This window comes from Ammospiza caudacuta, chromosome Z, assembly GCF_027887145.1.
Source record: "Ammospiza caudacuta isolate bAmmCau1 chromosome Z, bAmmCau1.pri, whole genome shotgun sequence".
NCBI lineage: Eukaryota > Metazoa > Chordata > Aves > Passeriformes > Passerellidae > Ammospiza > Ammospiza caudacuta.
In genome coordinates this window covers 67,069,053-67,351,352 of record NC_080632.1, presented here as the reverse complement: position 1 = coordinate 67,351,352, position 282,300 = coordinate 67,069,053, and the positions used below count along the sequence as shown (strand labels likewise).

Below are 282,300 nucleotides of genomic sequence, written 5' to 3'. Positions count from 1 at the left end.
CCTTTGAGGCATTTTTCACAGCATTTCTGTCTGTACAAAGACTGCTGGAGGTCTGTGAGCACAGGGGTGCTGCTGCTGAAATAACCCTGCATGGCTCTGCCCTTACACTCTGCTCTTGCTGCCTGCTTCTGACCCCCATTAGAAGTTCAGCTGGGTGGAAAGGTTGATCCTTTATGGCTTGTTTTTTATGTCCTCCTGTGCTTTCCTCATGCCTGCAGGAAGTACCCTATTTCCTTTTTTTTAAAAATAACATAATTTTTATTAATGCTTTCATTATCTCCTTCCTCATTTTGAGTTCTGACTAGTTAAATTCTTTTGACAGTAGGAAAAGCCCAAAGAGCATGGTTTACAGACATTTGCAGCATTATTCATTGTTTGTATGAAAATTATCTTACTTAAAATAAGGCTGTAAATTACTAGTCCATTGCAATAAATGAAATAGATTTCCATTCATAATAATACCAAATGACTTTTGTGCAATTATCATTATTTTTCAGCTCTCGCTCTGCCTTTAGATTCTCAAAAAGTCAACCCTTCAAATAAAGAATTTGTGCCCTTTGCTGTACTGATGCATACAATTAAGCTTTGAAGATAACAGGTCTTCAGATTCTGATGGCATCAATTAGCTATGATATTCCTTTGGGTAAATTGCCAGAATGATAGAAGCATGATGATAGAAAACAGAAAATTATTTGGTTAAGTGAAACTGTGCTTCTCCAGATTGTAATATTCCCATCAGTGGTAGTTGTGGAATAATAGGACTAAACGTTGCAGGAGTAAGTGTATTTAATAGCAATAGAAAAATCAGCTTGTATGTAATCAATGTGTACTGGTATGCTTTCAAAGCAATTCACAAGCCAACCTTTTGTGAGGGTTTTCACAGCACTGTCTGTTACTTGCTGTTTCTCTTAAACCAACACTCATTACTTCTTACAACTTCTGAAATATTCAATGAATTTTCATATAACCAGAATTGAGCAATTATTACTCTAACCATCTCTGAAACAGGACTTGTCTTTTAAAGTAACTATACTGTTTTCCTAATTTAGCCCTTAATGTACACATATCCAGAACTTTCAAATACATTTTATAGTGCCTATTGCAAACCATTCTGTTTTACAAGAAAATCACATTTGTTTCTGGATTGTACTGTCACTTTTATTGATCTTTATTGCTTTAGTCAATACTGTCACAACTTCTCTACCTTGTTCAACAGAATGTATCAGTGCAGCCCTTTCCTTTGGAAGAAGACATTATATTTTGTCAGAGGTTAAGGTTTTTTTTGAAACAGTTGGTACTGCTGCTGTAAAGCTTGTCTGTATGGAGACTGGCCAGTAGTTTGCTTATTTGATCTGAAGCAATATGCATACATCTTTCAGGAAACATTGTTATTGCATGGGTAAACTTCAAATTCATTTCACTATTCTGTGCAGCCGCACACTGTGATTAGGTGGCAGAAGTCAGTAATCACTGGGTCAAAGCTGCTCTGTATTTTGGAACGTTTGGTTTTGGGAGTATTTGTGAGAGCCATTAGAACAGACATTTGGGGGAGATATTTTAGAATAGGGGCCTTAGTCATTGCCTCTGTTGTGGGTTTGTACAATGCCTCTTGTTTTGTGTTCAGCCTGCAAGTTCCTGGAGAATGGCTATTTATTGTGAAACCTCTTTGTATACAATGTTGAAGCAGCAATCTCTGGAGGACAGCAGTATTACCACTGTTGAGTGTGATTTGACTTTGCATAATTACCTATGTGTTCTTCATTTTGAATGCCTCTTGTTCTGCTTAATCTTGTATTGCTTGACAACTTGAGGTGAAGCCAAAGTTAAGACTAAGTGTGGTGCTGCTTAGTCTCTGTGCTGGCTCTGCAGACTTCCCAGTGAGTCAGAAAAGCTGTCTGTCAGCATCCTAAAACCTTGTCTCGGCATTATCATGGCACTACTAATTTTTTCTCACATTCCAAATGAACATCAAACTGCTCAAAGTCAGGGCATCAGTTTCTACCTCCATCTGTGAACATAACTGAAAATAAAAAAGCTAAGTATTGTATTTGACTGCAGGATTTGGACTGTGCAAGGAACACTTTGGACCAGGTTTTCTGTTGGATAGAGCTACAGATTCATTTGAGTTAAAGGTAAATAGGGATCACAGCATGCATACATTATCAAAATTTGTACTGCTTTTCTTTAATCTATCCAATGAAATATATATATGTGGGTGATGCATTTTTAATCTAATCTCTTTCATGTTCCTGAGTAGAATATGATTGTAGTGGGCACTATTATCTTCATACAAGACACTTCTTCTTTTTTTTGGAAGTTTTGAAATTTAGATACATATATTTAATGTACTATATCATTATAATTTTGTCATTAAATACAGAGCCAGCTGAAGTACCTTGCTGAAAGAAAACTTTATGCAACTACACAGTATATTCAGATATGTCATACATTATAAAATAAATTACTCCCCTTGAAGCTCCATAGATTGTACTGGCCTTTGGGTTTCATTTACAATGACCCCGAACATTGGCAATTAAGTAGTGAAGCCAGTCCACAAATATACTGTTGGAAGTATCTGCTATTTTGACGAGGCAGATTTAAAGGAAAGAGAGCACAGAAAAGGGCACATTCATTTTCTGTCATGTTTTGACAGCCCAGAATACCTAAAGAGATTGCTTTTTTACAAGGATAAATACACTTATACTTACGGAAGGCTGCCAAATGGATTCTTAATAGTTGAGAGAGGACATCTGGTGACATACCATTTTAAATGGTTAATGATTATTTTTTCCATCACTGTTTTCTCATAGTAATAATATTTAAATTAATTTTTACATTTTTCTTATAGATTTTGAAATTTAATATTCACCTTCAAAAGTATATTACTTTTGTATTCTGGGACAAAAAAAAAGGTATGGGTGACAGTATCCTATTGTTTAATACCTATCCCTGTCCCCTCTCTTTCCCAGTAAATCTGTCTAGAAGCTAGATTCTTTGATGTAGAGAATATGATGGTCAGACACCAACATAAGACTTAAACTTGTACTCAGCTGTCACTGAAGCAGAATTTAAATGTAAGTCCTTTACCAAGAAGGAAGCGTTGCAGAAATAGGGCTCATAATCACATTGTTAAGGAGTTCATTCCAACACCCTTTACTATTTCAAGAGATTTTATTTATTAATTCTATTATCTACACCTCCTGTGGAAAAAAATCATTTAAGCTTACATTAAATGGTCATTCAGGTAAGGATATGAACTCTGGGGAGAATGAAAATGAAGACACCTGTCTTCATGTCTTCACTCACTCTGAAGATAACAAGTGCTAATTGGAAACCTTCACAGCTTTGACTTAAAATAGTGTAACCCAAATTTTTTTAAAAAAGAGAAATTGGCACAGAATTAATATTTTGTGTGGACAGTTGAATCCATAATGGACAGTGGCAGGGAATCCAAGATACATGAACCAGCGGCAACATTATGGTGTTAATACATGATTGTGGAGAGTCCAGATAAGCAAGCTGATCTACATTTACTCTGAGAGGCTTAACAAAGTGAAGTCTTCAGTCCTCTTACTCACATAATTGCTGAATGTGGAGTATATGAGCTTTCAGTGATGGTCTTGGGAGGAAAACAGCAGGGTTGTTTGTTGAAAAATTTCCATATGAACTGAAACTGTAGGGAAAAGAAATATTTTGGTTTGGGAAAATCTCTGGTTACCTGTTACTCAAGGAAAACAGCTCACTGGGTATTACTGTGGAGGAAAATCTTCTTAACAAGGCAAAGTTAAACAGTAATTTATTGCCCATGAGTCAGAAGGAAAATAGTACATAAAACACTCTTGTCCTGGGCCACTGGAATACAGCAGTGGCTGTATTGAACCCAGTGAGACAATATAGTCTAGAAAAGAAAATATTCCAATTATATTAACCAGAAAATTATTAACCATGTAAAACCTCTGTTTTCACAGTGCCTTAGAATCTATCCTGAAAGCCATTACCAGCTAATTATTCACCCTTGTCAGGGCCCTGCTACCAAAGCCATCTCTCTTCACTGTCTTCAAGTACGAACACCCATCACAATGTTTCCCCCATTAATAATAAGGCGGTGAATAATAATTTGCTCTTTTTTGTAAGCAAGCTCCTTTCTTCCCCCTCCCACCCTTCATCCTCTTTTTTCTTTCCCCTTCAGGTTTTATAACTGCTTAAAACATTTCATTTAGAGCCAGAGCAATTGTTTCCAGGCTGAAGAACAACTTGTTGTTTCTTTTAGATAAGAAAAATGGATTGCGTGTCTGCTAGCCCGTTTTTTCCCCCAGCAGTATCAGTTAGTATAATATGGGACATAACCTCTCCCAAAAAAACTTTTCTCCAAAAGGGAGAAAAAACTTTGCTCCACAGGGACCTTAAAATTCATTCAAGTACACTGAATTATAAGTGCTGTGCCTGTAAGACACAGATGGACACCTGCATTGTTTGTTTGTGGAGTTATTGCTGGGTCTAAAGGCACTCAATCACTCTTCAGACACTATCTAGACTGACAGGTGAAAAAGCTTAAAAAATTACTGCATGTTTATATTTTCATGGGCAGCAACAGTGTTCTTAATGTGTTTGGGGAAACATGTTCCTAAAACTGGGCAGTATGAGAGTCATAAAGCAATTTGTCCATGTAAGCCAGAGATAAACCACTGCAAACAGATTTTCAAATTTCTCAGCCACCTACCCATTTAAAGCATGGAGGTCTCATATGTGGTTAGTCAATAAAGTATTATTTGTACACAGCTTATGTTTTTAAGAGTCTTGTATAATGCAAAGTTAGGAACCTAATAATTTTTGAAAACACAATGTTACAAAGCCTGCCTTTCATGTAAAGTTATTTTAAAACAAAAGCAATCAGAACCAACCTCAATAATAAACATCTTCAAACAGTTCTACTGTTAGACAAGAACTAAAGTTTCAAAAAGGAAAAATCAATTTAAACGTGGCCTCGCAGTGTAGATAGATACATGCTATAACTCTTCAGCTGCTGTGTTCAATAGCCAGCAAGATAGGTATGTAAACTATAAGAGCAGCCCATAAGTGAGTGCTCCAGTTACAAACCACAGAAAGTGATGACCAGTTTTTTTCTTTCTACTTCTTAGTGGAAAATCCAATTCTGTTGGTCTATTCCTGGAAGCACTTACTCCACAAGGTTTTAACTTTGGAGTAATTATAAGAAAGGCAGAGATCTTGAGTCATTCCCTTCACTGCTCCTATTTCTCACTTGAGGGTAATGGTTTTCTGCTAAAAGCTAATTTTCTTTTTATTTTCTTCTGTTAATCATAATTGGCATAGCAGTATGCTTAATGACACACCAAAAGCCTGGCTAAGAGATCCTGTTCTCTAATGTATTTTAATGTCAGTCTGTCTTACTTTTCCATGAATGTGCACAGAACTCAAATATTTGCACATGCAAATCTTGTAAATCTAGTAGCTGCCTGAGTAAACAGGAGCACACTATTGAAACTCCCCAAGAGCTTTTTAAAGAAGTTCTGCTGTAAGGACCTGATTCAAGGTCTGACTTTATTTGACAAAAGGCTGCAAGCCCATGGAAATAAAAAAAAATCCTACCTTTTTTTAACGCTTATTCATAGACTGTGTGGGTAGGCATTGGTAGTTATTTACCATTCTACCAATTTTTCTGCATTTAAAATACAAATGTAATTTGTTATGGAATGATACATTACTGTCTCACTGCTGCCCAGTCTCATTCCAGGAACCCTGCCTGTAGCACTGGTGTTTTCCCACCCCCTCCTCTGCTCTCTTTATCCCTCTTCTCCATCTGCTCTGGACTTTCCTCTCCTACAGTCCTGTTCTCTTTCTGCAGGATGTGTCTCATCTATGGAAAGCTTTCTCCTTATATCTACAGAAGGGAAGAGAGATAGCAGTGGAGAAGTTCAGAACTACAGCTGCCATTTTCATGACACTCTTTACACCTTTTCCTTCCTCTTCCTCTTCATGTTCTCCATCCCCTCTTCCTCTGTGTTGTGGGGTGGAAACTATACCAACCAGTTGTCTTTTTTTCTGGGTATATGGGTTCTCTGTCAGTGGAGAACCTCAATATTTTTAAAATCTTTGGGCATAAAGAGAAAAAGAAGCCTGTAATGTTGCATGAGTGGTCGATCAATATCCATCATCGTCCAGGCTTGCAGCCAAATCCAGTATTAGTCCGATTACACAAAGAGCGGAGTGTCTGAAGCACCTTGTGGATAAGTGCTGTATTCTCATACAATGGGACTTGCAATACATGTGAGCGATTATGTGATCTGAATGGGTAAACGATACAGATTCTGGGTGATAGTAGTGACATGATATTTTATGTACTGCAGATTGACAACATTGCTGCATCAAGGAACAACACATTTTTAACATCCTACAATTTCCCAAGGCTAATTCCCAACCAGTCATAGTCTGCATGTGACATAACCAATTTTCTTTCCAGCAGGTAGAAAACTTAGCAGTTATAAGTAATGAAATCTTGGCAGCTGGATAACTAACTTGTTTGTATCAGGGTCCATGGAATGAGGTGGGAACACAGAAGGGTTCTGAGTGTGGTGCAGGCACATACATGACTGGGCCTGGAAGTTTTATAAGGGTCAGTAGAAAGTCCTCATGTGTTTGAATTCTTAAAAAAAAACCAAATACCTTTTTCTTGTAGACTATAGAAAGTACAGTTGCCAACAATGCACAAATACTAGATGTATTCAGCCACAAAAGTGTTTTTTCTTATTTTCTGAAGAGGTCATTTAATAATTTAGGTGTTTTTGTATAAAATATTTTCTCATGCATTATAAGAAGAAAAGTTACAGCTCTCTCTATTCTCTTTTGCTATTATATTTGTGAATTATTATATTAGAATTATGTCCAAGTAGTGATGAAGACTGCTTTGTGTTAGACGGTTCTCCATTAACTCATTTATTTATGCTGTGTTTTGAATAGCCCTAATAATATTTGCAGAATGAGTCTCAGAGATATGTTACAGACCCACTGTGGTATTTCAAATCACAATGTTAAGTCTCAAAAGAAAATTAATTACTTTATTGCCAAGGTAATTAAACTTGCTTGTAACAATTTTAAAATCTGATTGGAAAAAGATTAGACTAACAAGTGTCACTGAAGTACTAAAAAAAGTTACAATGAGTTAATTTTCCCCCCTTAGCTTCTGATATTCTGATAACAAAGACAGAAAAAGAAGTTGCTTTAGGGAAATATCACACACTATTTTAATAAAGATATAAAACAGCCAGCTGGGCATGTATATTTATATTATTGCTTTTGATAAAACATATTCCTTGCAAGCCCATAAAAACTGAGGGGAATATGACTGCATAAATCTTCAATGACAATCTGCCAAGACTTCTTTTATTTCTCATTTTTAATAGGTCAGTTAATGACAGAAATAGTTTAAACTGAATATTTTTCATAAATGCTAGCAGATACTTTTATTACTAATATGTGTGTGCATATGGATGCATAGCTATACATGTTTATACACGTGTGTGAATGTGTATGTGTGCATACAGAGAGTAATACAGATGCACAAGTGTGTATATGGCTCTGCAATGCTAATTCACACTCAAGTGTTTTGGCTGCTCTGCCAATGGTAAAGTGGCATAAGACCACAATATTTCTGATATTTTCCTAGTCAAATTTTTTACTTCTTGTTTGCAGAAAAGACATTGAAAAATAAGAGCAGAAATAATCTCATAAATTTTTTATAACCTGAATAATTTTATAGCAACATTTTAGAACATGACCCTGAAATTGTTGATACCTTGTAGTCCAGTGAAGGATTGAATGATGAATATACTGCACCTTGGAAACAGAAGAGCTGTGAACTTTTCAAATGCTTTGGCAGTGAAGTGATATGTCAGAAAGAATAAAAGACTTAAATTTATCATCCAACATGATTCTGCATAAGAAAAAACACCTCATGCCCTGAAAGAAATGCTTCATGCCCTGGAAGAAGGTCCTGCCTTCATCTGGAAAATGCTGAGTGCAAGGACCTCTTCTTGGGAGTTACCACTGCACCGTTGTCTAATTCTTGTTTTATCCTTAGACATCTAAGCCTAGGATGTAGGCTTGAGACGGAGGACTAGATTAAATGCAGAGGATCCTTGGTCTGATTCATTATGGCTGCTCCCATCTTCTGTTCACACAGTCTGCTTGAACTCACTCCAGCCCAGAGAACACAGAGCTCTCCAGGGAGACTGTTGCACTTTCTCCATTTCGCCTCAATCTGGGGAAAGTTGGATTTGCTGAATGAAGCTTTAATTTAAGTCAATGTTAGAGAAGGTGATATTAGATCGCCATCTCTCATTGCACTCTTACACCATCATAGTCTTCCTCAAGATCTCATGTGTTGTCCCATCTCATAGAGTCTGTGTCCTTCTGACAAGCTTAGTGAGAGCTGAAGAGAAAGGTCTGTACTGGTGATTTCTCTTTAGTCCTGTTCAGAAGAGTCCAAATGGATGTATACCACTAACTGCTGAAACATTTCCAAAATGTGTCATTTTAAATTTGTTTACAATTACTTTCAGAGGCGTCCATCATGAATTCCCAGCTGTAAGAACAGTACAATCTTGTGACATTTTTCCTTCAGTGCACTGAATGAAATTGGAAGAGAATCCTAAATAAAGTCATTAGAGCTGCTTCTAAGTTAAGGTTCTGCTTTCATTCTGGAGAGAATTACTGATCTTGGCGTACTGTGGATAAAAACAGGAAAACAATTAATTTGAACATTTTAGAAATGCTAAAATTATATAAAGATTTTACTCTCTGATCCGGTTGCATAAATTCTCTGAAATGTTGCTAATGTCACAAAAGAAAATGCAAACATAAAGTAAACCCATTCTTTTGGCTTTCAATAGGGTGAGAAAATACCTGGAGATGACTGCTGTTCATGTTCTTGCACAGATAACAAATAAGCCATTCTTAACTGTCAGGTAGAAGTGTTGGTCAGTCTTCAAGTCTGTGAACAGGAGAGTATGTCCAACAAACAGAAGTTGTTGAAAAATAAGTAACTGAAATATCAGACGCGAGGTGGTAATTTGTGTTCAAATGCCTGCTTAGTAGGTATTTATTTGTGTGTCCAGGCCTATAATTCTTTTCCAATTTTGACATGTGTATCCAGATGTCTTCCCACTGACAATTGTTTCTTTAGAATTATTTCAGAAACAAGTATTTTTTTTGCATAAACACATGCATTTAAACGTTGCTGAACTCTCCACTTTCTACTCATCCATTTTGTGGCAATTTGTTGTGATTACAGGATTCAGTATAGTGACTCTTTCAAATTAACCTGCCAAAAAGGAAAAGAAGAATAAGTGTTGTTGGAGACAGAAGGAATATCTGTAGTAGTAAGGTTCTGTCTACCCAATATGCTCCTAACTGACGAGCCTAAATTCCATTCAGTGCTATGGAGATGCATGAGGGCTGTCATCCCTTTGCAATGGACATAACAGATGTCAGCAATTTCCAGAATATGATTAAATCCTTTTCCCTTTTTACACACCTTTCATGTGTCCTACTGAAATTCAACATCAAAGGAAAATGGCTGAGAGACAGACTTTGTGAAACTGATTTTTGCAAATTCTTAGACCAAGAAATAGGTTTCCAAGTTCTTTTTTTCATTTCTTAGTCAGGCTAAGACTGTTTCTTACAAGCATGATCCCTTCTAGATTTCATATCCAGGCTACTGCTACACATTACTGCTGTACAAAAAATCAGATGAAATTATCTATTAGAAAATAACTATCAACGCAATGGTCAGAGCCACTTTCCTTTTTTAGAACAAGAAAAGTACTGAATATATATTCAGGAAATGTCAACAACATGCACTAAACAAAGCATTTCCATTAACACAGAAACTCCTCCAGGCCCTGAGGGGAAGAGTTGACAGTCAATTCCATAGCAGGGATGAAGACTGAAGAAAATAGTGAAACTTCTCCTGTGCAAGTCTGAGGGCTTCCACACTTCCACATTCCTACTCTTTAGAGGTTGGTAATGGAGCAGTTCCAAGTCCTTTATTAATCAGCCAAGAGAAAACAGGCATGCAGAAAATTCTTAATGTTTTTACCCTGTGTGTTGAAAGTTTTTTTGCCTCTTACCATATTATCTCTGTCTTGCTTTCATTGTAATAGAAAGTTAAATTGTGATCGTCAAAAGTTAGAAATAGGTTTGTGGAGAATGAATTTGCTAAACAAAGAAGGACATCTTTATATTTCTAATTTGAATTCATTACTAAGCAATATACCACCTTTTTGTGTAGTTTTCTAGTTGACATGTGCAGAAAATATGAAAAGAGTAGGCCCAAGTCTTAGCATTATTCCTACGTAAAACAACTGCAGCATACAAAGCTGTAACTCCTGTGTTTAGGGTATTTGTGATTCCAGAAGAGCAATTTTCTTTCAAAATTTTTGCATAGAAGAAATGACAGTGAAGTCAAATTGTTCAGGACAAAAGCACTACTGAAACTAAAATGAAAGCACAGCAGTTAGATAATATTTACATTTCCAACCAAAAAGGAGTTCACTAAGGACTATCAAAGCTTCATGTTATGTAAGTGGAAATATTTTATGCATGCAGATGGTCTATGGTCTACCTGGCTTATTATTACAGTGAAACAGGTAGGAACATAATGATATTTTACATAAACATGTTTCTTTTTGATCATTTACAGCTGCTTTTCTTGTTTTCTTTCACTGTGCATTTCAGCAACTGGTCATTTCAGTCAAGGATTAAATTCCTCCCTACTAAAAGAAGTATTTAGTACTCAGGAAATCTTTGCTAAATAGAAGACTGCTAAAAATGAAAATTATATTCTATATCAAAGGCAGATTATTACAGTTCACTAGCAGGTATGTTGTATAAAGCCAGGATCCCAAAATATTTGGAATCACTATTAATTTATGAAGTCCCTTTCCCAAGAAGGAGACAATAATGAAAGAAATGGTGAGTCATTAATTCCACTATCACCAAACCTACAGCTCTATTTCCTTTTATAGATTATTTCAACTGAACACACACACTTATTTTCCTTCCAGCTCCATAGAAAATGTGAGGAGCTGTAGTGTAGGATAGAGAGAGAGCCTTAAAGCAGTCAAGAGAAGAATCTCCCACAGGTGAAGAAAATCTTGTAAAATTTGATGTAAAATACAGGGTGATTTTGCTGAGGAGACATGAAGCTTTTCAACTAACATACCCTGTGAGGCACATTATCTGCAGGACGTGAGAGAGCACAAGATTTCATCCCATGATCTTTGTGCCTGTGGAGATGCATGTTGCCATTCCATTTGTCTTTCTACCTCTGAAGAGAAGGGTGCAAACCACAGTCACTTTCTCAAGCTGGTATTTTTATTCATTGCATCACAGTACTTTAAAAATAAAATATAGCAGAATTTCCCATTTTGAAATAGATATTTCTCACAGTAAAAATAATTTTCAATTATTATTTTTATTATTTATAACTATGCCATTTTTTACATGCTCATCTGAATTCCTGTTTGTGGCAGTCTTGGTGTCTTTGTACCACGTCAGAAGTTATATCTTCATTGTTATCCCAGCGAACATCCAAATTTGCCTGTGATTTTCTGTGTTTTTGTTTCCTGTACAGCTGTTGTCATGGAGTACATTTCTTTCTGGTTTTTTAATACATCTGCAAGAGAGCCATGAGAGTCCATATGCTTAATGCCCTCCTGCAATGCTTCATAACAATATGGAGCTAAGTGGTAGCCAGAGAAATTGATGAAAATAACTCACTGTCATTATTATTCTTATCCACTAATTTACTAAAATAATTGTTCTCATCACTTATCTCTAATTTATTTGCAGTTATTTCAGCATATTTTTGCTTTATACACATATTTAACTGCTTTAGACACATTCTTTAGTTCCTCCACTGCAGGCAATGCTTAAATTTGTGTTTAAAGAAATGGAAATCCTAATCCTGTGAAGACTTCAAAATTCATATTTTTTTTTTCCAAAAGATACATTCAATTCTGAGATACACTCAAGCATGAATGGAACAAAACAATTCAATTTATTTTTATATGGTTACATTCACACGAAGTTTCATAAAATTCTATTTTTTTTTCTGAAAGACAAGAGTGATAGCAAGATAAAACCTTGCAGAACTGACAACAGTGTCTTTGGTGCATGCAGAAAGTGACAAAAGAGTGGTGTGATAGATTAGAAAAGAAATGCATGTTAAAATAAAAACCAGAGGCAAATATTTTGTCACTGTATGAATAGAATAATATCGATGTCATGAGAAAATTACAAGACTAGAGAAGGTGATTGTGATCCATACAACTTGAATGTAAAGGTAAGAGAGAGATTTATGAGAGAAAGCTGCCAATCAAGCATTTGGAAGAGAGGAGAAGAAAAGGGAGAACAGAAGAGGGACACAATCAGCTATAATCTGCATAAGGAAAGCTGAGAATTTCTTGCAGATTAGAAAAATATAAATGTCATTTTTTTTCCATCTAGATCCAAAATAGATCTGATTTCTCTGTATTTGTTTTTTGCTGTCCGGTGCAGGCTGTGCTGTACAGGTTGAAGGTCTGGCTGAAGGCTGTCAGCCTGTGAATGCTGACACTCCTTTTGATCCCTCTCCTTAACTCCACAGAGGCACCATGTCACCTCACTTGTCCCTCCATTACCTTCTGTCATCCTGTTTTCTCAGATGACAGCAATAGGTGAATATGTAGCTTTTTCTCCAGGTGCATGCCCAGTTTTTAGTCACTAGTCCCATGTCTCTGCTGACCAAAGGGTCAGAGTTAGCTGAGACTGAGCTGGTTGTTGTAATATTTCACTCTTGATGCACAATTTGGGTCAGTGCTAACACACAGCAGGTGCCCAGGTGATGATGAAACTGCCTGCATTGCACTGCTGTTGTAATAGCACAGGGGCAAAAAAAAAAAAAAAAGTAGGAATAGGTAGCAGCATAGCAAGAATATTTTCTAAGGTCTGTGAGGGTCAGAAATTTAAAAAAAATCTTTAAAATTTTGGACAAATGAACATTAGAAGTGGACAAGGCAGGATCTACAGCTGTTAAAGAGCAGGACTTCCACAGCTGGGGGAGTTGACCTAGCCTCTGCTCTGCAGATGGAGGGATGGAGGAGGCACAGGGAGGCCTGACAGCCTGACAAGTGGAGGTTTGAGAGGAACAGGAGGAAGAGTTGGAGGTGTAAGATGTATACATCACTTTTTGTAGCACCCATTTCAAAGAGAAGTGAATGTTGTTTGTAATTTGTTTTTGTATCTAGAACATTGATACGTACTTCAAAACTTTCACATATTTGCTTTTTTTGTATGCATATTTTCTTTTCAAAACAATCTGCTAGGGTTTTGCTAACCATAGTGCAGTAGGATTTTTGAATGTATATGCATATTTTAATTGTTAATTTTCCTGAAAATGTTGTAGCTTGCTTGGCAAAATACTTGAAATCCATACAGAATCCCAGCCTATCCATTTCAAAAGACTGAATTTGTCAAATTGGAGTTACATGAACTCTCTAAATAGACAAAACCAAGCATTTTGTATAAAAATAATCTCAAGTATAATGGAATGGATGATTAGAGTTTATATCACATTACTTCTTTAGTACTTTTAACACACCCATAAAAAAAATTGGTGTGCAATATTTTGCACATATAACAACATTCCAGGGCTAGGTTGCAATCTCTTTAATTACATGAATACTTTCATTGATTTATACAACATGCTTCATATAAATAACCATAAAAAATATGTCTATTCCCTACGCTCACATTCTAGCTTGCAGTTTTATAAGGTTATGGTAGTGCGAAGTGCTCAATATTAAATCCTTACTGACAAATGAGGAGGTTTATTTTACTGACCAAATTGCAATGTGTGCAGATTAATAAAAATATGACTTACTGGGTTCCGTGTCATGTGTATAGAGGAGCACAGAGAATTTATGCAATTCTGTAGGGGGAATGCTGTGTTCTGAACAAGTTTATGAGTCCTCATCAAGTGGAGAAACACATAAGTTATGAGCTTCTCTTTAAAACACTTATTTGCAGTAGTAAAAATGGCCAGCTTCCCTGGCTGTATGACATTTATACCCCACAGTCTGGGAAGCTAAGGAGAGAAAGGACAGCAAAGCTGCCACCAAATGGAAACCTGTACCCAGTGGAGGAAACAGCCTGCAGGAACCTCATGGAAGTCAAAGACTCAGTGCTGAGTCCTGCACATGGGAAGGCAGAACATGCAGAAATACAGGCCACCATCATGCAGAAATACAGGCCACCATCATACAGGACTGTACTGAGAGCAGCAGTCAGCGGCTGGGGGAAATCACTCTCTGTTCTGCTCAGAAATACACTGATCACCTGCACTGAAACTGGGCTTGCTCAGCCTCAAGAGGAGGATTGTTTTACGGAAGGACCCAAACAAGAGCCAATACCTGTGAAAAGATTATTGATAAGATGGAGCTGTGATCTTCCCAACAGTGCATGGCAGAAAGACAAGAAACAATGAACACAAACAGCAATAGCAGAGATTCTGAACGGATAAAGTGACAAAAAACTGTTTTCTTCATTAGGGTAACCAAGCAATGGCACAGATTGTCCAGGAAGGATGTGAAATCTCTATGCCAGTTCACAAAACACAAGGCTTTTGCGCAGCCAGCTGGGTGAAGCCCTGAGGAACCTGGTCTGACCCCTGCTGGACCTGCTGTGAGCAGGGACTTGGACTGGAGGTCTTCTGAACTCCCTTTGAACCAGAATTGGCTCTGTAATCCTTCACAGCCATTGCTCCACTAGGGATGGAAGTAGGTAGGACAGGATGTTTGGATGTTCACCTGTACCCCAGGAAAGGCCTGTGAGAGAAATTACAGCTCTTCCTTGCTCACTTTTGCTAAAAAAAAAAAAAAAAAAAAAAAAAAAAAAAAGTACGTAGAACATCCTAAAAACCTCACTCTTCCATTTATCATGTGTGATATGTCTGGTGTGAGAGACATCAGTGCGTCAATAGCCATAGCCTCATCATTACTGGGATATGTCTTATGACACAAAATGAGTGAAAACTGAGGCAGTCGAGATGGAAAGCCTCGTGCAAATCCTTAGAAGGTAACAAGAAGAAGGGGGAACACTGGTTTTCAAAAACTGCTTACTGATACAAGAATAAAGGAGCAGGAACCTTGTTCTTCAGCCTGAGGATTGTGTAAGAAAGGAATAGCTGGGAGCTAACAGGGTCCAAGAGGTGACTGAGGTAAGCCTATGGCAAACCTCAGCTGCACTTTTAAGGAGCTCTGAGTCAGTTCAGTGCCAGCAGCACTCACTGCAGCGGGGCTGCCTAAAAGAAAACATATCCTCTGCTTGCTTCCTTCTGTGCCAGCAAAGTTACCACTCTGACAAATTGATTATGTTGAAAATAGCATTGCTATTAACAAAAAGCCTTGCTCTGTGCAGTCTTCACAACTGGGTAAGACATGATTAGGTACAAACAAAAATATGCTCTATAGAATATTTAAGATACTAAAGAACATTCTTGCAGCACACTAGCAGAAACCTATTAATAAATCTTGATCAATTTTGTCCTTTTGAGTTAAATGTGATTCTTGCTCCAGTGGAGCTTTTCCTGGAAAGAAGGAAGTCAATACAACATGCTGTACTAGAAAAAAAGTTATACTAGAATGAAAAAAAAAATGATTTCAAAGTAATCCACTTGCTTAATGATTTTCATTTAAAAATTGGAATAATCAGTGTAAGGAAAATCTCTTACCAGTTTCTTGTATTATAAGTTAGGTCTGTTATGTACTCATTCTAAATCATATGTCTAAAGAACACTTCATGAAAACAATTATAAAAAAAGCACTGATTAATTTTGCATCTCTTCCTGCTTTCATAATCTTTGTCAAGTGAATGGAATAATTTGTACCATTTATGTTTCTTATTACAGTATTTGCCATTAGAATGAGGTGTCAGGAAGCATTTAGACTGTCTCATATTTCATGAGTTAAAATAGTGTGCCATATTAATGTGACCTTTTTAATTTCCTTCATTTTCTTCTGTTCCTTTAGGTTGCTTTCTTTCTCTGTGTATCTCCTACAGAGAAGGGCTGTGGAACTGGTAAAGGGTCTGAGGAGCAGCTGAGGGAGCTGGGGTTGTTTAGCCTGGAGAAAAGCAGGATTGGGCAACTTTATCACTCTCTACAGCTCTCTGATAGGCAGGTGGAGGTCAGCCTCTTCTCCCAGGCAACCAGACAGGACAACAGGACACAGTCTCAACCTGCTCCAGGAAAGGTTCAGGTTGGACAATAGGAAGAATTTCTTCACAGAAAGGGTGATTAAGCACTGGAAGCAACTGCCCAGGGAAGTGATGGAGTCACCATTTCTGAAGGTGTTTTAGGAAACACTGGATATGGCACTTAATGGTCTGGTTGACAACGTGATGTTTGGTCTTAGTTTGGACTTGATCTTGAGGCCTTTTCCAACCTGAATCTGTGATACGTCATTTTAAGATGGTAAATGTGAACTTGCAAGGTATGAATCAGCAAAAGACATAAAACAGAATGTCTCATGAAAATAATCCCGGTGTGTGTATTCATGCAGTGTGATTGTGTGAACACATTTTGACTTACCTCAAAATGGCTTTACAGGTATGTCAGCACCACTAGTATAACGATGCTGTGCTGCACAGTGCTGTGAGAACACAAACTAGCTAGGGAACATCTCACTGCCATAAGATGTGAAAGATACACAGAAACATAGAACATTTCTACTCATACCTAGTTGTGATACTGTTGTGAATAAACAGTGGCAAGATTAAAAACTTTCTTTCTTTGAGATTTAAACTAGTATTTGACTATGACACATTAGAATGAAACCTTCAAAGAGCTAATTTATCTTACATTGGCCCAGTATAAAGCTCTTTTGCATTGAAATACCTAGTGCTTGCTAATCTTGCAGACAGTAATGGACGTTTGAACTGCAGTTTTTAACTCACTGCTATGACTAACCAGCAGCCTGTCATTGTGGTTGAGTACATGCAATCATGGTCCATCCCTGACACTGTTAAGAGGAAAAAAACCTGAAGAAGAAGTGTAATGGATTGTATAATTGCCAACAAAATTTCTTTAACTTATATATAATTTAAAATGCAGCCTGAATCAGATAATGTGACTGGTGACTCCTTGTCTCACTTAATCTTGGCTTCACTCTTGGACAATTATAGAAAAATAGCTGCACAGATCACAAGTATGGTTAACTCAATTTAGAGCTTCCAGATCAAAGAAAAATATTAGCTGACTGACAGCAACATGCTTTAGAAAATCCTGGACATTTTCATCCAGTCTTTGGTCCCAGAAGGGGCTTTTCTTACAATATGGATATTGTGACAAGAGGTACAAAGTTAACATTTCAACTGAAATACAAATAACTCTGACACTTCAGCTTAGTTTAGCAAGGAATTCGTAAGAACAAAATAACAATTTGAGTGGTCAAGAGTGCACGCTGCTTTTGTTCCATGTGAACCTCACAACACAAAGGGACTAAACAATATTCTTTGCTACTACTTTGGCCTGAGAAATCTTGCAACTTATATACCATAAACTCATTCCATCATATTGCCCTTGCTGGTTGGTTACATAAATAAATGATTGGAAGTGGCTTCCAAATCGTTAGTCTTGTGAGTGTGGCTCACAGGTTTCACAGAGGAGGAGCAAGACTTACAGAAAGCTCAGTGTGACCAAATAACTGATGACCGGTTCTGTGAAACAAGGTAAAAAGTAATGGAAACAGAGAAACTACAAAACACAGGGTCTTCTGCTGAGGAAGTCTCAGTGTGCTCCTCTGTCATGAGGGCAGAATACGAGACATGATGGGAGCGTGGCTAAAGGTGGATGCTTAGGCAGGGCTGACGGACAGGACAAGGGAGGGTAACATCCGACACTCCTTTTCATAGGAGGAAATGAAGGCCTGGAGGACTGCTGAGTGCCTTGTTATCATGTCTTCCCTTGCAGAGAAATAGTTTGTATTTTTCTTCAAATCAAATTTTTGCAAATTTCCATAAATACTCCTTCTCATTCTGATGAATCCCTCTCATTTTCTAAATACACTCTTTGATATTAAATCCACAGAAAGTAGTCTAAATAACCACTATTATGTTCATTTGAATTAAATGTACATATTTTTTAAAGAAAAAAAATTAAAATTAAATGCAAAAATATGATAATCTAAAGTTAAGACTTGTAACTACTATAAGCTTGAGAATTTATTTCAATAAATCAAGTTATGTGCTATACCCATGAAATTAATCAGATATGAAAATTAAAGGTTGCATAACTACTTACAAAACCTGAAATTTGGGAAGTGTTTAAATTTTTAAGTCAGGTCAAGCTATAAATGCATGTTAGTGAAATGTACTACTCTACTGATTTTATTATTTTTAATAATACATGTATTATTATATGTAATGTAGTACATGTATTATTTTCAGTATTTTTAGTGCAGTGAATGTTGATATATTTAACACAAAAACCCAAATCTTTTTTAATACCTACATGTAGAAAATACTTTTCAGTACTTTTTCTGTAGTGAACTCCTCAGAGCAAATACTGTTTTTCTTTCCTTTCATTGAAAACTGTTTGAATCTGAAGATGCCATAATTCTGATTTCCTGCTTCCAGCTACTGCATGAAAAACAAGTGCCACAGGGGCACACTGCTGACTTCAATTTTCCCGTCAGGACCTCCAGCTCCTTTCCTGCGTGTCTGCTCCCACGCAGTCCGTTCCCTGAGCGTAGGTTTCTCTGGGCTATTACATCCTAGGTGTAAAACTTAGCATGTTTCTGGGTGGGTCTTCAAGATTCCTTCTGGACATCCCAGACTACAGTTTGTCTAGAAAAATACTACAGGAGGTGTAGAAAGACAAGAAAAATGTCAGCTGTATATGGTGGTTCATCATGGGAGCAAATCAAATGGTAAAGTAAAAATTCCTCTTCATAAATCCACACTGGCTGTGCCCAATAAACTTCTTGTTCCTCCCACGTTTCAAAATGATTTTTAGAATTAACTGCTACATAAAATCCTACATGTATTAGAGTGGATTTAACTTTCCTGTACTTTTCTAGATTCTCTTGCTTGCCTTTTTGGATATGGGTTTAACATTTACCTTCTACCAGTTAGTGCTCCTTCCTCAATCTTCTCTTTTTAAAATGTAGGTAGTTCCATTTACTCTTTAATTTTAAATACTTTTATGTTTCATTTCAATGCCTATTACAATCTAAATATAGTTTAACCCAAACTTAAAATGAAAAGTCTGCATGTAATTTAAAAAGAAGAAAATTATAAACAATAAAAAATGCAATAAACATAGATGAATTGTTAGACTCTTTCTAGAATAATGAAAAGAAAAAAAATGAACAAATACCTGTGAAACTAGAGAACTATTTATTTAAATAAATTTTAAATTTCAGCAAACAAAACAAAGAAACAAGTGTAAAGGTTTCATATTTTAATGTTTATGTAAGCTGATGAGAATTAACAATTAATCAGGAAAGTTAGTGAAAGTGCAAAAGCAGAACTTGATTAAATAAGTTTGTTTCCTATTTTGAATTTGCTTACAATAAATTTTTTAAATTTATTAACAGTGCCCCAAGTAAGCATCTGCCCCAGTCTTTTAGCAGGATCTGCAACTTCTCATTGTAGTGCCATCCAGAGTAATGTCAATGTACCTGTTAGTTAGTACACTTAATTTAGGCTTAATATTTACAAGCATCCCATTTTTCTCTTTCAGGGTGCATTACTGCTACATTTATCAACCCTGAATTACCTCTGTCTTTTCCAGTCCACTCACTGAGAACCTGTGAAATTCCTTCAAGATTTTTTCCTTTCAGGACTTTCTGTCTTTAGAAATAAATTAATGGTCTTATATCTGCTGAATCTACAAAGTACCTTGTTAGTTGCTATTGTTTTTATTATGGCCTAATCAACACTAGCATGGCATCTATGTTTAGAATACTAACTTCTAAATAATAGTTTTGTGAGTAGACAACAGTCTAGGGAAACTGAAAACTAAACACCAAGTACTGATAGGCAGGTGCTCAAAATGACACGATTTATAACATGTATATCAAACTGGTAGCTGGTTGGGCAACAAACATGGCATGCACAAGCTTTGAATATAAGATGTTCTCTGAAGTGTATGCAATTTAATTGGTGGGTTTGTTTTCCTTTAAAGGAGAGGTACATATCAGGGAAGAATATTAACACTGAGATCCACTATGGTTGGAAACTCATTAATTAGTATTTTAAACATCTACTTTATTGACTTTTAAAGATTTGTTTAGCATGTGTGTCTTTTAGTATGCCTAATTTGTTTGATTGTCTTTAAATGTTGCTTCAGAATGGGAGTTTATTATGCAAATCAGGTATTTCTTTGATGTTATCTTTTATATTTAATGTACCTAAAATCTCCTTTCCCTGAACACAGCACATGCAAAGAGTCACACAAGAAAAGCCCACTAAAGCAATCTTTCATTCATGCCTGCTTTTGTTGCTTATCACACTCACACAAACTCAGAAAATCAATATCCATACAAAAGGTGGGTAGTTAAGTTTGTAGGTGGGAACTTGTCTTTATATTGATAACTTCGTGATATCTAGAAAAACACAATGACATCACAAGATACTGACTTTTATGTAACCTGAACCTACAACAGCTGCAGCTCTGCCTGGGACACTACTGCCCAAACTCCTTTGGTTGTGATTCTCCCCAGGCACTCCCAATCACATGCTGCACATCTCATCAGGTTTCCCATGTGACCATGTGGTTATCACTACATAAAAAGATTTTTTTGCTCCTTCTGCTAAAATTCAATTTCCAGCTCTGTGACTGGTGGAGGTAATTATCTTTCCCCCATGTTAAAGTAGCATGCAACATATTTTATGATTTTACGTTAAGGCAACTGGTCCTTTGAAACAAAAAATCCATGAATCTGTCCAGCTCAGTCCCTCAGAATATTGTCAAGGGAGAGTATCTCCTGATGCTCCTATATTCCTCCAGTTTCACTGTTACAAATGCTACTCAAGCTAAAGCACAAGTCCTGTCACTTGTCCCCTCAATTCAAGAGGAAGCAACGGTGAGAGGGGGCCGAATGAGGAGCTGCTTCAGCTGCATTTACCCATCTCTTTGCAAAACAATCACTGAGGAAAGAGAAGCACTGTACTCCCAAGCAGCACAATTAGACAAAGGAGAGTAGAAACTCTGCAAGGGGACTTGAAAGTCCTTGATTCTCATTAGTGAGGTTTTAAAATAGTCCAGCATTCCTCGTGCAATGTGTCTGCTGAGAATGATTTCCCCATTTCTCATTATGTATGAATGCCAGTGCACTGTGCAGCTCCAGCGCACAGCTGATTAATAAGGTCAGAATTAGAAATTGAGAGCTTTCCTTTTCTTAGCATCTACTGCAGTTTTCTCTCAACAGGGTTTTCTTTGTTGATTTTCTGTGATCTGAAACACAGGGCTTACCGGAATGGGAGTTACGCATTTTGTCGTGTAGAGCTCTGAAGAGTGTGTGGTGTCTTATTTTTTTTTAAATATTATATATTGTGTTTTGAATAATTTGTATTAAAATCTCTTATGCATCATAAAATGCTTTGGAAAAATGCATTAATTGCTAGGGTAGTCGTTATTGTCAGTAAATAAGCTCTATATACTCAGATAACATTTTGTTTTCAGAAGGATAAGTAATTCCTTTATTTGAATTTTGAATAAAACAACTCAGTGTCTTTCAAGTGTCACAATGCCATCAATCCACTGTGACTAAATTTCTCATCCATACAGTGACTAAAGCCATGAATTTCAAATCAATTCTAAATTACTTTAGCTGTCTACAAATTACACAACCTTCTTCCTATCACTGCAGCCAAGGTTTAGCATGTGAAGCTACCTCCCCCTCCATCCAATTATTTTATAAGCATATTATCAATTAGGCATTAGTTCTTTCAAATAAATCCCTTGTGTCCAGGATTACAAATTTACAAATGGTTGTTTCCTTTTGGGGTTTTTTTTGTGTTTTGTGGGTTTTTTTTGTGTTTTGGGTTTTTTTGTGGGTTTTTTTTTTTTTTTTTTTTTTTTTTTACGATTACACCAGTTTTTTTCCCCTGGGGTTATGCAGTTCTTAATCCTCTGATATTAACTATAGTAACTGGCCTAGTGATTACAGTTGTCTCTTCTTCAATCAGCTCAGATTTTTCATTTGAAAAATCATTTCATTTGATTTTTCATTTGATTTGTGGAAAATCATCTGAAAACCATTACAGTCCCAACCAGCCTGGCACATAAAAAGAACAAAAAACAAATGGACAGGATTTTATCCATGTTCATCCTCAAATTAACCTAGTGCAGAAGGGAGAATTTGAGGGGATCACCAACTCACAGCAAAGTTGATTGGAAGGAACTTCTGCTACTTGAGGAAGGACTATTGGAGTGTAAGAACTGGGCCAGTCCTCACTTTGTTCATCTAAGTTTTCATTTGAGGACGGACTTTCCACAGTCCCTCTGGATTCCAATAACCCTGGCAGTACTGTACTGCTCTCCTGAAAATGTTGTTCTTTATGTCCAACCTGAGCTTTCAGCTTGAAAGTCATGGCTGCTGCCCCTTGTTTTTCCTTCTGTTTCTACAGAGAGGAATTTAATTCTGTCACTTTGAAACATCTGGTAGTTATAGGATAGAATTAAATTACTTGTCAACCTCCTCCTTGTCTGACTGAACAACCCCATTTCTCTATACCGCTTCTCCTATGTCACATGTCATTAGCTGTCTTGATAACCCACATGGATTCCTTCCAGTTCCTCAATATCCAGCTAGAACAGCAAGCCCAAAACTGCACACTGTACTTTAGACACAGCCTCAGACACATGGAAGAAGATGAATTAATCTTATAAATCAGGATCTTCAGGGTGTGGCTACTTTTTCTGCATTTGTGATTGAGGTGCACAGCTGCTTCATACTCTGCTGTAACACCCAGGTAGGTCCTTCCCACCATGGACAGTGCTGTCAGCTGGTTCCCAGTTTTGGTTGATGGAAGGGGTTATTCTGTCCCAGGTGCAATCCTTGCCCTTCTTCTGGTGGAATCAATCCCCATTGATCCAATGCTTAAATTTCCCAGGGTCCCTCTGGATTGAAGCTCCAATGTTGGAAGTGCCACCACTCCCTCTGATTTAGTATTGTTCCCAGATTTGCTGCTGATGGGCTCTGTCTTATCACCCAGGTCAGTGATGAAGCTATTGAAGAAACACTGTGTCAGTACTGTGTCAGTACTGACACTCCTGGCTAAGTACCTATTCCAGCTAGGTGGCAAACTATTGATTACTTGCCTTTGGTTCTGGCTGTCCAGTTGCTTTTCAGTCCATCTAACAGTCTGTTTGTCCTGCCTATCTCAAATTCCAAACCAGAATTCTGTGGAAAGCAGAATCAAAACCCTATTAATTTCAAAATTTTTCATAGGCAGCACTTTATCCTCGTCCCCTTAGCCAATCATTCCATTGTAGAGAGCAGTCAGGCTGATCAAGCTTGATTTTCCCTTGGTGAAACTATATTGACTTTTCCCGATTACTTTCTCATCATTGTCAAACTAAGCCTTCAAATATATCTTTTTGCTCTTCAGAGAAAGAGTGGCTCAAGAAGATATTTGCAGATGACCAGGTCAGCTTTCAATTTCTGTCAGATGAAAGTAGAACTGACCTTGCAATGGAAAACTGGTATTGCATCAGCTGTTCCCATGGATAAGAGAGTTACTGCAGTAGTTTGGAAGCTGGCCATGGAGACTGGCTACTGAACTTCTGATCTTTGGACTGTGTGACAACACACTAAATTAATACTGTAGCAAAGTAGTCAAATCACTATGCATTTAAAATAATATATTTCTTGGAATCAGCTGCAGAAACGTTTTACCAAAGCTAAAACTTGCACAAATACAGTAATACAGCTTAGAATCTAGGCCACTGGTCAAGTCCCTGAATAATTTTCTTTGCTACTTCATTTATTACAGCTTTAAAATACATAATTCACTTTAATGCACCTTTCTATATAGCCACAGCTATATATTCCCTGGTTGTCTCTAAAATTAACAAGTTAAACCAGGTGGTCTACAGTTCTTATTAAAGTAAAACATATGGGAACAGGAAATCATCTGCAGTATTTCCATCTTGCAGGCTTTCAGGTAGATACACAACATTATAGCTAAAGGGCAAGATGAAGAACATATTCTGCTTTACAATTTCACATTCCTGATGGCATATTAGCCATCATTTTATGTAACATCAATAAGAGTATCTCTAAATTTTCAGAATAGTGGGAAAAGTGACGTCTATGCTGTAGCTGGTTTTCGATACACTTAAATCTGTTTGCAGGTTTTGACACAGAGTGGTGTAACAGGGAAGGGTGAGACAGAATGCTTTTTCTGACATTAGACACAAAGTCAAACAAGACTCAAGGTAAAAATCCTTTCCACTCTACCTAAACTAAGAGACAGATCCTATGCATAGGGACCCACATTCTCCTGCTTAGCATTAGCATCCTCTGAGGATGATCAATAAATAACTTTTTCATTTCAATTTATTCATATACTTCAGCCCAAAGAATAGTTCCACAATTACAAAATCCACACTGAATTTTAAAAGCAGATATACTTTTTCTTTCCACTTTCCTCACATACATGATGGAAATGTGAAAATGTCAGAATTGCTTGTTTCCAAACACTTTATGAGAATATGAATTCCTTCAGCTCACTAACTCTATGCCATGTTTTTTCTCATCACATCAGTTCTACATAAAAAAATTAAAATATTGCTTTTTCTTTTTTACGCCACATCTCATTTTCCATGTTAGTATAATTTCTACAGATATGGAAAGAAACAAAGAAAATTATTTTGTAGGAAAAACCAAGAGCAATCAAATGCAGATAAAATTTGTGTTGAATTCTATAATTTCTTAATTATACATTACAGATATTTCCAGTAAGAAAAAACTATTCTATAATGAGTCTGTAAATTCTATTTTACCCATAAAAAACTGAAAAATGGGTTTACCAGCTAATGAGAAATTATCTTCCTTTGTAAAATTATCTTAAAACCACTAATGAAAAATAAGACAATAAGGTTTATTACAGCAAGATTTCTTGATTATTGATTTAAATTATGATTAGAATGATTTAATTCCTTTTCCCTGCTTCTTTCCTTGCCAGATTCTGCTTTTGCCATTACAAGTGTGGTAAGCAAAGCAAATGTTTTGTCTCCTCTGCTAGAAACAGACCAAAGATATCTCCTAATTTCAGAAGTGAACTCTTACACAGAATAAGGACAAGGTCAGAAGTGTGGGGTAACTCATATGCGTTACCAAGTCCTGCTCTTGTTCTGTCCATGTCACTTTGGTCAATAGTTGAAAAGACAAAGAGTAATGACGAAATGTCATCGTTTCTTGCTCTTCTTTTTCATTGCCTTTGCTGTTCATTTCAGTCAAACTTCTTGCTGTCTTTTAAGATGACTTACGTTTTGGCTGACAGCACAATCCAACTCTTTGTAAGAAGTGTAGGCTCTCTGTTGTTATTGCAGATATTCACTAAATATTTCATCCTACTCTGTGAAAAAGTCAAAGAATAATTTTCTTTACTGCTGGAAGCAGTCCACTGAACCTTCCCACTTGCAAGACAATCAGATCCCATCAAAACAGTTTATGATTGTATTTGTCAGGATCAAATTCACCTTGGATGTGCTTTTCATTACAGTTAGCTAGTTAGGTCTTGGCTTTCCCCCAGGGTAAAGATGCTGTCCTGAGTTCTACTCAACATGCAGTGGCTAACAGCTTATGAAAGAATGTGAATAGAGTAAACCAAAATGTGGATTTTTTAATAGGTATTGTACTTGTGCAGACACTTAGTGTGGTAGCCACCAGCTCTGTACTAATCAGCAACCTTAGGCATACAGTAACAGCTGGATGCATTTCAGCTACCAGGAATACTCAGATCTGTGGCTAAAGAGATGTTTTCCCAGGGAATGACTGTGGAGGGAAGTGTTGCAAACAGCACAGCATCTGGTTAAGTGGAGACATTTGGAGATGTGGCAGTTGCCAGAAGAGCTTGGGACAATGGAGAGCTGGGCCCCTCACGTGTCCAGTCCTGCACATTCCCTCTGCAGTTCAGTCACGGTGGATGCCGCTGCATGGGCATTTTGGTTTAAGTCAGACGTGCATTTTGGAACTGGATGTCCTGTTCATCCCCGTGTGCTCTGGCTTATGGTTCCCGGGCAGCACATGTTTCTTCTAGGTGAGGAAGAGCAGCCCAGTGTGCAGCTCTGGCAATGCAGTGGCTATGGGGCAGTCAGGCGAGTGCTGCTCTGGGAGAACCCCTCTCTGAAATGCTTTCAGCATGGCGGTGCAGGGTAAGCACCTCTGCAATTTCCCCTTCCATTTCACAGGAAAGTGAAAATACCAGGGATTATTTGATCTCAGGTGACTTTCCTGAGATGGTTGATCTTCCCCTGCATTGATTAAGGAACTACACATGCAGTATACATTTAATTTCTCAGAGTGAAGTGGTACTGTACACCATTATTGACTGTGTGCTTTTTGGGCACTTTGCCCTTAGCTGTTTCTTTTCTGAGCTAGAGATCCATTAAAATTCTTCACTGTAGCTAAGGTGTGGTGTTAACCCACAACATTTGCTTCATGCACAATGGTTTATGATGGTTGCTGTGTAACCGTGCAGAAGTAAAGCACTGCTGTTTTAACCTGTAGCTGTTTACCATGTCATGAGCAGCGAGAGCAATTAATCCTGTCCTTCCTCTCATTTTGAAGTCCACCCTACATTTTCCATAGCCTCGCTATTTGACATTTGATTACATCTGACAGGTGGATTTGGAAATGTTTACATTATATTTATTTATAGATATGATCACAAAACTCCTCTGTAGGAAAAACACAGGAATATATTTTTAAACGTTCTTGAATGTGCTCAAGATCCTGATGCAAATTCTGTGTCACTGATTGTCTTATATATTTTGTATTTACTTTCTTCTCTTGCAGCAGAGGTTACAAACAATAAAGGAAGACAAGTACTGATTTAAACTTTAAACTCCACTTATATTAACAATATGCCTCCCACACAAATTGTCATCTGATCCCACATACAGCCATGTACATTTCATTAGTTTGGCTACAAAATACATCAAAGAAGCACTTGTTTCTATTTGCCTTCTTCTTTCAGTGCTCAGAGGACTTGTTGGTATTTTCATTATGTGCTTAATTCTTCACTGTGCCATGTCCCTTTTGTATCTGTCTCTCAAGAAGTTTCAGCTATACAGAACTCTTAGCTGTGGATAATCACTGTCAATACATTAAACATTTGATTTTGTATGCAATAGACCTTGACTACCACCAGTTATCCATAACATTAATTTAATTTTTAAAAATAATAAATTAATAATTTAATTAGAATAGGCTATTAGGTGGACAAACTGAAGAATAAGTGCTTTAGATTTATGAAATGTACTTGCAGTTGAGAAATGCAGCAATGATGATTATAATCTCAAAGGCAAAATAATGATCTATATGATTTTATTTGCAAAATATTAGTAAATGGTCGAATCTGATTTGTCAGGGCCTGCTGCTGATAACACATAGATTGTAGGCTCAATTCCTGTAAGGGCCATTTATTTAAAAATAGGACCCAGTGATCCTTGTGAGTCCCTTCCAACTCAGAATATTCAGTTATTCTGTATGTAATTTCACATGGCTACCACATTAGTCCTAGGTTTCAATAATGTAATGCATTAAAAATAAAAACTGAAAAGTAAATGATTGCTTTGTATTGAAATGTAACATCTTTTATAGATTCAGAAAAAAATACAAGAAATATATTCCTCCTGTAAAGACAGAGAATAAGGCAACGTACACAAGTATTTCAGGTTATTTTTTAGGATTTTGTTTGACTTTGTTTGCTTTCAGTTTTTCAGTTTTCTAGAGTTATTTACTGGATTAAAGGCAACAGATTTTGAATAGAGATAATGTGGTTTAGCGGTTTTGTTTTAAATTTTGAATAGAAATTTATTTTTAAATTACATTTGATTCCTAAGTTGTTTTTTTTTTTTTTTTTTTTTTTAATACTAACCATCTTAGGCCCAAATGCTTTGGTTTAAATTTATGGAATTACACATATCTGGATACCTCAGCAGAGTATCAATATAAACCATGCTTAAAAAGGAATAAAACCAATTCTACAATTCTTCATTTTATTTACAATAAATAAAATTATTCATGCGCAGTCATTCAAAACCAAATCAAGACTGTTTCCTAAGGACACAAAGTTTTGTGTTTCTAGTTGAAAATGTAGCTATAAATGTGCACCTCCTCCCGTACAATTTAGAAAAAATCAAGGCCCATTTGTGTTTTCCTAGCAGAAACTAAGAATGGGGTTCCCAGTCAAGATACTGGTATAAATAATATTTTTTAGCTCCTTGACTAATTTACCCTCCTTGGACCTGATCTGAGGTATAAATACCAACACATTTTTGTACATGGATTGTAACTATGGCTATGGCCTCTAATGAGGAAAAGAAAAAGAATGGTTTTATAAGTCAATTTTAATGAAACTAAATTAGTAGATCTATTTCTTTATTATACCTATCTGCATCTGTATGTGTATCTATATATCTGTCTGTATCTATGTCTGTATCTGAACATGGCAATACAAACTCTGTATTTGATGGACACTTTTAATCAGATATTTTTGTTAATGAACTGTGTTCACTCTTGAAAGCAGAGTAGATATAGGGAACAAGATTAAGCCCTCATTCAAGTTTCTGGGTAGCTGTATTTAAGTTCCCCCCCCCCTTCCAAATCATTACAGTAATATTAAACTGAGTCAGAGAAATAATTTCATACTTCTTCTGCATCAGCCATTAAGTATTTTTAGTTTAGCCTTATTATCACCCTTTTTATTTTCTATAATCAGTCATTATGAGGCCCTTAAGAATTTTTGAATGTGTGGTTAGTTCTTGAGCTAAGTAACACAAATTTGCATACACATATTTAGTCTTGCAGAAGTCATATGAAACTACTAAAACAAAACTAGTACACAAGAGGAAGACCCACCAGATGTGCTTTTAAAAATAACAGTTTCAAGAGCGCAGGTTAAATAGGAGCCCTGCAGGGACAGCAGCACAGCCCCTCCTCGGCAGGCTGACTAGAAAAGTCAGTTCTGTTCTGTGCAGCATGCTCTCCCCTTTATCTCATCTTGTTCTCAAAGAAGGCACTCTAACAATGAGCAGTTCTGTGAAAACGCTCGGGACAGCCCCTGTGAAGCTGTGCCCAGGCTATCAGCCCTGCAGCCAGGGACATGAACAATCCTTCTCTCTCAGGTAAACCAGCCCGGTGTGGAAATGAGAACATGACAATCAGCCTGGCAGGTGATTGACATCCTGAATGCCAGCACAGGGGCCGAGAGGGCGAGGAAACACAATGGTAATGGGAGACTGCAATTACCCCGGTGCAGTCTGAACAGATGTCACATCAGCAAGCTGAGATTAAACCCTCGGATACCAGAAGCACTTGCTTTGAGGAAAAGTTAGGAAGTGTCAGCAGGAGAAGCAAGACCTCATCTGGTCCTAAAGCAAGTATTTGTTCATGGTGTTTGCTGTACAAAGTCCCTGGAGTATCACAGGGTACTGGCACTTGGTATTTTTTGCAGGATGTACAAAGGCAAATGTCTTATGTCGTCTTAAATTTGTATGAAAAAGATTTTTAAAGACATGCTTGCAAAAAAAAAGAATGCAAGTGACACAAACAATTGACAGTCACCATAACACTTACCCCTTCTCCCCTCCCAAAAAAAACCTTTTAGGAATCCCCTAAGAAAGTCTACATACCTAAACAGGACAGGTAATGACATACCAAAATGCACAAAATATAAGGAATGAAGAGTTTAAAGGACAAAGAATAAAATTAGAATAAAATTAAAGAATAAAATTAGAATAAAAGAATAAAATTAGTTGGCGCATGGATTGTGCAATAACCAAGACATTGAGGAAGAGTCAATCCAAGTTTGTAAAGACAAGCCTCACCTACCAAAAGACTGCGGGTCTCTCAAGGAATCAGTGTTCTTGGGGACAATAAAGTTGTGGCACCACAAGCACTTAAAGAAGGAATCTGTCATAAAACAAGAAAGTGGTACTACACACATTAACGGGTAGGAAACTAAAGGTCAGAATATATGCTCAGTTTTCATGGAGACTTCCTTTCCTTCAACCAGTGTGAACCCACTTCAACACAGTATTGTGCAGAACAAAAATCTCCATTTTTCTTCAAAAAATGATTGTAAAAATTCCTAATACTTAGATGTACTTGTGGTTTGATCTGAATATTCATTGTTTTTAGAAATGTAATTAAATACCTGTTATAAATTATCAAATCAGGAGCCAAATTTATAGGAAAATTTAGCAATGATTTATTAGATTATCAGCAAAACAGAATTTTGATTGGAAAAAAACCCCACCACAGCCAAGGGCAGCATCAACCCCGGGATTGGCACTGGGTGAACACGCAGACCTGACACCGAATGTCAGCATCTCCCCCTGTTCACATCAGCTGCTTTGCGCAGTGAGCTCTTATACAGCTTATTCTGCCTGAGGCAGAAATGACCGAATGTTCCTTTGTGTCCCTTCACATGCAGAACTGGGGCCATACATGTGCGGGGTTAGACAAAAGTCCAGTTCCAGGTGTCTAGATGTTGTCAGAGCACTCGGGAGAAGCTGGAGTAGTCATCATTCACATGTAACAGGGTGGCACCAGGGATCACTGTAGTAGATGCAATCTTCGAGGTGTGAAAATCACTTTTGAGGGGCCTGGACATTTGAGGGAAGTCAGTGATCATCACTCAGGAAGATTCCATTCTTACATTAAAAGACCTGATATTATCTTAAGGTCATCCGGGAACTAGTTGAATAAGAATAAGACTGCTCCCGGCTGGGGTGGTCAAACGACATAGCTTGGATCTTACAATATTTTATACATTAATAGCATGAATTATCTATATCATATACTACAATACATAAAACCAAACAGTTTCAAATTTCCCCCCTTACACTCTTCACATGGATGGGACTTTTAAATGTCTATATACATAAATTTGGGATGTATAGCTCAGGGAAGTGCAGTATATGGATATCACTCTCCTACTGTTTATATGACATTTGGAGAATTTTGAATTCTCAGTTAGAAACAGAAAAACCTAAAAGGATGCTTATAATTATCTTTTTCTTAATATGCTTATGAATTCTATATGGGCTTCAATCAGTGCTTGTCTTTACCCTGCAGACAAACTCAAGATAAAAGTAGGAAGAACTCTTATCTTCCTTGAGCCATCAAAACTGCTGATTAAGGTTTTGCCTCTCTGTGAGCTCAGAAGTAGCATTCTATGCAGAAGATCACAATTTTTCAATTTTTTCCTGAGAATTCACACACAGCTACTTTTTCAGATTGTTGAAATTCCATGTTCTTGAAAGGAAGCAGTAGAAGAAAAGTAAGAACTTAAAAAAAAAAAAGAAATTAAACGTTCAGATCCTCGGAAAGATGTAGCCGAGAAGACTCACTTGTGGTCAGAATAATGCACTCTGGTTTCCTCAATTTACACACTTTACAGGAGTCAGAGCTCAGGCCTGATGAAAAAAGGTGTTCACTGTTGTGAACTGTGGAATGGATTCTGCTGACTACCCAGCCCACGGTGTTCTCAGACAAGATGATTTGGGCAGCACAATCTGCTTTGGTAGTTTAAAGTCTCTTCCCGTACATGTACAGTCCTGTGGCCAAACTTCAGGCATTCCCACAGCCGTCTCTCCAAGTAACAATGATGGATGTGTGAGAAATGACGCTCGCTTTTTAGAATGTCAAAGGTTTTTTAAAAACCTTAACATAATTCAACCAAGACTGAATAAGGAAAAAGAACAGTGTGCGCTGGGAGTTGCGACCCAGCAGCCACAAGCAGCCATGACCGCGTTTACAAAATGGCTGCTCTACCTTTTATACCCCTGTGGGGGGGGTTGCATCAGCCAGCCCTGGCCCCTCCCAAAGTCTGTCAGTCAGCTCTTCTTTGCCGTTTATTGGTGGAGGCTACTTTCTTGTAACCCGATTGGAGATCAGGTGTTGCCATGCCACGCCCGCTAGCAACAAACTCTCCTATTCCCAAAATGCGCCGTGCAAGGGACAGCAGTACATCCCCTCCTTCCACATCTCCTGGCTAGCAAGGCTGTCCCTTGGCTACCAAATGGGGCGGGAGGAAAGGGGACTATGGGGAGAGCAGAGGGTGTCCAAACAACAAATCACAATAACATAGCTGTACATCAGAAAACTTCTCTTAACATAGGTGTAATAGTTATCCCTTAATTGTGAGAGCCCATCATCCCACTACTCATCTGTAACATATGGAAATGCCTTTCCGATGCGAACGTGTTTTCAGCACCTACAGACTACGGCTGTCAACAGTCAGAATCCACAAATTTTGAGCTCTTATGACTCTATTAACCTGTGAAGAATGCTACTTCTGACCTCATGAAGCTTTGCACTGGCCAGCATTATTCAACGAAAGCAAAAATGTGTGGACTTTCCAGGGAGGAACAAACTGCTTGAAATTAAAGGGATCAGAGAAAAGATTGTACTTTGGGATCAAAGTATTCTCTTCCTTATTGTTGTAATCCATCAAGATGAATGATGAACTGTATTCAACAATTAGAAGGATTGTTTAAAATATCTTACTGCTTTTCTAGTAAGAGAGAGGAAATTGAGTGCAGAAACAAGAGAATCATGGCATGTGATATGCTGAGAACAATGAGTTTAATTTTCTCTCACTTTTTCTAGGTGCCTATATTACTTGCATCAGTATTTGAAATAAAAGAAATATTCTGAGTCCTAAATAGGTTACTGCCTATATTTCAGTTCTGAGAAATAAGGATCTGAGGGGAAAATTTTAAACATGTTTAATGTGATGAATGTTGAAAAATGTCTGAAGCCCCTGAATTGTTTGCTCAGAGTCAATATCACTAAGGCATAGCAGCACATAGAAGATTTATGGGACTGTAATAGAAAATTAAACCTATATTGATTCAACAAATTACTGCATATAAGAACAAGCTGAATAATTTAAAAAATCAATGTGAATAATTTGAGTAACTTGAGAATATAAAGGAAAATTGTTGTATAGGTTAATGTTTATTGCACATCTATTTAATGACTATCTTAAAGCAACAACTATTGAATTAAAATATGAATATTTCTAAGTGCATGACAGGAGAAAGTGTAAGAAAAAAAGGCATATAATTTTCAAATTTCTAAGAACTGTGCTATACTGTGCTAATATCTGAACCACGTTTTTGAAGAGGATCATAAACAAATTAAGTTCCTTACTATCTTTCATGCTCCTTCTGTGCAGTAAGAGAAACATTGTAAATGCCATCTTAAAAATGTCCTGGGATGTAAGATAATTTGAATTAAAAAATATTGGACTCTATGCAAGCATTAGCATAATTTTAGTAACAAAAGTGTAAAAAAAATTCTGATAATCCTTGCATTTGTTCATTTACTTCTTATAAAGCAATTGAATTTTTAAAGTACTTTAGAAATCAACTCCAGAAGGGGAAAAACAAAATGAGAATCATTTTGTAAACATAGGAAAACTATAAAAATAATAATAAAAAAAATGTGTCTTTATTTCCTGAAAAGATAGCTATAATGCTTAGGGGAAAAAAAATGAGATAGTTTTGTATTTTAGAAAAAATATTAAAAATATGTTTGCCATCATAAAACTCTACATGGGTTCTGACTACAAGTTGCCAAGTGATTTGCTTTTATTTTCTAGCCCTTATTCTTTAGGATTATCTAAGGCCCACTTAGGAAGCAGTGCTATATCTTATGCACACATTGATTGTTTTAAATAATTTTATTATTTTTGTACACTTGATCAGCTAATTCAGGTTGTTTTTTATCTCCTGAACTTAAAGGCTGATATTGTCTCTTTTGTGCACCCTCCAGAAAGAAAGGAAAATCAAGCCAAAACCTCTTTCTCACTTTTTTTTTCCCCTGTGGAGCAACCACATGGAATTTGTGTGTACTGTGCTTTTAATGTTTGGGAAAACCAAAGGAAAATAATTAGAAAGCTTTATAACACTATAATTTATTGATGAAAATTCATTATGAATTCCTGAAGGGGGAAATAAAGGTGTCTCACTGTTATGCTTGAACTCTTTAATTTGCTGATTTAGTAAATAAAAAAGGTCTATCCCTATTTCACAAAGGCATTTGATGCCATTCTTCAGAACAGCATCATACTCAGGAAAAATCCTAACGCAAGGCAGAGAGGTACAACAATTTGAATTAAAGGCATGGTGCACAAGGAAAGAGAGGTCCACGTTGCCTCTGGTGAGAGGCCCTGAGGCTGCCTGCAGGCAGCAGAGCTGGTCTGGACACCCTTCGTGTGCCTGGAGCATCTTTGGTGGGCAGGAAGGAGTCTGAGCTCGCTGAGCATGGGGGAGGATTCCCAGCCTGCAGGTGTGTTATAGGTAGAAGTTAAGTTAAATAAGGTTATAGTTCAATTATATTGTATTAATTATGTTCCATTAATTGCGTTATGTTAAGAGTGGGAACTGATTAGAATGTTCTAGGAGAAGGGTCCGGGTTTTGGTGGAAGGGCGGTCTGGCGGGGCAAGGCGAGGTCGAAGAGGGATTGGATGGAAGATCTGACCAATCATTCTAAGTCCTGCAGAATGAACGGCAGTAAAGACCAATGAGAAGCCAGGAAAGGGATCAATCACCATGCGGATCCAAAATGGACCAGTCCTGGACTTGAAGCGGGCTATAAATGGGGGAAGTTTGGTTGGGTTGAGGTTCTTCTTTTTGGAAACTTGTTTTCTGGGGAGAGTCCAGTGCACTTGGGGGTAGCGCGCTGTTCTGTTTTTGGCTTGCTGTGTGGGTGCTTGCGCTTATCCTGGGCACTCGGTTCCTTGTAGCTATTTTAATAAACAAGAACCTCTTTCTCTGGAGAAAGTTTGGCCTTGTTCATATTCATAACAGGTGGGTGCAGAAGTGAAGGGAGCTGCTGGAGGCCACTGGGCATGAGGCAGTGTGTTTAGAAGTTCATTTTTACAGCATCAGAAGCAAGTAAATTCAAAGAATTAAGAGGTGGACATTTGGGTGCATGGGTTTTTTTGTGGCTTGGTTTGGTTTGGTTTGGTTTGGTTTTTTCTGGTTTTTTTTTGGGGGGGGGGTTGTTTGTTTGTTCTTGTTTTGTCTTGTTTTGTTTTTTTGACATTTGTTCTGAAAGAAACTCTGTAAAGGCTGCTTTGAAGGGAAGACCTTTAGGGGTAATGTTTATTTTCGGTGAAAAGTTTTTCAACATGTAATCATTTATTTTTTTTCGAAATAACTTAAAATGAGTAAGATATTTACAGCCCAAACAGACCAGTCATTTCAGGAATAAAACATTGCATCGGTTTCTCTGGATTCTGTCCACTGCGTAGAAGCCTTATTTTTCCATAGAAACACGGTTCATGTTGGGATCCATTATTCAAGATGCTTTCTGAACATGGTGGCACACTGTGGATTAGGCAAAAAATAGCTATCTTTAAAAACATTCATCTCCCTGAAAGTGCTTTCATATTGATTGTTTCTCCCTGCAGCTTGGCCAATTTCCACTCCTTTTGCCTTTCATGTCTACCATGCAGGAACAAAAAAAGAAATGCATTGAGGAGGTGGATAGAGTAGGCTTTTTTGAGATGGAAGCTTTTGTTGCTATTGCACAAGAGTTACATAATCAGGTTCTCCCAATGGCAAGCACTCAGGAAGAGATTCCACAGGCATTCTTGCTTGAAAACCAACCAGGGAAAGACATTAATATATTATCAAATTACTAAAGCTAGGCCAAAGGTCATGAAAGAATGCAATAAAAGGAAGGAAAATCACAAACAAGAATGAAATGTACCCTATGCCTTTTTTAATGAATCACCACAAGGTGCCACCTGAGCAGCTCTGTATAGTACTATATGGTGCTTCTGTTTCACAGGAGGTACAAGGTACATTTCAACTGAGAGTTAATTTAATTGCTTTCATTCTGTCTCATTAATATTCTTTTATTGCAGGTTTCTTTGTGGACATAAATGACCTTGAAGGGAGTATGTAATTTCAAACGTACATAAATTTGCTGATAATGCTAAATTGGACTGGATTGGTAAATAGAAGAGGAGAGAACCATTTTAAAATTATTGGATTGGATAAGGCTTCAAGGCTGATAAAGTAGCTCATTCAGTTTAGCAGGAAAAAGTGCAATATAATGAAATGGGCTACTAGAAACATAGTTTCCTTGGGTTAAAATCATATAAGCTTCAGAATTTGGAACAAACAGACAATTTAGTTGTGATTGACGGTTATTAAGACTGTACTTTTGCAATTTTACATGCTTGCTTTCAAGTCTCCTCAGTTCTTCTGAAAACAAATGAGAAACAGGAGTCAAAATAATTTCTCACAAATGAGACTGAAAATGATGTATTAACAGAAAGCATCAGGTGTAACATCTTAGTTACCCATTGTGTTTTCTTTTACCCATTAAACCAATCTACAGATTCATAAGAAACTCTGCGATTTCCTCAAGCAGAACTTTTGGCTTGCTCTCAAAAGAGCATGAAGGTCTTGGTCCCACAAAGATGATTAAATAGCTTTATCTAACAATAGGTAGGAATATTTCTAGTTTCCTCATCAGATTTTCTGTGCCACTCCTGATTCTACAATCTGTATGTTTGGCAGCATGAACCACTGTGCCTGGCAATGGTTGCTATTTATATTGCAACTCTTAGGAATCCTAGACATGAACCAGGTCTCACTTTGCTGTTCACAACATATGCACCTGCACCAATGACAAATGACATATTAAAGAATATTTTATTTATGTGTGTGACTTTCAATGACACAGAGGGTCGGGGGGACAGCTGCCATTCAGCCGGCATGTCCATCTCTCACAGCAAAGCCAAGAGAGTTGAAAGAATCCCTCCGCTTCCTCTGTCTCCTCCTGCCCTCGCATTCCATGTCCATTTTCCCAGCCACAGGATTTCCCTCCCTTGTTCAGGCTCTGGCCTCAGAAATGTCCAGAATGCCTCAGCTCACCAGCAAAGTTTCCACATGTTTTCCTGGGTTTAGGCAGAGGAGCTGGCACCGCAGGAGCTGCGGAGCGCTGGGGCTTGCAGCAGCTGGGGTGTGCGGGAGAAAGCCTGCAGCCAGGACCGAGGTGTGGGAGATGCTGCTGCCTATGAAAACCCATCCCACTGCCACAGGCCACAGTGGGACAGGACAACTGTGCTCCCAGCCCCTCCTCCATCTTCCCTGGGCAGGATTCTTTGTGTACCAAAAAGATGGGTGTAGCACAGCACCAGAGAATACACCACAGTGCTGCACTTCCCGATTAAATAATGCACCCCATCGAGTACAGAGGAGTCAAGTGTTAGTACTACTGCTGGGCTGTTTGTATGTCAAATTTAAATTATAAAGTAAAACAAAACATTTGACACATTTCTTTTCATCTGTGAAAGAAATGTCTATCCTTCATTTCTCCTAGATGCTCATATACAAAAAAAAATTCATATTGTCTAACTTGTATAATTTCAATAAAAGAAATGTTCTCTGTCAATCAGTGCTTTTAAAATTATTTGGAAGAGTAGCATGGGTTCAAGCAAATAGAATATAAGCTTAGTTGCATTAAAATAATGCATTCAAGTTGTTCTCTTTTATTTTATTACCAGGCCAACAGTTAAAAACATTAGCTGTAATTATTTCTTTTTAAATTCATCCCTGCCATATTATAATTAATTGAAGAAACTAAAATGAGACTTTTTATCTTCTTCTGGTGTTAATGGAAGACATTCTAGGATATTTTGGTTTATTTAAATACAGTGAAATGTGTTAAAAATAGCCAGGGTAGGAAGTGAATTATTCTTTGGAGAAATATAGGGAAAGAAAATCTTAATTAACAGAAGAAAAAAATCCCAAGAGTTTTTCTTTGTTATCTTTGTGTTTTCTATGTGTATCTTTGCAGTTATATGGTCAGACTGGCTGCTGAACCCTTCATTCCATGGAGATTTCAATTATTTTGGCCAGCATCAAGATAGTTTACTTCCATCTGCTGCTATCTCCCTCCCTGGTGTAAAACATAATGAATAGTATTGACAACATAAGACATATTATATAAAGATCCAGAAAGCCTCAAATCCTGACTGATACTATGCCTGAAACACACTCAGAATGACTAGGAGTTTTAATTTGTGTAATTATCTGCTTCAAAAGTTAGTGATAAGGGCAGGCAAGAAAGCATCTGTCCCATTTTATCTGCCAGGTTTCTGATGCTGGACTGCAAAGAGGAGGTGAGCAGCTTTTGGTGAATGTGCACAGTGCCAGAGCATTCTTTGACCTGATCCTGAAAAACAATTGACCCAGCACACCATCTCTAAGGGATTTGGCTGTAACTCCACAGGAAAGGAGCACACAAGCTTTTAACTCTTCTACTCAGTGCAGAAAATTCGGGAAAATTGCTTCTCATCCTCAGAAAAGAGAGTAATATTTATAGCCCAACCAGAGTGCCTGAAACAGTGGAAGTCTCTGCAGCAGGGACGTGCCTGATGCCCTGTGATGGGCCTGTCCTGGGGGAAACATCCCCCAGCACATAGGGGACAGCTCAGGATGATCCATGGGGCCAGTGGAGACAATGGATGAACTTACACAAGAGAAAGAAACAGATGTAAAGAGAAAGAAACAATGAGGGAGAGGTGAAAGGTTTGCAAAAGCTTTTTCTTTTTGAAAGGTTTGCAAAAGCCTTTCTTTTTTTCTTCTGGACACATTTTTCAGAATACATTTCAGCTTGATTAGCTTCACCATGCACAGTGGTATTTATTAGATGGGCTTGTGAGTCTAGAATATAGATTTGCTGTGGCATGGTTCAGAGTCATGTAAATCCATGTAAAGTGTTCTTTTATAACTTAAGATTTTGCCTGAATTCACAATTTAACTAAGGCCTCCAGACTTGTTCCATAGTGACCTATCAGAGATTTTGGATATCTGCTTGTGGAGAGCTGATGAATTGTCTGGAAAAAAAAAGATCGACAGGAAACTTGTATAGAATGGATCTGCAAGAGGCTCCAGTACAGAATGCATTGAGATATACTGTTGCATCTTAATGCATTGACACCTTCATTTATATTCAAGGAATTTGAGAGAAAGGTGTTGAGAAAACATCTTTACGGATTCATCAGAAATATTAAAAGAAGGGAAGAAGGATACATTTTGAAATTCAAAGATCTTTTAAATTAACAACAAAAAAAATCATTTACTTTTCTGAGACATGGGTCTCAGTGTGAGATGTAGTATAGAACTCAAAGAATCCAAATGGAATGTTTGCTGCCAATTTCTTACAAAATAATAATAAAATAATAGCAAATTAAAAAAATTCACAGATATCCTTCTTGAACTTGAAAAACAATAATATATTTTGCTGATGAAATGGAAGGTTTAATTAAAGGGTTTTTTTAATTGAAAGTTTAATACAATAATTGTCTTTTATTTAATTTGAACATTTATTTTTGAAATATTGAAACAAATAATATTTAACTAAATATTTGACATGTTTATTTTCGTTTATTGCATAAATAAATTGTCATGCAAAATATATGCTAATATAAACCAGAAAATAAAAGGGCATAAAAATTTGTATAAAAGTAAAATTAAAAATTATAAAACTTCATTACTGAACAGCCAGAAGCTGCTGAACATTAATCCTCGTCTTCTTACAATTGCAACACTTGATGGAAGAGACCCAGATGTATCACATCCCTCAGAAACCTGCAGCAGCACTGACCCTATAAGGCCATGGTAAGGATGGGATGATCCAGACTATCTGAGTAATTCTCAGCACAGGTACTATTCTGGGCCATGCTTTTTGACTGACGTGTGCCTGATGCGGGCAGGCTGCTGCCAAGGCTGCGTGGAGAGAGGCAGTGAGGCAAAGGGAGCAGGGAAAGGGTGGCTGGAGCTGTGGGAGCCTCCCTTTGCTGGACACGATTTGAGCCAAACATCTAAATGGTGCTGTTAGGGGATGGCTGCAAAGTGAGGCATGGTTTTCAGAAAAAAAATAGAGTTGTGCTGACTTGCATCATTGCTGATGATTTTGCACCATTCAGCCTACCTGATAAAGCTGTCTGGAAGATGAGACAGAGGTTGGGGGTGTGGGAAGCAGCTTTGGGGTGAAGAGAGGGAAGCTGAGAAGAATGCTGGTTTTGTAAGTAGCATCCTTGAGCCTGAGCTAAAAAAACATTGTGAGTAGTTAAAAGGGGTTACAGAGAGAAAAAACTGCTGCACTGGATACATTTCTACACACCATATAAACCAGATAACACTTCTAATTTTTTTTTTCACCTGTCAGCCCTGAGTCACTTTCAGAGATGTATGCAAGAGAGGATCCTTTTGCTATGGATGGAATATCCAGCATCCCTCTCCAGGAGTGCTCCTGTGTCATCTGTTGAGACGGGCTGGGGAAGAGGAGGATCACTGAGTGTGAGGCACACAGAGCAACATGTACAGCTTGCCATCATCATTCTCATTGGGTAAACAAGTTAATTGTGCCAGGTGAGGTGTGGTGTTAGGTGTGGTCTAGCTCAGCTTAGGAGCTATCCTGCAGCAGCTGGTGCTTTTGGCTGCTCCAGTTGCTGTGGAAGGCAGTGAGAAGAAAATCTCTCAGAATATCACTTCTGAAGACCCACTTTTCTTTGATCTGGGGGGACCCCATGGACTGGAATTCAGCACTACTGAGTCTTATGGTATTGGCAACACCAGCAGCAACCTCCATCCATTGCTGTTGTGATCTCACTGAAAGATGTTACTTTGGAGTTGGAGAAAAGACTCCTAAACTGCAACCCCTTGATTTCCAGGCCTTGCTTATCATTTGGGAGACTCTGCAAGATCCAGTTTAGCAGAGCTTAGTGAAGATACTTATGCTGATCTGTGATGCATACACAGTTCTGATCCTAGACCTAGACATAAGCTATCTGGAGTTTCTTTTTTATTTTTTGTGCCTACACATGCTCTAAAACTTCACCACTTCCACTTAACTGGAAACTTCATGGTAAAAAGAGAGGACTTAGAGCTGAATAGCCTTGATCCTGGTCTAGTTTCTCAGGGATAAAAAGGACTATCTTCACATGTTGTTCTGTGGTCTATACCTTTTGACATACCTGTCTTGGAGAAAATGACTACTTTGCAGTGGACTATAAGTGCTAGGGTGTTAAAGCACAGCCTGCATGGTGTGAAATCACAGAAGGAATGTGAAGACAGTAAAAAATGCCAAAATGGTATGCTCTCAGATGGAATACTGAAAGGAAATGTTCCCTGAAAGTTGCTCAGTTATGCCAGTGAATTATTTAGAAAGTGAAATATGCCAATAGAAATATGCCAAATCTGTGCCAGAAAAAATAATAGAAGTTTATTACCCCACACCACAGAATCCAGCTTTTGGGAAATGTTCCTAAAAATACTGGACATGTCCAGGGGAAAAAGGCAAGATAAATCCAATTTGATACTGAATGGTATCAAGGGATATAAAAGAATGCTGTGAATAAATTGAAGACTAGTATTGTAAGAGCCTTAGAACAATATGTTATTTTGACACACTTTAGATTGCTAATACACTTAAGAAAATACAGAGTGGATTAACTAAGGCTATTTTAAAACATGGTTTTAGAATGAGAGCTCTACATAAAAGGGGAAAGAAATTGAGTGTCAATCTTGAATAAAACAAAGGCTTAATCTGAGCACAGGGTTCTGGATGGAGAAGTACCTGACCTCCAGAGAAGAGATGGAAATTGGTTTCTGCCTTTCCAAGGAACCTTCCTTCCTGATGACTCTCTTTCCTTCAACTGAAGAGGAAGTCACATACTTGAGAGACTTGGCTCATGTCTAATAAATTTTTGATTACTAGGATATACTGTTGTTTTTGTAAGGTTAGCATTGAAGAAAGCTTTAATTGTATTTTGCTGTCTTCAACATGTTATATGGTATTGTAGCATTTATGACAGCTATAGGTATAGCAAATATTGCTTTTGCTATAGCCCACAGAAACTAGGATATGCTGCTGATAGGGAAAAGAAAGTGTTAGAAAGTGTAAAGCATCAAGATTTATGCAGTCCTAGCTGGATTTATCCTAATTGCATGTATCTTATGTTGTTCAATAAGCACTGCTCCATCATTCTTCCACTCACTTTAGACAATGTGTCTCTTTCCTATTAGGAAAGAATAGGCCTAACCAGAACTGAAACTCTTATTATATGCATTATAGATGTCTGTCTTGGCCTACATAACTCCTGTCTTGCTTAGTGCTAAAGTAGGGCATGGCTAAAGAGAGAAGAGAATTAGGCAACAAATGGAATAAATGTCTGAAAAAAAGTTCCTCTGAAAAGTTTCCATGCATTTCTTTGGATTTTGATCCAGACTCTGGAAAAAAACTCTGTGGTCATGATGGTATATTTGGCAGAACTGACTTCAGGGGTGGGGAGAAAATATTATCTTGTCCTTTTTATGATAATTTCTGTAAGAGAGATGCACAAGTGGGCTGCGGATCACATCCTCCTATGATTGATGAAAAGGACCCTGGAAATTGTCTAAGTGACTTAAGCTGGCCAAACTTCTATAGCCAGCATTGCCAGTGATGGTGCATACAAGAATCTTACCCTGGTAAAATTAAAGAAATATAAATCTTTATTATCCAGTTTGATGTTATCAATTTTTTCAAAATCATGACTGTTTAGATTAATAAATTATGCCATAGATTTCAAAAAATGAGAGAGCTTATTCTAAAAATGCATGATGGTATGGCCACTCATAAAAAGAACAAAAAAAAATCATTCAAAATTTTAAATTAATAGTTAAAATTTAACTCTATTTATTTTTTGTTTCCCATAATAAATTCCGTGTGAATAAAGTGTATTCATTATGAACAACAGTACAACAACTGTTAGCAAGCATCTAGTTTAAATAAAACTTCAGCTAAATCCTTCCTTGCTTCCCCTTTATCTTCAGTTAACAAGATTAAAACAGGAGGCAAGTAGCGGATTTCTGTTTTAGTGGATCAGCTACTCAAATACCTGTTTTTTTGCTTCAGACTTATGAGATCTGATGGAGAGTTGTATCTCTCTGACATCTCTCTGTGAAAGTCCAGCTTACTTAGTACTGAATGGGCCTTTCTTTATTATCTACTCTCTTGGTAAATGGTACTAGATGACCGAACAAAAAAGAAAAACAGATGATCAAGATAAAGTAAAATCATTAAGCACAAACCAGAAAATGTTCAAAAGCAACACAGGTCAATGCAGTATGCTAAGATATTATTTATCATCTTATAAAGTGTCTGGATCACATCCAAAGGTCTGAATTGCAAGACAGTGCCATTTCTGCTGACCTTTTGAAGCACAGCTTAGTTTTCAGAATTCAAAAGTACGAGAGTTTAATATCAATACTGAATAATTCTGTTACAGTGGAGGCGCAGGTATAGTAGATTGTTGTTTGTCTCTGAACATAAATGTGATACACTCATCTATTTCTACAGCCTCTTCAAACATTAAAAAATAATGCATTCTTGCTTACTATATAAATTTTCTCAAATGACACTTCTGCTGATTCAAAGCAGCAACCTTATAGAAGGACAGTTATGCTAACACAAACCTCTCTATTGGCTTCTTTGAACATTCAAATATAATAAGAAGACAAATAATTTTTTTTTTCTTTTAACATAAGGATTTTTATCAAGGCAAACTCACCAACTGTTTAAGCTATCAGAGAGTGTGATTTATCTGTCTTGCTCCCAGAATGAACATTGCAAAGCAAGTGAAAAAAATTAAGGAAAATTATCCATAACCTATTAGTTTAATATTTTGCCTTCTGTCAGCTGATTTTTAATGCTGATGAAAAATTGAAAGAATATAAAAGAATCATTTTCCATTGCTGCTTGGATTATACACATTTACTTCCTTCTAAGAAATGCTTGTCTACTGTCAAGGAGTTTTTATCAGCAGACACAGTGAAGCCAGAACAGGTCTTCCAATAAAGTGTAATCAGAGCAGGTGGAAAAATACTATAGCAAAAGATATATGGCTTTGGGTAAAGGCATCCTTATACCTCACAGGAGAGCATGTGAAGCAATATCCTGTGGATTGTCTTCTCTCTGTATTTTAGACTTGGCATATTGTAAGCACAGCACCACAAAATCTGCCAGAGCTCTTGGGCAAAATTCCAAGAAATCTGTCTGGTTTTACTCTTTTTAGTGCCATTGTTCTTTCTTAACATGACTTGCTGCTAGTAACATGAATGCTGTATTCATTATATTGGTGGAACTATCTAATATATATTGAGAGGGTGGGAGCTACTTTTCTCTTGCAGAATGACTGCATCAGGAGGACAATCAGCATTTTCAGGCGCTATCACCCGACTCAGTGCAGGTTGTGGTGTGTACCTTTAAGAGACAGAAGGCGAGCTAAAAATGCCTTATACCTAGGACAGTCATTATAACAGAAAATATCCCTCATGATATTGTGGCAGGATTGCATTTCATAACATTTGTGAGACCCAGAGGACATTCTGGCTCCAAGGCTGATAGTGAGATTTCCTTGCCTGCTGACTTTGAGCAACCTGAGATATGCCAATATGTTGCTAAGTGGCCACAGTAAGATATAAAAGTGTGGTTTGACAGAACATGAAATCATGCAGTGTGAAAAGAAATAATTGCTTTGGAAAATTTCAATGTCTCTGTTTATCTTAGTACAAAGAAAATACTTTTTTCTTTTTTTTAAAGTAGATTTGTCTGGAAAGTATTACTTTAAAGTGGGCTGTCACAGGAATTGCTCTGACTATGCTAATGAAAGGACTGGAAGTAAGGACTGTAATAATAAAAGACTAAAACCAAGACATCAAAACACAATCAAAGGCATGCCTAGCACAGAGGTTAGCTGCCAGTAATCCTACCAGTTCACTACTTCAAGGCAGGTCCTGAGAGAGCTTGTGGGGAAGGCAGCAGGACGATGAGTGCAGCAGACATGACTGGGCAGCAGAGCCCAGGACAGGGGCTGCTGCTTTTTTGCTACTGGTGCAAAGGCAGTGGAGTGACAAAGCAGCAGTAGAAACAGCTTGGGCCCCCATCAGTTGTTTGGGTTTGAAGGCTAGCCTTTATTTCTTGCACAGTTTGGTCAGGTTATCAAGATGTAGGAGCCTGGCTTCTGCCAGAATGCTATCTGACATTCAATGGTCCATGCAGAGCATAATTCTACTGACAGAAAGTTTATTCATAGAAGTTCTTATTATTTTCTGCCAGAGTGAGATTATAGGTATACCTCTAGGAAGACTGGAAGCCTGACAAGGAGATTTACATTACATGAACAGAAGTAATTTTTTTTCTGTATTGTCAGATGGCTGCTGTGCTGCAAGTCTGCTGATATTTTGATCAATAGTGCTCCCTTGACACGTAAGTCTTTTGTGATGTAGGATGCAAAATCTTTTTGAGTGCTAAAGATCAGTCTTTTCTACTCAGTTTTACAGTGTAATATAACATGACTACTTAGCAAACATCTCTGCAAAATATGTCTCATTTTTTGACTGCTATCAAGCACCAGGTTATCATGAAAATAAATGTCCAGGTTTCAACAAAAAAGTACAAGGAGCTATCATTTTGAGAAGAAGGTGGAGAAAGGATTTTGGAGAAAATAAGCTGTCTATATTCATGAAGAAGCCACTTCTGCATCACATCTACTCAAATTCCTTTTCTTACTGTATCCAGACACTTTTCCAAGCATTCAGTTTTTGCTCCCAACATCATTTGCATGAACAGCTGTAACATTTTCTGCCACAGGCACCATTTTAAAGACCTCTCTCAATTCAGATTGATTGCTCCCCATTATTGCTATCAGGAAGGTGTCAGGTTTCCAGTTTAACATGTTAGTGATGAATACCTAAGAAAGCATATCTGAATAGGAATATTCAGGCTTATGTTAATCCTGGTAAACATGGTGCATTTAATTTCTCCTCAGTTGGCATAGACCTTGTTCTCCTGTACCTTTGGGCTTTCCTACATCCCATTCCAACAAAACATCCACAGTCTTGCTGATACAATATGTACATAAAATATCAGTGTTTTAAAGAACTAGAAGACTTTTCTGACAGCATTTAAGAGCATAAATGTGAGTCAGAGTAGGCAACATTCTCGGAAAGATGCACTGGGATTTGACAGCCAGCCTCTCCACTATGTTTTGCTCCATGAAGAATTAAAACATTGTAAAGTTTCTTCTTCTGGGAGAACTGTATTGTTGGCTTGCTTTGGGAGAACTGTTTAAACTGTGATATCATTCTCTGTCTGCTTAGGCACTGCATAAATGCAAATATACTAACAGAGCTTTTTTTTTTTTTTTTTTTTTTTGAGGAATATGTTTATATTCACTGGTAATTGAATGGGAACTACATAAACAACTTTATGCATACAGACAGATTGTGATAAAAGAAGCCAAGTGCCATTGATAAATCTTTGTAGTAATGATCAGACTAATGGTAAACACTAGGAAATATCATTTGGATTCCATAATGTTTAATTCTGCTGAGGCTTTGGGCAAGTACAACAACCATGATGAGCAAATACTTGGTTTTGCTTTGTTTTGATCAGAGACAAGCTGCAAGATTACACATTTAAAATAATTCACTGCAGAAATGTAATATAACTATGACATATAGTCCAACTGAGAACAGACAGGTCCAGAAAAGCTCTGCACAGAGTAACGATAGATTAACTCTTTTAAAAATTATTGATAATCTATTAATCTCTTTAGACTGTGATTTTCTACTTACGGATATCCTCTTCTGCTACATTTGGCATTATCAATATTAAGGAAAGTAAAGACAAAGCTGTTCTAAACTCTGTTTGAATGTATAGCTTTCTAACTGTCAATAGTTGTCAGCTATTGAAGTATACATTCTTTTCCTCTATTTTTGCTAACAGCTCTAGTTGTTTTAAGACAGATTATCTAATTTCATTCAGTTTCACAAAGTTATAGACCTTTTGGATAGTTAGACAGATGATTTATAAACTGCATGAGTAAAACAATCCTGAGTGTTAAGAACAATTCTGTTGTTCATTACTCAGCTTCCTTCAATTTATTGTGGATGCTTTCCAATATATTGTATTTCTTTCAAAGAAATAATACAGCTCCAGAAAAAATAATTCTATGACTATGCATTATGACAGCTTGCCTCCAAATTCACAATGCTTTCCTCTTTGGTCCTGGAGAAGTTGTCCTAAAAGCTCTGCAGAGGCAGGATGCATTCAAAGAATTATTGGTGGCTTTTCATTTGTCACATAAATCCAGGAACTGGTAATGAATTTCAGTATTGCATGTTTGATTCTTACACACAATCTAGATATGTGTGAAATTCATACCACTGCATCCCTGGGTTAAAACTGTAAGTAAATGTACCTTTATTTGCCACTTGAACTGCTTTACAACAAAAGGCATTGTTTTAACATTTATCTTAAAGCAATACAAACTTGTGTTCTCTTGCTTCTGCCAGCATGTTTCTGCAATAAAAGGGACAGCTGGATTCAGGAACTCAGCTGGCTCAATACGGGCTATTTTTTATTTCCTTGGGTATCAGCTTCATTGGTTGCCTGATTGCACTGACCGTGAAACACCATGACCTCAAGTGCTGCAGCATGAGGCAGGTCATGTGAATTCAGGAGCCATGCAAACACAAGACTGGCTCTGTTAGCATTAGTGACAAATAAGGTAAATTTAAACTGTACAATTAAAGGCCTGAATTCCCACTCTGTGTGAGCTGTGGTTCAGTAAACCCTAATTATCATTCTTTTGACATTATGTGAAGGTGGAAGGGCTAACCCTTGAATATCAGTTAGCACATTGATAAGAATTAGCAGCCATAGAAACAAAACACATACAAAAAAAAGCACACTGTCTCCAAACACAGGGAAAGAGAATTATTCTGTCGAGAAACATATTATTTAGCCAGGAATTTGCTGCCTCATCTGAACACTGAAATTAGTTCTAGAATACAGCTATCCATTCTCATCTCAGAAACTATTTTGAGGCAGTACCCTCTAACAAAACTTTTGTGATGAAATTAAAAAGCAAGGTTCTTCCTTCTTTGTCTGGTTTGAAGTCCAGAATCACTGCTCTCCACCATCCTAAATATCAAAAATGTTCAGCAATTGCCACCATTACCCTCTTTCTTCAGCAGAATATTACTACTATACTATTAAGTAAATGACAGTTACAGATTATGTATGGTTTTCTAAAGCAGGAAAACCTGTCATTTGATTTAGTAATTTCAGAACCGTTTTCAAATGCTTACCTTCTAGATTACTGTTTGTGTGACTGAAGTAACAGTTTAAGTCTACTTTAAATCTTAATAAAAATTTTTTTAAATCCGAAGTTAATTCTAGAATTATTCCTAATTCTATTACTATGAAATACATTAATAAGTGAATAGCCTGTTGTGTATTTTACATCATATAAAACCTGCTGAAAAGAGAAAAATACATTAATTATTTTTATTATTATTTTTATTTAGAAAATTACCATATATTTTCATCAAGTTATGTGTTCAGTTTCTTGACATCAAAGAATATCATCAATGGCAAAGAGGTGGGAGTTTTTAGTTTACAGGACATCGATAAACTACACATGAAATAGAAGGCAATAGCCACAGTTCATAATATGCACAATTTTGCTGAAACTGGAAGCAGAAAAATATTCTACGGTACACCATAATTCAGTCTTGGTGTTTTTGCTCTACAGTTCAGATGCAGAAGTATGAATATTATCTTAATCTGCAATTCTATCACAAGCCTCCAATGCCTTACAAAGTATTCTCATTCAAGCTAGCAAGTATTGTAGAAGTTGTTTGAGGTACCTTCTCTCACTATTGGTACATAACTAAATTATTTCTTATCCACTTGATATGCATCAAAATAAAGCTTCTCCTGAAAGGCAGCAAAAGGTTTAAATGTTTGCTGAGAGTAACCCTACACCACCCAGAATTTTCTAGCACCTGTCTGATCTGAAGTCTCATTTGTCAGTACATGGAGCAGGGCCTTCAAGACCTTTACCATACAAGCCTTGCTCATGTAGGAGCCTTGTGCCACTAAAGCACTCAATATGCTACTCATAAAAGTGTCTCATAATTTACTTTTCTTCATTACAAATTTCTAAGCCCATACCTGTTCATTTTAAAACTTTGTCATTTAGTTGTCCCGCCTTTCTCTGAGGTCCTGGTCTACTAGATCTATATATTCATTCTCATCTGCTCCATTTCAGTTGCTGCATTACTTTAAGAACAAGATTTTTCATGTCCATTTTCTCTTTCTCTTAAGCCTTCAAAATTTCTGCTGGTGGTTTCTAGCAATCAAATAAACAAAGCTATGAAACACAAAATCAACAGAGAAACCTCAAAACTGGCTTCCTTTCTGAAAGGGAGACCTTACTCCTAATAATTATGAAGTCAAAGATTCGTATCTTCAGCATGTTACTGCAATGAAGAGACTTGAATGGCTTCCTCCTGTGATGACAACAATGAGCAGGAAAATTATACCAATTTCTTAAAAATGCAAGAAATATATGATACAGTGTGAATTTCTGTATGCAGGTCAGACACCCATATTACTTGTTGCTACCCCATGGAGAGCCAAAAGAGTTTTCTTACCTTGCTAATGCTAGCAAGGCGGTCATGGAGCAGACACAGTCATCTTGACAAGCATGTGTTGCTTGTGATGAAGTTTGCATGCTGTGAAGAAAAAAGCTGTAGAAGTCAATCCTCTCACCATTGCCTCCAGCAGAGAGGAGAATAGGAGATAATTTCCTCCCCTTTGCTGATGTCCTCACAAAAGAAAGAAAGAGAGAAAGGGGCTAAGGAGCCAGTAGATCACTGTCTGAAGAAAGGCAACATCACCAAAAGCAAAGATATATTGTTCAGGATGTTATCAAAACTACTTTGTGATTCCTGCTTGGTGCTATTTCTTAATAATCTGAGGACCACTTGAGTTGAGGATAGTTGTGATACATGATAGCACACATTTCTGTGAGTATGTGTTTCAAATATTATCTGCTGTGGTGGTGAAGGACACTACACTTAATAAATCTTTACATGACAGAGGTCAATATTTTCTTAAAAATATCAGCACCATTCCCTATTTAATGAGGAAAAATAAAATTCAATAATAAGAATGCTCATATGTCCTGTCTCTTCTATAACTTTTAAAACAACTAGCAAATATCAATCACATGTTACAGAAAAACAATGATAAATAATCTGTGGTCTTGCAGAGTTAATAAAAATGGGTAACCAGGTAGAGGACAGACATATAATTCATGCCCTTCCTTTGGAGAAGTTTCACAGTTTGCTTAACATTATTAGTCAACTTATTTAAACATACCTTTTTTCAAGGGAAATATAGGTTAATAAATGCCTCCACGGTGAAAGATGGTGCTTCTCCTTTATTAAATTTCTTGAAATCAAAGGAGAAGGATCAAAATGATAGGAAACTGTGTCTTACTTGTTCTGCTGTCAACAGAACATCTGCTCTTTCTCCTTTCCTTTTTGGCTTTCAACTAAACTAAAATGCTGTAACTGTGGGACACCATGCGAAAAAATTCCTCCTTCATGCAATTCCCACAGGAATTGTGGGGCCATCTTCAGCAGAACTCTATAAATAATGCTGGAATATTTTTGTTTTTCTTTTTAAATTGTAACATGAAATAGGGGAGTAATGCAACCAAGTGTTGTGCCTCCCTAGAATGTGGATCATGCACTGCACGGGTCATACGAGCTTGTTGCAACATGTTCCAGACTCTAAAGTTGTTGGTTTGAGAGTTTTGTTCCCTTGCAAGGTAACTCATCAGCATCCTCCAGAGACCTTGCACAGGGGCACTGCTGCCCAGTGGCCTTTAGCAGGCCATCTATCTCCCTCCTGCCAGAGCTGGATCTATGACAAATCAATTTAAAGTCAAAAATAGGCTGGTGGGAAGAAGTTGCAAGGTACTTGACACAGTAATGGGCATCCTTTCTGTTTTATACTTTATTACACTATCCTCATCTTGATAAAGTTCATTATTTTTCTGTATTAGTGTTCAAGTATTCACTACTTTATAGTGCTCGCACAAATGAACACATTTACTGCAAAAGTTTCCATTGAAATCTCAGCCAGCTAAGCAGCATTAAGGCTGCCAATGCCTCCTTCAACCCCAAAGAGCCCAGAGCAGCAGCCACAGGGTGTGAAAGCACTTCTCTTCTATAGGGAGGGCTTGGGGAAGCTATTTATCACTTTGCTTAGTGTAATATTGTTAGTTGTTTAGTCAGAATTAATCTTTAACATGTTTGTGAGATAAATATGGTCATAAAAGCTAGACATTTTAAGAATTACTAGGGTAACTTAGGAAGACAAGAAGGATTAGATTGGTCAGAAGAAAAACAGCTAGTGGAATATGCCGTGATGTTTGGGGGATTTTGTCCATTTTTGTTTGTCTTTTCCTTTTAATAATTTCTTTATAGCTGGGCTTCCTACAGAAATTTTTTTTGGTTGTCTTGAACAGACCTCAAAGATTAATGACATTTTCATAAGCTTTTTTCCTATAGCCAACTGTATTAACAAAGAGAAAAAGGTATTTCTCAAAAGGCAAAGTTATAATATTCTTTTCACGATATAACTTTCAGTTGATTTCGAAAGAGATTGAAGGAAAAAATAAGAACCAGAATATCATCTGAAAATACACCATACTTTTTTTTCTGCAATTTGAAGCTTTATTTTCAATAGGCAGGAAGCAACAATAGACATATGCAAATTTAGTTCTTTATTGTCAACATTTTTCCAGGAAAAGTATGTTTGTATATGTGCTGTGATTCAATTAGTTTGTATACTAAATGCTAGAAATATATACCATATTCTTAGGATTGTTTGCATTTGAAGTTACAGTGACTTATCTCTTCAAATAAAGATCTACGACTACTATAGAAATGAACAGGTATTAAGGTGGATCATGAAATTGCACATTCCCATATACTCACATATACTCCAAGGCATCCCTTCCAAACATGGTAAAATATTCACTGTCAAATGTAGTTCTGGACCATCCTAGCTGCTTTGGCCATTGCTGCACAATGTGAGAGAGAGTTGTGGATATGTCTGGCTTCTTCCTTCGAGCACATGGTTTCAAACTTGTGGATTGAAAACATGCAAAGGAGCAGTAATGACGTTCCGTAACAATCGTATTTCTTTTTTTTATCCCCAAGGTAAATCGTGAAAAAAATCAAAACATGTCTCTAATATATTTAATCTTTGAATTAATATAGGTGACTGATATTTGGTCAATTTTTTATGCTTTAGAGGCTAAGACAGATATTAAAGCCTAGAAATATATCACAACGAAACATAAGCTGAGTTTGCTTGACACTTATTTCTCTTACTCGGCTTACAAAGACAAAATAGATTTTCTGAAGTAGATACTACTAATTTTGTACTTGCAATTGGCTTTTTTTGAAAGTATAATGTCTGCTGGGCTGATGAGGATTTTTGTTACTTTTATATTTTTAATATTTATTAACATTAGTTAATTAGAAAACTAAACTGATATTTCTAACTTTATATGACATATTCGAGACTTTGCTCTTTTCTTTGATGTTGTTAAACAGAGCTTTTTCCCCACCCATTTTTTATTGCTTTATTCTCCTTAGACTATATCTGCACTTAAATATTTGCAGTTCCCAGAGTGGTTTCCCAGTTGTGGATAATTTGGAGAATAATCAGCATAATGCTATATTATCTATCTTTAATTAAATACTTCCCTTCTGTTATGCTTTCTAGAGGTGGAATTTAATACTTTTGGGATACTTAGAGGTGCAGAAAACTGACTGTACCTGTTTTGGGGGTGCAAATCTAGTATTATATAATAGCAGTGATGACTGTATTTCTTAAGAACTGGATGACTCTGAAAGAACTCCCACCCCCAAAATATTCAGAATTTCTTTCCTTGGCTCAGCCTATGCTTTAGTCTTAGAGCCAGTGCTGCACTGCTTACAGGAGCTTGTCTGACCATACTTCATCTCTGCTTAGTGCTGAACCAGCTTTTATTTTGAGAAAAAAATACATGTATAGCATTGTTCATTTTTTTTCTTATGTATTTATTCTCATTTTCTTAGGGAATGACCAAACAGTTAAAGACATGACTGAAAGTACAAATATAAACCACACATCCAGTAGTATTCAGCAAAGAAAGCAAGCATTCTTTTACTTTGTCAAAATACATTGATACATAGCATAATGACGAGATTCATCATGAATGAACAGCCTTGTCCAATAAAAATTTTTTTGCTGTTTGGTATTTAACATTTTGATTACAGCATTCCTTGTTATAGAATGGCATATATTCAGTCTGTAATAACTTCAGGAAGCCTTTATAACACACATTTAGCCAGACTTAGCAACATGTGGCTTGTCACATCTTAGTTCTAAGCTCTTTTGAGGTAGCTCTTTGATCTTTGTCATGCTATGCTCAGTAAATCAACACACTTTGGAGCTCTCTGCCCCTTGGAATCCAGGTGTTTCAATCCATCCAAGATTTAGGCAGGAGTGCTCAATTCAAAGTTCTCCAACAGAAAAGGGCTTTTCTACAGTTGATGGGAAAGCTGGCCATCCATTAGGAAAAATTAATTCAGCACTCAAGGAAAACATCCTTTACACAGTTTAAAGCATATGGATCATGAAAAAGGTGCCAGCCCTTGGTGAGGGGGATTATGCAGTTCTGAATGAACTTGGAAGTATGGTTAGCGCTGTTTGTAGAAAAATAAAAGGTATTCCATGGGTTTGAAAGAGAGATTTGTGAATCTTCACAGACATGCATTCTGCACTGTTTTATTCTATGCTTTCGTAGTTTAGTGCAACCTAAAATAGATTAGTATAATGATTGAGTTACTGAGACTATCAGGATAACAGAAGTAATTTATTGTCAGCTTCTGTGTTAACTTTCTGCAGACATATAATTTCAGCATTCTGATTTTAAAAGAGAAGCACCACATTACTTTTCCCTTTGTAAATGATGTATTGTTAAACAAAGACCCAAACTAAACACCTATTTAAGACCATGCACTCTAAATGCACCTGGAGGCAAGTTCTGTATGCAAAAGAATATACATATGTATAGGCACATATATATATATTTATGTACAAGCACCTTATAAAAATCAAGTCGCTGCAGCACTTCAGTTCTGAAAACGCAAGAGGCTTTGCTAATTGCTTGATACTCCACTCTATTATATAGTGTTTCAAGATCAATATACATCAGAATGTTTTGAAATCTACACTAGGTCAGTGCAGTCTAATTCTTAAGCCATGAGCGTCTAACATTAAGTTATAAACAAAAACACACTAATAAATTCAATGTAGGTGAAAGCAATGTCTTATTTTCCTTCACTAGTTCCTAATACTTTAGGGAAGAATGACCTGACTGCATGAAAAATGGATTGATTTTTGAAGTCTGGAGCCTTACACCTTCAATAAATGCAAAGACTAGCAAGTATTGCAGCATGATACTAATAGTAGGCAATGAGGCACTGCTAAACCATTTCCTGGTTGATTTTTCATTTGTATTTAAATAAAAATGATTGATCTGACATTGAGGAAGCATCAAAATTAAGTGGTTTTAATATTACATCTTTGTCAAATGTAGGTTATTGAATACAGAACTGGAGAAGCTACTGAAGCAGAAAACAAAAAAGGAGTGTATGCTCACACATGTTAAATTCCTTAAGAAAGTGAAATTAAGAGCTTGGGGGGAACCTTGTCACCCTTTCCAACTTCCTGTAAGGAGGTTGTGGCCAGATGGTGGCCAGTGTCTTCTCCCTGGCAAGTGACAGGACAACAAAAAACCAGCCTCAATTGTGCAACAGTGTTTAGATTGTATATAAAGGATAAGTTCTTCCCTGAAAGGGCAGTCAGGCATTGGAACAGATTGCCCAGGGAAGAGGTGGAATTGTCTTTCTGGGAGCATTCAAAAGGCCTGTGGATGTGACATTTGTTCTCTTCGCCACCTGACAACTATGTGGTACATTCTGTCAGCCTAAAGACATGCCCCCTTGTCCTATCTTTACATGACCTTGTGAAAAGTCCCTTTCTAGCTCTCCTGTAGCCCTGCTTTAGGTAGTGCAAGATGCTATAAGGTCTCCCTGGAGCTTTCTCTTCTCCAGGCAGAACAGCCCCAGCTCTTCCAGCCTGATTTCATAGGAGAGATGCTCCAGCCCCCTGGCCACCTTTGTGGCTGTCCCTTGACAGCTGCAGGAGGTCCATGTCCATATGCTGGGGGTCCCAGCACTGAATGCTCCAGGTGGGGTCTCATGAGAGCTGAGCACAGGGGAAGAATCACCTCCCTGGACCTGCTGACTACTCTTCCAATGTAGCCCAGGACACGTTTGGCTTTCTGGGCAGCAAGCTCACATTGCTGGGTTATGACAACCTTCTCATCCACCAGCATCCCAAGTCCTTCTTCCTGGAGCTGCTTTTAGTTGGAACATGAGACATGTTAGCTGTCAGTCATCTCCTTACTTTCTACGTGCCTTACCATAATTTTGAGAAGGGCCTGCTCTGTTGCTGGGTGCTGAGGTGACTCAGTGGCCTGTAGTTCCCTGAGTCTTCCTTATTTCTCCTTTTAAAAATAAGATTGATATTTCCCCTTTTCCAGTTATGTGAAGTCCACCTGACCATCACAACTTCTCAAATATAGTGGTTTAGCCTCTTTCTCTGCCAGTTCCCTTAGGACCTGTGGATGCAATTCATCCATCCCCAGGTGGAGCTGCCTACATTCCAATAGCACAAGACACTTGTGTGCACAGAGGCATTGCCCTCTCTACTACCATAAGCCGACTGACAGGCCAGAGGGGCTAGAATTCCTTTGTGCTGCCCTTCAGGAGCTTTCTTACTGACCTGCCATCCTTCTCTAGGCCCTGAAAATCTCTTGTTGGCCCTGGCATCAAAACAGTAAGAGATGGAAGGACTGAGGTTCCCCTTCCCTCAGCAACTACAGTAGCTCTTAATGTTCATACGCAGTGACTGCAGCAGTCCTCACTGCTCTTCAAAGATGGAATCCAACACTTTGACTTTTTGCCTAGTGGGAGAAATCGAAAATCATGAAGAATCACACTTTGAAGTATGTTCTGTAAGATATTAGATAAAGCTCCAAACATGAGAAACCTTAGCAATGATACAAGCTTCTTGACTCCAGCAAAGATACGATTGGGAACAGGCAGGGTAGGAAAGGGGATGATATTCTTGGCAAAAGAAAACAGTGGTGCTAACACATACATCCTGACTCCAAGGCATAGGTGTATATGTCTTAATGACAGTCATTTATAAAGAAGCACACACAGTGATAGAACATGTTCCTAGGATGTGCCTAATTCTCAATGGCAGCCAATGCATCTTAAGTAGTGCCTTGAAATACTGGGTAGAAGCAGACACTAGGCATGCACGTTTTCAGACTGAGCAGATTAAATCTGTCAAAATTAGGAGCTAGAAGCTACCAAACAGAGGGCACTACCTGAATGGCCTTCCATGAACCGGCCATTTCAGCTGTGACCCATTCCTGCAGGAACATGAGCTACTTTGCATGAAAGCACCGCGGAACATTCTACTACTTCATACCTAGGAAAGCTTGACCCAAGCTGGAGCTCGGCAGCGGCTCACAAACGTGCCTGACCATGCTAGCGGGCAACAGGGATCCTACAGAAGAGCGTACGGGGCTGTGCCGAACAACGCGGATGACGGAGTCGTTCGGATCCGGAGGTCTCCCCACATCCCACACCCCACACTCCCTCTCTTCTAGTCCCCTGCGAGGCGCGGGCAGAACGGCGGAGTCCCAGCCTGCCCTCCCTCCCTTCCTCTCGCTTCCTCTTGCAGCCTCCTCGCTTCCACGGCGGAGGCTGCCACACACCGACCGCCGACGGGGAGGCGGCGGCGGCAGCGGGGACATCGGTGCGCGGCGCCTCCGAGCGGCCGCGGGGCAGCTCCCGCCGAGCCGCGCCGAGCCGAGCCGAGCCGCGCCGGGGCGGGCAGCAGGGCTGCCCCTGCTCGAGCAGGGCGGAGGGGCGGAGGGGCGGAGGGGCGGAGGGGCGGAGGGGCGGAGGGGCGGCGGCCGCGGCTCGCCCCGGGTCCCGAAGGCCGGGGCGGTGCGGCCGGCGGGGGCGGAGCCGCGCCCGTGACGCGGCGCTCCGGCGGCGGCGGCGGGGCTGGCGGCGGCGGACGGGCGGGGGCTCTCTCGGCGCGGAGCTTGTGCGCTGCGGCCCCGGGAGCTCCGGCGGCAGCAGCCTCCGGCCGGGGAAGGAGGTGCCAGACTCCGGCGTCGTGTGCGGGCAGCGAGGGGGAGCAGAGCGGCTGCTGAGGCGGCCGGAGAAGGAGGAGGAAGGGAGCGGGGAGCAGCGCCGCTCCGTCGGCCCGGCGGTGCAGCTGCCGCCACTTCCCGGCTGAGCGCTCTCCTGTCCGCGAACTCGATCCGCTCCCGGAAACTCTCGGCTCTCCTCTCAGTCGCGCCGGCGGGGTCTCGACACGGCTCTCGGTCCCGGCGAGGCGGGCGGGGGGCAACTTCTCGCACTTCTCCGGAGAAAGATTTGGGCCGCTCCGCTCCGGGCGCGGCAGCGCCTGCGGTCCCCGCCGCGGCGGGAGAACTTTCGCCTCCGATCGCGGGGCGGCGAGAGGGGCCCGGGTACGCCGGCCACGGCGGGAGCAGCGCGGCGGCGCCGGCCCGGCAGCCGCGGAGATGAAGCTGAGCCGGCAGTTCACGGTGTTCGGTAGCGCGGTCTTCTGCGTGGTGATCTTCTCCCTGTACCTGATGCTGGACCGCGGCCACTTCGACCACCCGAAGAGCCCCCGGCGGGAGGGCGCCTTCCCCAAGGTGAGCGGGGCGGCGGCCGAGGTGGAGGGGAGGGCGGCCGTGCCGCCGCTCCGTGCCCTGGCCGTGCCGCTGCCGGAGCGCCGGGCCGCGGCGGGGACGAGGCACGGCGGCGGCGGGGCCGGCGGGGCGGGGGCCGAGCGGGGCCGCCTGCGGGCGGCGCTGGCGCTGGTGCCGGCCCGGCGCGGGGCTGCGGCGGGCACAGCCACAGCCACAGCCGGGCGCGGGGCTGGCGGGGCTCGCCCGGCGGGACGGGACGGGCCGGGCCGCGGGTGGCGGAGCGGCGTGCGGGGCGTGCGCGGGCAGGACGGGGAGAGCTGTTAGCTCGGGAAGTCAGCCGTGTCAACAACAGGTAGACTTAGGGAAATGCTGACTCGGTGGCTGCTTTCCTTTCCGCTGAGCCGTGCTTTGAGCTGTAGCTGGCTGACCCGACTGCTCTTCATGGTTAAACGACGCAGTACTTCAGTTCTTCACTTTCCTGTGTTCGCTGCGTGGCAAAGAAGTTTAAAAGCTGCGTGTCGTGACTGTGTTCTAATAAGGAATTTTTGCCCGTGAGAAGAAACATGCATTTCAGAGAGGACGTGGTTTGCTGTGCAGAACGGCACAATACTGCTGGCTATACACAGCTGTGTGTTCTTATAGACAAAAAACCCAGCAAAACCCCACAGCACAAAATACAAAGTTACAACCTATTTATGCTTGCATGGTACTTATTTTTATTTTTATTGGGAGCAAACCGAAGGAAAATATATTTTACTACTGGACTGAGGACTTCAAGTGAATAAAAGAACTCTAAAAACTTAGTTAAAAAGTAACAACTATCTCTCTGTTAGAACCACTCTTGTTTCATTCAATGCAAAAGCAATAATTGATACAATTTTTTTAATAGTAAAGACAAAAACCTCGACTTAAATGTAAAGGAAGTGAGCAGATCTGTTCTGCCTTTATTCCTTCAAGTTACAGTTCAGGGGTCAGCCTTCAGTTTTTGCAGGAAGGAAGAGAACAAGAGGAAGAGGAGCAAGACAAGGCTGCTACAGTTCAGTGTGTAACTCCAGCAGGAGGGTAATGCCACATGCCTCTCTTGTAACAGCTAAGTACAAGTGCTGCTTTGGGAATATGGGCAGTATCTTATGCGAGGAAATCACTTTATGTATCATTATTCAGCCAGCTGAGTTTAATACAGGTATGTTTTAAAGTCTAATGTTAGATGTTGGGTTGAAATACTTGAGTGAACAAGAAAGATTTATTAGACGTGTTTTGTCTTCCATTGTCAGTGTCTTGTGTTGTAGTTGTCTGTTCCTGTCCTACAGTGTAATCCTGGTCAGAGGTGTAACATGGTGCTACCTCTTGTGACCATGGGCTTGGTACCTTGATCTGTTTTCAGGCCTATTCCTTCTAGGTGGTGTAGTCAGCTAGAGACAAGCGTTTCTCCTTTCATCCTCCTCCCTCCCTTTGGTCTTCTAGAACAGTCTGTCAGTGTTTACTCTTTTTGTCTTTTCCATGCCTAGATTTCTTTGAAGTTTCTGATTCTCAGTGGAAAAACTTCTGCCTTTCGAGGGTCCTTCCTTTGGGTAAAACAGTTACCTTTTCCTTTCTTACTGCTTTGTCTTCTGAGGAAGTTAGAGATGAAATTCAAATGTTTCACTTTGTTACAACTGTGAAACCTCTGACACCTAGCAAATGCTTTCAGAGTTTTATAACATCAGTTTGAAAAAATACAAAAGATAAAGAGTGAAATAGAAGCCTCTAGAAATATATGAAAGAAACACTTTAATACTACTATCTCAGCTGACAAAAAGTTGTTTGTGTCAGTGCAGTGTTGCCAGAGCTCAAAGTACTCGAAGTGAAACTAGCCGCAGATGTGAAACCTTCAGGCTGTTTTTGGTTGAAAAAAACTATGGCAGCAGACTATTGATTTAAGAATGCATTTTTTTTTCTTATGACAAAGGTCAGAATTTTTTAGCTTGAAAAAAGGAAATAAGATTTTTTTTTTTTCTTTCAGATGTTATTGGTTTGTTTCACCTCATACCTCTCTGATTTGGCAACGTGCTTTGCTGTTTCTCTGTGCAGCTCTGGTAAAAACACACGTCACCTTTCATGTCCCGGAAGTTGCACATTGATTAGTTTGTTCTTTCTGACCTACGTGGCTTACAATTAGCTCAGAGAAGTGGCTACTTCTGGAAGCAGTCCCTTGTTTTAGCTTATAAGCATTTGATATTTAGGTATTCTGTTTGAATTCTACCAGAACAAGAGATGGGATTTTTCAGCTGATAGCATTTGTTGAGCTGTATTCACCTAAAGTGTCATGTAACTAGTGCCAGTAGTAAAATAAGTTATTAGAACTGCTGCTCCATTTTCATTATCACGTTTTTTTCCCAAAGCAACGTGCCTTTTCTTGGTGTGGTCTCAAGGTGGCTTGCATCAGACTCAGTCCTCTTTTAGGCTTTTCAGTGTAGGCCAGCGGGGTCAAGACAGTGTCCTCACAGAACTTGCTCGCTTGTTTGAGAGTTCAGGACACAAACAAAAATGTCTTGTAGAAATAATTTGTGGGCAAGAGCTTCCAAGATGGATAAATATCCATAGTCAGATGGCTTTATGTTCTCTTTTACCAAGTATTTAAAGGCTTTTCACTGTGGTGCAAAACAGAACCCATTGTCAGGCTTTTGACACAGCAGTAACTTTGTGTCTTTTTTGGTGCTTGTGTTGCAAAAGCTGGCATCAGTAGTCAGTTTCACAGTGGGTTTTTAACACGCCTATCTATGCTGGGGTGTCATCAAGGCAACTGTAATAGAGCTTTAGTTAAAGTGCTTTATATCCTTGTCATCATTGGTGATGCATTTAAATGATAATAGCAGAAGATCTCTGTGTTGCCATAGAATGGAAGCTACTGTTAATTTGGGGAAAAATAAGTACCTATAATACATGTATATCAAGGCTTACTGACTCTGTAACTCCTGCAGGTACCTTTCTGGATCCTGCCTGTTTGTCAGATGTATATTATTCTGGTGATTATCATATCACAATCTTTATCTGAGCCTGTTCATAGCCATGGGATGCTCCTGTCTCAGGACACATATCAGAATATGATGAGGCCTAGCATCCTGTCTCAAGTCTAGGAACCATGTTACAACATGGTTGTGCAGAGATTAGCTCAAGGTGCAGGGAGGGCCTTAGGTGCATTTTTAGGTTATTATTGTAGCAGTTGTACAGATTATGGTAAAGTTCTAATTTAATATAATGGAAAAAGAGCTGAGTGTATTGTTTTTGTTAGCAATAATACAATATTCTCTTGGAAATTTTGTTTGACTGCAGAGGAAGGAAGTCTCAAAGTGGTGTTTAGACCTATGACATTGCCTGTGCCGCACGCGTCATGTATGAGGGATGTGTGGGCTAAACTGATAACTGCTAAGTGAAAGCTACATTCAAATCAAGTCTGAGAAGACATCCATAAGCAGCTTACCTTATAGAACTTGTGTTATTGTGTACAGATGAATAACAAATACTGATAAACCCATATTAAACTGTTCTGGATTTTGGACTCATATAGAAGAATAAAAAGAGTATAACGGCTTGTGGACTGTTTATTTTGATTCTAGATCAAAATAAGGGTCTCACCTAAGCATGCATGGCCCACACTAGAAGTCCAATTAAGAAAAAAAAAAGTAAGTTTTGTTTGTAATAGTGTCTTGCATCAGAAATATATGCTCTTTATGTAGTGTTATGATGAAAGTTAATTTTAGTGAATTTTATAGCTAAGCAAGGGGAAAACAGCATCACATTGAATCATCCGCTGTCACTACCTGACAGGTAATGCTTTGAACTTGACCTTTCTCCTCTAACCACTTTTTCACATTACTTGGTTTAGCTTTTATGGGACAATATCTCTGCACTGTGTTAAATGTTGTTTCTGGAAATACATTTTTGAAAGTCAAGACTGCAATGATTCTGGAAGGTAAATGGACCAGCACCAAGGAATGCTTCATTTTGTCTTTACTATTTTTTTTGAACTTTATTAAAAGGCAAAGCAGAAACATACAGGAACTACCAAGCTCACCATTTTCTTTTTACTAAACAACTGTTATTTGAATGAGATCTCCTTTCCACCTCTGTGTGCTTTCCCCACCTCTCTCTTTGACCACCATTTTTTGAAGCACACTCTCATCTCATGTGTGTTAACTGCTTTTATGAACTCACCAATTGCCCTGCATCAAAGAGAGAGGTGATCAAGAGTGTATTTGTTCACAGAGTTTATTTGTTGTTTTGTTTTTGGTTTTTTTTTTTTCTTGCTTGCACATTTTGTGTAAAGTTCTGGCTAAGCAGCAGTCAAGCAGAAGCTATTAGCCTCTTTCAATTACAGTCTTTAAATCTGGTGTGAAATGTTGAGCAAAATGTATTTTACAGAATACATAGTCTACAAAGCAGTAACTCTTAACTGTAATTGAGCACATCCTTCTGCTACCTAGAGTTATTGCCTAACTTAATGGTATAAACTAAACGGAGAGAGGTTTTCTAGTTTGTTCTTACTTAAGCTTTTCTTTGTCTAACCCATTAAGTTTTGACTTGTTTGAATGAAAATAACCATTATTAAAGTTCCTACTCTTAATGGCAAATAAGTTGTGCTTCACTTTTGTACTGCTAGACGTTTAAATAAAGATTCAGCATAGTATGGAGGAGAATCAACAGATTCTCATAAACAGATGAAGACAAAATATATCCGTGACAGTAGTAGCGAATATTTTTCAGTTTAATTGACTTTAAACTGAATATGTCTGGATTTCTTTTTCCTTGCCTTCAGGTCTCTGATGATGGTGTCAAAACTAGTCCTTAACAGCATGCCTTATATTTGTCTCTGTAAATGCTATGAAACATAAGTCTAGTGTAATAGTACATTAAACATTCTTGTTATTGCTATCTCTGGTGATAAAGCAAAATGTGAAAGTCTATCAACTTAAAATCTATTTGTCAGGCTGTTGCATCTTTGAATCAGAATTTTATCATTCTCTGAAGAGAACAGACTTTTGTAGTTATTTAATTCAGAAGATTTCCAGTGCCTCTGTCAAGTGAGCTTTCTTACAATAGTATTTTAAGGGTAGGAAATTACTAACAAGGTCTCTTGTGTTCTTTTCATTGTCACAAATGCGCATAAGCCCTCTGCACGGATCAGCAAAGCCTTCAAACCTTGATTTGTCCTTTAACCGATACATTGTATGCTTGTTTTTGTTCTGGATCCTGCTTTGCAAAGAAAATTCATGCAGAAACAGTGTACTCAAATATCAAGCTTTGATCGTATGTTGGGTTACATTTTAAACTTTTACCTGCTTGTTTTTTCTGTGCAGGAGGTGAATGTTTAATTGTATATTTAGTATGTTCTGTTCACTGTACAGTGCTCTGATAGCAAACAAAGAATGCCTCCTGGTGTTACCGTCTTGATAAGCTGGCATCTCATCAGAGTTTGCATCAAGGTTTTGGCAAAGATAGCTCATGATTTCTAGAGATGTATCTGGATATAGTCACTGGCAAGAGTGGTGCAGAAGACTGTTATGATGACTGCCATTCACTGCAGCCAGAAAATGAGACTTTGCTTCCTCACTGCTTAATGTAGTGAATGTGTATAGGCAATGACCTCAAATTACACGTCCTTTGGAGAGCTCTGTCCTTTGTGGTGCTCCACTTTCTTCACCACAGTTCTTTGGTACACCAGAGCATCTAATGCAGGACACTGGCAGCTCCTTTGTGGTCTCCTTTTTCTTCATGTGGGTGAGAAAGGGAATGGGTTCTGGCTTGTTTTGAACCCAGCACTCAGTGGTTGCTGGCTGAGTCTGGATGCAAATAACCAAATTCCAGCTGACATAACATCAGAAGTCTCTAATCTGGATTTCTCCTCTGCCTGCCTGTTTCTGTGAGATCCCATCTGTGGCCCTGTCATACTCCCTCTTCAGTTATTTGAGCAAGATGTCTTTTTCCTGATGAGGTGATCACTAGTGGTCTGTTGGTCTGCATTTAGAGAACGAGTGTGCATTCACTCAGGAAATGCAAATTTCAACTACCATCTTTTCTGCAATGTACAGTGTTTAGATAGGAGAAACTGAACCCTCTCTACTTCCTCATAATGAAACATGTTGGACTGTCATCGTGTTACTGGGCTTCCCTCCATGTGTTGGGTGTCACTGTGCTCCTTTCTGGAGAGTCCTTGCCGTAAATCAGACTGGTGTCAGGAGCAAACAGAGAAGGACAAGCAGAGGGCAGTGGGAAAGCAGACTGCCCTGGAGTATTTGGGGCATGAAAACACCTGAAGGGTTCAGAGTGGCTGAAGCATAAGGATCTGTTTATGTAGCTGATTCATGTGGTGATAGTGGCAGGTTTCTCAGGGCAGCTAACAGGTGTGGACACAGGTGTTCCAAATGGGAGGAAGGTGTGTGGATCTGTGGTGCCTTCACATGAGAAGATTCTGTTGGTTAAGTCCAACCCTGCGTAATCACAGGGGGGGTGAACAGGTGTGCTGCTCATGTGATGCCATTCTCCTACCAGAGCAGCTGTACCTACTTTTGGTAGATTTATTGGCAATTTGCACTTCTTGTAGAAGAGCTTCCTATGCTGTGAAGTAACAGAAGGATTGGCTTTATTGTTTTTTTAAAAAATCTTTATTTACACATTCAACAATGTAGATTAACAGAGAGTCCTTTAGTGTTCACTTGTACTGGGATATACTTCATGCATCTCCAAGTTTTGGTGCAGTTAGGCATTTCTCAAAGCCTTGGATCAAGGTTCCTTCTTTTCTGAGAAGACTTGATGCTGTGAAGTCAGGGATAGTTCTGCTGACATTTATGACTTGTGTACCTACTAAAGTTTTGCTATTCAATATCTACAAAGCCATATAGAACCCAACATTTCAGACAGAATTGGTGCATCTCTGCTCAGATTAAAAAAAAAGTTAAAAAGTCTCTCTGCTAACCCTCTAATGTATGGAAAAATTGAAGTTTTAATTTAAAAGAATACTGTTGGAGTATGGTTTTAGTAACAGCAAGGATCTCTGTTTTGTCTTTTAATTAGTATCCCCTGTAACATGCTTCTAATCTGTATTTCTGATAAGACAAGGTCTGTTACTAGCAATTAATAAGATAAAACAGCTTTAGAGTAAGTTCAGTTTGGTACTGTTTGGCCTTGATATTTGAAGTCCGCTGCCTTCCTTTAAAAATGTTGAAACTTGTTGTAGTGCGTTTTTATACTTTGTAATACTTTGAAGTAGTTTTGTTTTCTATGCCCATATTTTTCCCAGACTGTACCCCCCTCCCTTTACCTGTGTTATCCCTCTCCCGGGATGAGATCATCTCCAAACCCGCACCCTGGCTCTCTGTCAATCACTCAGCATCCCATCCCTCCATCTAGAAGCTTTGGCCCAGGTCATTGAGTGATTCGCCAGAGGCCAGGGGTCAGCCCCCCAAGCCTTGCCCCATACGCTGTCCTATATGTCTATCCCCCAGCACCCATCCCTTAGGGTCCCTTATTGGTTGGTAAAATGTTACCTACTTTTGGTTTCCACCTCCCTTTAAATGTAACCTTGGCACATATCCCGGGGCTCTTGCCAGGAGGACCCTGAGGTGCAGGAGCACTTTTGGGACTCCCAGAATAAAACCTTGGATTAACCCTGGCTAAGAGTGAGCCCTTTATCCTCTACCGATGTCTGTGGTGTCTCTCCTGCTGAAAAGGCGACCAGCCCGGGTGCCCTCGGTCCCCTCGGGGCACAGAGAGCGTCTCCCCGCTGTTGGCCGTGTCGGGGCTGCCCCCGGTGTCTGGGACTCGGGACTGGCCGGGGATCCTGAGAGGCTCCCAGAGGGACAGAGACAGCTTGGCGCCCAGCGAGGTCACATTTAAAGGGAGGTGGAAACCAAAAGTAGATAACATTTTACCAACCAATAAGTGACCCTAAGGGATGGGTGCTGGGGGATAGACATATAGGACAACGTATGGGGCAAGGCTTGGGGGCTGACCCCTGGCCTCTGGTGAATCACTCAACATCCTGGACTGAAACTTCTAGATGGAGGGATGGGATGCTGAGTGATTGACAGAGAGCCAGGGTACGGGTTTGGGGATGATCTCATCCTGGGAGAGGGATAACACAGGTAAAGGGAGGGGTACAGTCTGGGACAAACCATTTGGGAAAAATATGGGCATACAAAACCAAGCTACTTCAAAGTATTACAAAGAATAAAAACGCACTACAACAGAAATGGAATTTATTTTTGCCTGTTAAATTCATTGTTTTGAAGAGTTTGCAGTGTTTTTCACATTCAGCTCATAATTTTACTATTGAACAGGCACTATCTATTTAAAATTAATAAGAAAAGGTGAATGTGCAGTGAAAATAGACCTAGCTTTTGCATAATTGGGATCCATGTGAAATTTTCACCTTGAGAATGGATTCCTGACGTAAACTATTTTCATGCTGAATGGAGGCTGGGATCCATTTCTAGTCTGAGATGCTATTGTTTCTTAAAGTTAATTCTCATGGATCTGAAATTTCACAACAAAAAGCAAAACCATTTTGATGATCTCAAAAATTTGATTTCCTGCAGTTTGAACTTGGGTATTGGATGACGTCTTGGTTACATGTTCTTAACTGTAGCTTTTTATTTCGTGCTTTGCATTCAAGCTGAGTTGGCACATGGCATGATTAAAAGCTTTAGAAGAGAGGCATGGTGTATCTCAGAGTCTCCAGAAAAGAGAGCAGACTTTTGTATATTAATGTCCTCTGTTAGGTTGCATAATGGGATATCTTTGTAAGGATTTCTTTCTCCAAATAACAGAAGATCTACCTCCAAAGTTCAAGTAACATACTTTAACAGACTTCTGGAAATAAGTGTCCTAGGTAGGCTGAAACCTTGCAGCTTACAAATTATTGCTGGGTGTTTGTAGCAACATATGAAGTTATTGATGTTTGAAGGTCTTCTGGTAACAAATTGCTATTTGTAGACAGAGAACTTGGTTTACAAAGAAAAATATTTTGTTACATAAAAACCAGTAAACTGATAGAATTGTTACAGATTTTTCAAGGTTTAACATATAATAAGTTAAATGAAAGGTATGTCTTAAAGACATCAAATATGACATGACCTCCAAATTTGGAGGAAGTTTCTATCTGTCTTGTGGAGACTGGCAGTATATGCTGGCGGAAGGATCAATCAAACTCTTATTTTATGAGGTTTTTATTTGTTTGTTTTCCACTGTGTCTTTTGCTTTCCTGGAGAGCATATAATTGGCTAGATGACATAAACCAGATGGGTGGTGTTTTATCTGATCAGTTAGTTCACAGGCTATTGCTAGGCAATGTGAAACTTTTGGTGGAAGAAAGTGTAAAATACTTCTACAGCACACATGAATGAGAATAAAAATTTTGAACAGTTGTCTGATTTTACAGTTGTAGAGACAGTGTTGATAGTGGTGGGATAGGTGTGAGCAGTACTTTAGCTGCTTGCACACTTGATAACTCTGAACTGTAGTCGTATGCAGTGAAGCTGGGAATGATTTGTATGGGTGGCAGCTGTGCTGTAACTTCCTAGGAATCTAAATATCAGAGCCTGTGTTGGGCAGCCTGTAAAGCCCCTATCAAGTATTGTTTTATATATGTTATTTTTAGATTGAGTGGCATAATAGGCTATTAGGCTTCATGTAGAGAAGCCCTTCTTACTTTCAAAATATTACAGATATTGCAAGGGAAAACACTAATTTTACATAGAAATGTGTACACAGTATCTTTAACAGCATTTGGAAGATTTTAGTCTGGTTGTTTCTTTTGTGCCACCAGGTGGCATGGGACTACAGTTTGTTTATTCTATTTTCTTTTTTTCTTTCCAGTATTCCATCATCTACATATTGATTTCTTTTTGTTTTCAGTTCATTGGTTTTATAATTTTCTTGAATTTATCTTTAAACTGTTGGGATTCTAGGATGTTGCTCCTACATCTCACTTAGTTTGATTTGGTTTTGTCATCAAAATATATCTTTGTCTTTTTTGGAAACAGTAGCTGTCTGCCTGTGTTGCATTTTAAAAACTGTTACTGTTTTCAGGATGTATCAATCTAAGAAACAGAGACAAGCAGTGGATTGGCACTTTACGCAGCCCATAAATTGCAGAGACAAACTAATAGCATTAAAGAAATACTAAAACTTATTGTCTGAAAATTATTAAGACATCCATAAAGGTAGAATTGTAGTTATGACAGTTAAGAATCTGAAATCATGGTTGGTAACTCTTGCTGAGGGTTTGGTTTTCTTTATTTTTTTAATTCCTGAGGACTTTGCAAAGCCAAGGGAGTTTGAAAGAATGTACAGATCAATTTAGAAAGGAGACCTAATCCTTGCAAGCTACTGTTGCTGCAAAGAAAAAGGCAAATATTTCAATTATATTACTGTTGAAAGGGAAAAAGGTGTCATGTAAAGATGTTGTTTCTAATATTAAATTACAATCCTAAGAAAATAAGGCAGTGGTGCTGGGAAAAAGTCATTAAAACCGTAAGTCACAGAGTAACTGTCTACTGAATCAATAGTATTTGTCTTGAATGTAATGGTAAAATGTAGATACCTGAAACTGAAGCAGGTTTTGCTGCTATGACAGCTGCTTGCAAAAATATCTAATAATGTGTTGTATGTTTTCAGATCTGAATTCAACTTTAATAATAGAGTGACTTTTTTTTTTTTGTTCTCTTGTCACTTCTTGTTACATTAAAGTCATTCTGAGGAAATAAAGAAATTACTGTTAACGATGATAGATATCCCTAAGGTCATATTAAATAATCTGGCCTTTTTGATTCTTTTTGTAAAAGCTAGCACATTCATGTCTGATACAAAGCATCCCTCAAAAAATTTGGAAGGAGTGGTTAGTACATGAGAGAGGGCAGTTTTAGGGTGTCTTGATTGGCTGTGTTTCCTCCTGCATCCCAACAATGTAGTGATTAGATAGCATTAATTTGCTTTGTGGGATCTGTCTCTTCCAAGTTGCACTGGAAGATGCATTGACTTCTTTCAATTTATGCTGATGCTGTTCTCCAGCCTTCCTCTTGTGGAGCTCTCTAGAATATCTATAAAATCCTGTTGTTTGGCAATTGGAGATGACCTTCTGGCTGAAAATGCCATTAGCTTGATATGTCTTTTACAGGATTTTCTTGATGACTGTAATGGTCCAATTATACAGACTATTCCTGTGATCAGGCTGTTAAGGGATCTCCTACATCCATGAAGTTCTTTTGTTAATTTCTCTCCAACTTCTCCTGAAAATCAGAAAAATGGTATTTATATTTTACTTGTATGGGAATAAACCTAAAATGTTTACAATATCCTTTTAATCCCATCATGATGTGACTGACTTGTAAAAAATTGCTTTGTTTGATGTTCTGATAAATGAAAAGATCAGATTTTTTGAAATCAAAGATGTGAAAAAAGTTGAATTGGGTGTAATTGCTGCTTGACAGTGTGAGACTTTAAAGAGTATCTTCATATTACTGATTAAATCTTGTGCAGGGAATTCAAGTTTGCAGAGGAAAAATGTATCTTTTGCTATTTTCTCTTGGGCTGAAAAGAGAAAGTTCCATGTGTTGCCTCAATTCCTTATTAGTTTGCCTTTATGTAAAATATAAAATAAAGATATATTTGAATTTTCTGTGAAATCACACACTATTGTGAACTTTTTGTTTTTGTTGTTGTTGGGGTTTTTTTGGGCTTGTCAAGAATTTTTCTGAGAAATAATTAAACTTTACTTTTTATTTCTCTCCCCTAGGGTCAGCTTTCAATACTGCAAGAAAAAATAGATCATTTAGAACGCCTGTTGGCAGAAAATAATGAAATCATTTCAAACATACGTGATTCTGTGATCAATCTGAGTGAATCAGTAAAGGATGGGCAAAAAAATCCAGAGGCTGTAAACATCGGTCAAGGATCTGTTTCTGAGCTGTTCCCTTCTGCTTCAGCTTTGCTTGCAGTTGATTCTGAGGATTGTTTGTTTGCTTCAAAAAGTGGAAGTCACAGTTCAGGTGTACAGGTAAGCAGTATGTTTTTCTGATTCTGCTGGAGTTTTAGTTGCCACTATATGTTTAAATCTAAAAATGTCAAGTTGCTGGTAAAATCCTGGTATTAAGACATAATAGAATTGTTGAAGTGACTGCTGTATTTAACAGATGTTATAAAACTCTTCCTTTATATCTTTTTTAAAAGTTCTCTGGAAATTGAGTAATGATTATGAAGAGTCAACATTTGAGAAAGCTTAAAAGTTTTTTTTGTAAAAAATAAAACACCTCACAGTGATTATTGTCCCACCAATTCTTTGGAAACAATTTATTTGAGTGTTTCTTTGAGTTTCCCCAAACTCTTCTAAAACCAATGTAAAATAAACTGGAAATAGTGGATAGGCATGGTTTAACTAGATTTTACTTTTAGGGATGTATGTGTAGATGAAACTCGATGGATAGGTAAAGAATGTGCAAGAATTAGTAATTTCAAAAAAAATCAAAATTTCATAAAGAGTCCTGTCTTCCCTTTTGAATGTCATTTCTGTATTTCAGCATTCCTGTGTGTCTTCAGTTTGTATAGGCACTTTGATCAGAAAGGAGGAACATATACCATGTTGGCTGCTTGGCATAAACTGTGGAGGTTGAAGTTTTTAAAGTCAAACACTTCAAGTTGAATTTATTTTGCTTTCTGGTGATGCTTTTGAGTTCATGGACTCTTATATATTCAGTTTTAATGGAGTGATTCAGGAGCACTGAGAATTCTCTGTGAAGTTTGTGATCTGTACTGTTTTTGTGAGTCTTGTGGGAGTACTATAAATATTCATAGTACTCTAAAGCAAAGATTAAATTTTGAAGTCCAGCTTTCTCATTTTAGAATTTGAAGTATTTCTTTTGCAGGAGAATGACAGTGGACTTCAGACAAATAAATGCACATATTAGAACAATTGTAACCTCTGATGTATCATGCTTAATACTTTTAAACTCTTCAGGGATAGGCACTACCTTGCTAGTCTTTTATAGAGAAAGTAGGCTTTTTAAAGGCAGTATCTGAACACTTCTTTTGGTGTCTGATATGCATTAAGACTTCTGTGCAGGGAAGTGAAACATCTGGAGCTGTGGTTACAGGCTTTCAAGTTAGTGGATTATTAACAGGTACATCATACAATCTGTTACTATGTTAGGTGATGTACTTTGTTATGTGCATTAAAAATAAGTTCTAGTAAATGAATTTTGAGATAAAATATGTTATCTTAAATGCTTGGATATGATAACCTGTTATGAAGGGAAGGTAAAACATGTTTTCTAAAACTGCTTTTTTTTTTTTTTGCTTCACACATGGGGAATACAAGAATATACACCTGCTATCACCCAACTACCTACTACCTACCTAATGGGGATCTGTTGTAGTTATACTTCTTTTGGATAATTTTCTTTGTTTTTATGTATATTCACATGTAGATAAGAAGCAAACACACTTTTCCCCTACTCACACTTTCCTTTCTTCCTTGTGCAGGGAGGAGGGCTTTGATGTTCTCTGTGTCATTGCATTGCACCCTCTGCTCAGCAGGTTATTCACTGCTATCATTAAGTCACTTTAATAGTGCTTCTGTACACAGTTAGTTTCTCACCCTGTGAGTCTGAACTGCATTTCAGTTATGGAATCTAGACTTGTGTTTGACTTTAAAAGACCTTGACTTTTGCAGAATTCCTCTAGCACCATGTTAACAAGCTGATCTAAATCACTGATCTAAATAGTAAAACTAAAAACAGTTTTACTATTTAATACTTTACCAACCCTGATGTATTCTGCATGCTCAGTTAATTTATTTGAGACATTTTCAATAATTATTTTCAGCACTTTTTGACAGAAATATGTGTTAATTTCTGCTGTTTGTAAGCATTGACTTAAACCCACAGTTTTTTACATTACTTCTCCCATATTTGTCTCTCAGGTGGGTATATGAGAGACTAGAAAGTAGTAAGAGCTAATATAGGTGAGATTAAGGGTTTGGATTTTAAAAAAAAACTTTACAGAATGAAGACAAAAGAATTTTCACTGAATAAATCATGGAAGTTGATTATAGTCTCCCATAATGGAGAAACCATTGTAAAAAGATATTCAAATATGGATTAAAAAACCTTGTGATGATACATTGAGAAATATTGCTAGATTTTTTTCTCAAAGATATGTGATTTCATAAATCAGAAAAACCAAGTTTCTAACAACATGAGACCAAAGAATTCTCATATGAGACAGCTGAAGGATGTTTTTTTCATGGAGGAATTGTAAATCAAGAAATTGTTTACTTCTACCTGTACTGTTTGTAAGTTGTTAGAAAACTGTAACAGAACTGGAAACTGAAAATAAAGGTGACTTGAGAATGCTATAATTTAAGTCAGGTAAAGGACTAATGTGTACTTTTTTCCCCCGGAAGATAAATAATAGAGACAGATAATAAACTCACAAATATGAAGATGACTGGATTTAATATGGATATGACCTGATGCTTTTTCAGTTTAGTAGTTCAAGTAGTATCTGGCATTTGTGTTCAGAAGATGGAATTCTCAATAGCCATCATGCTGAGCTGAAAGGTCTTTTAAATAACACAGTGAGGTGTCTCCTCCTCTTGTCCATTTCAACTACTGAAGCATCTAACATCAGGCTTAGTAATGTTACTCCTTTTGAAAATGAGACATGAATCACTCTTTGAAAAGGTGGTTTGAAGAGGCATGATATATGCTTTTATTTCTTCTGAGAAATAGTTTAGTATTCACTGTTAAGATGTTATGATGTTTTCATGAGGTTTATATAATTTCAGCAGTTTGAGTCCTTCAGTATAGAGAAAGAATAAGCCCATGTAGAAAAAAGACAATGAATGACCTTCCCAATGTTTTAGTAAAAAGCTTGTAGCAGCATCGCTGTCTTCTGAAGCAGCCACAATGAAGACAGGCAGCATCCTTTTTGAATTTCTATCTGTCTACTGTTCATAAAAGTCCTTTTTTGCTATACCAGTATTTTATACTTAGATGTGAATCTAAAATATCTCTGTGAAATACTTTCTTTAACCTCTTTTGCCATTTGCTGACTGGCTTGGAATTTATTCTTCACTTGCAATCATGCAACTTGTTCGAGTGACGATGCAATTTGTAATTAATCCTTTGCACAATTCCTGCTGAGGATGGTGTTGTACGAAAGAGAAAAAATATTTAACTTCTGTCTTTTAGATTTCGTAAGTGTAGGGATTCCAGCCTGATCTGGCTTTAGTTGATTTAGTGGAAGTTTTTGATTTTTTTTCTTGTCTTTTTTTTAAACTGCTTTTAATTTACCTCTGAATCTGAATGGTTGAGGTTGCCAGGGAAGTCTGGGTGTCATCTGGTCCAACCACCTGCTCAAGCAGAGCTACCAAGACTCAGGTGTCATGGATCATGTCCAGGTGACTTTTCAGTATCTCCAAGGATGGTGAGTGCACAGCCTGACTGGGCAACCTGTACCAGTGCTTGGTCACCCTCACAGGGAAAAAGCTTTTCCTGATAGTCAGGAGGAACCTTCAGTGTGTGCCCATCACCTCTGCTCCTGTCTCTGGGCACCACTGGGAAGAGACTGGCTCCATCTTCTCTGCACTCTCTGCCTTTGGTTTCCTGGGTGCTCCTTCTTGCCATTCTTGAAGACAGGAGTAATGTTGCTTTCCTCCAGTCTTTGGGCACTTCTCCTCATCACCACGATCCTTCAAAGCCCTTTAAGTGTGGCCTTGCAGTGACAAAAGCCAGCACTCATGGGTGCATCCCACCAGGGCCCATGGACTTAGATATGTCTGACTGGTTTAGGTATTCTCTGAGCTGGCCCTGTTTCCAGAAGAGACAATCACTTCCCTGATTGTGCTGGCCACATTGTCTCTGATACAAGCCAAGATGCCTTCAGAGAGGCACTCCAGCATGCTGATTTCCCAGGAAGGATTTTGGGGACTTCTGTGTGATTGTGCCTTGTAGGTACTTCCTTGCTTGTCTACAGATGTTGGAGGTGATCCAGGTTTATTGATTTCTTAGACTTTTTTGAAAATCCTTCCATGTGACATCATTCCTGACAGCTACTCCCTGACAAGGCTGCTGTTGATTCTCTCAGTCCCCTTTTATTCTTAGCCAGAAGCTCCTTAATTGTTCAGCTGTCTTCCTGGCAAAGGTACCTCTGCTGCCCTTCTCATCCAGACCTCATCTCTCCCAAGCAGACACAGATCTGAAAACAGGGTCAGAGAACCCCAAACACCAACTCTGAGGCCAATTATTTATCTATACTAGCAGTGTCCTCCTCTCACAGTCTTATCCCCCTCATTGGTAGATAGAAGAGGACACCACCTGTGACCCTGATTACCTGTAGAATTCTGCAGTTTTGATGCAGTCTGTGCTGCCTCTGGCAGTATCACTGATCCCCACATGGAAGTATAACAAGGGATAGTAGCCATTGAGTTCCAGAAGTTCCTCTACTACACCCAGGATTTAGGGCTTTGCAAGGCAGCAAACATCTCTAGATGATGGGTCAGGGACTCCAAGTCTTATTTCCTGAATCACAGTTTCTGTCTCTTGAGCTCATGGTCATATCAGCTTGGTTTGAAGTAGCTGTAAAGTGGTAGATGTCAGGGAAAAAAACCTATGAATGTTAAGACTGTAAAAATTAGTATCTTGAAGAGAGCAGAAAGTTGCTTGTTGAATTCAGACTACATCCATAAGAAAAACTCATAGGAATGTGTGGAATTCAATGAATTACTACTTTTAAAATTAAATAATATTTTCATGGTTGGAATGTCCAAAAAATTTATCAGTATTAAGGCCATTCATTGATAACTGGCAAATTTACAAAGTATGCACTTATATTTTCTTCAGAACATTATATTGCAGAGAATAGATATAGTTCTTCAAACTCAGGTTTTAGAAAATACTGTATTTAGAAAATATGAAATAATAAAATATTATCTATATTATATATTATATAAAATATGTATTATTTATCTAATATATAAATTAGCCTAATAGGTATTTACAATATATGCTATTAGGCTGGCCAACTTCAGCATAAACCTTATTTGGGCCCTTCAAGCTGACTGTACAGAATGAACAGATGTTCAAGTATTGCACCTGTGTTTTCCACTAATCAATAGTGTCCAAAGATTGAAGCAATCCTGGGGGAACCAGTGATGTGACAAGATCATCTCACACAGGCCAGAGATGCCTGGTGTACATGGAATCCCTCACAGGTTTTAGGTATCTAGTGCACATTGCAGGCACAGCTGAGGCTCTCCTAGATGTAAGATTACTGAGTTGTTTTCCCTTCTTACATTACTTAGTTTCCTTTATGCCTTAAGCTAAAGGCCTGTGGTGGATTGACCTTTTCTGGCTGTCAGATTCCAACCCATCCAAGGTCAACCCACTGCTCTGTCTTTAAGCACCAAGATCTTTGTCTTGAAAATTAAAAGATAGGGAGTGGTATGGCTAAAACTTGGACTGAACATTGCCAGAGTGAAATAACTGTGGGGATTCTTTTGATGTTCTTGTGAGGTGAAAGGGCAAGGAGTGGAGCTTTACCTTGTGTGTGGGTGTTGTAAAAAATTCCCTTTCTCAGGATTTTTATGTCACTTTGACTTTAGTATGGGAAATATTGGGGATTTTTTGTTAATGTTAATGAAGTTTGTGAAGAATATTTGATGAATATATATTTTATTGACTGTTCTGAAGTAAGTGTTTCACAGAGGTGATGGTGGAATGCTCTGGGTGTGGATGTCCAAGTGTTGGCAGTGAAGGTCTCCAGTATCTGTGAGGAGAGGACAGACCTGCCCTGTGCCAGACACAGCTCCAGACCCACCACAGGGTACAGCCTCCATCAGCAAAGCGTGTCAGTACCTCTGGCAGAATGGGTTTTCAGAAAGGGTAAAATTCTGCCTGACAGTCTAAAGGCTAAAAACAGAGGAGGAACCATCCTATGAAAACCCTGGTCCTTGATGAAGGAATCAGAGAAGGCATTCTAGTCACTGGAGCAGGTTGGGAAGACCACAGTGGAGGAAGAATTTCCCTGAAACTTGTGTGGGATCTCTCCATAGTAGGTGGATATTTTCAGGAGGAACTGGAGCCTGTGGGGGATCCACACTGGAAGAGTTCCTGACATGCCGTGGCTTGTGGCTCTCATGCTGGAGCAGGCAAAACATGTGAGAGGGAGAGAATGACAGGGAGGAAACATCATGGACTTCTCTCACTATCCAACTCTATTTTAATTGGCAACAGATTAATTTAATGTTCCCAAAGTCAGGTCTGTTTTTCCTGTAATGAAAATTGGTAAGTGACCTCCCTGTTTTTATCTTCACTGATAATATTTTATATTTCTCGTCATGTTCTGTTGATGAGGAAAAATGAGAGATCAGCTGGGTGGAGGCCAAAGTCAACTATTGCAAGGCCTTAATTTCTTTAGTTGGATCATTTGTTTCAGATGTCGGTAGTTTTTTAAAGTTTTCCTAGCAGGACAGAAAGCGCCTTACCACTGGGAAGGTTTAACTCTTGTGGAGTTGAAGTAGTCAATGACTGCTATAGGAGTCCTTTTTTTGTGTAGATGTATAGGTTTTTGTAGAAAGTTTGTCAGGTGTACAATTGTATTCTAACATAGGTTTAGAACTGATTAAAGTTTAGTTATTAAACTAGAATGTCAGGAATTGATTGTCTGATGTCAGTTCATGTTTGTACGTGTTTCCTTTCTTAAAAGCAAACCAGAGCCTTACAAAAAAAAATTTCTTGAATCTCATATTAATAGACTCTTTGAAGTTACATGGTGTTCCCTAAGTTTCAGAGGAACTTGTTACAGTAATTCTAGAATTGCTTTATTTGTCTGTAACCTTTTTATTTGCATTGACAAGTGAAATATGTCCTTCCTTGTGCAATTAGTGTGCTGGGAAACAGGAAATTTATAAGAAGCTTTGTTATAGCAGTTGGCTGTGTTATCAACATTTTTGCTGACAGCTTCTTTCAGTTCCTTTTGTGATTTTGATGTTTGCCTCTATCTCTCTCATGCTGTCATTACTTCTTTCTCCGTTTATTTCCTTCATTTCCTGCATTCCCCTCTCTAGTTTACTGTGTTGTTCTGTATAATCCTCTTCAAACCCTCCTGCCCAATGCCATTGTGAGCTGCCATAATTTTTGTGACTTAAGGCTCTTAATCCTGCTGTTTATCTAATCAATGTCAGTTTTCTCAGAACAGAGCCTGCCAAATGCTCCTTTTCCTGGCAGCTGTGTCTTGGGTGTCCTAGTGTGATTTGAAACTTGCTCTCATTTGTCAGTTTTCTATTCATTTGGCACATCATCCCTCCCTCTGTAATGAACAAGCTGATCCATTTTATGTGAAAACAGCTTTACTTTTTAATAGCAGAACTGTTTCTGTGAATTCATGTTGTATATTCCTTTAATTTTTCTTTTTTAGATGCTGGATGTCTATGACATTCTTCCTTTTGATAATCCAGATGGTGGCGTTTGGAAACAAGGATTTGATATCACATACAATGAAAATGAATGGGACGGTGAACCACTTCAAGTTTTTGTTGTGCCTCACTCACATAATGATCCAGGTAATATGTTAACTGAATTGATTTGAGGATCTAGAGAATTTTGAATTAGGAAATGCATTGCCATTTCTGTTAAGATTTGGATTTTTTTGAAACATACCAGTTAATATGTTAAATTTAAGTCTAGCAAGGCAGTGAAACAGATGTTTGATTTAAGTGCCATTGACTTTCAATGACAACTGTTATGATACAAGTTGTATGTCTACTGAATTTATTAACTGGAGCAGAACTTCAGTGTTGAAATTGAAAAGTGATGAAATTCTGGTAACACATTCAGTTTATACATTGCTGCATTAAATACCATCAGTTCTTATTTTGATTTTTTTTTTTGGACTGTCATAGATATTTAATCCTCAGCCTGTGCTAAAGAAATGTGCTTTTAGAAGATGTGACAATGGCAAATCAGAAGGTTTTGGCACTTTGTTCAAATTTTTTTGTGCACACCCCCAACCTATAGTAGGATAATGAAAAGTCTAGATTTAAACAGAAATTTAAGTATACCTACATAATTTCATTTCCACCCAAGTGGGTTTACAGCGTAATAAGCAAAATGGAGAACTGTTCCTTTATTTTGGAATGACTTCTTGATAAAATTTACCAAGAGGTGAATTATATTGCTACACTGTGGTCCTGGTACATGTACACTGACTATGAGAATGTGCTCTCTTGTGAATATTACCTGGGAGGTGGGCGAATCCTGTAGACTAGGGGAATTCAAAGATGTATTGGGACATTCCTTGTTTAAGAGAATAGGTGTTGTGTACAGTAGATTAGTTTCTAGGTCTTTGGGTAACGCTTACAGCTTGGCTGTGGGTAGGAGCATTTGGGCTATATGGTACCTGAAACAAGAATGTGTCTGGTGAGTGTACTGGCCAAATATCATCCGTTTAGGAGATAATGTTTGGTTTTTTGATGGAGTGGTATGACGTATGATGTGGATTATCCTACATTTCATGGGCTGTCTGATGGGGCAGATAGTGTGATGCATTGCTACATATACCCTGAAAGCATGAAGAAAACATGGTGGGGGAGGAAAGGGGAGGGGGAAGGAAAGGCATGGCTAGGCATTCCTGTAGTTAAATTTTGTAATGATGGCTTTTCAGGCCATAAATCTCGGAGAGATGCCGAGTAGGAATTTATGATAGAATTTGTTTTATTTTTAGGGTGTGTTTTGTTCTAGGGGTGTTGGCAGTTGCATCTAACCCCTCCCTTTACTATGGGGTGTTGGGGCTAGTTGTAGCAGCGGTTGACTAGTAAGTTTAGGGGTCTCCTTTGTGTCTTTGTTGCTTGTTATGGTTTATTTAGGGGGGATGTTGGTAGTGTTTGTTTATTCAGTGTCATTGGTAGTGGATCGCTATCTGGAAGCTTGGTCTAATTGGGGTGATTTTGGTTATGGTCTTGGGATAGGGTTGGTTGTGGTGGTGGGGCTTGTTACAGGGGGTGTGTTGGGGTTATTAGTGGATGAGAGGGGATGGTGAATAGTGGGGGTTTGTTGTCAGTCTGGTCGGATTTCAGTGGGGTGGCTGTGTTGTATTCAGAGGGAGTGGGGTTGCTTTTGGTTGGGGGGTGAGGATTATTGTTGACTCTGTTTGTGGTGTTGGAGCTTGTGTGAGGGTTGTCTTGGGGGGCGATTCGGGCTCTTTAGCGGAAGGGTCAGGAAGTAGTTTAGATAAAAATGCCAGCTTTGGGAGTTGGAGATGAGGGTTTGAATCCCTTCTTCCTGAGACAGGATGGTAGGGTAACTCTAAGAAGGGCTTTAGTCTTCAATCTTTGGCTTACAAGCCCAATGGTTTTATAAACTATTAGAGTTAATTAGAGTTTGAGTAGTTTATTCTCTAGGGAGGCTGCAAGGGGGAATAAAACTACGATGATTTTGAAGTAGGGAAATGAGGCTAGTTGGCCATTGATGATGAATGGATGTTCTACTGACTGGCTTCCTACTCAGGTTAGGATGAGGACGTTGGCAACTAGTGTTCAGAATAGGATTTGTGATAGAGGGCAGAAGGTTATTGATGTCAGTTTTGATGTGTGTAGCAATGGAGTGAGGAATAGGACGAGAATTGAAGCAGCTAGGGCTGGTACGCCTCCTAATTTGTTTGGAATGGATTGGAGGATGGCGTAGGCAGATAGGAAGTATCATTTGGGTTTGATGGGTGGGGGAGTCACTAGTGGGTTAGCTGGTGTGAAGTTTTCTGGATCACCTAAGAGGCTGGGGGAAGAACAAACATTATCTCCTAACCAGCTGGGAGCACTGGATGTTGTCATAGAAAGTCACAATTAAAGTGATATTAAATTTTACTACTGTATATCTCTCTAAAATTTAATTTGTTGTATGAAGTACTGTGAATCTGAGTGAAGGTATAAACATAAATGGCTTTTATTTGCATGTATATAGCATTTTCCAAGAAAATGAATGCTGGAATGTGTAATTACTATATTACTGTCCAATTATGACAGGTAAATTAATGCAGTATATATATGGTAAAAATATTCAGAGCAAATAATCACAGTATAGACCTAGATTTGCCTATTTATTGAACTATCTTTGAACCCATGTCTGTCTATTTCCTCTCTGGTTGTAGTTCTTCTAAAGACTTCCCTTGAAAGAAGCAACTCTGGCGCATAATGAATCAAAGCATCCTAAAGCAATATACAGAACTTCTCATTCTCTTGGGTCTGCTAGAATGGGGTGTGGAGTTTCTGTCTCCCTTTTTTCTGCTGAAGCTGTTGGGGTCACATCCTAACTGGTACAGCACTGTTGGCAGTCCACTAGAGGCCAGTGGCCTGGTGTCACATCTGCCCTCCTGGAATGTCTTCACCTGAACTGAGCAAACACCCTGTGCATAATGTAGGCTGAGGTAACTTCTGAGGCACAGGAGGTTTAGGAACTGTAGGGAAATATCCTGAGGTAAGCTTTGAAGAGATTTGCTGATAACTTCACCTGTGTCTGTTCAAGTCATGAGGTACTTTTTCTGCAGGTTCTAGTGATTTCAATGTATGTGAAAGATATTTACCAAGAAATGGGGTCAGTAAAGGTGTATTAGCTACAGAAGCTTCAAATTCTCATTAGATTTTATGTTTTCTCATCTGAAGCTACCTCCTCTTTAACTTTTCACATAACCATTTATGCTAGTGAGAATGTGTAGCTCAAAGGCAAAGAAAAGGCCTTGAAACAACTTTGTCTAGGGCATGGCATCCCTGCCCATCGTGTGGGGCTAGAAATTGCATGGTCCTTTGCAATCCAAGTCACTGTGTGAATCTGTGAAACAATCAGTAGGGAAGATGGTGGGTTTAAGTTCCACCTTCTTTTTTGGAGGATGAATGTGCTGGTGCTCTGAAACACTTTGTGATGCTAAATCTGGGTTCAATGCCTCTGTGTGAATTTAACCATGACCTGCAAACTTGGGATCTTTGTGCTTCTCTCTGCAGTAGCTAAAGTGTTTCCCTTTTGGGAAATGGGCTGAGAGTGGGTCTCCTTCAGACTTTTGATCAGTAGTGGCACAATTGCTTTAGTTGCTGGCAGTTGATAAAGATTTGAGCACCTCAGTGGCAGGTCTTAGTCTTCAATCATGGAGAAAAGTTTGGTTGTTGTGTGAGGTTGTAGCTGTCACAGATAGGTGGCAGTTCTGTGAGGAGCAGATTAAGGAGTGAGCACATCACCTACTGTGCTGGCAGAGCCCTTGTGTTGGCTCTCACCTGCTTCAGCTGTGGTGTTTTGTGGCTGCCTGAAGTGGAGGAGGCAGCTGAAATGCAAAGGGGAGGGCTCAGATCAGGGCTGGCAAGATTGTCAGCCAGCACAGATGGACTTGAAAGACGAGTTTGGGTATGACTGGAGGGAGGGAAAGTCACCTCTAGCATCTATTGATCTGTAATAATTTTGGTAATGGCTACTCATTAAATTATTTAAAAATTGAGGCGTGAGCTTTCTAAAATATGTGTGTACCAGTATCTCACTGCTGAGTGTGGTGGTTACAGACCTAGTACAAGCAGCACTTTAGTGGAATTGAAAGTGACTGAAGTAGATTTTTCTCCCACATGCAAGTGTATGGGCACAAAGGTCAGAACCAAACACTGCTTTTTAACACTTTATCAATTATCTATGACATTGGTAATTTTGCCTTACAGCCACTCATGTTAATCACCTTTTATTATTTAAGACACTCTCCATTCCTCAGGAGGAAATCTATAAAGACAGTGTTAAGATACAAGGAAACTTAACCATAAAATTTGATGCTGTTAATACACCATGTGTATTAACATGGAGTTTCATGTACATTTTCGGTTGACAAGGTCTGGATATGTTTTTCTGGTGATTTCTTCACCAGAAGAGAGATTGCTTAAGCTCTTTTCTGACCCACCAAAATACAAGAAATGGGCAGCTCACAAGTTTTTCTTGACATGCTGAATGAGGGAAATTAGAACTTTATTCCTGGCTTATATTTCAGTATTTTTGTGTTTGCAGAAGAGGTGCAGTTCCTTTGGAGATCAAGAGAACTGTTACAGAAAGGACACTTTTGACTGCTCATCAGTAGAAATTTTCTTTCTATCTTAGCTATGATGGCAGCAGGTTTGGTACGTACAAAAGCAAAACCAGGCCTTGCATAGGACTTAAAATGTAAGAAGTTTATAATTATAATTTTGGTAGTACCTCACAGATCATGGCAGATTTTACTTTTTGTGAAATGTGCAATCATTTGAGTTTTTAGTTATGCTTATGAAATTAAGCCTGATAAATCAAATCATTCTTGTTTTACCTTGAGCGGAGATCTTTTACAAGTTAAGGTATGCATTGGAAAAGTAAATACACTGTCTTACTTTTTAAATTTCAGTGTATTTTCATCTACCTTAATTATTTTATTTTGGTATATATTTTGCGGAACAAGAAGCTCATCTGTCTAACTCCTTTTGAATCAGAATGAATGCTCTAACACAAGAATGTTTTTTCATTTTTCTGTTTCACATAGTCAAATCAGGGAAAGAAAGCCCCCTGAAACAATCTTATACAGCTTTAATTTTAATTTGAGATTGCCTTACCATCAGGTTTTTCAAGTTTTATTTCACAGTCTTGGGTGTGAGTCATTCATCTTTGTTGAAAAGATACTTTTTGGTGAAGTTAGCACTGGAGTGTTATGTCAGAAACATCCATAAAATATTAACTTGTATGTCAGTTCTGTATTTTACATCATAGAATGATGCAGTACTTCTAAATTAAAAAAAAAAAAAAAAAGATGTATGTATTCCCTACTTTAAAAAAGGGACTTTTAAGTGCTGAATCTACAAAGGAGCTAATCCAAGTTACTTTTATGTGTAATCCTACTTACTAAAATATAAGTTGAAACTTAGCTTTTGGATTTATTTCTGGTAATTGTCTTATTGTTATTGCCTGAGTATGATCAATTAAACACACATGCACATCATTCTAAGTTCTTTAGAGCTCTTCTTTTAGAGGTAAGAAGTCATGGCTACATGTCCTTTAGTTTGTTTGTGGGTTTTGTTTGTATTTTGTGGAGCTTGGATGTAATTAAGAGCAAGAATATCCTCACAGTTTTTGACACCTTTTTTTTCTTCAGCAGCTATCAAAACAGCCACTTAAGTCTTCTCACAGGAGCTAGTTAGTTGAGAATCAATCATAAATGTAAAAAAAAGAAGAAGAAAAAAATTACAGATATTTTTCACTAACTTGGGTGTACATTTTGAAGACCAAGAAGTGATGTTCCACTAATATATTTGCAAAGAGAATGCTTTTATTTTCTGGAAAACTGTATAGTGCTAGCTGAAATTTATTGGTTTTATTTAATACTGACATAAAATGAGTAAATTACTCAAGTTTCTTGTGTTGCAGGAAGTGTCACTGATGGGTGAATTTTAGACTCAGTGAAATTAATTATGATCTCCTGAAAAGTGAATCAGAGATGCAAACTTCTATCAAAAATGCATTAGTCTAGTATATACTGGCATAATATTTCGGAAATTCATGAGATGATCTGCCTCTTATTAAAACAGACTTCATCAGAAACAAGAAATTTTTTAAAAGGCACATTTCCTCTTAAATAGTGGAGGGTGACTTGTGGAAGTAAGCAATTGAAAAGCCTATTTCATTTTATTTCAATAGTTATTTTAAACCAAAAGACAAGAATGCAAATATAAAAAACCGCCCCAAGAGTCTTGCAGTTGTACATAAAGAGTGCCTAAATACTTTTGTTAGAAATGGATTTGTGATGATCAAATTGTTAAGTGCTTTTGTTTCTTTCAAAAGTTCCTTTTTGAATAACACTTAATTTGTCAGCTTCTGTTCTGATTTTGTCCTGCAAAGTTCCCTTTATGTCTACATCTCTGTCAACCATGCCAAGACACAAGACTGCCTTTCTGTAGTGCAAGGAGCTGATAGAGCTTCAAGAAAGAATTTGAACTTTAAAATGTAGACAGGAATAGTGGCAAATCAGTTAATAAAATATTTCAGGATTTTTTGCAGAGCAATGAGTTTTATTGATATTCAGAGATGATTCTTGGAGTCGGCTGTCAAGCCAAGTAAATTTACATTACAGTGGGGGAAAAAAATCGATTAAACAAACAGCTGCATAATGATGATAAATCTCATGGAGGTGGGGAGAGACAGCAATTTTCCACTCTTTTGAGGACAAGTGTGAGAGAGAGGATCAAAAGGCAAGCAGCTCAGCAGTGTGTACCCTCTGTTGTTATCACACAGGCTGGCAGAAAATGAAAGTATCTAGCAAAGTCCTCAACATGTATTAAGTCAAGCCTAGCATAATAATGTGAAAGACAGTAGTATTTTTTCTCTTGTTTAGAGGGTTGTTAAACATTGGAATGGTGGAGTCACCATCCCTGGAGATTTTAAAGGAAAAACTGCATGTGGCACTTGGTGTCATGATATGATTTCTAAGGTGGTGGTTAGTCAGAGTTATTGTAAAAGATATCTGATAATTTCAGATATCTTTTACAACCTTAGTGATTCTGTGATCTTGTGACTTTTATGTTGACAAAGGGCTTTATGTACATTTAAACCACCAAGTGTTATTTTGCTGTTAATAGCATACTTGGTCTTGGTAATCGCAGCCTTAAACTATTGCAATTTTTCCATGTGTAAACTGTCTTTGTATTGAAAGTTTCCTGTTTGAAATGCACTGGTAAACCTTTTCTTTCAGCCTAGGAACAAATTCTAAGTTTGTGGACAAAATGAACTTGAGTTGAAGAGTCTTATGTTGCATTAGGGACTGAGGTGTGAAATAATACTCTAGCTAGCAGCTGTACATTGTTTTATCCATTATTTTGTTTAGTTCATTTTTAAAATATATTTTAATTTTTATTGTATATCTCCATGCAAACTTGACGAGTCTCTGTAAGTCATGGGGTTTAGAGCAGGACACTTGAGGAAGGGTGTGAAGGCGCTGGGCTGCACCCAGAGGAGGGCGGTGGGGCTGGTGGAAGGGCTGGAAGGGCTGTCCAGTGAGGGGCAGCTGAGGAGTTGGGGTTTGTCCATTTTGGAGAAAAGGAGGCTGAGGAGTGACCTCACTGCTCTCTGCAGCCTCCTGGGGCTGTTGTTTCAGAAGCAGTTGGATAATTCTCTTAACAACTTTTTTTTTTTTTGGTCAACCCAGACTGGTCAGGCTGTTGGTCTAGATGATCATTATAGGCCTTTTTCAGTGCAGAATGTTCTGTTCAATCACTCAATAACTAGATGTATGGTACTTACATTTCAGAGGGCTTTCTGTTGGCTTTCAGCGAAATATATGAATACTTGTAAACATTTCTTAGGACTCTCTGGAGTGTATTCAGTTCAGTGTGTTTACCATGTTACAATCTTCCTTAGCTTAATAAACTGAGTGTGTTCAAACAAAACAATCATTTTATTATAAAACTGTTTTTCCTACATCATACTGTATTCTTCTGTCAGCTACTTTGACATTTTAATCAGTGTTTCAGTTAGGCTGGTGTATTAATGTTTTTAAGAATGTTTCAAAAGAGTAATTTAATGTAAATTTGCTTTTATTGATGCAACATAAAATATTTTTAAATCGTTTATCATTATGATATTTTTCTGAACAGGAAAATCATAGGATGGTTTTAATTTATCCTCCTTTAGTTGTGTGCTAGGATGATACTGTCTCTTGCAGAAGAAATTTCTAGCATAAAGCTATAAACTGGTAGTCTAATACATGTGAATATTTGTAATGTAATTATCAGTAAAACATTCCCTTGATTTGTTGAAAAGTAAATGAGAATTGAGAAATAATAATTTGCTATGTGATCTTGAATCTTTGAGTGGAAGCATCTATTAAAAAAAACAACCCAGACTGGAGTGGGAAGAGGTCAGAAAGAAATCTTATTCATCATGTTTTTTTTTAGCCTTTAAACTATTGCATAGCAGTAATTTACTGGGTTTTTTTTATTAAGCTGTTTCGATTCCTCTACATAAAGTATGTTTTGATTTTATGCTTTAAGTCCTCATATTAACTACCTTGACATAATGCATTTTACCCCTTTTAGACAGATTAGACCCCACTTGTTGATCAGTACAGAAACTTGTATCAAAAGTGATGAGTCCTCTAGATGCTAAACATCTGTAAAAGAAAAAAGAATGACCCAAAACTTTTCCTCTGCAGTATTACAGTTTTATTTCTTCTTCTGCAAATTAAAAACAGTATTTCTGCATCTACCTAAGAAGAATGCTGGGGTTTTTGTATCCCTAAAAGAAAGTACAATATATTCTTTCTGAGTCAATAGTCAGACTTTATTTAATTATGAAGTTTTTTTAAACTAAATTTGAGAATTATTTTTTAGTAATAAAAGTTTCTGCACTTATGCAACTTCTTTGAAACAATATAATGTCATTGCATAGCAGTCTAATCCTGTATCCTATAAGCAGACTGGCACTATTAGAAAGGCAGTGGCTCTGCAGAACTGAATTGGTAAATCAGAGTGGAATTACAAATAAGTGTAATTATTTGGAGTGCTATCTTTACATAGTGTGGCAGCTTTCACAAAATCTTAAAATGGGCATATATGACAAAAGCTGGTAGGAGTAGGAATGTGACACTCTAGAGTAAGTAGTAAGTAACAGACTTGACTTTTTCAGCTATAGTTGAAAGATTTTATGTGATTTTTGTTTGAATAAAAATTTGTGAGTTTCTTTTGTGTTTAAGTACAAAGGGTTTATATGTATTCTCTAATGCAAGGTATTATGAAAAGGATAAAAATTTTAATTTAAGACCGTAAAGTCTGAAAATGTGGTTAAAATTACTTTTTCCTTTGCATCTCACTGAAGCACAATTATTTGAGTCCATGTATTCTCTTAATGAAATTTTCTACCGTACAAAGTGTAGAAGAACTAGGAAGGGAAAAGTCTAATTATTTCCGTATGTTTATACATTTAGAAAATAAAACATGTAATCTTTTTTAAAAAGAAACTCCTTGAAAATTTATCACTTCAAGCTGTCCATGACACATAAAGCTTTTTGGGAATAGTCTTTGCTTAGCTTTTTCTGGGGAATGAGAAGGAGCCAGTTCTCTCAGGGACTGTTCTCTAATGAGACTAAAAAGCTAGTTCTCTTAACAGGCTGCATTTATATTTTCTTTTTCCTAGGTTGGCTGAAGACTTTTGATGATTACTTCAGAGATCAGACACAGCATATTTTAAATAACATGGTTATAAAACTGCAAGAAGACAACCGAAGGAAATTTATATGGTCTGAGGTTTCCTACTTTTCAAAATGGTGGGACGGAATAGATAGCCAAAAAAGAGATGCTGTTAAAAGGTTTGAGTACTGAACTTTTCTTCTCTGTATCTTGTTTTGAGATTTTGTGTATTTGACTACGCTGTAAACTTGAGATTTAACTTGTGATGCAGAATTACTGGAAAAACCAACTAACTGCTTCAGTTCTGACTTTTTGGGCTTGGTTTGGTTTTCTCCCATTTGCAAAATAGGAATCTGCTCAGGGAAGTGGAGACAAATTCTGAGTTGTCTGAAAATTTGACTAAAAGTTCCCATGTACAACTATGAACATGTCATTCAAATTGTAACAGAGTAGCAAATATAATCTTGATTTGAAATCACACTAAGGAATTTCAATAAAATTAATACATCTTTCATACTAGCTATTTATATATGGTATTTTTTCTTTTTATAACACACATGAAGATTTTATGTGATTTTTATTTGCATAAAAAATTGTGAGTTTCTTTTGTGTTTTAGTACAAAGGGTTTTTATAAACATGCATCTGCTTTAATGGTAAAGTAGTATGTACTCTACACCCTTGCTCTTCTTAGCCATTTCTGAAATCATAAGTCAAAATGGAATATAGAAGTAAAAGGTTTGCCCAGGCATTGAGATAAGGAAGCAGGCTGCTTGGATATACTTGCACTATGGATCTAGTTTGGAGTTTTCAAAAATTGGGGATTTTTTTTTTCTTATTTTTCCTTGGCTTTTTTTCTTATTTTTACTTGGCAGTTCTTAGCTGATACTTGTGATAGTCTCCTTCTTGTGCCCCTCTTTGAGATGCATGTGTTGCAGTACGCATTAAGTCTGTGAGACCTTCACAGACTCAAAGGTTAGGTAAAGGTGGAAATTTTGGAATCTTGGCAAAAAGATACTTATTAAGAAAAATTATCTGCAGTGGGTGAGTATTATAGCACAGCTGTGTGGTTTTTTGACATAAAAATATCTCTTGGAACACAGTAAAGAGTAAATGACAGTCACTGGGGGAACTATGTCCTCTCTTCAGATGAGTCAGGTATTGGTTAAGCTGCACTTGAGACTGGAGAAGACTTGGAGAAGCTGCACTTGAGGTTATTTTTGTTGCATTATTTTCATTACTTTTATGGGTACCATCTGTGATGGGACTGAATTTTGATGAGTTCACAGTGGTTTTTTTTCTTGAATTCATTAAACACTTCCATGCTGGTGAACAGTGTAAGAGCTGAAACGGTAGGGACAACCTGGTGCTGGGAATATGATCTTTATCTTCACTGACAATGGAGAGGCTGGGTTGTCCTGTGACCTGGTTCAAGAAGGCATTTTGATGAGTGAGGTGTTCTGAAGTGTTTGTAAACACAATAAACTTCCAATATCTATCAGCTCTCTAAAACTCTAAAAAGAATATTAGATTAAAGGTGAGGAGATATTAGGGGAGATATTTCAAGCAGTGCTTGAAATGTGCAGTGCCTAAGCATCTTGCTTAGTTGGCCTTCAGTGCTGTGGTACATTTGTTTTATTTTTGTAATCTGTGCAGGAAACAGCTTTCTTCCTGATTTTTAAAAAAAATCTAATATAGCACATACAGTAGAACTAGTTTTCTTTGCACAAAGACATTAAATACTTCACTGTTCAGCAGTTCACTTTTTCCCTGTTTGATTAAAGAAATGTAGCCCAGTGATGGAAGTAGCAAAAACAATATAGATTTAGGAATCACGTTGCTGGTGATTGCTTGTTGAGTATACAGAAATTGATTTTAAGAGTGTGTTTTCATATGGAAGATTCTGAATATGATTTATATATTTGTCAGGTTAATAAAAGATGGACAATTTGAAATAGTAACAGGAGGATGGGTCATGCCTGATGAAGCTTCTTCTCATTATTTTGCTTTAATTGACCAGCTGATAGAAGGACACCAGTGGCTAGAAAAGAACCTTGGTATGTACATTAATCTAAAATCTAACTAAGTTAATACAATAAGCCAGTAAGAAAATACTTTTTTTTTGTTAAATTTCTGAGGTGCTTAGAAGGCTCTTTTTACTCAGCTTTCCTGAAACATTAAATCAGTTACAGGAAGCTGTTGGATCAAGTCTGGTATTTGCTATCCATGTTTGCTGATAAAGGTTCCTGGACAAAGTTATTTGAACAATTTTATGCCACAACATTTTGTCTTGATCAATGTAAGACATACATATAATATTGTCATAACCAAATACTAACACTAAGTTATGCTGAATTTTAGATCCCATGTCTGGTCTAAACAGCCTTTGCCTTTTCTGTCTTTTGAATATCATGACGAAATTCTTAAAATGACATAAAAATTGATACTTCTTTTATGTGTTTGGATCTGTTCTGCCTGCTCTGTGTTCATTATGTTCATTAGATTCTCTTCTGGAAGGCTTAAAAAAAATTTATATATGTAGCAGCAGTAGTACTTGTAGTTATAAAGCCTAAACCCATAGTAATGTTAGAATGGAGGAATTGCTGACTGCAGTTACATTGGCTGAACTGTTTTGCTGCCTTTGGAATGTTCTTTTGTTTAATTCCATAAGAAGAGAGAAACCTTTTTATACAGAAAATATTTGTACAGTGATTTTAATAATAAATTGACATTATTTCACCCAATTAACTGAAATGATTTTGGAAAGCTGTTTCACTGTTGTTCTTAGATTGCAATTTCCATAAACACAGCTTGACATAATTGGAGGGGGAAGGGAAGACCTAATAAAAGGGTAATGCATTCCTTACTGTGTTTTTTTTTTGGAAAGACAATAAAAAGTGCCAAAGGAATCATGTTGATGAATTAACAAGAGTTAGATGTAGCTTCTTTATTTACTTAGCATAAAGTTCAGTGCAAAGAGAGTATTAATAAACAGGATTCTATTGATCAACAAACAATAAATTAAAAAAAATAGTTCTGGAAAAAAAATTAACATTATTTAAATAATGGTGACATTTCAACAAGCTATTGCATTTATCTATGCACAGCTATTAATTTTCTTTCAAATTTCTTTTTTTTTCATTGTAATATCTGTAAATATCTACTTAAAGTGAAAGATAATGTGTATCAATTAATGATTACATGTAGAGAGGTTTGATGCAAATTTGAAACCATGTAGCAGTGAGTACTTTTTTAAAGTCTTTAACTTTTTTGGAATGCCTTACTTAAAAGATACTTTGTTTAACTGTTTCATTCTAGTTTTTTAATTCCAGGATTCTGCAGAAGGTTTAACACTTAACACTGGGTATATAATCTTGGAAATGTTGTCTTTAGTATTCTCATTTGAATTATTGGAGTAATCTTTGAGTGAAAATTAAAGCTTTTTCCTTTTGTCAACAGGAGTAAAACCCAAGTCTGGATGGGCAGTTGATCCATTTGGGCATTCACCAACAATGGCTTACCTTCTGAAGCGCACAGGATTTTCCAAAATGCTTATACAGAGAGTTCATTATTCAATTAAAAAACATTTTTCAACACAAAAGACGCTAGAATTTTTTTGGAGACAGAACTGGGGTATGTGTTCTTCCTTTATGTCAATTTATTTTGTTATTTTACACAGGTAAAATGTGAAGAGAACTTGAATAAGTACTGTGGAAATATTTCCAGACATGATTTATCAGAGTTTGTCTAGACCTGAAAATTTTAAACTTGCAATTCTGTTTAAAAAAAAGCCTTTCATCTATCTTAAATTTATGAGATTTTTTTTCCCCCCGCTCTTTGAATAACAGAAGGGGAAATGAGAATATTTGGGAGTTAGGAAGAGCACTAAATGTAAAACTGATATAATTGCCATTGTTCCTCTGATCTTCCTTTCTTTTCACTTATATTTTTGCTTTTACCTTCTCTTGTTTTTTCCATTCTCTCATATTCCTTGCAAAAGTGAAAGGGGTGAAAAATTCTTTTATTTAGTTTTACTTTTCTTCTTCCTCCTACTCCTTTATTTCCTACTATGTGGAAATAAAGTGTAGGAGGAGGAACATTTCAACTACTTCAAATATTGTGCTAATGAGGCAATGACAGGAGGGTGATTGGCTTTGGGTTTGGTTTTTTCATTGTTCTGTTTTGATGTTTGGTTTTTTAGAGTTGTTGTTTTAATCCACTCAAAGTTTAAAAGATGTTTATTATTATTGTGTTTTATTACGTCTAAAATTCTGAAAATCACAAGTTTTGTCTTGGTAAAACAAACCTAACATTTGTTCCTCTCTTTCCCAATCAGCTGGTGCTTTGCTAGAACATTCCAGTCTTGGTTGTATCTCTGTTTTACCCTCTTTGTACACATAAGGTACATACAAAAATAGACTCAAGCTATGGATAGTCAAAATAAGAAATTGTCTTGGTGTGGTAGCTTTCCAGTACAATCCTTGGACTGAGAACATGGGAGTGATTTACTTTCGGCAAATCTGAAAGGGTTTATTTTAAAGTTTTACTCTATTTAATTCCAGATTTGGGATCCAGTACAGATATTCTTTGTCATATGATGCCTTTCTATAGCTATGATGTTCCTCATACTTGTGGTCCGGATCCAAAAATCTGCTGCCAGTTTGATTTCAAACGACTTCCTGGAGGAAGAATAAGTTGTCCTTGGAGAGTCCCACCAGAAGCCATTCATGCTGGAAATGTTCAACACAGGTACAGTTTTTACATACTCCTCAAGGAAACAACCTTAAAAAAAATGCAATTATGGTGGTCAAAGATGACATCTGGCAGAGTTTGGTGAATTTAGTTCTGTTGTGGTTCAACCCCAGCGAGCAGCTCAGCTCCAGTAAGCTCACTGCTGCCCTGGTGGGGGCGGGGAAGAGAATCAGAAGAATAAAACTCAAGGGTTGAGACCAAAAAAACCAACCCAAGCGCAAAAGGCTCTTACTGCTAGTAAAGCACCTCACCAAAGCAAACAGTTCATTTGTTGTCTTCTTTTTCTAGTAAATTGCTTAAGTGAAACTTTTTAGCTTCTATCCAATTAGCTATCCTTAAGTTTGAGGTGAAGTCCCCAAGATCCTATAAGGTGTCTGTTTACCTAATTGAGGAGAGAAACTTCTAAGCTTTTCTCGTTTTTAAGGAGACAAAAGATAATTTTATCACTCTGTCAATAGGAGACACATTCCTACAGTTGAGATGCAGGAGAGACCTTGTCTCTGTGCAAGCACTGCTCAGAAATAACAAAATCATCTCTCTGTTGCCAACCCTGTCATCAGAGCAAGTCCAGATCACAGCACCATACTGGCCACTGTGACTCTACCCCTGCTGAAACCAGTACAAGCTTTTAAAATAAGCTTGTCATGGGTAAACAATACCTATTACATAACCTAGTGTTTGCTTCTTAGCTGGGAACATAACTGTCAGTGAAATTAGAGGAAAAGTTAGTCTTAAGGAAGTGGCATTTAAAAAAAATTTCTGTTCATGGTACATGAGTCCATCTCTAAATGACACTCAGAACACAGTCATCTGTTTGGACTTGTGTTACTGTTTCACTGTGTTTTTTATGAATTTTATGAGCAGTGATCTGTCCCCTGCAAGTGAAACACTTCAGGGGCAGTGCAATGTAGTGTGCTGTACTAAGAGTGGGGTATTTCCTGTGCTATATCCTTGAAAAACTTGGCATCCTGTGGCTGAAGTTTCCTTAAGTTAATCTGATTCCTGTTTTTTTGTACCCAGGGTGAAAATTCCTGTTTCTTTGTGCCCAGGGTGGAAATTCCTATTAACCTCAGTTTTACTTTTCAAACAGAAACACTGAGTTGTTTTGCCACAGTTAAGAATCAAATTTAAAGTTCTACAAAGCTGCTTCTCAATTTTGGGTGTTGGGGTGGAAAGTGGAGGTAGCGAGTTGGGGAGGGAGAGTAAAGGAAGAAATAAAAGGAAAAAAAACAAAAGAAAGGGAAGTGAATAAACTGCCAAATGTGTTTCCACAAATTCTGTGGTCCTATTGCTATCTTCAGGCTTCACACTACATCAGGTTTCCGACGGTAAAAGTTGAGGCAGCTGTTTATAATTAGTGCAAATTGCTGAGCGTAACAAATGTATTAAAGAGAGCAGGGTGACTTTTTGGTCCTTGGTGCTGAAGTTTTAAAGTGACGATGTGATTATGTTGCACTGCTTGTCTACATGTCAAGTATGGATCACTTTTTCTCTGAGTATAAATTCTGACAAGCATAATGAAAACTTCACTTAAACAAAATTCAGTTACAAAATAATACTGAAGATAAAACCAAAATTAAACAGAACACTTTACAACTGCTGTATTTAAAGGTAGAAATTGGTATGATGATAGGAAAAAGGGGGTTTTAATAAAGTAGAGAATAGAAAAATGATGGTGACAGGAGAAATGTAGAAAAATTGTGACACACCCAGTACCTATTGCATGGGAAAGAAAATTCATATGTCATTACATCAAAGTTTTAAAAAATTAAAATCTTGACTATATATCTCAATTAGCTGAGACAAATATTTCCTGAAGAGCAACAGCTTGTATAACAAATACCTGAGACATAGAGGCTATAAATATAATTTAGAGTGTCTGCTTGAAATAGTCTTTTTAAGGGTCTTGGTTTTTAATTATTCTTAATCCCTGCACTTTCTAGATACAACCTTTGCATAACAATCGGAATTAGATCTTGTAAAAGAAATTGGTTTTCACATGTCAAAGGATATTTAAGAATAAGATAAATGGGGCAGGGATGTAGTGAACATATGATCAAGTTGAAGTGATTATTGTCTCAATATGGTCTCTGAAGCTTAGTATTTTCCATCAGCTTTTTTTAGATAAAAGCAGTTTTGTGTTCTAACAGGGAGTTGAAACATCAGTATGCTGTATGATACCTATGGGAAAAGTAAAACTAACACGTGGTCTTTGAGTTGGAAGCCTGGATTACTTACATTTGAAACACTCGAACCACACTTTTAGTGTCCAGTTTCAAATAAACTCACTAAAACACAGGAAGTAATGTTTTGATGGAGAATGCTAAAACATGCTATGTGTGTTTTTTGAAAAAGCTGGAATACTGTAGACAACCAAAAATGTTATTGATCTGACCTCTATAATGTTTCACAGTTATTATGATGAGATGTATGAGTTCCAGAATTGAAAAGTCTATCTTTACATCATAAGTTTTCCAAGGTTATAGGTTTGCAGCACTCTAATTGATCTGCCTCTTATCTCTGATTGCTTTAATACTAGAAAAATACAGGACATCTGTGGGTTGGAAAAAAGTTGATTAATTTAACAGACCAGGTTTAGATCACTGACCTTCTTTCATGCCAAAGCTAAAACAAAAGTAATAAACCCCAGATCTTGAATACCCAGCTGGGACTGTTGCTTTTGATTTCAATACTCTTTTGGCCTTATATGTATATTAAAGAGATGCTGAGTTGAAAACTTCAGTCTAGTAGTTTCTAGGATTTCTCATTGCCTTGCCACTTAAGTTGTGACCTGGTAAGAAGGAATGAAGCAGCAACCTAATTGAAAACCTGTACTTGTTTAATTACATTTCATAACAGCTGAGGTTATAAAGACTACTATTGCACTTTGCACTTGCCCTGATTTGCAGCTGCATCCTTATCCATATGTTTGAACACTGAAGTGTGAAGTTTGTCACACTAGGAAGAAAAAGCAGCTGTTGGTTGTTGTTGGGGTTTTTGATTGTTTGTTTGTCTGAGGGTTTTTTTTTTTTTTTGTTTTTGTATTTTTTGTTCTGGGTTATTTGCTTTTTTTTCCTTGAATGGAAATGAGTTGATAGCAGAAGCACAGTTTGTTTCAGTGTGTGTCTCTCTCTCTCTATCTCCCAAGCATGGAATAGGAGAGAATCTTTGCTGCAAGTTATATGCTTCAGAGAAGTAGAGAATGGACTTTCCTCTTCACCAGCTACTGTTCAAAAGCCCAGTTTTGCCCTTCAGCTTTTATATCTTTATGGGTGTATTGTATGATCATGTGGTGGTTAATGTTTGTGATTGCCTACCTCAGGTGGCTATTACTCCTCTTCCTTTGACATAGGAAGGGTCAAAACCAGCCATGGTTATTGTTTTGGTACTGATTTACTCAAATACTAGGTTTTTTGCATTAAAAGAAGTTGTGGTACAAAAAGATTTTCTTTTTTTGTGAGAGGTCTCAAGCATTCAGTGATAGCCTGAAAGCTTGAAAACAAAAAGTTTATTATGGCTGATCTCCTATGTGGTTTTCAGATTTTCATTCAGATAGGCAGGATAAACATATTAATGGGGGAGCAATAAAGGGGGAAAAAAATGATGAGATTCAGTGGAAGCCTTTTTTTTCCTCCAGAGGTATTTTTTGTCTTCACAGTGCTCTGTCTGGATCTTTCTGCAGGCACTTTCACACTCCTGTATAAATTAATGATTTAGGAAGTTATTTGAGAGAAATGTAGAAGGGTATCCTACATTGATGTTCTTTGCTGTTCTTGCAATTAAAAGTTGTTTGCAATTGAGGAAAATCTTGCTGTTCCCTTAAAAACACATAATAATCCCACAGTTATCAGTACTTTAGGAAAGAGAGAGAAGCAATACTGATGAGTTTTGTTGGATACTTGGAGAGAAACCCAAGGAGGACTTTGAAGAGAGATGTCACCTGATGTTACCTGTAACCTGTATTTTTCAAGAGATTCAACACTAAAGTATGTTTTCAACCATAGCCTATATGTGGAAAATTTGAGTTAGACTGGTTCCTTAGAAGGAAGCATTGCCAAGTCTTGTGTTATGCCAGTTGTTCTGGTAGCTATGTGGTGAGGAAACTTCTGTGTTTAAATCTTACAACCTGTTCAAAGTCATGGAAAGTATTGGTTGGCAATCTGAACTCTAAATCCTCTGATAGACAGGGGACAGGGGGGAGCCACTAGGTGGGTAAATTCTAGCCTCGTTAGAACTCTATAGATCCTTAACTAAAGTTTATATTGTGGCCCCTTTCTCCCTCCAGAACAGTCAGACCTTGTGTCTATGCAGTACTTCTGCAATTGGATAAATAAGTAAGCTCTGACATGCTTCACAAAGAAGGAGGGGTTTCAAATATATTGGACTATAAATTCTGCAAAAATGTTTAAATAGCAATTCTTCAAGAGTGTCAGTTCAAAGGTGATTTTGCTAGATCATTTATTAAAAAGACTTGAAGAACCAAAAGAACCTCATAAGAATTTGAATTTTATAGTATTTTGTCTTGAAAGTCTTGGAATTTGTATTTATGTTTTCTTAAATATGTTACAATGGTTTTTATACCCTATGAGAATTATTTACAAAATTATGTCCTATGAGAATTATTTACAAATTTTTAATTAGAGGGTATCAGCATCTGAAGATGCCGATAATAATTGTGACTTGGAGGAGGAGGATTGAAAATGGACTTTTTCAGTAACCTAGATACCAGTCTTGTGATTCTTAATATATTGCTGCTGTGGAACTGATAGTTTATCCATCCTAGAATTAGTAGGTGCCAAAGTATAATTCTGCAGTTTTTTCTGTGTGTGCATGTGTGAGTGTTTTGTTTCTGGATTTGGTAGGTTCGGATTTGTTTGGGTTTTTTAAGGCCAAAAGCATAAAAAAAGTGGGTTTAATTTTTCAGGACTCAGAGATTCAAGAAGGAAGGCTCTAAGACATGTAAGAACCTGGCTGAAGGGAGACCAGTGATTTTTGGCAGCGAACTTCCTCCTGCATTGTTTTTATTTTTTATTTATTTGCAAGGCTGGAGTTCCTCAGAGATGGATCTGTGGGCAGTTTTTCTGCCTAGGACATGAAGATATAAGCAAAGTATCAAAGGAAGGTGCCAGAGGGGATGGAAAGAGCTTGCTTATTATTGTAAATAGGGGCTGGAGAGGATTAGGATTGTTATCTAAATATAAAGCAGGTAAACATAATTCGAACTGGAGGTTAGTTTTGGCACAGGCACAAATTGATCCAGACTGCTCTACTGCTTGAGATGAAGCTTGATAAGCTTATTGTAGGATTTAATTAGTGTGGTGTTTGCAACAATAGTAGCTTGAATATGGTGTCCCAATGCGGGGAATTGCATCCAGCTTTTTGTTACGAAGTGAGATAACAGAGTTTTGTGTGTCTTGTTTGGGGTCATCCTAATGCACAACTTGATATCTAAGAATTGTCTTGCCAAATGCTGACTTTTTTCCCTCTGTCTTCTGAATTGCTCTTCTTTTTTTCTCTCCCCAAGGGCTTGGATGATATTAGATCAATACAGGAAGAAGTCAAAGCTTTTCCGTACAAAAGTTCTGTTAGCTCCACTTGGGGACGATTTCCGCTACACCGAGAGCTCTGAATGGGATCAGCAGTACCAGAATTATCAGAAGCTGTTTGATTATATGAATTCTCGTCCTGAGTGGCATGTTAAGGTAACTACAACACATTTTCTGGTTTGTTGAGAAAACAGTATTTCCCAATATTCTGTGATTGTTCATGGATAAAGTAATTGTGGTTAGGTTTGGATTTTTTTTCAAATGTGAATCCTTATATATTATTTAACAGCAGATTGATGTGTCTTGGTAGCTTACATTTTTTTTTAACCTTTACTACCTTCTCTCCCCCCAAAACAAAAATGTTGCTATTAATAATATTGGCTTGAAAACTATAGATAGTTTCCAAACTAGATTAATTTGAAGAATAACTAGTAGGTTTAATTGTTTTCTTAGACTGTTTACACAGGCTTCAGGCATTGTTACTTTAGACTCACAGACTTTGTTAATTCAAACTATTGTATTTTTTTATGAGAAGTTCAAGAAGATTTTGCTGCTTTATTTGTGTCTTCTTGGTTTTACATCCCAAAACAAACCAAAAATCTTAAGAGATCCCATTGCTGGCACATGTTGTTGAAAACAATAAAATCTGAGACTGAGCTGGCTACAAAAGTACTGAGCATATTAACACAACTATCAGAGGAGGTACCACTTCAAATTGATGATTTTGTGTAAGAGTTAAAACACACATTCATATGCTTTAGTGTGTACTTCTTGAAGAACGAGGAGGCCCTAGGGACTTCTGGTGCTATAAATGTTCTCTGTATTCTGACAGCTTCTCATCATCTTTCAGCATGACATTAACTAGTGGGGTCCACAACCCTGGGTTTTTTGAGTGTTACCTGAGAGTGCACTTTTGCTTGCTTTCACATTTAGGCTTTTTTTTAAACCTGGTCTGGTATCTTTCTTATGGTTTGTGCATCTGTTTTTTCTTGTATTTTCTGAGACCTCCCCTGATTCTTCCAACTGTGCATTTGAGTAGTGTCTGTAGTATGTTACTACTTTCTGCTGACATCTGGACTTGTGTCCTGCATAAAATGATTTCTTGGGATTATATTTTATCTGAAAACTCAATTTTATGTCTTTCCTGTGGGATGTGGGTGACATGATGTATGGTGAAGGACCACTATGTCTTAGTGGAGGGAGGCAGACCTGCAGAGTACTCTTCATTTCTTAAATCCAAAGCCCATCTTTTAAAACTTGAGCTTGCTGCTATCACTAGCTTTACTTCTCTCAAAAATGTGTGTACTGTACAGGTAATTACTCTTTGGATACTAACAGCAACATATTTTCTGTAGTTCTTACTAACCTGGGCTGGATGATTTTGTCTCTGGGGCAAAAACTGAAGGCTCTGGCTCTGAAGTCATTCTTCAAGAACCAGTGCTGTCCTAAGACCTCTGAAAGTTCTTCTGAAAGATTCTGCTCAGCCCATTGTCAAGGATTCTAGCAAGTCTGCTTCATTAGGCTGGTCACATTAACCCTTGGTTCCCTCATGGAAGTATCTGACCCTTTTCTGGTTTTTAATACCCTGACAGAAAGAAACAAAATACTCTGTGTCTGCTGCTTCATACCTAGGGTATTTTGATCAGCTGGAACACTGTTGGCATCAGAGTGTTTCTCCTTTCCATTTTGTTCAGATACTTAGGTTTTCCTCTCTCTGTTTTTGTTGTTCTTTTTTCTCTTTCTTAGTTGTTTGTTGCCTGTCTGTTGGGGGTTTTTTTTTTGTGTTTTTCTGGTTTTGCTTGATTTTTTGTTTTGTTCGAAACTGATGTCATTTATTCTTGGAAATATGAGCTTAAATGGATTTAAGTACTTCTTTTCTTTCACGCTCTTCTGCACTTTCCCTAGTGGAATGTAACTCCACAGGCAAGTAACAGGACATGCTCAGCTATGTAAGAATCTAGATTATATAAAGGAAGAGTTCACATTTCTTCCTGAAGTGCTGAGATGCCTGGGATATTACTGCTTGCACAAGGGAGTGCCTACTCTGCCTTTCTGATCCGAAGGGAGATTTACTCTTTCAGACACCTCTTTGTGATGTTTATCTAGCGGATATATCTGTTAGCATTGAGATTCTCCTGCCAGCCGCTATTCTGTTCTAAAAGTGTGTGGTACATCACTGTAAAACATACCTATTTTGCTCTTGAGGAGTTCAATCTCCCATTCAGAGATTTCCTTTGCATCTCTTATACATAAATTAAGCTGAGTCTTTTACTATGCCAATAGAAGACTCTACCAGGTTATTCCACTGTTTCCATTCACCTGACTTTGATGCTTCGTCTGGTGAGGTTTTACTCCTCTGATTCAATGCAGAAGTGAGATAGTCTCTTGTGTCTTCTCCTGGTGTGTTGGTTTCATTTTTTATTTTCTACTTGTCGGTGCCTATGGTAGTGAGGGAAAAGAGCAAGTATCCTAGAAGACCTGATAAGACAAAGTTTACTGTTGGTGGGATTTCAGGGGCAATATTTATCTTTCTTTGCTTTACTGCCATTTAAAGTGGCAAGTTACTATATTGTCTCCAGCTAACAAATACTTGGATTATCTGAACAACTTTGAAGTGAAAGTGTTTGAGGTTTTTAAATTATTAAAAAGTGTGATATTGTTGTTATAGTGAGAGTCTGATACTCCTTATATTCCAACTCCTTATATTCCTTAAAAAAAGATTTTTACTAAAACTTGATTTTGGTGTTATAAATTGCAACATGCTACATTGTATACTTGTTGTTAAAACATAATAATAGTAATAGGAAATAAAGTTACTTGATATTATCATTATTGTTTACAGTTATGATATTTCTGGTAATGATATGAGGTCTTCTGTCTTGCTCCAGCTTCCGTTAGTTTTTTTTTATACTTTCATTTGAAATCCATTTTGCCATCTATGCTTCTTTAACAACATTTCTCAATACTAACAACATTGATGCCAATCATTTATTTACTCTATTTTTAGTTCCCCTGAATCTTAAGGATACCCATTTTTGGCCTACCCTGTAAAGATCTGCTATTACCATGCCAGGGCATTTTTAAAAATGACCAGAAGATAATAAATTTTTTTGATCCCACATGTTACATTTCTTAATCAATTTCTTTGTATAGAATTTAAGGAATCAGCTTCTGAAAGCAAATGCTGATTTCTATTTTTTTTGATCAAAAAGCCATCTTTTGGGTTAAGCAAGATCTGGAGCACAAGAGAGCTAATTTTGAAAACACAGGATTAGGAGAACTATGTTTTTGTTGCATTACAAAAATTTCTTCCTTAGCCCAGACAGCTGCTTGGGTAATATTGAGGTGTTGCTTAGCTCGTGTATCACTGACTTACTTGTAAGATATGAAACAATGCTTCACTTGTTTGTTGACATTTAGATATTATTTTATTTATCTATTTAAATAATAATAGTAAAAAAATATATCTTGAGTTGTAGAATGGTTTTGGTTGGAGGAGACCTTTAAAACTGTCCCATCCAACTCCCCTGTAATGAGCAGAGACATCTTCAGAGATTGCCCCAGAGTCCCATCCAATCCAGCCTTGAGTGTTCTCCGAGATGGGGCATCCACAACCTCCGTGGGCACCTTGGGTGTATCGCCTCAATCGTATTAAAAGTTGTCTTTGTATCTCTTCTGAATCTGTCCTCTTTTAGTTTAAAACCATTACCTCCTGTTTTAGCACAAGAGGTGCAACTGAAAGCCTGTCCCCATCTTTGTTGCAAGGGCCCTTTCTGTACTGAAAGGCTGCAGCAAGCTGTCCCCAGAGCCTTCTCCTCTCCAGGCTGAACAACCACACCTCTCTCAGCCTTTCCTCAGAGGGAAGGTGTTTCTTTGACCACTTTTGTGACTCCTCTCTGGACATGCTCCAACAGATCCATCTCCTTCTTGTGCTGAATTGATATGCCTTTTTTGAAAATACTTCTTGTATTGAGTTTTGAAATGCTATCCAGCTTGTCTGAAAAGTCTGAAGAAGAACTTTAAAAATTTTTAGGATAGGTTTTCTGTTATAAATCTGCTGGAAAAGTTGTGTGTTTCTGAAATGTATATGGAACCAAGCATATTCATTGTCTCTGTATTTTCTGCATAATGAAAATGGAACTTTTGTTACAGTAACTTTAATTTTCATTCAGGCCCAGTTTGGAACTTTATCTGATTACTTTGAAGCTCTGCTCAAAGAAAGCAATTTAGGTGAAAAGAGCAGCAATTCACTTTTTCCTGTTTTAAGTGGAGACTTCTTCACCTATGCAGACAGAGATCATCATTACTGGAGTGGGTACTTTACATCACGACCCTTTTATAAACGCCTGGACAGAGTCTTGGAATCCTACATAAGGTAAATCCTGCTGTCCAGTACATTCATAATGCATTTCTTGGCACACAGGAGAGATTAATGTGTAAGTATTTGTCATGGTTTAACCTCAGGCAGCCCCTTGCTCGCTCCCCCACCAGCAGGATCTTGAGGAGAATTGGAAGGGTGAAGGCTACAACACTCATGAATTGAGACAAAGGCAGTTTAAGAGGGAAAGCAAAAGCCACACGTGCAAAAAAACAAAGTAAGGAATTATGGCTATGGTGTGAACTTTTTTAGAGAGAAGTAAAAAGGTTCTCAGAGGAAGCTGAGAAATTGCCAGGACTAGTGAGTACCAAGTGATCTATGACTGCTGTTCTTCTGAACACTGTCTGCATCTTCTTGAAAGAAAAAAATTGTTGCTGAATTTTGGTAATGGAGTATTTAAATCGTTCTCCCTTGCAGCAGACATAAGATGATTTAACTGTGTTATAGAGCTCCAGAAGGAAATCTAGGGCAGATGGATGTGATGTAAATCCTGAACATTCCATGTATAGCCTTCCTGAAGAATTACAATTTTTTTGCGGTAATGGATGATGCAGTATCCAACGGGCAAGAGAGATGTGCAAAGTGGCATTTCCAAGCAAGCTTGGAAAGTAGTGTTTTGGAGGCAGATACAAGTACCTTTCGAAAGAGGAACTGTATCTAGCAGAACTTGTTTTATTTCTTCCAAGGAATCCAGTTTTTACTGTGGTAATGTGAATGATTCATCATAGGAATCTTTAATTTTCAGTGAAAATAACGTTGTTTAATACTGCTGTTGGAGAAGACAAGATGCACAATAGAACAAGAAAAGAAGGACAGATAATAATTTTATAAATTGAATTATCTAGTAATTGTTTTTGCAGTTTAGATTAATTTCCTGTCTGTTTCTTAAAATGCACCAAGGATTTAATTTCATTCAGCTTCATCATAGTTTATTTTTTTCAAGATTTTTAGGTTTGGTTATTTAATTGTCATTTTCCTGTTTTTTATTACATAGACTACAGAAAATTTCATATGAGTTTGTTTGTAGTATTTAAAACTTTACATTAATAAAGAGATTCCTTAATTTAAATGTTTCAGTTGACTTCAACTTCTGAAAAAGGTATAGATAAAGAATCTCTGGAGAAACACTAATCTATCAATGCTCTTATGTATTAAAGTATAGTTTTAAAAAGTACCTGGCAAGTTTTTAGTTTTTCATTATCCTTTGTAAACAAGATCTAAGAAAAAAATGTATACATGTGTTCTCATTGTTTTAATATCAGGTTTTTTGTCAATGTTGTTTTCAGAAACCATGACAATCTTCATGGGGGTCACATTAGCTATGAGAATAGCAGGAGTAGGGTTTTTATATTTTATTTTTTATTTCTTTAAAGTCAAAGGAAATACAGTAGGATCGTATTTAATCCTCAAATTCATGATAATTATTTCTGTAGTATGTTTGAGCTAACATCCCTCTATCTATCTGGTGTATGTCCATATTTGTGAGAGAAGCAGCCATGAACAGACGGTAAATAAATGTGTGTGTGTGCTCTTTACCAAGGATGAAGGTTTTTAAATTCAAGCAATATCAGAATTAAGCAGCACTTCCCTGTTACATAATAGCCAGGAGATAATGTTCAGCCCAGGACCCAATATGAAAACTAGCCATTTAAGCAGGAGAAGAGTTGGTTGTTTAAGGTTTTTCCTGTTTAAAAAGAGTTTTTTTTGGGGATGGTGTGGTAAGGAAGTGTAAGAAAGCTTAAGGATTTTATAATGGAGATTGACACAGTGATTTGAGTCATTATTGACTTCTTAATCTTAAGTGAGGGGGGGAGGGAGGTAGGGAGGGAGGGAGGGATGGATGGATGGAAGTAGTTTGAAGAGTGATAAAATATGTGGCCAGAAGTTTATTTAATATAATGAAAAGATTTAAAGAACAGCAGCATAGTTTGAGACAAGTTAGGGACACATTTTTTTGTTTTATTAGTTACTAATGTAAACAGGGAAAAATTACATAAATCTGCAAAAAGAAAATTGAACTAATTTAGAAGGTGAATACTACAGTGATACTTCTAACTATACAGATGGATAGAAAACTCTACATCTTGAGAGTTCAAACTCTCTTGGAAATATTATTTATGTAGGTTAAATATAAACTGCACCTAGGTAAGGGAAGTTAGTGTAGGCTTTGACAAATAAGTGAAGCAAATTTTGGTCTATTTGCAGTGTCCTATCGGGGACAGATGCAACAAATTAAAATGAAGTGGAAAATTTCTGAAAACTGTATTAGGTCATCTGCAGTATTTTGAAACAGATGTGAGAAAACCAAGGCTTTATACCGGTTATATGGAAAGGGATTAGATGCTTACTTATAAGCTGAAGTGTTCTCAGCTTAATACAGTGTTGTATTTCTGAGTGTCTTTCATCATTGACCATTGAACCTTTTTAGTGTTTAGAAAAATATTGAGATATGAAAGGAAAATTCTGCATCTGAGAGATGTCCTTATTAATAAAAAAGAAAATTAAATTAAAATTATTTGTGGGGAAGAAAATCTAACCTTATTTTGAGGACTAAAATTTGTTGTGTTCTCTTCTTTATAGCGAAGTTAGGTCAGTGTTTAGTGGCTAACTTGATTTTTTAAAAAAAGGTAAAATGCTTTAGGACAGGGCTTATTCATCCACTAGATGGATGAGCATCTGATGACTTTTTTTCAACTAAAATATTTTTATTTTTCTTTCAAGTTAAGCTGCAAGAGGACAAAGTAGGAGGGATTTGTAGAAGTAGGAATTTGCGTTAAGCAACATTTAAATTACAGTGATTAAGGTTAATCTAGCACTGGTAATTAAATATAGGACTTAAAACTTCCTAACATCTTGATTTTGTGTGTAGTTTATGAGCAATTAGCTAACCGGTAAGAGCAAAATCTTCACCTGTTCATGAAATATTGACAATATGAGAATAGTTTAGGCTGTTATGTGTATAGCGCACCTTTCAGTTTAATTGGGTACATGGTAGTTATATAAACAACAGTTTATATAACACTTACCTATGTGTTGTATAAAATGAAGAGAAAATGAAATCTAAAGGAATTTTTCATGTTAACAATTAATACCATACATAGTCTGAAAACCAAGTGGTTTTTGTTAATTTTTTTTGTTTTCTGTAGTTTAAAATTCAACACATGCCCTCACTGACAACTTCTGTAAATAAAAGAGCTAACTTATTTTCCTTTTCTTTTTAATTTATTAATTGCAGGCCTAGAAGTTAACATTACAAGAAAAATATGTTGTTGTGATTTCTTTGCTTTTTATGTCATTAACCTGCATCATCTTTGTTGCTTCAAGTACTCGAGAAATGTTCATTAACTTCTAATAAATTTTGAAAAATAGTCTGACACTTTTCGGCCTTGCAAAAAGAGAACTATAACATTTTAGGAGAAGATAGGAAAAAAGTTAACAGATGTTTTCGCAGAATTTATGCAGGTAATTTTGTCATTTAAATATTCATAATAACTGGCAATTATGGGGATATTTTTTGTAAAATAAATTTAGATTCTCATAAAGCAAGTGAAAATCTGGTAATATTTTAGTGCTAGGTTTTTGCAGCAGAAATAGAAGAGAAAGGCTCTGTATTCTGTTCAATGTAAGGATTTTGGAATCCAATGTTCTCTCCAGGTGACTATGTAGTAAGCAGGTGCATGAGATGGTTAAGTCTTTAGAAGAATTTAGTCTGCTTTAAGTGCAAATGGCAGAATAGATATCCAGTAGTATACAGATTAGGATATTTATTTAAAACAAATTTATTTGATTAATAAGTTGTTTTTTGAAATGGAAATGATATGGTTCTTGTAAGGCACTCTATCCATGCTGTGAGGTTTTCGGATCAATTCCATATACCTCTCACACATTTATGACTGTGTATTTTAGTTTGCACAGTCATATTTTTATTTTAAAGGTCCGTTTTCCACCACAGAAGTCTGGCAGGAAGCTGCAGTATGAAGATATGCTAAAATGTGCAAGAACAAGGTTTATAGAGCTTATGGAACTATTTACCATTTATTCTTCAGATCAAGCATGTATTGCTTTTTACGTTTTAACCCTGTAAAAATACTTGATTATTCTCTGCAATTTCAGGGCAGCTGAAATTCTCTATTCCTTGGCGTTAGTACAGTCCAGTAAATCTGAGAAGATGAGTGTATTTCCTTCTGTGGATAACTATAAATTGCTGACAGAGGCTAGGAGGAACCTTGGACTCTTCCAGCATCATGATGCTATTACAGGAACAGCCAAAGATTGGGTAGTTGTGGATTATGGCACCAGGTAATTTATTATATATATATAAACTTAAATCCTAATCTCCTTTTGCAATTTTAAAATCAAAGTGTTTATTTCAGACATACAGATTTGATACAGCAACGTACTCCACTGAGAGTGTGGCGGTGCTCTACATGAGAAGTAGATTTGATTACCCATGCTCTTCATTTACGCAATGTTTTTGAACCCTCTGAATAAGAATTTCATGTCCAAACAAAATTTTGATATTTCAAAAGGTAGACCCATTACTGAGATTTCATTAATAACAGAATTTTTCTGCAGTAAGTAAGAGAAGTTTTTGTATTTCTCTGTCATAAGCAATAATCAAAGATATGCTAATTTAAGCATATATTCTTCAGAAAATCCCACACCCTCTGTAGTGTGTCTATCTTAAAAGTGGGAAATCTTTTTTGTGTCGAAAGTCTTCTACTTAACTTGTCTGTTTATTGTCTCATCTGGGGGGTATTTCTAAATATTGCAAAATTATTCTGCTAGAGTCTTAATAGAATTTTTTTGAGAACTTTGCATGAGATATGTATGTCTGTGTATGCACATGCTTTAATTATGGGTTTGTTCAGAAAATTGCTTCATATTGGAATGTTAAGAACTAGTAAATTTAATTAATTGAGGTGATGACGGTAGGCAGATGATAGAGCATGTTCATTAAATAAGTAATTGTTTTAAATGCATCTAAAATACTCTTGTTTAAAACTATTTCATGACAAGTATTTTTAAATTCCATACATCGAATCTACTATATCATAAGTATTCACAATGCATTTAGTTATGAGAGAGTGAAATAAAGGCTTTTTTCACTTTACAAATAAAATTATCCAGCTCTCTGTCTTCAGAAATTTGTGGACATCCTGGTAGTTTATATAGTTTATAGCTTATATTTTTTGTGTTTCTGATTTTCTCTTAATCCTATGTAAACACAGTCTTGAGATTCTGACAAATGTTTCGGGCTTGTCTCCACTATAGAAACTGAAAATCAAATATACAAACTGCAAACTTTCCTAAGATTAGCGTTTTGAAAAAATACTTGGTATTTTGAGAATACACCTTTGATAGCACAGCGTACAGGAGGAGATGTACCTCACTTTCAGTATGCAAGACAAGAATATAATTCAGAATATTTCTGCATTTTTCAGGCTGGTCACCCATTGCTACTATTCTTATTTTCATGCTATGTTGATGCTGACATTCTTATTTATTTTTCTGCAACTCGTATTTTTGAGTTCTTTAATGTTTTTAAATTTCAGTGTTACAACATTGAATAAAACCAATTGAAAACTAACTAAGATTTTAAATGTTTTAACAGGCTTTTCCATTCAATAATGAATTTGAAGAAAGTAATAATTGACTCTGTTCATATTCTTATCCTAAAAGACAAAAGTGATTATAACTATGACACAGCAACTCCACTCCTGAAGATGGTGAGCTCTCTTCCTTGATTTTTTCCAAAAATGAAATGTGAACTATGTCTTTGAATTCAGTTTGAGTAACCCTGGGAAATGTCAGAACTAAATTTGCACCTAATGCCTTCTCAGAAATGTGCTACTTATCGCTATTTGCAATAACTGAAGATATTGGAAATTAAAAAATGAACATGTCAGCAGTTGATGCTGAAAAAATGCCCACACGGCTAAAGGAAAGGGACTTGTTGCCCTTTTTGAGTTAGATAGTAAAAGCAGGTGTTCTAATTTTCTTGTGGGCATAAATGTGTTGGTGAGTTAGGAGATATACATGAGCACATATAGTACAGTATGTAGTCCTGTATTTTGACTTCGCTTCACAGAGGAACTTAATAAATATGGGAAGAAGAAAATTCCCATCCCTAACAGAAGTGTAACCTTAGTTTGCAAGATTAGATCAAGACAAAACCTTGTGCTCTTTTTACTTTGCTGAAATTATTTGAAAGAGGAGTGTTCGATGAAATGGGCGATAAAGTCAGCACTGGATCCTCATGTATCATTTTGAGACCTATTTTACAGTAAAGTACCCCTTGAAGAAACACACTTGCTAATATTGCTTCCTTTCAGAATTCTTAGTTTCTTCACTTTCTGAACAAAAGTCCTTTTCTGTGACAGCTATTAATTTTTAGGAAGTCTACTTACTGCATTTACCTTGAAGATAGACAAAATGAGATGCTTTAAGTTCATTGTGCATAAGCACAGCAGGGTTAAGACAGTCTTTCTGATATGATTATCTCACACTTCTGACATAATGAACATGACATACATTCTACTGGTTTAGTTGTGCCAGGTGTGTCATATCTTGAACTATTCTTCCAGTCACGTGTATACATAAAATTTTTTTGTTAAAATAGTTCTTTATACTTTGTATTACTTTTATACAAATATATGTATAAATATATGCTGCATGTGTATGCTACATGCTTGTGTGTCACAAATATATTAATTTTTCTTCTCTTTGGAAAATGAATGTGCACTTTCATAAAATAGGAATATTTTGAAGGCATTCATGGGATGAAGGTTTTACTCCTGCTCTAAATTATATTGGAAGATGTTGTGATGTTACATTTTACTAAACGTTTGTTGTTCCTGTTCTTCATCAGTCTGGATTAATACCACCACTGCATTGTAGAAGTACTAATTACTGTTTCAACTGTATATTGCCTAGGAGCATACTAATTCAATGAGCTATTATTACCACTGTGAAAGCAGAAATTAAAGAGTAAGTTATTATGGCAATGAATTTATTGTGTCTATATAAAGCAAAAAAATAAGGTGATTACAAAAGCAGATTAAGATTTATCTGTTCGCCACACCACATCTGCAGTGTATCATTAATCTAGTATCTCCGCTATGCATTGGAAATAGCAAAAAAAACTTTTCAATGTGGTATTTGTGGACTGCTAACAGGAGAACTTCAGGGTAACTTACAGAACACCTCTGCAAACCTTGAGTTCAAGTTGGAAGTTCAAAGGCATTCATTTTGGAGTGGTATTTTGGTGGCTGATGGAAGCTGACATCAGGAATTGCTCAGAGATGGGCATTCAGAGTGGATGTCAAGAGAGTTGAGAAACAGTCTTCATCATGTGTCTAAGACTGAAAGTGGTTGTTGTTTTTGGGGGGTGAAGAAGTCAAAAACACCTAGAGGAACAGAGCACAAAATCACAGCAGCAGCATTCCAGTAGGTAGCAGGGACAACCAGGGAAAAGTTCCCTTTCTTGGAGGCAGAAAAAAGGAGGTTGGGAATAAGACACTATGAAGTACTCTAGAATGACACCACTTGCACTTTTTCTACTCTTTTTAATTATTAGTTCCACACAAAAGCATCATGGTTTTCTCTATTAATACTTTGTCCTTCTTATGTTAAGTTTTGCAAACTCTACACTAGTATGCAAACAAAAAATCATTTGGAAGGCAATACACTGATAATGAGAAGACACTTTAAGATCCCAGAATGACCCAGCTTTGGTTGGATCATGGATGAGATTGGAAATCTAAAAAAAAAAACTGCAACCATTACACAATTCCTGTACATTAGTTCTTTCAGTGCAGAAAGAAAATGTAAATGCAAGTGACAATTGCTAGATTTGAAAAACATGATTTTAAGGATGTTTTGAGGAACTGAGAACTCTGCACTTCAATTTCAAAGTCTGTAGTGGTCACCATTGTAAGAGCTGACTGGAATGTACTGTGAATCAGCAGGCTGGTCTCTTAGGCTATGAAACGATGACAGCAATGTCTCTGCCTTTCCTCAGTGGAAGTGAGCCCTGTACCACACCACACCCCAAATTATGTTTTTTGAAACTTTTCTTTTTGTACAATATAAGGTAACAATGAGAGCTTGCAGAAGACTATACAGTGATTGCTTGTGGTAAGTGCCCCGGAGCATATTGTTTCAGAGTAAATTTATAGTAGCAGAAATTTAATAAAAATATGTGATAAGTATTTGCAAAATTTGAAGGAAGATGGTGATTATGAAGGCTTGTATGTAAAAATGAAAACACAGGTGTAATAATTCAATAATGGAATCTAATAAAATCTTTAATGAAAACAAATATTTCCCAGTGATTTGGTCAAAATAAGTGTCTTACTTTTGTCAGTGTGAAGTAGTTTGTTTATTAGATTTTCTTGTTTGTTGTCCTCAGTAACAGGCTAAAATAAGATTTGATTTCTGTGGTTTTGTACTCCACAAAATGCATGTAATAGGCAACGCTCATATATTACTTACTGAAGTGTATTCAAAAGCGAATTCAAAGATGTTCTCTTGTAGGATGATGTTCAGGCTTCTCAAGATTCTTTGCCACGCAAGACAGTTATAAAGCTGACATTGCAACCAAGGTAAATAATTTATATATTACTCAGTGTATGCAATTCTTTTAGCAATATATGTTTTCACTACCTAGTAAGTAGTTTTTTATGCCATTTCCCTTTTTTTTCCCAAATATTGCCCAAAATAGAACAAAAAAAAAAAATTAATAAGTTACTCTGGGAAATTATGCTAATATTATTATGTCTCACTGAAAGAGGACACAGCATGTTAAAACTATAGGCATTTCTCACATACCACAGCTGAAGTAAGTGTTCTGTTTCTGTGTGCTTTTACAGCATTGTAATACTAAATAGATTGTGCTTGAGAGAAGCAATAGAAGATTCTAAATAGGCAGAATTACAGGTGCCTCAGTTAACTCTGTGAGCAAAATGTTAAATTTTTATAAGGCCTAAAAATCACAGTTTATAAATTCTGAATTGATTTTAAAAATCAAGTGGAAGATAAACTAGGATTCGGTTTTTTCTTAACTCCAACTTACTGTTCTATTAAGAGGAGTTATTTTTTTTTTTATATGTAATTGTAGGGTATTCTGCTGAAATTGGCATCCTGCTATGTCCATGAACACTCAGTATCCCACCTGAAATAATGTACACATTCATTTAAAGTGGCTCATCCAAATAAAGTGAATAAGATGTCTGGATATGAAAACTGCTGTCTGTGTAAATCAAATAATGCAAGGTTTTTGCTTACAGAACAGAAGATTTAAGATTCATTCAAAAAGCAGTGAATGCTGTTTTTCCTGATGTTAGTATCTGATTTCTCTAGTTCTAGTGGCAAACTAATAAGACTTACTTGCTTAATTGATGCAGATGTCCGACTATTCAGCCAACTAACTGCTGAAGTGTATATATATATAGTTAGAATCGTTTAAGAAAGTGAGTAACGTTTAGTTCTTGTGACCTTTCAGGAGAAGCTGTCTTCAGTCTTCCAGCACTAAATATACATAATGTGTCTAGTGTATGCTTTTCTCTAAAGAATGCTTTTAAAATAGGACTTCTCTTATTGGAGTGCTATAGAGATGCTAATAGATTATCTTAAAGTTGTCCAAAATGACCAAGAACTCAGGTGCTTATTTATTTAACAATAATGTTTTAGCTTTTCAAAATTATTTCCTCAGGTTTCTTCACTGGAAGAGGATTGTATATGTAGTATATAAGCACTTGGTTGGAAGCAACTTATGATGTAGATTTTCTTTGCTGTTTGAGGGTAGATTTGTTGCCTTTGCTCTCCTTACCTAGGTTAGCTGTTGAAATTTTCCCTGTGCTCTTTTCATCCCCTAATACACCTTTTGTTTGCATATAGTGTTCCACTTTTCCTTTTGTTTGCATACAGTGTTCCACTTTTGTCTCTGCATAATATGCTAAGTAAGTTTTCCCCTTTTTGATCTTAATTAATTTCAGATATTTGCCCCTTTTTTCCCCCTTCTGACTTGTAAATTAAATAGATATACATGACATTACCAATAATATTATTCTGGCTACTGCTGGTAGTCTCTAAACTGGTCTTAGCTTACTAAGAAAATAGTGCTAGTAGAAAATTGCTAACTTTGTTATCTGGTGTTGTGAAGATACCATACAGTCATATAAGGTATGATATATGTCCCAAAGTCTGCAGTCAGAAATATGGGAAAAAGATTGAAGAGGGGAAAAAGGAGACAGAAAGGGCAAAAAAATATTATAAGAAAATATTGATATTACTGACTAAATCCTGTTTTTTTTAATATCCTTTTTAGAAAACTTTGAAAGTGTTTCACGTAAATGTTTTACTTAACTGTACAGTACTTCATGTTTCATTTGTTGTTAAAATGTTCATTTGAATATCTCTTTGTTAAGCTGTTTTTGCTTATTAAAATTAGCTTAGTTTCTTTAGGCTTCTAACTTTATCTCTGGTTGTAGTCTGAATCTCCACTAAATTTATTACCATTGGGAAAAGTGGTATGTAAGATGTCGCTGTAACTACTGGTTAAATCTAATATATGATTATTATGATTGCATCTGAATTTTATTGTAGCATTTCATGAGAAATGCTATTTTCAGTAGAAGCTTAAACTCAACTCAATAAATCTATTATTAAGAATTACTATGCTTGAACTTCAAACTTTAAAGCTTTTAAAAAGGAAACTGGTTTTTTTCCATTTAAAATTTTGGAGCATCAGCAGACTTTAAAAACTAATCTTCACCAAAACTTTGTTATTTGCTTATCTTCTGTTCTTAATCTTCTTTATTATTCCTCTATGTGTAATTGAATCTCTGGTTTTCTTTCTGCTAGTGTGTTCTAATATGTCATTATGTGGCATAGAAATTAAATCAGTGTAACTGGCAAGGTGTTTGATTTTGATTGGCTATTCAGCTTTTCTTTGATTGGCTATTTAGCTTTTCATATTTTTGCATTTCTGTGTCAGAATTTAAAAAAAATCTGTATTCTATCTTGGTTATTCTTACATAAGTGTGGGTCATATCACCTGTGCTTTTAGAGGGACACTGCTGATGGGAAACTCATAATGGCTTTTCAAATTTCAGAGTTTTTCTTTTTTTTTTCCTTATTTTACTGATTACAAATATATCAGCTTTCTACAGGACCATAGTTGGTAGTGTGCCTTTTGCCTGTTTCATCCATCCTTCCTTTTGTGTATTTTTAGTTAAGTGTTCTCTTCACTGCTCATGGAAATTGTAGTTGGTAGTGAAAACTGATCTGACAGACTGTACAGGAGACCTAGGACAACTCGATTACATGGAAGAAAAGAAAGCAGGAAGAAATCTCTCATTCAGTTGTTAATATTCCAGTGTGAAGTATCTCCATATTGTTGTGTAGTTGAGAATTATATTTCAAACTGCTTCTAAGCAGGTGCCACCTGTAACCTCTTTGGTATTGTTTCTGCCCACACCTGTGCATCTTTTCTCTGTAGTGCTGTTGTGATATCCTAATGAATCCAGAAATGTATTTTTAAAGTAATGTGTTAATTTTGATGAAATAGGTGTACAGGATATTTTAGGTCTTTGACTCCATGACCTCAGGATGACTAAGTGGGCTAATGATCAGGCTTTTGAATACTGAAATTATGGAGTCTTTAATGACACTAAATCCCTTTTAACTGATAAATTAATATACATGATTTTTTAAAAAATATTTTGTTTAGCTGAAAAATGGAGCTTTCACAAGAAAATATCCAACTAGATATGGAACTACTTCTGTCTTGCTCTGAAGTTTAAAATTACTGCATGTCTTGGAGACAAAGCCCATTGAGTGTGCTGCTAAACTGGATGCTGGCTCATACTCTCTTACTGCCCAGCTATTTAGTATAATAATAGGTTTTCAGGAACAGTCTACCAGAGCTCATAGTTTCTGAAAGGCAAAAGGCTTGCCCTCACTGGACTTGGTGGGTGGGGGGTGTGTTTGGAGCTGCTGTTGTTTAGGCTGTCAGCAGCAGATCAAGGGCACGCTGACTGTGAGGCGAGGGGTTTTCCAGCTATTCCTATCTGTGCTGTTTTCTGGACACAGCATTGCAGGGGAGCATGCTACACGACCAAATGACTGGATTGGGTGTCAGCACCAGCTTGCATCTTGTAGTGGTCTAGTATGGCTCAATATGGTGAATCATAGTGAAAAGGCCTAACAATGGCAATTAGGTTTTATCTCTTCTTCCCCCTTCTCGTTTTAACTCTTGAACCTTCACATACCTGCCTGGGCAGTTTCAATACTGAGTTCCACTGCACTCTATCCTATCTGAACTGAAGATACTATGGTAGTGAAAAACTAAAAAAAAAAAAAAAAAATCATCTATTTAGGATTTTTTTGTGCTCTACCAGGTTTCTTGTAATTTTCCCACAAATTACTTTTGTCAACTGATCTTAGAGGAACAATATGATATGGTAACCTTCTTATCAGGCCAGTTTTATGTCTTAGCAGACTATAAAATAGCTTAGCTAGCTGTTTCCATTAGCTGAAATATTTAGGTTGCCCAGAGGATTAATTATGGGAGGATATAAATTATTTCTTAAAAAATCTGTCAAAGCAGTTTAGTGATATCCACGTTATAAAAGAATATTTCCTTTTTTCAAATAGAGGCTACAAAATAATCTTGGCTGTTATCCTGACTTTGTTATCCATGAGCAGGTTTTAGCATAAAGTTGTATTTAATAAAGTTTTGGAATAAGTTTTGTTTATCCCATTAGGTCCAAAATGCATGGTATTTTTTCAGAAAGAAAATCCTAATTTACCTCTATAATTTTTCAACTTGATAATATTTTCAAAAATTCACTTGGCAGGGTATTCACTGCTTTCTCAACACAGGACTTTAATGCAGAAATTAAAGCAATATTGCTAACTTTAATATGCAATAGAGAATAATGTACCAAAGTAAAAAATTTTTGACACAGCAATGGGTATGGTACTGTGTTTGGTTGGATGACTACAGCAAGAATAATTTGAGAAGGAAACTTTGTTAGTCACATGCCATAACTGTGTCTTTGTGAGCTTAGAATGTGACTGGATCAGGGTAATATTCTTCATTTGGCAACTTCTGCTTTGGTGGTGATTTTTTTGTTTCCTTTCCCCTTCCCTTTAGAAGGACTCTCCAGCCGCATTTGACATTTTAATAATAAACATCTTAAATTCCTTTTATGCTTGCATGATTTCAGAGGCATATATTCCTGGTTATACTCCAAAACAGCTGGGGAAAAAAAGGACAGTGGAAGAAAAGGTATTTTTGAAACTCAATGAAGAAAAAAAACAAATTTAAAGAAAACAGAAAAGAATGCAGTAACATTTAAGATGTGTTCATACATATTTGTAGCAATTCATGCCCTGTTAATGTGCACACCTGTTTCCCAGAGAAGAAAACAGATCTTGAAAAAACAAGCAAACAAACAAACACTAACCAAAACAATACTTCTAAGTTTTAATTGGATGAACTAGTGATCACAAAATGCACAATCTTGTGTGTTTAAGTGAAACCTCTGTATTAGTATCTTTCAGGGAGGTGGGCAGGATGAATACTCATTCAGTCAAGCCTTAATACTCGCTGCTTCTATTAAGAAACAATGCATAATTAAGCCCTTCTATTAAGCGCACAGTAGTGCAAGTAGGTGAAAAATTAGAAAACACTTTAGAGGTGATATATGAAGAGCCTGCATTTAATTTCCAATACCCCAGCTGCTTAAGTTGGATGCAACCTAATGGTTTTTTGAAAATTACTTTAAAGTGTTAATCTCAGTGTTCAGCTGCCTGATCAATTTACTAGATTTCAGGTGAACTGTAACGGCCAGGAACATGTTCTGTTTGTAGTAAACTCAAGGTCATTTTGACTAAATTGATTGGATATTTAAAAAGCATTCTCCTTGGTTTTCATGATGGAAGAGCTGTTGCAGAGGCAATGAAATGCTTGGCTGACTCACACGTCTGAATCTTGAAATGTTGCTAAATGTGAACTGGAAATAACTGTTTCAGTAAAAATCACTCCGTTAAAAGTGGTGCTCATTCAAATTGAACAAAAAAGCATGATGCATTCATTCATTCTGTTTTTTAGGTGGAACTTAGCTGTGCAAATATCTTTATGACCAAACCAGCAAACTCTCCATTGACAATGTCTAATGGGACAGGAAGTGAGGGGTATGGAAGAGTTTCACAGCACCTTGATCCTTTATTCTCATTCTTTTTGTAAGGTCATAATAGTTTTTCAGAGATTTCTGGATTTTCTGTGTGAGTTTTCTACTTTTTGTGTTAAAAAAAGTTAAAAAATGTAATTCATACAGGCTTATCTCAGAACTGACTCCAGGCACTGGTAATTGACATCTCATTAAAAGTTATCTATGAAGTCTAAAAACAAAACAACATGAATGCCTGGTTTTGTTTGAGGGCTTTAAAATTGAATGGTGGTACATTTTTTGAGGTACGATAATTTTTCATTATGAAGAAGAAAAAAGCAACTTTGATTTGCAATTAATTGTACTTCAAAGCTTTTTGTGGAAATAATTTTTATTTTTTAAAACTCATTTTTTGAATGCTATGCTTCTGAATTCAAGTTATTCTAAAAGTTGTTACATTTCAAACTTTTAAAGATTAATTTTTAGTGTATAAAAATTCTTATACATCAAACTTTTTTTCAGTTTTTGGTCTTACTGTGGATGAACCAATGACAGTCTGTTCTAAATGTTTTTGTCTACTGAGTGTCTTTGAAATTGCCACTGCAAAATTAAACCAGTAAATAAGTTCTTAGTTTGTAGGATTCATAGGATCTTTACTGTTTTTCCAAGTTGCAAATTTAGTCCTTTCATTTCAATACATGGAATATCAGCATCTTTTGTGGGGGTTTGCAGTACCAGTACAATCAGGCAGTGAAGGTGTTTGATGCTTCAGTAGCTATAAAAAATTACAAGATTTAAATAAAATATGACAATTAGGTCTTACAATAAATTTCTGGTTTCCTCTGAGAGCACTGCAGTGGAAATATTGTGAAATGCAGAAGAAAGAGGTGAATTAAACATACTCTATGGGAAGGAAAAGCCTGAGCTTGTTTTCAAAGCACAGAAAGTGATCATTATGAAGGAGCATGGTAGTGAATGATTGAATACAGCTGAAAGATCTGCATCCTATGCATGTACTTGTTGAAGAAGCTTTGGAAATAGCATATACATATTTTCAGTATATTAGTACATTTGTGTATTATTTCTTTTTTTTCCAGGCACTGGCCCCTTCAGCCTTTTTACTGGAGTTACCTTGAGGCAATATTGTAGTTAGTCCAAGGCTCTCAAGGCACAGACTGAAGTGATATGGAATACTTAAAAGTCTTTCTGCTCTTCTGAACCAGATTTTTTTTCCCTTCTAAATGCAGATTTATAAAGCCTGCACTACAAGAGGAACAAGGAAAGGATTTTAGTGAAGGTACTTCCTGATCCTGAAAAAGTCAGGGGGCTTCAAGCCCATCTTGGACCTCAGAACATCTCACAACTTTGTGGTAAAAGAAAAATTTAAAATAGTGCCTTTGGACTTAATCCTTTTATCCTTAATTGGAGAGTAGTTATGTGCTCCAGATTAGGATATATGTGCCACTACAATCCATCTAAATCATAGGAAGTATGTGTATCTGGCATATGTAGTAGGTACATAACATTTAAAAGTCTTGTCTTAGGTTGATGTTGATTTTTTTCGTGTTCTCGAAATATATAGTTCTTGCTGTGCTGTTGTCTGTGTTTTTTGTGAATGCTGTTTTCTTGAGGTTGTTCCATGGTTTGTTCTTGAGAAAGCCACACAAAGGTCCTGTTTCCTGTGAGAGTGGAGGGATGGATTGTGTGCCTATTGTCTGCCTAATGCTGCGCCTTTTACACGACCAATGGATATTATAAAGATTTCTCTGTAGAGTTATAAAGGAGAAAATTCATAGGAATGCATGTTGTCTCAGCTTTATTAATGAGTCTGAAGTTCAGATTTGGCGTTGTCATTAGGAAGGGTATTCCTACAGTGATTCTGAAATGTCAAGCTAAGATTATTTTTTTATAAGCACAGAATCACTGGGGTTTTTTTATTTGTATGTTAACCAGAACTGTCAGACATTACTACTTTTGGAAATAATATGTAATTTTAGCGTAGCTCTATTTCTAAACTACATTTTTCTTTTCAAATGGTGTTATAATTATGGCATTGCATTGTGTTAGTTGCAACTCTACTGAAGTAGATTCTTGTGAATTTAGTTATTTATTGGAAGTATCTCCTCATTTCTTGATGTCATCAGTTTAATAGTATAAAGAAAAGCTGATCCCTGGATAATAGGTTCTGTTGCCACCTTGCAAAAGTAACACAAATTTATGTTGTTTGCTGGTAATTTGAGGTTAAGATTACCATTCTATTAGCTCTTATGAAGGTTATTATTCATAAACTTCAAAAGATGTCTTATTTAAGAAGAGGGAAAAATCCAACTATTTCTTCATATATTATAAGATTTTATTATATATATATTCAAGATCAATATTTTACTCTAGAATGAACAGATTAAATGGATTATAATTTGCTGCTTTGATGTAAAGTGATTTTCTTTTCTTGTTACATTTGTGTTAGTATTGATGAATTTATGAGATGCTTATCTGAACGTAGAGGAACGTAGTAGCAGTTATTTAATATTGTTAGGTAAACGGATAAATCTCCTTTGACTTTATCCAGTCAATTAAAAGACCCTTGGGGGAAGATATTGAAATCTTCTTTTGGGGAAGAACCTGCTTTTCTCTGGCTTAATAGAAAGCTGTTTGTTTAACTTGATTTTTAATAAACCACCCATATTCCTTCTGCTCCAGATTTTGTGTTTACATCTGACACTGTATCTGAGAGCCTAGGTCCTAATCATAAACAAAAGACTTTTCAATTTAATTAAATGTCTAAGATTGTATAGTTATGCATACAAATGGTTTCAGTATCTACTGTGTCTCAGAGGAGGTATATTTAATCTCTAGAAACTATGGAAATTATTTTAATATTATTAGGTGTGTTGATTAAGCACCATTCACTGTAGTTTCGTATGTTGCTTTGACCTTAACTTTGTGCTACCTTCACTCAGTTAATAGACAGACTTGTTGATTGCCCAGCTGTTTTCTAAATGTTCATTGATAAATGTTCATTGGTAAATGTTGGATATCATGTATTATTCAAATTAAATCCAATCTGAAAAATCTACATCAAATCTAAATCCAAATTAAATCAATCTAAGTAGGGTGGAATTTTTTTGTGCAAAGTAAGGCCGAAAAACAAGTAAGGACTTCTTTAGGCAAGATATTAAAGTCGCAAGTAATTTTCTATCTGTCATGCTAACAGAGTAGAATGTAAATAGATTATAAAAGTTGATGTCATACTGGCAACTACCACTCTATATAGGATTAGTATTTAAAACTGTCTTGGTAAAGTGGAGATATATTTCATAATCAAAGAAGCAGGAAAGTGGAATATTGCACATCACATTGAAAAATAAGGCGTGGACTGACCAAATGGACATTAGTGAAGCAGAAGAACACTAGGTATGACAGAAGATGGCATTGAGAGAGTTGCTTGTATGGTATCAAAGCCAAGTTTGCTCTTGGATGATTTAAATGGAAATGTTCTTTGTAAAATGCAGCTGAAATAGTGTGCTGTACTCAAGAGTGATGAAGACTTCATCAAAAATATGGGGTGAGAAGCTGGGAAGAGTTAATAGGAAAGCAGGATCACTAAGTCAAAGACAGTACCGAAGTGCATCAAGAGCATCATCTATTTAGTTTGTAAAGACTGATAGTAAGGAAGATAAGTCTATAAATGCATGCAGGTTTGTTACAAACAGTCATTGTACATACAGGGGAAAATAGGAAGACATAATTGGAGAAAATGTTGTTTAAAATAATAAAAAATGTAATATTGTATTAGAAAAACTGGTGCTAGAGCTGCAAAACAATATAATCAGATTTGGACTTTTTCAAGAATAGCAACTGCAGCATTTTTCAAAGTTTGCCCTTCTGATTTCTCATTTTATCTAAGAGGTCAAGCTACAGCAACCTCCTAGTCCACAGGGGATTTTGTTAATATCTGGATTTTCCTTTGTCTCCTCAGTTTACTCTTGGGAGTCACAGTGGAAAAGGGGTATTTTGTAGTACCTAACATGATCTAAGGTTATAGAACAGTCTGTTTTGTGCATAGACCTCTGTTTGACCAGGTGGAATAAGGAGAAAAAGGGACTGTTTTAAGACATGTGAGACCTTCCAGTGATTTTAAAGGCTGCATGGTGTTTGTATACGAGCTGGTAGCTCTAATGAGAGAATATTTCTGCTTAAGAATTGTTGTGCACAAGCACAGCAATTTATTGTATATTGTACAGAAAAAATGGAATTTTCTGGTCAGGACAAAAAGGTTTTTTCCTCTGACAAAAGTTATTTTGTCACTTGGCAAATCTGTTGTAAAAGCTGGAGTGTTTTTGTATCACTTATGATGACGGACTGTCTGACTGCTACCATTTTAACTGTTTTATGCATTAAATGTTTGCAGAGTGATGTTTGTGGGGGTTGTGGAGGTCTTTTTTGGTGATTTTTTTAAAATTACTATTACCATAGATAGGTGGATTTCACATGCGGTGAGGAGTATTGAGCAGTGCAGTAACTACTCATACTGACTGTGTGGATTGGTAGCAACAGATCAGTTCTCTGTAGGAATGCAAAGGATCAAGAAATTTCCTCATACTGGAAAATCCTGCGTTTTACCTTTACTTCTCTACACCCCTCTCTCTCTCTCCTCATTCCCCAGAAATTCTGTTTCTAAATCTCTAAATCTCTAACATCAGATTTCTGTAAATTGGTTGGTATGCTTTAACATTGGAAGTGTACTTCCCCTTCTGGAAAAGAACCCAGAAAAAGCTCTGATGTATCTAATGAATATTGCTGATTTTGTTTCCTTTTGTTTCCTTTTTTTTTTTTTTTAAGTAGTTTTCCCCTGTTGAAAGAAGGTTGTGGATCAGATGTCACTGATAATAGCTCAAGGTGCACAGAGACATGAAGTTCAGTATTTGCAATAACATGCAGTAGAAGTAGTATAATTTGGTTGAAATCATGAGAATATTTTACATTTGAGAAATAAATATTAATTTCACAGAGGGGGAAATAAGGATAGTTTAAAATACCTGCTGAGTCAAATTTTCTTTGAAATTGGTCTATGAGTCAGACTCAAATACTTTCAGCAAGTGGAGGACATTGGTCAGAAGATTTTCATGCATGAGGGTTTGAGTAACTTTCTCCAAAACTTTCTCTGTTGCCTAAATTTCTTACAAAATGAATTTTGAATAGAACTGAAAAGTGTCTTGAAGCCCTGTGAAACACACAGCTTCTGAAGCCCAATTTAGTAACTGATAGAAGACCTGTAGGAAAAAAAGCATTAATCTGCTGCCAAGGAGAGTATCACAATCATGAGCCTGCACAGTTGGCTTTTGATGAGTTTTTTTCCTAAAGGAATATTAAGAACAGAGCATGGATTGAGATATTGGAAAATGTGTAATTTCTGTATAACCAGAGGAGCACTATGAACAGATAATATCCTGAAGATTGAATATATGGCACTTATTTCCAGAACAATTATTTTATAGGCTCTATAATTATATTTTATAGGTCATCTTTAGTAATTCCTAGCAGAAAAGCATACAAAATGGATGAGGAGACCCCGTACTTAAAATGTCATGTTATTCATACTCTTGACTGAGGAGGCTTTGACCCTTACATGAGGGACCATTAGAGTTTTGAAAAGAGCCAGGTAACTACTTGACTTTTTTTTTTTTTTTTTACCTACCAGTTGGAGTAAGTATTCAAAGTATTCAGTAGAGTTTTCCTTCTTAAGAAAAGGGAATGGTTAATGTTAGGTTTTATTCCATGTTTTTCCTAGTTTTCCTACAGCAAGGAGAGAGCTTTATAAATAACAGGGGAGTAATTTTTGTGCTCAAGTTACTTACGGTTTTATTCTGTACTTTTAAAAAAAAGAGGAAAAAAGTATCTTGATGTTTTCTTGGGCTTCAATGCAAAAATAACAATCGTCTTTTCTTCGGGGGAGGCTGTACATATTTGCACAATGAACAGATAAGTGTCTGGTTCAAATAGATGGTCTGCATTCTTTTCCTTCCATGTACCTCCATCCCCTAAGACATGCATCTATGTAATGGCAATTCATTACAGTTTCTTAGGATTCTCATTTTCTTGGACTTTTGGGGGCTTTTTTGTTGAAATTCCGCCATACATCAGAAGTCTCATAGTTTTGATTTTTTTAATGGTATTTTTGGAAGCTACCATGGCAAGCAGTGCTTTACGCAGTTTAAATATCAAATCTGAGTTTATCTTAACACATCAGTGTTCAGTAATTAAGAAGAGTCAGTAGGTTACTACCTACTGACTCTTCTCCCATTTTCAAAGCAATTTTTTCTTGCAATTTTAAGATGTGAGACAGTTTTGATTCTATTACCCAGTGAGATTAACTTTTTTTTTAGAGAATTTCAGTGTTGTTTACAGTTTTAAAGTTCTATCGAAGTCCATCAAGAGTCAAGAACTCATGTTACTTTTCTAGGTGAATTGTGGTTTCTAACCCAACAGCCTTTCTGGTAACTATTGACATATGTAGTTACTTAAATTCCTTTTCTCTATAGCATAAAGCCTTTAAAACTGTTTTCATTACTTCTCTCTTGTTCCTTTCAGAACTCACATGCATCTGTTTCTTCTCTTCTGTTCTTCACTGGAAGATCACTGATATAGTATATAATTTAGCTTCATGGCTCATATCTTTTCTCAGATTTGGGTGTACTTGTTGCATTTTTTTTTCACCACTTAGGTGGTTTTTACCTTGGTCTTTATAGGAGAAGAGTGAAAGAAACTAATCAGCTTTGAAGGTTTTGTTTGTGTAACTTTGCATTAAAATTGTGCTTATGGGTCCAAAGAACTGACTCTGATAAAACCGTTTATAATGGGAAATGCTCCTATCCATCTCAGAAAGTTTGCTGTACAAATTTTAGTAAAATTGGTCAGTCTGAGCTAGAGGTCCTCAAGGAATTGGTTGTCCAGATGTACTTGAATGAAGTTACTCTGCTGAACAGTGAACAGTGTTGTCTTGAACTGTAAATCCCATGTGCCTTGAAAGGTGGTTTTTGAATAAGCCCTTATCAATTTTGATGCTCTGATATTTACTAGTAGTGAGTTGTGGTTTCCCACCTTAATTGAATGCATCCCTTGTGAAGGAAGGATGAATGAACTTCAAAAGGAAATCCTAATTATGGTGTATTGCAGGTGTTACCAGTAAATGTATGTATCAGCATATATGCCTATATGTTTATGCACATAGGAGAAACAGAAAACAGTGATCTTTTGAAATACTGAAGCTCTTCTGTTTAGGAAAAATATTCTTTTAGGAGGCAGAGATTAGAGTTGTTAGAGATCTAAATAAATAATCTTTATTCATATTTTTGTCTGTAAATATCGCTACAGCAGTTGACATATTTTCTTAATTTAAAAATGAAAGTATTTAAAGTAAGAAGCAGTGGGGTGGGAGGGGAGGGGAGCGTTCCAGCTCTTGCTGAAAATGTTCCACAATGAGTTAAATCTTGTACTACAGGAAAATCTGCTGAAAATATTCTTGTATGTATGCATTTAATAGAGTTTATTAATGTTATTAATATTAGATTATGTAGGGAAGCTGGTCATGCTTCTGTGACTAAAAGATACCTGTTTGGAATTTCAGAGACCCAAAAAGTATGGGAGTAAAAGAATTCAAGGTATATCTTTCCAAATCTGTCTGAAAAGTTGTCAGGGTTTGCTTTTCTTAAATTTCAAATATTTGTGATGCATCCAATTTAGGATTAAGAGCTCAAATCTACAATAACTTCTGTTTTTTGAATGGGCTGGGAGCAGTTAACTCTTGCTCCCAGTGCAGAGGTGAAATGCATGGTCTCTGTGTGAGTGGTTTAGTCATGGTTTTTGTACCAATGCAGTTTATTTTAGCATAGTTTTAGCATTCTTAGATTTCCTGAATAAACAAAATAAATTATGGCTGACTCTTGGACATAATGGTGCCTCTAAAGTAAAATATTTCGGATAAAATTTTTCATATTAATTTTTACTGATAGCCATTAAAACCCTTCACTCTTTAACTGAATGAAGGATGTAAACCTAAATTATTTTATTGGTGTTGTTGCCAAAGACCTGAATAATGAAAAGGAAATATTTGCTTGCTTTTTTTGAAAGGTGGTAATACTCATGATGTTTTTGCCTTAAGATAAGGAATAGAAAACTTTAAATATTATCAAGTTGCTTCTCTCTGTAATGCAACCACAGCATATTAATACATTCAACTCTTTGTGAGAGTCTTTGCAATGATACAGCTTAATTGAGGTGTAGCTCTTTTTTTCCAAATAAAATCTAAAATTTTTATAGTGGGATATTGTTTAAGGGTGGGAGCTGAATAGTACTTCTGAAGTAATGTAATTTAATTACATTAGTCAGTGCTTTTGTATAAGCACAAGAATTATGTCTTGCTTTCTATAATTACTATACAAAAGTCCTCCTGAAATAGTATGTCAAAACAAAATATTAGTATCTAGTCAGAACTCCTTTAAGTGCTGAAAATCTACTCTGTCATTGCTAGCCTCCTCTGTCTTATTACTCTACACACACATAATGAACTTAAAATACATTGATTCAAGAAGTTTAGAAATGTATATATTTTGATACAACAATAGATTTGTTTAATACAAATACAGGGGGTTTTTTTAACAGCCTGATGAAATATAATAATAATACAGCAGTTCATAAGACTGAAGGTTATGTTTACCTTTACCTTTTGTTATAGGTAAATCTTTCATGCAACTAATTAGGGTTGTGAAATATGTTTGTAGCTATGGGAAGGTGAACAAAGTTTCTGGAAATATTTTTTGCACTAATATGTTCTTTGCTTGGCCAATAATTTAAATTTAATGAGGATGTGTAGCATTACTGAAAAATTATATGCATAAGGTCTCCTTTTACTTGGAAGCATAGGAATTGAGGAATTCAATTGTATAAGAAGAATAAAGAAAAAAAAATCTGTGGTGTTCTGTTGATGGATGAGAATGAGGATTTATTTTGAGCTTTGGTGTTCAATCATCTGTCAACCTGTATTGTTTCTGACAGAGTTCTTAATGGTCTTTTTTCACATTACATGAGGAGTTCTTAAAAAATTTTGATATAATTTCTATTATCTTCCTTATTTGTAATGGGTTGAGACTGAGAGCAGGGTTGGTTTAGCTAGGTTTTTTGATTCCACTAATGTCATTAAAAAAAAAAACCTGAAACAAACCAGCAAAAACACCTATTGATATTAACCTTGAGAAAGAAGACAGCTCCATATAAGCAGAAGTGTAAATTGCCCTACCCAGGTCTAGGGGAGGTTCTTAGAGAGTCTTGCGCAAGTTCTTAAAGACTCTGAAAGCTAACCCAGAATATGGTTAACTATTATATTGTCTGGTAATCTAGGAGTCTTCAGCATGAAACAGGGTAAAAGAAAGCATCCAAAAGCATTTTTAGTTGTGATCACAAATGCACGTTGAATATCACTGGTATACTTAGAAGTCATGATTTAAACAATGCTTCAGGACAGGAATTTAAGGAGTTAAAAGGAAAATATTTTTTTATGGGAAGCTCATTTGATGTGTGGCAAGTCATCCAAAAGTTCTCGATATAAAAAGCTAATAAAGCCCCTGATTTTGTTTATTCAACTAATGAGAAGTTGGAGTTGACCTTTCATTTCATACTGATTGTGAGGTAATAAGGTAGCAGTGAAGTGCTGGGAAATTTACTAGCCAAGTTTGATGCAGGCAAAGAAAAGAAGCCAGTAGGAAGATAAGGGGGAAATAGTGGTCTGGTCAGGATTCTGAATGAGATTTGTAGATTGGATGGATGGAGGCAATTTTAAGTGAAATGGTTTGGTCTGTGAAGGGGTAATTGAATTTGAGGTTTAAGATGTGAAAGCAAAAGAAATAAAACCATGAACAAAACCCTGAAGAATCTGCATAGAAAACACAGAGCAGAGAAGGAGAATCTACTTAGAAGAAATATGGAAGGAGTAATTTGATAAGTAAACAATGGATCTCATGGGTATTGATGTAAGATCAGATCTCATGAAGAAGAAAACTGCTTTACAGTGGGGAGTGTTGAGGAGGTTGGAGATTGAGTACTGGTTCTGCTGTTTATAGTTAAGAAGACACCAGAAGTTTTGGCAAGAGCAGTTTCTGTTTTAAAAGACTTCTTCTAAAGGATGACACAATCAGAGGAAAACTTCAGGGAACAGCTGTAAATACTGCATTCTTTGAGCTTGTCAATGAAAAGACAAGAAGTACAATGATAGTCCTACAGATGCATGATACAAAAACGTTCTAGTATAGTTTTGTTTTTCTATACCTTACAATACATGAACCCGTAATAGTAATAAAAATATATATAGGCTAATAAAATCAATCTTCAGTTCAGGGCTGATTCTTTTGGTTAATAGCATAATCTGTGTTCAAATGGAGCGCTATGGAAAAAAATAGTTATTCCATATGTACCTATTAAGAAGATATGCAAAGAGTTGCCATAGTGAATGATGCTAAATTATAATTTAAATAATTTTGTACTTTCCCTTTTAGGAGAGAGAAACTAGCTCCTTTAGTGAATATATATGTAGAGTCAGTTTTCTTCCCTAATTTTTTCTAAGCTGTGTTAAAAAGAGGCTATTATGGATGAGAGCTTGATAGTTCAGCCTGAAAAATACATTTAAAATGCCCTTAAGTATCTTGATTATGCCTGCAACTGTTAATAGCAATTCTTTAGCAATTATAATGGGAAATAGATGTATTTTTTTGTAAGGAATTTTCAAAAATTTTTGGACAAATAATAGCATTAAGAAAAGGTCTGCACATAGTTGATCTTAAATATCCGTTGTTTCTTGGTTATGTTTTGTATATTTATTTGTTGTGGTATGTACTTGTTGTTCTAACATTGTTTTAATCCTCTGTATGTAAAATTTGTGTGCGGTAATGTTAAACCTGAAGGAAGAAGCTTGGTTGCCAAGAGATAATTAAGTAAATATGTTTTTTTCAGATACCTTTTGATACATAATCCTACGGAACAAGAGCGATTTTCAGTGGTTTCCGTCAATGTGAATTCACCCAAAGTTAAATTATTGTCTCCTTTGGGAAAACCTGTAAATGTCCAGATTAGTGCTGTGTGGGATGGAGCAACTACAGTATCGCATGAAGCTTATCAGGTACCCTACTTAAGTAAAAAGCATTAAAATATGGTTTTTTATATATGCTGTAGCTTCATAGTTGAAGAAAATGGAAAGTGTACTTCATATATTGGCAACTCTATTCTCTGTAGACTGTACTATTAATTCAGTAATTTTAAATTAAAAAAAACCCAACAAATAAAACCCAAAACAGCAACAAAAGCCCCCTAAAATTCAACATACATGTGTTTAGCATTAATGTTTCTTAAACTGATAAGCTGTTAAAATTTTGTGATACAATTTACTACATTTAAAGGATCAGTTTCAGCTGCATGACTGGAAAATACTGGATGTGTGTCTTTTTCCCTCACTTTCTCAACTGAGCTTCTTCTTCCTTCAAGTGCCATTCTGTACACACAGTCACATACATCTGTATGTTCTCAAGCACTCCAGCTGGAACATGAAATGGCTTTTCTTGTAAATTAAATGGCTTAAGCATTTACATTTAGATGTCCTCTTCCCTTCCAAATACTTAAGCTGGACAGATATCTTCAAGCCCACCTCCTGTTTTTCGTTTGAAACAAAACTTCTAAGAATTTTTGAGTTGTACATCATTATAGAAGATTGTCCTCAATGATCACATCACACATTAGAAATTTATTTAATTACATTTTTAATAAAATTATAATGGTGTATGACTGCAATAGTAACACCATATTGCTTTCAGGCTTATGTTTTGGTTCCTTTTGATGTAGGAACTTGGTTCATGATAATATTTCTGTGAAGCTAATTCAATAACTGTCTCTCAGTTGTGTTCCAAAGGGATAATTATTATGGGTAAACCTTGCTAAGAAACCCAACCCCACACACTTCCTTGCTCACTGACTCAGTGGGGTGGAGGAAAAAAATTGGATGGGCAATGGTGAGAAAGCTTGTGGGTAAAGCTGAAGCTGTGCACACAAGCAAAGCAAAGCAAGGAATTCATTCCCTGTGTCCCAAGGCCGGGGAGGTGGTCAGCCATCCCCATCAGAGCAGGGCTCCATCGCAGTGACTTGGGAAGACAAACATCATCACTCCAAACATCCCCCCCTTGCTTTTTCTTCTCACAGTTTTTATTGCTGAGCATCATGTCACATGATGGGTCTGGAATATCCCTCTGGTCAGCTGGAGTCAGCTGTCCTGCTGTGTCCCCTCCCAGCTCCTTGTGCACCCCCAGCCTCCTCCCTGGTGGAGCAGCAGAAAGGGCCCTGATGCTGCATAAGCCCTGCTCAGCTGTAGCTGAGATATTTATCTCTGTGTTATCAAAGTGGTTAATACTGAAACCAAGCACCAAAAGTTCTGCTATGAAGAAATTTAAGTTTATCCTAGCCAAAACCAGCACAATAATTAGTACTTTTATTGTTTGAAGAAGAGGAAGTGAAATTACTTGTCTGGACTTCAAATTCTAAACAAATTGCTTTGGAGATGTACCTTGTATGGTACTCTTCTATGCAGATTATAGCTCCCAAAAAAAGAGACTGAAAATGAGAGACTTGCTTTATACTTAGTTATTTAGTTCATGCATTTTTAAATTTAAATTTCAAAATCAAGTGATAAGTAGAGTCTGTGTGCACTTGATCCAGTACACATGCATCTACAATGAAAAGCAAATATACTCAGTACTGCATATCACAACTAACATTCTTAAGAAGATTCAACATTGTTACTGCATTAATAAAATGGTAATCTTGATGCAAATTAGTCATGCAGATATTTCTGTTTATTAATTCTTCATATTTATTTATGGACTATGGGAAAACTCAGCCATCCTATAATTATTCAAGCAAAAGTAGTTGCTCTGAACATAAATTCAGTATAAAAAGTTGATATTCCGCTATTTTTAGTAATGACTACTTATTTGCTCCCAACAGATGTCTTTTGTGGCACATCTGCCACCTCTTGGGATTGGAGTTTACCAGCTTCTGGAGGATGAGAGGTCAGAAGCAGTTTTAGCTGACTATAACATATATATAAGGAATAGCAGACAGGAGAAGTCAGACAGAGTTTTCAAGATAAAAGAGATGCAGCATTCTGTGGATAATATAATTTTAGAAAATGCATACATGAAACTATGGTTTTCTGGAATGTCTGGATTACTGGAGGTATGTTATATTTTATTTCAAAACACTATATTTTACTTTTTTGTGGTGCTTTATGGAAACCTAACATGAATCTCTGTCCTTTTAGAAAATAAACAGCAAGGAAGAGGATAAAAGTCATCAAATGAAGGTGGAGTTTGCTTGGTATGGAACTACCAGTAACCGAGATAAAAGTGGAGCTTATCTCTTCTTACCAGATGGAGATGCCAAGGTAAACTTTCTGTTTGCAAAGAAATTCTAATCTTGAAGTACCTTAAAGTGTTTGGCAAATACAGATTGGAAGAGCTGGTTGTCCCCAAAACTGGAATAAAATCTGTATGGCTAGGCATAATGACATGGGCTATTGAAATGATTGGCAGAAGTTCATACTTCCTAACACTACATAAGAGTAAAAACACAGTAGGAATTTGAAAAATATGAAAATCTAGAGAATATTTATGATTCCCCCCTCAAAAAATTAAGATGCAATCCTTGCCAGAAATCCAGTGAGATGTGACCATTCATTATTGATGAAATAAGTTAATTTTTACTTTCTATGATGAAAATGTGTACTGATTCATTTCTACATCTTCACTTTTCTGAATTTTTTTTTAATTGTGAGTTTGTTGCTTCTGGTTCAGAGCTACTTTCTAAGCTGATATTGGCATACTTAATTAAGATACTGACTCCCAATAGGTGAATATAAAGACAGAATAGTAAGGAGCTATTCTGATTTAGTTCTCTAGGGTTGTCTGTATTTTTAGCTGTGTAATTATTGGAGCGCAACAGCATACTCCTATTAGTTTTCAAATTGGAAATTGGGAAATGGCAGTGTTCTTACAGTGACTTCATTACCATATGGAGTCTACTACTTCCCTTTTGGAACTGCAAGGGTGATATTTCAGAAAGCAAAAGATAAAATAATGAACATTTATGAAGCTAGTTAGTTGCCACCATGTTTCTTCTGAGTTTCCCTTGTGTAAACTGAAGTTGCATACATAAGGCAAATGATGAGCTCTATGCTTCCCATTCCAGGAAATATACAAGAGTAATCATTCTACTTTTTTTGGCGGGAGGAAAAGATGTTTGGCTTTCTTTCTGTTTTCTTTTCCTATTTCCCCCTTTTATCTGTGTAAATCAATCTGAAAGGAAACAGAACAGGTTTTTTTTCTTTTAGCAATCTTTCCTAGAAGCACACCTTTTGAGGTCTGTGAATTTACAGGTTTAGTATATTTAGTCCCATAATAATTTACTTCAGATACGTTCATCAGGGTTTCCTTATCCTTCATTTTATATGCCATTTCATATTTCTTCTTTTTATTGTGTTTTTATCTGTGAATACTTGAACAATATCACTTAGGGCTTTTAATTTTTACCTTTCACTAGATGCGTGGTCACACTTTAATTTCATTTTATATTCTAATTCATCTTTGGCTTATTATTATTTAAAAATAATCACTAAATCTAGCAGTTATGTAATTTTAATTATACATTTAAGTAATTTGCTTTATGAAAATAATCTGGACAAATTGAGGTAGCAAAACATTACAGTTTAAACAGAAAAAAGTCTGTCACATGTCTGCAAGCACAATTAGAAGCGAAAAATGAAATTACCTGCATTTTAAGTTAACATTAAAAGGGTGCTGTTCAACTTTTGTAACATTTTATACAATGAAAATGAAGTTGTTATACTTCTGAAAATTCTGCTTCAGTAATATTTTGCTTCACCATAAGACTCATTTGGCTTGCATTTTAATAACACTAATTAAATTGTCCTACTGGGAGTAACAGAGTAATTCTATAGTGGTTTCTAAACCAGTTGAAGTCAATGCTTTCTGTCTTAAAAGAAATGCCATCTGTTCAGGGTTCTTAGTGTAATGTGGATTGACTAACTCTCTCAGTCCATGTGTGAATTGGCAATAGGATAGATGGCAGGCAGTTTTCTTGATTTTTGGCTTGGTGTTTTATTGTTTTGATTTTTTTCTTACCTCGTTTACCCTATGTTTTTCAGCAAAAATTGCAAAGAATAATTGCTTTTTTTGTTGGACTATTTTCCTTTGGTGTATGAATAGTTATATGCTTTCTTTGCTGTTGTTAACTGATTAATTTTATGTCTGATAAGTCTTTTATTTTCAGTTCTGCAATACTCAGACATTATTTTGATTTGTCTATTTTAATAATTTATCTAGCCATAGTGCTGACCTACAATGGTGCAAAGTCCAGAACAGAGGCACAGACTGGGGGCTCCATCCTGCAGGTCTAGAGAGATAGGACAGTCCCCCACCATGCCTTTGTTTTTCCTGCAAAGTCAAAACAGAAAGCAAGGCACCAGGGAAAAAGGCAGCATCTTAATTTTTTTAAATGGCAGTGAAGTGTTTGACTGATTGACAGTGTTAATGAAGGGATTTCCTTGGGCCTCACAATAAATATAAATAAAATGTCCTGTTTGTGAAGACAAAGCATGTTTTTTAATTCCTGTGACTTTGTGAAGAATGCCCAACTTGGTTTTTTGTGATCAGTGGGGAAAAAAACCTCACAGTATTCAATAAACTTTGAAACAGTTATATGTCTGTATTTTATCTGTATATCCAAGACAAGTCAACATGTGATGACTTCTTACTAGCCCTGCTTGGTATCAATAGGGAATAGAACAAGGCAGTTTTTTTCCAAAGCATCAGATGCTAAATGTTTGTGGGATCAATGTGAGTAGTTGATTTTTTTGTTTTACAAATAATCTTTTTGAGTATCAAAGTGATGGTTTTTGGTATACCCGGACTGGAAATTTTGAATCTCCCTCAGGCAGCTGGTTCTGTGATTCTGTGTTTGTACTAGTTCCCACAGGTACTTAAGCACTAACAGAATATGTAAGAAAACAGATTTTTCTTTTTTCCCCTTGCAGGATCTCTAGTGCTAGAGCTGAAATACATGATATTATCTCAGTCTAACCTCAAACCCTGCCAAATAAGGGGCAACCTGCTATTGAGAAACACCTTTTCCTGCAGGCTTTGTCTTGTCATTTTTCTTTTTTAAAATTTTAGACCAATCCAGAACAAGTAATGTGTGGTTGAAAACTTTCCCCTTAGTTTTTTTGGCACCCAGACCAACAGTGTGCTGCACTACCAGAAGTTTCCTGGCCACTAAAATGGTTGGGAGTGCTTCACTTTTCTATAAGGGGAAAAGTTAATTGCCCATGCTTTGTGCCTCCAGGCTGCAATATACCATGCCGTTTTCTATACAAGACAGTAAATATTTTGGTGAAGGTTTATCTCCAGTTATTTCCACCTTTGGCACCTGTTTTGATGTTAAGTATTTTAAAATACCTTAGGGATCTATTTGGTATTATTTTGTTCCAAGTATTCTCCCTTAAAATTCCTAGCTAGCTTCTCCCCAGTCCTCCTGCCCACTATCATTCCAAAAAAAAAAAAAAGATTGTCTTATTTCTCTTGGAGTACAGAAACATGATTTCTGAACCCTTTGATCCACAGTTCTGTTGTCCTGTTTCTGAAAAATGCTGATTTCCAGGCTCAACAGAACCTTCTTCACTAGGCTGCTGGATCTTGTACAATGGAATTCATTCCCCTGGAGCTGAGAAGAACAGATATTACAGCAGCTATTTAGTTTAACTCTTTAGAAAGTGGAGTCTTCAGATTAGCCATTGGATATGAAAGCAACGTATTTTTATTCCAATTCAAGGTGTGAGTCATCACAGTGTACTTCATGCTGGAAGATCCTTTAGTCCATGATTGTTTACAAAGCAGATTTAACAATGGATTGAGACAAAGACTTTGTCAAATCAGTTTTGCAAATATCTGTCATCGTTTGTTCTTTCCACATTGCCTTAAACTTTCGCATCAAAAGTACCTTTGTATTTCAGACCCAGGACCAGGATCCTTTCACAGACCTATGCATCTCACCAAGGATCTTTACAATGATACTAGAATAATTGCATATTCAATGCATAAAGATGTTTACCTGTTTAAAAGCAAAAGCCGGGTAATTAAAATGTTTTTCGTGAGGCAAACCTGGGGAATTATCTCTTTATAGGTTCTGAACTTCTGGTATTTCTCTTGGTAACTATCAAATAATCAAGTTCTAGGATTAGTGCTTTTCTAAGCACTAAATATGAATTTGAAGGCTCCCCTGTTCCATCACCGCCATGTTTTTACTTCATATTCCCCCGCTTGCCCAATAATCAGGGAACATCAGTTGTCCTTGAGAACTTGAGTATACATCATACTGCCACTCTTTCTATCAAAAAGAACTTGTCTGATCCCCAAAACTACATGGTACCATCTGCCTTTGTAAGCTACCTTCCTCTCTTGGGCCTTTTCTAGCATTATAACTGAATTGGAGGCTTGCAAACTCAATGCATGTCCTAGCAAAATTAAGAACTATTATTTTTAAAAAATTTATTAGTTTCAGGCAATATCTGCAAAACAACTGTTCCTTTTCCATCAGCCCATCTTTCTGTTTAGTTTGGAATAGTCTATTATAAGATAAGTTGCATTTATCTTCAGAAGAGGAGCTAATTTGGCTACATGTGCAGCCTGGAGCCTCAGGTGTATGAACTTAATATTTGTGGCAATATCCCAGAATCTGAGAGCTGATATATCCATCTCATTTCAGCTTTCTGTGTATTTTGATAGCTGTTGTCAATATCGTGCTCATGTTTTGTACTAAAAAACTGAATGGAAAAGAGTTCTTCCAAATATTTGGGTTTAGATTTTTTTTTTAATTTTTAATTTTTGAAATCACTTCAGGTAATTTTTTCTAGTAAGTGCACAGTGTTTTATATTCCTGTCACTCACTCAACATCTCTCCATTTTGCTGGCTAGCTCCAGCGAGAATGGAGCAAGAAATACTCTTAAAAACTACACAAGACCATAAGATCTGTGTTACTTTGATAACAGAACATAGCTGGCAGTCTGTTGTCTGTGCAAGTGACATTCTCCTAGGTCACAGGTCATTGGCTTCTCCTGATGACCTCTGGTTTCTCAGTTCCTTTCTGAGTTCCTTTAGGTGGTGTTTCAGTCTGTCTTTACTAGCTTGAGTATCTTCATGTTGCTCTGCCCTGCAGGGAGGATTTTGAAGGGTTTGATTACTCCACCGTTTGGTTGGTCATCCAGTTCCTCCTCTGTGGGATTTTTAACTTCTAGAAGCCAGGTAGTCACCAATTAAATTAGTTTGTCTTCTCTGCTTATATGTGATGGAAAAGCAAATATCAGTCTCTTCTGCCAGAAGGGGAGAATTCAGGCTACAGTTATGGATATTGTCAGTTTTCCGTGGAATTAAGAGGTTCTAACCTAAGATCTGGTGTTCAAATTTCTTTCATCTCAGTGTATTAGCTCATCTGTCTAACATGCCCCCTGAATGCCATAATCCTTCTGTATTTCTCACCTAGCAAATGGATTTTGCATAACAGATGACATTTGTGTGTCTTATTCACAAGATGAGATCCTATGGAAGTATTCCATAATTTTTTCATGTAGACTATCAAGAAGTCTAAAACACTATTTTGAGGTTTTTTATTGACTAACTAGATAAGATTTTCAGTGGGGAAAAGTCTTTTCTCCCTAAACCAAACAATCTTCTCAAAGCATAAATAACTGTGATTTCTCTTCCAAACTCCTATACAAAATATTCCTGCAGTTGATAACTGCAGAGTTGCCTCTTGTACCTCTGGTAAAGCTTTTACTGAAGAGTATTCTGCAGCTCTAAGAATAGGTACGTAAATACAAAAGGCGGGCTTTTTGCCCCGAAAGTCCCTTTCAGTTTTTTCTTTTATACAATACTTCTTGAAATCTTCCCTGTTATACATACAGTTATATGCTCAAAGAATATTGGATATTTACCTGTACTTTCTCTTCTCTAGTTTATTTTGTCTGTATGTATGTGAGCTTGATCTCTGCTCTTCCTCAAGCTGCATCTGTTCTTTGGTGTCATTGCTTCAACAAAGACCATGCTCTGTCCTTGTGGCCTTGCTATATACAGAAAGAAGACAGACACCCTCTGAGAGCTTTCTGCCTAGATCCCTCTGAATAATGTGTTTTTCAAGCAGTTGGGATGTGTTTTTTGTGAGTGAAGTCTTTATTTAAAACTGTTTCCCTGTTGAAGTAGTTGCATGTGTTGAGTTTTCATTTTTCGCTTGTACACTCTCACTATTTAATTAATTTTTACTTTTGCAGCCATCCATTTATTTCAATCTGGGGATGAAACACACAGTTGGGATCAATTTTTTTTTTTTTAAAGTCACTGTTTGCCTAGCCAAGACTCTAAATACTGTGACTGCATGGAAAAATAATTTTCTTCATCTCTTTGGTTTGTTGTGAATATGCAAAATTTGTCCTAGTCTATGGGAGCCATGAGTAGTAAGCCACTGTCCTTATTGACATTTCATAATGATTCCCAGCCCTACCCTGCATTCCAGAGAGCTCCTCTGACAACTCTGTCTGCTTCTGATGAAGAAAAATCTTCCTCTTCTGTTTTCAAGTGATATGCAATCTGATCTACACAGCAGAGTAGGGGAGGCTTTCCTTGTCCAATGTGTACCACTGATGGAGGTATTCGAACCACCTGCCCCAAATTTTGAAAGTAAAGTATTTAATTGATGGTTAGCAGTTATAATTTTTCTAGCAAAAGAGCTCAATCCAGATGCAATATCAATACATTCATGTGCTTGTCTGTAGACTTGTATCGCTTAATCCTCCTAAAATACTTGTGAGATGTGTAATGAGACTTAAACCTAATTTTAGCTGAAGAAAATAAAGGACTCTGAAGAGAAGTTACTGAGTTTCAGATTAGGAATAAATTTTAATCTCCAGTGTTTTAGATCTAGAATGGTTTAAAAACTCCACTATTTTAATATTTATTAAATGCTTTAATTTATTGACACTGTATTTATGAAAAACTTCCAAAATACTCACTCTGAGTTTCTGTTTTCTTTTTGTAGCCTTATATTTTTACAGACCCACCTACCATAAGAGTTGCTCATGGAATGATTTTCTCAGAAGTTGTTTGTTTTTTTCACCACGTGACACATACCATGCGGCTGTATAAAGTCCAGGGTAAGAGCTGTGAAATTCTGTCTCTCTTGGCAGTTATTTTACATCACAATGATCTTGGATCCTACCTGCCTTTTTAATGTTTAATTTCACCTCTGCACTAGTGCAGAGTTCATGAGACTGAGGTTGTATTGACTCCAATACACTTTGCTCTGTGCACTGTGATTTCTCTCTGAGTATCATGCTAGACATTAAGCTGTTATACTTAAACTCAACTGATTTGTTAGAAATACCTCTCCAGACTTCACTGACTCATCTGAATGCTGTAACTAGCCACACATTCTGAAATACCTTGGAGAGAATTAAGAACATAGTTTCTTTCATAGTTTCACATTTACTGATGGAAGTACAATATGTATCAGTGACCTTAATAGAGAAGTCTGGTTTTCTTCATAACTTTCGGCTTTAGTTATATATTACCTCCCTCTGTGTGTCCTTTTTCTGCTTGGGAGAGCTCATGACAGAATTTTCTCTGTCTGTTGATAGGCACCAGCACCAAACATCAACTTTTTGGCTCTTAGGACATAACATCAAACCAGTTTTCCTTTGTTTCCTTCAGATTTCTTTTTAAGTTGCTTGTTTCTCTACTGTTCGCTTACTGATTTCCAAAGAAATTCTAAGTAAACGGTAATTTTGGAAACTCTCTACCCTTCCAAACTTGATAGAATTGGCCACTGAAAAATGTAAAAGAGGGAGGAAATCATGGTGTGATTGTATACAATTATTTTCATATGGTAACTCAAGTTAACATGCTTAAGTGTATCTTCCTATAATTAAGAAACATACATTCATTATTTATATTTACTGGAATTATTCTGAAATAAAGAGGCAGTGATTAATGTTTTCAGTTGAAAGAACTTACATGTTTTGTATTACCAACTTTACTGTAGGAGTCAAAATTGTCTTCATGTTTTTTAAAATCCTATTTATCATATTTAATTATTTTTCCTAAACAACTTCTAAAAAAAAGTTATCAGTGGTTTGAAAGTCTTGCTTGCTCTTCTCCTTCTTTCTTTTAGGTTTCAAAAATAGTAATGACATCATCTATTTGATTTTTTTTTGTTTTTTGTTTTGTTTTAGTTCTAGTGTATTTTGATCTAGAAATAAAATTGATTCAGATGCTTCATTTTTGAGACATATGTACATTGAAGTGTGAAGTTGCTGGAATTTATACATATGCCAAAAGCTCACCAGAACTCAGTTCCCCAGCTGATAAGTAATTCTGGCTCAAACATTAACTCCTTAGGTACACAAGCCAAGAGTTTGCATTCATTGTGAACATCCTAAGGAAACACAACTGATATTCAAGACTCTATATATATATATATAGCTTATATACTTGTTTTATGTGACAAATAGTTAAAATCGTCTTATGATGAAAAAAGATACTTTGAGATCAAGAGGTGCCAGGTTGCCAAGAATGTGGAAAAAAATTATGTTCCTCTGTGAGTTTTAGTAAATTAGAATTCTCAGCAAGGGAAATAACCTGAAAAGCCTTTTTTTGTTGTTGTTTTTGTTGGGTTTTTTTGTTGTTTTTTTTTTTTTTTTTTGTTAGGGAGAGGTTGCTATTTTAAAGTGTTTTTTTCTGTAGTGCTCCTTTTTCTTTAATTTGCTACTAAATACCTGCTAGAAGTATTTCAGTTCACAGAAAATGAGTTGTCAGTGAAAATCACTTGCTTGCCAATTCCTAATGGTTAAATTTATCTTTCCTTGTGAGTGTACTGTCCACATTTTTCCTTTGGTTTTTCTGACAATTCATCACAATGTAATGTGTACATGGGTAAGTCCTGTGCCATGCTTCTACTTTGACAAGAAAAAATTATGCAAAATATATTTTATATATTGTATATTTGCTCTTTGGCGTGTTTTTATTTAAATTTCTTTAAGTGTTCTTCAAAGGTTAAAATTTGGTAGCTTTGCATCATTGTTTTGCTGAGCTCTATTTCCTTGGCTTTGTAATTGATAGTTATTTGTTATATTTATTAGTTATTTACATAGCATTACTTCAATTGAAATAAGATATTTTGAAGTCTTACTAGATATGTACAGTAACAAAGCATGTGGGAAAAAATCACTATGTGTAAAAATGCATTTTGATTTCAGATCAGGATCTCATCTCCTGTTGTAACCTACCTCCTTACCAAGACTGATTGTGTGGCTAATCCAGCTGTTGGATAGTACTCCCAACTCCTAAATCTTCAGCAATTTTGGAGAAAATAGCTTTTACCACTTTTGGCTTTAAAATTCTGTTGATTTTGGGCAGAATACCCTGGGTTGACAACTCTGTTCAGTAATTAACCACTGAGTGATTTTTAAGTTCTGCTGCCATTGGCATCTGTTTTTGATATTAGCATGATTTGGTTAATCTTTTTATCAGAAACTTGTCATAGTTTATTCTCTTCATAGTGGTATTTTTATGTACTCTCAAATTATGCAGTACAAAAATGATGACAGTCTAAACTAGATTACTGTATTCTTCTTCAAGGTACTCGTGCTTTTAAATATTTGGGAAAAATACATGAAATATTGGGAAAATCTATTACTGGGAGTATCAAAAGTGGAGCATAAAAATCCACATTTTCCAGACTAGGTTTGGGAAAATAGAACTAATTAGCTGAACCAAGTGTTTTTCATTTAGCACTGAAGTTTAATAGCCATTGGTAAATGTTAACATTTTAACAGTTGCTGTACTTCTGCAGGTGGCATTTAGATTTTAAAATAGATGTGGAAACAAATACATATCTCTGTTCTGCTTGGTGCAATTCTTTTTGCAATCATTAGTCCCATTAGACTACAGAAAGGGTAAAGTGGTGGTGCTGAATGATGGTGTAATTCCACTCCAGACTGTGACTTGAACTGTTTGAAAAGGTCAGGTTATTATCAAAGGTATTTACTTTTCAGTACAAGGCACTGTAGGAAAAAAAAAATCTCACTGAAAAACTTCTCTGACTTGTCAGACACCTAATTCGTCTTTTAATAAATATGAAACTTTTCCCTGTCAACAAAATTTTGTGTCCTGCTTGTGGTTGTATCAGTTCAAATTTCTTAATACACTGTCCTTAAGGAAGATTCTCATTTGATTAAAGGAGCTGCTCAAAGTTTCCTGCTCAGTTGAACAGTTCTATCAAGAATCTAGTGACTTCATTCTTGTCTGGGAATGGAGATAGCTGCTTAAGAGTGCAGGGGAGAAGTGACTGACCAGGTGTTGCTCTAACATGTTTATTTAAAGACAGTTCTCAACAGCTGCCTGCTGTTCCCTACTGGTTTGCTGGCACCCACAGTGGTTCTTACCGTGTATTGCTCCTATTCCCCTTCAGTGCTCTCTTTCAGACTGTCTGTTCAATTTGTACCAAATTAGAAATATTGCTCTATCATCTGTTGCATAACTGTCTTCCAGTATCTGGTTAGGTATAAGAGATCACTGTGTCCTGGGAGCACAGTCATTCTTATACATGTGCAATCACTTTTAGAGATTTTAAATGCATCCTTTTCATTTAGGTTTGGAAGGTCAGTCTCTTGAAGTTTCCAATATTGTGGACATAAGAGGAGAATATAATCGTGAACTTGCAATGAGAATTTCATCCGACATAAACAGTCAAAATAGATTCTATACTGATCTTAATGGATATCAGGTAATTACCATCTTTTAATTGTAAAAGCTTAGGGTGTCAGGTTTTGACTGTCTAAATGAAAAAGGCTTATATTAAACAAACTCTCATATTAAAGTACACTAATCATTTAAAAGGAGAAATGCTTTTTAAAAATGTACCTGTTATAAAATTTGATATAGACCAGACTAAGAAGTAACTGTGTGCTAAGGAGTGCACTCCTTAACAGTGTTTAAGTAGTTTGTTGACTATTCCTTCAAGTTCTTTTTAAGAGAAGAGTTATATACAAGAAGTTATGACACATCACCATGTAGTTAGTTGCTTGTATATATGCATGACTTCTTTTCCTCTGCATTGTTTATTTAGTTAAAACCCATTGGATAAAACAGTGTATAAGGACCACACCTAGTGAACAGCTGCTTACTGCTGTGTTGGAAATAAATGATGTATTTTTTGAGATGTATAATGCTTTTTCTATTGGTAATACATCTGAGGAAAAGGCTATTGTCTTAACATGAACTGTGCAGCACACAGAAAAGAGAGAAAAATTGGTTTTCCTTACCTTCCTTTCTTGCTAAAAACAGTTTTGCAAATACAGGGAGACTATGACTCCTGAATAAAAGACTACTGGATTTCCAGTTACTGTACTACTGCATTTTGCTGGAGACTGTGAATATTTAAACATTAAAATCATTTTAATACTACTACTCATTTGTCATGTACCATTCAAGAATTTCAACAGCACTTCAATAAGTGCTCATTATAAACCAACAATTCCTTTTTTGCTACCTTAAATCTATTCACTGCTTGCTCTCTAGAGGAGAAATTTTTTTCTCTCATTTTATAACTGTGATTATGCCTTTTTATAGGTTCCCTTTTTGTAGGTTCCCTTAATGAATCTTTCACATTTTTTCTTAATATTGTTTGATCTAAAAGTACACTGAAGCTACCATTTCCAAGGTGGTAGTTTTAGCCACAAATCTCAAAAAGGCTAAATAATACAGTTGAGTGAATACTTTTGTGACAGCTGTTCTTCCAAAGCACATGGGATAAATGTTTGAAATGTCTTTGAAATTTAATAGCATAAAAAGAATGCATGTTTTTGAAGTTTGTGTTCATATTGCAGATCCAGCCTAGACAGACGATGAGCAAGTTGCCTATTCAAGCAAATATCTATCCTATGACTACCATGGCTTACATCCAAGATGTTGGTGCTCGTTTGACACTTCATTCAGCTCAGTCTCTAGGTGTTGCAAGCTTGAAAAATGGTAAATATAAGATGAAAGATATGACAAAGATCTCTCCTTCATGATATTCTAAAATAGTTAATTTGGGGATTACTATACTTACCTCCAAGCATTTGAAGAGAGGAAATAAGTTTCTCCACCTCTGACAAGTTTTAGAGTATATCCATTACAGAGGAGGAAGAGGTTGGTCCCACATGAGATCCTGTCACCTTCAATGAAATATCTCTCTCAAACTAGAGGCAGAGGAAAAAGATTGCAAAAGACAGAAGGAGCAATAAATTGTCAGAACCTGCTATTTTTCACCCAAGAACTCTGGTGGAATGAAATAACAGAACTGAAGAGTTTATTCTTTTTCATACTGCCCTGGTAGGAGAGGACTTAAAAAGGATGCTGATCATGTTTTTTGTTCTGTTTGTTTGCTTTAGTGTAGACAGCACTAGTCTTAAGGTATGTACAGCACAGCCTAACTTCCCTGTCAAGGAAAAACAACAGCAGCTTTTTTGAAGATTAGTGTTAGTGAAATAAAGGATAAATATGACCCTGGGTAAGAGTGAACATACTTCTGAAGCAAAATGATACCTCACAAATTTAATGGAGTAGTTTGACAGAGGTGATGAATATGTTGACAAGAAAAATCAATTCATATTAAGAATTCCAAAAGAGACACAGTCTTGCTCCTTGGAGCAGAACAGGGTACGATGAATGGCCTGGAGGACTGGAAACAGAGGTCAGTTATTCATTCTATCAGAATGGGGGAGGTATTCAAATAAAGCTAGAGGTAGTGGGCAAAATAAGGTACATAGTTTATAACCTAATATGCATAATTTCTTGCTGTAATATATGTTGTCAATTTAAATTTATATGGATTTGGACAATAATGGAATGAATACTCAGAAAAGAAAGAGTCCATCAGAAACTGCACCAAAACCTACTTGACAGTTTCTTTTAAGAAAAATGTCATAAATACTCTGTTCTTCCAAAAGGTGAATACCATGCTGGATTGGTGGCAGCATTATCAGACCTAATTCACTTTAGGGCAAGAAATTAACACTGACCTAAACCACGGTGGAAAATACCAGCCTTCTTTTCCAAGTCTACCAGATACAAGACCCAAACTACATTTTTTCATGCCTCCCCTTGCTGGAAACCCACTCCTATTGGCCTGATTCTGTGAATGACCCTGACACCGCTGATGTTGTTAAGCACTCATTAAATGGGTATTGGAGACTTAATTAGTCTGCAGAGGCTCTGTTACCTGATAATAGTGTCTGTATTTGTTTAACAATCTTAGTCTCTGCATCACAAGATAATGCACCATCTAAATCCGCAGACACTCCCACTCTCTGCCATTAAATTGGGGAAGTTAAGGCTAGCACTGTTCCACATTTTTCAGTGAAGCATCAGGGAGAAACTGTCCTTCTGTGAGCACTTGTTTCAAATCTGTCAGAGGACATAATGGGCCTTTCACCTACTCCAGTTAAATAAAAGAGCAACAGATATATTCCATACTTGACATGACACTGATTTCTTGACTGTTTCACTCTTTGACAAATTGTATTATGTAATTTAAGATACACCAACGTGAAATATTTACTCTGTGCCCACTAAGAAAAAATGGAGAATTAATTAATCTGATTTGTTATCATTAAGTAATATTTCATTAAGTTACTAAATTGGCTACCTTGTCTTGAAGGCATGTTAGATTCCTCAAAAAAGAACAGAAGTGAAGTTGAAGTTTCAGAGGTTACAGAGTATCATATGCTTCATGACTTTTTTTCTGAAGGTCTTTGAGGAACTCAGAGAGATCATGGAAGAAAATTTAAAAATCTTACAGTTTAGGCAAGCAAACCTCAGTAGCTGTGTGCCTGTGTGTCAGACAGGTGTGTCTCAAGGCATGACCCACCATCTGAAAGTTACATGTGCAGTACTTTAGTTCAAAATAGCAGGCTCTTTCTTACTCATTGTCAGCTGATTTCTGTCCTGGATAGACGAAATCTGTTTGTACTTGAGGGAAGGGAGGAACAAGTATTTGAGAAAATCAGGTAAGTGTTTGTAGAACACTAAAGTATAAAAAAGACTGCCTTAGTAAGCAGCCTTTTCTAGCAGCTTAAATTGTGATGTTCTTATTCAGGATACAAGCACCTCAGTCTTCCAGTTTTATTTAGAAAATATGTATACTTGTTTGAAGATTCAGTGTGCAGAAAACATAAAAGCCTTAATTACGTGCCCCAGTCTGGTTATATATTCTTGATATAGAGACTTGAAAAATAGTGAACTTCACTGTCCGGGTTATATATAATTTAACATCAAGCTTAAAGAGCTATTTTGAGTGGCTGTACTGCAGTTCAGTATAAACTCAGAATTTCATGGTCAGTGCTTATCCAGTGCAAAGTTCTTTCCTATTCCCACAAGTGAATTTTTCTGTACAAGAAGTGATTGTGAGTATTTATATACTCCTGTTGGTACCTTTTTTCCTTCTGGTTCAAATGTGAAACAAAAGAATGGAGTACAAAGTGAAGATAGTTCCTCTCCAGAAGGTATCTCCTACTTGGGAGTGATTCTTATGTTGGATGTTTGATTACCAAGTATCCTTGTTGCAAACAGTAGTTAATAGTAATGATTTTTCATATTAAACTTTTACATAAACTCTGAAAGTAAAAACTTCTGGACATTCTGCAGAAAAGCTTGTGACAATTTTTCGAAGGTTATAAACAGCCACAGTCTAGTGGTATTAACTGTTTTTATAATCAGCTGTGATGATATTGATCAGCCCTAGCTCTTCCAAGCTCAAGAGAAATATTATAATTTTTTTTTAAATAAGTTAAATTTTATGGCAGGTTATTTATGTTAAATAGAACCCTTACTTGTTCTTGATACCAGTGTAATGCTCATGTTGCTGTTTCAGGTCAGCTGGAAGTGATCATGGATCGTCGGCTTATGCAGGATGACAACCGTGGCCTTGGACAAGGTGTTCAAGATAATAAGATTACAGCTAATGTCTTCCGACTGCTGTTGGAAAGAAGACATGGAACAGATGTGGTAGGATTCACTGTCTGGAATTTTTATGCCAAATAAGATGTAAATATTAATTTCTGTTGCAGCAGTGAGGAACTCAGTACAGAAATTAGTATCCATGAGCTGTAGAACTAAGGAAGTGTCGCTTCCAAGGGAGTTTTGTCATCTTACTTTCATATTCTGATAGTAAAGACTCCATCTCTCACTATTCCTGCAGTGCTTAGGTCCACACTCACGCTTCAACATATGAGTGGGGGGTACCATTGTGGAAGTCTCTTTTTTCTTTTTAAATTACTTTTTTACTGAACAACGTTTAAAAGGCTGCTAATCCGTGTGGGTTCTGCTTCTTAACAATGTTAACTGAGTCTAAACACAGGTTGACAAATAATTTCAGTTGAAGGGGTAGAAAGAGAAAACCTCTTATAAATATAATTTTCTTAGAGAATAAGATTCATGTGGAAATATTTAGATGCCAGACATAAATACTTTTTGAGTTCATTATGTTTCTTGGGAAGGCGAGACCATTTCATTGTGTTGTTTTATTTGCGTGTATCTTACTTTGCCTTTTTGTGTCCTAGTCTTTTGAATAACCTCAATTTTCTTTCCACTCTTTATATTTTCTCTTTTTTTTCTAAAATCAATTTTGAGAAGGACAAAATCAGAAGTACATCTTCATACTGAAGAAGAATCATGATGACAGAACTGAGTGCATTTTAAAACCATTGCACAGCTAAAGATGAGAGGTTGTATACCAAGCTCCTAATGAATATGCAGATAAATTGGAATTAATTCTGGTTTATAATGGCTATCATTAACCACTGTGAGAGGATGATAATATCAAGCTTAAAGCTAATTTTCACCATTTAATGATTGACAGTGGAGTTCTTTTCAGGTTGTACATGTCATTATGATTTTCTAGTAACTCATCATGTATAATGCAGGCTGCATATTAACTGCATTTATCAGTATGATGTGCAGCTACCCAAGCTAACCTGAGGTCAGCAGCAAGAAGAGCAGCTGTGAGAGCAAGAAGCATTGCACAGGTTACTCCATCCTTGCAAGAGGAAACCTGCAGAGGGATCTATATTGCCACCCAAAAATTCCTTAGTACCCAGAGTAATTTGTGTTGCGTTAAATTAGAATGTAAGTAAGAATTATTGGACATGCAAATCTACGTTTACATTAGAAAATAATTTGAAACAAAAGAAGCAGATCAAATCAGTTAGTGCCATAGTGCTTGTAGTGACATTGTGTGCAGTCTTGGTGCTTTCTGCAGAACCATAAAACAACTTGGTAAAAGGCACCTCTGGAACACTTCCAGTCCAGTCCCTGCTCAATGCAGTCTATTTTTCTGTCACAACAGACATAAAAGTTTAGTCATCCATTCTGACCATGATCAAGATGTGATGGGCTAGGGAATGTTTGGTGCCATACCTCCAGGGGAGCTCCCTGTTTACTTCCTTCTACAAGGAAACTGGTCCGTGCACACTGAGATTGTTCTGCTAAGGAACACAGTTCCCCCTTGAGTGGGGCTGGCCACAGGTTCAATTTCAGAACAGCTGCTGCTTCAAGACAAAAGACTCCATTGGAAAACATTTTGAAGTTACCTCAGATAGAGTAAAGGCAGCCTAAACAATGCTGGGATTTTCTAGTTAGTGCAGTATTTGCATGTGTCTTTGCATATGTTTGCCAACTTTTATGTGATGCAAGTCAGGTATCATCTCAGTAGAATAACAGTGTAATTCCCTTTCTTTGTTAAAATCATATGTCCTAGAGATTTGAAAGTTTCTGTACAAGTTACTGAGAATCTTACAAAAGAGAAGGGGCAGTTACCTACTACCATCAAAAATTTCTGAGCTGTTTTGGAAACCTGTGTTCCAGCATTTTTCTTTCCCTATAACTCTTCATGCTGAGCTTATAATGGTTTTAAATGGCTGCAGTGGACTTAAAGGGCAATCTGTTCTTGTACACTCTTGAAGGGACTTCACAGAAAATGGAATTGGAGCTGGGGGGGAGTAGGCACAGTCCAAGAGGTGCTGATCCAATGCCCAGGTACAAGCCCCAGGAGCCAAGAAAGATGTTTTAAGGAAACATTTTCTTTCTTTTGCTGCGCATTGAATTCCCCTTTTGTATATTTAGAATGTTCTAAAATTTTGTTTTTCCAAATGTATCTGAACATTTGTAACATTTTCTGGTTCATGTTACTATTTCAGTGTTAAAGTAAGACTAATTCTCTTTCTGTTTCTTAAATGTGCATACTTTTTTTTAGCCCAGTTATTCAGAAGATAGTTGTCATAATAGCTTAAAAATAACCATGTCAGAAAAAATTATGGTGAAATTATATGGAGTTTATATCTGTAATCAACTACAGTGTGACTCATACACTGACCCTGATTTTGTTGTCAAGCCCTATTTTATTATTTACTTCAGGAGCCACTGGAGAAGAAAGTTTTGACCATTTGACATCTTTGGCATTGCAAGCTTTTCCTAATGCATGTTCCAAAACATTTCATTCTATCTTTTCTCAAAAACAGTTCTGAAGAACAGGATGCTTGCTGCTCTTTGTGAAACTTCCCTATAAAATTGAGAGTATGTGAAGTGTCACATATGCAGTTTAGAAAGAATTAAAATAGTTTTGCATCACTGGTGAAATTACTCTGGAGAGTTTTTGTTATCACAGTATCTACCAAAAATTTCTTTTCATTTATATCTCTAAAATACTTCTTCCCCTTCCCCAGCCTGATCAGTGAATTTTAATGGCAGGGTCAAATGAAAGGAATATCCTGAAGTGTAAGACTCATATGTGCAGTGAGTGGATAGAGTGAAATTCTTAATGATTCTTAATAAACGTTGGTATACTCAGTCTATATTCTAATAGGTTCTTAATCCTAACACTGCCTGGGTTTTGGCGCTTGAATTCTAGCTCATCTAATCAGTCATAAATACTCATTCAGATTTTGTCTCTGTAAAAGACTTCAGGTTGATGTGTTTTGCTGAAGCTTTTCGGTGTTTGTGGGGAAGGAAGAGACTTCGGGGGGGGGGATTTGTGTTTATATTTTCTGTTTAGTTGTTGGTGGGTTTTTTTTTCCCTGAGATGGATACTAAAGGTTTATTTACAATCACAGTATTGTTTGTTAAGTGAGCTGTGTTTGTAGTAAGAGCTGGGCAAATCTCATTTTACTTTATGTCATACTTATTTATTGACAGCTATGTTCCTCAGGCTTCAGATTTTTTTACTGTATTTTTGATATAATTTCTATGTATACCTTTTTATTCTACTAGATGTAACTGATGCTTCTTATATGCACATTTTCTCCTTGCAAACATTTTTCAGCTTGAATATCTCTTTGAATAGTCTTCTAAGACTGTCTTCTCTTTCTTGAGATTTTTAAGGAAGAACTGAATTCATGTCATTTTTAAATTGAAGGGATTAATATTTAGCTGAGAATGAAACTGAATACAGTTTATTAATACTTGTCAAAACAGTAAATGTTTCTGTCTTTTTGAAAATACAGACTACTTAATATTTATTCTAAGTTTTGGAAAAATAATCATTAATGCCCTTTTATTTTCTGAATCCCAGCATGTTATATCAGTATAGAAGTGAAATAAATAGTAATATATTATTTCATCAAAGACGTAGTTGGAGAAAAGATGCCATGGTAGGGAAACGCTTCCTTCTATAGACTCCTATTTCATAACTTGTCTTGACTAAGTTAATTTGTATGACTGGGTTTTGTATGACTAATTTTTATGGACTAGGCTTGAGCAGAGTGCAGAGGATTCAGTGGCTCAAATGGCTCTTACTTTTGTGTGAGGTTGTTTAGAGGAACAATAATACAGTTAATAAAATCACAAATATGTTGGAGATAATCAAACTCCCTTTCTTCCACCACATACAACTACTCTTTTTTTCTTACTAAATCTCTATAAGTGCCCACTTTTTCTGAAAATTTATGGTTGGTGATACAGCCATTTTTGTCTGATTACTGTGTTGATTTTGCTCCTTATTGATGTGCTTATTTATAATGCATGTGCATGTTTTTGCTGTAGCAAAAACCATATATTATACTGTGCATTGCTATGCTACATGTAACTGTACCTTAAAAACTTATAATTAACTCATAATTAACTTGATGTTTTAAAAGCAGAAATTTGACATTGGCTTAATTATTACAATTTAGATGCTTTTTCAAGCCCATGTGTGACAAGTTCAGATACTCTAATACAATTTTTAATTGTAAGTGCCACAGTGAACTCATCAAATATGTATAAAATTGTTAGGGTTTGGGGGGTTTATGGTGGCCACAGAAGGAAAAAAAGACATTTTTCTCTTGTCTTCACACAAAATACTATGGATCTTCTTTAGAGACTTACCACATATATTTACTAAGGGGTGAACTAACTAATTTTATATTTCATTTGAAGAGATATTTAGGTATATGTTACTTTCCAATTTTGCTTTAAACATTACTTTTAATTCATTATTGCTCCTACCACTGTATAGTTCATAGTGTATTTCTTATGGAGGAACTTTGTGTTTGCAAATCCAGAGTAATGTTTCCATCTCTTATTTATCTACAAATACCATCTGTTTTCAGACAAGCACTATCATTGTTTTTATGTCAGGGCACCTTACAGCTTAATTACCTTCAAATTTTTTTCATGATACAATGACAAATATATGTTGCAGAAAGCTATTAAATAAAGACTGCTTTGTCTGCAAGCTCCATCCCTATGTTCCTGTTATGAAACATTCTCATCCTGTAACAGGGCAGCAGCCACTTGACTCTTGGGTTGAGCAAATAGTACAGAGGACTGCCTTTCTCTGGGTTCTGGACTTACAGCTATGTCTCTTTTGTGTTCTTTTTCATGTAATTATGTACATCTCAACAGTGAATTATTTTCCTTGGTTTGATTTTACCTGTCCTCATTTGCGTGTACCTGTCTGCTGGCTCTGGTTAGAAAGAAATTTACCTCAGTATTATGCATAGTGTAAAACCTTGGTCTCTCCACTGGCAGCTCATACTATTCATCAAAGGATGAGGGTAGGCCTCTTTATTGTCTTTTGTGAGCTTATCTGAGCTAGTGCAGTTTGAGGTCTGAAATTTAAACCTTCCTGTATCACCACTTCTAGGAAGGGTTAATTCCTGCTGCAAGATCTGACTGCAGGGCAGAATCCTTCCTAAAGTAAGGAGAAAGTGTACAAGTCTTCTTCTTGTATTCTCAAATAAAATTTCTCTCTGGGAATAACCTCCTTGTATGTGCAAATTTCCGCCAGTAGCAAATTTCCTCCACTTTGCATGAGAAGCAGTATTCCAGTGCCTGGAAATTAGCAGGTATCACTGTGGCCTTTCTGTCCTTAACACAAGTTGTTTAACTACTTCCTCAATCAAACTGAACTCCAGAAAATTTCTGATTGCTATTTTCTACCATCACTGGGAATGGGATAAGATCCTGCCAATCTTCTGGGAAAATCTAGCACCAGGTCCCTTCCACAAGCCTTGGATGGGGGATTTATTTAGGCATTAAGCTGCTCCTCCTGTGTCATTATTAAATGATAAACTCTAAGAAGAATTAGAATAGAAGAAATAAAACTGGCAGGAAAGACTATAACTGAAGTATAAAATACTTTTATTGCTAAAGAAGCATCACATGCTGTCTATCTGCTTTTCTGATCACTTTTATCCAGCTATATTGATGGCTGTGTATTTATCAGCCTTAATTGTGGTGATGTGCTTATGATCATGGTGACTGGATACTTTCTTTACCATCTGCATTCTTCCATAGACCAGCGAGCAGATGTTCTCCAAATGATCTCTTTATAGAATGTTATTTCTGTTATGGCACCTGATTGAACATCAACTGTGCTAAATGTAGTCACATAAGAACAGTGATAGGTGGAACAGTGGAGCACTAGCTGCTTCTGAGACCATGAAAGGGAGAAAATTAGATTGCTCCTGGTGTGAAACCCAACAAGATGGATCAACAGAAATTGCCTTGGATGATCTGTGTGAGCCACTAGCCGTCTTCAGGTAAGACTAGGAAACAAACAGAGGAAGTGGTGTGTGTGACAGCTATTGGAGAGAGATACACTATTGGACTGAGTGACCAGTACAACTGGCAAGACCTGTATTTTCTGTGTGTGCCTGTAAACAGCAAACTGCAAGCTAACAGGTCACAGGCCAGCTCCTGGAAGAAGATGAAGTCTGACCTGGTAAATCTTTAGGAAGCCTAAGGTCCAGACCTCGGTATCAGAGGGGCTTAAAGTCCACACTGAGGTATCAGTGGTTGTTGAGTGTTCTTGTGAATCAAGAATGTCAAGGTCTTGAACTTCAGACCTGGTCAGCTGGAGGGCACAATCAGGTTTGGATTGTTGTTCTACTTCTGTTTCCCAAGTGCTCTGCTCATGTAGGTTCTGGCAAAAGTGCTGTCTCTACTCACATGTAGGCATGGCCATGTATTTCCATATATGCCTAACAGGAATAAAGCTCTTCCTTACTCCTGCATGGTCTTGGAGGAGCAGAGCCATGGCAGGCTCCTATCTATCAGCCTGGAATGAGAGGAATCACCTCTTGTTGGACATGATCAAGTTTGGTTCTCACAGACTGGGAAAAATTCCTCCTATGGATGCAGATTTCCCTGGATTTCATTAGCTTCAACAATCCCAGGTTTCTCATCTGCAGTTTTAGTGTCAACTAAGGATTGGTACAGAAAATATGTAGTGACTTTAGAGTCACTGAGCCAACACCCAGTCTTGTGGATATTTTATGGTGCCTCAGAGTTTTCATTTCTTCTATAATCAGCCTCCAGGAGCCCCTTTCAGCTAGTGCAGCAGACATGCATTTCCAATGCATTCTCATTTGCAATGACCAGGTGAACTGATAGAAAATTTTCCATTCCCTGTGATAAAGAGATTAAATTAGATTTACTCTGCTCTCATGAGTCGTCTTTTGCTGGTCACTTTAATAGCTATCAAAAGACCCTAAGCACTCCAGACTTTAGTTCTCAGTTAAAGGACTTGAAATCTATTGCAAAAAGAAAAATATGCTTTGATGTGCAAAAATGTAACATAATTGTTGTGTTTTTAAGTGTAGACAAAAACATGTATGCAAACAATCTAAATCCTTATATATATATATATCTATATTTTTGCCCCCAGCATTTCAGGAAAGCCAAATTCTCTGGTATAGCAGAAAATAATCTGGCATCAGTATCCTTGTTTTTAGTCTTTTTAAGATTCCTGGAATTTGCCTGTTCAGTACTCAATTTTTTACTGTTATTTCTGGTTGCAACTTACCCACACTTTCCTAAAAGTCTAATGGGTCTAAGCCTGGATTTTTAGCTTCACAGATTACGTGAGGATTGTTCTGCTGAAGATTTTTGTGCGGCTTTGAGTCTTAGGTATTCTGAATCCCATAGTACAGAGAAGATCTTCCTGTCAACCTTCTTTGATTCCCATACAAAATTTCCTCTGCAATCACCAGCCATTTTCAAAGCTGCTTGAAGTCTTGGTTGCTGTTTTCTTTGACAGATTTTTACCTTAACTTGCGCTCTTGGACACTGAAAAGGAATTATTTAGCTCAGAAGAATTAACCCAACTTATGTCGATCATTAATTGCTGTTTGTTTTATTAGAGGTGTAAGACCCACTATCTTTCTTCTTTCCTTCTGAAAATCACTAGGAGTTGTTACAGGCATGCAAAAATCTAGCTTCAGGTATCCACCTCAGAGGAAAGGAATGAATCATCCGTATCTGGAAGACTTTCAGAAGTTGTCAGACTTTGATTATTCTTTCTGTATTGCAGTGTGCAGCTTTGAATGAATTTAAAGCAAGAACATCTGATTTTCACATGGTGAGATAACAGCCAGGCAGTCTTGCATGCAAAGCCTGTAACTTAAGTTGAAGCCATTTAGTATTTGATGTCAACTTAATGAACTAGATTAGTGTCAGTTTGGAACAAAACCTGAATTTCTCTTCTAAGTTGTGAGCCTTAGGGCAATGTGTGTATAGAGCACTGTGCGTATTTCTCACTCCTTCCTGCTTAAACTCCACCTTCCACAAATAAGGAACCACTGTAGTTTAGGATTCAAGCTGTTAGCATTTGGTGAAAAATGTAAGTAATTTTAAAGCTTAGGCATCTGCCCTTACCTGTCACTTATTTTTGTCACGTGTTGTAAACCTGTTATTCACATAATCAGTGATATTGTCTGCTGTTTGTTTCTCACCAATGAGCAGCCTAGCACCGTATTACAGAATCCATTTCTCATATAGAAACAGCATCACATTAAACATACTGATTGATTGTCAGTCTTTGAATTTTACAGAAAGAAACAATTGTTTTTCCCTGTCTTTGGAATTCTTTGATTTACATTCCTGATTGCTGTCATTTGTTAGTTTATGATTAAGATATTTTAAAATATTTTCTCCATATTCTTTGGTAATAAAGATACTCTGAAAAGCATTTTTGCTCCACAGATTAGATTTTTCAGTCTAGAAAGATTCTCCTTCGAAGAGTGCTGCCCATTGGTTTTCTGAACCTGTCAGAGGGAAAGCTGATAAAAATTGTTTCTTGACACAACATGAAAGAGAATGAGAAACTTTTTATTTCCAGCAATAATCCAAGTGGTTTGGTATCAGACTATTTTAGTCCTCATCCCTTGATTTAGCAGGCCCAGAATTATACCTGTTTCCAGATTGTATTTGATTGTTCTTACACACTGAATCAGCATCTGCATTTCAGCTTGTTAGATTAAGTAGTGTGTACGCCAGTGGGGGTTGGGTTTACTGTTATGATTAAGGTTTTTGGGGGGATGTTGTCACTGCAGAGAAGACTCTGGAGGAGGAGGAAATAGTCAAGAGAATGTGATTTGATAAACTGTCTGCCTCAGTTTCCTGTTCTTAGTTTTATATGGGAAATTTTAGATTACTTGTCTGTGTTGAAAATTTCATTCATTCTCCATTAGCTAAATTGGTGTCCAATTATCTACTCCTTCAGCTTTACTTTCTTCTCTACAGAATTTTCCATTGATTTCTTCAGTTCAATTACAAAACTATTTCTGAAGAGTCTAATTTGCATTTTCCCCCTCTAATTAAGGACCTTAGTTAGTTAATTTAAACTGTTAGCAGAAAACCCTCTGAGTCTCGGAGGCAGAGTGGCTTTTCCCAGAGGCAGCGGCAGCGCAGGACGTGGAACGGCGGTGTCAGGGAACAGTGGACACAGCTCCATCTGGTTTGTGGGAATGATGAGGCAGGGAAGCCATCGACAGGGAGGAGAATGCAAGGGAGGGGAAGTGGTCAAGCTGACCCTCTGAGTGAGCCCCTGATCCCTCCAAGTCCAGTGCCCCTTTATGTCTCATTACCTGCTTGTACGTGCTGAAGTCCCTCCCACAGCCCGATTTCCCTGGCATTTTTTCCCAGGCTTTGCCCCACTGGCAAGTTGTGGGGGATTGCTCACAGCCCAGTTGTGGAAGCTTCTCTCCCCTGACCAGCTGCCAAGCAAAGCTTCCCTGTGCACAGGGGTGCCAGCATGTGCTCACCCCGATAGGAGTCCTTCAGCTCATGTGTAACACATAAGTAAAAATCAGATTCGTCCCAATCACCCATCCCTGGAAGTTTTCGAGGCCATGTTGGATGGGACCCTGAGGAACATGATGTGGTAGGTGGCATCCCTGCCTCTGGCAGAGGAGTTGGAGCAAGTTGACCTTTAAGTTCCTTTCCAACCAAAGCCTTTCAATTATTTCTGTGAGTATCAATACAATAGCTCATTTCTGATGTAAAGGCACTTTTTATAGATGAAGGGATTCTTGAAACTTATTGCAAATTGTGATCCAGTACTATATTGGATTATAGTTTGTCTCCTCAAAACGGAAGATTTAGAATTACTCGCCTTACTTTTGATGACAAGGGGAGATCCTAAATGCAGCTCCATTTATGTTTACTGTACAGCCATTCAAGGGGTTGTATGTCAACACAGTTTCCAATTGGATAACTGTATGTGGATGTACTGTAAGATGGTTAAAAAGGCAGTATATGCTTTGATTTGAGCTCATTAAGCCAGCACATCATCATCTGGTATTCATCAGATTCTTGCCAGTACTTAATATTTGTAAGGCAGCCAGAGGAGCTTCGCTCACACTTTGAGTGATAAATGCTGCCATGGAAATTGAGGAAATGATGTCACTTTTGAGAGAGCAATACTTTAATTGGATGGAGATTGTGGGACTGCATCTTTTGATGCACATCAGCAGGGCACTGCTGAAAGCCATCCACATGGTGAAGTTGTGCATAGAGTAAATATTCTTCCTATTACATTGTTTGTGTGCAAACCCTTCTCATCTCTCTTTCCAGACAATCCTGTTTAAATTCTGGATCACTAGACTTGAGGGAAAAGATATACTCCAGCCTTTGAATGATTGTGGTGTACCTAGGGGAGAGTGTGATTTGAAGAGTCCCATCCCAATCTTCTGTGGAAGCATTGTCTTCACCATGCTTGCAAAAACACTTTTTCCCTTGGTCTCCTGGCAGCTTTTGACACCTTCTCTATGCTCCATTCCCATTGCTGTTACACAGATTCAGGGAATGACTGCACTTTTTCTGCTGGTGCAGCCATCCAGAACTGACTGTCGTTCCAGATGTTGGAATACAAGGTTCAGTATAAAATCTCCCCCTAAGTCTTAGTTCCAAAGTGGATAATGGATAAGAACAATGTTCCTGCTGGTGATATGACATTTAGGGAACAGTGAAAGCAAAAATGAGCCAAGGGGAATCAGTTCTGGATCTAGCATTTGCCAGTCCTTCAAGGCTGTGCTTATCTACAATATTTTGTTTTAAATAGTGTAAAAGGATGAGTAGATTTTTTTTCTGATTCATGTGTGATTTGTAAGATGTTTTAGAACACCTCATTTTAAGTTCTCAGATGCAAGCAATCAACTTACTTGACATGGCAAAAAAAAGTTGAAAGATGAGAAAATAAATGGCAATTAAATGTTTTGACTGACTTTAGCACTTCTATGGCAACAGAGTGAACAGTGTTCCTTTTGGGGTGAGAAAATGAACTCTTCTTTGAAATAACATGGATCTGCACATTTTCCCTGTGTATAGAGCATGTATTCAGGCACTTGAGTGGAAGACTTTTCTATTAAGTTGTGCGTAGAGCAAGATTGCTCATACTGTAATTAGAATAGAAGAAAATTGTGGCAATGAAGTCTACGAATGATACTGAGCTTTTCAAGGTAGTGAAAAAAAAATCAAGGGCTAAATTGAGGAATTAGAAGACTCAGTACTGATTAAAGATGCCATGAGATGATGGAATTCAATAGAAATAAATGCAATGATACACATGGAGGAGCAATCCTTTACAACAATCCACTTTTATCATTTGGGATTCATAATAGATTCTTAAAAATACTAAGCCTCAATGCTTAGTAGATACCAAAGAGCCAGAGTGTTATTTATTACTAAGGAAAGCACCAAGAATAAAACAGAAATTACCATCTTTCATTGATTCAGGCCTGAAATATTTTCAGTTTCTTCACTGTCAGCTGTATTTCGTGCTTCTGCAGAAATAAAAATAAATATGCATACATGCAAACACACCCCAAGACAGAAATTACTGTTATGGTGTTCTGTTATAGGCTGAAAAATAATCTTCCCCTTTGCTTTAAATGTCTCCCATTTGTTTTTTATTTCCATATTTCCAGCCTATCATAAAATGCAAATGTAATGTATCAGTGCTTAAGATACTATATTTTCAATAAACTTTCTGCAAAGTTTTTGCTAAATATCACCAACAAGCAGGGATTTATCTGGTTAAGTATGCAAGGGAAAAAAAAGAGCAAAGGAAGTTTTCACTTCCATTTCTACTCTTATCATCACTGACATTCTAAAATAGAAATTGCCTGTTTAAAGTTCTTTTATTTCCTTTCCTTGGCTTCTCTGGAGCTTTAACTGGTTGTTGTGATTTGGTCATCTCAGGTTTGTAAGGCAACCTCTGCAGCCAGGTAAAAACAATGAAAATATGAAAATTTGGAATGGACAAAATTTGAAAAATATTGAGATAAAATTCCTTTGATTCCTACTGTCATGACATTGAAATAAAATTTCTGGAAGAAATCTTTTACAATGCAGTCCAAGACAAAGATGCTAGCTGCTCTGTCTTCCAGCAATAGTTTGAGAGAAATAGATTTGAAATAGAAAGAGGGACTTGGGATACAAGTTGGAGAAGGCAAGAAATACAGGTCATAAAATTATGTGGAAAAGGAGGCCTGCAAAAGGCCTGTCTGCCTCTCCATATACAAAGAGATACTGAATAAATGGGAGCAACTTGCTAAAGTAGTAACTAATTTCTTTTTTTCAAACTCTATTGTTCAAACATCAAGGGCCAACACAGAAGAACAAGGAATTTTGTAAAATTAGGTGTCATCATAATTTTAAAAGATTATTGTTTATAAAAACAGCAAGTGTATCTATCAATAGAAGAAAATTAATGGATGACCAGAATTTTCTAAAAGTAATTGAAAGGGCAGTCTAGAAATTGAAATTTTCTGTGTAATTACTGGAAGTATAAAGTAAGTGAGTTTCAAAATTTAGACATGATAGTATGTTAACTTGAATAATTCTTTTGTATTTTGCAGAATGAAGAGAAGGCACCAGTGAGTTTTCCATCACTTCTTAGCCATATGACTTCTCTCTTCTTAAATCATCCTGTAATTCCAATGACAACAAATGCAGATTCAGGTGTCCCAGAGCTGATAAGTACTTTTGCTCCACTGGTGTCATCCCTGCCTTGTGACATGCATATAGTCAATCTGAGGACAATTCAAGCAAAGGTAAGGTCAAACCACTGATTTTTGCAAACATATGATGTAGCTTATTGATGTAGTAAAATAATCTATTCTTGTAAAGTACTTTGTGAGCGGGTTTTCATGATATGACAAACTGCAGCGTGATGATGAGCTTTTCTTAATTCTGCAAGAACTGGAGACTTGTGTCTGTTCGAATGACAAGAAATGAGGGGATTGTGTTTTTTCACAACATATTAGTATGCATAATGCAAGATTCTGTCTCTGGAGGGGGTACCTTTCAATAAGTTCCCAAAGTTTAAGAGAGAACCATTCATATACCTCAGCCTTTTCTATACTAGAAGAATTAAATTTAAGGTCATTAGAGTTTGGTCTGAGTATGTTTTTGCTAAAGAATATAGTTTAGAACTCAAATTTTATTGTAAAAATGTTTTTAAGCTTAGTTACAAGATCAAATTTAGCTATTCTAACAGCATCTCATGATTGGTTCCTGTGAAAATATTCTCTGGTAAGGAAACCAAAAGCAAACCAAACAAACAAAACCCAAACATCTAGCCAACACCAAAAAACAAACTAACAAACAAAATACCAACAAAAAATTCAAACAAAAAAAAGCTCTTCTGTTCTCAGTGTTTTTCTCCTTCAAAGGAAAGAAAGGTATGTAACTACCAGAATTTAATTTTCCCTTTGATTAACTGAGGGACTGGAACTGATTTTGCATTATTGTCCTGCCAACTGTTCTATAAATTCTTTTCATTTTTTCAGCTCCTTTAAAAATGTGATTGTGTTAACTTTATGTTGTTTTGCAGGGCTATTCACACCAGTGCTGCTAGCACAGTGCAATCCCTTTTTAATTCTGGCATAGTTAGATACAAGCTATTTGTCCCTTTTCCTCTAGAGTCTCCATGATGGCTAGGCTTGTCTGTATTAACATGAGATTATATTCTGTTGAATCTCATCTTCATTCTGTTTTAATGTGTATTTTAGAACTTAGACAATGTTTACTTTCTCATGCTTTCTGTGTAAGTTGTTCAATCTTGTGTAAGGCCCTTCAGCTGTGACTGATTGTTATTCTGAATTTCAAAGTGGAAGATTTCTTGATTTTATGGGTCTTGTGCCTTTGAAAAGTTAGGAATACCCTGATACTAAATTAAATCTTCACATGAAGTGAATATTTCATGCTTCACTGTGTATATTTTCATTTACTTCAATCAGCTCAGCATTACAGGTTTACTTCAACATACCAAGTTCAGGGGCAGACCTTCATGAACATCTTCCTTCTATTTTTGAGGTGTAAATCCATCCCCTGGTTTGTATGATCTGTGTATGAAAGCTGTGAAAAGACAGGCTTGCTCAGTGCCCACTTTCAGAATTCAGTGCTATTACTTTTAAGTGGATTCTCTGGTTTTATATGGGCTATTCAGGCCCCACTGTCCCAGCTGAAATAGGAGTGTTTGAGACTGTGATCTCTCCTCAGTCCTCAGCTGTGTGTTTCATTGATTACCGATCGATGGCTCTTGAGCTTGCCGCATTAATGTGTCCGCTTCAAAATGAGAGCTTGCAGCAGTCATAGGATAGGAGCACTGTCATTAGAGATACAGAATGTTCTTCCCCACAGCAAAAATGGTGCTATGCCATGCAAATAAGTCTGTAAATCTCTCCTCATTTTCTGCTTCCATTCTCTTGCTTCCAAGAATTTGAATGACAGGTGACATAATTCTGGCTAATTGACACAATGAATTTTTTTTACAGAAATTTGTGCCTCTCCATTGCTTAAACTGTTGAAGCTGATTTTCCATAATCCATTACAATTACAGAGGAGAGGGAACCAAATTAAAATAATTGTTAAGATTTAAGGTAGAAATCAGAAAGAATATTGTTTTTGTTGTAAGACATCTCACCTTGTCATGGAAGAGTCCAATCCTTTAGGATTGCAATATTTAAAGATTTTTTTCTTAACAGAACTCCAGGTTTTCAGAATACAAATATTTAACCTTATGTAAATAAACTGGGATTCAAGATCTAGAACACAGTAGATTTGTCCCTTTATACTAAGCATAAATACATAAATTTGCCATATTGCCCAAACTTTTCAGTGTGTGTCTATTAGCTTACAGTAATTGAACTTAAATGAGTTTAAATGTTTAAATGTTTTTTCTTTCATCAAAAGTTTAGAAGCATTGCCCTGGGATACCGGTTATGAGAAAGCCTAACAATTTTTTTTTTTAAATTTTCTTATAAGGTCACATTTTAATTCTCAGAGATCAAAATCAAATCAAACTTTGACAGCTCTTCTAAGAAAGCTTGTTAGATATTTAATAGCACAGTCTTTAGGGCTTTTTTGTTGAATAACAGTGCTGTGAAGTTTTATAAGGTTAAGAATGTTGTAACTTGTTGAAAATTGAGGAGATTGTTACAGGTTTTCATGCAGTTAGCATGGTCATGTTTAGAAGGTGTATTTGATATAAATTAAGACCGTCCTTGCTAAGACATTCATAAACCTTAAATGTATTTAATCTAATTTACATAGAGATGATATAAGAACAGGTAAGTTAAAGTAGGGTGGAGGCTGTGACAACCTAATCTTTCACCTGCTTTGATAACAGGTTAGAACAGCTTTATTTTTTTACAACACTAAAAAAAAAGGTGCGTGGCAGAAGGTGGAGTACTAAATCATAGATATTTATACTGACCAAAACACTTTTACTCAGGGTATCATTAATTGTGTGTTACCTTCTTGTTTTAAATCTTTTGAATCTTAATAAGGATAATATGTAATTCTAAAAAATTGGGAGATGAAATATTCATGCCATCATTTGAAATGCATACATGCATTTTTTATGCAGATTACTAGAAGATAATTTAAGTGAATTAGAGGAAGTGTTGATACCCATTACTGGCTTGTCATTTCTAACATTAATTTACCCCATAGGAAGTCAGGCTTTTTCAGTATGAATTTTAATGTTTCCCTAATCTGATGTTTAAGCAGACAGTATTATTTTGTGTGCATAAAAATATCTACTTTCATGTGCAATGACAATGAAAAATCAAGTCAGGTGTTTCATAGTGGGGGGGAAAATATCACAGCTATTACCTCACTTCATTTAGAAAGGGGCACTGCTATTTCAGTAAACAGCATGAGAACTTCATTAGCCATCAATGTTAATAAATACTGGAAACTTTTTTTCATATGCTGAATGCAGGCATTATTCATAAATTATGAAGTTGATTTTAGGTCGTTATAAGCTATTGTTCACAAAATCTTTTGAAGCAGAGTTTTATTTGTGATTTGTAAACTATGCTAAGTTTCTAACTTTTAATGTTTTACTAAAAAATACCTAATTTCAACTCCAAATACTATTGAATCAATTTTTTTACTATTTTAAGTGAGGAACCTAAACCCATAAAGTTTGTAAATTTTTTTATTATATGAATGAGTACTTTATACTATGAATTGTTTGTACTTTGATTCTTTGTCATGCTGCGTTTCAAAGAAGCTGGTACAAGCTGATCCATGATCACCTTTATGAAAAGAAATTTGGATGTGTTAGATTAAGACCTTTTGTTTGGTACACCTTCAGGAGATAATGCATCACAGAGGGCCTAATGCTTGTTGGTATTGAATTCTCCAAGCAATGGATGCATTCTGAAGTACCAGAAATGAACGTAATTCATGGCTGATGCTTTTGTGAAAAAGCACCAATATAAGAGCAAGTAAACCAGAAATAAATCAGAGAAAAATAGCCTGAAGAACTGTCATGGCTTTGGATACAACCATCTTTTTTATGCTCTTATTATATATGTAATAAGATTAAGAGCGGAAGAATGTAAAACAGCAATAATTAAAGAAATAAAGTAATGTATCATATTAAATATGTGACTACAGTGAGTGTAGGGGTACAGCCACAATAAAGATATTGAGGGGCTGGAAAATGTGCAGGGGAGGGTAATGGAGCTAGAGAAGGGTGCAGAGCAGCTTACTCTATAATGTCTCTTGAGGCTCAAAAGCACTGTTTATCTTAGAGATAAATATTACATTTTTTTCATATGTGTACCTCAGTGTACATTTTTCTGGACACTTTAAGCTGAGTTAGAGAGCTTTTTTGCTATATGAAGGTTTTTTCAACATAATGCCATTGAATATGTAAAACTGAGTATTGCAGTTTACATAAGATTTCTAGTTTGTTTTCTGTTTTGCCATATAATTTTTATGGGGAGCCATTTAATACAGGTATGATAGCTACACTTCAGTCCTGAGTCGTGAGTACATGTGCATCTGATGACCTTTAAATTCAATGACTTATATTTATATTCTGTAGTACATTGTATGTTTCAACTCTTTGCCATTTACTTCTTTCTGTGTTTAGCTGTATAAATTTTTTAAAAAGACACGACAGTTCAATCTAGGCTGAACATTTTTTAAGGTGTAAATGTCTCTATCCGCTGTATAATTTTTTTTATGTCCTAAAATGTCTTCCTGACTGATACTTTGTGAGTAATATTCTATAGTGTTTGTTTGTAGGTAGATACCAAACCATCTGATGAAGCTGCTCTGATTCTTCACAGAAAGGGATTTGATTGTAAATTTTCAAACAGAGACACGGGTCTGCTCTGTTCTACCACTCAGGGAAAGGTATGGTTATTAATCTGTAGGAATTTTAAAATAAGTTTGGGATTATCTTTTGGGTGGAAGAGTAAATATTATTTTATTTTCAAACAAGAAGAGTTCAAATCGAAATATTTCTAGTAACTTTGAATATACTAATTAAATTAATTTAATTAATTAATTAATTATTCAATTAAATTTAATTGAAACTTAGTGAGTGACTACTGTCTAAAAAGATCTAAATTATTGCACAGAATTTAATCTATGACATTTAGAAATACTCAAAATCTTTGGCATGAAAATTTCTGGTTCCTGCAAGGAACCGTACAATTTTATGGTATTTACTGCTTTTTCTAAATGTAGTTTTTTGTTGGTTTTTTTTTCCCTCTAGATACAGGTGCATAAACTCTTTACCAAATTCAGAGTGGAAAGTCTTACACCCACATCTTTATCTTTGATGCATTCACCTCCAGATGCCAGAAATATAAGTGAAATAAATATGAATTCTATGGAGATTAATACATTCCGGATTCGGCTGAGATTAAATCCTGCTTTCACACTCAGATAAAGAAGAATCTGCAGTTGTATCTCCTCTGAGTTTCATGTGCAATAAAAGGCACATTAATGTTATTCCAGCTTCTGGATACTGTGAGAAAAAGATGCATTCTGTAATTTTTTTTTTTTTTTTTTTTTTGACCAACACAATGAAAAGCCATGTTGCAAGCAACTTTTTTTTTCTGTTTGGATTTTTTCCCCCATAAAATAGCAACATCATTATCAGTTAATACAACAAATGAAGAAATTTCTATGGATGTTAACCTCTCAACAGATTAAATCTCAGGTTAAATGCTAATTAATGATGTTTCTGGTGTTTTAATTTTCATAAACAGGGGATTAGATTTTAAACAGCCTTCTTTTCCTGATTGTTGATGAATTTATGTGTGAATAACTCAGTGTAAAATGTCCTGATGCAGCTTGGAAAAAAAATGGAATAAAGTGTTCCTGTGTAGTAGCTAATGTCCAAATATTTGCAATCATTTATATAAATTACAATAATCTCAATTTATTCTGCAATTAATTTCAGTTTATTCAACACAAAGGGGATTATTAATTGTGGTAAAATGAAAGCCTGCAGTACTTGTGATAAGTGATGGTAGATTTTAATACTTCTACCATTCACCTGAGTTATGTAAATAGAAAAACCTGAACCTACAAAGTAATTTTGCAATGGAATTGTTTAATAAAACTCCCATTTTGTTACTTGACACACTGGGATATGTGCAATTATTCCATTACCATGATGAGAAATGTCCATAATTATCATGAATACAAGATTTTTTATAAAACTCATTTAGATACCAGTGTCCTCTGAAATGAGTTTTCTATTTCAATATTACCATATCAAAATAAATGTGCCTTATTTTTGATATGTCTTGTTACAATTTCGGTGTCTATGTTAATGTTTTCGGGGAAAAGGTAGTTTATATAATACTTAAGCTGTGTATCTCCTATTTGACAATGCTGGCCACACTGATCTATGTACTCCTGCACCAAGTTTGTGCTACCTTATTCTGAACATTTTGACTATTTGAATGTATTAATATGATGTTATAACATGAAACACCAACAAAAAAAGAATTACTGTAGAAGCTAAATTCAGCTGCTTTAGAGAAAATTGCAACTTGATGCAAAGAGTTGATAGTAAGCAAGATATAGTTTGCAAACCCATCAAAACATGTGCTTGCATGTCACAGATTGTGGTGACCTGTTAATTCCAAATCATGTGCCTATATTTTAAACAATATTTTACCAACTTACAACCTCACTTACATTGCCAGTGTTCATGTTACTGAAGAATGGAGACTTTGCTTTTTCCCATATTAATTCATATTTAGTACTTAAGCCATCCAAGTGTGGAAAGCATTTCCCTAAGTAGAGCTGCTGTTTACAGTTATATATATATAAACATTCACTTGAGTATGATCCCATTTTATAGTTGTCATTTATTTTCATAGCTCGTTCTTCTATCTCTTGCTTGTGCTGTACTTTTCCATACCCTGTTGCTTATCCTCAATATTAATGCATGAAAAGTCATCATAACTGGTAAAAAGATGTGCTAGCTCTAATATTGCTTCCTGTATTTAATTTCATCATTGTTGTTCAACAATTATATCAAATATCAAAATCTATCAAATTATTTTATGTAGCTACAGGCTATCTAAAAATAAAATGAAAGTCATACTTAGATTTTATGCACTGTCACAGGTTGGATCTCTGTTGAGATTGTGTAGATTTTCTTAATTCAATCTACTGTGTGTTTTGTAATAATGGGAATACTTTAGTAGGATCTGGTGCAAGTTACATCAAGAATACAGGAATCTCTAACCACAAATGGAAGAATCAGATAAATCCAATAAATGGATGTTTTCATGCAATAAACATGTACTGTAACTTCTTAGAAAAAGTATTTGAAAATGCTGGTTTTTGTTGGAACTGAAAGCTTAGTAGACTTGCTAGCAGAAATTTCTCATAACACGTATTTTGTTGCTTCTTCAGAATTAAAATGTTTAAGATACTTTTATGTGTTCCGTGCAGGAAAACATTCAAAATACTGCTTCAGTTTTGCCAGACAGAAAAGGAAAATTTTGATGCAATAAAATTTTAAAGTATTTTGCCTCTTGGAATTGCTTTGAAAGGTTTTTCATATAGAATTGGTTCTTTACTTTTATCATCATCTGTACAATCACGGTGCCTGAATCTTCCTTAACCAGCAGATGTAATCCTTGTTCCTTTGCCCTTTTTTTTTTTTTTGTGTAATGACAGCTTCAATTTAAGATCCTTTCCTGAAATCCCTTACTAAATCAAAACTCCAGTCAAAGTCTCAAAAAGAATTTTGCTTGAATTGGTTCCGAATGTTGCTGTCAATGAGGTTGTGTTTTAATTGGGTGGGTTTTTGTTAGATTTTTGATTTGCACAAGTCTTAATGAATTCTTATATTATTTCTTTGTGAATTGGCCATATAATTCAATTTTATTATTTTGGGATTTTTTTCTGTTTTTGTAGCTGCTGTGTTTGGAGCTATTGGTTAAGAGAAGCAAGCATCTTTACCTTGCCAGTAGGATTTTAAGAACAGTGCTCTGTAAGAAATGGTTTAAAACCTTGTAATTACTTTCCATACAAGAGTTGTACCTGTTCTGATTTTATGGTTTGGAGATTTTTACATTCCTTTATCTTAATTTTCTTTGGTTTACTTGCTCATATTATCTGAAAGAAATTGATTTCAGCTGAAGGTTTTTGATATTTTCTCTTGGAAGGTTTTATATCTTATGGGGATATGTAAAATAAGTTCTCTAATAAAAGGTAATGTTGTTGTGAGATGTGGTCAGTGTCATTAATGCCTTGGCTTTAACAAACCGTAATTTATTTTTTTTTTAATGAGAGAAACAACAAACATAACTTCTTTGAAAAGGTTCATATGTCAGTATCTGTTGGGAATGACAGTTATCTGTAGTGAGATCAAAGGTGCAATCTATTTCACAGCTGCTGAATAGAAGAAGATAGATGCTCGCTTCAGAGATGTAAACATGTGAGATTGCACAGTGTGGGAAGGAAATGGGCAGCTCTTTTGCAAAGGAAGTCATGCACTGACTTAATAGAAAATATTAGAGGATTTAAAATTCTAGAATTTTTTTTTACTTGAATTAATGTTTATCTTTGAAGCATTGGGCAATGAAATGGAAGCTGTTCTTGTAAATTAAAAACCCCACCATTAGAAAATAGCAAGTCAAAATAACAGTTCAACTGTAATTAGACTGGACACTTAAAAAAGAAATTATTTCATTCTAATATAATGTTATGTAATTGCACAGGGCAAATTGAACAGGCATAGATGTTTTACAGGTTTGCTTCCCAAAGTGGTGGTGGAGCTTGAACATAATGACTTGCAAAGACAATAAAGTATAAATTTCAGTCAGTCCCTGAGGCTATTTAATGTTTGTCTGGGTAGTGTTAACTATAAATATAAAAGCATATACACAGACAAATAAATCCCCATAATTTTAAAGCTGATGTTTGAACATAAAACCTGAAAGGCAACAATGGGTATGGGTCTAATTTGAAGCAGCCCTTCACCATTTTAAGGTCATCCTATTTTGGAATCAATTAATATCAGCATGTCCATGTGGATAGAACATATTCCATAAATTCCAGTAATCAATAATTTATTCTTTTACTATATGAAATTATACTAACTATATTTGATGTATGCCTCTGTATTGTGTTTTAAAAAACACGCAGGATCTCTCTCTACATCTTTACTGACACTATTGCTTAGATTAAGTGGGTTATTTGTCTCGTGATGGATTATGTATCTCTGTGGTAAAATATAAAACACAGATTCAGTCATTGACTGTTGTTATTTTTGCATACCTATTCTGTCATACTATAACAAATTTCAAGAATCAGCCAAAGTCATTAATTTTGTCTTCTAAAAAAGGAACTTATAAAAATAATATATTGTCTAGAATAAGCTCAAGTGAATGGAGAATTATTAGGATTTTTCAAACAGTTTTGTTACTGACAAAAATTTGTCTGTCTCCAATTTCTCTGTAAATTAAAATATTAAATTTTGGACCTGTCAGTCTTTCAATATACATATTTTAGGAAGGAATAGATATTTAAAGTCTATATTGCATCTCCTAATCTTTCTGCACCAGAATTTCTGTGGAGCATCAGTAGTGCATGAATTCCATTACTCCCCTTCCTTTGGGTAAATCATTTAATAGCAGTAAGAGTAGTAAGAAAATAATTTTTTTTTAAATATCCATAATTTATATAAAATTATGATATTTGGACAGCAAAGGCAAAGACATTTTTAATTACACATTTCAGAGCTTCTGGTTTTCAGTACAGCACATTCTTCCTCATATGCAGTGCCTGTTAATGTGATGCCCAGTCTACAAAAATCATTCATATTATGCATGTCAGTAGGCTGGAGACTCCGATCTTAGTTTTACCTCCACTATTGCCACTCCTTTTGCATCAGAGACATCCATCAGACAGGAAAGCAAGGGAACAATGGCTTTGTTCCTTTCAAATCATGACCTGCAAAGTCTCATGGTCTCCCCAGATAGCTGGTCTATTTTCATTTCCGTCTTAACTTACTCCTTTTGTCTTTTCTCCATTCTTGGCATGCCAGCTAAAGGTGTGGGCATTTGTAGGCTCTAGCACCCACACAGCTCTGCCCATTGCACATATGGAACTCTCTGGAGCTGGGCTATCTGCAGTGTCAGCCAGAGTAGATTCTTCAAGAATTATATGTTTTAAGTCTACATCAATGATCATGCAAATGCTGTGCATGTCCTACTTGCCAGAACTGCCTCGCATCACTGGCCTGCTCCTCAGAAATACACACCTTTGTATCCCAAATCCACTTGAACATGGTTCAGTGCCATTCTCCCTTTTTCTCTTCCTCAATTTCATGATCTAAAACACTTCATTTCAGGACCTTTTGGTCATCCTGTAACCTACCTTCCAGAAGTCCTGCATATGTTCAGAATGAATAATTACCTGTCTTGCAGTTAAAAATGTCTAATGAAGATAAAATAGATCCTAAGCAAGCTGTGTTGTCTGAATCACTTGCAGTAGTATAGAGACACACAGCTTTGCAAACACAAGATGACCTTTTTTTCACAAAATGCTTTAATACCTGTGACAGTGAAAAGATGTATTATCTGTGTTCTCTTTTGTGTTGAATGATTTAAAACTATTTATTTTACAAGCTAAAACAAACAGTACGAGTTTAATGGAAGCAATTCAGATTTATAGCGATGGTGTCAAAAAATTGAATACAGCTGTCACAAACATTCTTAATGGAGCATGTTAGTGAAAGTCCTTCAACCAGATAAAGAATTAAGGTTTGCATGGTAAAAAGAATTTGTTTGTTTTGACAAACAAATCAGTTCATTTGAATGACCAAATCAGTCTCATTGCTTTTTCTTTTCTATTAGTCAGTGTACATTAGTAAGACTCGGCTAGTAGACATGGGAAAGAATCTGTGAAAGCTCAAATGGAGTTGTAAGGCAAATGTACTCAAGTGGGTTACACAAGGATTCACAAACTATTAGCCTAATTGGTATTCAAATACACAAAATTAGTTGGTAATTTTCATTCATCAAATATTGGGCCTTTGAAAGATAAGGCAAGTGATAATAATTACATTGTGTTAGGTTTTAAAAAGGTGATCAATATGTAATTGCTGATAGGAAAGGTACCTTACCATTTGAATTTTTTTGCATTTTTAAAGATACATTCTATGCAAAAACTCATTAATTATTTGCAGCCCTTGGTGGCTTTCCAGAGAGGACACGTGAGATCTCACTGAAATGGGAAACCTGTAGTTAGGAAAGTTTTAGTTGTTAAAGCTCCTGCAGATGAAGATGAGAAATGGAACTCTGTTCATTTTCTGAATATTTTTGATAACTCTTACCCAGATGGTAGGATATTTTGGTTTTAATATATGAAACAGTGAATCAAGTATGTCCTAGGCAAGAAGGAAAAGTGTTCTGTCCTTGATGCTGAAGAGCATTCCTTGATGACAACATACATTTAATTGGGGAGAAAAAAACAGCTCATGCAAAATGAGATTCAAGAGCATTCTTCTAAATCCAAAAAAAAAAAAGTGTGTGTTTTACTGACCTAGCAAGAGTTTAGTAGAGGTGTAAGTGTGACACAAGCGCCATCTAAATAAGGATCAATAGCTAAAGAAAAGAAGAGATATTCCACGGGGCTTTGTCAAAATCTATGTGGAATCTTAGAGCAGCCCTCGTCATTTTCCCATGTTTTAATTAAAAAATTAAAAACATCAAACAAGCCCCCATCTCACCACCCCAGCACACATCCAGACTCTGAGAATGCCGTGTCATCTCTGTCATAACTTTTAAAATTTGGCAAGATAATGTCTGTAGAATTCCAGTTCAATTTTCTGTTGCAAACTGTGATCAAAATATAAGTTTTATTGGGCTTTCTAGTCACAGTGTTTTCACAGTGGCACTGCCTAAAACATTATGTGCCCAAAGCCTGGTGACAGGCTTTATTTTGGATATGCAGGTCACCAAAGAACAGGGTTGAAAAGATGCTGGCTGTGTTGTGATGGGAGGTGTGGAGCTGTGGGTGGTCAGGGTGTGAGTTTACAGTTTCTCTAAAAGTGATAGCAATCAGTAATTTAATGCTGCCTTACATATGGATCAAGTTGAAAACTGAGATTAAAAGAATTTTTAATAATTGGCATTGATGCATAGTAACTTGGCACCAGTGTTTTGTTTAAATTTGTGTTCTACACTTGGCTTTAAAAGTAGGTACTGGAAAATCGAAATTAATCCAAAGGACAAAGGGAAAACAATTTTGTGATAATGAGAGAGCTTCAATAGAACAAAGGGGATTTGTCTGAAATTATGCTTTAAAACATGTTTGAAGGCTCTTGCTTGTTTGCTGAAGGGTGTTGTCTTGGAACATGTTGTAGTCTGAATAAGAATCAATAAAGTTTTACTGATCTGTGAAAACACAAATTTGTCAGTATGGTCAAATGGGAAGAAATGCAAATAAATTTTAAAAATTAAAATCCACAAAGAGAAATTTCCATGGACAGAAATGGAAGTGACATAAGAGGCAGTCCTAGAAAACAATTTCCTAGACAGACATAAATGAAAGGAGGTTTGTTGGACTTTGCTTCACGCATCACCTGCTTATGGATTTGCCAGTTTTTCAGAAGAAACACCAATGTATATTCTAGCAGTCAAGGCTGGAAAAATTACAGTGGCTGTTCATATACTTATCTACCCACTTTTTCTTTCACACTGGACATAGGTTTAGGGACATGGAGCTTATTTTAAGAATTTATTGAGAGAATCAAGTATATAGTAATTTTCCCTACTGTGTGTATTGCTGTTACTATAGGAGAAAGTCTGCAGTTACTACAGAGTTTTTTGGTTCAATCTAATGAACAAGTAAACACTTGCTAATCAGCAAATCTGAAATTCTACTGTGTTCATTTTGAATTCAGTCTTTGTTGAATTACTTCAGGAAACAGCAACACATTTCCTGTGAAAAAGAATTGCCTTGCTCTGGGAGAGCTATGTCTACGGTTCAATGATTAAAAGAAATATAAATATTTAAATTCCTACTGATGGTAAAAGGCTTTAAAATGCCTTGCACTCAAAGATAGCTGATTTTTTTTAAAGAAAAGAGACAACTAAGTAGATTTATGGAATTGGAAAATCAGCAGGAAAGTATGTATTCTAGAAATATTCTTCACTTTCAAATTAATGATAAATTGTTCCCGATCACACAGAGAATGATTGAATGTCAAAAATAAAGTTTTTGACAGGGGAGAGAAAAAATGGATGATGATCAGAGCATGGCTTCACTGCTCATCACAGGCAGAGGGATTTTTTAGGATTATTTCATTATTTTAAATTGTTGGATATTCTACAGTTCTAGAAACCTCAGTCAAGGTAAAACAGAATGAAACTGGGGAAAAGGGAAATTTGGCAGTGGGAAATGTATAAATACTGGGACTGAGAGAGCATCTAGCCAAGATGAGGTCGTTGGGAGAACAGCAAAGTACTTTGGTGTCAACATATCTGTGACTTGGAATTGTATGAGGACTGAAACTTAACAAGAATAAAGAAAAGTTCATAGTGAATACACATTTTCAAGTCTATTAGAAACCAAGGGAGAAATGTTACTTGATAAGGTGAAATATTTGGAATATTTGGAATCTAAAAATTTATACTATTTTAGGAAAGATTTGTCTTCTACCAATATGAAGGGGACAGAAGGGATTGGCATGGTGGCTTTTGTGAGATATTTTTTCCTTTTGTTTTTCTGTGCTCAAGGAGAGCAAATAACTCTTCAGAGTGACTCAGAGAATTGTGTTCTTAGGGGCACTGAAATGCTCCCTGCACAGCCCTTTCCAAGATGCTTATGAGTCATTTGAGGCTCAGCTTTATCACTGGAATATGATCTCACATCAAAAGATCAAACACATTTTACACAGCAGTCCTGGAGCCAAGAGAATGTAAAAAAAAAATAATTTAAATTTAAAAAAATGTAACAGGATATAAAGATAAATTCAAAAATATATATTCTGGGCAGTTGTGATCTAACAATTTAGTGTCAATAACAGCTGTAAGATCAATGCTAGAAGATAGTCTGTGTGTAAGAATTCCAATTAATTTGTTTACACAGGATGCTTTCCCAGTTGATGCACAGGTGTACAAGTAAGAACGACATTCATGTGCTCTGCAGATATTGATTACAGTACAAGACCACTGGATCTGTGCTCTTCTCAGAGCCTGTTCAAATTTGTGTAATCCTCCTTTAGAACAACAAAGGGAGAAAACACAATTACAAATCATGTACCTTTTTGATTTAGTGAATGCAGTGATCTTATTTCAATTTATGGGTTTGCATACTATAGAGTGCAAGGGAACATATTTTTGACTTATATTTTGAATTTCAGGAAATTATTTAGGAAAGACTCTTTGTAAAATAGAATATTTTATCAACATAAAATATTGTGAGACAACTGTTCATAAATTTAAAAGATTGATTTTTATGTAACACTTCTGCACTGTTTCACATTCTTGAAAATTATAAGATCTTTAAATTAATTAGTGCACAAATCAGTTTAAATGTTTTTTTCCTTGAAATTTATATGACTTAATCTATAATTTAAAAGTGGAATCAAGGAATATTGCACTTTCAGTCTAAACTTATACTATCTTTACCTATGTATTAAAATCTAGGCAACCAGAGCATTCACATCTGATTCCCGTTGCCATGACAATGGCTTTAATCCCTCTTTTGTGCATGGAAGGGCTTGCTTGCTTTCTCCAAGCCTGATGCTCAGCTGCTCCAAATTCCTTACATGAAGAAAGATAAGATAAGATAAGATAAGATAAGATAAGATAAGGCTAATAGAAGACTAACAACAAACAAGATAAGAAAACACGAGTGATTGTAAGTATGTCTTCGAATACAATTGAGGGAAAGTTATGAATGCAAAATTTCTTTAAGCAAACGCCTACACATGGTCAAGCTTGTCTGACTATACATCTCTGCTTTTGTAAGAAAACTAATACAGTTGAGAAGAGGATGTGTGAAATTTGATACAATTTTCACCATCATTTTGGATGCAATGAGGTTTGTGTCTGAAGCCAGAAGGTCAAAATAAAATGTCATTTGCATTCCTGAAGTTATAAGTTCAGTGTCTTGTCAATTCAGACAAGAGAGAGAATTGCTATTGCAGTTAATTTTCTCCATTGTTCACTATTTAAATATTTCTGCTCATCTGCACAAGCAGTCTTCTAGTGCATCATCACTGCATCAGAAAAAAACATGTCCATAATTATTTCCATGCTGTTTACTCCAAGACTGTAAATACAATTGTGAGTTTAGGAGAGAAAGTGTCACCATTTCTTCTTCATTGTCTTAAGAGATTTTTATCTCAGTGTCCTCTACCTTTTAGCAAATGGTGTAACATTTCACTGGAAGAAATCTCTGTCTTCCCAGTAGCAGCCTTCAGTACATGTAACACTGTTACTGACCTTTTAGCAGCAAATAATGTGAATTCTTGCAGTTGTGGACCACATCCACATCTTGTATGTTACCAATTATTCTACTAGAAAGCAAAGACTGCTATCCAATTTTTTATTATCAGTTGCCAAAACTTTCATAAGTAGGTTTACAAGTTAAATCATATATGTAAAAAATATTCACCTAGTTTATGTATAAATCATTCTGGAAATTGTTTGAAAATTTAATAATCAGTTTTTACAGCTATCACCATGAGACACTGGATTCACAGAGAGGATATGTAGTGTAAAAACAATGCCATTAACCTTCTGTTCACTTCCAACAGAAACAGAAGATTCTTGCTTCCAAATCATTTTTATATTGCTTTATCTGATTGCCTAGAAGGGAAAATATAACTAAAACCTATAGCTTGCCATAATAAAGCCAGAAAGGCCCTGCGCATTATGATCATATTCGCTTGCATTACTTGCATGATAATGAGTTAGTTCTGGTTCAATGAGAGTTGGGAGCATCCATTGCACATTCATGCAGTGTCCTGCAAACTGTTCTGTCATTTCCTGTGTTGGAAAAATGTTATGTTGGGGCAGCTAATTGTATTTTTCTCTCCAAAATTAAGTCTGATGTAACCCATTACAAACTGTGGAATGGAACATGCTGCCCCTCAAAGAAATGAGAGGCGGACACCATTCTCTCTTAGGATTAAAGTTTTCTTGGCCTCTCCTAATTTTAGATTTGTTGTCTCTTACAGAACCCAGTCTTTCATGATGATGCTGCCTCAATTGCTGTATTTTTCAGCTGTGTAAAGTTCATGTGCTGACATTGACTGCTCTGCTGGAGGTTGCACTGTGGGCAGTGGTCTGGGAAGAACACGTCTGCTTTTCCTTATCCTAAAGAGTGTACACTCTGTGTCTGGGTTTTTGTGAGAAGCATCAGGTCACTTTCCAGAGGGCTCCTTCTGTTTGATATTCACATCAGTCAGTAGTAAGTATAAATTGTAAATGTTCACTTATTTCAACCAATCCTTTATGATTTTAGGATTCTCTAGCTATAGACTGACAAGACTGTCTGAATTGTTCTTGAAACAGAAATTTGGTATTTAATTTCCTCTCAAGATGGAATCTGTAGAGATTTACAAGTGGACGCTCTTAACTTTAAGGGCTGTAGAGGTAAGTGAGCTGTACAATCCTACAATTCAGTTTTGGCGTCTCACAAACTTAATTCTCACTATTCATTCTGCTTTTCTGTGTGCTTTACAGTAAGCTTAATTATGCTATTCTCCTTTATGAATACCAAAGAAAATCACATTACAAAACTGCTTTAGTGTTTTCCAAAGGAATATTTTTTAGGAAGAAATAATATCTTTGCTTTATACATTAGATGCAGAATTTGTTTTTAGATTTTATGAAGAACTCATTGATACAAGTAATAATAATTATCTAATAAACATTCTTATACAGTTATTAATTTACATTAAGATAAGGAAGATAACAGAGATGCCACACTAAGAGGTAGCTGTTTTCCAGTGAGCCACTAGTGTTAGGAGAAAAGGTGTTTGACTGTGAATTTGGTGGTTCCTCCTCTACACATCAATCAAATTCCATCCCTATTCCAGTATACAAAGTTCTAGCACTTCTGTTGGCCTGTCTGGTACCAGAAAACAACTGCACAGAAAGTAGAAAGTACTTATGATTTTGGAAATTCAATTGACTCCTCGCTTTCTTGGAGTATTCTACTTTCCAAAACAGAGTAGCTTTTGGCTTTGTAGCACCAGATGTGTGTTGATATCTATTGCAAACATTGATATCGTTTTTTTCTTACTGTCTTTTAAAATAATATCTATTAATATTAAGCTTTTAGACAGTGGAACTTTAATTTTTTGTCAGTTCAAGTTAGAATATTGCCTGTTGCAGATGATAACCACGTCTGTTCCTTAGCTAAGAATACACAGGATTAGTTTAGGGTTGGAGGGAAAAAGGGATAATATAACAAACAAATGTGCACATGTAGCACAACTGTGGGAGGCATTCTGGCTCAAATGGCTGGGTCAGAAATCAATATTTGCAAATTTTCTTACATCTAGATGAGTATGCAAAAGATATACTTTTTTCATGAACATTTTCATGGGATTGAATTTCAAATGGCATAAAATTTAAAAACATAAATAAAGTCTGGATGTGCCTGCTTCATTTTGTCTTGCAGCTGTTGAAAACAATGAAATCCAAAAAATTACATGAGCAGGGCTCAAAATAACAGCCAATTTTATGTCTGTCAGGAAAGATTTTTTATTCAAAATTGATATATTATTGAAAGTTGTGTTCTATGACAATTTGTGCTGGCCAGCATGATGGTGGACTAGAATAAGTAGGATATATATTAGAAAAGGAACGTAAGCTAAAATAAATTTATAGATGTTCAAGAAGACTCCTTTTCAGCAGCCCCAAGTATCCCTTGGCTATAATCTATATTTACTATGATTTTAGCTGATGTGACATGGGTTGCTGAGATTTGCACTTGTTTACCAACTATCCTATATAGCTGGGATGTTTGTGTTGCAGGTTCTTGAATGAGTCTGAGACAATGACAGAATCTGGCAATGGTAAATTAAAATATGTAAAATGGATAATTCTTATTCACCTTCCACTAGACTGGTGAGTAGGGATTTTCTATAGGTAAAAGTGAAAAACATGGCTAATCTCTGGTGTCAAAGGGGTTCCACCCAGAAGGGCCCAGTGCCCAACACTTGCCTTTGTTGCTGATAATCTGCTCGAGTTGTGGTGAAAAATTATTCTCTAATACACTCAAACGTGGATGAGTTCTTCACATGGCTTTCTCTGAGCTGCTACTGAGCACAGTTGATCCTGACTTGTTGGGGGCATGGTTAACACCCAAAAGTTAGCTGCTGCATATCAGCCTGGGATCAGCTGCCTATATGTCTGGTCTGCCTTTTTTTTTTTTTGCCAGAGAATGCTTAGTTAAAGATTGTGACCTTTCAGTGTCAGTTCCCCTTAGATATTTGTTTGAAACTCACTCTATCGTCAGTACTGCAATAGATGTCATACTTTTTTTGCTTTCTTCTTCTTAGCTTTTCCTAATTTTTAAATTTCTTAGTAGTAGTTCTTTTTTCTCTCCACAATTTTTTACTAGCCAATGGCTGGTTGTAATAGATCAAATCAAAAATAGGATTAAACTGTTGAAGATATGCTAGATAGCATCAACAAGTGCCTGTCTTTTTGCCACAAATAATCCCCCAATATCAATTTTTGAGGGCTCTACCTAGGAGTTTTTGAGACCTTCCCTGATGTGAATACCTCCAGAGATGATCACTCAGAGCAAGCAAAGAATGGCTGGTCTCTCTTTAGAGATATTTACAATACGTACATTTAAAACTTACCTTTCTCTCTTTCTTCCTCAGAGTCCCAACTCTAGATTCTTGGACTGAGAGGAAGTGATTGGGAAATCTACTCATTTATAATTCTATATACATTGGAAATAAGAGCAGGAGTCTTGGATTGCTTCAGGATGAGAGTGCAAAACTCTCTGCTGTACAGTATCTTTACACTTGTACCCACAGCACAAATATCTATAAATGGCTGCAAATGCAAGGTTTGGCTTATTTTAACAGTAAGGACAAAGCACAGAGACTGTTGTATTTACATATATACTCCTATTCCCTGGTAGTCTTACCATCTTCAGATCCTCCAAGAGGTGTCTGTTCATTTGTCTGGTATCAAAGTTATTAACAGCAGTTAACTTCTCCTTTAGAAAACTAAAAAGAATTACAGTAGTCTTTATCTTCTATTGTATCACTCCCCCCCCCCCCCCGCCTTGTTTTTCATAAGATTTTCTCTTAACTGCTTATTTCTAATGAGATGGGAAGAAGCTATTTTGATTTTTTTTTCCTTTTCTTTTTCTCCTGTTTCTTTCAACATCTGTGTCTATTTATCATTAGACAAGACCTGTATATTCAAAAAGAAAAGACCCTAGTACCACATTAATCATATTCAGAAATTATTACAGAGCAGTTTTATTTCTGTAAGATTCATGTCTGGTTATTTCTGAGTTCATCCTTTTAGAGGCATAAGTAAGCAAAAGCACTTTTGCTTATTGATTGATCTATAACCTAGCAAAACATATCTGCTAATGTTTTCTCAGGCATCTAGCTAGCAATTAGTCTCAGGAAAAAATCTGAAAGAAGAGAAATGGTAATACCTTATTTATCATATGAAACATTCATTAGCTTTCCTGAAGGCTTCCTGCATAATTCATATCAATATTTGAATCACCTGACTAACAGAGACACTAAAAAGCTAATGGTTTTTATGATGGTGCACTTACTTCCTTGTACGCAGATAAAAGTTTGATGGAATTGATCTCTTCTGATTTTAATTTATTTGAAAGATTTTCTTTTCAACTAGCTCTTCTGGTACAAGAAGTTCTCTGGATTGTCTTGAAAAGGAAAACATCTTTCCCTCATTTTTCTGATTGTGTGTTATTCCTCTGATACTGAATCCTTCTTATTTAAATGTTTTTGGCTTTCAGTAGCTTCAGTCCTGCACAAAGATTAAAATCCTATTGGCATTCCCATAGTCTTTGGATATCTTTGAAACTAGAGTCTTTTCTCTGAAATAATTCTGGCATTTGCTGCAACACTTTGTCCAGACTTCAACTGATGTTTCAACAATTTTAGTAGACTTGATGCTTCAGTATCTCCCCTCAAACATATCTTCTGTATTGGCATGGTTTTATTCAGAAACACATCTTTAATTCTGGGCATGTATATCTACTGAAGTTCTTTCTTCATTTTTTTATGGGTTTATAATCTTTTGGCACCAACTGTAATTTTCAAGTTTAGGCATTGCAATACATATACAAGAGACAAGACAAATGGACTGGGAAATTATTTTCAGAATATGGAAACTTATATATGCATATAAAATTATGGGCTATAACGTAGCTATTACTGAAAAAAAAATTGTGCATGTCTTTGAAAATGTCAGATTGAGTGCTCAGTAGCAGATAAGAAAATCACAACACTGAACTATATTCTTAGAAGGAGAGATAAGGAAAAAAACTCAAACCACACCAAACATACCAGAAAATATTAATGAGAATTTGCACATATCACCATTATGTCCTTGCATTGAATATTTTCAATATTTCTAATCATTTCATCTTTCAAATGTTATACTAAAATTTGAAAAAATATTGGGACAGAACAGAGAAAATTAGAGTGGCTTCAATATGAGGGAAGATTGAAAAGCTGAGACTCATCAACAAAAAAACCCCAGAAAAAACAACAAAAACAAAACAAAATGCCAAACCAATCCATAGAAACAACAACAACAAAAAAAAACAACAAAAACAAAAACAAAAAACCCCCAAAAAATGAAACAAAAATAAAAAGAGGACATAGCTTCACAAACATGTCAGACATATAAAGAAAGGAATCTGACGACTGTTAAAAACAAGAGCCTGAGCCTTAGGAAACCCACAGTTCTGGGAATCCTCAGGCCTTAGGTTTCTGGAAGACAGGAGAGTAAATTTGGGTAGGGGTTATCAAATAGTGGTCCTGTGCTAGTGTTTTTGTTCAAAATTATATATTAGTCACTGTTTGTTATACCACATGCAGTCCAAATCTGACCAATCTGATCAATTATTGTGAAATTATTGTGAAAAGTCATTTGCACAAGATGTAAATAATTTATTTCTTTCCCCAGCCCACTATATGACTATACTTATCAATAGCATTCATTTATGCAGAATTATGCAGAATAATTCTCAGGCAAGAATCTACTGAAGTGGTGGTTGTAAGAAAATAGATGCTGTTAGATACGTGGACAAAAATTTAAAAGTGAGCAGAAGAGAAGCTGTGTAGTATAACCACATTGTGTATCATGTCAGTCAGTCTCACTCAACTGCCCAGTGAAGTTTGGAATAAGTACAAACAATAGTTTGCAAACAGGGATACTCCTCCAGATACTTCTGAATCTTTGTTGTAAAGAAAATAAACTGCCTAAACATGCAGGGGGAAAAAAAAGTGGTTATTTTTAATGCCTGAAAGAAAGAATTACTTTCTTTCCCCCTTCCTGTTTCTGACTATTAATCATTTTAAACTTGGAGACTTGAAAACTATCATCTGAAAAAATAGCAGTACGTTTTTCTTGGGTCCTCAAATATCTTACTAGGTAGCTTAACTTATTTAACTCTTGGCAACAGAGGCAGTTTAGACTAACACAGGATTTCTTCCTTTGTCTCTGTCTTGGTGTGAGCATCCTTCCCTAGCCCATCTATAGGTCATATATCAGGAATCCTATGCTCTTTAAACCCATGTGTCCTGAATCCATGCATGCTCCCATTCCTTAACTGGTATATCTGGTACGTAAAAAGCAATAGTTAAGTAACTGAGGTCATTCACATGATACAGACACCTGGTCATGTCAAGATGATGACAGCAAGAGCCCCTTGGAAGAGCTAATAACAGGGAAGACTGCAACTTTCCCAGGATATACATTCAGCCTTCCCAAAACAGTCATCAAGTTTGTGTCCTGCTCTCTTCCTGCATGCTTGGGAAGAACAGTTGTGTAGAGTGGGCCAGAAGCCAAGCTGTTCTGGCAGTAGCGGATTAGCATGCAATGAAAAGACATCCATATGGCCTTTTATATATTTTAGCTGGAATGTAGCCATGACCTGATAAAACATGGAATACATGGCACTGGCACATTGCATCGGCATACTCCTTCTCTGTTTGCCAAGGTCATGGATGAAAATATTTAAATACCATCAGTTCTAAAACCAATACTTGAAAGATTTCCTAATTGCCTTTCTCCAGAACGCTAGCTCTTCTTTCATCAGAGCTCCTTGCCATCTCCTTTTCAGGCAGTAGATTTTTTTTTAAGTTCACATATTAATTCCCAGTGCTCACTAACATTGTGTACTTTCAGGCTATTTAATTTCATCTATTATAGATGTTTATACACCGATATTTATTTTTCTGTCCCTAAATGATGAGCCACAAGACTGCTATGCTGCTTGAGCAGCATGTCAAGGGATTTAACTAAACTGAATATAACATATTAGTAATTGCTAAAAATCTTCACTAGTAAAGCAATAGAAGGAAGAGAAAAAAAGCCACTCCTCTATTCTTCAAATGAGCGGAAATTCACAAAATTACTTCATTATAGTTAAAGAAATTGCCTACTTGCCACAAAGTTGTCAAGATTAGGGACTGGGACATCAAAAGCCCAGTGCTCAGTACATCTGAATTAATTTTTTGGGTAAATTTGAGCGAACAGAATTTAATCTCTTCCATCCTCCTGCTGACACATGAACTCTGCAATGCCTTGGGACCCAAAATATAGCTGGCACAGGAGAGAGAAGCAGATTCCCTCTTCACCTCATCTAGTGAAACAAATCCATGGCATTGGCGCATTAAACGAATGCTATGAGTGACTGAAGTCATCCTGGTAGGCTTGGAGCAATTTGGATATGGCATGCTGGGGAGGAAAGAACCCTTTCAGAATTGGTGCAATAGTCTGAATTTGTGGTATTTGTTAGTCACTGTCTTAGCAGCTATGTTATAACTCTATATGTGGTCAGCAATCTATATTTGTCTGTAGATGAGAATCTGCAGCCCCTGTGTAGTTGATTTTTTAACAAGGAATTGATATTGTTCATATGAGTACTTTCACATTTATCCCTTCATTTTACTTTACAGCTCCAGCATACTAAATATGAATTTTGTGTTTGGTAAATCTTCTACTAAAGATTTGTTGAAAGTCATTGAAAGTTAAATTCATAAGCTGCAATTATACTCTGAATTACTCTATCCTTCTCATCTGTGCTTTATAGAGCAAAATTCCCTTGGAAAAATGTAGATGTTGAACTAGGGCACTAACAAAGGGTGATTTCATCGTGTATTCCCAAAAGACCTCGAGGTGAAATTCAGACTCATTTCAAGTAACTGCATGGCACAGATTTTGTGCTACCTGGTTACTCCCGTAGCAAATAAACAGATCACAGACCTTTGCATCTGTTCTTTCTGTGTGCCTTCTACAGGAAAATAATCATTTGTTGATGGTTTTCTATTCCTTTTTGCCAGAAGCTTAAGCTTCCAACCTAAGTGATATGTTTTAACCTACTTTAATGCAGTGCATGGGAACATTATTCCTACATCTAGGAGGGAGAAATCTTGTCTTGATCGAGTCATTTGGGGTTTTTCTATTCACAGGAAACAGGGTAGAAGTCTGCATGCTTATAAATAAAACTGACTTCCGTGCACTTCTGAGGAGACAGTGCCATACAGGTTTTGAAAATATCACCATTTGATAAATGTGCAACATAAGCATAAAAATTAACTTTAGTTTTCCCATTAGGAAGAGAAGAACAAGTTCAAGACTGGTTATACATTAAACAATGAACTCATGGAGATTATTTGAAGAAGGGAAGACCTTGTAAATGGAAGTTGTATGGGAAAGGAAAAAGATTGGTCTTTATATTAATGCTTCTTTTCAATATCATTCAATTATTTGTCAATCATTTTATAAAGGACTGTGAGCCCCAGTCTGAAACTCAGAGAAAAATGAATGGCTTTATGTAAAACACTAAACACAAAAAAGTACCCCTTTTTGTGCACATATGTACAAGCACATAGAGATGTACCAATAAGAAAAACCATACCAGAAACTTCCCGGCTTTGGCTGGTAGCTGTGCAGTTTGTGCTGAAAATAGAGCCTTGAGAACTGGGGGATTCTTCTGTGTGTAGATGGAATTCTTCAAATTAGAGTGCAAGTAATTGGCAAAATCTAAACTGAACATTTTGTAGGAGGAATGTGGAGGAGGCTGGTTGCATCTTGACTTACATAAAGGGGGATCATTTTTTGTGAAGAGCTATTTCTTCTAAGGTTTGAACAGAAAATCAGTTTATGTTCTGATCTAGTTTGTAGAAACTGATTTTAAAATGAGAATTCTAAGTTTCTAAAATTTTACCAATATCTTGAGCAAGAAGGTAAAAAATTTATTTTTAAAACAGACATATTTTACATTAAATAATATGCTCAAACAAAAAGAATAGATTTTTATAGAGAAATTTACTGAAACAAAAATGTAGGTACTTCTCATGGACATTTTATAAGATCAGTTCTATTGCCTGATAAAGACAGGTGAATCTGATTTCTTCTATCTTGTGTGAAGCATTTGCTCTAGCAGAGTGATTCAGTGGCTCTCTAAGCCCCAACAAGTATGATTTAAAAAGATATTGTGGTATACTCAATCAAATTTCACTTATTTCAACTTGACATTTAAGTTATAATTTGGAATTTACAGATAAACTTTTCTCATAGCTTATAAATGAGATAATATTCCCTGGATCTTTGTGAGTGAAATGAATCACTCTTAGGGAAGAAAAATATCTTCTTTCTTATTTCCACAAGTATTTGAAATACAGAAATAGAGTCCAAAAGAGTTCCTGGGGAAGACTATATCTTTATGCTGATTCAGCAATCTAGATAACATGTAATTGTTTTCCTACCTACCAGCTTCCATTCTGTAAAAAATCCGGCAATTTGTGTTTATTTTTATTTAATAATAGTTGTTTAATGTGATTGTTTTTAAAATGCTGTAATTTTTTTTTATCCAAACCAATGTACAAGAGACCATGCTGCAGAGAATTACGTTGGCTACATTTTCTCCTCATGAACGAGCTGATGTGGGTGAGATCCTTCTGTGCTGCAGGGAAGAATCCTGGGAAGGTTCTGAACCTTTTAGTGCACAGCACTGAGACAGGTGTGGCACCAGCTGATATCCTGAAGATGGTGGCTTCCTCTTCACTACCACTTCAAAGGTTAAGAGTTTATTTATACAGCAGCAGTGGAATTGGCTGCATCCACAACTGGGTTTGAGTGCAGAAATTGTCATCCTGGTTTCAAACATAAAGATTACCCCACAGAGGATTAAGTGCTAGAAACACTGGGCAGCTGCTGAATCCCACAGGGCCATGAAATGGAGCCAGAACAAAAGGCCAAAGAGCTCAGTAGCCATAAAATGCATGGAGGTAGGGAGGACGGAAAAGTATTACTGGTATCTGCAGTATTTAATTTTGTGTCTGCAAGAAAAGAATCTAAAGATATTTTGATTATTTATCAAATTACTACCGAATGGCTAACTGTGATACACAGCAATTAAATCCAACAGGAGGCTAGCTGAAGCCACAGAAAAACTTCAAAGAGTATTTTTAAATTTCATGTAATAGTAAAGACTTTGGGTGTGTTGTATTTAAAAATAATGAAACTGCAAAAATCCAGTGACTTAATTAAAGAATTAAGAGATGACAAATAATGTAGAAAGAGGACCCAACATTGATTAGGTGAACAAAACACTGGGGGAGGGGAAAGGAAGTGAAAGAAAAACCCAAAAATCCTTGTCTGATTTTGTCAAAGAAATTTGGCTCTCATCAGAAATAGTCTAGACCAGAATGAAGTATATAAAATGTGGGCATCACTCCAGAGCAAAAAGTATTATTTAAATAAATAAATAAATCTGAACTATCTCATGCAAATGACCCTAATTTAGAAAGACAGAGCTCTAACAACTGCTCAGGAAGATGCTGAAGCCAAGACAACACTCAGCTTGTGTATAAATTTTACAAGAAACTTAATGACATCATTTTGCAAGTGTTTACAAGGGCTTGTATAAAATGCACAAAATTATGCATACCCAATAACACCACAGTCAAATTCTCCATTAAAAAATGAAAGGAAATAGTTATTAAATGGTTCTAAGCTCCACACTGATGTACAGAAGAGTGTGCTGCCAGAAGTGGTACTTAATAATAACAACCAAAACAGGCCTGAGTATCACACAGCTAATTCTATAAAACAAAGTATACAAAGGACAAAGATCTCCCCAAGAGAAGAAAGCCTAGGAGTAGCAGGGAGCACAGCTGTTGCCATTGGTAATACTTTTGGTTCAGCAAATATCCCTCAGTGTAATATGCCTGGTAAGAAGTGTACCTAATCTATCTGCTCAGCACAGTGATCTGAAAATCCTGCTCTGGACTGTGAACAATAAATGGAAGCCTTGCCACAAAATAAAAGAAGCTGAAAAAGTTCCTTGAGGAAGCAGCAGTGGTCAGGAGCAACACTGTGCAGAACAATTTCAGTTATCTACAGATGACTCCAAAGGGAGTATTAGCACAATCCTCTTTTCAGCAGTGAGAAAACCACTGCTTAGAACTGCAAACCATTTGTCTGTGTGTGAGGCAAGCAACAGAAATGAGGCGTATTCAATGCAGAGGAGCTCTCTTATACTTAAGGTTTTCAGTCTATATGGGAAGCAAGCATTACCCAAACTAGAACAAATACCTCAAACTATTGTTGTTAGCAGGGGTCTTGGAGACTGGCACTCTTACCCTTCTCTATTTACTCCCCTAGAGAAAATGGAAAGGGCTTGTTGTTGGTTTGTCCATCTTTACAGGCTCACAAGTATTCTTAAAATCAATGAATACAAAAACATTCAATGTGTGAGTGTTTCCCACCTACTTCATTGGAAGCCTATTCCCATCTCTGAAAATTCTTCCTAGTCCATAGTATGTCATTTACTGTAAATATTATCATTTAAAATATCAGAAAGGATGCAAGATACTTGAGAGGAGCTGGAGCCCCTGATAATATGAGTTACATAATGGAAAAAGTCCAAATGCAATACTGCATAACTTGTTTAGTAGAAATAAAAAAAGCCCACAATCTTAGTCTCACAGATTTCACATTGCATTGGGAAATCAACCGTTATAGTGAAGCAAATATAAATTTGTTTATATTTGTTGTTTCACGTTTCTGTGTGAAAATACTCCCATGCCCTAGTTCCCATACCAATAACTGGGAGAAAGAAGAGCGCAACTTGCTGTCTGCAGAGCTCACCACAGCGAAGGCCAGCAGTGGTGAAGTGGTTAAGTTCACACCCATGTCTTCAGCTACCAAATGCTTTGAAACTCAGAAACACGGGGCATCAGTGAGCAGTGTGTATTATCTGATTTCATCTGAGAATTGAAACAAACCTTATTTTGCCAGCAAATGGCATAATGCACTTTCAGAGGTGTGTATAGGAAATTGAGGGAATCTTAGCCAAAGAAACCATAGTCTGGAATTGCGTGGAAGCAGGACACAGACAAATTATTCTCAGGGTGAGGAACAGAACCATTCCAATGAAATAAGACACATATTGCTCTGAGTTTGAAATGCACTATAAATGGATCTATGCTGCCAGAATTAAGATGACTAGCACACTTTAGGATATATATCTGTGCTAGCACTAAACCAGGCAATTTTGGAGCAGTGAGGGGGAGAGGTAGGCTCAGATTTCAGGGTGAAGAGGCTCACATCTTGAGCAAGTCACTCAAATTACTGACAGGTTTCCACTGAAGGGAAATATAACAGAATCAGGTAGTTTTAAAGGCTTGTAGGGGCATGCCTCCGTGTACATCAATTACATCTTCAAATTCAGTGTAGGCATAGGATAAATGGATAAATGATATAAAGGCATTAAATGAAAGCTCCCAGTTCTAGACAATGGAAATAGTAAGAAAAGCCTGAACAAATAAAAGCAGTAGGGAGATGCAAGAAGGGATTAAGGTCTCAGTGTAGGCAGTATCACAAAATGTAGTGATTTAAAAAGAAGGGGAAGGCAGAACAAAATGTTTTGAAGGGAAAAAGCTGGTTCAAACTTCAAAAAGACGTGGTCAAATCAGGCTTTTGCTGTACAAGAGGTTTTTTGGGGGGTTTTTTAAGTGTGGAATTGAATGAAACAAGTGTAGATAACCACATGAGCTCTTAGTAATGGAACTTTGACCAAGCTGTGTGGTGTGAAAAAAAGGCTGTGAACTTTCTTTGGACACAATTTTTTCATTCAAAATCCTTTGTTTAAAAGCCTGTGGGTTTCCGCAAAAATTAGAAGATTTCTAGTATAAATATATTTGACTTTTCCTTTATAATAATTTCTTCCTTATCTTAACCCAAAAGACAAGGTGGGTCCAGGACTTTATTCATGAGTAATAATGAGTAAAAAAAGAAAAAAGTGCCCATCTCAGGCTTTTGCAATGCAGTAAGATGAAGAATTCATAGAGAAATACCATCAAATGGAGCAAGGTCAAAGGTATAAAGCTTTCAGTTATATCAAAAGAGTCCAAATTTTTTTCCACCCTTTTCCCCCGGTTGCTTGACATTTTAATGGTAAAAAAATCTATATCTAGTTTCCAGGTGCATATTCTAGGGGGAAAAAATGAACATGCTATTTTGATCAGAGTAAAAGCTTATGAAGAGCGCAGCCTCCTAGTGAATGTACACACTATTGCACAGAAAAGCCCACAGAAACAAGAAAAAGCAATTGTATGAATCAAAAGCCAGTGAGCCAGTGTATTGTGGGAGTACCTGCAGTTATCAGTACAGGAGAGTTCAATTTGAAGCAAAACCTTATGAAGAGATCAGTCTTATCAGAACTATTCTTTCAAATCTTATGTGTACATAAATGCAATGTGTTTCTTTCTCCTGCTGAATGGATGCTAATCAGTAAAGCTTTGAAAAACAAAATTTCTGTGAGTAGCTTAAATTCTTCCACACTCATTAAATGCTCAATTAGGTGAAGCAAGCTTGTCATCATATGACAGAGGTTTAATTTAATTTGCCCAGGATAAGCACTTAACTATATCCATAGAGCTCTGATCTTTATTTTTTAAAAAATTACTTCAGGGTAGCAAATTGTAAACTATGAAATACTGGAAATCTCTAGGCAGATTAAAACCCAACATTATTTCTGCTAGATCTGAAGGTATTTAATTGAGGTATTTCTGTAAAAATAACAAAAAATTATTAAATTCCATGCTATACAATTGCTCATTGAAGTAAACTGTCATCAATAATAAGGTAATTTAACCTTCCACTTGCTTTGTGGAATGTACTTCAGGTGTTTTATGATATTTCAGGAAGAGCGATCTCTTCAAGATGATGACTCAGAGGACTTTTTCCAGTAATTTAAAATCAAAGATTAACAAAGAATTTCTTTACAAAGGGGCAGATACTCCGTTTCACTCCCTGAAGGCAAAGGAAGAAATTTTTTTAACAGAATATTTTAAACAATATCATTTATGTTTCTTTGCAGTTTTAAGACTGATGAATTAAAAGAAACCTTGATAAGAAGAAGCCTTGCTAAACTAAAACAGGCAGCTTGCCTGCTCTCAGGGTTTTTTAGCTTCCTTTGAAAACTAAGATCAAGTTAGAAAATCAGAACCAAGCAGCTGCAAATACAGTCACTATTCTGTTCTTACCTGAAAGATTAAACAATTTCTCATGTGATTATAGAACAATTCTAACTGGATCCTATTTTTATAAATACTTTTAAAGTTTGGCTATTTGATTTTATTTCCTTCTATGAAGATATTGCATCAAAAGGAGTTATCACTAGTAAATGTATATTAGCTCAACATTTTTAGAAAAGATTCCTGCAGCTGATCAATATCCAGGGTAAGCTAATCTAAAATAGTTTTGGCAAACTTTTTTTGACCAATAAGTGACCACAGAAGGAGCACAGTATTTACAGGTCCGAAGTTACTGCTATTAAATGATTTCTGGTTCCTCTAATAGGGATTTTATGAACTGGTGTTTTAAAATTAGGCTCCACCTAAGTAATTATTATAATGATATTAATTTTCTTGCCCCAGCTGCCAAGGAACTGGATGTAACACAGGCAACCAAGAAAAGTCTTGTCTCTTCCCACGTTATATTAAGAAAATACAATTCACTGGGCTTGTTTTGAAGATGGAAAGGGTCATCAAACAGTCAACCACGCTGCCCAGAAAGAGGCAGTGTCACCATTCCTTGAGTTGTTCAAAGGATCCATAGATGTGGCACATTGGGACACAGTTTTGTGGTGGACTTAGAAGGCTGATGATTGGGTCTTGACGTTAAAGGTCTTTTCCAACCTAAAGGTCTTTTCTTGTATCCTGATTCTATGCTATGTACACTGTAATCAGCCTGAGGAGATCACTGGTTTACAATGTTGTTGCTTCTTTTTTTTTCCCCAAATACTGGAAAATATTCAGGTCATTAATTACATTTGTAGCCATAGTTAACTTAATTATGTAATGATAATCAAGCTTCTTGCTTCAGGGTACAAACTAATTATCCCAAAGGACATCTGCATTTTATAGATGGCACTGCAAATCTGGAAAGTGCATATAAAACTTCCTCTTCTTTTCAGATACACTATTAATCACATGTTGGACCAGAAACAGACTTTTCTTGTGTAAAAAAGCTGAATTGCATACAAATTACATGGAAGCATGGTCCTTTCTATTGCTAAATAAATGAAACAGTACCATCATCTGTAGAGTTTGGGTTGTTTGTTCCAATTAATGAGGGAAGAAAAGCTGATAAGATGAACAAATATAATGGCCTAGTGCTGTATAAACTTGTTACTGCAACTCAATAGATACCTTGTCAACCTTGAATCTCTTATGAAAGTGGAAATTCATGTTCTCCATACTCAACTGAGAAGAGAAGACCCTCTTCTGCCAAAAAGTCTGAATGTTTGTAGCCCTGAGAGGGCAGCATTGCAAAATCAGGCCCCTTTACAGAGATCAGATGAGGTGCAGAGAGTCTTAACTCAGGTAATGCTTTATCCTGTTTTAGAGAACTTTTCAGAGTTAATGAAGAATTAAGAGAAACAACGCTTTCTGTAATGAGGTTATTTCTTGCAGAAGATTATGAGGAACCAAAAGAGTGGCTTATCTCTCCAAAATGATGATGATGATTGATGATGGTGATGGTGATGATGATGATGATGATGATGATGATGACGATGACCTTTCAGTTGTCTCAGGGGATTTTTTAAAATGTCTTTCTTCCTCTATGTTCTATCTTGTTCTTAAACATAGAAATTTTTAAGGGTACAATTTCCTAGGAACTGAACAGTATTAAACTATGTAGCTATGTATCTTCTTTTCTGCTAGTAATACACTGTTTCTGAAGGATGAAAATCAAAATATCATCAAAGAAGTGCATAGCCCATGAAGTGACAGTGATCAGAACAGAGAAGAATGGTTAAAAAGTAAAAAATGAGACTGACAATTGAATTTGGGATTTTTGTCAAACCATTAAACTTCTTTTTATATAACTGTCCTCTGCAAAAAAAAAAAAAAAATTCATATTTATTGTTTGTGAGTTTCAGTTCTGTAGAGTTTATCAGTGTTTTGAGACCAATAGAAAATACTTTGTATGCAAAAAATACGTATTTTTGTGAAAGGTCTTCAGGAATAACTTCAAGACACAAATTTGTAATTAAATACAAAATTATGTGCCTCTCTGAGATGAGAGAGGAACCCAGCTTTCAGGAAAAGTAATTGAAATTAATAAACTTGATGGCTGCAAGTTACCCAGCAGGTGACACTGTTATAATTATCATTTTCAAAGAAGATACTCAATAAGATTCGGTATTCTTTCTGTTTGCAAAGTTATTGCAGAGATTCTGTCTGTCAAAAGACATTATATGCCAAAACCTTTAATGCCTGTACAGCTTTTAATTGGGCTTTTACTTTGCTTGCCTTGGCAAGCTCTAGGAAGCTTTAGTACAGGTTAAATAAGTTCAAAGAAGGTGATGAAGCCTTAGCTCCAGTCACAGAAGACTCAGGGAGCAATGGGACCCGAAGCAGACACAGAGCTGCACATCAAGTGTTCCCTCTTGACTGGGAACCAAGAGTAATTTTGTCAGCAAAGCTGATCCCTGATTGGACCTCAGGAGCAGACCATGTTCATTTGAAGCCACAAGGACAGGTATCACAAGGCACACATGCAGAAGTTGAGTGCCTCTGCTATCAGTGTCAGAACAAGACACTTGAAGATAATCACCTGACTGGGTCTTGGTGGATCTGTTCCTGTGAGCAATTACTCTGCTCCAGACGGCCACTGGAATCAATGACTCCCTTTTGTCTAAAAAAGACCTACTGTTTTAGGTGCAGAGGAATATCTATCTCCTCTGAAAAATTGAGCTGATTCACAAAATGGTACTTAAGAAGAGGACAGAACTAACATCTTTTATATTTATCTTCAGCAGAAAAGACTGGTTTTAATGCTGAACTTGGGTTTTCTACCTGGTCATAGACATTCTGCAGGCTTGTAAGACGATTCAGCATTTTCATGTTTTCCATCTGAATTTTTTATTTTGCTTCTATTAGGAGAAAATTATTAAGTTCTCCCTCAAAAGTCATTGCCATGATTGCTTTCTCACTGCGCAGGCTCGACAGTGAATTCAGCCACTATTCCTACGTACCAGTAATTGGGAAACAAAAGTAGGCAAAATGCAGTACTTTTGTTTTCTTTGATCTTTCATAGACAATTACAACCATGAGCCAATCTTGACCTATTGGTTATTCTAGAAAAGCTTTTTGAAAGCTTAAGCAGCCTATGATAACAGAGAATTGAGAGGGCAGAGGTCTTCCCTTAAATAAGTTCCCTTGCATACTTTCCAATAAAAATCCCAGGACAGTTTTCTGTTTGTTAAATCCTCAACCTATGGTCAAGAATTTTGAAAACATTTTGATGCCAGATATTGCAAAGCATAATCCAATCTTCCTTTGTTGTCTTACACTCTGTGGTTAAAATGAACTATGCAATTCATTCTATCTTCTGGAAGTAAAGCTTTGTAAACATAAGTTTTGCAAACCTGTTTAGACTTGTAGAGTGTTTTTTTAATATGCACTGCACACACATATTAAAGGGTTGTTGTTGACCCATAATTCTTTCTTTATAAAAGACTGATCACAATTTAATACTAGTGATTTTGAAGGGACAAGTTTTTTGGCCAAGAAGTATGTATATGAAAAAAACAAATGCTGTTAGCTCCATTTTTAATGCAAGAAAAATTATCCATTTTGTCTCTGAAGATAATTAAGTCTCACAATATATTTATTTCAAGATTTAAATGCTACTGGAAATAATAAGAAGTCACCCAACAACTATTAGTAAGCCTTTACTCATATTCAACAAGCTTATTAATCTTCTGTAATCTTTGTTTTCCTATCCCACACAGAAAACCAAAAGCTTATTAATCTTCTGTAATCTTTGTTTTCCTATCCCACACAGTATATACTTCTATACTTTGAAGTATAGAAGGCTTAAAAAAATTATCAGATGTGTCCTGAAAAGATACATAATATTACTGACAGATAGTGATTGTAAGAATGCTTTTTTATGTTGACCTATCTCCACCTCCTATCATAACTTTCAGAAATAATAATTTTTACTAATTATATGTACTACCACCTTGTTCAGGAAGATTGCCCATCATCCAGAAAGAGAAGACATAAGGAGAAACAGAGGAGAAAATGAAGCTGGCATAGGGGAATCTACATTGATTAAAGGATTTCCACAGCGAGGGCCAGAACAGAGAATAAGAGGGGTCTGTGAGTTAGTAGCTCTTCCAATGTCTGAGATGAACTTCAGCTGTGGATAGAGAAACACAAAGCGCTAGGAGACCCAATGATCATCCTAAGAGCTAAAATAAGGAAGGATGGGCTGAGAACAGAAAAGTCATGGATGTTGTATAACAGGAAGTCAAAAATCCTAAAGACTGAAGGATTATTAGAATGGAGAACTGCAGAAAAAGGTTTAAAAAGCACATTATAAAGACTACAATTCAATAATAGGTTTTCTAGGGTGGATTTAGATCTCAGACTCATCATTATTTTAAAATAAGAGGCAATATGCAGACTAGGGGATGGACTGATTATAGACTTGAAGGCTGGCATCATCATAAATGAATTCAACAGACTATCAGAAAAGACAAAAACCCAGGAAACTGAAGAGCTTCAGAAAACAGGTTAATGTTTGGGTATGTTTGATATGAAAACAAATGGAGGAAAGCAGCTTTGAGGCTGCTGGTCTAAGAAGGGGAGAAGCTACCAATCCAGAGGGGACAAGGTAAGGAAAGAGATTGAGATGCCCAGTGCCTAAATTATTGTCTGTATGAGAAAAACTAAGATCACCTCTATGTCAGTGGATGTGACAGAGTGACCCAGGAGTGGCAACGAAGAGGAAGATGAAAGATGATGAATATCTCAGCTCTTCAGAAACATCAATTAGGAATTGTGTTAGAGATGCAGTCCAAGAACTTGGAGAGAAGGGTACAGGCCAAATGCAAAAGGGATGAAAAAAGTAAAGAAGGCAACTAACTGCATGGAGAAGGGGTATGGTGGCAGCAAGCTCACTTTTCGGACAGTGTCACCCAGGCCTTGAGCAGGAGCTGCAGGAAAATGTGCAGGTGATGTCTGGGATCTGTTAGTGTTTGAAAAGGGAAAGTGGAATGCCAAGGAGAAAGGAGACTGTCAGCTTTGAAAGCAGCCAGCATCAAAAAGAAAGGAAAAAACTGAGGAAATTGTGAGAGACTGGTGAGAACCATGGGTGAACTGCAAAGAATATTTAAATAACCCTCTGAGTAGTAGCGGAAAAGTGCTATAAAGTCAGCATCTGTGGAAGCTTAGCACTCTTCTCCTGTCCTCATCCAGGCAGCTTATGCCTTGTTTCATGCTGATGAATTAATTTCTCTCCTTCCAGTATGACAGTATGCACTTTTGCTATTGCTTCTTAATTTTTCTCAGGTTTAGCTTCTAGCACAATACATGAAGGCATGCATTTATGCAATGAAAATTTTCTTCTTTACCTGAATTTTAAGTCTGCAAAGATCTGTAACAGACCATAAACAAAAAACCCTTAAGTTTCTCATTTTCTGCTTAATTGTTGTTCCCAGAAATCAGGAAATAGATATATCCTTGGGGATATGAAAAATAAACATTAAATCAGGTTATCTGACACTAATTTGCACTTCAGCCAGCAAATCTAGATTTTTTTCATATGTTACGTTTTTCTATATAATATAACATAACATAAGCTTTGAAACTTTTCTTTCAAGACATGGATTTAAATGAAGTTCTGTTTTCTTTTTATTCTGAACTGTTTCCCATTTATTCTTTCTTTATTCTTCTCATAGTGCACAGTCTTGAGCATTTCTGAGCATGTAAGAAACTGTAATTGACTGTTCTGTACACCACATTCAGATTATCATACTGAAATCACTCTGTAAATGTCTCGGGTTAAATAAAATAATGAAGATATGAAGCCACATAAAATATGTTTCCTGTTAATTGTGCCCATCTCACCCTGTACAGTGTTTTAGCAATGAGTCATTGTAATTAATTGACTGTACAATAAATGTACTAAAAGTTGAGCATGGTAAAACACCCTTTGGCTTTGAAAGTATTGGCAGAATGATGTTAGCATAAAAATTGTATTTTACATCTTCAGCTGTAGATGCTTTAAGGCAGCAAATGCCTTCGGGGTGTAACTCTGAAGGACAGTAGTACAGAGCACAGGGTTCCAGCTGCCAGCTCAGTGCCTGATGGAATGCCAACAGAGCACAGCAGAATGTTCATGGGCTTTGGCATAGTCCTGATCTGAAGGGACTGCACAAGTTGTTTCTGAAGTTAGTTTATGCCGCATTTGCCCAGGACATGCTGCTTTCCATGATGCAGACATACTCTAAGTTCTATTCTGACAAAATGTTTTCCTTCTGTATTTAATTTCTAAATATAGCTGGGGCTGTAAGAAATGAGGCACTAAAACTCCTTTAGGGTGGTGGCTGGGCTATGATTTATTTATTCTTGTGACATCACAGCAATCTGAGACTCTGAATTTCAAAGCTGTTCTTTCCTCTGTGATTTTTGTAATTTGGCCTCTGATACTAATAAATTTTGCAATGTGCAATCACAGATCCTGAAAATGTTCACATTTACAAGGGGCTAGTAACTATCTAGCAATCATAATAGCAGACCCTGTAAAAGACAGGATTTTAAACTCCAGATGCCTAATGCATAGTTCTGCTCCAACTTTCATAGGAAGCTACACTGACATTTTCTAAGATAAATTTCACATTAATTTTAGCTTCAGATAATTTTCAGCCAATATGGCAGTTTTCCAAAATATCTTATGTAATTTTTGTCATGTCATACATTAATATTTAAGTCTTTTACTAAAAAGACTTTTACCAATTCCAGGCAACTTCTAAGCAGCCTGGAACCTTGGAATTTTGCATGAAGAAAACAAATTTATTGAGACAGCAGTAGAAATGAAGTCCCTTGTAATGCTTTGTCACATTGTGAATGTAATTGTGTCATATTGAATAAACTGTATAAGAAGGCTTGAAGAGCACATAGTAGGAAGTCTAAAAAGTGGGGGTTTTTTATTACAAATTCTGACACAAAACTCAGTAAGTAGAATTAATCTTTCTACTGTTTTCGATAGATTTAGATGAAGCTTTTTGATGAAAGTCTGTTTTGAAGCCATGATTGTTTATTCTATATGATGAATGAGAGACATATACTAATGAACCACCCTCTTGAATGCTAATGCTATATTTTAATAGAGGGCATTTATTGCCACCTTAAACAACTGATTCTTTCTCTTTCATTCAAATAAGTAGATTTGTTTTATTCTACCAGCAATAGGAAATAGAGACTAAAACCATCTTTTTTAGGGTTTTTTCCCTACTTCATATGCCCTTAAATATTTTTAGTCAATATAAGATAAGCATCCTGTACCTCAGACTGTATTTTCTCCACAGAAGAAGAAACACATGGATTCTTGTTGGAAAAAAACCCAGACTTTCCTATGATGGAGAAAGGTGCCCTCCCAATCAAGCAAATACTGTAATCTTGAGGACATCGTCGAGTAACATCTGTAGTCTATTTCTGAAAATTGTTTTGATACACTGACAACACTGTATGATGTCCATCCCTCAGTGCTCACAAATGAGCTGCAGAAGAAGAGCACTCGATTGCCTGGGAAACCTGAGGCTGGCACAGAGTGCTCACCACACACTCCCTCAGCCTTCAGCCTGGAGCACAGGCGCACAAAAGTTATTCCAGTGGCTGCACACAGGAGTGAGCTGTGAGTCACCCCTGGGGCAGCTGGTGGCTGCAGGGGCAGCCAACCTGCCAAGAACCAGTGCACTGCGCAGGCAGCTCTGGGCTGCCTTTGCTGAGAGCAGGGACAGTGCTGAGGGCTGAGAGCTACCCGCAGCAGAGAGCAGGCAGAGTGCAGAAGCACTGGCAATTAGAGCTCCTTTTCTGGGAGGGGAAGGAGCAGTGTGGATGCTTCATACCTAGAAAGAGTGTGAAGTGTCACTGTGCCAGCACAGGAGGGATATGTGGTAGCTGCAGAGTCTGAAAAGACCAGGCTGTGGGACAGTGTATGGAGCTGGGGTGGATCTAGGTCTGCAGTAAAGATCTGGGCAGGGGGAATTCATTTGAGAGGCTTGCAAGAGGGTTCTTCGTGTGAATGTGTGAGGGAGCAGCACATGAAGACAGAGATCTTTACAATGGAGGAAATGAGTTGTAGGTGAAGAGAAAATGAAAGAGGATCCACAGTAAAAACAGTAGAATATGAATCAGTGGATGTGACATCACAGCTGGGCACATCCTCTCTGTGGCCCTACTGAGTGCAGCTGCAAGGGAGGACATCTGGAGTACTGATTTATACTGTGATTCACCAGCATCAAAACACTAGACAAAAACAGCTGGCTGCCTCTGAGCTGTGGGTGTCACTTTGATAATGACATCCAGTGGTCCTGTTTCAGTCCAAGGTTCTTTCACATGTATCTTCATGAAAGTTGCAGTTTAAAGTTACTGCAACCAGTTTAATTTCTATCCTATTTTTCATCTGAATTTGGGTAATTTCTTTTTTAATGCCATTGTTTCTTTGAGAGACTGCCTGCACATTAAAGTGAGGGCACAGCATCAGGACCTAAGCTGTATCCTGTTGTAACAACCAAACCTGATCAATATGTGCACAGTTTTAGAAGGTCTTACAGCTACGCTTTCTAGAGATCTTGCTTTAGGAAAACACCATACAGCAGAGTCTGTTCAGAAGGCAAGGAACTTTTATAACCTTCTTGAGAGGGTGATTTAGCCACATCCAAAGAATGTGTAGAAAAGCTATTGGAAGCAGAGATAACTTAGCTGCTTCTTTGGTGTCAGAAATTTAACAATGCCTCATGGGATTCTTTCCAACTTCTCCCTGAGTGAAACTAGCAACCCAATTTTGTTGCTGAAGTCAGTGACGAAAGGAACGCTGCCTAAATTTGTTAGCATGCAAGAGGCAGGTTTCAGGATAGTCCAGATAGTCTGTCCTTTCAGTTTGTCGTCTTTTGACATCTTCCTTCAGTCTCCTGGCAACAGTGGCACTTCTGACAAACAAAAGCCACACAGACACTACTGTATCCCATCAGAATAACAATGACTTCCCATTCCAGTATTTATTCAAACAGTTGTTTAAATATGTGAGGCACTACACTTGAGATGAAAAAAAATGTATTGCCGAGAAATGTATTTAGAGGATTTTGGAACATTCAGCAAAGCAACACTTGCATGTGTGGAATGGACTAAACAAGCGTCATTTTTCAAATGCCTTGTTGGTGACCTCAATTCAGAGTATTTTCAAGTAGATAGCTTTGGCTGTGAAATAAAAACTGGACAAGAGACTCTCCTACAAAGCACAAACTCCAATTTGCAGAATGAAATTCTGCAGGTCAAGAAGTTACAACACTTTAAAAAAATTACATTTAAAGTAAAACATTGCTCTTGCCTGGTGCATTAGCATCTACAGTGACAAAGGTGTTCAGACATCTGAATTTTCTTCACAAGTCTTTTAAGTGTTCCTTTAAGGATATTTGTGTGTAGCCCAATATAAATACATGGCAAAACAGTGAAGTGTCCCATACTATGGCTCTATGAGAGCTACAAAGGAATGATCTAGAACTCATGTAATTTATTTTTCAATTTAAGTTTTTTCATTCTAAACCACAGACAGAAATAAAAAGAGGAAAGATTAATTTCAAACAGATATATTCAGCTGTATATCTAGTGTAGAGCAGAATGGCATTGAAGGACTATTTATACCACAGTCCTCATAAACAGACTCTCGATTGATCTGACCATTACAGAGCACCTTGTGGCACATGAAACAGTAAAATGGCCTCCAGCAGAAAGGCCAAATATAAAATGTGTAATGTCAGCTTTGCACTGTCCATAGTGACATCACTTTCCCACTTAATTCTAACAGTGTTCCTTCAAATTTCTCTGCCCTACCAATAAAAAATAGGTAAACTCTAGGCTTGATGGCAGTCCAGCATGCTGGTTGCAGAGGTTGTCCTTGTCTTACTGGGTCTTTTGCACCTGACCCAGGTTACCAACCAGGCAGCTTGCTCAGCACAAATGCACTGTGTTGGACAGAGGTTGCCAGGATGCCTTGGCAACTTTTTGGGAGCCTCCCAGAAAAGGACTCATTTGCCACCTTAACATCCAGGTTAGAGGGCGAGCATGAAGAAATATGTCCTTACACCTATGGCTGCACTACAGGGCTCCGCAAAGGGCCCATCTTAAAGGGTGCTGTTGGATATCAACTGCTCATTCCTCTTCCCAGGGACAGCAGTGACTGATATCATTTTGTAAGTGAGAAAGAGAATTAGATGGCAACACTGAAAGAAATTTTTTCCAGCAGCAATGTGCACAGTTTATTCACTAACACAGCAAATCCTTTGTGAACTCTGTGCCAGCTTCTTCACTTCAAGTCTACTGTACATTCACTTGATTTAAAAAGATTGGTTTTGGTCTTACTTTAAAGTTGTGGTACTTATGCATGACTTGTGTATGAATGAGGTGAATGAATTCATTACTGAGAAGCCAGATTAAGTTCTGCAGCTGTTCAGCCTGGGGACCTTGTTCAAAGCATGGCCAGAGTGACTGAAAAATCCTTTACTGAATGAGGCAGTTTTAGCTCAAGTGTAACATAGCAAGTAGCATTAGAAATGTTAGATTGGAAAAGAAATTAAAATGACTTGCTTACATACATTATCTGCAGAATAAATATTTTTTAAAGGCTACTCTCCAAGTAAGTAATGACTCTGTATGAGTTGTCCCCACAGCTGCCTGATCTTGAGGGTGTTAATTTGTGTCTTGAGTGCAGCTGTGATGTTCACAGCTAGTATTCACAACCAAGATGTCAAAGGAGCTTTACAAATTGTGGATCAAATACAGGATGTTTGCTGTGGCAGAGAACAAAGTGAGAAGGAGAAGAATAACTTCTTTCTTCATGCTTGACATTTTACCTAGTGTTCTCTTACAGATGACCTTTCAGGTATGCTCAGACATTCTGGAAGAATTTTTCTGTTTTGTAGTAGTTAAAATGCATATTATATAATACTGTGGATGCAAGCTAAGTGGTAGATACTTTCCTTACCTTGTTTGAGCATGTTTCTGACTGCCTGTTTATGGCAGTGTTTTATTACTTCGGACATGACCGTGCAGTCATTTCATGTTTATCCCTTCTAGCTTTCAGAGTTCATTGAACTGTAATGTTATACATGCAAACAGTAATGGGAGAAATGGCTGTATTGTTATACAGGTTATAAAATATGGTCTGCTTGGGAATTTTGTATTAGTGTTAATGGATTTTTGTTTTAAATACAGCTGACATGCTAAAAAAGATAGACATGGCTGTTTTCAAAAGGGCTTAGGAAAATATTGATAGCATGACAGATCAAGAAATGAAATTGTGTGAACAGAGGCTCACAGGACTAAAACTCCTGTCATTACTCTGAAAGTAATTGTCTACACAGCACAAATTCTTCTGTATGAATTAAAGGAAAATTGAAATCCCATTTAAAGAATATCTGAGCTCTGAGGAAAAGAAGTAACGAAGAAAAAAAATTAGAGAAAGTAAGTTCAAACGGACAAAAGATGTGGAGCAATGAGGCAGTTCCTCTGTAACAGAGACCACAGCAGAAAAGCGCTATACAACTCTTGTTGATATAAATTTAGTATTAGCAGTGAAGAATACTTTGGATTTGCTGGTAGTATTTCAAAAAGTAAGACAGCATCAAAGACTGGTTTCTTCTCTACTATTGAAGAGTGACTCTTTATGCTTGGAGGTATTTCTCATCTGTCCACAAAATAAATTCTTGTAGCATGGCCTACCTGCAACTGTAAAATATCTGTAAAATTTCATCTTATTTATTGAATACCTAATTATTCTCATATGTCTTGCATACTTTTTGCATTTTTATGTTGTGTAACAGAATATTGTAGCACATGACAGTGAGGTCTCTCTTGATCTTTGTGTGATTATAGTGTAATGCGTTCAAATCAACATCATTGGAACTATAACTAAAGCAAGGAGTCAGTTATATGCAACCAAAGGTGGCAAGCATGGCAGTAAGGTTTTCAGGTTTTTTGGTAATGCTTCTGTGTTTCCACACAACAAAATAGACATAAGATATTTTCCTTTGATTTCCAGTGAACTGCAAGAACTTTTCACTCTAGGTGGCTTACCAGCAGTAATAATAGTAATAATAATAACAATGACAGTAACAATAATAATCACCCACAAACTGAAACAGAGAGTACCAACCTCACTTTGGCAGCCATTCACTCTCTACAGACTGCTGCTCTGTCAGGGGCCCTACATTCAGTTCCCTGAATTTCCTGTTTCAAGTAGTCTGAAAGAACTTCTTGTAGGTTCTCCTAGAGTACTCCTTGGACTTGGTGAAAGGTAACAGAAACCACAATGCTTCATGTAAAAACCATTAAGGCTCAACAGGCATTTTCAAATAACTTGTTTTCCTAGGGAATTATTAACTTCTGGAGATACCAATATGTGTTTCCTTGTATCTTTATTCTTAGGTAATTTGAAGAATTTAGTTTTAAACCACAATAATTCACAATGAATCTTCAGGATGAGAGAAGAAGCAGCAGAACTATAAACACCTATGTTAATGAATGCCATGTAACATTGTGTGTTGGGCTATAGTAAATGGTAATGCAACTATAGTAAATGGTTATTTTTTCTAAGTTTGATTTCATATTTGCTAAAATATTCCTGTAGTCTAAGGAATGCTTATGCCTTAGTTAGGCAATACATAGTTTTAACCATAATATGGTTAAACTGTTTCTCAGACCTATGAGCCGCAGATTTTGAACTGTTTCTATGGTTTAACTTCACACACAGACCATAATAACAGCTCTGCAATGGGGTGCTAGGTGATTCCTTCATGCAGCCTAGTGTTTTAAGGCATGATCACATCAAGAGCTAGAGATCTACTCTGGACCTTTTCACCCTGGGAATATGTTCATGTATATGTACACATAATTTCTAGTTCAATTGCAGAAGACAACATTTGCAAAGGAAATCATAAAAATGAAGACTGTAAAATCATAGCTTCCTTTCTTCACACCTTATTTAGAGCCAAGAAAAGGTCTTTTTGTTTGCTTCTCCATGCACAGAAGTAATTAGGAGTATGTTCAAACCCTAAAAAAGTACATTTGCAGTGACAGGGACGGAAGCAAACAGCAATGCTCCTAATTCTACATGACTCTGAACACTTACCCAGATCAGAGTTGCAGAGTCACGTTGCAGATCGTTCTGTCATTCTAGCCTGAGGTATACACATATCTCCAATGGTGGATGTAAAGAAATGTAAATTGATTCATGTTTCTGGCATGCTCATTTCTTGTCCCTCAAGGACTAATTTTGAGTTTGCACTAAAATCTGAAGAAAAGTCATGTGGTTAATCTTTGTTTTTAAAAGTGAACAGTAATGCATATATATACATTTTCTGGATTAGAACTTTACTTTTTTTTTTAATTTTTCTAGAGTGTTCTTAGTATTTTCTTAGTATTTCTCGCAATACTGTAATTCCTCCCCCATCCCCTCAAGTGCTTAGACCTATGCAAATTCTTGATGAGTCAGCAATAATTTCAAGAGAGTTTGGAATTCTGTGGGCAGTTTTACAGCAACAAAAGACTCTTGCAATTTATCTTAGGTTTTGGATTCTATCTGATCCACTGTTTTTACAAGAGTATCTCCGAGCTTTTCTTCAGAAGCACACAACAGCATATTATGCTGAGATCAGCAGAAAAAGTAGTTGACCCCCAGTTGACTTCTAACATTTCTGAGGAGTCCACTAAAACACATCCTCAAGGGATGATCTTTGGTTTTTTAAACCCCCCTACAGGCAAACCTGCATCCCTTTATTCTTGTACAAATTGCCACCTTTTTCCCTTGAAATACTAACTTCCTACATGCCGTTGCATCAAATTCCACTGCATTCCAAAGAAAAGAAATGTGGGGCATTTTCCTTGCCCAGAATACTGATCATGTGTTTCTGCTAAAAACACTTGATGAGACAACCTGTCATTTTCACACTGTTACATGTTTAGTCTATTTTCGACTTACCCACATTTCTTTTCAGTAAAGACTTATTTGAGTCCTAACTATTACAGAGTCTTAACTCTTGCTCAAATGAGATGTTTTCCCAACTCGTTTCCCTTTGTAATGCTATATGTATATATATAATTTTTGAACCTCTATTAATATTCTGTTGAGTCATATTCTGGTTTCCAGATTGATGGTACCTTTCTCTGGATGAAATCTCCATTGTAAATTCTCACTTCTTGATATGTGGTTTCATTTTCCAACTTCCTCAGAATTCTAGAATAAAAAAATATCCTTCTCCCTAGTGGAAAAATCCCCAAACCAAAACCCTAAATAATTTATTTGTGCTTTTGTTTATGGATTAAACTTACTATGTTCCTTAAAGCAAAATACTGATTTTTGGCGTCATACCTACTTTACACCCTTATGCTTTTCTTGTAATTTCCTATGAATAGAACTTTAAACTTTGTACTAATAGTAACAGACTCAGAGAGAATATTATCTTTTTTGTCTGACTTTCATTTGTTCTAGCATCAGTTTCAGACAGGCACACTATACATGCTCCTCTGAAACCATTAATCCTGCAAACCTTCAAAGCTAAGAAACTTCATACCTGTCCTTGCATTCTCTCTTCTCTCTTCTCCCTCCTGTTTTTCTTCTTTTTCAGTATAGGAATGGAGTGAGTGGGGGAATCTGTGTTTTAACTTCTTTTGACAGCTTTAGCTTAACTTGCATATCTGTGTAGTCTCCTTCCTTTAGTTGAACAGATTTTTCAGTATTTTTTTGTATAATTGAAAACAAACCCCAGAAACTTAGTGCCATTGTTCTCCTTTATAATGATAAATCCCAATGAAAATATATCTCTATGGAAATATATTTATTGGATATATACAGGTTGATTATTGTTATACCAATTTGGGGAAGAAACAGTGTAAATAACAGGGAGAAGTGGATGGACACAAATTCCATCTTCCCAGATGATCCTGAGGGCACACAGGAACTGCAGCTTCCCCTTTGCCAAGAGAATTAGCTTTGAGAATTGCTGCTACAGTAAGCATCAGTATGAATTACTCAGCATTCTGGAAGCTGTGCTTTTAGGAGACTGTGAATTTAAGGTAGATGAATATGGAGAAGCCACAAGCTGTTCAGCACTTTTGCTGCAGATCAGTACTGCCCACTTTTCCAGACAGACTGGCAGATTAGTCACCAGTTTGTAACAGAGGAATGTTACTCCACAGTATTGAATTCACCCTGGAAAAACAGCCTGGCTCAAGAGAGCACACTACAACCACTTCTGGATCCTGTTGTCTCTGTGCATCAGTCAGATGTAGCTTCCCTGATGCCTAACATCAGAAGCTTATTTATGACTGCTATAATGATTGAAGTTGTTTGTATAATGTGCTGTAGAACGTAAGAAATGCCTCTAGTAAGCATGGTCAATTGGTTGACAGTTCCTTCATTTGAAATATGAGATTTCCTGATCACCCAAAAGCAAAAATTATTAATATTTCATAGTCTAAATGAAAGGATTTACTGAGTAGGATTCTGCCAGGGAATGTCCTGGGTGATGTATTAGTTAATATTTCCATTTTGATATAGATGATGGAAGTGAAAGCATGGCTGTTATATTTGTCAGCAGTGCCAAGTGAGGAGGAGCAGCAAGAACCTTGAAAAATTCAAAATAATCTCATCACAATGAAGCCATGTCCCTCATCAATTTCAAAGGTCCCATGATACATGAACACTCATTAACCACCCAGTACAGTGGGCACTTATGTTACAATGACTATTTGTCTGTAGTTTTTTTAATGAAAATTTCCTATATAAAATGTTCAATGGGGGCTTTTAAGGAACTGTTTTTAATGTAGGGGAATTCAGCACTCATCATATCAAGACTTTTACAAATTTCTCCTTTCAGGAAAAGAAGCAGTAATTTAAAAGCTCTTTAGCCTTTAGTTACACAGGGGTGTGCTAATGGGACCTGTAGAATGGTTTAAGTTAGATCTGTCTTGTGGCCCTGTGAGATGTTTTATGGAAAAATCCAAAGAGAGAAATGTTAACTGGGTAATATCCACAGGAATATTTCAGCACTCTGCACTCCCCAGACGCAAATTAAAGCAGTAATAGGATAAGACATGTCCAAGTCCCCAAAGATAAATCTGACCTCTTCTCAGTGAATACTGTAGGATTCTAGTTGTGGTTTAATGGTATGAAAGAGTGAGCATCTGCTTTCTCACAAATGAAGAATAAATTCTAACTACAAACTGAGATTTCCTGGTTCGTTTTTTTCCAGTCTTGAATAAGACAACTCTCAAAATTTAAATCTTAGCCAGGATGACAGAGTGTCAGGATCTGTCACGCCTGCTGCAAATGGCCACTTCTTTTGCTATTTTGATATACATTAAAAACTGCTTCATGGATTACTTTATAGCATGCTGGTTATTAGAAAGTCAATTTTAAGTGTTTCTAGCCACAAAATAACTTTACTTAATATTGCAGCTGTGAGAAATTTGCTTTATCATACCCACAAGAAGCCCATTCTAGAACAACGGTTCTAGACATTGTGCGCTGGATGCGTAGGTTTTCTGCCAGAAGAAAGCATAATTTCTGTGGGTTGTGGTAGCTTGTTTTCAGACCTTTGCTGTGAAAGGCTGTATATCTGCTGCACTCAGATTCTTCACAGCTACCTGCATGTGATAAGCAGCAATCCTTGTGTGAGCACTTGAACCAGAAAGAGAAGTAGCCAGAGGGCAGGAATTGGTGGCCATGGGCTAGAGTGTGTGTGTGGGTGATAGGGGTCTGCAGCACCAAGATGGGCTACCAAAACACCAGTGGAGTTGAGGTATTGGCTTGTCTGATAAACAAAGTTAACCAGGCATTCACTGTACAAAGTCCTCAGGAAAATAAATTCATCCATTCACTCTGAAATTTAGGTATTTAGTGCTGATTGCCCTAAAGGAGTCCAAGGGGAAATTAGAAATTCTGTCTTCAGAGCTGGACTTGAATAATGTTATAACTACATGAAAACAATGAAGGGGAAGAAGATTTAAACAGCTGCTTTTGAAATAAGTACCATTCTGTGCTGTGAATAAATGAGGGATTCCTGTGAAAAAGATGGAGTATGATCATATGTTTAAGCTCTTTCTTACTTTATATTCCTTTTAGCACTGCATTAACACTGTGCAGAAACTTGTAATGTAAAGTGCTTTCCTCTTTCATTTATTTAATTCTTAGCATGGATCTGAAGCATCAAGTCCCTACATGATGGGCAAACGAGGAGCCACGGGTGCTGCCCTTACAGCAGCTCTCTGTCTCCAGCATGACCCTGTTCACAACACTGAACACTGTGTCAAAAAGGGACAAATTTTAAGAGGAAAGAAGGAATTGCCAACAATTTCTTGCTAAAAAATTACTCAGGAAGGTATAAAAATAGCACATTGAATGTTTTGAACCAATGAAGAAGATTTCTGTATTTTGTGTTGCGGAATATATTTGGGTTTTTTAATCCCAGCGCCAACTAAGAACCACGCAGCTGCTCACTCACACCTGCCACTAGAGGGATGAGGGAGAAAATTAGGGGGGATGCTAATGTCATGAATTGAGTTGCAGAGAGTTTAACAGGTAAAGCAAAAGCCATACATGCAAGCCAAGCAAAGGAAGGAATACTTTCACCCCTTGGGCAGGCAGGTGTTCAGACATCCCGAGGAAATTTGCGCTCCATCACACCTAACTGTGACTTGAGAAGACAGCTGTCACCACTCTCCATATCTTCCTCTTCCTTCTTCCTCAGCTTTAAATACTCATGCCATATGGTATAAGGTATCCATTTAGTCCATTTGGGTTGCCTTTGCTGTCTAAATCCTGTAGAAATGCTTTAGTCTTCCCTCCTAAATACTTGTGCAACCCCAACCTGCTCACTCTCAGGGTGGGGTGAGAGGCGGGAAAGGCCTTGGCTCGGTGCAAGCCCCTGTGCAACAATAAAAACATCCCTGCTTAGTCAACGGTTTTTCCAACACAATTCCATGCTAACAATTGTGAGGAAAATTAACTCTATTCCAGCCAGAACTAGTACAATAGTCTATTGCATCTCAATAATGACATAAAATGAGATTAATGTTATAGTAGTGTTATCATTTAATAGATCAACTGCACAAATATCATTGCTTATACACATTTACTGAAACAAATATACCTTGAAATGAAAAGAATTAATCAACAGGTCACCCCTACCTCTGCCTTTCAAAGGAAGCTAAATCAGTTCCCTACATGCAACTGCAAGAACAGAGTACCAAGCAGCGAGTTTAGTATGCAAGCTGCTGCTGTTCTGCTTCTGCCTAAGTGAGAAAACATGACTGTTTCAACAAGCTGTTAGTAACTCTGTGTATGTGCTGTGTAATGTATTATGCAAATTCACTCCTTTAAACATTAATTTGAGGTCAGTATGGAAAAATGCCAGAATTCTTATAGTTAGATGAGAAACTGCACTTTGATAAGGTTAGCTACTAATTTTGTTAATTTATTATTGCAACCCATATTAAACCATTTGATCTTGTCATTGCAAATACCAATTTTCTTACACTTTAATCACTTCAGTCTTTATTAAAATTTGTCCCAGCCTGTTCAGTCAATAATTGACCTAACAAAAGCCTACACTCAAGTTAACAGTGCTGTTTTCTTCCATGTGTAACTGCTACCAAATAGTGGCCAGCTGGGCTTGTTGTGGGGCTGAATGCCCAGAGATTTCCAGAATGGCAGAGCAAAACAATGCTGCACAGGCTGAGGCCAAGCGCTTTTATGAAGGCTTGGACTTGAAATACCGCACTGCATATACATATTTGGAAAACAGGAAGCCTGATTATCTCTGCTGAGGTCTGATTGTGAATAAACTGGTAGCTAAGGTGAGGTGCTTGTCTGGAACAGATACAAGCTTGTGGTTTGGCTGTTTGTAGTGGAGTGATGGGTGTTGAAAGCTTGAAGTCAGAGGGTGTACGGATCGCAGTGCATTTCAGATGGCTTTCACAGTTAGGTGGCATTGCATGTGAACTTATTCTGCCTGGAGGGCCTGCTTAGTTTGAGATCAAGTTAACTGATGAAAAAATATACTGTCAGTATGCTAGAAGACTAAAACCAGCATGAAAGAAAAATGTATATTTTTCAAAATTTTTTTGGTAGCTGCATCTCAATGGCATTGCTAGACTCCACAATATTGTCATTTGACTGATAACATATTTGCTATTTGCAGTATGGTTGGGTTATTTGCCATACTGCCTTTTGCAGATCAATTAGAACACGAATCTTATGTCCCAATCTCATCTTTGTTAAGGAAACATTTCCTGGTTTGTGGGGAGGCAGACTAGAGAATCCTGTAGGAAAACTATGGCAAAATATCTGTAGGAATATTATAGGAAAATATAGGAACACTACAGGAATAGGAAGCCATTTTCCAGTTTCAAGAGAGTTACGTCATGAATGAAGAAAGCAAATGCCAGCATTCTTAGGCTGTGTTTATCCTGCTGTGCAAGGATTTGAGGGTTCAGAGAATGATGGTGACTTAATGGCTGTTGAGGAAGAAAAAGGGATAAAGTTTCATCTAATACAAATCTTTTGTCAGCAAACTTCTGCATATGATGTGGCTGGTCAAACACTGGACACTTACTACTGAAACAAAACCCATCTGTGCAGAGTCTGCTTCTCCACAGAATGACAGATTTATTAAAGCACAGGGTGCCACCATCCAAGTGATAAGTCTGACTGAGAGCTGTGCAGTTAATTTTCAATTAACTGCAGAAGAGTTAATTTTCAATGAAAATCCTTCACAAAGGTCCTGACTCCAGTCTGTGTGCAGTCTACAGCAGAATGAATGCTGAACATTTCTGCTTGTGAATGATCAGAAACTGTGTTTACTTTAAAAAATAAAGACTGTCAAAATCTTTGCAAACTGTGAATGCACTTAAGTTGCTCTCCTTCTTTATCCTTTATCCATATGGGTCTTCACAAGGCAGAACTTAACTAGTAACTCTTCCAGTCTCAATATCTTTCTCCAATCTTGTATTTTTTTTCTATTTTCCTTGCCACTCCACATCTCCTGCCAGTCTTGCTTGCTGACCCTTCTGTTGCCATTTTTATTGTATTTCTGCTTAGTGTTTTCCATCACCATATTTTTCTAGCCTTTCCCACTTCTGCCCTCTCTACCCTATTTGCTAACCTCATTCTGAGCAAACGTATATCTGAAATTTTTCAGACTGCTTGACTGAAGGCAGAAAATCAGCTTAAAATCTTTCCATTTCAGTGGTAAAACTTGTCAAAACTAAAGCAATTATAGATGGGTTTTGTTGCCTATGTCCTTAAAATCCGGCAGAATTTGCATGAAAAGATGAAAATTGAAACACAGTTCTTGGGTACATAAGACAGTGTTATTGTACAGGCATGACAAAATAAAAATACTGAAATTCAGTAGCAGTTGTAATTAATTATTAATCAGCAGAGTCTCAGAGATTCTGAATTATGAACAGAAAGATTCTTCTAAATTATCCAAAAGTATACAGAGCCCTAACAAGGTTTGCTGGATTTCTTAATGATGCGAAGTACAAAGGCCCTGATCCTTCTGTGTTCAAGCCCAGTTTCATGCTTTGCACTGCATCTCTTTTATTGGATTTGTTCAGATTTGCTTAGTGTATCACTTAAAATAGGATTCTGTTAACATTTTAACCTTTGGTTTACTTTATCTCTTCACGGGCTCTCACATATTTGCAAAGCAGTGTCTGTCCTTGTGCTGTGGATCTTTTTGATGCAAGCTGACTGTAAATTTAAACATTTCATGCTCCTGAAGTTCTGATAGGTCAGCATTTGTTTTCAGATTACTTGTTTGGTGTCTCAGAAGTTTGCATTATAAGCTTCTAAAAAGAAGTAATCTTGAAATACAAATTTTCTTTGTGGAATTGTGAGAGAAAAATAAACATATTAATACAAAATTTTGTGCCTGTTCTATTTTTTTTTGCATTTGGCTTTGAGAACCAGTGAGAGATACAACCCATCCATGCAGCATTTTAATAAAAAACCCCAACAACTTGTAAATAAAATTACTTATCTAGATTAAAGAGGTGTAGTTATCATGCAAGAAACTTTAGGAAAATATGGAAAGGACTGTACTGAGAAATTTGTCTTTATAAAAAATTTGTTTTGGATTACCTCCCAAAAAGTTTAACATTTTTTCCCCCTAAAAAGGGTTAATAAAAAGCAAATACTGCATGCAATAGGAGTAAATAGAGTTCTTTGAAACATTTCTCTCTATTCTTAATAAATGAGAATTTTCATGTTTTCCTTAGATGCTTGAGAGTAATATGGATATAATTTTCTTATGTTAATACAACTTTAATTTTTCAATATACTTGTATTGCTCAGGAATAATTTATATTAATGTTTATTTACTTCTGTAGAGGAAAAAAACATATGTATACAAATTTATTATTTGAGATGTAGGGCGGACTTTCTCAGACGATGATTCCCAGTTTGAGGAGAATAAGCTTTTCAATTTTGCATGTGGAATGTGGTACATGCTATAAAATTGCTAATCAATATTTGATGAATACTAATTTTCAGTTAAGTCATGTTGTATGTGAAGAAAATATTTTTTAGGTTTTTTCAGTTGTTTGATTGATTGGTTGGTTGGTTGGTTGGTTAGTTAAGTTTTTTAGATTTCTTTTCTGAATTTTTCAAAAGCACCACAGTTTCACTAGCACAAATATTTAAGGAAACCTTAAAAAATGAACTTGAATGTTACAATAAAATGAATTTCAGTCAGCAAAAGTAGCACCTCTATATAGAGTAAAATATTCAGGTGCATAACTAAAAGTATACAGAGGTAATGATTATTGATATAAATTGTTCCATTAGAAAAGAGACAGTATACTATCTGCAATAGTCATGAGCAAACAAGAAAAAAATAAGTGCTTTAAAAATGTGCTAATCATAAACTTTTAACAACATGCTCACCAATAATTTTGGGTGATGGATAACTGAGAATCTAATTTGTTAGGGGCCAATTTTCAAAGTAACAGGAATATTTGTCAAAAAATTGGATCATAATGAATCATATGGTCTGTTTTCCTTGGATATACAATTGGCTTCAATAAATCTGTGCTTTGAAAACCCCTGAGCTCCCTCAGACTACTAGTCTACTACTGCTGTAGAGCCTTCGGAGTTAACATTTCCTCAAGAAAGATTTTATAAAATCAAAGGACGTTTCACCTCCTAATAAATATAAGTAAGCCGGTGTTGTGGAATGATTATTTAGCAATAGTTTCTAAGGACCAATGTTTATATTCTGATATTAAACATATGAAACATTTAATATACTCTATTTTCAGATTATATGTTAATCTAATAAAAATTATATATTAATCTATTATAATGTGTTTTCATGGCTTACATTATAGGCTTATTTGAATTCCTACTATTTCATGTTGAGATATTTTATTAAATATATATAATTATATAACATATATATATGTAATATATATAATTATATAACATAGATCTATATATTAATTGTATGTTCTAATATACACAATTTGAAAATAACATATAGAAATAAATTATGTACTATTGTGTAGTTATATAGTTAAGTGTATTTTTGGAGGCTGGAAAGCTGCCTGGTGGAAAAGGACCTGGGGGAGCTGGTCAAGAGCAGCTGGAGATGAGGCAGCGTGTGGCCAGGGGGCCAAGAAGGCCAAGGGCATGGTGGCCTGTGCCAGCAGCAGTGGGGCAGCAGGAGCAGGGCAGTGAGCGTGGCCCTGTGCTGGGCAGCGCTGTGGCCACAGCTGGAGTGCTGTGTGCAGCTGTGGGCCCTGGGAAGCAGAGAGGCATGGAGGGGCTGCAGCGTGTGCACAGGAGGACAGGGGAGCTCTCGGGCAAGAGTCTGGGGTGCAAGTCCATTGAGGAGCGGCTGAGGGAGCTGGGGGTGCTCAGACTGGAGGAAAGGAGGCTCAGGTGGGACCTTCTTTCCCTCTCCCATCCCAGAGAGGAGGCTGTAGTGGGGCGAGGGTCAGGGTCTTCTTCTGCGCAGCCAGCAACAGGACAAGGGGAAACAGCCTCAAGTTGCACCAGGGGAGGTTTAGATTGAACATTAGGTTAAATCCTTCACTGAATGGGTTATCAAGCACTGGAAGAGGTTGCCCATGGAAGAATTATAAAATTATGAAGATACGGTACTCAGGAACATGGTTTAGTGATGGATCTTGCAGTTCTCGATTAATTTTTGGACTTGAGGAGCTTGAAAGTCTTCTCCAAACTAAATGACTCTATGATTTTGTGATTATATATTATATAAACACTACTTTTTAGGGTTAACTAGAACCTTTTCTTAGTATTTTCTCCCATGATCTACATTCTTCACATCAAAAAAATTTCTAGGAAAGGTTTGAAATATTTTAACATCTCAACAGAGATAATATAGCCTACTTTTACAGACTGCAGCTTGGTCCTTGAAAACATGCATCAGTGACTTTTTTAACCGAAAGATTGAATATATTTTCTATCACACTTATATGGGATTTAAACAGAAATATATGCTGCTAGTTCAACACAGGATGTGAAACTTACAACTTAAAGAAATATTCTCAAATTATAATGGTAGTAATCTGGGAAAACATGGAATTTCATCATCACTGTGGTTTGAGAAGTTATAAAGTTCCAAGCTTTTACTTTCAAAACTATCTCTATGAAAAATTGGATGGTAGATGACAAATTTATTTACATAAAGTCTTCTTCATTTCTCACTGTCACAGACACCGCATCAATGTTAGAGGAGACATAGCTGACTGAATATTTCCCAGCAACTTCATAATTCAGTTTATTGTAATCCCATTCAAAATAATGTCATGTTCTACCTGAAATTTATCCCTTCCCCCATATCTCCATCCAAAAGACATATATCATTATTTTCTGCTGTTTTTTCATTTACTCCTATGGCTGAAATTTGTATTAAATAAAAAAGAAATTACGTATTCTTTTTATCGCATCAATTCTCTGTCTCTTGAATTATCATTCTGGAATGTTCACTTTCTTTTCTTTGAAAATACAGTATTTTAATAGTGCTGCAGGAAGTAATTGACAACCAGCGTTGGTTTTGACATTTTGCTAACTAGTTTCTGAGGGGAACACCTTTTAACATTAAACTGAAATATTGTAGAAAAAATTTTATTTTTATTAAATAAAATATAGTGACTGTATGCTATTTAATCAAAAAGCACTGATTATCAAGGTATAGAGAAGACTACTTCAAACTAACTTTTCTTGAATAGTAACATAGGAAAAAGAGGTTGGTTTTTATTCCTCATATTATAGTACACTTTTAGCATTTTTTTATTGTTCTGATTTGGAAAAGTACCATTTAATTTTGAAACAAGGGGTTTTTTGTAAAACACATTAGAGTGACCAAATTTAATTTTATGTGGTAAGTCACAATGTAATGTAAAAATATAATAAATATAAAATTTCAAACCAAAGAAGAACAACACTCTCAATAATACATAGTATAAATAGAAAGTGTGAATATCAAAAATTCTAAAATTAGAAATCAAATTTTATATTTTAAATTGTCTGTCTGTGAAAACACCATGAAGTGTTTTAAAGATGTTACAAAGACTGTTATAGGCAATCTGATAGTACAAGATTACATCTGTGTCATTGAACATCTGCATTATATCATATTAAATTAATATTTCTAATATAAACTCTTTTTTTTTCTAAAGAATCAGCTAATTCACACTAATCTTTTTATTTTAGGGTAAACCACATAAAGCAAAAGGACATTCCATGAATGCAGTAACTGTTACTTAGGATTTGCTCTGTAAGGCATGGTGACCATATTATAATTAGTACTACATTGAACATGTGAAACACCAAGTGCTTTATGTCTCCAGTGTCTTCTGTCATCAGTGCTTGTGTCTTCCTGTAAAAAAATTTAAAATAACTACCTAAAAGACTACCATACTGGGTTTTTTCCTAAAGAGATATACCAGGCCAGTCCCGAATATAATTGCTTTTGTAAATGTTAGCTGCTGTAGGAAATTGGGATTTTAATTTACCGAGGGAAAAAACTACTCAACCATGCAGTGTTTCTGACACGGACTTAAGCCTGGTATGATTTAGGGGGTGATAACTTTGATTCAATAGCTGGTACACTCATTGTAATTCACTGAAAGGTGACTGATTTGACGTACAGTGGTTGTAACTAAAAAGGTAATTCTCTTTTGGGTGCTTCCCTAGGTTTGGGGGAGAATCCACACAGCTAAAAGGTGAAAATCACAGAAAATTATGACTTCTCCAAAGGCTCGATGAACCTTTACAGTGTGATCTCTGCACAAAATATTTGTTGTGATAAATGTATCCATTTCCTAAGCTGATAGGAGATTACCTTTGAATAGTCCACTAGAGCTGCTTGATGTTTGGTGCTGGCCAACCCCAGAAAATAATTTAAACTTGAACTGTGTCCTAGAATTCTACTATTTCAGCTCCAGAAGTAACACTGCAGTACTGCAGATTTCCATGATATCATCATTGTGAAACACGCAGTCTGGAGTTTTATTATGTTTGTTTTTTCTCTAGCTAGAATGGTCGGTCACATTATATACTAAATGAGGTTAATGTCTAGAGTGACAACACTGAAAATTCACTCAGGTTTGTGAATATTGAATCCTACTTTTTATCACTTTTGGTTTCTTTTGGTTTGGGGTCCTTTCCATACAATCAATAGAGGTAAACAATTGGGATTTCTTAATGAAGTTGTTCTTTATCAATAACTATATGAAATAACCTTGAAGTTAAGCTTCTTAAGTTGTTATTACTTATAACTTACATTGCATACCTCATGCATTCTTGGATATATATGCCTTGACTTTAAATTCAATATTGGTGTTCTGTCTTAAATTTCTGCTAGATTTAGAAAAATAGTTATGAAGTTTGGATTTATGAACACCTGATTTTGACAAAGGGACAGATTATGTTCTTGTAGCAAGTTTACACAAGATTATATCATCTGGCAGAGTGGAGTGAACCACTGAATAGGGTTATTCTGAATTCATTTTTTTCTAACTGAGAAGATAGCGTGTCTCTAATTTTTTAAGAGAATGTGATAATTTTGCATTATTGAATCTTTTTCCTTCTACACAGAATAAGTCTGTGCAGTTCACCATCTATGTATTAAGAGATACTTTACTCTTCTACTACATTTAATTTTCTCTGATTTTCACAGCTCTGCATAAATACCCAGTGCAGAAAACTCTTATACTGTCTTTTAAAATATTAATCTAGTGCTTCTGAAAAGATCAATATCTCCAGAGGCCGGAATGTTCTCTTTGTTCACTGAAAACACACAGCCAAATACAGGAAAGCTTTAATTTTTTTGTCTGGCTTCCTTGTGCAACTAAATGAAAGTCTGAAATGGCAATCTCTAAATAAGAGTATTTAATGTTCATTGAGATTTAGGACTGAGTGCTGAATCTACCAAGGAAAGTGTTTTTATTTGGCCTGGATGTGTGGTTACTGTGTGGCTAATTCATTGCTGTTCAGGCTGCTAAGATGCCATCTCATGGAAAGAATGTATGAATTAGCAGTGAATTAAGCTAAATTTGAAGAACTAAATGTTGATACAGAACATTTAGGATCATGATTCATTACTTTTCTATTTATTAAGTTCTAGATATGTGGATAATCCAGAATTCTTTTAAAAGCAGAATTACAAGCAAACTCTTTCCATTATTTTATTAGTTTGTCTGTTTAGCTTCAAAGTCAAGATCCAGAAGATTTCACATTTATATGCTGTACAAATATGTAGGAAAAACCTCAATATTTTTATGTGCTTTAGCAGCCTATTCTGTTTTCAATATTTGTTTGGTATCATAAAATGATTTTGTTCAAATGGGATATTTGTGGGTGCCTTCTAGTAAATGCAAAGCAGGGATAATTTTCAAGTTGGAGAATGTTAATTCTGACTTTATATAACTGAATTTTGACAAGCATCAAAAGTGCAAGTTCCACAACCTCTCTGAGCAATATGTCCCTGCACTTACCTGCTTTTTGTGTGGAAAACTTTCTCCTTGGTTTGCACTTGGATTATTGCAGATTTTGCCTATTGTGTGTGCTCCTTTGATTGGAGTTTGCCTCTCTAACACCCTACCAGAGAGCTGACAAAGTCCATCTCTGATTATTCTTCTCATAGCTTCCTCAGCATCTTGGTAACTCAGATGGAAAGTACTGATCATTTAAGGTCAAAACCACAGAGCTGAACTAAGTGAATCCTACTCAGTATCTGAGTATCTTTTAATTTAGCCTGAAAAGAAACCAGGTTTGTGTCACAGACATCTTTTTATGAAAAATCCTTTCCTTAGGATTTTTTCCTCCTGAGAAGCCGAGAGGCCTCAGGAACAAATGTAAACAATTATTATCTGCCGCTGTGGAATGCAACAGGTGCATCTGTGATTGGTCTCATAGAGTTGTTTGTGATTAATGGCCAATCACAGCCCAGCTGGCTCGGACAGAGAGCCTGGGACAGCTGCCTTTGTTATTCATTCCTTTCTGTTCTTTACTTAGCCTAGCCTTCTGATGAGAACTTTTTCTTCAATTCTTTTAGTATAGTTTTAATGTAGTATATGACATAAAATAATAAATCAAGCCTTCTGAAATATGGAGTCAACATTCTCGTCTCTTCCCTCATTCGAAAACTCCTGTGAACACCATCACAGGTTTGTTTTCTGGTTTGAATAATTTCTTGAACTAGTATTCAGCACACTGTAAATGAGTGTGAGGTAAAGTGACAGGATTGGAGGAGAGAAATAGCCCAAATATTTTCACAGCTGAAGGAATTCTGTATGCAACAAAGGGGATAATATTCAACCATTTAAAAGAATTTTCTCTTGTTTCCTGATGTACCTGTCATTTTAAATTATCTTATTTATTGTCTGTGGTTTCAATGGGACATTTTAAAACTTAAGGAAAAAAGGCAAAAATCAATGTTCACATTGTAATTACATCTTGCTTGCATAATCTATGGAAAAAAATAGAAGATCTGTGATTCTAAAGATAACACTAATCTTGTCAGTGTTTGTAGAGAGCTGCTATCCATAAATATGTGTGCAATAGATAGTCTCATTCTTTCATTCAGAGTTGCAGGATATGTATTCTCTTTCTTGGTGACAGCAAACTTAATATAGTTTCCTATTCACTGTTTTTCTTGAAGAAGATCAGTGCTGCATGTCCTTCATAGAAACATCTGCTTGCATTGAACAGTTCTTGCTCTTTCCCTGTGACAAGTGATGACAATAACATGCTTGACAGTGCTTGTGTTTGTGTCATGTCAATGCTGCCCAAAATCTTGTTTTTCATAATTCAGTAGTGTTAGAGTACTTGTCATTTTTACATCCATTGCTTAACCCTTACATTACTGGTATTGTCCAAACTGGCAGCTGAGCAATTTATAAAGATCTGAAATCTTTTAAGCCTGCATTAAGCATATTCTCAGATCATCTATATGTCTACAAATTACTGGTGACTGCTCATGTGTCTTTGTCCATTGGGAAATAATTGATGATGTTCCTGCTGTAGAAAAGAATGCTGAAGTTAAAATAGCTTTGCGGAGATACTTTAAAATAAATATGCATGTACAGCAGTAGCAGGATAATGTCTGATTTTTGCTGTGTTTTCTTATATTATAAAAGTCAAAGCTTATGCCATATAAAACAGCTTACCTTTACAATTTCTAGGCTTGAAAATACTCTCTGTACTTTCACTAGGGGTTTTTCTGGTTTTGTTTTTGTTTGTATAGTTTTTAATTGCAGATATTTCCCAGTCCCTGAGGTTTTTATTGGTCTAAGTGAATCTTCTATTCTTACTTTTTTTTTCTCCTACAGACATGCACATTTTTGTTCAAATTAGGTGCAAATATAGTCACACCGCAATTGCAGATAAGAAAATTGTCCACAGAGATGAAAGAACATTCCAGCAATAAAGGTATAAACCTCTGTTGTCTGAGCTAATGGAGATACCTTTATTGTAGCATTTTAGCCACAATGTTTCCCCTAAAGTATCTTCTTTCTTGTCCTTTTAACATTCCATACTTTTTTGGTTTTGTAGTATCTTTTGCCCTAGGTAACCTTTTTTTGCTCTTCTCTTTCTCTTCTTTCCCCGGCATATAACCTCTGTGTTTCCATGATATTTTATATGTATATTTTTCCCCTCTTTCCGATTGTATGCTCATCCTCACCATGTATAACCTAAGGGACAGCACAAGCATTTTCCTCCTGGCTTTTCTCATGTTCCCACATCATCAAATATCTACTTGTCTCCTACTTAAAACAACGGTCATGCATTCCTTTTGCAGCTCTCCTGAAGGAGAGCACACAAAAAAACAAATTGTGTCTTTTCCTTCAGTATGTCAGGACATCTAAGAATGCTTTTATTAAGAAATGTGATGCAGCCTCTTTTTTTTGTGTGTGTGGGGGGGTTTTTTGTTTTGTTTTTGTTTTTTGGTGGGGTTTTTTGGGTTTTTTGTGGACTTTTAAAATTGTGTTCTGTGGTATAGTACACAAATGAATAAAAAAGATGCTGCCTTCTCATTCCAAGATAGTACCTACCCTACCAAGTTAACCTTTACTTTACTTATTCAGTTTACTTATGTTTGTGATTAACTTGTTCTGGGTTGCATGTGCATATCATATCCCTCATCAGTGAGTTCAAGGATATTATTTGTGGAGAAGAAAAGTTTACAAGAGAGAAAAGGGTTTTCTTCTTCTCTCAGGATGGTAATTTTAGCACTAGTGAGAGTCATTCAGAATCTCACTCCTCATTTAGACCTGCTTTTTTACCATGTACAAGTTTCCCACTTGTTAAACATGTACAAGCAGTCAGCCTAATGCTCTCTTGAAAAAGTTGTGAAGCAACATCTAATTGTTTGACCATGAGGCTTATTTTTGTAATTTTGTCCTGCAAACATGATACCTATGTCTTGTCCAGAATGGGATCTCACGTTTGTCTTTCATTTGTCCATTTGTGAACACGTAATCCTTGGCCTGTTTTATTTTGGCTGACAGTAGAGAGGTAGACTTGCATTAAGCACCACTGTGGATTTTAAAATCTTATTTATTGGTGCCACGTGTGGTTGTATTTAAGCCTTATTTTTTCCTTTCAAATTGAGTCACTGCACCACACCATATACCTCTTAAATGTACTTTTTATGTGTGTGTGAGTGAACCTTTGCTGTATTGTGTGTCAGAATGCAAAGCTCAGTCGCTGTTATAGGTCAGGGTCTGTATTCCTCACCTTGAGAAAAATAACTAAAATACCGTATTTCAGTTTGTGCTCAAGCAGCCACAGGAAATTATGTGCTTTTTATTTACTATCCATATTCTTCCTTGATAAGTTTATGACAATTTTACTTAGAATAATACCTTTTTTATTTTAATGCTGGCATTTAGTTTTGTGTTCTACTTTTCCATGGAGCTGAACCGTGCAAGATACTTTGTGGAAATGGAGGCATTGTTACCCGGGAGAGTAATTATTAACACATTTGATCTTTCATTTATTTTGTCATTGTAATACTAATGTACTGTGTTAGCATTCACTATTCTCCTAGTAGTCTCATCTACATACTTTGATCATTGGTTAATCCACTATGGATTTTATAGATTTCTGTCATATTCCCTCAAGGTTCTCTATTTTGCCTAAGAAGTCTGAGCCTGCTTGACTGTTGCTTAAAAGGAAATTGATTTAAAAAAAAGCAAAAAGGAAGTCTAAGTATTTTCCACATCCTTTCTGAGATAGTGAGACCAGAACTGTAGATAATACTTCTGGTGCATGTCCAACATAAATTTATGTAGCAAAGCAATTATGTTCTCTACTTTATTTGCTAATCCTTTCTTGACATTTGAATTGATTGGTTGGTCTCTTTTTTTATCTTTCATGAGCACCAAGCTGCTTATCAGACTACTCAGGAGCAAGATATTGGGGCTAATTGGGCAATTGAGAACATCTATATCTTCACATATAGAAATCTTTCTCCCACACCATCCTCTGCCTAGGTGATATTCAGTCACATTGAATCTTTTTTACTATTTTAGGTAGATTCCTTGGTCATGCATCCATTCACCTCAGTCAACCCTCATCCTTACAATACCAAATATTTGACCTGAGAGCAAAAGTTCCTACTCCATTCCATCCCTCCTTTTTCATTACACATACAAAAATGTTGAACAGCCACTTATACCTATGGAACTGATAACCTCCCTCCACTTCAAGAAATGACCAATTTTTTGTTGGTTTAATGATGATGATTTTTTTGTTTCCTCATTGTTTTTTTTTGTTTGTTTTTTTTTTTTTTTTTTTTTTGGTTTTTTTTTTTTTTTTTTTTTGGTTTTTTTTTTTGGTTTTTTTGGGTTTTTTTACTTGTTTAGCAAAAAAACTCCCTTTTGTATCATGGCTGCTTGCTTTGCCAAAAAAGTCAGCTATTGTGATAAATTATCCACAACAGAAGGATCTTCCATGAGAATCTTCAGAGTTTCTTCATTGAAGGCAAATGTGAAGAATTCCTTTAACCTCAAATTTTATGTAGGTTTACATGCCAAAGTTTACTTGCCAAAGTGTACTAAATTAACTTAGGCTTCATGTCTGCTACCTAGGCCTCTCATTTTCAGCCTCAAGATAGATACAAAGGCCCATGCAGAAAAGAAGATTTGACACGTGTGTTAAACTTGAATTGTTCCTGTTTGATTTCTCTGGGATCCCAATGCTCACCATGTTGTCTGTTTGTTTTCTATCTCCTCATTTATTCCTGCACTATGTGCAAGAATTTTTGTTTACCAAAGCCAGTTTTGTATGTTCTTGACCCAAATATCTATTCCAGTGTTTCCAGTGCTGAACGTGACCACATCTTTATTGATACCCACGTTGGGGATTCAGAACAGAAATTTTTTTCCAATAAACAGGATTTTGTAAATTGAGGGGCAAAAAAAAAAAAAAGGAAGAGATGATGAACAGCTGGACATTGTGACTAATCACAAAATAACTGTGCACTCTCAGGAGGAGGTAGCCTTGAAAAACACAAATATAATCCTAAGATATTGGGGGAAGAATCCTTAGAGAACAGAAAAATGTTAGAACAGCTTTGTTTAGCCTACTAATACCAAGGCATGGATGCCATGACATCAAAGACTTAATCATAAAGAAGAAATATATTTATACCAAAAGATAAAGGGGGTAAATAGACTATGAATTGATTTTAGATATTATGTTAAGCTCCTCAATAATTAGTTTCTCCCATTTCTAGAGCACCCTCCCACTATGAAACAAACCCCCTATTTGTTTCAAAAACATACATTAAGTATTTATGGCATCAGGACTATGCATTATATACTTCAGGAAGTGTATTACATTCAGTCCTTCCCAACACACAGTAAAGACTCCGGTATCTTCTCTGTGACAGACATATTCACAAAGGCTATTGACTGTAATTTTGTTTTCTGTTGTCTAAGGAAGAATTTTAATCAACTTATTTAATCTAAGTCATGTACAGATGACTGTATTTGTACACACTTCATTTTCCTATTTTGTTTTGGCAAGTGCTATGATTTGTAACTGGGAGACTTAGGTTAACACAGCAACTGTAATAGATCTAGTCAGGTGCCTCTGGTGTGAATCTCTGATAAGGTCACATCTTGGTACTGCTTTTTGCACATTTTTAGGTATTTTTAGCCCATCCTGGGTAGCTGTGTTTTGTAGTGGATCTTCTGGACAATCAACACACACAAAAACCTCCATAACTAATTTCTATTGCAAGTTCATTCAGTGGTGCTCTTCGGGACATATTAACTCAAACTTTAATTGAGTAAAACAAGAAAAAATCCTTTTGATAAAAAATTGGACAGTGTATTGCCAGTAGTTCTCCTTCTCCATGGAGCATGCTGTTACTGTTACAAATGATTTTAACTTTTAAAACGTAAAGTTTGATAAATGAAGATTGACAGGGTTTTACAGATAGATACTGATCTTATCCAATATTGTATATACAGTATGTATCAATCTTTGTATGGTAGAGTTTATTTTTTAAAGAAGAAATTAAAATTCTGGGACCCCTGCCCCTGACAGAATGCAAGACCACTAAGACCATTTTCTTCCAGGTTTAGTTGTCTCAATACCTCACTCTAACTAATCCTGTGAGAGTGCAGCAAAAGAAATGTCATAAACGAACTGTCTTTGTTTTTCTGAAGCTCTTACTCCTGCAAGGTATTTAGTGTGTTATAAATATTAACTGAACTGCAATTATAATAAAAATGATTTGTTATTTATAACATATCTCTTTGTTTTTTGTCGTGCATAATTTAGTGTTGTTTAGCATGGATGTAATTGCTAGACTTTTGCAAATATAATTTACATTGGGCTTAAATGATGGGAAGAAACATCTGTGCTCCTGTCTCTGGATTTCTGTAATGTCTTTGCTGCTGCCATATGGCAAAATTTAAATAATAAACATGATCATAGTATGAAAAGTACAGCATAAATTCTATGTGAATCCAGTTTTTGAGTAGTTTGTTAAGATTCTCATTATTTAGTCGTTCTTTGACTCTGTTAGTCTGTATCTTCTTAATTGATCAGCTTCATATGACAGAAGGGAAAAGAGATTTGTAAGGAACAACAGCTCTCCATGCTTACCTGTCACTAAATCTCTTAAACAAAAACAGATTTATTTTTTTCACAATAGTCAGATAAAAAGTCTACTTCCTTTACAACTTAATTGAAATTTTTTTTCATATCTGCCAGACTTACCTGTAAAATTGCCATATTGTCATTTAGCAGTCTATATGTTACATTTCAATGCAGTTGCCTTGACTGAGATAAGTACTCTTTGTTTATTGTTATAAACCAAATTTTTCTTAAAGAGAATTTTATCAATAGTTTGAAAGTTGTAGTAAAGTCTAGATATGGTAAGACTTTGAAAACAGGGAAGTGAAAATGACAAGAAAAATTTTAACAGAATCATGGAATCATGGAATGGTTTGGGTTGAAATGGATCATCTTAAAGATCATCTGGTTCCAACCCATTGCCATGGGCAGGAACACTTTCCACTGGATCAGATTACTCATAGCTCCACATAGCCTAGTCTTGAACATTTCCACAGATGGGACTTTCATCATCAAATTTGTGAAGGGTGCACTTTCATCTGTACCATTAAGGAAGATATTAAATAGAGCTGGTCCCAGCACAGACCCCTGAAAGGCACCACTTGTCACTGATGTCCACCAGCGCTCTGAGCTGTTGACCACAGTGCTTGGATGTGACCATCCAACCAATTCCTTATTCATTGAAGAGTCCATCCAGTCTATCTCTCTCCAGTTTGGAGAGAAGGAGGTTTGGAGAACTGTGTCAAAGGCTTTGTTTAATTTCAGATAAGTGACATCTATAACCCTTCCTTGTCCAGTGACAGAGCCATTCCATCACAGAAGACCACAAGGTAGGTCAGGTTGGTCAGGTAGGGCTTGCCCTTAGCACAGCTGTGCTGGGTGTCTGGAATCACCTCCCCATCCTCCATGAGCCTTAGCAGAGTTTCTAGGACAATCTGTCCATGATCTTCCCAGGCACAGAGGCTGACAGTTCAGAATTCCCAGGGTCCTCCTTTCTACCCTTTTCAAGTTGGGTACAATGTTTTCCTTTTTCAGTCACCTGGGATTCCATTTGATTGCCATGACTTTTCAAATATCATGAAGAGTGCCTTGGCAGCTACATCAGCCAATTCCCTTGGGACTCTGGGATGAATCTTATCAGGTTCCATCAACTTATGTACGTTCAGATTCCTCAGGTGATCACAGACCTGATCTTTTCTTAGAGGGAGCCTTTTGCTCCCCATTCCCCGTCCTGCTGTCCATCCACACAAGAGGTGTGAGAAGAGAGGTTTCCAGAGAAGACTGAGGCAATAAGAATTATTAAGCAACTCAGCCTTCTCCTCAGCCACTGTTACCATTTTACCAGCATTGTTTATCAGGAGGTTTACATTGTTTTTGACCTTCCTTTTGTGGGTAACACACTTGTAGAAGCCATTCCTGTTATTCCTTATGTCCCTTGCTGGGCTCAGTTCTAGCTTTGCCTTGGTCTTCCTCACCCTAGCTGTCCTCAATTGTACCTCATGTCTATACTCTTCCCAGCTCACCTATCCTAGCTTCAACTGTGCACTTCTTTCTCTTTAGTTTAATGAGCAGCTACCACTCTCCTGCCTCCCTTTCCCAATTTCTTGCTCCAGGGAATTGCTAACTCTGGTGCTCTATGGTATGCTTCCTTAAAGATCTGCAGCTCCATTCCACTTGACTATTTAGGGCATTCAAGCAATAAATAACTCTCTAATTTAGATTAAACTTCTACAGAAAACACTTTTACAGAAATTATTTTTTTAACAAAATTTATTATAGTGAATTTTAAATTCTATATGAAAGTACAAATCCTACCAAGAAGACTTTTAAACAAAGGAATATGAAACAGGCCTATTTAAAATCTTTAGTCATAAATTATAGAAGTAAAAATGCATACAATTTATCAGGAAGCTCTGTGCTTTATATGGTCTAAATACAAGGAATTAATATTACTTTAATCCATAAAATTTTTCAGAATGTTTCATTCAGGGTAAAAGTGAACATAGCTGCACTGTGAGCTTCTGCTGTAATATAGGACTTGAGCAAAATCTTCACCTTCTTCTCCCTAAGCTTTCTTGAGGAAGGGGTTCAATATTAAGCTAATAATTTCTTATTAGTTTAAAAGTTTCTAGATATTCCAAAAGGAAGTACAACATAAGCCTGTTTTATACTTAATACAACCTAGACTTAGAATTTTTTCCTCAGGTTCATATTGTTTTAAAAGATTAAATTAACAGAGTGATTTAGATAATACAGTCACTAACACATTGAAAAAGCATTAAATACAAATGGTTGATACCAGATTATCTCAAAATGGGTAATTTGAATTCAAACCATATTTAAGGGATTTAATCTATTCTCATTCAGAGCCACTAAGTTGAGATGAGTTGTTGAAATCTTGTTGCAGATTTGCTCAACTTTTCTTATTTTTTTCTTTTTCTTTGCCTGCTATGAACATTAGTACAATCCAAATATGCTGAGGAAGCTGCCCATGATTAAGCACTCAATCAATTCTATTGCACTTATATTATTTTTTTTGCAATTGTTATCATTGCAAACATCATGTTATCACAAATAAAAACTAATTCTAATGAATGAACAACTAAATTTAATGAATCAGAAGCAGTGTTTATGAAACAGCATTTGATCAACGAAGAAACAAATTTGTAATCAAGTCTGAAATGTCTTTCCTGTCTTAAAAAATCTATCTCCTTTTCCTTCCTTTAGAAACTCAATCTACAAATCAGTTCCTTTCTCTGATCAGAGATCACTGTAAGTTTGCTGAGAGAGGATTGCTCTGGAAAAGTCAAAGGTAATCCTGCCATCTCTTACGTTATGAATCAAACCTGCCTTCAGTTTTGAACAAATATTTTGCACCTATCACACAGAAGTTACCTATTACCAATTCCTTGTCTGAGTACTGTGGACAGAGACTGTCTTCAGAGATCCACCGCACAGAATCTGACTGTGCTAGAGCATCAACCTGAGGATTCATAAACAGTATTTCTCCACCAAAGTGCCTTCGGCTGGAGAGCACTTAAAGCATCATGTCAATTACCCAGTGTCATGTCATTAAAGGCCTCTTGGAGGTGAAAGTCCCTGCTAGCCATAGACATTTGACAGTAATAATGTGTATATACTGCATGTCTTAAATCACAACTGTCATCTGCCTGAAATGGATGACGGAATTCCATAAATAAAGGCACTTCATATAGTCACTATATACACTTCATGTAGTCTTAAGAGCGCGCCGAACAGTGTATTCTTGGTGCTTTTCATTATTGGCGTGGTATATGCATTGTGAAAGACATTGTGTCTGAACACACTGAGGAGTGACTGTTGACTGCTTCTCGCAGTTGCGCTGAATTGTCTTTTTGGAAGCTGCTGCGGTTCCCCATTAGTGATACAGAGAAGTCCCATTCATTGCCTCCGTGTCACAATATCATTACAGAGCTCTTGCCGATGATTCTGCTGATCTGTTGCCCTCATCTTCTGTACAGAGCTCTTTGGTGGCAACTTGACTTATTTCCTCTTCCATAAGCAAATACATTAGTGTTTCTAGTCAATGAAGATTAAAATTATTTATATATTTTCAAGCAAGCGTGCCTTCTTCATAAAACTGTTTTGTTTTGCTAATACCTCTAATGTTTCTTTTCACACACAGCAGATGCGTGCACTTAAAACATTTTATGACAACACTTTTGGGTTATGAGGAACAGCAAAACAAGAAAGAATGAAGTAAACTTTTCAAATCACAATTTTTATGTCTATTACATATTTTCTGGTTTTATGTGCATATGTGTGTGCTTGTTTTGTCAGCTAACTGGGAAATCGCAAAAGATGGCAAATAAAACTAGATACAAATCTACCAATAAGATGAGACAGTGTAAACACCTAGCAGGACATAATGTCTGAATGTGGCAGAAAGTTTTCTTCCTATAGTTTTTCTAAAGGCTTTGGAATTTAGTCAATAACTTGAAGACCAGGCAATGAGTTTTCAGCTCATATATTATTTCTTTTTCACCATATGGACCTGAAAGACTCAAATTCGCCAAAGGTACATATGCATCTAAGCATCTCTGAGTAAATTAGAAAATGCAAATATCCCAGAGAAAAATACTGCTTTTCACATGGAATGTACTTACAAATATACTAAACATTGTCAGAGTTCAACTGGTTCAGAATTTCTAAATTATTCACATGATAGAACTAGCTACAATTTGGATTTTTTAAAGAATTAGAAGCATGCATCATGGAACATATAACTGGAGGAACATGCTAAAGAACCTGGCTAAAGATTGAAGAACATTTGCAGATGAAAAATCTGAAGAGATGAAAAACAAAATACATGCATAGGAAGAGCTAACAATGAAGATTTTTCTTGAAGATTAATTAACCACTCTCTTGATTGTCAGTGTTTGAGAAAAGATTTATATCTTGATATTTTTTGTTTTGTAACAAAATATCGGCAAGGAGGAAGTTAGAAGAAACTATTATTCTTATAAGGAGAAACTATTATTCTCATAGGGTCATGGAATAAATTTACTGAACTGCCTTATAGCAAAAAACTGGTACTAAATGTAAGAGGTGTGTGTCTTTGGGTTACAAATTCAGAAGAAAAAAATAGTTTTCATGAAAACAATGAAAGTCCAAGTTTCTGGTGTGGCAGTAGTTTCCATGGCTGTATGACAGCCTTGGAGCTATAGCTGGTTGCCTTGAAGGTGTAAATTTTGGAACAGTGGCTTCTCCAGGAAGCTTGGAGGAGGGTGTTTGGCACATATTTTACACTGTGGTTTTGTGATCCTGATACTAAAGGAGCTTGGGCCCTGTGAAGTACTATTTAAAGTGCCATTTACTGAAGCTAAGGAAAGGGAGGATGGTGTAGTTAACATTGCAGCCCTTGGTGTGCTAGGAATGTCACTTCAAAAGGCATTGAATGGATCTCCATTCAGGGCACAGCTTGCTGTGCTGAGCCCATACACATACCTTACCCTTTTTGGTCTTTTGTTCTCTTATGTATTTTTTCTTAATATGGACTGAACTTTGCTTTTGTAGAGGGATATTCACAGAAGAAAAAGTCCTTTTAATTTTTTTTTTATGAATACATATGTGAAAACACAATGCTTATATTTAGTTATCATTCACCTCAGACTATAGCCATAATTACATTGGTTCAGTCTCTGTATGGAGGGCAGAAAATCTTGTGTACTAAAGTGCTAATTTGTCAGACTATATGATACTGTACCCAGACCAGCTAAATAAAGGCATAATGAAGACGAATCACAAGAGACCAAGACCTCTCTTCTCTTTCTCTTTAGAATAGCCTGGAGATATATTAACTTGTTTTCCTGCTTGTTTGCAAGCTTTTTCTTTCTTGCTAAAGAAATGCCTAGAGCCCTGAAATTTTAATGCATTGATCTGTAGCTCTGAATATTCTTCCTTCATAGTTCTGGAGATAACTTTTTTCCTTATCTGAAAGTCAAACCTTATATATACAGTTTGTTCAACCTAAACTGCACATGAAAATGGCTCAAGAGACTAGAAAAGTCAATGAGATTTCGGTCTTGTTATGGTTTAAAAGTAAATTTGCCAAAATTTTATAAATCCTGATTTTTTATTATTCAGAATAAAAAGACAGAATCTTCGTTGTCAACTTCAATTTTCCATTTGGCAAATATCACTTTCCTTGTATAGTTGTTCCCCAGTACACCAGTGTTTTTCTTCCTTAATTTTAAGGCTTACAATGAATGTGGGTCTTTACAAAAAGAAGATAGAGCAGAGACAATCCAGGCAATTCAGAAGTAATTTCAATTAGTCTGCTGTTATTGCAAAAACTGTCTGTGTAGCTTCATACTTGTGAGCTTTCTGAATTCAGAAAAACACAGTTACATTTTTCTCTTTGTGATCAGTACACGTGTTGTCTAGGTCTGCATTGTGTTTTCCCAAAGAACATCAGAACACTACTGTCCCAGATTATGACTTATCCATCTCCTCTTCAGCCTGATCATATATTGTGCTAGGCTGTGTCTTCAGACATATCTTTATGCTTAGCTTTGCTAACTTTTTCCCCTCTGCCTTTCAAAAATGCACTTGTAACTTATCTGCAGAAGATAATCTTTATTATAGAGAAGCCTCAGTGTCTTCCCAAGCTTCAATGATGGCGATTTTTGGGTGTATGTACCTTCCTACCATATATGTTGCTGTGGACACTGACAATGTTCTTTATTGTTAAGACTCACAGAGGTTTCTAATGTTGAGGAAGGGTGGTTTTAATTTTGTAGCGTTTTTTAAGCTTTGCTGCTCCTTGTGTGTTTGAGTCTTTTTTTTTAACACTTTTTTCTATACTGCAGCTATGTCTCAACATACAGAAGTGAGAAAAGTGCTTAAGCTGTTATTTTTAAGTTAAGAGCATGAAATTAGAGACTGTGCAGAGGTAATTCAATAATTCTTGAAAGTGCAGATCTCAAAGTTCAGAACTAGCAGGAGCCCTTTAATTCTGACAGTGTGAAGTCTGACATTTTAAGTAGCTGTATTATTTACTGTATCTGAAAAGTCTGAAGGGTTTAAATTTGGGCACCTAAAAATTACCAGTCTGACTAAGAAAGAGGCACATTGTTTTTTTCTTTTTGAAGGACTGGTATTATAACCAAACCTGCAGATTTTTTTCTGCAGTGCTACTTCACCAGCTATACACAAGACAACTTAAAACCCCTCGTATTTTATGCTGCCTCTCTTAGGGGAGGCAGGTGGAAATGTAGAGGCACATCCAACTAACGCAGGAGAAGAACTGTGAACCTTCATGTCACTTATTACTGTCTTCACAAGTGTAATAAAGAAGAAGGAGGAGAAGTCCAAATTCTTCAGGGTCCAGGAAGTGGACGGGTGAGCAGGTGAGCATTTCCCATATGACTGGAAGTCCTGTTCATCATTTAAAACTGAAAATTAAATATTGAATATTCTACAATTTAAGCATATTAGGACACAGATTAAAGTATTTCCTTTTCAGAACAGTGTGTTCAGGTTTGGGATTTTTCAAATCTCTATATTAAAATGCTGACTGTCAGAACAAACAAGAGATATTTTTCATGTGTGGTAGGTAGGGATTTTCATCCTCATTTTCAGGCTTCCTTAGATATTTAAATAGCAAAATGTACTATTTTAAAAACAGGAAGTGATATGCCAGCTCTATTTTCTTCTGCTGCTCAGAAGCACAAGTACAGTGTCAGTACAGGCATTGCAGCACTTGCTGGCATGTCTTTGGAATTCGAATTTCTGTTTTCACCAAATCTCTTTACTTTAGTAATAGACAAAGAATTTGCATCTTTAGAAATATTTGGAGATTTTTTAATATCCCTCACTGAACAGGTTCTTCCCTGGGGCACGGCTTTACTGTTATGGGGCTATGTGTGCAGTGTAACATGCCAAGGACTCGGGAATAAAGATTGATATCTACGGAGGAGCTATACGATGGCTTGTGCTCTCTGAGGGAGGTCTCAAGCCAAGTGTATTTGCAGCCTGTCAATGTTTGTTGGCAGATAGAGATGCCCAGGAACACTGAGGTCTCAGAAAAATGATTTTTTGAGTGATTACTGGTGCTACTTTTGTAACTATCCAGATAAATATTTTTCTGCTGCTTTTTCAAATGCAAGTTTTTCTTCCATTCCTGAAAAAAAACAAACAAATTAACCCATTGGGACTTGAGAACAAGGCAAACCAGATGTTATTTTCTATGTGATTATATGTTTAATTCCCACATGAGTAAGTTTTATCACATTGTAATGGTAACAATCTAAAAGGCAAGAAGGGGCACTAGGGTTTGGTATTTTGCTTGGCTTTTGTGCCCATTACTTATATTGAGCAAGACCAATATGTCTATGTTTGGAGGCTGCCTAGGATAAAATATTACCATTGCTCCTAATAGAAGACTTATTCTTCTGAGGTTTCACTGTCTGCTGGTGTAATGCATTTACCATAAGAATAAAAATTACGAATAACAGGAAACTGGGAACACAAATTTAGTTAGACTTCTGTTTTGATAACAATTTCTCCCCCTGCTGCATGATGTCATTTTAAAAATGAATGTGGAAGAAGAATGATATCAAAGGAGGGCTAGTTTGTTCAGTGATTGTTAGAATAAAGATGGGGGAACGCAGTATGTACTGGTATTCTTTGCCAGGCTCAGCCACTAAAGTTTAGCTTCAAGGGTGTGCATGCTGTTGCTAAGGAAAACTTGTTCTGTGAATCCCTTACATAATGTCATTAATATTTTGGTTTGAAACATGTCATTCTTGTCATCTTGCAGTGTATGTCTCCAACAGCTGAAGTCCTGACTTAAAGCACTGTCATGAAACAGATGAAACAAAAGGTTGGTTTAGAGGTACTAATGGAAAAGCTAAAACAAAAGAAAGCAGGTTGCAATGTGACTGCAGATAACCTGATACTGCCTTGGTTGCTTCTATTCAGAAAAGGCAAAAGGAGGAAGAATTGGTAATTTAGGACAGTTTTTATTGATAAATCAGAGCATGTATCCATTTGTCATAGGATGTGTGGGAGGAGGGGATTAGTAAAAGGAAGTGGAGGGGAGGTTTCTGTGGTACCCAGATGACAGATTACACGAAACTGATTTTATCTTGTGCATTTCTAAACATGTAGTGGTTTATGCATTTTAGATGTGTTCAAAACTATGCAATCTAGAAATGTGCAATTGAAGACTTGCCTAAGAGCTGAATCTCTAAGGGAATATTTTATTGTTCTAAGGTCTCACATGATGCCTGTGTTCCTCACTCATACTACATCTTCTGTATTGGAATCAGAAGTCTTGGGATGATCATTATGAAAAAGTAGACATGATGAATTCTAAAAAATGAGTCAAAATTTTAGATTTTGACTAGAAGAGTAAAAGAAGAGAAAAATTATTCTAGAAGAGAAAAATTATTAGAGAAAAAAGCTAATTGGCAAAATCTTTCTTCCAGGCTGTCAAGATGTGAAACATTTGAAGATATTATGCTGTTGATTCAAGAAAATGTCTCAAGTTTCATTCATAGTCAATCAGATCTATTTCAAAAAGTACTTTACAATCAAAGCATAGATAAGGCTGTCAAGCTATAAAAAGCAGTAATACGTGTTAAAAAAAAAGCTGCCAAGAAAACAAAATAAAACAAAAAAAAAAATGCTCTGACTAAACATCCCACACTTAGAATTATTTTAGTAATAAAAACTGAGATTGCACCATGTTAAGGAATAATGAAAAGCTCCTGTTACTCTTGTACTGAAAGAAGCCACTACCTCTCAGCCCTCTCTCCTTTATCCCACTTGTTAGGAGCCATTCCCAAAATTCTGCTGTGTGTGCTAACAGCCTGTGTTGCCTATACACAGGTACTTGCCATAATTTGATTGATTGTCCTGAAAAGTGAGTATAGGACAATTCTTACATCTCCTTAGGCTCCCTGCCAAGTGTACGATTGCCTTTCTAAGAGAAGATTGCTGGAATATTTGAATTTGAATAACAGACTCAGTCTCAGTAACTGCTGCATAAATGCATTTTGATATTTCAGCAAAAAAGTTCAACTCTATGCACAGATACATAAAAAATATTGTATCCCAAATCATTTGGGATGAAAAAGTAACAATTATTTGTTGTCACTTGATAATTTAATATCTAGACAAAGGAATGGCAGAAAAAAATCCCTTACAAGGTGATAGGTAAAGATTTCATGTGTCTAATTTTATCTGCATACAAAATGGATAATATCTATTATTATATTATGAGAAAATAATTTAAAGCTTACCTTTTATTCATGTCTGATCAGAATGGAAGACACTACTGTTAACTCTTGATGGAGCTGTAAAACTCTCTTAGTCCACGCAGCCCTTCTTTGGGAAGATTAGTTTGATCCCTAGAATATTCTCTCCAGAAGAGAAGCACAACAGATGAATGTTTTATCCATTTGGAACATATCCAGCTGGTAACTTACCACTTAACTTATGTTCAGACAGAGCAGTGGGCTTGGGTTTAAATTTCTATCTCCCGAGGCAGCTGACACCCTCTCCAGCCTTGTCCTTATCCACTGCTGTGTATTCCAGAGCTATAGGAACTTGGTTAGAGAGGCTCAAAGGTTTCTCAAACAACACTACTTGGTGCCATGCTATTGTGCAGAGTTCTATAATTTTTACCAGTTTATACCTCGGTATTTGGAGTAGTTAGTTCACATTTTTCCAGGTAGTGTAATAGGATACATATAATACTTCTCTCTTTATGACATACAATTTGTGAAGATTTGGAGAAGAGGACACTTCTCCAGTTATGACCAGGGCAGTGTGAAGTCCAACAAAGATAGGCCTGTATTACTTGCAAATAAAAAATTTTCTGTGAAGTGAGGTAACATCAGCATTTTTGATACATTTTTGGCCATGTGATTTTCAGAGACTTCTGCATGTGTACACTATCCGTAGATTCATTGCCCTGATCATTGAACAAAAGCATCTACGCCTAACTGACAGATTTGTGGTCATTAAATTGTCATTATGTAATGTAAACTTTCATGTCTCACTCAATGAAATCTATCTATACTTTCTTGAGAGTCTTTGCTTTGCTCAAAGGTTTTTAGTTAGGATCTGTTATTTTGAATTTCCCTGGGGCTAATTCAGATAAAGATGCCAGAAAGTTCTCTGCATTGTTTTTATTTGCTTTGATTGTGATGGTAGCCATCAGTAAACAAGAATGCAACATGGAGATCCAAGCACCAAATATTGACCAAACAATGTCAGCAACTGCTTACAGACATTATGAATTGACTGATTTGAGAGACATAATCCAGACACATTGTGTGGTAGAAGGAGGTATACAATCCAATTTTGAACAGTGATATTTTACAGCCTTTGACTGACAGATTTTAAGGCCAAAATAGACCATTAGATCATCTAGTCACATATGTCCTGCATTTTACAGGACATTATATTTCTTTCAGTGACTTGAGACTAAGCATATTTTCTGAAAAGATGCCCAGCTTTTATTTGAGAGCACCAGGTAATGAACAGTCAATCATTCCCTTTGGGAGTTTGTTCCAGCTGTTATTTACCTACACTGTTGAATTTTTTTCATCTTATTTCCATTTGGAATTTTCCTGTCTTCCATTTCTAACCACTGGTTTCCATCTTTCCCTGTTAGATTAACGACTTCTCCAGTATATTGAGAGGGAGCTTATAGACTGCAATCAAGCTACCTGCCATCTGGATTTTTTTTTTTTTTTGCTAAGATTAACAGACAGATATCTTTGAGTCCTTGTTCACCTAAATTTTCTGCAGCCTCGAATAATTTTGCCGGTTTTTTCTATATCATCTCCAATTTTTTTCAGTGACATTTAAAAAATGAACTGTGTGCAGTATGGAGAGCAGGAGGCAGTTTGCCAATATCAATCTCACCAGTGCTATCTAGAGGCAGAAAATCACCACTGCTTTTCATTACTCCTCCTCCCTGCTTGTCCCTTCTATGTTTCATTAAACCATGTAGTGTCTATATTTTACTGGGATTTTCTTTTCTACAATGACCCAGAGTTTCTTTTTCAGACTTTCTACGATGAGGAAATGCTTTTTCATTGTGCAACATGTATTGAATTTTGGCTTTGGCTGATGTAGAAGGAAATAATTTTTGTTCCTCTGTAAAATTATTTATTTTATTCCTGACCTGCTCCCCTTTGCCTTCCCCTTGTCTGTGAGGTTTGTGTAACCTTCATGGGCTTCTGTGCTAATACAGACTACTGAATCACACTTAGAAACATGGGGGTTACATTATTCAATCCTAGAAACAGCCCCTATTTAATAAGAAATCTTTATTGCCTGTTGTTTTTGCAACTAATCAATTATCTAATTATCTGTCCTTCTAATATATGCATTGTTGTACTGTTTATCATTAATTTGCTAATTAAAGGATAAGAGATGCTAAGTCAAAAGCCTTATACAAGTTTTATCTGTGCACTAAATTTATCAAGCAAAATTCTAATCTCACCAAAGATTGAATCTGATTTGATTTACAAGAGCTTTTCTTTTTCTATTTAGATGGTATCAGTTGACCTGGATTATATTAATTTCATTTTATTTTTATTTCACGCTAACTTTTCTACCTCTCTTCCTTGTAAGACATAAATATCCACAATTTCCCACTGGAGAAATTTTGAACTTCTGAGCCCTTTAGAGTGTCTTTGATTTGCTAATTAATATAATAGCATTAAGAAAAGTCCAGAAAATCCTTCAGCCAACTTACTAAAAATGCATGGATAACATTATACAGGCCTGTTGATGTAAAACTACATCATTCTAATAGATTCTCTTTAACGTTGTCCTTAGATAGCAATAGATTTCATTGAATCCCTGTAAAATGTTATTAGTAAAGCATTGTGTTTCTTTCCAAGCCCTGAGCAGAAGTATTTGTTTTATTTCTTTCTGTATCCTAATTTACAATTTACTATATCCTTTGTTGAAGTATTCATGGCATTTCATTATTCCTTGTGCACCTTAAAAGCTCATTACTTTTTTCCTGAAGTTATTTCAGGCACAGTTTTCCCCCAACATCTTATCTTCTCATGTAACTATATTTCCCATTTACTTTCCTCTTCTTATTTTCCACATTTTTCATCTTTCAGCTCTTATCATTACTTTTATGAGTTCAGTTTTTTCCATTCACTGTGGCACAATCTTAATTCAATAACAGAAGAAATTGGGACTCTAGAGGTTGGGTTTGCTCATCACATTGCTGAATTCAGCGACTGGTCTGATGGATCTGTGAGATGATGCAGGATAAAGGTATGTAATGCAAAAAGTCGCATGAAATTTGCACAAGCAATGCTACTTCTGACTCATACTTCTTGACAGGAAGCATGCTTTTTCAGTCTGTTTTTTTTTTAAGAAAATGAAAATGTAAACAAAAATGTGTTCTTGGGGCTGATAGTGATGCAGAAATAAGTCATCAGCAGGTTTAGAACCTGTTCAGTCTCCAGAAAGACAGATCAGTAGAGCTGTGGGACACTGGAGTGCGCTGTGTGTGTCACACCCTACAGCTGAGAGGTAGGAAACACAGTTTGACTCTTCATCCATGATTTTTCCATGCTTTTCTCAGGTGCTACTATCAACATGGCAATAGTAAACTTCAAGAACCTAGATGTCTGCTCCAGGACACAGACTTACATTAGATCTTGGAAGGCGTCCTTCCCTGAATTTGAGATCCTATGGCCTATTCCAGCTGAACCTGCTTTTCTACTCCTTCTAAATCTTCCCTACACTCTTTTTCCTGTCCTTTCCAGCTTCTCATCCAGTTGGCTTTGTTTTATGAAATTATAGATGTGTTTATAATTCACACTGGGATATTTAGTGATAATAATGGAGATATAAAGTAGGAAGTGAGTTCACCTGCATACATGCATGCAGGTAGAGTTTTGTGAACACACACACATATGAGATGAATTGGGTGTGTCATGCAAAACAAAATATGAATTTTAATGTCCTAATAAGAAGCAAGTGAGGAATTTAAAGAAAATTCTGACAGATTTCAGGTGGAAGGTTTTTTTTTTTCCCTTTCTGTCTCAAATCCAATTGTCACCTTTCACCAAATTCTTTCTTAGTTCCCTTCTATCACACAGATGTCCTCTTCCATAGCACTTTTCCAATGCCTATTCTACAGTGACTTGGTAATTTGAAAATTGATAAGACTGGTAGGGATAAAAAATGTGAAAATAAAAGAGTTCCTCATATTTTTGTCAAGCCTAAGAGTAGTCAGCACAAAATACAAAATGGTGCATTTCTTTCACAATGGCAGAGAGACTCCCACCTGCCTTCAGGGAATGGGGGTTGCAGGGCTCTTTCCAGGGATGCAGCTCTACACCTTTCTGCTGAAAGGTCTCTGCACTTAAATTGCAGTTCCATTTACCTGCATTTACAATCATTCCCATTGAAGTTTTCATTTTTCAAACATTCTGAACATCATGGAATCTTCTGTAATTTTTTACTAGTCTTCTCTGTGACACCAGCATTCAATTCCATGTTGTGCAGGGCTTGCTGTTTGCATGAACTAAGATGTGAACTAGATTTCACTAGGTATAGGAAGTGTCCACAGCTTAGAAAAATGAAGACAGCTTGTACTTTTGTCACACTGATATATTGTGAGAGTTATTAGAACAGTAATGGATAATGCATTGTAGGTTTGTCTTACCCTTAAAGAAATTGATATGTTTATTCATCCAGAATTGCAACATTTTCTATTAGTTATGCTTTGCTTTGTCAAGTCCTATTGGTCCAGTTAAAAAAGCCCAACAAAGAATCCTAAACCAACCAAACAAAAACAAATCAAACCAAACAAACAAAAACAGAAAAAGCACCAACTAGCTGTCTCATAGTAAATTAAAGCCGAATAAATGTTTTAAAAAATCCCATAGATTATTATTCTTGCCACATTGGGAAGTGGAAAAAGATATAAATATTTCTTTTTGTTTCTCTTAAAAAGGCTTTTTTTATGCTGTTTAGGTATAAATTATTGTGTTTTAGAAAGCAGATTTTATGTAACCTTTTCCTAGGCATTTCTGTATAATAAACTTGCCAAACATCATAATGTAGAATAATGCTTAATTCCCTTGCATTATACTGTAAGTATTATTTTGTCCATACAGTTGTCCAATTTTTATGAAAATTCTCATTAAAAGGTCTTTTCAAATAAATATAGGAAATATATAATTGCATTCTTGTTGTTCCAACTGAGTTTCTTTTGATATTAAAAACATTGTGCAACAGAGGAAAAAATGCATATTGTTGCAATTAATCATAACTATGACAGCATTTCAATGAATTAAAAGGCTATAAGGGACTCAAAAGACAAAAAAGAAAAAGGAAAACAAAAGAAAAGAAAAGATAGCCGACCTATAAATATTTTTGTATTTGCAGACCTGAAGTGAATAAAATAAACAAAATAAAGGAGAAAAATCATTTTAGATATTCTTCTGAAGTGGGTATCTGAATGAGACAGTATCCACGACATTTTATTTTCTTTCTTTCCACACAGCAATTTGAACTTCAGATCAGAGACTAGTGCTATCTTAAAGATGCAGGATATCCTCCTGATTTAAAAAAAAAGTCACACAGAGGGGTGGGCAGAGCAATCATTGCTTCTTTTAAGGCACTAACACAGTGACTGACGAAAGTGTCTTGTCTGGCAGTATCTCAGGTTAGAAAAAGCCAACTCAGGACTCTCAGGCAGACAATTCTCACCATAATTTTTTCTATTAATTCATCTGATATCTCTCTAAGGAAAACACTATTGCCTCAGGATTTATAATACTATATATAAGTATGCAACAGAACATAGACTTCTTCATAGGTTTTTTCTAGAAATTACATATAAATACTATTAAGACTGCAATCGAAATGAGGTAGAAAAATAGGCTTAGCTTTGGCTTTGTTACCTGTGAATCTGAATTTGAGTGAGACATTTTCAGTCATTGTCTTTTCAACCTCCTGAAGCATTAGAGGATGAAGTACTCCCGTGAGGAAAATGCAGACAGGAAACTTATTCCACAGTTCCTCATTAGGGCAAGAACCTCAAGGCAATTCCGACATTGCTGCTGTCCCCTGGCATTCATGAGGCAGTAGGTTACGGCCAATTAATCCATCTACTGTTGACACTTTTTGTTCTACTACCAGCCTGCTCCCATCTTGTGAAGTTCTCTCAGCAGTGTTCAGGAAAACATATATACTTTCTTCTCTTAAGGGTTCATGCTCAGGATGTCTTTGGCTTAAATAGCACCAAGTTTGCTGTGAGAACTCCTTATGTCATCTTACGAATCCTTAGCATACTGTCTAGATCTCCCTGTGGACGGTATTTGCAAATTTTATTGTTACAACTGTGGGCTTCTTTGATTAAATAAACAAGTTCACCTATCATTTTAATTGCAAGTTCATCCTGCAGGCTGTTATTTATTCTGACTGGAGAAATCATACAGATTTGATAAGGTTTGAAGCACAAGCTGAGGGCAGTTTGTTGTAAGCAGTGGAGGAGGAAGCTGAGAGGCAAAGGAGCCATTTTCCGGTAATCACTGATTAGACTTTTTTTTTACCCTAGTGCATCAGTATGTAAAATACTAAGTGGAAGTTGATTGGCTATTCCTATGTCTTTTTAAACTTCACTTGTGTCTAGTAAAATTCAAATTTGTAACATTTTAGCCAGACTCTAGTAATGTCAACATGACTGCTGATGCTTTTAAAAAGCTTGAGAAGAGCTGGTTATTTTCTCAGCTGATTGAATTTTGCTACATCGCAAAATGTGTATGCATGTCAATCTCTTGAAAATGTTTTTTGGTCTGTTAAATCATAATACATACTACAGTGACTGAACTATAGTACATCCCATTAAGACAGCTGCAAGCCTACAGCTATGTTTTAAAGGGCATTCCACATCCCCTGTGTTATCACAGTTAATTACAGGAAGACTCACCAGTTCGAATTCTGTCTTTAATGTGAACCTATTTGAAATTCTGATTTGGATGAGGATCCTTTGAGGAATACAATCTATAAACTCAGAGCCAAGACTTCCACTGCATATAAAATGAGTCCCTTCATTGGCCATGAAGTTTATCTGAGTTAGAAAGAAATTACAAACACAACACAAAAAAAGAAAACTTTGTGACAATTTAACAATATAATTTTATATCATAGGGTAAATTTTTCTGTCTTTTCTAGGGAAGATCCCTGTCTTGTTCAGAGAGTTGTTAGGGAAATAATTACTCTTTCAGCTATTACTGCAAACATTTCAGTAAAATGTTTCAGATATATTTAAGATATATTTAAGCATGTGTTAAATAAAAAGCAATGTAAGCATTTGTATTTATGCATTGTCTTTTGCAGAAAATAGCAGTGAAGCAGGCTGAACCAAGAGTTGCTCTGCTCTTCATAAGCTGCCATCAGGCTTAACAGCTTTTTAGGCAAAACAGCTACCTGTGTGTCCACTCAGTCAACATGGGGAGGAAGAAGAATCCTGATCCATTTTGACCGGCTGTGTTTTATCGTCTCTATGAAATCACAATAAAACTGAGCTCACAGCATTCTGTAGTATGCATACAGCTCCCACAGTCCCTTTACCCCATCCCTTTACCCCATCACCAAAGTGGTAGCTCTCAGCTACTACATTTCCTGAGCTCAATATCATGCTCTTGATCATCTGTGACCCTCATAAATAATAGATAAATTATTAGGTATACCTAATAATAATAATAAGTCTCAGTGACTATTCATTGATCAGTTGATCCTTACCTAAGATGTATTTCCTGTCACCCATGAGTGCCCTATCAGATGCGACTTCAGGTACAAGACATCTATCAGAGACAATAGCAGCATCAGTGTTACTCCCTAAAACACTTCGCTATCTGCACCAGAAAAAACATGCAAAACTCTTTGGCATCTTCAGTGCCTTAAAGTAGTTCATGAAACTCTATTCAATATCCCTTTGGTGTGAACACCATCAGTAAGAAGGACATGCAGCTGTCCAGGGAACCAAGCGCTCCAGTATGCAGGACAGAGCTACATTTATCTGGCAGCGCAGCTTTAATGCATTCCAGCAGCTTCTAGCTGAGAGCAAAGCAGGCAGCACTAGCCCATGCACTAGAGCTCCCACGTCTTAAAATATGCAGCAGCTGAATGTCAAGTATTATCACTTTGTGACCAAACATGCACAGAATAATTTGAAGATTAATCTGAAGCACAGGTAAGTACATACAAGTCAGTATAAGAAAAAACATAAATGGTGTGCACTGCAAATAATTACAGCAAACACATCAATGCAAACTATCGGTCTTCATGAATTGAAAAAAACTGAAAAATCATGGTTATGCAGCTGTTATTTGCTGCTTCAATCTGATCTGGGATAGTTAAAGTATAAAAAATTTAGCAACATTTATGAGAAAAAACAATTCATTTATTTGAATCTAGTTCTTATTTGTATTAATAGTTACTGGATGCTTTTAGTGCTCTAAGAAATGCACCATGTCTGAGTTCTGTGTCATTCTTAATTTAATTAAGAATTAATTTTATTGTGCTCAGAGGAGGGTGGGGAAGGGGAAGAAGGCTGAAAAGGATGTTTGCATGAATGATCTCATTTGTGCACCAGGACATTGCTTGAAATAGTAATCATGCACATGACAAGTAGATTATATTGATTTTTGGAAATCCTTTCTTCGGTAAAAGTATTTTGACACTTTGAAGATTCATTATCAGCATAGGCAAAATCTATCTATATTTTGTCAGTGACATACAGGCAACATTTTAAATTTAAGGCTTAACTTTGTGATATGTGTGTTACCCTGTGAATTAATTTCTGTTAATTGACCCTGATGAACACAGAAAAAGTTATGAGATCAATAATATTTAGGTACTTATCTGCCTACCACAATCTGTGCTGAATTTGAGACGACAGTATTTTCTAATGCATTTTTTTAACTGAGAAGAAAACTGTCAACGAAGATAAACTATCTTTAAATCAGAAAATAGCTTCTTTCCTGCTGCCTTATCAAACAACACCATATAGTCTAGAAAAATGTGCTTTCTGAATTGCTAATGGGAAAATTTTTATGTCTTGGACTAAAAGTTATGACACTTGATTTGGGTAAGCATATTTAAATTACTTTGCTTCCTAGAAATAAAGCGAAGCATGTGGGAGTGAAATATGTAGTATTGTTTTTGCCAGATGGGTGGGAAAATATTGGAAAAAATTGCAGAAATTCAGGTGTTACCCTAAAAAAATTAAGCAGGAAAGAGCTAACAGAAAATAAAATTTAGGAGACATAAGTATCATCAGAAGTTAAAATCAAGCATTTGAAACCCAGCTATGAATATCAGTGAGAAACCGTAAAGGTTAATCGGAAATTTTGCAGAAAGTTAATAAATATTTCATTAATATTGAATTAAAGATTATATTGTTGTTGGTAGTTAACTGGGACAGGGCAACATGGGCTGCATGGCTCAGCATGTGCCCCTGGTAACTAAAAATGCTGCAGGATCATCTCCAAAGAGCTGGAGATGCTGAGTATGACACTCAAGGGCTACTGAAGAGTAAAAAGTAAGGGTCATTGACTGATCACAAAATGAGGTTGTAAACCACTGCTCACGACAAGATATGTTGGAATGGGTCCTGAAATGTCCTCAGCTTTGTCCGGGAACTCTTCGATCCATTGACAGCTGGTGAACATCCAAACAGAGCTGTGTTCTAAGGGGTTACCAGCACGACAAATGTGGCCCAGCACTTGGGGCCCCGCACCTCTCAGGAATGGAGAGTCCACTCTGATGAGTTCCCAGATGTTATGTTGAAAGAAATAATTATTTAGCCATCTACCACTACCATATTTCCTATATTCCTATATTATAATTCCTATATTTCTAAAAGGATTAAAAAGATGGTTTAGGTACAATATTGAATGTTTTTGTTTATTCAGAAATGGAAAAATAAATTATTGTTGCAGTTAACTCTCTAAATATTGTATTTTATCTGAGTTCCAAATCAAGGCAGGGACATGACACTGAATTCATAAAAAAATGCAAAGCAGTTCAAAGATCTTGAAGAAATTATGCTTAAGCAATATAATGCTACTTGATCAAATTGTAAAGAAGGTAAATTCTCCCATAAGTATTTTGTAATTCAACTATGGCACAAAATAAATTATTATCTTTTCCTGTGTTTGTTCATGTGTTGATATATAATACATAATGTGTACATAATGCATTTTAAAGAGTTGTCTCAATATTTATCTAGCATATAGGTATGATAGCTAATTTGGAAAGTTAATGAATTCTTTTTCTTTACTAAAATAAAAGATCCTTTATTTTTATTCCAGTTACAACTTTCTGTTCAAAGAGTGATCTCTTGCTTAACAAAAGGAAACTCATATCCTGCAAACCCGCATTTTTTAGTACTCTTCATATTTCAATGTATTATTTAACTTTCAATAACATACCTGAAGACATAATCCAACACAACAGTAGCCAAGCAAACATCCTTTTCTGTCTAAAACTCCAGATAAATGACACTAATTATTTGTGGTCTTTATTTTAAGAATAATGAACTGTGAACGTTAGCTTCAGGTAATGAACTGGGTTTATTGCTGTAAGCTTATAACAAAGCAAAACAAAAGAGAATAATACTTCATCTTTCATTCAGGAATCTACTCTGCATGAACTTCTCTCTTGCAGATTGTAAGTAAAGTCAAAAAAAGTTAAAGAATATGCCTAAACATAATAATACTTCCAAGCCAGTGCAACTTGATAATCAGTGTCAATTACTGCTTTTGATATGGAAAACAACAGCTAAGGTGAAAACATTAATACAATTCTCAAATGTATGTTAAACAAATGAATAATGCTTAATACATGTGCCTAAATATCTGTAATCATAACAATTGAATTATTTTCAACATAAAACTTTGCTTACAGTACAAACTAATCTATATAGTTGCCCAAAACACATGTTCATTTTTCAAAACTACGAATTCTTTTAGTAAGTAAATTTGTAAGTGATTTTAAAATACAGCGACATGAGTTACAAGAAAATTTGAATTCATATCAGTAAATAACTCACAGACTTGAAGTTCCATCATTGATTTTCAGGCCTATAGAATGCAAAACCCATAAGCATAAGTATTTACATCCCTGCAGGAGAAATAACTTAATTACATCACAAACTACTGTTATCAGTTTAGCAACAAAAACCAAGGATTTGCTGAAAGTAACATTGCTCATTTTTTCAGAATGTTATTTTAAAGGCATGAATAACTCAGACACAGAGAAATATGGTTTTTACTCAAATTAATATTGACCAAATTACACTCAATTTAATATTTTTTATACATTTATAAACTTTTCTTATTTTTAAAATTTTATACTTGGAATAGATTGAGGAGGGACTCTGGGAACTTTTGGAATTTTTCTTCCCGTTCTTTTCCTTCTTCAACTGATCTTCTCTCACCTGCTGACTATATACCTTAATTTATTCACGGAAAAAAAAAATTCCCTATGTTTTTGCTCAATACAATGATAAGCAGCACTGCAAATACTTCACACTTTAAAAGCAAATAATTTATTTCAGTGTTTCTGCTGAGATTGAAAACAGCGATGCCATGAAAAACTCTAAAATCCCTAGCAATGAGTGAAAAATCAAAAGCACATCAGAGTCTCACACACATTCAGAAATCTTTCATGTGTAGCAAAATAAACATTATTATTCCTTTCTGATATTGCTATATTATTATATTTCCTAAATGTAAATCGAGGGATTAAACAATTGAATAAAAGCATGTTGATTTTAATGTCAGGTTTACCCTCTGCAGAATAGAAAATACAGAAAATTCTCTCTTTATGAACAATCACTATGTTGTGCGGTAGAGCTTTTCGATAGTTTCTTGCCATTTATAATAAAAGAAATGTATCAGTGAGCAGTGGAAAACTTCAGCATTAAAACCTCTCATAGTTCACTGGATTCAATTCTTTTGTCTTACTAACCGTAAGGACTTCTTTTTCCCCCACTCTTTTTTCCCACAAGATCAAGATTTCAGGAGTTAAGTCACATTTTTTTATACATATACGTGAATATGTACAAATCTATACATGTTGTCTTTAAGACTCCAAATAACATAGAGATGGGGACCCATTCTTGCTATCCTTCTTTGCCTTTTTTGTCTTTTTAACCTGTTGTGATTGACCTGCCATTTTGCATTGAAAATGTAAATTAAAATCTGCAAGACCAGTATCAGGTTAGTGAATATCAAAAAGATTTACAAAGCAGGTGAGACTATTAGGGGAAAATATTTTATTAAAAAACCAATATAACTGGAGGAAAGTAGAGGCTTTTAGGCATACAAGACCTTTCCAAGTCTGAAACAGAAACATTCCAATAATTTTTGCCACAGTGGTTGCTGCTACTGTTACACAAAAGACTACTACTGCTTCTTGCAAGGTGTTGAATTGCACTATATATAAAGTTTTAAAATATTATTTCTGAGATCATGGCTATATTACAAATCAGAGCTTGTATTTCTTTGGGATGGTTAATAACAAAAGTCAATTTTCACTGAATAATCAGCTCTGTTTCATTAAGCAGGCCCTTGCTGGTTATGCATTAACAATTTTTTTTTTTACTGGGAGTGTGAAGACGGAACATTGGTCATTTTATACACAGGCAACAGAGCTATCAAATCAAAGCTATTGGATATTTATATTGTGATAGCTTTTACGCGCTCTAGTCAGAATTGTCATGCTGAGCCGGCTATCAGTCAAACAGAGCACCCTGCTCTCGTAAGATTAGAAATGTAACAGTAACTAGATATTCTGAAACTACATTGGGTCCTACAGGGTCCTTATATGGGAATGGCTTCTTTGCTGCACGAGCATCTTCCTTGCTTCTGGTAGCCTGGAGAAAACCCAAAGCTTGCTGAAGTAAAAATATTTGTTAGCTGATTACTTGGTTTTATTCTATTCTACTTATTGAACTGTTTAGCTTAAAAGTGAATAATTCTGGATACAGATTTTCTGGAAGACTCGAGTATGTAATTTTGCTACAAATTAAACATCAGTTAGTACCAGAAGAACTGATCATTACAAGGAATGCTCTGTGCCCTCTGCCTTTGAAACTGACTGGAATAGATCAAGCAGTGTTTCACAAACTATTGAAAGCCTTCGCTAGCAGGAGCATGGTGACCCAGACAGAGCTCTCCAAGAAGCAGCAGCTGCTCAGGTCTGTGGCTGCAGGGAGGGCTCAAGCCCGGCATTAGTGTTGGAAGACAATGGAAAAGACACCTCTGTGTGGTGTGGATGATCTGCTCTGCCCAGTAGCAGGGCTTAAAGTGAAGGTGAAGAGACTGAGAAGTGTAAGGGAGTGAGAAAGATAGATCACACCCTTCCACCCTGAGAGAAATGCAGACGATGCAAATTCGTCATGGATTGGAGGAGACCCAACTTTCTTGCCATCAGACTGTAGGAGGGGACCTGAAAGATGATGGTGAATTGAGACAGGTCCCCACTCAAAGAGGTTAAAGATTCCCCTCCCAGTCTCCCTTGTCTTCCCAGGAGCCCTCAGAAAATAGGTATGAGAGCCTGGAACTTGGCAGATGACAGTGGAGAAGAAGGTCCATCTGAGGGGTCTCCCACATTAGCACAGGCAACTGGATGGATCATTACTACAGGTAACAGGAAAAGAAGGCTGTAGTGGGTAATTCCCTTCTGAGGGGAACTGAGAACCCTCTGTGCTGAACAGATCCAGCCCACAGGGAAGTCTGCTACCTCCCTTGGGTAAGAGATACTACCACAAGACTCTCTGGACTAATTCAACCCACTGTTGCTTGTGCAGGTCACCAGTGATAACACAGTTGACAGAAATGTCAGGATAAAAATAATCTCAGGCCACAACAACCCCTGCAGCATTATAGGCTGGGACAGAGAGGCTTGAAAGCTGCTGGGTGGAAAAAGGACATGTGGGTGCTGGTCAACAGTGTCTGAACACAAGCCAGCTGTGCCCAAGTGGTCAGGAAGGCCAAGGGCATCCTGGCCTGTGTCAGCAATAGAGGGGCAGCAATAGAGGACCAAGGAAAAGATTCTTTCCCTGTACTGAATGCCAGTGGGGTGACACCTTGAATCCTGTGTTTAGTTCTGGGCCTTTAAGTTCTGGAAGGATTATGGTGCTAGAGAGAGTTCAGAGAAAGAAACAGAGCTGGGGAAGAGTCTGGAGCACAAGTCTATTGAGGCACAGCTGAGGGAGAAAAGGAGGGTCAGGGTGACCTTATAGTTCTCCACAACTAAGGAGTTGGGTTAGGTTGATCTGTTCTCCAACAGGTAAGGATTGATCTGTTCTCCCACAGATCTAGAGAGAGGATGAGAGGACACCATCTCAAACTGGACTAGGTGAGGTTTAGGTCAAGCATTAGGAGAAATTTCTTCCTGGGAAGGGTGATTAGACATTGGAATGGGCTGCCCAGGGAGGTGGTGAAGTCACTTAGCCCAGAGGTGGTTAAGGGAAGACTAGATGTGGCACTCAATGCCCTGGTCTAGTTGACACGGTGTTATTCAATCATTGGTTGGACTTGATGACCTCCAAGGTTGTTTCCAACCTAATGGATTCTGTGGTTCTAATAAAGAATTATAAGTTTATGTTCTGAAGTGTTCAGAACAGCATCACTTCTCATTGGTTTTATATATGTCCTTAATTATTCTGATAATAAATTTAGAAGTACCATTCCAACACTTCAAAGTAGTTAACAGCAATAAACTAGTTGCCATGAAAGAGACCCACACACTGCTGTTGCTTTATTTTCCATGCATAACTGCCTGGGAAAAGATAAATGAAATTAATAAGTGCTCCTTCTGTCGAAAATTACAATTCCCTGCAGTCATGGGGTGTGTCCTCTCTTCCTCCTTTAGACTACTTAAACTGTGAGTATAAAGTTAGTGGGAAATTGTGACAGAATCATGCTGATCCACTTAGCAAAGTTTGGTAAATATGAAACAGCAGGTTTTTTTTCCCTTTGCCATTAGCATGAGCACTACTGACATGCTGTTCAAAATGTGCAGCCCTTTTCTCTATCTACTGAGAGTTTCTGCTCTTGCAAGGTTGTCAAACATTTGCTAAGACCAATACATTGGATATTTACTGCAAATGAGTACCTGATCTGTAGGGACACCCCCATTTATTATGCTAGCTCCATCAAAACACAACCTCTCTGTCCACTGGGATCCTCTCTACTAACAGCTAACAGCTTGGCCTCTGCTATGCCTCTTCAGATCTTTTGGGTAGTATTTTGCTGTAGGCAACCTGGATCAGAAAAAAATTATTTGAAAAAAGCTAATGAGAGAAAAAACATTTCAAGTTTACTTTTGTAAAGCTGAAAATGTCAAAAAAAAAGTTGTGTATTGATAAGTTTTTTTAAAAAAACAGATTTTTTAAAATGCAACAGTTTTTTATACTCCTAAATGTTTCGTTGATTTGCAGATCTCTTCTAAGCATTCACTCTGTGAAGCAAACCACAAAGGTGTTAGAAATACAGTGAACAAGTAGAGAATCTAAAAGGATGGAAGACACTTCAAAGAGGGCCATTAGAGCCTGCCCACCTTCTCAAGAAGGAAACTGGCTAAACCTGTGATCTGTGTTTCTTGAAGTTTTATTTTCAATTTCTAAGAGGACTCAGAAGAGAAAAATTAGACATTCACCTTAGTGAACAACAACAACAGCAAATATTTTGCAGTCATATTTTTCGTTTCTAGTAAAATGACACCTAGATGTGAGAATCAGATTGGGAGTCCCTTGTAATTGCTGAGCATATGTGTCACTAAAGCAAATGTTACAGTTGTGAAGCACTTAATGTCTCAGCAAAAGTGATGATAGTATTATACCTAAACTGCTAATCAGGAAGACAAATCGAACAGTGATCATTTATGGGCACAGTTTGCAGCTAAAGTTTTCAGTTATCTTAATTCTGCTTTTATTAGTAACAGTAAGCAACAATTCAAAAAGTCACAGGCAAAAAGAAAAGCAACTGGCCCCAGTCAAATTGAGGGCGCATCCTGCAATTTATCCTGTTTCAGAGAGTAGCCAGTCGCTTATGAATGGGGAAGGGTATAAGGAATAAGTGTAAAAATGCTTACCCAGAGTATTATTCTGGTCTTCAGCAATTCAAGTCAGCAGTCCCATGGGGTTAATAGACTGCGTGGATTATTCTTTCTTAAAATCATTAGGGGCTTTTTTTTTGACATGCATAAGCTTGTAGCATCCAAACAATTCTGAAGCAAGAAATTCCACAGAGATGCTACCTGTCCTGCATAGTGAAAGGAACTGTTGTTGCAAAGAGACTTGAAAAGAGAATAACGTCATGTGCCGGTGTGAGGTGTGAAATAGACAAATAAGTAGGAAGACTGTCTATCACTGAAGGGGTATCAGGAACAGCCAAAGGTGATACAGAGATTCCAACATCAGAAGGCATGAAAGGACACTTTATTATTGGAAATCTACAGTTCTTACAGAAACAATGGTGGACCTAAGACCTGATTGGCCTTAAGGAAGGACTCTCTCACACTATTGGTGAACTATGAATAGCACACTCTGGAGAACCATATCTAAAAACAATAGTTGCAGAAAGAGAGATAATAATTGTTTGAATTCTTTCCTCCAAGTTTCCCACAGCTTCTACACAGCTTCCGTCTCTGTTCCCTCTCTGTTTCCTTCTCTCTCTGTTCAGAGGATATGTGATTCTACAACTGGCCACAGTCTTTAATAGCAGCATAGCAGTTTCTGGGATAATCAGACAGTGAGGAGGTGATAACAAAACAAGCACTTGCAGTGATGACTGCCAAGTTTTTAGACATCTGTTTTTCCAGTGGGGTTAAACTCAAGCTTTTTGTGTTGCTTCTGTATGTGGCATTGCTGCAAAATGAGGAAGAAGCATAGAAAGTGTACTGCAGTTCCAGTGATGGCCCCTGGTTTTGTCTTCTCTATAACACGCCCCTTGCTGAAGTAATTTGTAATTTCAGATTTAGCTGGGCTGTCTCAGACACTTTGTAACCCTCCAACTCTCAGGCAGAAAGAATCTGTGCAGAAAATTGCGAGAGAGCGATTTCCTGCAAGGGCAGGAGGGTAAGTGGAAATGCCTCCTAGAGTCAGATTCCTTTCTGTTTGCACTCTCACCAAGGCAGAGAGTACATGCCTGCTTCTTTCCACAGGTCTGTTTAAAGCATGCAGAATGTTTAAAATGGGTACACAATGATTCAATGCTACAAAAATTAAAGTCAGTCAAGGTAAAAAGCTAGCAAGATGGGGATCTTTCCTGACAGCTGCAGAAACAACCAGCACTCTCTCTTTGTTCTGCTTTACAGCACTATCCAATATTGTCAGCATCATTGTCATAGCTGGGATGTGGCAACCTTTTTCTCCTAATGGGCTTAATTTGTGATCTAAAACATTCCTAATAAGCTTAATGCACATTCCAAGGGAATGGGAGACAGCAGGCTTGATGCTGTATGGTGCCTCTCATACACTGCAGGAAATGAAAACTCTCAGCGTGATTTATGACCAAGGTCAGTGAATGCAAGTAAAGTCATTAAAGCATTTATGGGGGGCCTGGATAGATTAGATGCCCTTATTGACCTCTGCACTATACTTCCATTTCTCTGCAGATAAATAAATAAAAAGGCTTTATTGGAACCAGATATTTTCAGAGCAAGTATGGTTATTAACACAATTATTACAGAGCTTCATACCTTAATTCTTTTATTTTGTATTCTTTATGTCTTGTTTAGAAAACACACATTTATTGCTTTTGAAAATGTATCAGCAGAAGGTATACAGAGTCTTGTGTTTCATTAATCCAGTGACATCTATGCTCTTGATACCTCAAAGTTCATTTAAAATATATCTATCAGATACACTTTTATTCATTTTTCTTTAATGAACCGATGTGGTGGCAGGGGAAAAGGCTTTTGGCTGAGGGTTGGCCATTGTTTTTTTCTTTTTTTTTAATTTTGCCTTCTTTTTGTTAATTTTAACTTCATTATTAAGATGAATTGTAATGATGTTTAAATCCCTAGAGGCACACTGGTTTAATTTGATTTTTTCTGATAGATGAGAAAAAAAATGTTAGGAGTTGCAATCTTGTATTCCATAGTCTTGGGCTTACATTTTTAATGTGTCTTTCAAACTAAAATGGATTTTTCTCTTTCTTTAAAATAAACAAACCCATATTTTATGAGAGAATTAATACCTTTAGTATTTTTAGAAATTTCTTGATAAGCATCTAGGATGAAGAGAGGAGCAGTTGTTTTCCTAACTATTGATAAGAATCTATAGTATTTCGAATTTTTTTTTAATTTCTTTTAAAGAGAAGATGGAACGCACAAACATCTGTGTAAAAACTTTCAGTTAATTAATTACTTTAAGTCTTGCATTTCTAAGTTACTATCTGCTTTATCTAGTGGAAACCATAATTTCTAGTGAAGTCCAAGTACAAACTTGGACTTTTTAAATTCTAGTGAAATAAATGGTAAAAGTTCATTTGCAGGAGATAGGGAAAACTTCAAATCTAACCTTATATCAGTTAGAGTTGAAAATATTTTACAGGTATCTCAATCATAGAATCATAAAGTGTACTGATCCATCAGGGTCATTGAGTCCAGTTTCTGGCCCTGCACAGGACAGCCCAAGTCACACCATGTGCTTGAGAGCATTGCCCAATTGGTCAGGCTGGTGCTGTGACCGCTGCCTTGGGGAGTCTGTTCCAGCACCCAAACAACCTCTGGGGCAAGAACCTTTACCTGATACCCAGCCTAAACCCGCCCTGACACAACTTCAGGCCATTCCCTTGGGTCCTGTCTCTGTGCGCCCCAGAGAAGAGATCAGGGTCTGCCCCTCCTCTTCCCCTTCCAATGAGGAAGTTTCAGACCCCAGCGAGGCCTCCCCTCAGTCTCCTCCAGGATGAACAAACCAAGGGCCCTCAGCCATTACTCATAAGGTTTCTCAAGGCCCTTCAGCAGCTCTGTGTCCTTTCTTTGGACGCTACCTTACAGCTTTATGTCATTTTCATTTTGTGGCACCCAAAACTGCCCCCATCAGTCGAAGTGAGCCCCCCCAGCCCACAAAGGAGCAGGACAATCCCCTTCCTTACCCAGCTGGTGACACCATGATTGATGCCCCCAGGTCATGGTTAGCCCTCCTGGCTTCCAAGGCACATTGTTGACTCAAACTTTATTGCTATCTAAAATCTTTTTTCTCACTATCTGTATGAACATATGAATGATTGGACTTCTGGCTTTATGTGATTATTTAGTATAGTGACTAGCATAGTTGTGTGTATTTTGCTGTAAAGAAGGATATAGGCAGAGAGAATTGGGATTGTTCAGCCTGCAGCTTTGAAATCTTTCTTCTGACCTAATGGTGGCTTTCTAGTACCAGAAGAGATTCTACAAAAAGGATGGAGAGAGACTATTTACAAGGGCATGTAGTGACAGGACAAAGGGGAATGGCTTCGCTCTGAAAGAGAGCAGGTTTACATTACATTACATAGGAAAAAATTCTTCCCACTGAGGGTGGTGATGGAGGTGATCCCTGGAGGTGTTCAAGGCCAGGCTGGATGGACCTTTGAGCAACCTGGGATATAGGAAGGTGTCTCTGCCCAATGGCCATTGGAACTGGATAATCTTTAAAGTCCCTTCTAACCCAAAGCATTCCATGATACCATGATACCAAACCCTTTTCCATCTGTATTAAACTGGAACTTGTGAAGCTTGAGCATCTACTTCTCCTCCACTTCTGTTTAAAATCTCAATTCTTCTCTTGCTAGTCTAATTATTAGCAAATGGCTAATAATAATTCTGGAATAAGTAGAAAAAGAGGCTAAGGTACTTGAAGTCTGAAAGCTTGCTGGTCAAACATACACTAATCCACAAAGAATGCTGGAGAAGCCAAACTAAATGCTTGTTTAATATAATAAGTTAACTTGGGACAGCCCTGTGTGTGTTAGGAAAAGGCACTGTGGTACCTTGTTACAGACCTCAGACCTCAGGTCTTCCCTCAGCAACAAAAATTACCAGAACTATTGTCTGAGTTGGGATTGGGACAGAGAAACTAAACCATTTTTCCCACTTGAGCCAAAACATTAAACCAGCAGGAGAGTGCTTTTCAAACAGCAAAAGAAGGTAGAACTCTGAATTATTTTTCTACAGTTTTCAAGTACTCTCTCTAGATATGCTTTTGTCTTGGCCTTATTTATTTTAAATATTTACTATGAAAAAGAAATTGCCATAACTATTCAGCAGTGACATTTTGTATTTACTTCAGCTGCAATACATGTTGCTAAACATAACTGACAGTCAATTCATAGAGACCAAAAAACCCACATGCATTACAGCAGTGTGCAGCAAAAGTCACAGATGTGTTCGTAGACATCAGTTTGCATCAGGGGTCCCTAACCTCTGCAAGCACAGAATTTTAACTGGAAGCTTTGGCCCATTTCAAGCCAAAGTTTCAAGTAATTTTGCAATAGTGGGTGAACATCAAGGACTGCAAAATATTTTTTGATTGCTTTTTCTGGGCCTGTTTAAAGCCTGACTTTATAGCAGACAGGCTATAAAAGCCTGAAAGTTTTCAAAAGTGTTTGCAAAGACAACCTGAATAAAAAATACTTATAAATGTGTGTCTCTATGACAGCATCGTTACCATGTTGTTCTCATTAATCCCACCTGTAAACCTGGCTTCATTTTTTCCCTCCTCTATAAACCCTGTTTTCAGTATGTCTTCCAACAAGAAGTATTGTATACTAAATGTTTTTGTATTTCCTTAGGTTATCTATAAATTATAAAAGAAAACCTGATAAAGGAAATCCAGATTTGTACCTCGCCAATGTGATTTTATTTCCCTCTTCTGCTGAAGGATGTCTTTGGTGAACAAAGACTTGTATTTTGCAATCTACCTGAAGAACAGGTTCTTAACTTAATTGAAACATCAAAAATTTCTATTTCTGAAATTAGGTTCTGATTTTGATACAACTTATCAAAACAATGATGTCATTTTCATAAGCATTGTCATTAGCTGGCAATTTATTCATTGAAAAGAATCTTCTTGAATTTTTCATTTAGAATAATACTTCTTTACTGTTGCACCATTCTTAGAGATAAAATTCTTCACATATCAGTCACAGCTACTGTGAATGTAACAGCTCCTGGCCAATAAACATCATCAGTTAACAGTTTTCAGATGTAGTCGCTGTACTCTTTAGCATACAGAAAATAAATATTCATTGATCACTTTGCATTACAAGTCATCTGATTCACTCTGGTTTTCCTAGGCAGACTGAAAACAAGACCACAACAGAGATCTGGTTTATGTACTCAGATGAATACCTACTGTGCAAGGATCCAGGCACTTCCATGTTTGCCTAGACTTTCACAAATAAAGCATAACATCAATCAACAAATCAAATAACTTTACTCCAAGACCTATTATTGCTCAGAGAAATCCTGACAGATTTATTTCTAATCCATGTGACGGAAGGTGTATAAAGTAAGGACATCTCCATGAATTTGAGAACAGAAAAATGAATGGCTCCTAATGCCAAATTTCTAACAGGAAGGCATGGTTACCTCAGCTCCTAAGCTCATATGTGCATGCAGGCTGTGCTTTGAACATGTTTTACAATTCCCCTTCCCATGCTTCAATTCTGTGCAAATGCAATTAGGTTGGAAGCTAAAATGGAGCTTCAGTGGGGCTTGTCAAGCTCACCACCCTGGTTGCAGGCTCAAGACCATTCCGTACCACCTCCTAGGCAGCTTGGACTGAGGGTCTTCACTTTATTAGATCACCTATTTCGTGCACACAGGCAGAGGATATTGTGTGGAGGTGCCCTCGTCTCACATGACCACTTGGATGACTTCTGTTTTGTCATCAGCATGACTAGCAAAAGGAAATTTGCTTTTTCACCTCCAGTGTAATTTTGGAAGTTACCACAACTGAATGCAAAATCATAGCTGCCTGTTTAGATTTCAGCCAAGAAGATATCCCTAACTGCAAGAATCCTGCTCCAGGGTCTTTTCCATGCTAGCTTTACCTCTATCAAACAATGTATGATCAAGGATTTTCCAGTAGGATATGATCTGCGGGACACTGTACTGAGACTGTAAGGAAAAACTACAAAGCTGAATGAACGTGGGCAAGGATCACTATGTTCAGACACTTTGTAAAATTACATTACTGCATTTAAAACAAATAATACAGACCAGAAAAAATCTCTGTGGAACAGGAGGGAAAGCTGCTTCTGAGGCACATGAGATTTTGCTGCAAAGGAAACTAACTGTTTTGAAGGCATTAAAAAAAAAAACATTTCCAGGCTGCTTGTTTGCACTGGCATGTTTAGAATGGAAATAAACAGGAGAAACCAATGCTGAGGTGCTGATCCCTTCTCCTGGGCATCCAGTGATAGGACATGAAGGAACAGGACAAAGCTGAACTAAGGAAGGTTCAGATTGAGATTGGGAAGAATTTCTTTACCCATGAGAGGGTAAAGCCCTGGAACAGGATTCCTAGAAAGGTGGTAAATGTCCAGTGTCTGTCAACGACTGAGGCGTTTGGACAATGTCTTTGATAACATCCCTAAATTTTGATGAGTCCTAAAACCTTCAGATGGTAATAGAAAAATTTTATAGATCACTTTAAATTGAAATGTTCTAGTCTATTATAATCTAGTCTATTTCTTTCCATTCTGTTCTATCTATATGCAAGGGAAGGAGCTTTTTCATTGAGAATATGATTTTTGCTCAGTTACAGATATCCCATATAATAAAGAATTGTTGCTATTTTTCATTTTTTAGATAATTTACTAATAGTAAAGTACAAGTACTGCAACTCTAACTAGCATATTTATCACGCATCCTTTGCTTGCAGACTTCAGAGTGTCTCCACATTATAAACCTCTTGCTTTACTTTTTTTCTTGCTAAGAGCCACTGTGTGTGGACAATATTTTATGTTTTGGATGGCAATCTACTATGCCCATGGATCATGTGCGTTGCTTTTGTCATAATCCTACAATCAACACATTTGCACAGGTGTTTTATTAAATCCTCTCAAGGTTGTTGTTATATGAGTAGTGTACAAATATAAATACACTGATGATAAGTAGTTAATTTTGGATAAGCCTAAATTAACACATCCACAAGAAAAACTTGGTTTGTTTAATTTGGACTCTTCAGATATCTAAGTGCTTGAGAACTACATTAAGTGAGAGATTGTTCTCTATTCAGAATTACAGGAAAAAATAATTTAAATGTTCTTCACCAGAATCAAATCCAATTTCATTCAGAAGATGAATTCAGAGAAGGTGAAATTTATTAGAAATGAAGCTGTTTAGAAGGGTACGCCCTGGCAGCAACTACTAGATTTGCCTGTGGGTAGTTACAACCCTGGCTCACTGGATGCAGAGACAATTGACACGGGTAAGCTGATCAGGGGTTGTAGCCCTCTTTTTGGACTCTCTAATATCTGTAGATCTTTCTGACACTGAGGCACCCAAAACTGCCTTCAGGACTCAAGTGAGGTTGCTCCAGTGCAAAACAGAGCAGCACAATCCCCTCTCTTGCCTGGCTGGTGATGCTGGACCTGATGCCCCCAGGACAGGGATGTCTCTCCTGGTTGCCAGGGCAGTGCTGGCTCATGTTCAGCTTGCCATGGACCAGGATCTCCAGGTCCCTTTCCACAGTTCTGCTCTCCAACATCTCATTCCCTGGTCTGTCCATACATCCAGGGTTTCCCCATCCCAGGTGCATAATCCAGCTCTTGCCCTTGTTGAACTCCATACAGCTGGTGATTGCCCAGCTCTCCAGTTTGCTGAGGTCTCCCTGCCTTAGAGGAAGCCATCATCTCCTCCCCATTTAGTATCATTGTCAAGCTTAGTGTACCTTTGAGGTAGAGAGAGGATAGGAGGATGGAGGAGGTTAGTCCACGGGCCCTCCTCCCTGTGCATGACTCACCAGTGAGCCAAGACCCATTACTGCTCAATATCAAAGGAGATTAACTGCCCAAGAGTTTTCCTTATTCTGTCATTCCCCTTCCTTCCCAATTGAACCTGGAGGAAGTTCACATCCCCTGCTCTTTCAGGATCTTCAGTATGACTTTTAATGGCATTTGCTGCAATGGCCTTTATGTGGGTTAAGAATTATCATAGCGCAGCATATGCTAAAAACCCTCTCTTCTGCTCTTGGTCTCACTTCAGAGTGGAGAAAACCCTTCAGAGTAGAGAGAACCATTTAGTCACACTTAAATTACCACCAAATATGCTGGAAGCAGAGCAGTGCTCCATCTATGCCTTTTGATTGGGCTTCCCAAATGTTTAAAATCTGGTATCTCTCCTAAGAACTAAGATCTAAAATAAGTTTGGATTTAGAACTTTTACGAAGTAAGGAAAAGCCTTTCACCATAATTTTTGTTTTACTTTACTCTCATTTAGTTCCAAACCCATTAATCTTACCTGTACAGAGACTGACAATCTGAAATTTGTCAGTCTCTATGCAGGGAAATATGCTTATTGAGGATGTGGAATTCTGGATATTTATACAATATCGTCTCAGATATCTCAAAAGGTCACAGACCTACAAACTTTAAATGTTCACATCTTGCATGAAAAAGCTGCAATTTGTGAATTTTTGGTGGGGAGATGCAAGCTAAATTCAGGATCTGCCCATATATATGCTTTTCCTTTGACAAAGATATCTTATTTTGTCATTCCAAAAATATATCTGTATTACAAATACTTGTCAGAAGCAACTTTGAGCATCTAATAAATGTCAAACCATTTAATCACTTATGTTATTTATGTCTGTACATTCTTTATGGCACCTTTAGGACAAGTTATATTTTGCCATCTTTTGAACAGCTGCTTGAATGAAACATGTCATCTTCTTTGATACACAGTAGGTGAAATGTGTGCAAAACTTGGAGCCAGAGATTGTTAAGCCTGCTACTTCTCTGAACTTTTTCCTACTCTTATTGCTGAGCTTGTAGCCGTAGTGCACTTTTAATACTGCAAGTTGCACAAACTGAAGTGTGAGGTTTCCAGTAAAAATAAATGAATTGGGTTTCTCACAGAGACAGCAGCTTTTCAAATCTTGCTTTATCATCCATTCTGCTGGTATTTTTATCTGACCAGTGGTGACATACCTGTGCAGGATTTTCTTTTTATCGCCTCTTATATTTCAAGATTTTTTTTTCCTGTCTCAGACGTGTCACTGACAATCCTTTTGTGTTTTCCTTGGTACCTGAGAGGTTTAATAGCTGAGTGCAGTAGCCAAACCTTTAGAAATTTTTGCTGTAACTCTGCAGAGACCGGTTCAGTGAGGGCCACAGAATTGTCAACATGAAAAGTGAGGGACCCCTGTGGTTGAACTGTCTCTAGTGTATTTGTTTCTGAAAATGACAGCAGAATGGGTAAATGGATTTCTTTCAACCGCTCAGTGGCCTTACAGATGCACGTGATCTTCTTGGGGTCATGTAATGGGGTGAAGATGTGCTAGGAAGTTGGCCTAGCAACTGTTTGATTTTTGATAGTTAGCAGTTTGAAAGAAGTCAATTGTTGGCAAGCCTATTAATGTTAAATACTTAAACATCATAGAAGCATGTAATTTAAACACAATTAAACATTTATTAAATGTCAAATATCAATAAATGATTGACAGAGCATTCACTGGTTGAGTTGAAACCCTGGGGCTATGGTGATGACCACAGTATTTGAATTGGAAATTGACTACAAATAAAATGTTCAAGGATTTGAGGCATTTTAAAGGCAATATACCTTCCTGTGAGTTAAGTAGTCTTATTTTGAAATTAATACAGGACCTGCTCCCACAAATATTCCCATTAACAGTCTGTTAAAGGTAATGGGACTATTCAAAAAGACACGTGCTCCTTGCAGTAGTAAATCTTTGCAAATTAAGGAAATTCATCATCTTGAAAAGTAATGATGACTTTATTTTATATGACTACTTCTTTCCTTCAGTCATGCGATCCTAGTAAATTTACAAGCTGTGAGAAAGATTGTTTGCATTTTTTTCTTCTAACATGGTATTAAATTGCTATATTTATTTTGTTATTTTGGACACGTCAGTCTTGTCTAAGCCTAGTTGTTGATGATTTCACATCATTAGTTGTTCACTTATAATAATTTCCTTTTTTTGTTGTGGAGGGAATTTTTCATAATGTTGTATCTTTCAGTCTTACTAGATATCCAGCCTGCATAACAGGTATGAAGGAATTTTTTGGTAATCGTATAAAAATCTCCTTTTTTGTGTGTTTTCCCTTGTCACCCTGTTAATACATAAAAGTTTTCTGAGAAACGTAACAGTAGACATACATCTTACATTATGTAAGATGAGGACAGTCTGCAATCTTGAAAGAGGTGGTATTTTAATGTTCTTTGGATGAAGATTGAATTAATTCTAATTATCTAGCCTAATCTTTAATTTTCTCCAACAGGAAGATGAAGATTCTCTAAGGAGATGGTGGTATATAAAAAGCATGCAAGTGGAAAAAAAATTTTTACAACTACAAACTGGGATGTGTGAATTTTTCTGTTTCAGTAATGACTGGAGATTTCTACCACGTAGCAGCCCTACTAGAGCTTTGAGATGAGCTATATAATTTTCCTGGTGCTTTTTACCTGATGTGTGCTGAAAATTGCCCACAGAAATGAGCCCCATCTATGACAAGTTCTGCACACGGAGGGTTTGCAACACTGGGGCCTCACTGCTAATAAAGATTACTTTGACATCTTTGGCTGCAGTTCTGAATGCGAAGAAGAGCTGCTTCACGCATCAGTTATGTATTGTGCTTGGCAGCCCCTTGTGCTGCTTTAAACAGTCAGTAGATAGTAAATGAGTGAATGGCACAACAGTGAGCAACTAAAGCTTTTGCAATGTCCTACCAAAACAGGAAGCTAATCGCTCATTTCTGGTAGTGGGCAATATCAGCTTCTGGGTAAAACCTGATGTAATGGGTCTCTGCTTAGAAATAACCTCCTGTCCTTTCTTTCTCTCTCTCTCTCAGCGAATTTAACAGTATCTAAACTCTTTACCTTGATATTTGTTCTCTACACTGATCAAGCAAGCTAGAGGGATTCGGAGGTTGAGGCTGTTTGTGGTAGGAGTGAGGGCATCTGAATTCTGCTCTCAGAGGCAGTGTTGGCCCTACACAGGTACTGATGGAAAACCATGAAAAATAAATGATGAAAGAGTTTCTTCATCATGCCTGCAAGCTGGGGACACAACTGATAAGAGAAAAGCGTTATCACTTTCAGCAGATTCACAGACAGAGTCATGCAGGTTGGTATCAGTGCTCTTGAAAACCTGCACAGTAACATGCATCAGTAAAGACAAGTCAGGATCTGTGACTCATCTGAACACTGAGCACAGACCATCATTCTGCCTGTAAGGACTGCAAATAACTATAATCTTCACAGAAACAGTGAGCACTGAGGCATTTGATAGACAGGTAGCTGTATACATTCAGAGGCACACAGGGCTGTCAGAAGAGGAAAGACAAGATTTTGACAGTTTTGGTGGGCGTCCTGTATTGATTGCAGCTGATGTGTCTGGCCTGTAAGAATCGTTTCATATTTTGTCTGAGCAGCTTGACATACCTACAATGTTGGAGATGGGGTTTTTTGGCTCTTTTATTGTAATTTGAAAATCGCTGTCATACCTTTGTCATTCAAACCATGTGTTGTAAAGCAGCTGAAGTGTGAAGTCATGTAAAGGAAGTTGGTGCATCAGATCTTCTATTTTTCTGCCCACTCCAAAATGTTATTGAGGGTTTTTGAAAGTGCACACTGTTGGCAATACAGTTGAGAGGAGGCTGGATGGTTCCAGTGGCTAGTCTGGCTTCTTGATGATGAACTGGCCAGAGAAGCAGCCATAGGACTAACAAGCTGGTAAGGTTTCACTCAAGCAGTTGCTTAGGAAGTTTCAGGCTGGAAATTAATGAAATACTTAGTCCCTGCTTATATCTCTGATATGACAAATAAAGGTAAAAGGTACTTTGGGTCAAAATTTTGAAAGGCAACTCCTTGGTGTTTAGAAACCTTCCTGCATTTGTTTTTCTTGAGCAGTGACACTGGCAGGCCAATGCAGTTTGACTTTGCCCACACAAAACCTATCACAGGCAAATGACACTGCCAGGAAAGTGCAGTGTGCAATCTTATGTCTGTTGAGAAAGTGGGACCTTTCAAATATAATCCAGAGTGACACTTTAATCAAAATAAGTTCATGTGTCTTGAGGTATTGAGGTTTCTTTTTTTTTTTTTTTTCGTGGTTTTATGTATTTTTTTTGTTACTAACATAGTTATAGTTGGACTTGGACTCATGGGAAGTTTATCATGAAGCTGTACTCAGTCAATGAAGTACTCACAATAGTATCTGTCTCCTTCACAAAAACAAAAAAAAAGAAAAAATGGTTTGAGGGGACAAATGCAAAGAAACCCACTAAAAGCAGTAAAAAATCTTGAACCTTTTGTTCCTTTTTAATACATTGGGACTAGATAATAGACTAGATACTCTGTATAGATAAATGCAGATAAAATGCAAAAGAAAGTCCCAGCCAGAGCAAAAATGTTAAATTAATATTTTACACTTGTGTTTGATCTTGAAAGACCTTGGTTTCTGCACCACAACATTTTCTTTTGCAGATGTACGGCAGTATCAGATGTTTTCAAATTTAACTGCTATGAGAACCAACATAGAATAAGTCACTAAAATGATTAGTAAAAATCATGTCAATTTGTTGAGAGTTTAAGGGATCTCAAAACCCAAGTAGCTAAGCTAGTAAGCTGTAATATGTAGTTTCATGACTAAAGCTGCATTAGTGTCACAAAATTAGAAGACGATTAATGCAATGTTAGTTTTTGAGGGAATTTCCAGGAGACATCATGTTAATGAGAGACTACTTGTACAAAAAATATAGCTAGCCATTCTTCTGTAAAAAAAGTATTACTCATATGAATAAATACTAGACACTAAGCAAGAGTTAAGCAGATTTTGCTCTGGAAAATCAATTGTAGTTCTTTAAGGAAGATTGTAAGCATGTACACAGGGGACCTGCAGCTGATATGCTCTGCTTAGATTTCTAGAAGTTATTTGACAAGATCCCTTCTCAAAGGCTCTTAGAGTAATTCAGCTGTCATGGTGCAAGGAGGAAGGCCATTATATTTTTAAATAACTATCTTAGAAGAGGAAAAGCAGAGAGTTGAAGTAACTCTTCAGTATCCTCAAAGAGCGAAGGTAGGCAGTATATATAGGGCCTTGCAGTATATGCATTGGGCCAACTTTGTCTGTTAATACCCAAGGGAAAGGGATGAATGGGAAGTAGAAATTTTACTGATGACAGTAAATGAATCTGTAAAGTAAATACAAAGGCTGATTTTGAAGACATATACAGGCAGTGGGTAATCAAATGGTAAATTATATTTCCAAATTATGAACAGAGAAGGGAAAACTATGTAGGGCATTATTAGAAAAAAGTAGGTAGATCATTGTCACATGAGGGCATAAAGCTGTGCATTATGCGTTGAAAACGCTCTATAGTATTTGTTCCCTCTTCTAAGGAGTGATAAATACTAAATTAGAAGAACTACAAGAAGATTTTGTGGAAGACCCAAAGGTATGGAATTGTTTCTCTATGAGAAGTGATAATAGAGGGATGATTTTCCTTTGGAAGAGGAATGAGAAGAGTACCTAAGCATATTTTAAAACAAAGCCATTGCATCATAAGTGGAATGCTGGCAAACAGAGGTACATTATGATTTGAGGACTTTCTTTTTGTAAAAGAACCTGCCAAAACCAGGTGACTTTATCATGCACAAGATTTAAAATAGGAAGAGGTGAATGTCCACAGAGTGCATGGTTAATCTATGCATATGTGGGCTCCAGGGAAAACTGGAAAAAGTTTGTCAAAGATAAATTAATAATTCATTATTAATAAAGGGACACTCTTATTCACAAATGACCTAACCAATTTCTTGGAGTGTTAGGAGAACTCATTCAAGTTTGCTTTCTTTTGGAAATATTTTATGGCAGGATATTTAACACATTCAGGAAAGTCATACTGGGGGAATTCCTCCCTTTTCTCTTAACCTATAATTTAAAAATAGAGGAGTCAGTTGATGAAGTTTACTGTGGTAGTTAATCAGTCTTTTGCTTAAGTTAGTGTCTCAGGAAAGCATTCAATCTTACAAGGAAACTTCCTTTGAAGTCTGGGAAGGAAAATAAGCACAAGACGTGAGTGAAGTTTTTAAATACCTTGATAGACTGTGTCATGTAAACAGAAAAAAGAAAACATTAGTGGAAGCTTAGAGAACAAGATTCCCAGCTGCCAGAAAGCCAGAAAAGGGCAGCAGTAGCAGTGCAGTTTGCTTCCATGCTGTCCCTTCAATTTTCTTAAGGTATGGTGGTGTGTAATCTGCAATTTATCTACCTAAAAATTATACATGGAAGACATTAGACATATACTGGGACTGCTGAGAAAGGAGTCTGGCCCAGTCATCACAGTTATTCGTGCAAACAGTAGCTGTCATACACGATTAGATTACCTGTCAGAAGGGTCTGATGAATTACCCTGTTTGCATCTTACTCAGAGCACTGCTTACCTGTGCATAAACACTGGGAGCATTCTATTAGCTGCAAATGAAATAGCTGTGAATGGAATCAGCATCATATAATTACTTGCTAAAAATATTCTTAATATTGTTTTAAGATTGAAATAACTTCCATGTTCACATGCAAAATTAGCATCTTAATGAGCACTGAGATTTGGATTACTGAGGTACCACATGGAAATTTATGGCTAGGTCTTATTGGCAAACAGTCTGTAATTCCTCTTCACTTTTCTGAAAGAAAAATTTTCTGATATTTACACATTATTGATATAGATATTAACATATTTTCCTCAAAATATGAGAAAAGAACTGTTGCTATTATTTTAATTAAAATGATAGAGATATTAAAATGAGAGTGGGCTGGGTGGCATTTTTCTGTCTAAAAATTTTCAGTGCTGTGTTTTTGAACATCACTTCTTACTGCTTATTTCCTGTGAACAAGCATTGATTCAGTCAGTGCCAAATCTTCTGTAACAAGAATTCATAGTGCAGAAAAATGTGAACCAGATAGGAAGGACAGTTTTTCTAAAATTAGCCCACCTATCTATCAAAAATCTATCAAATATCTATCAAATGCCTATAAAATATCTATCTAATCTATCTATCTGACTATCTATCTATCTATCTATCTATCTATGTTTGTATGTGTGTGCATAAGCCTCTGATTTCAAGAAAATTAAAGGAAATTTTGTTTTCCTACTTCTGAACATTGGGAGCAAATTTTGTAGTTTATGGGTACCAAAGGACGATTTTACTTGGATATGGTGGATCCTGCAACATAAGTAAGCTCTCCACTATTGTTTTATAGAAATGGCATTTATATTAACAAATTGAAGAATTATGTGTTATCTGATCTCTTTGTATATCCAGGTTCCTAATCTGAATATACAGATATTTGGCCAGAGACCAGAAATATATCTTCTGCCAGATTCATGGATTTAATTACATTTACATGAAGTTTTGCTGTACAGGAGAAAGACATTTGCCTTAAGATTATTTATGTTACTCATATATGTTTCTAGAATGGTTAAGGTTGACTCTGTGGTGTGTCTGCCTAGGGAGAATACAAAAAGAAAAAGATTTCCTGGAGAGATATGTTCATCCCTTTTTAATGGGATGGGGACTGTTGTGACTTAGAATACTTTTTCTGCAGCTCAGATGAGGAGGCCTGTCTGTGCTTGTCATGGTGTAACATCTTATTCCCTGAATGTCAGGCTGTCTCTGGAGAATGGCATTTCAAAGCTTTGAATTTCCCTCTCAAGGGAAGTTTAATGCCATAAGAAACCTTGAGTATTGACTCAGGAAAAAAAAAAAGACACTTTGAATTTTCCACAGAAGAAACTATTCTGGTTTGATTTTTAAGAAAATGACACTGAACAACACACACACAAAAAAAGCAATCCCAGTAGCTGGCAGACCTTTGACTGAATGTGTCTTCCAGGGACTCTACAAGTATAAAATTGCCACCAGAGTGTGTGGTGGAGTGGTGGAAAGCCCTGAGAGAACATCTCAAATGTCAGTTTTCAGGACTGCAGACTCCTTTCCTCCTACTGCCAAAGCAGTCATCAGAAATAAACACTTCAGACAGAGATGGAGACTCTTGGGGCTCTTGACTTTGGGAATCTGGACTCCCTGGAGAGCCCAGCTGGGAGATCATTTGCATGGTCAGGCTTCTTTGCAGCCCAGCAACTGAGATGGCTCAAAGCCAGAAGTCATCTTGTAGAAGTTTGCTGAAAATAAAGTGCCTCTGTGAAACATTATGGGTTCAGTGTTCCTATATTTTTCAGTGAAAAGCTGTTTTCTTGGAAATTTCTTGACCAGATTTGTCTGGGTGCTGTAATTTGAGTGAATTGACATGCACTGTGAAAAATGACAACAGATCACATGTTTGGAATGAGGAAAGGAAAACTGCTGAAGGGAGAAGAACTGTAACAAGGAATTCAAATAATATTTTCCATGTTTTCATTTGGTTTGGGGTTTTTTTAATGGTGCAGTTTGCATTCTTTTTTGTGTATTTTCACACAGGCATTTCTAAATCACAGTTTGTTGTTGCAAAGCAGAGAAGCCATGTGAGCTATATTTTAGATCATGGCTTATTTTGGAAGTTTTTTCAGTTGGGCAAGATTTTGGGTTGGATAGTACATATTTACAGAACATTATTAGCTGTTTATCTTTTTAAAGATGCGTTAAAGGAAAATATTTTCCAAAATAATAACAAATTACAATCAGGTGTTTATATATAAAAGTAGAAGCATGATTGTGGAAAACATCAAGGAAAACCTTGTTAGGAGGCTGCATAGAGAACCAGCTGTATGACTTCTTTGGAGGTTTGTGACAATTTCCTTTGAAAACATTGACCTGCATGTTTTGATATCAGCTAGCCTCAATACTTTCTCAGCAATGTGGTAGGAGTCACAGATACTCAAAAAAAAGAGAAATTTGGGCACCTACACATATATTAAAATTTAGCAATTTATATTGACGTATTTGAAAATTAGCAGTTAGGTGAGTTGTCTACTTAAAAGCTCAAGTTTTGGATCTGTGCACACTAATTACAAAAATTTTGAAGGAGAAACAAGTTTAACCTGTCTTGCTTGGACAAAAATTAGAGAAACTGATAGAGTAATTACCTTAAAATGGTTAATCTATTGCAGGTGTGCATATACTTGCACATATTCAGTTTACTCAGCAGAGTTCATCCAGTTTATAAGCACTGATGGCTCACAGCTTGCAGGCTCCAGATCTAACATGGGTTAACAGCATGGATTTTATTACAAGCTTTCTTGGCAGCAAGGAGGTAAAAGCAAAACTTCAAAATCATTTTCCTTTGTTGGGAGAACCCCCTGAAGGGATTCAGAGGAAATGGTGCTGTCCGTCTGACACAGTTACAGTCAGCCAGCAGTCTAGCATCCCAGCTAGTAGCACTGCAGTCACTCAGTAATTTGTGCTTCATGGCTCGAGGGCTATGAAATAATCCTTATGATGTACAGCAATGGCTGAGTGGTTAAACAAAAGTACGCGCTTAATGCATGCAGGCGTTCATATGGATTGTGTGTCATCTACAAAACAGGAAATGTAGAGAAGATGCTTCTGTAAGAGAAGCTGGGAATTTTTTCCATAAAATCTTATACGTTATCTATGTTTATAAAACATACTGCAATACAGAGTCAGATTACGTTCCAACTAATAGTATATAAGTGAAGTGTTACCTGACTTTAAAGAAACCCAAACAACTGCGTGACTACATCGTCCAGCCTACATATTTTAAGATGTTTCAGGGCTGAAAAAAAATGAACTGACTATTAAAAGCATTATGTCTGTCAGAATGACCAGCCCCAGTTTTACTGCTAGCCCAGGAAATAGTGGCATGGCTGTCATGACAGAAATTTATAGCAATGATGATTATGCTGTGGGACTGGATGTACTTGGCATTCACCTTGGTAATAAAATATTAACCTGGCTGACCAGAGCTGCCTTCAGCAGCCTCTGGTGGCAGTGCTTCTCTGAGAGCTCAATTTACTTAGAAGTTGTTCTTTTCTCAGCAGAGTCTTCATGAGAAGAAGACAGCAGCAATGCTGTTTCTTCAGTAGACAATCGTTTAGGGGGATGGTCTTAAGCAACAAGAAAAACAAAAAACCGAAACACATTGCTTTTCACATGTCAGGATTGTCCCCAGATGCTGGAAGGGTTTACTCTGATGCATTGTACTGCTTTCTGCACCATTATAAAGGGCTTATTTGTAGTTGTCAGTGTCTTCCGCACAGTGATGAGTTCCTCTGAAAATTCATAACTGTTTCTCTGGGCTGATTTTTACAAAACACAACTTTGAAAAATATAGGCTCAAAGGTATAAAAGAGAAGAAAAGAAAGTGTTTAGTTGCCTAATAATGCCACACAAATATTACATAAGAACAAGTACAATAAGTGTGGACTGTATCAAACTTTTTTAGAATATTCATGTCAGAAGCAAAAACTGTTACAGAGAAATACAAATCTTTTTACAATTCTCAGAGTGTCTGTGTGTTCCTTATATCTTATTTTTATTCCTTGCTATAGTGCTCAATCTTCTCTCATGGTTTCTACTGAATTTCTGAAAAGCCATTGAAGTTATTTTCTCTTGTTCATGCAAGACTAACCCAAAGACACAAGAATTCATGTCTAACTGGCAGTTCATTGTCATTTGCTTCACCCCACCCCTAAGGTTCAGTCTAGAGACCAGAGACTGAAGGTCTTTACTCACTGTAGGATTTCACAGAGGACTATATTCATACAGCTACATTTGACTGCTTGTAGAATGGAACAAAATGATGTCAGAAGATGAATAGTTCCATTAGAGGAAAGTTCTCCTGCATTTAATTAACTTTACTGAAGCCCAAGTAAAGTGTTGCACTAGTGTGACCTCAAGATCTCTGTATGCAGAGAGACTCATTCTGAGCTAACCTGGTTATCTTCACACTGTACCAGGTATTCAGCTGGACAAATTAATGTAGCATTGACTGAAGTACAGCTGGGATACAGATTCCTAACATTTTTTAGCTGATGACTTGCATGTAAAATGAGAGGCATCTTTTGATTCTCTTTACCTGAGACCTCTCTGCCTTCCCTGACTGTGATTGAAGGACTTGCTCATATTTCTCTGGGTAATATTTAATTGAGAATACTTTAGAAGTGAGTTTTTCAAATTTAAACATCAAAAATGCCTGATATTTTAGAAGAGGGAAACAAAATACCCTGTTCCTTATAATTTTCTTCTTTGTGAAGAAAGAATACTTAGAAATTTTGAAAATCTATCCTCTTAGTTGCCTAATTATAAACAGTTGAAGTTTTTTATTCTTCTTTGAAAAGATATTGGTCTGTCTTCACTCATTAGTTGATGCTAAACATACACTTGTCTTGAAAGGGCTCTCATACTTATTAGAACAGGGAAGATTTACATGTTAAATGCGAAATTGTATTGATAATTTAATTTGCTGGCAGTAAAACCTCAGAGAAGTAATTAGAGCCCCTGGGACAAAATCTGATAGGAACATTCTAAGATTTCTAGATTTCTACCATTAAAGCAGACATTGTTCTTGAAAAAATCAATTAAATCTGCTGAGATGGAAAACCATGAAATAAAAAAAATTAAAATCAACTATATTTGTGGAGAATTGATAACATCTGTGTCTGGTTCAAAAATTACCAAAACAAATTACACAGGATACTTGAAAAGTTCTTTCAGTTTGAAAATTCCAAGGTAAAACTTTAAGGTGTTTCAAAAAGGGAAATATTTTTAATCCTTTTTTTTCTTCATAGAGCTTGTCTTCAAATACAGAAAATATTAATCTTTTTGCATAATTTCCTATAATAGCTTGAGTTACCCTCTAAGAATGCCAGTTACACAGAACACTTTCATAAGAGTTACCTGTCCACTGTTCTTGCAAGTGTTACCTATCTAATGCATTTCTGGGTGTTCAGAGACGCACAGATTTTAAAGACAAAGTGTATGAAAATGTCACTGGAGATCACATTTTTACAGGGAAAGTAAGTATGGAATGAATATGTGATGAAAAAAAAATTAAAAAAAGAAGAAATAAAAGGAAAGTTGAGCTACTGCTCAACTGCAGGTTGGAATATGAGAAGCAGGAAGAAACTGTCAGATGCAGGAACTGAGGCTTGTTTTGAAACAGGGAGAGTAAGAAAAAAGTGATGTCCGCCAAAATATGTTTATATGAATGAATCTGCCTAATCTGGCAAGCAGATTAAAGCAGATTTGCAGAGCTCAAGGATCTGCATTGACCACATGAACCCTCTTCTAACAACCACATTTGAAGGAGCAAAATTTTGAAAAAGAATCCATACATAAAGTTAATTATATACAGTTCTTAGTGTTACTGGTTTGGATCTTTTTCTGCTCATTTGTGAAAATTGATATCATGATAGTTTCAATCATCAAAGAAGGTCTTGATCTCCCTATTCCATGAAGCTGTGAGGACATTGATCTCATCACTATAGTACTGTTTATGATAGTGAAATTTAAAATGTTCAAAAATGTCCCAGGGTCTAATAGGAGCAATGGTAATGCTTAGCATCTTCAGGTGCCAAGCCTAAAATTCTCTTCTACAGAAGTGTTCCACATATTTCATGATGTTGGGATAGCATAATCCTTAGGAGGCACAGAAATTACCTCTGGACTTACATAATTTCTGTTACAAGTGGAAGTTAATAGTAACAGGGATGCAAGTACCTGACTTTGAAAGATTTTGTACTTGTTTGTTTGGGCTTTTTAAAATATCTTCAAGGCCAACTGTTTTCAATAAACTGTCTGAAGAAATTGGAGTGTTCTGGTTTCATACATCCTTGTCTAACTTCAAATTTTTCTTACTTAATGAGTTGTGCCTTCTTTCCTAAGCAAGGAAGAATGTGCCCATCCAAATGGATGATGTCAGAGCATGTGATAAGTATACCTCTGCACTCTACAGAGCATGCACCTGGCTTGGAGGAGAATGTGGGAAATAGTGAATAGCAGTCAATTTTGTTACTGGTTATTTCTCTTACAAATGAAATCAGTCATAATGAAGGCAACTTTCAAAATCTGAATGTGAGGTATTTCATCCTGTGTCCCCAGGATGAAGGAGGAATTGAGAAATCTGACTCCATGTTCTTAGAAGGCTAATTTATTATTTTATGATATTATATTAAAGAATGCTATACTGAAACTACACTAAAGAATACTAAAGAACAGAGAAAGGATACATCAGAAGGCTTAACAAGATACTAATGAAAAACTCATGACTGACTCCTCAGAGTCCTGACACAGCTTGACCGTGATTGGTCATTAAGTAAAAACAATTCACATGAAACCAATCAAACAACCACCTATTGGATAAACAATCTCCAACGACATTCCAAAGCAGCAAAACACAGAAGAAGCAATCAGATAATTATTGTTTTCATTCTTCTCTGAGGCTTCTAAACTTCCCAGGAGAAGAAATCCTGGTGAATAGATTCTTTCAGAAAATATGACAGTGACATGAGTGTGTCACCATTAAGGCCACTGCCAGTTTCATCAGTGTTTTGTGACCTGCTAAAAAGCATTTACTTTTTTCTGAGGAGGAAGAAAGATACCAGCTCCATGAGTGAGATGATCATATTGTGACATTGATTATGATCTTCCTCTATTTTTTTCTTTCCATAAATCCATGGGGCTAGTATTCAGTCTGAATTAATACAGCATTGTGGGGACTCACAATGCTGTGAAATTCAGCTTCAAATCAGAGCTAACGAATAATGCTGTGGCACAGCCTAACTGCTGTCTCCTCCTAAATGTCTTGTGTGAGATCTTGAGGCAAGAGATCAATGGAACCAGGAACTATGTCCAGCCTGCAAGGACTGTGGAAGCAGTTAGACCATTTTTCTGCACTCAGACCAAATATAAACAGATGGATTTTAAGAATTGCCAGACCAGTGCAATAATTTTCAGCCTGCAGTCAGCAATCCCCTTAATAAAGGCAGAGCAAGTAAAAGTGTGCTGGGCAGGAGGTGCAGGACTTTTGCTGAACTCTGTAAGAACCCACAATTAGCTTCTGAAAATGTCTGCCAAAATTTGTCTTCACATGGTTTATTTTTCCATGTGTGCAGGGGTAATAATGGACCTTGCTCCCTTTGAAGAATACTTTGACAATTAAGGCTTCTTCATGAATGATCCTTTACATAGGAGCAAGAACTCCCTACTCTAATTTATAGTGAAATAGATTCTTCTATATTGAATCAGTGCTTGCTTAAAACTAATGCCAAAGCTTATTGATTTTGTCTTCTAGCATTCCCAGGCACATTGCTCTTGCTGGGGTAAAGCAAATTCTGAAGTATTTTCTTATTTCTGTGGTCTCTGTAACAGGCATTGTGTCATTCCCTTTTCTGCTTAGCCTCCAGCTTTCTTAATTTCAATCTGCCTGAAGCGTACGAGTGCAAGAAGTCCTTTTTGACCTTGGAGATATTTTCACTTTATGTGGAATGCAATTTGCTGCTTTCAATCTCAGGGGGAAATATGTTTTTATGAGTACCTTTTGTAGGCCCTGATTCTCTGTTTGGCATATCATCTAGAAAATGTCATACAAAATATTTTGAGCTAAATGAGGAGCATCTGCAGCTCTGAAACAAGGGATGGATATGTGGGTTATAAAATTAAAACTGGTTACCAATGGTATGCAAATTGAAAATTGTTCATAGCTTGCTTTGAATTTTACTAAAACACTTGAGTACTTTTCTGAAGTCTCTTCAAATATATTCAAATACTTCTGCCCTTTAAGGGCAAGGTTTTGATGGGTTTATATGGACTTTGGAGAGAATGCTACTCCACAGATTATGTGGAGTCAAATTATGTAACAAATCAAGGTAAACACAATATGGATCTTAAATTTATAGACACACATCCGGAGATCTCCAGGATATTTCTGAGAGCATACAGCATTTTTTTTACATATATAGTAAGGGCAGTATCCTATAGAAAACCTATGAAAAGTGTAACTCCTTTATGTGGTCAACCAGCTATTAATCTGACATATAGTAGAAATATTAATACAGCATCATGTTGAAGGATTAGCCTTGCTTGTACACCTTCTTAAAATGGATCTGAGATAATGCTGACACTTAGGAAGCAATTCTCTAGCCATTATTACTCCATGCCACCTCATCTTCCTGGAAGAATCTATTACTATATAAATGTAACACTCTTAACATGTATATTATGCATTTCATCTGCTCAAATGTTTGCATATTTTTTGGTTTCTGTTGTAACTCACAGGTTTTTTCCTCTTTTCTTGTCACTAATATTTTACTTTGAGAAAGCTGTCCCTCTGGTGAATGTTCTGCTTTGAAATATTTCAACAGATGTTCAGATCTCCAGCAATGCACAGACCCCCAAATTCTTATTAATTAATTAATTAATAGAAATATTAAATGAATGGACAAAGAGCAGAAATAGAATTTGAAACAGAGTTCAGATTAAAAAAGAAACAAGTTTAGAGGGGACTTCTTGGTAGACAGAATGAGTGAATGTGTCTACAAATATGTAGTACTATTCCTGCCTTTTTCCCCTTTAAGAAACCTGTAATTGTGGGAAATTACCCCTTTGTTCAGTTTCCCCATCTACATTGAAGACAGGGGAAGACATTCTCAAACTATTCAACAAAATGCATGACAACTCTAGCTGCATTACCCAGTGCATGCCTGCTTTGAGTTCATCACTGTTGAAGGGAAAAATATTGCTATATCCAATTGTAGTTTTATATGAAAACTCATTGGTTTTGCCTGTAAGGAAAAGGAGATTTAAGGTGTTTTTTTCCCTTATTGGGGAAAAAAAAATGTAGAGTTAATTATAAATCTGATCTTGTCAGTCAGCAGAAGATAAAACTAAGTCTGTCATCTTGTATGACTTCTGTCACACATGAAAGCAGGCAAGAGAGAAAGAGCTGTTTGCTCAGCAGTAACCCATTTGGGGAGAAAAAAGAACCCAGCTTCATTGAAGATATGTCAAACAGCAACACCAGGAGGCATTTTCAAGCATCCCAAATGAGAGAAAAGGGAGACTCCAAACTGATGTAGACAACATTGCCATAAGCGCAATTAGTACAGGTGAATCAACACCAGGGAAGTGTACCTTCAGGCCTTGGTTGCTCAAAATGTTTGAACCATAAGAAAGGTTTCCACTGTGAAGAAAAACATGGCTTATCAAAATTTCAGCTGGACAATGTAAATGCTACAGCCAGGGTTTTCCATTCATTGTATTTTCCATTTTTGCTACACTCACAAGAAGATTTCTTTTAATATTGACTTCAACTGAGAAATCCAGCTGCAGATCAAAATATAGCTACGTCCCAACCTCCCACTGCCCACTTTTACTCAGATCTGTCAATGAATGGGAATGTCTTTATTTTGTATTTAATTCATGGTCTACTCACCATGACAACACCTGCAGCAAAAATTAATTCTTTTTTTATACTAAATATGCTCATTATTTCAGGATTTTAGTGGGGAAAAAAAAACCTCTGTGGTTTGAATAGATAAAATTTAAAATAATTTAAAATTTTGTTTCTTCTTCCATAAAAAGGTAAATATTTTGGGGAATTAATTTATTCATTTAAACACTTTCTTTTCTAAGCATGAACACAGTATGTCATACTATACAACAGACTAATCTTTGGTCATCGAGGATACATTAGTGCTTTGCTTTTTTGATTTATATTGCTTGAGAGATTGTGCAAAGCAATATTCATTGCTTAAAGGTTGCAGGATAATGGAAAGATAATCTTGGGGGAAATTGGCCTGTGGAAAGAGTCTGAAAAACCTGTCTCAGTCTGAGCAATTCTGGAGACAAAGGCAAAACAGTGTGCCACAAAACACTTTTGAATCTGCAAATAAAGTTGCCTTTGATAAAGTTACTTAGAACCCTTGCAGAGGTATAAGAATCAGAGAAATTTTGAAAGCTGACAGTTGGAAATAACTTGTGCATAATGTGCATTTGGGAAATGTGTACTGATGGAAGCACTGAATATATGTTTATGCTGTAAAATTATTTCTTTGTGTGGAAAACCAATGCTTTCCTTAGAGAGACAAATCTATTTTACTCAAGATAATAGAAATTAAACATGAAAAAGACTTTATTAGATCATTATCTTTGTGGCCTTCCAATTAAATTATTTTATAAAGCTGTAGACTAGGTTTTTTGAAAGACAGCAATTTTTTTCCCGTGTTAACACTATTTTTCCCTAAAAATTTAATGTTACATTTTCCATGGCACTTTAAGTAGTAGTGCCTTTCTGCAAAATAGTAACTTCCTTTACTCTTTCTAGATGATGGCAATAGCTAACCTCTCGCACATAATTTTTTGGCCATGCTGCATATACGTGTGTAAGATGTGGAAGATCAGTCTAAATGTACAATCCAGTGTCCTTTCTGGTTCTGATTTCTGTGACCCTGATTTTCTGCTGAAATAAACCCAAACATTTATGTACAAGCAGAAAGAAGCAGTATTTAAAAAAGTATTTAGTAAAAGTTACTGTACAACTATAAAGTGTATGGGAAAACTCTGTTCCTGACATTGTTCTCACAGTAAGAGGAGTGGTTAGTTAAGGTATGGATAGTAATTGTGGCTAATTTTGTGTGTGTGTGTGTGTGTGTGTTTTTCTCTATTTGCTTGTTCAAAATTGTGTTTCTGTTATTCAACATGTCAGCATATCATAAAAAAATTAAATAAAAACCCAATAACAAACTAACCAACCAAAAAATAAAAACTAAAAAATCAAACCAAAACAATACAGAACACTACTACATAAGTGAGGAAGTAAATTCAAAGTTGTGTAAAACTATCTTGTTATGTCTGGAGGGTTTCCTATGTCCACTTGTGACTTCCTCAGTACAGTGTGTTATTGTTATTTCTGCCTTGGGAGCCTGAGTAGATTTTTCTTAAAGACATTCAGTAAAAGCAGGGTAGGTGCTATAATTTGTGTTTGTTTTGTGATACAATACCTAACCTAAGTATTTAACAAGGTTCACACATTTTTAGGACATATTTTCTCCATTTTATACTTGTTTTACTGTAGGGGTTAAAGATTTCTTCTAAAAGGGATTATGTGTTTTATGCTGTTTCTCCCCCAGAACTGTAGTTTAATGTGTTATTTGTGAAGCATGTAACTATTCAACCTTTACAGTACCATTAAATCAGGTGTGCATGTAGGCTGGGAGCAGTAACAAGCAACAAAAGAAGAAAAGGTCTTTTGTGTGCCATTAAAACATCTTGGTGAATTTAAGTGCCCACACCCTCTTTCAGTGTTGATATTGAAAATTGTTTCTATGAGAAAAAATAGAAGATTTTAATAACATTTCCATCCCTCTCCCCCAACTTCTCCCCCAGACACAGTTACACATCAGTTTTGGTTGCATGGAGAGCTGTGCTGTGTGTGCTGCTTGGACACCAGAAGGATTGCAGCCCTATTAACACTGCTTTGTGCCCTGGATACCAAATACTATTGAAATATTTTATGCACCTCTTCTATTTTAATTAGCACATCTGAAATTACCTAAGAGATCTCCAATAGCTTCAGCACATCATTTATGCATCTTGTATTACATTTCAGCTAACAGATGTCAGGTTCTTTAGGAAAGAAATCAGTGCCTGTGAGATAGCCTAAGATAAAGCTGAGATTTAACTCTGGTGTCCTCAGACCTTGTCTCATCACTCACATCTGAGGAAAGTGCATGCTGCCATTCCAACCTACTGATGTACAAAATTTCACCAAGTACGCACATCTGCAGATGACACCAAGCTGAGTGGTGCAGCTGACACTCCTGAGGGACAGATGCCATCCAGGGGGACCTGGACAAGCTCGAGCAGTGGCCCATGGGAATCCCATGAGGTTCAACAAGGCCAAGCTCAGGTGCTGCCCCTGGGTCAGGGCAATCCCTGGTGCCAGCCCAGGCTGGGCATGAACAGATCGAGAGCAGCCCTGCCCAGAAGGGCCTGGGGGTGCTGTGGGTGAGAGCTGGACATGAGCCAGCCATGGGCAGTGCCAGCGCAGAGAGCCAAGTGTGTCCTGGGCTGCACCCAGAGCCCCTGGGCAGCAGGGCAGGGAGGGGATTCTGCCCCTCTGCCCCGCTCTGCTGAGACCCCACCTGCAGAGCTGCCTCCAGCCCCGGGGTCCCGGCACAGGAAGGACATGGAGCTGCTGCAGAGAGGCCAGAGGAGGCACCAAGGTGATCAGGGGCATGGAGCACCTCTGCTGTGAGGGAAGGCTGAGAGAATGGGGATTGTTCAGCCTGGAGAAGAGAAAGCTTTGGGCTGACCTAATTGTGGCCTTCCAAAAGCAGGCTTTTTTACAAGAGGATGTAGTGACAGGACAGGGGGAAAGGTTGACAGAGAATAGATTTGGATCAGATATTAGGAAGAAATTATTTTCAGTGAAGGTGGTGAGTCCCTGGCACAGGTTTCCCGGGGAAGCTGTGTCTGACCCATTTAACAATGTGGAAGTGTTCAATGCCAGGTTGGATAGATCTCTGAGCAACCTGGTCTAGGAAAGGTCCCTACCCACAGCAGGGGTGCTGGAACTGAATCTTTGACATCCCTTGCAATCCAGGCCATTCTATGGTTCTGTGGCTGACACAAAGACTTTCAGCATAGGGGAAGCCAGTCCCAAGGCCTTCTCCTAGCACTAACCAATTTGTGTTGTCTCTCTTGACATTAGCAACATTATTCTACCTTTATGGTGTTGAAAAAGTAGTATCTCAAACTTCATAGAAAGACAAAAGTCCTTGTCAAAATGGATTTTGACATAGCGCATAATTACTAGGGACTAAGGCCTGATTAATCTCAATAATTTAATTACTCTCCCTGTACCTTGTGATCTAGCACAATTATATAATCCATATCAGGATTTAACTCTTGGTTTCATAGAGAAGATTTTGCAATTGGAATTACACTGGGGCCAAATATTTTCCTTCTAGAGCTAAAATGAAGGTGATAAACAAAGGCTGACTGCTTTCTCTTATCCAAAATAAAACTCATAGAATCCTCATAGAGTGAACAGAATCTAATTTGAAGCTTATTTCTTTGCTTCATGTTGAAACATGGTATATTTGCTATACAGCTTGAGTAATTTCATTTTGTGTTATTAGAGTGATGCTATTGTAGTCAGCTAGTAGTCATTCAACTGTAGAGAGGTTTCTCCATGCCATTATGTTGGGTTTAGCTCTTCTGACCTTTATAGGCTATATAACAGAGAGAGAAAGCTTGAGAGACATATCTTATTGTGTCAGGATATGATGGCAATTTCTTTAATTTTGAAGTAGGAAGAAAACAAAATTGGAGACATGGTTAAATTAATTTGAACTGCTACTGCAAGTTTTAATATCAGTAAGCTCTGAGGGTATATTTTTTCCCTGCCAAGATAAAATGTGTCGTTCTGATCAGGTTCTGAGGTCCTTCTATAAGCCACAAATAAAATTTTCCAGGATAAAAGATAATTTGCAAGGCTTTGTCACAAGCCTTGGGAAATTTGTTCTCTTTGTATGCTGGAAGAGTTGCTTATATTTCTCAGGTGGAAAGAAGGAAGGGAAAGTGCAAAAATGTTAAATATAGGGAACTGCTGTGTCTTTTCTGTCAAGCAAAAATATTATTTATTTTATATTTATTTCCTCTCCTACTTTGGTGAGTTTCCTGCTTTTAGTGACATCAGGTGCATTTTACATTATTTAGTAGATGGAGGCATGGTTGCCAGTGCCAAAACCCTGTGTTTTTCAATGCTCCCAGGCAATGAATAACTTCAGTGTTTAGGGTTACTTCAGTTACTGCAGGTTTCATGGGCTCTATTGAAAAAACACTCACAACCACAACAGAGAAATTTTCACAGTATGAAGAAAAACAGCAGCAGTAGAAAGCACACTGCTTCAGACCATGGCTTCTGATTGCTCAGAGGCCCATTCACAACACTGTGCAATTCCTTGAATAGAAAGTCATGTCTCAGTTCTTAAGAAGAAAAGCTTTTCCTAAACAAAAGCTTAGCATGGTGTTTCAGGGACATTCTGGGAGTTCCCAGAGTGTTTCAGGTAATAGACACTTGAAGAAAAGCATCAAATAGTGTATTTGTAATCCCTAAGTCATCTGAAAGGACATTAGAACTGGGCTGGAGTGTACAGAACAGACAGAAGTGAAATAGCAAGCAATATCTGAGATAGTCTTGCTCTGATCTTCCTCTTTCATGTAAGAAGTGTAACCTCAAAATCATATTTTTTCTGTTACCAAAGGAGTTTCCTTTTTACTAAAAACTATGGAGACAATTCACTGAACATTTCAGTAGGGGAAGTCTTTAGAAAATTACTTTAATCTGAAGATCTGAAATAGAAACATTTGAAATTTCTCTCCTTTAGGTTAGTGACAGGTAGTGTTAGTAATGTTAGTAATGGATTTCACTAGTACTCTACATACATTCTTCACTGTTAGTAGAATTGATGATGGTTTTGTTTTGTACAGTTTTGGAGATATTTTATTTCAATAGTTGTCAATTCCATTCCATGTTTTTAATACTTGTAATCATATTTATTTAGATAACAATTGAATTTGTTTTATCTGGATAATATTTAATTTTAATTGCTTATGTTGAAAGGAGTTGTTGAACACTCCGTCTGCTTCTTAATTCTCTGGCCTTTGTGAAAATTTTATTAATATGGCCTTGTTACAGCATTTAATGCTGTTGTCATTGTAATTATCTTTAGATGTACTGGCAGGCGATTAAAGTCCAATTTCACTCTGATATTTCAAACGTTCATAGGGTAACTTGTTTTATCCATACTTAAATGAAAGTAGAGAACTCTGTATGGGCAATAGCTTTAGGTTGCCCATGTTTTAACTGACAAATGGTTACTGAGGCAATGTTTTCAAAATTAGGGTGCTTATACGTTTTCATAAACAGAAAGTACAAGGTATTTAATTACTAAACCATAATTATTGTTGTTGTTTTGTTGTTCCTGTTGTTGTATAAGATTTTTGCACAATGACTGAAATTACTGTTCTGCCACTACTTACCTGGCCTTGAATTTTTACTCTGAGAGAAGTTCCAGTGATATGAGTGATATGATGTCCAGGCCTCATGGAACTATTTTCTGACTTCCTAATACTTTTTTCCACTGATTCAAAAATTTAGGACCAGGTGCTGCATCACACAAACTCACCTTTCTTCTTCTTCAAAGGATTTGGAAGTAATAACATGTTGAATTGTGCTAAGAAAACCTGCTGCCTGCAATCATCACAGAATCATTGAATCATTAGCTGGAAAAGAGCCTTAAGACCATTGAGTGCAGCCCAGTACTTCCAAATCCATCACCAAACCATGACCCTCAGCACCTCATCTATGGGTCTTTTAATTACCCCCAAGGACAGTGACTCAACCATGTCCCTGGACAGTCTGTTCCAGTGCTTGACAACCATTTTAGCGAATAAATTTTTCCTAATATGCAATCTAAACCTTCCCTGTCACGCAGGCAGGTTTAATAAACAACCTTCCTGCTGCTGCCACTGGCACAGATATTCAGAGGGGGTATCCCTGCCATGTTTCTGTCCTGAGGAAGAGCAGGGAGTCTGCCTAAATGATGTACTAGCTCTTTGAGCTGCCTGTGTGTTTTATACCTCACAGCACTAGGACATGAAGTTTCTTTCTTGCATTTGAAGTTCATTACTGGTTTTGGACATGCTTTTGTGTTATCTGAGCAGGTATTTTATCTGAGCAGGTATTTGAGCAGAACTTTTCATTTTCCAGGTCACATGGGTTGGTAGGCATTTACAGAGTGGTGGAAACAGGAGAGAGGGTTGTTTTGAAGCATCGTGGTGGAGGGAAGAATTGTATTTGTCTGGCAAATGTCATCTTTAAGCAGGTGTGTGTCAGCGTGAGTGTACTGGGCTGTGTGAGCACAATGCCACAGTGTCGTCCTGTCTTTTATCACATGGCAACTTCTATGATAATATATTTATGTCAGTAGATAAAATTAGAGCTGCCATTATTAACAGCTTGGGATTGCCTAGATTTGCATTTCTTAAATATTTTTCTTTCTCTATCATGCAGTTTGTTATTCCTCCTACATATGACAGTAAAAGTAATGGATAAAATTTTGTTATCAATAATGCCATACTATGTTGCTTTACATTATAACACTTATGGTGTTGCAGTACTGAAAAGGATTATTTTAAAAAGTAAAATTCTATTGTTACATTTTAAAATCAGAATAAGTGTAGCTGTACAAAAACCTGGCACTTCTTAGTGAGAAAGCTCCATATGAATTAATGTGAGTTCTTGTGTACTCCTGTTATAAAATCTCCTTGTCCTGGTTTAGAGCAAATCTGAGAGAAAACTTCTAAAGGGGTTCCTCTAGAAAGCAAAATCAAGCAGCCTCCTCCCACAGCTGGTACGGGAAAAGATTTCCTTGGAGAAAAGTGGAAAAAACCTATTTATTTAACAGGCAAAGAATTTACCATCACAAAAAAAAAAAAAAAAAAAAAAAAAGAAAAAGAGCAATATTAATAAAACCTCTTGCCTCTCTGAAGAGATGACAAAGTCAGAAAGCCCCCTTGGTGAACTGTGGCTCGGTTCACTCAGTCTCTTATCAGCCCCTCCAGTGCTGGAAATGCTGGCTAGGCCCTGGTGGGTCACAGGTGCAGCTGCAGGTGCTCTTTTAGTGCTCCTCAGTCCAGTGCAGGTTTAAACAGGTCCAAAAAAAAAAAGAAAAACCACAGTCCAGGGAACTTCTCTGCCTCAGCTAGCTAAAACTAGTTAAAAGCAAAGGAGAGCTCTGTCCTGCTGTCTGTCCATGTTGCAGACAACACAGTCCAGGAGCAGCAATGTGGAGGAGTGAGTGCAGTGTCTGAAAAAAACCTCCAAGCTTCTTCTCTTTCTCCCTTTACTATCAGAACCAATTTTAAAGGTGCAAAACTTATTTCTGAGCTAAGCAGATGAATGTGGATACAAGTGTCGTAAAGTCACCCCAGGACAGTCCTTCAATTTGTTTTAATGATTGGGAACTGTAGAAACTCCAGACGTTATTACATTTCATTAAAATCTCTATATATAAGTAGAGAGTACCGATAAATGAACGAAGCCTTTTAAGTACCATTTTTTAAGCTGAGAGAGATGCTTAGGTAGGAAAAGACCAAGTCCATAACTTGGTCAATATCTTAAAGTTTGTCTCACGTGCTGTAATGTCCCACAATTCTGTTATGACAACAAATTTCTGTTGAGTCTAGTGCTATGGTAGGCACACATCTGAGTCATTGAAGATATGACCTCAGATTCTTTGCACATGTGAGGTTAGATGCAGACCCTCAAGAGCTTCTTTGAGAATCCCCCCCAGTGGAAAATATAGACAGGTGCTGGTAGGACAGGCAGCATAGCCCAACACATCTCCTCTCTCCTGTCATGAGTCCTTTGACTTACTTCTTGTACTTGGTTGTGTCCATGCATATTGAGTTTTGACGCAGCTGAATCTATGGTAAGGAAAGTAATATAAATCTTTACAACACAATCCTCATCCAGTTCCTTAGCCAGAAGTCTTTTTTTGCTGTTGCTCACTGCTTGTAGGTTTGATGCAGGCAGATATTTCAAAAGTGTGCAGGGATATCTGACTGTGATACCTGAGTCTGCAGCTAGTGGCCATGTAGGTTATGATGGAAATTTTCCATTGAATATGTGGTCCAATGAATGCTATTGCATTCATTGTGTTTATGCTTCTTTTGTGAAAGAAAAGAAAGATGTCTATTTTTATCATTTTTATCTGATGATACGTATTTCATTTTTGTTGGTTTTAGAGGCTTCGACAAAAAATAAATTTAAAAAAAATTAAATTCACAGCCCTGTGGATAGTTCATATTACCCTGGAGGTCTGAGCTTGTGGGGTAAAGCCTGATCCTCAAGACAAAAGATCTAGATTTCTCCTGATCTTTTCTTTAAATCTAACTTGAGTCAATTGGCAGATTGTATTACAGTGAGGATAACTCTTGGCAAAGTCTCAGAACTCCTATAGTAACTATATTACTATATGAGACAAGAGACAAGACCAGCAAGCCTTCAGTTTATGACACAGCATGCTCTTTTCTGCAATATTTAATTGTATTCACATATTTCTGATCTACAGTTTTTCAGGCCACATTTTCGATGTGCGAAATACACATCAGAGTACTAAAGACTTTGCTTTGTTGATTGATTTTTCAGACTGCTCCTAATTCTGCTCTAAGACACTGACAACTGGGCTCTACACCTGGTTAAGCCTCACTTCTGTGCATGATGAATAAGTAAAACATGTGACAACATTGATTGTAATTGCAAAGCCAAACTTTTTCAGATTTTTAATTTAGACTTAACAAACAGCTAACTCAGAATCACTGCCACCACAAGTTCAACACTTGGAAGAAATAAATTGGGTGGCCTCATGATGTACTAACCCTGAGATCCTAAGATCCAAAGCTGGCCTAAATAGAATTCATTTAGGACTGATGCCCTGTTTTTCATGGTGCACTACAAAGACCTCTCTGTGCTAAGCTCCATTGTATTCTAAGAATCTGCCTTTAGTGCTTGCACTCATGCAAGTGCACTGTTAATACTCTAAGCTCAGGAAGAAACTTGGAGAGAGTGATAACACCCCGACCACACACGGTGAAGAGGATTAACTCTGCCCCAGCAAAACCAGCATAGAGACAGTAATTTGTGGAAGTCTGAAGAAAAACATGGAAAAATCTGGCAATGTTACCAGCCCTCTTCTTAGGAGCATCCAGAACATTAAGTACATAGGGATGAAGTATTTCGTCAGAACATCAGATTTCATGCAGTTGAAATGATTGAATCCGTTGTTGGCTACCTACAACATATTACAGCGTGGATTTTCTGTTTTCCCTTTCGTTTAATTTAATAGTCATTCCATTATTCAGCAAAATTTGCAAAAGTCCGTCTTTCATACATTTTTTTCATTTCTGTGGACGGTGAATCAAAACGCTTCTCAGAAGTCAGTCTGATTAAAAAAGAGGTTTTGATGCTATAAGCATAGTTTAAATGCAATATAACTGATTTCGTTATATTAAAGGAGCATTGCATAACTATGCTAGCAAATATTTTTAAGTAACTGAGAATATTTACACCATACTAAGTATATGTGGACAGTCATTGGGATTTTGGATATGGAGGTTTGAAATAAATTACTTCTATATAAAAAATATAGTCCTGTTCTAACAAAAAATGCCAGTTTGATTGAAGCTTACATTATTAATGAAACTGAGACAGTTTAAAGAAAAATCCATTCAAACTCAACATTAGATATAAAAATCACTGCATTATTTGAAAGTCTAATGTTATCCTCCATAGGTTTTGTGTTTGTATGAATGTTAATGTTAACTTACATTCAATAAGATAGCACTGAGTGTCTCATAAATATCAAGTCATTTGATTGTTGTTTTAAACCACCACTGTCCAAAACCTCTAGTATATTTTTAAATTTTATTCCTATGATCAAAGACATAAAAAAAGACAAGCACAAAAAAAAACCAGCTACAAGTACTTTAAATCAGTGTTACCTCTGGTGTAAATTTCTCTCATGTTGAGAAGAAGATATTATGAGTTTTCAGTAGTATGAACTCATCAGAGATTAACCATGGCTTTTGTCATATTCCTTGACTGTTCAAAGTTGTTAGAAAAATGGATGTAGGAAATGTTTGCTTGTTATAAAATTCACACAGACCAAGGTCAGGCAAAGATTTGAAACATATTTTCAGTATACTTCACACTTCCTTCTCTTCTTTTGTTATCCATAGTGATATGTACTGTGTTTGAAAATATATGGTTAGAATTTCTGATATTGCATCAAGCTTCCCAAAATTCTCTAGTGCATTAAAAATAAGAAAGTATTTTGAAGTGTTTTGTTGCTGGGTGTAATTGAAACATCTGGGCTGATCTGTTATAAGCAGAGATATGTGTAAGAGAAGGAACTGCTGCTGAGGTTTTGAAGGATGTGAACCTTTACAAAACTCTGATGACAATGATGAAGAACACACTAAAAGTTCTGCAGCAGCCCTTACAGCTGCACTATCAGCAGAACTCCATATTCTCAAAACCAACAGAGAATTTCCTTGCTAATACCTAATAAATGCTCTCTTTCATCAGCTATTTGTCACTGGTCACACAGATCTTGCATTCTGGTCATCTGCATTTCTGCCTTTTTTGTTCAGGCTCTGTGGCCTGTCTAACTACTCAAGTGGTGGAGTTTTTCCTCAAAGCCTTGCAAGTAAGCTCTGTAAAGATAAATTTTAACTGTAGAGCCAAATATCCACATCTTTGTAGATGCATTCCACACAAATATTTCTTGATGTTTGAAGTAGCAAAGGTTGACATATGGAAAGCTGTGTTGCTGTCTGCAATTGCTGGTACCACTTCAAGATGGGATTGACGGTTTTTCCGAAACAGAGATTCAAAACTAAGACTAAAAGTCTCTGCAGTAAAAGTCAAACAGCTGTCTGCAGGGTTGGTTATGACTCTGAATTGTAGCCATGAGTGAATGACAAAGCTGTTTTGCTTGTGCAAGCCATTTATTTTACCCTAGGACAAATAGAAATATAACTTTGAATATGGAAGTAGTTTGTTGTATCAATTGATGTAGAACACGGATATGAAATGGAATGGAATATTCCAATGGAATATGGATATGGATATGGAATAGAAAAGTAACTTTGGATATGGAAATAATTTTTGTATCAATTGAGAAATCCTGTGCAATTTTTACACTGAGGGCAATAGTGCCAAAATTAGGTGTGCTTTGGTAAAAATGAAGTTAATCACTATGTTTAGGGAAGACTACTACATTCAATGAAACATATGAAAAGTTAAACCTTTTATTATTTTTATAAACTATGTTTATAATTATTATGTTTTCCACAGGATGGCAATCCTCCTGACAGTCATAGTTTGCTTTTAAATGTCATGTGTTGTTTTCTGCCATATTTTTCAGAAAGGATGGACAGTAATGTTTCTCTTCTTGGCCTTTAGCTACCAGGACCTGGAATTCTTCAGAGGTGTTTTCTCTATTGCTGGAAGATCTAGCCTGGAAAAAATGAATTATGCTTGCTGTTTAGGAAGCAAGGAAGCATTCTGTGAGGGGAAGAAATCAGGAGTGTATAATCTAGGAGAGGTACCTTGGCAACTGGCTATAGCTAATGTGTCATTTAAATAAGAAAACTAAACAGAAGTCTGAATTACAGACAGAATGATAATCCCAGCAGCTCACTCTGCTCTCTCTGTTTTCTTTCTTTAAGCAGTCTGGTGAACTGATATGTGTAAGGAAAGAGAAATTCAGCCTAGATATATTTTTCTGTATTTCCCCAGGGAAGAACTG

General features: G+C 36.6%; 1 protein-coding gene across 1 annotated transcript; it reads left to right on the top strand.

The window, feature by feature from the left end:
- Positions 1-57,491: 57,491 nt before the first annotated feature.
- Positions 57,492-162,345, top strand: MAN2A1 (mannosidase alpha class 2A member 1). Its single transcript, XM_058823678.1, has 22 exons — positions 57,492-58,048; positions 69,816-70,076; positions 77,495-77,639; positions 87,238-87,409; positions 89,158-89,285; positions 90,688-90,861; positions 91,791-91,977; positions 97,505-97,682; positions 101,699-101,901; positions 106,018-106,203; positions 107,519-107,633; positions 110,443-110,510; positions 127,086-127,251; positions 129,123-129,353; positions 129,439-129,561; positions 136,279-136,393; positions 139,889-140,022; positions 141,125-141,266; positions 144,151-144,284; positions 156,896-157,090; positions 161,586-161,696; positions 162,061-162,345. The coding sequence occupies exons 1-22, from the start codon at positions 57,914-57,916 to the stop codon at positions 162,235-162,237; spliced, it is 3,480 nt and encodes a 1,159-aa protein (XP_058679661.1). The 5' UTR covers positions 57,492-57,913; the 3' UTR covers positions 162,238-162,345.
- Positions 162,346-282,300: the final 119,955 nt, after the last annotated feature.

Coding starts and splice junctions, on each gene's coding strand:
- MAN2A1 (XM_058823678.1), top strand. CDS start 57,914: ATGAAGCTGAGCCGGCAGTTCACGGTGTTCGGTAGCGCGGTCTTCTGC. Junction 58,049..69,815: donor GGGAGGGCGCCTTCCCCAAG/GTGAGCGGGGCG, acceptor TCTCTCCCCTAG/GGTCAGCTTTCAATACTGCA. Junction 91,978..97,504: donor GCTGGAAATGTTCAACACAG/GTACAGTTTTTA, acceptor TCTCTCCCCAAG/GGCTTGGATGATATTAGATC.